This window comes from Condylostylus longicornis, unplaced genomic scaffold (genome assembly GCF_029603195.1).
Source record: "Condylostylus longicornis isolate FDR11 unplaced genomic scaffold, ASM2960319v2 ptg000055l, whole genome shotgun sequence".
Taxonomy (NCBI): Eukaryota; Metazoa; Arthropoda; class Insecta; order Diptera; family Dolichopodidae; genus Condylostylus; species Condylostylus longicornis.
The window spans coordinates 8921009-9209366 of record NW_026578024.1 but is presented as its reverse complement, the minus strand read 5'-3'; the positions used below and the strand labels follow the sequence as shown (position 1 = coordinate 9209366).

At 23.1% G+C, this 288358-nt stretch overlaps 4 protein-coding genes and 1 long non-coding RNA gene across 6 annotated transcripts; all 5 read right to left on the bottom strand.

The window, feature by feature from the left end:
- Positions 1-79304: 79304 nt before the first annotated feature.
- Positions 79305-82987, bottom strand: LOC129611653 (uncharacterized). Its single transcript, XR_008697181.1, has 2 exons — positions 82667-82987; positions 79305-79926 (listed from the first exon to the last, which is right to left on the bottom strand). It is a non-coding gene; the product is annotated as an uncharacterized LOC129611653 (long non-coding RNA).
- A 32953-nt stretch (positions 82988-115940) lies between these two features.
- Positions 115941-130604, bottom strand: LOC129611736 (ubiquitin carboxyl-terminal hydrolase puf). The gene is made up of 25 exons (XM_055525027.1): positions 130477-130604; positions 129674-129770; positions 129524-129618; positions 128816-129442; positions 128079-128744; positions 127951-128017; positions 127083-127869; positions 125851-127013; positions 124854-125785; positions 124029-124793; positions 122736-123974; positions 122335-122479; positions 121460-122281; positions 121278-121401; positions 121031-121218; positions 120708-120978; positions 120466-120648; positions 120011-120410; positions 119675-119946; positions 119404-119594; positions 118973-119325; positions 117998-118874; positions 117807-117939; positions 117524-117731; positions 115941-117430 (listed from the first exon to the last, which is right to left on the bottom strand). The coding sequence occupies exons 1-25, from the start codon at positions 130514-130516 to the stop codon at positions 116736-116738; spliced, it is 11340 nt and encodes a 3779-aa protein (XP_055381002.1). The 5' UTR covers positions 130517-130604; the 3' UTR covers positions 115941-116735.
- A 3033-nt stretch (positions 130605-133637) lies between these two features.
- LOC129611648 (ferrochelatase, mitochondrial) lies at positions 133638-135325 on the bottom strand. The gene is made up of 6 exons (XM_055524874.1): positions 135171-135325; positions 134713-135106; positions 134556-134657; positions 134182-134503; positions 134002-134118; positions 133638-133942 (listed from the first exon to the last, which is right to left on the bottom strand). The coding sequence occupies exons 1-6, from the start codon at positions 135193-135195 to the stop codon at positions 133739-133741; spliced, it is 1164 nt and encodes a 387-aa protein (XP_055380849.1). The 5' UTR covers positions 135196-135325; the 3' UTR covers positions 133638-133738.
- A 5001-nt stretch (positions 135326-140326) lies between these two features.
- On the bottom strand, positions 140327-155844 carry LOC129611649 (probable maleylacetoacetate isomerase 2). Of its 2 annotated transcripts, XM_055524876.1 has the most exons (4): positions 155671-155844; positions 141107-141284; positions 140680-141010; positions 140327-140544 (listed from the first exon to the last, which is right to left on the bottom strand). In XM_055524876.1, exons 1-4 carry the CDS (start codon positions 155692-155694, stop codon positions 140418-140420), a joined length of 660 nt encoding a protein of 219 aa, XP_055380851.1. In that variant the 5' UTR covers positions 155695-155844; the 3' UTR covers positions 140327-140417. The 2 variants fall into 2 exon arrangements, with proteins under 2 accessions (XP_055380851.1, XP_055380850.1); XM_055524875.1 differs by lacking the exon at positions 155671-155844 and having other exon boundaries at positions 141107-141474.
- A 14464-nt stretch (positions 155845-170308) lies between these two features.
- On the bottom strand, positions 170309-276839 carry LOC129611986 (probable serine/threonine-protein kinase DDB_G0282963). The gene is made up of 11 exons (XM_055525424.1): positions 276774-276839; positions 275246-275465; positions 266220-266977; positions 230972-231090; positions 228475-228686; positions 226516-226919; positions 178636-179067; positions 175173-178565; positions 174914-175105; positions 174215-174792; positions 170309-171180 (listed from the first exon to the last, which is right to left on the bottom strand). The coding sequence occupies exons 1-11, from the start codon at positions 276837-276839 to the stop codon at positions 170736-170738; spliced, it is 6819 nt and encodes a 2272-aa protein (XP_055381399.1). The 3' UTR covers positions 170309-170735.
- Positions 276840-288358: the final 11519 nt, after the last annotated feature.

Genomic DNA, 288358 nt, shown 5'->3' with positions numbered 1-288358 from the left:
TTAGATTTTGGAAATTTGCAATTCATTATAGAGCATTTTAAAATTAAATTATTATCTATGGTCGCATATGCAAGTAGATAAAAATATTTTGCAATATTTGTTGAATCAAACACTTTTATTATAATAATTTTTTATAATAGTTTACATTGATGACTGTATTCAATTACAAGATATAATGGAAAAAAAAAAAGTATTTTACAAAATATAAATTTAAATTGTCATCACTTAACTTAAAATACTACACATGTAAGTGTATATCTACACATTTTAGATGACATCAACATAATTTACGATATTGTGTATAAAACTGGAGATGGCGTGAACTATTAATATTTTTCTAATAGCTCACGTCATCTTTCCCAACATTTTCATTTTATAAAATAAATTTGTAAATTCAATCGAATAAAATCGTATTTGTAAAATAATTATAGGATGATCTTGGATTAGATAGCAAAAAATTGATAATAAAAAAAAAAATATTTTTATTAAATTTAATTTTACCTGTTAATTTTTATGTTAATTTGGAGAATTATTTAAAAAATTTCATATTGCCTTTTCAAAAGTAAGTATGTGATTTTAGTGTTAATAATTTCGCACATACATACATATTATGTACATATTGTGTACACAATATATAATAAAAAGAGAAAACCTGTTTTCATAACTTTAAAACAAAAACTTATTTTGCCTCATTCTTATTAAAAATAAATAAAAGAGATAGAGAAATCAAAAGTTTACGAAAAATCTTTATTCACTTTTAATTTTTTTTTGGTATTGCCTTTTGCATGCTTTTTGCCACTACTACTTTAGTCGAAAATGACTTCTTTTTTTCGTATTTTGTTGCTCCTTGCATAATTTTTAATAGTGAACATTAAATTGAGGAGTCACGATTTCTGCTGATTCACAAAAAAAAAAAATTGTTCAAACAACTAAAAAATTTTAAAAGCATGTTGTGTTTTTTTTGTAAAAAAAATTTGATTCAGAAAACGAACAAGAAAATGAATTTTATAAGTTTTGAAAGAAAAAAAAAAAATTTTTTTCATGGTTTCTTAAGCACTTAATGGAATGAATGGATGAGCCTTTTTTGAGAGATGACAAAATATTTTGATTTCATCAAAATCAGAATGGTTTAAGTAAGGTTTGTTATTAAAGAAGAATATCTACTTATGTATGTTACGAGCAAAGACGAATCGATTATACACATGTATAACAGTATAACACAGTTTAACCGACGGATATTATGATGTAACATATTGCTTGAGAGAGTAACAAATTAATTTTATTGGTCAGAGGTTAATTGCATGTGAATTTTGTTTTTTATATAAAAAGCACAAAAAAAAAAAAAACAAATACAAAAATGTAATTGAATATAAATTTGAAAACAAAAATTTTAAATTGAAAATAATTAAATAGTTTTTGGTTGTAAAACATTGTACAATCAAATTTTAAAAAATTGCCTAAAACCATTCAAATACAGCAAAAGCGCTTTAGTGTATACAATTTAAGTTTTAAATCAAATACAATCAATTTGATTGTAAATTTGAAAATGTTATTATTAATTAAGGATGATTTTTTTACGTGTTTTAATAAAAATTACAATTTTTAGAAAAATAAGTACTCTGTCAGAAAGAGCAACAATTAAATTTGTTATATATTTTATATAATTTTATTCTTCTCTTGAATTAATTCTCATTAACTTGCTATAACTCACGCTCCCTTTACCCATATTTAACGAAACTTTACATTCAAACTATTAAAACTATAATAAAACTACCTAAAAACTATTAATTTAAGAAATCTCGTCGTTTAGTTTTGAAATAAAATGCTGTTGAACTTTAAACGTGTTTTTCTCGATTCAAAAAAATCGTCGTATAATACAAAAGAGCACTCAGGAGTCGATATTTGCAATTGAAAGACAACTTAAAAAAAATACATGTATATAGTTGTTTCAGTTAACGCACAAACAATTAACTTTGGAGACTTTTAATGGACGTGTTTTAATATTATCAATCCTTTTATGTGACATTAGTCATTGATTACTTATTTACTATTGTTCATTTAATTCAAATTCAATTTAATTATTTAATAGCAAATTAAATAATAATTTTCATATTAATTAAAAAGTAACATGTGGCGCCATCCATTATTCAATAGATTAACTACATATCCATATTAGTGTTTTCTTATTGATCACTGATCGTTTTGTTTTCCCCCCCCGTACACTCTTATAAAGCAAAAAAAAAAAATATTTTACATTCCCCTTGATCAAAATTTTATCTTTTTCAATATACCTAAAAATAAACAACACGCATACCCACATTTATACAATCATATTACTAAATAAAAATAATAAACTAAATTATTAATATAAATATTCATACCTAGATTATCAATAGTTCAAAGATTAAAAAAATTATTAAAAAAAAAATAAAAATAAAAATGTAATTTATTGCAACTTGAAAAACTTGACTTATAATCGTTTGATCCAAAAAAGAAAAAAATTTACGATAAAAGCAGAAAACAATAGTTTAGCTATCTACCAGAAAGCTTATAAGTCTAATCGTTTCCAAATAGATATTTAAATTACTTTTACAATAATCTCTTATATTAAACTTGATTTTAATTATATTTTAATACCGGTTTTTTATTTTCTCATTTTTTTTTTGTTTCTAATTTCAATATTTTATGTCAATACTAAACTATATCCAATATCAAGGTTATTAAAAATAAAAATTAAAACAAAAATAAATGAGAAAAATCAGAAAAATACACAAAGTTGCATTTTTCTATCAAATGTCATCGAAAATATAATTTAATATGGCAGTGTGATTATGTTACAAATATATTGTGGAGATGTGGGTATATATGTATGGTATATACACCTATGTGTGTATTGAATATAAATGGTAAAGTATATTAAGTATAAAATTATAAATTTAAGTAGAAATATATTATATTTAATTATTCCATATTTCGTATAAATACAAACATAATGTATGTATAAATATTATTATTTAATATTTTTAAAAATAAAGTATATATTACCTTTATATATAATATATACCCACTTATATTATGTTATTTAAAATTATATTACATGATACTGAAAATTTGTACTTCAAAATTGCAGCGTAAAGATAAAATTTGCGAGGCTCTTTATATAATGGAAAATATGTTAATAAAATTTAATTATTTGTAATTATATTAAATAGTCATCATATTTGAAATTTGAAAATGCAATATAAATGAAATAGAAACCAAATTATTATACAGAAATGAATAGCAGGTACCTATAAAAAAAGTGCCCTTTAATCATCACCATCTGTCAAATAAATTTAAAAATATTTAATATTTTTATTACAAAGTATAATTTTTGAGAGTGATTTATTTTATTCTCAGTCTAAAATTAATTAAAATGAGAGAATATTAGTGTATGCGTCAAATGAACTTTTAAAATGTATCGAACTTCTTGAACTGCTTCCTGAAGCATTTGGAGCATCATTTGACGCATTATTAGTAAAATAAGTAAAAATATTGTTGCAAGGTGAAAATATCAATTAATTCAATATAAAAGAAAATTCTCAATTTTCATTAGTTCTACGAAAAATTTGTTAGTCGAATTTTATTAATAAAAGAAATTCTGTTTAAATTTCCTTAACTTTTAAAATATTACAGAAGAAAACAAAACCAGGAAAAATTCAAAGCAAAAGTCTTAAAAATTTTTATTTAATTAAGTATAATAGTATATTGGCAAAAATTGAGCCAATATACATACATAATGTACATAATATCAATTTTATTGCGATCCTAAATAAAATAAAAGAAAATTAATTTTAAAAAAATAACTAATTATATTAAAACCATTTAAATAAGAACGATTTACCCTACATCTTATACATACATATGTACATACTTATAAATATAAGAAAATTACATTTAAATGCTATAGGGAATACAATATTTAAAATTCAGGTCATCTTAAATTTAACTGTTCACATAAATATTTTACATAAATACTTTATTCAACAATTTTATATTATATGACATAAAGTATTTTAATTAATTTTCTTCTATAAATTATATATATTTACGTATATATATATATATATACATTTCTACATAATTTAATTAAAATAATAAATATATAAATATATATATATTTATATATAAAATTCAATTTAAGAAAAAATAAAAATACTCAGGAGGGTCTTTAAATCTATATAATATAAGCTGACATTCAAAGTATTCAATTATATTAGTATATAATAACGTATATATATATATATATATATATATATATATATATATATATATATAATTGGCATTCAAAGAATTATTTTATATATATTTATATGCCTATATTATATATTCTAAATCAATTAAAAATAAATTTCATTTATTGTGAAAAACTAACCATTATACAAACCCATATATGAATGGTTTTTCCATATATAAATATGTATATTTATATAAATGTATATGAAAAGTATATATATATTTAAAAATATCATAATATTGAAAATCGAATTGAAATAAAAGTAGAACATCTGAGCCGAATTATTATTATTATTGAACATATACATACATATTTAGAAGAACACTTAAAATATATATACATATTATTTTTATTTTTAAGAGATTTTCAAGGAAAATCAATGAAATATAACAAAAATATATTTGTATAATGCACCTATATCACTATATTATTATAATAAAATTTATATTTTCTAAATATAATTCTAGTTAGATCAAAATGTATGTAAAAGATCTAGTTAGATCAAAATGTATGTGTATATATATAGTTATTTATAGTAGTTACATAAAATATTAATCGAATTATACAAATAAATAGTAAATATGTCAAAAATTATGCAGACATGTGGATAACTAAATTAAAAATTCGCTTGTACAAAAACACAATTAATGTAACAAATGCAATCCTTTTTGATGGAAAAACAAAAATTATTTGGAGACTTTGGAGAGAACGAAAATTATTTCAAGAATATTTTGATATATATACATATATCGCAACAAAACGATAATTTTAATTTGACAAAAAAATAAATGACAATGATTTTTTAAATCAAGATGTCAAATAAAACGTCAAAAATTTGACATAGTATAATAATGGACATAATTGAGTACGCTTATTAGAAAAATTATCAGAATTACATAAAAGTGCATACTATGTACATAATTTGAATTAATTATGAGTGGGTATGCGTATAACTTATTCGGGACATTGAAATATTGGGGTGGAAAATAGGTTATGATGCTAAGATCGAATCACTTTGCTGCATTTATTTTGCGTATTAATTTAATAAAGTAATAAAAAAATATGTTCATAAGAAATGAAAAAATGTTATATTGCAATATGGATAAAATTTCTATGTATATTCATATACTCATGTGTTTTCATATAACAATATATATATATATATATTTACGCATGTATTATATAAAAATTTATATAAGTGTATATATAACACAATTTTGATACTAAAAAATAATAGAAAAGAAAACCTAAATATATTTTATTTACCTATTCATACATTAAATCTTAAATTTATACAGAGAATAAATACGTGTTTTGAATACATAAAGTATATTTTTAAAAGTCAGATTCAATATTAAGTATATAATGTTTATATAGAACATATTACATATACCAAAAATATAATATTTAGAAATACTATTATATTATTATTGTAGAAAGAAAATATTATTATACAAGGTTGTGAAAAGAAAAAAAAACAAGTTTAGATTTTTTCCTATTCTTCTTCTGTTGTAAAGATACATCCATACATATATATACATATATACATAAATATAAATTAGAAAATGAAAGACAAAAAATTTATGACTTTATCTATATACCGTAATTTCTATTTTATACATTCTGTTTAAATTCCTATTCGTATTCAACTGACCTAACACATATTACAGGAATTTTAAAAAATTTTATACCTTATGTTATACGTATACCCTGTTTCCAGAAAAGTAGATATTTACGTTCATACACATATATTTTTATTTGTAAAATATTCTAAATTATATATAAGACATTTAACTTTATACTTAATTCATCTTATAGAAATAAATTAAATATATATTTTTTTATTTGACCCATCGGACCTGTAATTGTACCCGTGCACCTAATAAATAACGTGATATAATTTCTAAAATACTTGAATATATAGGTATAAATATTTTAAAAGAAAATTAATTGTTTTTAATATTATTAATTTAAGAATATAAATTGTATTATTATAAGAGAAACTGAAATTTGAATATATTAAGCATATTCAAATTCAGTTGCTAAATAATAATTATTTTAGTAATTAATAATTATTTTAATTATAATTTAATATTATTATATAAATTTTTATATAAGAATAATTTAATATTCAAAACTAAATTGACATCTGAATTACGTGATTTGTTAAATTATCGAAAAGTTTTAGAAGGCTGTTACATTACAATTTTATCTGCATTTTAATTCTATTTGGACTTTGAGAGTTTAAAAGTATTAATGCTACCTTATTAAATATTTTACTCTTTGCAAACAAGTATAATGGGAGTGCAATACAATTATTAAGCATTAAGTTGTATATGTTCCTAATTCCGATAACTTCATTAAATTTTAATTAATTAACAAATATTATTTATTTTATAAACCCTAGAAATATTAAATTAATAATAATGAATCAATATGAAATTTTTTATAAAAATGTAAAAAATATGAGATTCTCTTTCTTGCGTTTACCAATAATTTAACAAAAATTAAAAAAAAAAAACAATTTAATATTAGTTTTCTATTTAAGTCTATTGTATTTTACCATAGGCTAGAGTTATCATTCGAAATCATTCATAAAAGCAGCTATATAGACCTAATTCAGATGTGAATACGTACATAAATATTAAATTTTCCAAAAATTTTTGACAACTTCATAAATATTTTAATTTATTTGTTTCTGTTTTTCCAGTTAATCGAAATTTGCATAAATTAATTAATGTACACATTCAAATAGCCTTCTTCATGTCATCTAAAGAGTTTAATTTTTTAAAAGAGACTGAGCTTAATTCTTTTGCTGCTAATAGATGTGTTAATAATTTTTGAAATATCAAAAATTTTTCAACAACATTTTTTGCTCCAATGTGTGGGGTTCTCCAAGGTGTAAGTATGATTAGATTTGGAATAAAATTATTATTTTAAGAAATGTTATTGTAAAATAAAGCAACATACTTAAATTCTTTTTCGATTTTTGGCATATCTGATATGGTTATTCTGTAAACTAAATATGAAATTTTATTAACAAATAACAATTATAACAAACTTTAAAAATTTTTATTAAATACATATAAAAATTATCAATTCAATTAAGTAATTGAAATTGATTAAGTATAAAATAATATAAATTGATTATTAAGTATAAGTAATTGTGCTATTAGATCTAACTAAGTACAACTTATAAATAATTTTCAATAGTCCTACGTTCATATACATATTGTATAATTATTTTATCTGCGTATAACAAATTATTCAAACATATTATGTCGACGTCCCAAATTCTAATAAATCATACTATGTAATGTGTATAGAAAAATGTATATTTGAATACATACTCTATAATGGTTATAGATAACATTTTAATTATCCAAAATGAATTTTGAGTTGTAAATTATACACAAAAAATACTTGCATACTAACTACAAAAATGAACGAAAAAAAATTTAAAGAACAAAAACCTATTAAAAAATACACAAAAAAAAACGAATGAATTCCAAAATTTAAGGTGCGGTTATTACTCGTATTATACCGTCTACACAGTGTTGAAAAATACACTGCGAGTATACAATAAAATTTTATATATACTGCAAATTAAAAGCGATTGTAAAAACTCTTCCGATTTTAAGCTATTTTATGTCTCAGAGACAGAAATTCATTAATTTTTTGATTATTTTCTTTTTTGCTATGGTAATAATCAAAATTTATGATTCGCTTGGATTTGACGTGAAAAACAAAAAAATGCTAATGTCAATTAAGATTTTTCATTCTTTTTAATGATTAAAACAATGAAACCGATTTAAATGCAATTTAATAATATTTGCGTTATAAATTTTTTCCTAAAATTTATTAAAATGCTAATAAGTTTTTAGGGAAAAATCAAAACATAGACCGGAAATAAAAATCTGAAAATAAATGTTATTCAAATCTATTTTTATTATGCGAGCGATTTTTCACTATTAATGAGATTTCAAATACAGTAGGCTCGTCACCTACTTAGTAAACTCAATGACGTAAGAAACTGGTTCATGGTTATCTACAATATCGTGCACCACACCAATTCTTATCCCAGGAACAAAGTAGGAATAAAACAAAAATTAGATTTCAATAGTTTTATAAGAAGCTCTCTTGGTTTAGATTATATGGTCAATCATACTAGAAAGCGGTGTCCATTAGCATGCTGGACAATAATTTTATAGAAATAGCAAGTACTTTTTACAAAAACCAAAAAACGAAAATGTAAAGTCCATCCCTGTCTGTACAAGAATAATTTAAATTCTTATTCAACACGTTTAGTAAAGAAGTTTAATAACAAAACCCAAATGCATATTAAGAAAATAATATTTAAAATTCAACATACACACATATACGCAACAAAATACGTATATGTACTCTTTTTCTCTTTTTTAAATTATTTAAAAGGTGAAAATTCAAATAATATGTAAATATCAACGTCATTTCATCTGTCATTTCTTTAACAAATTTATAACTTTACTGTTTGCGTATTTGAAAAAAAACATAAATAAAAAAAATGTTTACCATTATCCAAAGCCATCAATCATAAAAAAAGTATTGTGTTTTATCTGTATTGTATTGTGTGTGTTGTTGCATTTTTATACAAAAACATAATCCAAATTGTCACTTCAAAAAAAGTATGTAGAGAGATATACATAGTTAGTTTTAATCAACATACAGGTATACCTACTTCAATTTATATATTATGCACTGTTTATTATTGAATATTTATAAACTGAATGTAAATAATGCTTAAGCAATAAATTAATATTCAAAATGGTTCTACTTAATATACTAGTCTATTAACACGAGTATTTAGTATTATAATTTTAGAATAATAAAATTTATTATAAAAGTGATAGCATACTTTTTTTAATTAGTTTTTATTTTAAAATAAACTGTTGAATAGTTTTTTTTTATGCATAGTTTCCTTTTTACACGGTATTATATAGAGTTAATAAAATTTATATTTAAAATTTATCACAATTATGTGACAGAAATAGACTTAATTATTTTATTTAATTGAAGAAAAAAGCAAAAATAGCTTGTGTGGAACTTATAATTTAAATTTAATTACAATTCTTTTTATCAAATTCGAAGTTTTCTTTTCATCAAATTGTCTGTTTGTCATTGTAATGTTATTCATATTTTACTATTTATGTGTACTATAAAAGGTAAAATGTTATAGTCATTGAATGACATTTTATTTTTCATTTTTAAGATTTGTTTTTTTGTTTTACGTAAGAATAATGCAAAAAAAAAGTCGATAGACCTATGCGTGTTAATATTTCCATTGTATATGAAGTGTATTTATTAATCGTATTTTCTACACAATAAATCATAACATTTTAGAAGTCATTCTATTTTCTGTCAAAATTGCTATAAACTCAAATATTATTTGATTTTTTCAAAGATTTCTGTAAAAAATTTTATAAAAATGTGACTATTATGTATTTTCATCATTATTCGTCCGTCAGAAAAGTCTTTTTAAAATTATTAGATTTAGAGGGTAGTAAAAAAACAAAACTTCGTAAACTATAGGATTAATATTTATTACCTAACTTACCAATTATCTTAATTAACTCTATCTAATTTTAATTGTGTGGCAAATACAATTTTGTTAATTTTGTCAAGTGCAGTTATAAGTATGACAAGTACAACAAATTCTCTGTCTAATTTAATTACAATTTTTCTTCAATTTTAAATATGTATTCTTTTTGTTTTAATATCGCTCCTCAATGTATGCAATAAAATTTGTTTGCAAGGATGTACGTAGATAATTTTGATAAAACTCCTCTTTTGATACTCCCAGTATATGGTGACCGTGTCAGAATTGTTTTGTTGTTAAACAAATTTTGTTTTCTTTGATTATTTAAAATTAAATTTCACTATCAAAATATTTTTTTTACATTCTATAAAAATTCAGGGTAAATTTAAATAATTTTCATAAAATATATATTTGGAAAAATTTTTAATAATATCATTGGTTTTGTGGTCTTCATTTTGTAATCATTCCAAAATAAATTAAAAGAGAAAAACCAATATATGCAAATATAAAATGACTTTAAATTTTAATACCATAGATTTCATTCAATCATAATTATGCAAAATAGAATAGAATAATATTTAAAGGTTTTGGGGGATTTTAGAACATAACCAATAAATTAAGTTAGAAAGCAATTTGGTGTACATATCGCATTCATATACATTCGTACATACACACAAAACAACAAAAGAAGTAAATTCTAACCTTCAAAGTGCCTTATATACAATATTATGTATATAACTAAAAATATATAAAAAAATTTTTAAATCGTTGTAGCAATTTAAACTAATTTTATGGAAATTATTATAATAATCAATAACAAAAATCAAAAAAAAATAAAGTTGGGTCAAACCAATGGTTTGTATTGTAGCACTTTTCCCTTCAACAAGTGAAAATTCTGCTTTTAAATACAGTCTATGTGTACCTACCACACTATTAAAATTATTTTCATTCATACATAAAACTATTTCTAGGATTGCCTATATTTAGGATGACGCATATATGCAGTCTTTGAAATAAAGCAAAAATTAATATAAAATGGGGTTAACATTATGCTCGATTTTAAGGGGTAATTGTGTGAGTTAAGAAAAATAATTATATTTTTTAATTTCATGGAATTTACCGTTAGCTTTTTGCGTTTATTAAAATTTGAAAAAACTTTCGGTTTCGGAAATATAAGGTGTCAAAAATTCAAATTTTATGAATTTCAAGAGGCGATAACTTGAGAGGGGGTGGAGATGGAAAAAAATTTTCTTCTAACGAAATGAAGTATTTGTTAATGTCTAAAAGCCCCTGAAATTTCAAAGCTCTATATTATGGGGTCTAGAAGAAAAACGAGATCAAAAATTTAGAAAAAAAGAACTTTAGATAACGGTAAATTTGAACGGCCATTTTGTTTTTCTAAAGTCTAACTATAGTATACCGCGCTAGGGGAAGCAAGCCATTGCCTTTCTGCGTTTGCAAAATTTCAAAAATGCTTATGGTTTCATTGCCACAAATAGTTAAAAAAGGCCATTTTTAGGGTTTTGGAGGGGTATAACTTCTAGAGGGGGGGAGATAGGTAAAAATTTTGTTCTACGGAAATAAGTTTCTAATGAAGATCTATGTACGTATGAAATCTCAGCTTTCTATCTTCAAGGATGTAAAAGTTTTGTAAACAAAAAAAGTGTCCACGGACGGACGGACGGACGGACGGACGGACGGACGGACAGAGTGAAACTAATAAGCACTTTTTTCAAAAAATTTTTTGGAAAAGTGCTAAAAAGAACATTAAAAACGAAACAATTGTCCTAAATTGGTGTACTTAGCTGCTACTATACTGCTGCTCTTGTTGTTTTTGTTATTGTTGATTATCTGATATGCATTTAAAAACTATACAGCAGAAAAAAACAACAACATTACAAAAAAAAAAAAAAAAAATACACAAATTTTTATATATGGAGAAACCTTTAAAACAATAACAATATTAGCAAGAATAACAACAAAAGTAACAACAACAACGACGATTATTATTATAATCGAGTGTAGGTTATACGTGACAGGAATCCGGAAAGTGATTAGAAGTACAAAAACAAAATAACTACAAAAAAAAAAGCATTTACAGAGAAAAAAAAAGAGGAAAAATGAATGGTGTGGTCGGGTAGCAAGGCAAGTACAAAATTGTAGAAACCGGATGAAATAACCATCATAATGCTATTAAAATGTCGGGTTATACTTCTCTTATTTTTTCTTTATTTTTTAATATTATGGTCGTATATTGTAAGTAGGTATATATTTAAAGATATTTTTTTATAGAAATGAAATGCGAAAATCTAGAATGAAGGTCATTTGCCATTTTTATTTATTTTTTGTATTCTGCAATTTTATTGTGTTTATTATTTTCAAGTTATTGCTATTCTATGCTTTGCTTCTAATTCTTATAATCATTTCTCTCTATATGTATGTAATTATATAACAAGGAGGATACTTGAAATTTTGCAAAATTTACATTTTTTTTTTTTCGTATTTTATTTTCCTTTAATTCTAGTTTATAAACGCGCAAAAAAGTAGTAAAATTAAAATATTTCTTGTTATTTTTGACCTTTCAGCAACTCTATAGTCAATAATTTTAGTTTCATTAAGGAGAAACTTGAAATCTGACTAAATTCTGAAAAATATTATAATTTTTATTTAATATAACCGGTATTTTACTTTCAAATTTCTAATAATAATTTTCAAAATTTTTATAAATTTTTTTTTCTGAAATTTATAAGGTAAATAAAAAAAATTTTCAAAAAAAAAACCAAAACAGTAATCAAAATTTCATTTCCAACTTTAAAATATTTTTTATACACAACGCAAATATTAAAAAATTTAATTTAAATTTTATTTTTCAGCAAAAATTTATTCATTAGTCCAACAACTTTTATGTGTGGCAAAGTTTATTTATTTATTTTTTTTTTTTCAGTATTCTTTTGGGCCAATAAAACCTCCAAAATAAAGAACAAAAAATTAAGAAAAAAAAAGAGTGTAAGAAAAGTACGAAAAAAAAGTTATTTTTCTCTTTTTCTCTTTGCTTTTCTTGAATTAACCTGTGTTAGGGTTTGTGGGAGGTGATGCGGTGCTATGGGAAAATTAAAATAGAAAAATAAATATTTAACTTATACAACAAGATAAAAGTAGAAAAAAAAAGAAGAAGAGTGAAGAGCACAAAGTATATCTTGTACATGAGCAAACAAACAATCAAAGAACAACAACAAGAAAAGCAACAAAAGAAAGAGAAGAGCAAAATTCTAATATCTTATCTTAAAAAAACACATTTTCTTACTTTAAATTCCTGGTAAATTACAAGAAAAGTATGTAAAACAGGCAGGAACAACGACACAAACAACTTAGTAAGAAAAACTTGTTATTTGAATTTACCAATTTATTTTATTTTTTTTTAGCGCTTTTTCTTTTGAAAAGCTTTTGAAATGAAAAAAAAAAAACACAAAACAAATTAAGATTTAATGAAAATTAATAAAAAAAAATTTTAGCAGGAAAGACGACATATAGGGCGCGATGTTTTCAAAATACTTAAACTGTTTTAAACTTAACATTGAAACTGGATTTTTACAGAGAGAGCAAAAAAAAAAGTGAAACTATACAAACGATTTACTTACAAATTTACTTAAAAGTGAATGGTAAGTAAGTAAGTAAAGGTATACTTTTTAATATTTCTAATTCTATTTCAATCTTTATTATCATTTTAGTTTCACATGAAATGAGGTCAATTCAAAAATATCAAATAAAACACGTTCTCTTCTACATTACACCCAATTTTTTTCGTATCTAATCAATTTTAATGTGAAATTCATGATAATTTGCTATATATGAAATAATAATTTTAAGTAAGCATTGTGATTATTTTTAGATTTTAAAATAAAAATGATTAAAATTTTTTGTTAGAACATATTTTAAGAATAAAATAAATTTTAATATTTCTAGAATTAAAGGGATTTAACAGAATTGGAATTAAAGAGCAATGAAAATTGAATTGGTTACAGACTGTACTTGTAATACCAAAATGTTTAGATAAATTTAAAAGAAAGTTAAATCAAAATCATTTCTAATATAAAAATAAAAATTAAATGATTTTATGGTGAAAATTTTGTAAGATGAATTTTAATCAAAAGTTAGACAATGTGTCAGACATAAATTTTAAACGAAATCGTTATTTAAAAAGTTTTTAAGCGAATCACTTTCGTAGAACGAAAGTGTCACCAACTTAAAATTTCTCAAATCTTAAGACGACTGAAAGCTACAACAATATTGATCTATAATCCGTATATGTATAGTATATTAAAATATGTTAATATTCACCTATTTTATCAGAATATTATTTTTCTTTATATTATGCTGAATTATTAGAAAGAAAGCAAACATTTTCTCAATTTTACCGAAATAAATTCATTTTTCGAGTTGATACACTATTGTCTTAGAGATGTACTATGTAAGAATACACTTATTGTATATCTTTAAAATAGCCCCCATGTTAATTGTGACTCTCAAAATATTAATTAGTACCATTTGAATTTTGCAAATCTAAATTTTTTAAATTATAATATTGTTATTTGCCCTATATATTGTTAGGAATGCCCTAATTATGCTTCATTCTTAAATCTCTTATAGTTCATTGTAAATCTCTTATTTATTCTCCTATTTCTCTTCCCTTTTATTTAATTATCTTTTAAGTCAAATACCTACTGTATTTGCTTAGGAAAGTGTAGAAAATACAAGTCGCGTACTGTTAGATATTCCAAAATTCAATTCTTATGCAGCTATTATAATACACACTTGCCTGTTTGCATACATCAACATACGATTTATTATGTCAAACACTCCCACTTTCTAAACATAACCAAAATTTTAATTAATTCCGGGTATTTATATTAATTATCAACAATATTTTTTATTCTTTGCTCTTTAATTAAAAATTAAATTACTTAAATAAAGAAAAAAAAATGTTTTTTATCAAGGATAATTTACATACATAAACATATAGAATATAAAAGGATTTATTCATTATTTTAAGAATCAAACTCTCAGAACATATTTAAGAATAATTAATTAAAAAAAAAAATAAAAAAAAAATAAAGGAAAAACTCTTATTTTCTTCATTAATTTCTTTAAAATCCTGAATTTTCTTCTTTTCCTTCTTTTTATGTTTGAGGTCTACACTGACGTCAATTAAATTAATGGACTATAAAATATTTAATTTAATTATTTTTTATTAAAGAATAAATTATTCAAAAATTAATTTTAAATATATTTAATATATATGTACTTATATATAATCGTATAATAAAATAATAAAAGTAACAAAAATATTGAAAGGAATAACAAAAAGAAAAAACAAAGTTTTGATTAAATAAAAATTTTAATATTAAAAAATAATTTTTTTTTGTAATAATTAAAAATCTTTTCTTATAATAAATACTATTATCCTTATAAAAAAGAAATAATTAAAAAAAATTTTTGACTAGACATTTGACTAGAGCCATCAGACGCATTTAAGGAAAATCTTTATGAGATTACAATAACAATATGAATTTAAGGCTTTTAATTTTATTTTAATTTGAAAATGTCTAATGTCGGAATAAAAATAAATTCTAATTTAATTTTAAATTAATCTCCAATTTAGAAAGATTTCTATATACTAGCTATGTACATAATTTCTAAAGAGGATAATTGAAATGTAAAATAAACTCATATAAGAGAAATGAAATTTTTTCCTATAATTTGTGCATCTGCACCAAGATTTTATAAAATATTTGATTCGAGTTGCAAATCTGTTCGTGGACATTGAATAGTTGGTATGTAATCGCTTTTCAGTGTCTTGAATTAATCACTTTTATAGTTTGCAAATATACATAGCAAATGTAATTAAAAAATGCTTAAAAAATAATTCCAATTAATTTACTTTTAATTATATAGAAATTATAATATTTTCTTGATTTATATTATTAGAATCTTTATCAAGAATTTTATTATTACGGCTGAGAGTTTTATATTTTTTTTTAGTTTCAATAATTATATTATTTACACAAATCATCTTAATCTCAATAATTATTATTCAAGGTAATAATAGACAATAAATTTTGTTAATTTTTTAATATTTAATTTAATATTATGTTAATAAATCATGTGCATTATTTTTATATGTTGAGATTATACATAATATGCAAGGCTAATTTATTAATAAACACATTTAAAAAATTTAAGATTCCCTGCCTGATTTAAGTTCAAGAATTCGTGAATTGTAAAAAATAATTAAAAATTCTTTATTACTCTCACATTTATAGATCATCATATGAATTTTTTTTATTTTTTGATACGTACAAATAATCCGCCATATTGTGAGTCACGAAATTAATTGTAATCTTAAAATCATATTGATCATATTTTTATTATTTATTTAGTTGTTCTTGATGTGTCAAGATATAGGTAAACAAACAACAAGATTGATGTGTCATCATAATTGAAAAAATTAAAAAAAAAACTTATGAAAAATTTAGTAGCTCTAAGTTGATTTTCTCTTTTTTTCTTATACTAATAACTTTGAGTCGTAAGTGAAAATTGAGTTATAATTGAGTGTTTACTCATTATTCGAAGATATTGAGTTGGAATAATATTATTGAGAAAAATATGGTTGTTTTTAATTTATAGGAGCGTAAAGTAGATAACTAAAAGATTTTTGCATAGAGGATAAAGAGGAAAGATTATAAATGTTAGACAGAAGGTACACTCATACCAATACATAGACACTAGAATACTTGAATGAGAGTTGAGCAGAATTGCTAAATTAATTTCGTTTAACATTATATTGGAATTATTTAATCAAATTATATTGTAATTTTAATTAAAACTTTAAAAATATGGAAATATGATATTATAATAATAATTAATAACAATAATTATAACAATAATAATTACTGTAATTATATTAATTTCAATTTCATAATATTCAGGAAACGTTTTGCACTTAAACGTGACAATTCACAATTTGAATTTTTTTTTTATTAATATTTTCCCTTTGAAATGAACACGATAGAATAGGTAGACGTAATATTTATATTTTTTATTGAAATACAATTTTTTTTTCTATAAAATATAATTTTTTTTATTATTATATTTTTTTTTCATATAAATTTCAATACTGTGTTAAATATTATATTTCTGTATGTCGCGTTTTTAGTATAAAATGAAACCAAAGTATTTTTAGTAAAACTAACAAATTAAATTTTCACTTTCTCTTTCCTACGTACGTACACATATATACATATATAATGTATCTAATAATAACTTCCAATATTTTTAATATAATATGATTTATTAAATTATGTAAAGGTCGATCTCTTGCTTACGTACGTATATCGACTTGAAAATATAAATAAAAATTATAAGTACATTATTTTTACAAATTGTTTAAAGACATGTCGATATATATACATAGGTTGGTTTGAAATTGGAACTGCCATTAAAGTTGAAGAGGTTTTATAAATATGTATATGTGTGTACGATTATATTATTTACAATAAAATGTAGTCTGCATATATTATAGGTCATAAAATACGTATTTCTTAAGTATATATTTATTTTTCTCATGAATTTAAATGCATAATTTTATCGGTATGTATTTAAGTTTATTGTACAAAGTTATAATAATGATATATATACGTTTAGTATGAATAAATTGCAATATAATAGAACTATTAATAATTAATTGCTTGTAATTTGATATGTTTTATTTTTTTCTTTTCAATTATACCGAGTACATATTAGAATTATAATGGCAAATAAACAACAGAAACAGACAATTCCACAATATACACTTATTGACAAATTTCCATGTATAAAATTTAAACCAATAAATCATATTAATAAATATTTATATGTGTATGTGTACATGAAGAAAGTATGTAAAAGCATTTAGCTTGACGTAAACCATCGTATTGATGTGTGAGAGAGTATATTGCAAAAACCGAAAGTACTAGGCGGTTGATGTCATTAAAATTAAATTGAGTTTTAATTATCGTGCCCATTAAATTAAATATTTTTCAAAAATTTTATTCTTCTCTTATATTTACAAAACTTATTGGAGAAATTATCTACTATTGGAAATTTGTGTGTATGTACATACATACAATATATATTTTTGAGAAAAGAATGAGCGACATACCAATAGCATATTGTTAGAAAAAATAAGTACATTAATTTTTCAGTATATATGTAAATGATTTTTAGTTCCAGTCCAAACCGCATTTCAAAGTGTATAACAGGAGACAGCATTTTAATATTTTATAAATTAAAAATTATTGCCTTGATCAATCTTGTAAAATTAATAAATTTAACAAAATATTTGAAATTATAACATTAAAATTTAGTATAGTTCTTGTGACGGTTTACTATTGCAGGTGCGATATATGAAATATTTATGTATAAGTTTGATAACTGGTAAGTGCTATTATATAATCAGCATATGGACATAAATTTTTCAATTTTAAAAATAATTTTTCTTTGTAATTTTTCCGACATACACATGCATGTACACTCGTACATGTATAATCAATGTGTGCATATTCTTATAATAAATATTTTATTGTTCGGCAATATTAAAATGTTTTGATAAATTATTTTAGAATCTAAATTTTAGTTATGTATATATTACAATATTAAATAATTAAAATAAAAAATAGGTTAAGTTTGGAAATTGAAAATTGCACAAGAAATATGTAGTACACACATGTATACAGCAACAAGAACCATATTCAAAATTTGTTCAAGCAAAATCAATGTAATTATAATTTTATTCTAATATTTCTATTGAAGCTAAGCTAAAATAAATGAGTATGAGACAATATTTTTTAGACATATTGATGGCAAATGGTAATGACCAAAATGATAAATTCGATTCTTTCGATTCCTTAATTTGACTTTAAAAAATAAACACAATTCTACAGTGACATACGGAAATTATACAAGTGCTGCCGTTTTAAATAATTTTCGTATGTATGAACAACGGTTGATAGAAATACAGGCTTGGACCCTAAAAGAGAATATGATAATTCATATCTGACGAATATTCACGTATTCTTATGGAAGCTATATTGAGAGCCTTTTCTGATATTTTTTTGTTACGTCAAGGTATGAACTATAAAAATCACTGAATTCAATATTTATTCAAACAAAGTAATAATTTTAAATAATTACAAAAAAAAATTAAATCAACTATAATAAAAAAATGTCTTTCAACTCATTCTGAACAATAAAATATGTCAAATATGTGTCAAATATGTGTCAAATATGTGTCAAATGCATAAACAATAAATAAATTTGTATTCGAAATGGAAGGGTTATCAAATTGTAATTAATTATGTAAATATAAAATTAAAAAAACAATGGAATTATTATAACCTTTTACTATAATTAATGTAAAACATATGTTAATATACATTTGGCTTTGTTATACACATTATGTACAGTAATATTTGAGTACAAAGAACGATAACAAATGATAAATTTTGAATTAAAAATGAATGAATATTAAAGGACAAGAAAATTGAAATTTAATAGTAACATAATTATTGAAGAATTATTTATAGTTTTACATAATGTTTACATAATACGAGTATGTATACTTACATATATATAAAATAATATTATACGTAAATAAAATTTAGTTAATTTTCCAATGTTATAAGTATATGTATAGGTGCACTTTATTGGTTTCAAGGATAACAATTTTTACAATTTAATTACATTAGATAAATCAATAAGAAATTATTATTTACATAATATAATATACAATTTATATATAAACATAATAGTCTTATTGTAAAATATTTATTATATTTTTATTTTCTAAGAATTATTTTCTTATATTGTTTGTTATCCGTCAGTGTAAACGTTTTTAGCACGATTGCCTTAAAAAAAAATTTATAAATAAACATAAAGTATTTTTTTATTTTGTTTTGATTATTGAATATTTATTTTCAATTTATGTAGTGGAATTTACGAGTATTAATAGAATTTATTTTTTTTCTATATATATAAAAATTTGTCAATTTATTATTAAATGACTAAATTAAAGATCATCTGTATTGTTTTAAATGGTTCTAAAACCGTGTACATTCTAACAGTGTTAAGCCTTGAAATATCGAAAAATTTTTGTTAGACGAATAATGTTTATAAATCAAGAAAACAAAAAATTCTAAAAAATTCTTGATTTCCTCAAAATTTTAAGTAAATTTCCAATATCTTTCATGATTTACTTAAGAATATCAAATACTTTTGTATTGAAAATCTGTTTGCAAAATATTCTGTATACCCACATACATTTCCCACATACAAAGCGTCTTAACTTGTTTTAAATAAAAAATCGCGTTGAATAGCCTTCTATATAATAAGAAATATCAACTAAATGAATTCTGTTATTATCACCTTTCTCCATCTAATAATTTAAGAGTTATAACTAAATAGTAATATAAATTGTGTTAGGTGATTTTTTGTGAGAATTACGAAACACTAAATTTAATAATTCAATTTTGGCTAATAATAACCAATTCGAAATGAATTCGAAATAACATTATGAATTGCTAATAATTTAATTCAAAACACAAATAATAAATAATTAATTAATAAATTAACCACAAATAATTTCTAATAATCAATAAATGAAGCATAAAATTTCAGATTTTCAATACCCAATTAAAGTTCATTTTCGATTTGAACCAAAAAACAAAAGTTCAATTTTATTTCAAATTGTTAATTATTATACTTCTATATTTACATACATGCATACTAAACATATTTATGCGTAAGCGCATACAAAAATATTAAAAGAAGGTATTAAAAAAAAGTACAAAAGAGACAAAAGAAAAACAGAGCATTTTTTTTTTTCATTTTCACAATTTAAAATTTTCGAAATCATTGATTTTGAGTCTTTAAAAAAAATAACAAGAAACTTATAAGATTTCTTCATATTCTTTGTCACTTTATGAAGTGATAAAAAGGTTGAAATATGAAATTGAAGGAAAATTCAAAGTAAAAATTATATTGGGAGCAGACAATAAACCTACCTGATTACAAAATTTCAAAAGAAAAAAGAAATTAGAAAATTCTTCCTTCTACGGTTCAGATGTTCCGAAAACGGAGGTTAAAATTTTATTGTTAATTTTACATAATTTGTGCCAATTTTCAGAAAAAAAATTATGATGATACCAGAAAATTGAGTTTTAATAATTCACATACCCCGGTAATACTCGTAGTTATGTATATGGACTTAATAAACCGGACATTATAGCCTGATTTCTTATAGTGAAGTAGTACAAATAATAAATTTAAAATATAAATAAATAGTTGATCCTTTAATTAAAATTAATTTTAATTTAATTATACTACATATAGAAATTATTAAAAATAGAATTCAAAGAAATTCACAGTCCAAAAAGTATACATAAGCAAATGGAAAGAATTAAAATTAATTTTAATTAATTTGAAACAAGACAAATTAAATTAATTCAATTATGTCAATACGCATGTATGTGCATTTGTATTATACGAATTATGTCTTAATTTAAAAAAATAGAAACGCATATAATGACAAATCTATTGATGTATACAATACCACAATGTACGCCATAATCTACTCATTTGAGAGAGTACTGTGGATGATTGTACGGTGCTACCATCAATATATTAAAGTATGTACATATTTAACTATCCTTTAAAACGATAAACTATATTATTATAATGTCCAATGAATTGCTAGCTGTCAATATAAGAATAAAATATTAAAGAAAAAATAACAAAATTATGAAATCTGTTATACTAATTTTCTTTTGTTTTTCTTTAAATTATTTTCCCCATCATAAGATTTTTTTTTCGTTTTCTTGTCATTTTCATGCTTCATTTTACATGCAACACAATTATATTTCTGATTACATTTATTTGTTTATTTTAGTTCTTACATAATAATTTTACTTTAATTGCTCATTACTGCAATTTAGTATATCAATCAATTTGAAATACATTTTTCTATATACTTAAAGATCTTAAAACCTTAATAAGTTTTCATCAATTTGAAGTGATATGTGAGTTAAAAAAAACTATAGGTATGATTATCGTATAACAGTTATTGTGTAAATGAGTTTTGAATGTTTTATTCCAAAATTTATGACAATTCGTGTAACGCAGCAGTAGCTTCACACAGAATTAAATTGCAAATAGGAATAATTGTTACTTAATTCAAAATTAATGAGCAATTTAGCTTATAAATGTCATACAATATTTTCACTTAATTATATAACAGTCTTACTAGAAACAAAATTTTAATTATTAGTACTTCGTAATTGACTATGAATTCTTGAGTCTTTTGTTCAAGTGTTCTATGATTTTTTTTATTTATATCTATTTTTATTTTTAGGAAATTTGAGGTTAGAAAAGAATAATTTTTTTAAAATTATGCATAAAAAAATTTATTGAACGTGCTACTTCAATCCCTACATTACAATAATAATTAAAGAAAGTTTTGACTTTCGAATAACTTTCGAAGGTTTTGTTCCAAAAATTTTAGTGCTTTTTGATTTTATAACCTTCAAATAATCGATTACTTTTCAATCATAATTTGACATATTATTTAAGCAGTCATATCAAAAATTCTGCATTTTTTTTTAAATTTCATCTAATGAAATTTTATTCCGAAATGTAAAATTTAAAAAAAGATTTTAACAAAAAGAAAAATTTAAAACAAAAATCAACTAAAGTAAAATAAAAAATTAATTTTTATTTCACATTTTATTGACTTTAAATGAAATTGAAAATTTATCAAATTCACGCGATTTCACTTTAAATAAAATTCAAATCACGTTCTAAATCTATCAATTTTCATTTTATTATTTTTTCTTTAATTTTTCAATTTTTTATTTTTTTTGAAGGCACCAAGCTCTTATGCCAAAAAAAAGGTAAAAAGAAATCAAGAAAATTTAGCGCCTATCATGTACACACACATATAAATTTATTATAATGCACATACAACGAAATATATTTATATGTATGCAAAGTAAGTGTAAATTAATTCAAATAATTTTGAAGTATTTATATGTCAAAATAAATAAAATAAACAAAGAAATCCTATAAGTATGCTACGTTTCTTTTTTTTTGGAACAAGAATTTTTGAATTTTGAAATTTTATTTTTTTTACATAGCTGCTTTAAAAATTTATTAGTTAGACATATTTAAAAAAAAATGGAAGAGAAACTGAGGAATAACGACGACGGCAAAGCCTAAATAAAATAATAAAAAATCTGAAGAATTTAACAATTTCAATATATAAATATTTTTTTTATTCGTTTCCGGTAGATATCGCTAGTATCGTTTTCTGTTTTTTAAATCTCCTGATATTCATTAGACATCATAGTATACATGTAAGATGTTTAGAAGTAGGTGTACTGACAAATATGAACTCAATAAATTAAGGTTAGAATATTTCCTTTCAATTGAGTTTTTATAACAGTTTTTTTTTCTCAACTGGAAATCGAATTTTTCATTGAAATGTTTTTTTTTTTTTTATTTTTTGTTGAATTTTAGTTTGAATTTACATGGGAAAAACAAAGAAAGAAAGAAAATAATTCAAAAAATAATGTTGGAAACGAAAAAAATATTTTATTTTCTTTTATAACACTTTTCAATTTCATGATATTATAAGGTTATATCCGTTTTGTAAATCTTCTTTCTCTGCACAACATAGCAAATATTTTTTTACTTTTTCCTTTGAATATTATTGAAAATTTTTTTAAATTTTTTCACAAAAAAAAACTTTATAGCATATATATATACATACACATACATATATGAATGAATTTGCATTATAAATTGTATTGTGCATGAAAATATTTTTCAACAGTGCTAATTTGAATTTTATTTTCAATATTATAAAAAAAAAAAAAATAAAGAAAATTAAAATAAATAACAAAAAATATCCTTGTAGAAAAATGTTCAAAATATTCAAAAATTTTTTTTATATATATACATTATATAGCCATATATATATACATGTATGTTATGTATATATATGAACAATATATAATAATTTAAATACTTTAGGGAAAAAAGGATGCTATAAATGCAGGATGCAAAAAAATTTCAATTGCTATCCACTTAAGGTTTATATTTCATTGACTTATTTTTATATATTGCATATTATATAAAAAATATTTATATATATAAGTATATACATATATGTATATGTATGTATATGAATACACAATATATACATACTTGTATATTTATTGAAAGCTACCAAATACAAATCCTTACATATAAAAAAGTAAAAATTTATAAAGAACAAAAATATTGCACAAAGGATATAGCTACTTAAGGAAAGTAATATAGAAATAAACCGGTGTAGAATTTTATTTGCCTTACATACAAACATCTAGTATTTTTTTTTTCATATTGGAAAAGTAATACAGATTTTATTTTTAAAGACAATTTTTGAAAACTTTCTTATATAAATAATCGATTATTAAAGTGTTATATTATTAAAAATCTTACCATATGTTAAAAATTTTAAAAATTATTTGAAATAAACCCTCTATATAAAGAAGAACCTAATTCATCTCTAATGAAGTAGAAAAGAGTTTACATTTGAGTTTTGCTTGGAATATTTGAGTTCTTATTAGACTCTCGAACTCTAAAATCAATATTTAAAATAAATTTATATTTCATATTAATTATTTTAAATCCGACTAATACCAATATTTTTGACAGGTTATAGACAGTCTCGGTTAGGTTATTGCTAATATAGTATAATTTTTTATTAAAGAAGGAATGAAATAATAAATAAAATTTTTGTTAAATATTAAGATAATAAGCTCGGAAACTACCGAAAAGTAATCAATTATACTTTATGATATGGTTTAAATAATTAATAAACAAGTTTAGTTGTTTAAAAAACAACCAAGAACAATTAAATGAACAGAATTAAAGTCAATTCTGAAATAACTTCTAATTAGACCTTTTTTCTATTAAACATAATGATCTATATTATATATAACACATTTCTGAATTTAAAAGCAGAAAAATTCAATATTTTAAAAGAAATAAGTAATAGATTTTTCTATAAATTTAAAACTAAATATAAAATAAAGCATAATTGAAAATACTCAATGAAATTTAATTCGACATCTTGTAATATTTCTCAAACAATTTTCTCTATATACACCCCCCTAATCCTTTACAATCAAATACATAGGTATGATTTTGTTCTCAATATAGTTGATTTTGTTCTCAATTTTATAAATGAATTTATAAATGACATTAAACTTGACATAAAATGACATTTCAATTTAAATGACAGATTATAATTTAATAAGCAATAAAAATATAAAAATGAGAGGTAGAAAACATTTAGGTACTCATTTTTGTTTTTTGTAAATTAAAGAGAAAATAATTGTTTATTGATTTTATACGATTAACATGCGAAAAATTCGAAAAAATGAATGAGAGCATTTTTGTTTTTAATAACCTATCTAAATTATTATTTATATATATGTACTTTATTATATGACAGAAAATGAGTAGTTAATTTAAGAGACTGAGATTTTTTTTTATAATTTTCTCGAATTATTACTCCATGTTTTATGTGAATAATTTAGAATATTAGAATATTATTGGTCAATATGAGTATACGCAGTCTACAAAATATTATAACAAAATGAAAATATTTCCCAAAACCAAAAATATGAGAGTATATTATTGATAATATGAGAATATTGTTTTTTTCACCCATTCACGAATATTATTCTTTTTTTATATAAGTATTCAAGGTTCTTAATATATAATATAGATAATAAATGAGATATCACTCAGTTTTATTAAAATTAATTAATAATAAAATTTGTTTTAATTTTAACCTCAGAAAAAATTATTTAATTTTAATTATTTTTTAAATGTTATATTATAGCTTATTAAGCTAATATTTTGTATATAAATATGTATAAAATATTTCTCATTAAAAAATTATTATTGTTATTATTGAAAAAAAATAAAATTAAATTTAAAACCAACAATATAAAAAGAAAAAATATTTTCTTGAATAATGCATTTTTTTATGAAATATAATTATTAATTATTGTATATATAGAATTTTTCTCACCAATTTAATTTAAAAATAAAAATATAATAGTATAACAACATAACCAACACATAAAAATTAAATAAATTCAAAATAATAATATTTTAATGAAAATTATGTAAAATAATTTTTTTTTTGAATTAGTTTTGAATTTTGATTTTTTTTTTTTGATTTTTGAATTCTACTTACCAGGACTAAAATGTGATCTTTTTGTTGATTCATTTTCTGTATCATTGTCGACTGTATCTAATGGCCTCTTTCTAGAATCACCGATTTCAGGACTAGGACATGTATCCATATTGGCATCAGCAGCCATTTCTGAAAATTTTATAGCCTTTTTTACTTGACTGACTGGAATTTTGAATTTTAAAATTTTGTTTTGTGTTTTGTTTTTTTTTTTTATATATATATATATTTTTTTGATAACAAATATTAATATGGTTTGGTATATATATATTTGTTTGTTTTTTTCTGTATTTTAATTTTAATATTTGGTTAAAATTTTATATATAGCTTTGGAAATATTTCGATCCTTTGTTTAAGATTTTCTTTTAAAAAAATTTCACTTGTATTGTCAAAGTGAAATGAGACAATTTTTTTTTTTGTTTTTTGGAATTATATTCGCTGTTGTTCTATTCAAAATTTATGAATGCTTCAAAATATTTACTTTCTCTTCTGATATTGTAATAATAAATTGCAATGAGTTTGCAGCAATTCGAAAATATATAGAGTTTTCTTTAAGAATTCAATAAAATGGAAAATATTTTTTGAAAAAATTTCTCTGTTTTTTCAGGTTAGCCCAAAATTAAATTGTTCTTTAAAAGTTTTATTCAGCTTGAAATTTTTGCATTAGCTTTAAAAAAATTTCTTCTCTTCAATTTTTCTATAATTCTTGGCTTAAAACTTTACAATTTTTTTTTAAATTTCTCAAAAATTTTTCTTTAATTTTCTAAAATGTTGATTGATCCTGGTTTTCGATTTTTTTGTTTCAAATCAATGAATGTTTTTGGTTTTTTTGTTTAAATATATGTATATGTACATTTGATAATAATAAGCGATCGTGCATATTATGATGATTTAATGATTAATTTTTTTTTTTGCGATGCGATTATACGATTACAGTTGATTTTGATTGATTATTATGCAATATATTGAACAGCGTTTTTGTTTTTAATATATGAAGTAGAAATAGTAGTTGCAGTAATAGTAGTAGTAGTAGTAGTGGTGATGTTGATTGTGGTGGTTGGTGACGGTGACGATGATAATGTTTTTTTAATTTAATTTTATTTTTTTTTGATTTTGATGAAGAAATAAGGCGAAAAAAGAAACAATAATGGAAAAAAATGTGATATTAATAAATTTATATATAAAAAATTTTGTAAAAAAATTTTATTTTAATTTTATAATTTTAATATTTCAAAAAAAAAAAAAAATTAATTTTTTATGTTATAAGCATTTAAAGAAAAATTAAAGAAATATTTAAAAATAAAAAATAAAAAATACACACTCAATAGAAAAATATTTAATTTTGTACACATTTAGATATATAAAAACAAATACATATACATTTACACATAAAATATATGAAAAGGTCATTATGTAATTTTTAATATAATCATAATATAAATATGTATATATATATATAAATAAAAAATTATAAAACACTGTATAACAGTGAGATCACTATTTAACAAACATCTAAAATTTCAATTGTCCTTAATACAGAGATTTCTTCTTAGTATTAAACAAAACCTCTCTAAAACAAAACAGAATTCTTCTGCCAAACAAGCAGTTATTAATAGAGATTTCAATTATATACAGGATAGAGACAATATGTAGAGACAATACTCTATATATACCTATGTGTTTATTCAACCTAACAATAAAAAATTTTAATAGTTCTTTATTATTTATTTAAATTTCTTGAAATGATCATATTTTTTTAAAATTCAATTAATAATATGGAATACAAAATTTTACATTTTTAAATAATACTCGAAAAAAAAATTAGTGCGAATTTGGAACTACATTCTCTCTATACAGTCATTTGATTTTTACATTTCCCTCTTTAATTATATTTGATTAAGTGTTATTATAGAAATAACACTTAATTTATAGACAACGATTATAGAAATAGACAATTTCCTTAATCGAAATAAATATCATCTTCATTGCATATCACGAGCATGGCAAATAGTCTGGGTTAAGATTACCTTTGAAGTGTAGAAAATTGGTAATATTTTATAACAAAAGGCTTAATCCGAAAAAGAATAATTCAAATATGGTATACACTGATGGATACTAATATCAATTGTATTCAAATATATGACTTCATGTTCAACTACCAAGTGATATTTAAAATAATTCTCGGAATATTCTATACTCCTGCAAACATTATTCTATATTATCAGTTATTACATACAAAATTTTAATTAGTCGCAAAAATTAATCATTTTCTTTCTTTATTTGGTTGTACAAAAATATTTCTGATCCCAAATTTAATTGTCATGTTTCCTATGGAATGAAACCTGAAAATCCCAATTTTTTAACTTGGAATATTAATGATACTAAAAACATGTTATATTTTCTCCTTATTTTATTAATCTTCTCCATCAAAACTCATACGTATTTGTATTACGCCTTTTTATATGCAATTTATACTCTTATAAAAATATTCAATTATTGTCAGTGTTAAAAATTACAATTTCGGACAATAGAATATTTAAACCTCTTATTTACTTGTTGTTAAATATTCACTGATTTTGTTTTTATTTTTATTTTCATAAATTTTTTTATTATTATTAATTCAATATATTTTTTTTTAATCTTGTTAAATTGGGAATATCTGTCAATATTTTATTTACATTGCATACATATTGTTTAAATGAATAAAATCAATTGATTTTAATTAAAAGGAAAAATATATTTACGTAACAGAGAACTCATATATCCATCTAAATAAATAATAAACAAATGCATTTATATTTGTATAGATTAATTATTCACAGTATTTAAATAAAATGTTCAAATAGCATAAACGGAATAAAAAAGAAACAAACGAAAAAAAAAAACCAAAGAAATAAAGTACAGGAAACCTGATTTTTTTAATTAAAAATTCTGACATTTTACATTTGACATTCTTTCGCGCCAATTTTAATTTTTAAAGAACGACAAGCGCATCGTTTCACTTTTATTCATTTTTCAACCATTTTTGAAAAAATTTCGTATGTGTTTATACTCTTGCATATTGTTAAATAACACTTTGGTTCTTTATTATATTTTATATTAAAATTGTATAACAGGATACGTCCAGGTGTACAGCATACAAGGATTAATTAAATAAAAAATATAAAGTATGTAGATGTGATTTTCTTTTTGTTTTAGCGATTTTTCATAAATTTGATTTGATGCAGGTTATATACCTGCATGTTTATGCATGTTTGTGTATTTTTGGAAGTGAAAGATTTAGTAAATAAAAGCATGAGTAACCTATACCTATAACGGTATAACAAATTGTAAGAATATTATTGTATATCGTATGTGGTGTTACACTATGTTATAAATACTTTACTACGCTATGTTATAAATATTTTTGTGTGAAAAAAATAAGAGAAATATTTTTTTATTTCAGTGAAATTAATGAATACATACATATACACACACATATAAGAAATTTTATTAGAATATATGAAGAAATATATTAAGTATATGAGATTTAATTTATTGTGTATTTTTCTTTTGAGGTTAGATTATTTCATTAATGCAAAATCAGAATGCACAAGAGCGAACCTTGCTTACTTTGCAAAATGCGGTTATTAAAACATATTATCCTGTATATAAGAGATTTCTTAAGCATAAACCATTAAAAGAAAGAACGAAACGGGTAAAAGAAATGGAAAAACAGGTTTTTAAAGAGGTCCTGTAAATTAACAAAGTGCAGAATGAATGAAATCTCTCTGTTATTAGCATATAGAAACATAATAATATGACACACTTTGTTAATACAGTAAGAACCTACAACAAAAAGGACGCCTTCCCATTCATAAGTATTCGAAAGCATTAGAAAAACACTTATGCAGAGGTATCCACTTCAACAGCAACAATTCAACTTGATTTTTGAATTCCAGAATAAAGTAGGAGTATGTGAAAGAGTAAGGCGAATGAACTCGCCAGACATTGTATGACCACTGAAATCTGGCTCGAAAGCAGCCGTGAAGATGTGTTTTTGAATATTCTTAATAGGGAAAATGAACCTTAAATTATATAAACGGAACCACCCACACATGAAATCGATTGAATAAGAAATTGTGATACAGGCTTACGTCATACAGGCATATTATAGGATAAATCTCATATCTCTTCGGCGGAAATTGCTAATTTCATTAGGGTTGCAACCTGAGATTCTTTAGCATACAAAGTTGAGCTGATCACTAAAAAGCAATAGGGAACAAAATCTTTTCATCAATCGACAAAACATTGATCATTTCACCTGTATTTAATTAAAATAAAAAAAAATTTTAAAAATTCAAAAAAAAAAAAAAGAAAACAAAATCTATGAGATAAAAAAAATTCATTTTATTGAAAAGTTCGCACGTGAATGCAAAAAATAAAACGCGAAAATTATGAAATCAATTTTAATTAAATAACAAATAAATAAAGAAATAAAAAATTGCACAAAAAAAAAATTAAAATTTCAATGTCAAATTTTTCATTTTGTTTTTTCTCTCTTTATCGTTTTTATGTTTTTGTAGCGATCTTTTGTGTCATACACAATTAACATTTTTGATTACAATTCGCAAAACAGATGAATGCACGCAAACTTTTTCTTTTCATAATTGCATTTCTCACTGATTTTAATTTTTGTTTTCTTTTTTATCTATTTAAATCTGTGCACGATGTTACATTAGTAGATTCGGCTGGTATATGCATAAGAACAGCAAATATTCATAACACTTATTGTGCATAACAGCGGCAAACAAAAAAAAATTATTTTAACAATAGACCGACCGTACATTAAGCGTAGAAGTGTACATAATTTTATGTATGTCGCCATATGTGTTAAGTATCGCCAGGTTTCTTTTTAAAAATTATACAGAAGTTTTATTTTTAAAGATGTGAAAGAAAAAATTTTATAAAATTAAAAATATTAAATTTTCTGACGTTAATAAAATTAAACAAGAATTTTTTTCACAAGATTTTTTTTACCTTGAATTTTTTTTTTTGTTCAAAAGAAAATGAGAATAAATTTTTCAATTGAATAATATTTTAGTTAAAGAAATCAAAAAATAAAACAAAATAATTTTTATTTTAATTAATTTAAAGATTCTTAAGAGACAAGATAAGAATTTTTTTTAATTTATCATTATTTTAAAAAATTATAAGGGATGTAAAATGCATTCTAGCATCTTATAGGAATGAAAATGTGTTCCACACTTTCAAATAATATATTGTGGCCAAATAAAATATTGTGGCTGACTAAATCATAAATCTAGTGATCTCTAACTGTATGACTTTTTTGGAGAACAAAATCCAGAATGTGTACCAAATTCAAAATTACATACTTCTTACTGATTTCCCTTTTACGATTTGACATTCATATTTAATTAAATAATAGAAAAGATGGCACCTGCCTGCCCGTCATATTTTTGATTAAACAATTAAATATTTACAAATTATACATCTATTACGTATATATCAAAACGAACTAAAAAACACTTAAGGGAAGGTCAAAGAATTTCCGAATTAATATTATTTTTGAGTAATTAAAAATGAGAGTAGATTTTTATTTCGTACATAAAATAAATGTGATTCGCATAAGTTAGTATAAATATATTTTTTAATCATGTATACACATATGTATATAATGTATAACAACAGTAAATGAATATTTTATTAATTAACTGAAATATTCTGGCTATTGTTATAAGAGGAAAATATACTCTCTATTTATATATATATACATATTTAGTTAAAAGTCATTTGAGCATTGCTTAAAGAAATTCATTTATATGAACATATAATATAAATAATTAATTACGTTATACATGCATACATAAATATGTATATATATATATGTGGAATTAATTAAATACCCGAATGTTTAGAATACATTGATTAATTAATTTTCGTAATGATAAAGCAGAACACTTTTGATATACGTGGTAGGCAAGGTTTTTTCACAAATTCCATTAATTAATCAGAATTTAAAATAATTCGAAAATATTTGTTCTACAAAAAAATATCTACCCTTTAAAATTATTAACGATTAAAATTAGTCCTTTTGGAAGTTCCTTGAATTTTAAAAATTATTATTGAAAGAAAGTCTTAAAGTAAAATCCATTCGAATTTTTTCTGTAAAAAAATTTTCAATTCTATTTTCATCCTATACTAAGGTTTGCTATATTTTTTTCTTGTAAATTAGGACTCGGCTACCGTCGACCTAATTTCACATAGCGAAGTCAGGCCACAAAAATGTTACAGAATTTTCCATAAAAATATTATTTTTAATAAATTTATTAATATTAAACAGTAGCCAAAAAGAAAAAAACAAAAAATGAAGCGAAAAAAAAAATTTCATAAGTTTTTAATTCAAATTAAATTTTAAATTATTTTCATATCATTTAAGATCCTATTAGGAATTTTCTCGTTTCCGTTTCCTCGTTTGTTTAAAAAAAGATAGAGTAAATAAATAAAATAAAAAAAAAAAGAGAATGATAAAAAAAATTCATTAGAAAAAAACAAGAAAGGACACAAAGGGATAAACTCAAAAAAAATTTTTTGTTAAAATTATTTTTTTTTTCTTATCTATGGTAGATCTATCCGTATAGATTAGGAGGGTTTGATTATATCATCTATAAATATCATTATTATATTTTATTATACCAATATGAAGATAAATATGTGTATTTTATTAGGATAAATACGAAAATACAAACATGTAAATTTGTTTCAAAGCAAATGTGCGTATATATACACACATAAATGAAGAGTTCTCACATTTCAATATTGTTTCTTATCCAAAATTCAAAAAAATTCCTTGAAAAACGGATAATAAGATTTTTGATAAAAAAAATCATTTAGAAATTTAAAATATTGAAACTTGCCCGGGTCTCACTTGTCCAGCGCCCTAAGCGATTTTCAAAAACTGCCCCACCCACATAAGTAAATTGTTTGTATATACGCAAATGTTATCCAGTTAACTTTGCTGTAAATAGAAAGAAAATGTTTTGAAAGCACATAATGGAAAAAATTTTTGTTTCTTAAAAATTTAATTTTAATTATGCCCCTGTTTCCTGGCACCTTGGCGCTTTTTTTGCATATTCGATAGATCCAGCGCTTTGTACACATATGTTATATAGGTATATGAACACATGCGTGTTTATATATAGGGAAGAGTATTAGAGAAAAATATTTCCATTGATTATTGATTCATCGATTATAAAGATTGATTCCACTAGGAGTTCTATAAAATATTTTTATTAAAAAACAGAAAATTGTCAAAATGAATCGCAATTTAAGAACCGTAAAACACATGTACAATTACGTACTGTAAGGATGCACATTAATATTAAATAGGAAAATTAATTTTAAAAATAAGGAAAGTATAACATTAAAATAAGAACAAAAAACAATTTATTTAAAGTATGCAAAAATAAAAAAAAAAATAAAATTAGAAATAAATAAAAAATAAAAAATAATTGTCATTCCAACTGTCGTCGTCTTCTTTTGTTTTTTATCTACTTAGCTAGGCTAATTATTTTTTTTATTATTCTTTCTAGCTGTACGGATGTATGTATGTACATATGTATTTTATTCTTATACAAATTCCATATAGAAAGCTTAAGAGAAAGCTTTTTCTTCCCTAAATTCTCTTTAAAATTTGTTATGCATACATTTCCAATGGGGCATAATATTGTTGTAATTTTATTGTTTTGATCTATGAACCTACACAATATAGTGGCATAAAAAGTAGCATAGCAGCAAGCGTATAATAGATTGAATACGAAACGAATACAAAACATTTAAGATAAATGAGCGTAAAAGGTTTCGTTTGTATTTATTTCTTTTTTTTTTTTTAATTTTGAGCTTAAATATGAGGACGGAATTAAAATTAAAAATAAAGGAAATATTTTATTTGTTAATGTTTTGTTTAAATAATATATTATTGTTATAATATGGGGTTTTACCAATACCATCAAAAATATTAATCCGAAGCTTTTACAAAAAAAAAAAAAGACTAAAATAAAAGAAAAAGAAAGATTTTCCAAGAGAATTTTAAAAAATTTCTCTTTTTCACTCTACTCGTATAAAATTTTCCCTATTATTGTTATTTACTTTTTTAATGTTTTATACTGTCATACAAACACACCAACAATTTAAGTATTTCCTACTGTAAAGTATAACAAAGTGATATTAAAAATATAATTTCTTTTATAGGTTTCTTTTGAATTTGTATATATGTATGTGTGTGTCAATTTAAATATATATTTAGAGGGAGGGAGGGGGGGGTTCTAACCATATTGTTTTTATGTATTATTATATTTATTACATTTAAATACATATGTTATATTATATACATTAATGTTATTTATGTGCACAAATAAATGTGTACTTTTTGTATAACAAAAATATATTTTTAGCTCTTAAATACCTTTGTTACATTATTTCTCTCTTCTTTTTTTTTCTTCTTTTGCTTTCGCTGTTGTCTTTTTCATTTATTAATATAGCATACAAGCTTTAATCCATTGAAATTAAGTCAACAGGAAAAACTAAAATTGTGTTACCGTGCAGAAGGTCGAATATAATTTTCTAACATATTATTTATTTTTGTGTTTATTTTTTTTTGGCATACGTTAAGTATAAATTGTCATACATATTATGTATGTATATTAGAATGTATGTATGCACATATAAGATGTTATAAATAAATAATGTGGATAGATGTTAATGTAAGCAAGTACATGCATATTAAATGGAAAATTGTTTTTAAAATTTATTATGCTTACATTATATTTGAATTTTTTATGTGAAATTTTTAAAAAAAATTGCATATGAAATTATATAAATACCAGTATAATACATAATGTATGTACATGTTATTATATTTGTATTTATTGTGAAATTACTTTAATTATATGCTCATATGAATATGTTTTATTTAAACCTTAATGTTCATAAAATGCAAATAAATCAATATTATGTTAAAACATACCTAAGCACATGTAAGTACATATGTACAGATAAATTGTTTTCAATAAAATAAAAGAACTTTGAAATTATAATAAATTTCAGTCCCCCCATTGAGAGGGACGGGAACAACATAAAATTTATTATTATGAATTTCAATAATTTATTAATATTATTTAATATTGTGCAGCTCGGCTAATTTACATGTTTCATAAACATATGTATATTAAATAAACATAATGAAATATCACTTTTGTGAGAGAGCAAATGAAGAGAGAGAAAGAGAGACATTTAAATCATTTTTAAATTCGTGTATGAATGTCTGATCGAAAATGAAGTGTTTTTGCCTTAACAATATTATAAACTTACATTAAATATAATTGTTCTCTCCAAAGAGAAACCACTAAATTACTCAAAGTATACTCAAAAATATCAAAAATATGCACGTTTCTATACTTATTTAGTTTAATATTAAAAGTGTTCTAGAAATTTTTATGCACTTATAAGCTCTGAATGTGCATATATTTGTAAATGTATGCAAATTTATGCACATCAATGAAAGGTCATTTTAAACAACAAAAACAAAAAAATTAATTTTATAAATATCGAAAACTAGTGACAATTTCACTAATTCACGTGTTTAGGCTAAAAACAAATATACATTTAATCACACACATTATAAAGTTTCTTTTGTGTTAAATTTTAAAACTGTTTTTTAATTATAAATTAAATATATTTTAATTACCACGCATTTGGTAATTTAAGTAACACATAATAAGAGAAAATTTTGATTTTTGTTGAATTTCATTAAAATTTTGGGAATAAAAAATTTCTAATCACGAAATTTAAAACTTTTTTTAAATAAATTTTTGTTTTTTTTCTGGAACGCGCACCCACTCTGCTTATTGGTTTCCAAAAATTCGAAACTTTGAAATATTTTTCAATTTTATATTTAAATTTAAACATATAGAAGATTTAAACAATTTAAATAGATGAAAATTTTATTTTTAAACATGTCAGTGAAAATCAATTAAAATTCAAGATCTTTGTGACACTGAACTATGTGTATTACATACAATGTATGCGTATTGTAAGTTCTTTAAGTGATAGTGAAAAAAAAAAAACTCTTTAAAATTAAAAATTTAAATTCCTTGAAAAATAAATATAACAAAATATCCTTGGGAATATTTCAATTTTCGATTTCAATTTAAAATTTTTATGTACACTTACTTATATATAAATACAATATAAGTGACAAGCATTGTATAAATATAGATCATGAATTTATTTTTAGACTTTTTCCCACGCCTATATCATGTATTATTGGATTTTTTATCATCAGTAACAATGCAATACAATGTTAAAGATTAAAAGAGTAAAATAAATTCTTTCAAAATTACTTATGGTATTACAATATCGAGCCGATATGTATGAAAATGTTAAGTCTCAGAAATTACAAAAAAAAAAAAGAAAATAGAGAATAATTAATTATTTTATGATTAACAAGTCTGTTATCAATTTTATAGACTTATATTCCACATATCTATACCATATATAAAAAAAAAACTACATAGTTTTAGAATAAGTATAAGAAATTGGAAGTACACATGCATACACATACTGTAAAATAATAGCAATAACATAATATGTATGTATACAATTAAATTTGATGATACATAAAATTATTGTCATTAATTTTTCTATACTGTAAACCCACACATTATTATTAATGATCGCATGAAACCTTTAATTTAACATTAATCTTTATATATATTTTTCTAATATTCTAATATTGTCCGTTTCAGTTAAAAATATTTCATTATAATAAAATAATGTATATATATTATATAAATAATTCAAAATTATATTTAATATGCAAGTGTGTAAGTAAGTAAGTATATATACAAGTATGTAGTACGAGTATGTACATTAATTCAATTCATTTGTTAGTTAATTAAGAACATGAGCCGATATCGGAATTCAGAATATCGCACTAATCACATGTGTTTTATATCCATACTTACATTGTATATTATAGTAAATATATATGTGTATATGGATATATATGTAATTACACATAAATGCCAAGAAAATATAAATTTCATTTTTTTTCCTCTCTTCTCTTGTTCTCTATTTTATCAACAATTAATTTTAACAAAAAAATTTTTTTCAGTGTTTCATTTTTTATTCTCTGTTAATTTTTTTGTTATTTTCATTTGGAATATTATACTTAATCTGTTATTGTTTTGTTCGACTGTGTTTTACTTTTTGTTTTTCTTGTATTCTAAGAATTTAATACCTTGCATGTTAAAATGTTAAGCAATTTAGTATATATATAACCTTATAATAGTTATGGCGAATATCGGATATAATTATATGTTTTAAGTAAATAATTCTTGTCATTATAACAAAATCATGCACACATAGGCCCTATTCTTATTCATTAATTACATAAAATAATGTTCTCCTTTTACAGTCATTAAAAACATTATTATATATACACACATAATTTAATTTCTTATTCCTTCATTTTTGTGAATCCTTTTTGAGGAAATTTTTATTTTTATATAATTTAATTTTTATAAAGATATTTCACGAGGTGTATAATTATACACATTATTTTATTATTACCATGTATAAACGAACACACACGAATAAATACGAATAAATCCGATATGCATGAACACATTACATATATGTACGAACCTCGGATGGGTTCATGTTTCTTTAAAAATTAATGCTCATGCTTTCTATATTATTATGGTGTCACACTTTATCACTTTCATTCTAAGCTTTATACAAAAGAAAAATGTTTGTTAAACCATAATCAAAACCAAGAGAAGAGGAAAAACCAAGTAACCAAAATTAAAAAATCTATTCTGCTGATATTCTTAATCCCTCTTTCAGTTTTTCAGTATTACACTGAAAAAAAAAAAACAAATTAATTTATTCCTTTTTTTTACTTCTTCTTATATTCGCGCTTTTATAACATTATTTCGCTACTGTTTTCATTCCTTCTTTTCCCTGTAACGTTAAAAACCTACCATCTCAGTTACAGTTGTTTTATTGTTCTTGTATTTTTACTACCACTGAAATTTATACTTGCTTAATTTTTCTCTTTCTTGCTTTCATAAATTATATTATTTTGTTATTGTTACCATATCGTGCAATGTTGTTATAATTTTTCTTTCTCATCCAATTCTTACGCAATGTTATAATATTAAAAAAGCAAAAACGGAAAATATATGACCATGTAATGTTGAATGTGTTCAAAATTTATAAGATAAATCACGAGAAATTAACGTTAAAAAAAAAACAATAGCAAAGTCAGTGAGAAAAACAAAATAAAATGTGAAAATTTTTGGATGAGAAAAAATCCAAAAATAATAATAAAAACAAAAAATCAAAACTAAACAAAACTCAAGGTTGTTTCCGCATTTTCCTCTTTTTTTTTTTTAATTTTCCCTTCCTATTTTTGTTATTGTGATTTTTACCAAATTTTAATAAAATCTTTAGAATAAGATAAATGTTTTTTCACCATTTTTATACCATCTTCTATTTTAATAAAAACCACAATAAATTTAATTTAAATAAAAAATTTTCGATGTATCATTGATCAGAACGCTCATATTTAACAGTTTAATTAAAACGATAATTGTAAAAGAACGTTTATTTAAAAAAAATTAAAATAAAATATTTTAAATAAGCTTTATTAATTGACTGTTATATTGGTATAAGAAATAGTATACTTATGTAAGAGAGTCCTTGATTTTCGTATATATACGATTTTAAATACAATTCTTAAAATATCCAACTCAAAGCACTCATAATTTAAAAATTACATTGTCGTACTTTTACGATAAAATTCAAGGAAAACTCAAAACTAATATTATGCAAATATTCAAACACCTACACCTCGATTATTTACCTAAAATAATTTGAAATTCTAAAATAATTTTTGTGGCAATTTATTATCCTTATTATAAATATAAGTATAATAATGTTGTATGCAATTTATACAATATAATTTCTCCAAAAAAAAAAAGAAAAACAAAAATAAATTGACCCTTGCATCAAGAAAGTTATTTTATATGTAAGAAATACTTGAAATTCAAATACAATTTTTTCTACAGAAATTCCAAAAAAAAGAAAAGATTACCATCACCACTTGCTTATTATTTAATTCTAAATTGCGTGTGTATGTCACTCAAAGACCAAAATTATAAGACCCATGATAACATTTTTTTTTTCAACTATATAAACAACAAGTTCTTTTATGGCAATAACAAGGAGCTTCTATATATGAATATTGTGATAAGAAGAAGATTTTGATTTGAATATTTTATTCATGTGATTATAATTTTGGTTTGTTCTCCTTTTATATCTCTTATAACACTGTTAGACATTTTTGACAAGCACGTATATTACTAAATCAATCTCAAACCATAATTCTAAAAGAGAACCTTTACAAAAATTATAATATATATGCATGTGTTTAGTATAAGCACGCATTCATCTAAAAATATAAGTAATATTTTGTACCTGTATGTACAGTATGTCTCTCGCTTTGTAGATTTGACAAGTGAGGTGACAAATTTATTATTTTTTCATATTATACTTTTGAACTTTTTTTAGGTGTATATCAAGATATACATATACACAAAAGAAAGCAGAAATGAATCACAACATTGTGGTGAATCCGAGAAATAAAACAAAAAAAAATTTATTCCATAATATTTTCCACGATGAGCGAATTTGCCGCATTACCATTCTTGAATGAGAACCATTTTTTCTTTTTTTATTTTAGGCTTATACATGATTGTTATAGGGTAAAAATAAGTATATAGGAAAAGCTATGACACTCATATTATGTAACTATCTCTGGTGAGTGGTGGTATAAAATAAAGTTTTGAATTTTTCGTTTTCTTTTTATTTTCAATCTTTTAGGTCGGACACAATTTAGAAAAAAAAAAATTTATTTTATGGTGCATTAGGCTGTGTACATAAATACTTACATACAGTAAGCATTTTATATATGTACAATATAACAATAGAATAAAAAACAGAAGGAAATTCATTAAAGAATGGCAAGAAAAATAATAAAATTATAATAGGATCATTATATTTTTTGTATTTTTCTGTTATAAAAAAATAATAAGAAAGAAAGAAGAAAAAAATAAAAAAAAATTTTTCTTCCCTTGAGATTTAATTTAATAGTCGTACTAGATCAGCCTAAGAAAGCAATGACGAAAAAAAAACAGGTTAATGAGCATTAAATAAAAAAACAAAAAAATTTGTTTTTCTTGCTATAATGTTAACGCATATAAGAGTGTGCATATGAGTGTGTTAAACGTGTCTCTTTGTAAAAATTATTCATCCCTAAAATTTATTGAGCAATGCTATAGTATAAATTCAAATTTTTGTATGGGGCTTAAGTATATTTAGTCAAATTCTTAAATTGAAAAATTTTAATGTCCTTCCTTATAGGAACACTCCTTTTGAAGTATAACATAAAGTGACATTATGGCTTCCAGACTGTAAATAAAATCTGTTCTTAAATCGTCTTTAAATGACCTCTAAATTTTGTGAAAAATTTACAGATTTCTTATTACAGATATAGAAAATTTGGCAATTTAGTTACAATTCATGAAGAAAATAAGTGACAAAAGATTAACAAAAATATGTTGTTGGCTTAAAAATATGAAATACTTAAGCTAAATAGGCCAATAACTTGGAACACGATGTATTTTATAAAAAAAACATAGAAATTTTTTTGAGGCGTACTCTGTTTCTTTCTTCACATTTGCAATAGTTTTTCAGCAATACAGGATTGAAAAAAAATTTAATTATTCGTCAGAAACTCTGCAAAACAAATTAGACAGACGATACTTCGTAGAGTTAATTGAATTTTTCCAATGTAGAGGTTACCATAATTTTAAATAAATTTAACAAGTTCATTAATTAATACCATAATTATCAATTAAGTCAGAGCAAAATATTTTAATTCTAATTAATTCTATAACTTAAAACTATGGCCTCAGAGTATACTGGAAAATTATTGCATTATGAGAGCCTGTATGAAAATTTTGCACCAAAAAATTAAGTTAAAGAATTCTCACATATTTTCGTTTAATATTAATTAACAAACCCACCATTTGTGATCATAATAAAATGGTCATTTATTGCACATATTTTTATTCACAATTTTCTGTTCATTTAATATTAGCAGGATTAAAATAATGATTGTGCAGCTTTTATATCAAATAAACCCGGACGCAATTTTGTAAATCCCCTTTTAAATAAAAAAAATTTTCGAACACAAAAAAAAACTCATTACTTTAAATATAGCCAATTCTTTTTTTTTTGTAACGCAAAACTTTCGTAACGTTTTCTGAAATTTTCTACTTAAAAAGAACGGAAATATTTTGCAATTTTCACTCTTAACTTAATTTTTTTTTTGTTTTTAACTGAAATAAAATTCGTTTTTAACTATGGCAATAAAAAAAAAAAAATAAACCCTATTTTGTATAAAGTAAAGCGTGGAAAAAATATATAAAAAACAAAAGAGACCCAAAAAAAAACAGAAGTGAAAGAAAAAACTGCAATAACGTGTTGCTGTCCCTTTATGCACCATACAAACGGAATCCCTTTAAACACAATTAACGACTTATTCTTCTTTACTTTATTATCCTCTTTAAGGTTATTTTTGTCTACCTTTTTTTTGCATTATTCATACCATTATTTTCTTTCCCTTCTTTTTTAATAATATTATCATATATTCTTCACTTTCTCTTGCCCCATGCATCCTCCCGCCGCAACCCAACCATTTAATATTGCCTCCTTTTTCTTTCATTTATATATGGATTTTTTTTTTATCCTGTTATACACATTGAAATATTTCACAAAAATTCATTTCAAATCTTTATGATTTAAGAACTTTTTATCTTAGGGAATAACAGTTAATTTTTTTTTTTTTATCATAAATATTTACTGTGAACTTTCAAATGAAATTTCAAGAAAAAAAAAACTTCATTTATTTGGTGATAAGAAGAAAATATGACATGAAATAAACGGAAGAAGATTTAAAAAAAATATTTTTGATAAAATTATTTGAAATTTTTTTATATTTATAATTTGTTTAACAATATTATAAGAAAACAACTTTAAAATTTACGATACGAAAGTTTCAAAATCAAAAATTTTCAATAAAAACTGAATAAAAACTAGAAAATTTTAAACCCTACTTTAAAGAATTAAAATTCTTTCAAAAAATCGAACAAAATTTTCATTTACATATATACCACAATTTCAAAAAACCCCTGCGCGACGGGCGCCGAATCAAACTCAAATTAATGCCGTCTCTGGCATTCTTAACATACGTTCAAGCCTTTCAATTACATTCTTAACAAATACTTGCCTTTCCTTCTTCTTAAAATCTTTCCCTTTCCTTTCCATCTCTAAATTATGTCGATTTATATATACTAAAATAGTAAATGGTTGTGCTAAGCAATCGTCTAATATAAAATACTGAAATTGTTAGTGAATGAGCAAAATTTTTATTACAAATTATTAGATAATAGCAATTAAATTAAAAATTTTATGTAATCTTTATAAATTTTACAAATACTTTGACAATTTGTTAATCTTCAATTTCAAAATTTACAAAAAAAAAAAATACCTATAAATTTATTATAAATTCACGATAAAGGTTTCTTTCGCAAATATTTGAAATTTTTCGAAAACAAAAAAAAAATTTTTTATTGACTTGCACGAGCAGTGTTTTTTTCTCTGTGTTGTTTCTTCTTGCTTTTTTTTCCAATAATAAAATGAAATGACCGATTTTTGTCATTTATAAATTTATTGGTGGGAAAGGAAGAGAAAATAAAAAAATATTTTATTTTTATAGTTTTGTTATATTTTCTTTTATCTTTTTGTTTTTTTACAAAATATTTGCGATTAATGATTGAAATTTTGGATCATGATCGTGATTATTGTTAAGTTGACTGTAATTAAAATAGTTTGAAAAATTGGTTGTAAAATTCAAAAATAGTAGAGTCATAGAGACTGGCACTAGACTAAATAAAAAAAAAACGTGTCGACAATTAAATAAAATAAATTGAGTTTTGAAAAAAAAATTTTAATTTTTGGTTTTTCTTATTAAAATGTAAAAAATATCATTTTTGGAAATTTCATTTAAATCGAAAATTCTTTTGGTCTTTTTTCTAATAATTCAAATTTGTTATTAACAGAAATTGAAATGGTCTTGAAATTCACGAATTTAGTAAAAAATAGTGAATAATTTCAAGTACGAATTTAATATTAAAACGCAAAAGGTCGGATTATATGAAAACATCTCGGACTTGAAAGGTAAAAATCATTAAAGACTTGATTTGAAAACTTTATGGCATGTAAAGATATCCATGCATCATGATCATAACATTCAGCACATGGAATGTTAATAAATTATTGTGATTTTTTATGAAAAATTCAGTTAAAATTATTGAGAATATGGCATTTGTGTAAGAATAAGCAAGCATAAAACCAAATGAATGCAGTGGAACTTCTGTATTTCGAACATTGTTAATGTCACAAAAAATTCGGTCTAGAGAGATATTCGAGTTAGGAAGAAACTAAAATAAATATGAAAAAATATTTCAAAATATTAAGTAAACTGAAATATTGTAAGTATGTGGTTCTAGTTAAAGAGAAGCTCGCTACATAGAGAGCACTAAACAGAAAAATGTTAATGAACCCTATCATTCAAATTGCAATATTAGTAAAAAGTTCAATTTTCAGCTGTTATAACCTGAATATAAAATCAATTCAAGTTCAACTCAATGATTGTCGATTACAAAAGATAAAGGTGTTTCTGTTGTAATGAAATTAACTTCATGATTTTTAACAATTAACTTCAAGATATTGTAAATTTCTTATTACTTAAGTTCACTAGATTACATTGACTTTAATTCTTAATCAGTCTATTCGTAGTATAATTATGTATACATATGTACTTAGTAATTTCAACTTAAAAATCTTACGGTTTCTTTTTTATTTAAATGATAATAACAGAAATTTTGTCGAAACTAAGTGGCTTATCCATCATATTATGCAACATTCCATGAACATTTATAAGTGCATTTTTATTGTACTATTTAAATATATATTTAATATATACCTTACATGTTTGTGACCATGTGTATTCATGTACATATTAAAAATTGCAAATTAAAATCAATGCTATTTTTTTCAAAAACACCACACTATCTATAAGTATTTCTAATATTTTGCATTTTAAAAAAATGATCACATCAAATAACAGAAGAAATGCAAAACTATTCAAAATCATATAAAAATATTTTATATGTGTGTTTATAATGACTATCATATATGTATATTTAAAAATAAAGAAGAAAAAGTACATTAAAATGTAGATATACAGGGTGAACCTGTAACGTGGTATAATCTGTTGGGGTGTATAATTTCTCCAGTTGAAAATTTTTTCCAGGAACATTTTTTTTCATAAAGTCGTCCCACCTTTTTGTCGCGGAGAGATTATACCACGTTAGAGATTCACCTTGTATATTAAACAGGGTGTATGTAATTGTAAACTTAAAAAAATTGTTTTCACTCAAAGATTTTTCTTTTTGAGCTCACCAGTAAATTACTATTTAAAATTGTTAAAAAAGCCTATGAAATTCTGATTTAGATCCCACACAAACTAGACTTCGTGGGCAATTCTGACTCCTATTTGTGGTTTTATACTTTGAAATTGGCCATTGAGTTTTGAAATTAGAAATTGTACACCCTGTTATGAACAAATATTGCATATGCATGTATAATAAAAATATTTTACTAAATATTTATGAGTACTTAAATACACACAACAGCACAAAATGTTTGATTTATGAAATCTATTTTGTATTTTACTAGAATAATCAGTACTAAAAAAATCAGCGAAATTTTTTAAAATGTAGGAAAAAAAATATTAAATTCGCCCCATCATAGCAATTGGTATAAATTGAACCCAAGTACAATAAATTAATCTTAAGTGAAATTAAAAAAAATAAAATAAAAAAATCTCATAAAAATTTTTATCATTTTTTTTTTCTATTTTTTTCATTTGCTTTTTTTATGATTATTATAGAATCGCGTTGAATTGAAATGCGCGAAATAACTTTGATAACTTTATTTTTTTTTGTTTTGTTTTCATTTCAGTAAAATTGGTGATGATTTTTCACTTTTCTTTCTTTGTTGTATATATGTAAGTAGGTAAATATAGAATCGTGAATTCATTAATTTATTACAGAAATATTTTTGTATCTTTATAAGTCAGGGTATAAGTGTAGACTAATTTTAATGTAGTTTCTGTTTTGTTTTTTCAGAAATTCACGAAAAAAAATTGTTGTTTTCAAAATTATTTAAGTATTTTACGTAATAAGTAATATACACATATACGTATGTACATGCTTACTTGTAATTATCCATAACAAATTAATGAGATATTAAAAAAAAAAAAAGAGCAAAAAAATTTTTCTTCTCAACTCTTATTATTTTCTCATTAGTCATTTGAATTTGTATTTTAATTCACATCGATTTCAAATTGAGTATTTGCTCAGATGAAGAAGGTGTTAAATGTTATTTTTAAAATTTGAGATTTTATGAAATCTCTTTCATTTCTGATAATTTACTTGTTTGTTTATGTGAAGTACATTAAATATAGAATAACGGTATTATGTCCCAGATGGATATTTATTCAGTATAAAAAAATACCCTCACATCAAAAGTGTACTTTCAACGTTGCGAAAACATTGTAGTCCGAAATTTGACAGAAAAAAATTTTACATTGTATCAGAATCAGAATTCCTTTCGTAATATATTTGCGAGCCATTTTGGTCTGCTCTGGTTGTCAATTGTGTATCCAAAAAATTTCTTTACATCTTAAGTATTGTGGTATGTGTTTAATGCTGTCAATATGGAAAAAATGCTGATATAGCAACTATTTCAGAGACATTTTGGTGAACACAATCGAAATTTTCAAGAAAATACTTTCGATTATTTGCAGAAGCTCAATGTTCTCATAGTTTGTGTGAAAACATTGAGGTTCTATTTGTTTGGGTCAAGTTGAAAACTTTTTGAAATATTTTGGATAACACCGATTGCTTAATATTTTTGATAATAGAAAATCATGAATTTTCAGAAAAATGTCACTTAAAACTTTTTCTCTGAATACCAAATTATTTAAGCAACACGTTTTACTTCACATTAAATGACACAAAATGTACTTACAACTTAAAATCATATTGACTTAAAATCATAATGCTTACAAGCCCCAAAAGCACTTCTATCTAGTTAGATCTAAGTACTATTAACTGCAAACTTTTCTTTGCTAAAATAGCAGCTCAACTCATTTCTTTTTCTCCAGAAATAAGCACAAAATTAGGAGAAAATTTTCTTAAAATTTTTATTTTCTCTACAAATTTATTATCAAATATTTTTAGAACTAATTGGTCAAATAAACAAAAGATCTTAAACAACGAACATATAAATGTATGCAAGTATATATACATAAGTATATGAAACGTAAGATTTACCTCATATTTTTCGTTAACAAATAAATTTTAATTGGTTTACGATCTCATGTGCATACGTATATGCATATGTACATATATGAAAGTTAATATTTACCTGCTTGTATATTTGTTTAGTTTTATTTTGTTTGTTCTCTAATAAATAAAACATAGGTTTCTCTGTAATATAAAATAAACATGAAATGAACAAATGAAAGACAACCTAAAATGGATTGTGTTCAACGATAACAACAACAAAAACAAAGAATTATTTTAGATTACAACAGTACCTTAAAACTATTTTAATATTTTTGTTATTTAAATTTATTTTTTATTTTAATGTCCGTCTTCTACAAAAATCATTTGGAACAATTATTATACAATATTTTTTTTTGAAATATAAAAATTTATTATTGTAAATTTAGGAAATAAGCTTTCGTTTGGTAATAAGTAATGTCGGTTTCTGTATTTTCATAACCAATCATCAGATAACAAGTAAAATTTCACATTTTCCTGTCACATTACAGTCGCATTTCAATTACATATAATTTGCAATTTATTTGCAGGCTTAATATTTAGTTACCGGGGAATAAAAAGAATAAATTAGAATAAAAAAAAAATTTAAAAAAAAATATATGGAAAAGTTTGCACTTAACAATACGAAAATAATTTTTGTTTTCACTCACGAGAACAATAATTCGATTAGTTTGAATCTGTCAGTTTTGGGAGTGCCTCTTCTTTGAAATAGTTTTTTCACCTTTGTGAGAAATCTATTTCTTGCGAACAAATCTTTATCTTCCATCACACCCCTCAAAAAAACTTTAAATTTTCTCTCAGAATTCTATAATTGACATTTATTCAGTGTTATTTCGTTATCTCGTATTTTAAACATATATCGTAAAAAGTAAAAAAAAAGAAAACAACTTATTTTAATTAAACAATGTGTGGAAGGGGGGGGGGGCGACTTCCTTATAAGAAATAAAATATACAGTTGTCTTTGAAATATATTGAATTCAATTAAAATAAACGGTCTTAGAAAGAAATTATATTAAAAATATGGTTTTTTCCTAAGACCGTTTAATTATGGAAGTAAACATTTTTAAGAATTTCAAGTAGTTACTTATTTATGTTATAGAAATTAATAATAGAATACACATGAATTTTGCAAATATTGTGGTCGATTCAATATTAATAATAAAAATTACTAGTAATTATATTAATAATCAACATATCGTAAAATAATAATTAACTGATTATAGCTTTTAAATACATAATATTCTTTGTATTCAATTCAATATTGATATACTTATACTTAAGTATAATTTTACGAAATATTACGAGCTATTTTACCGGAAGAAACGTAAAATGAGAAACAACACAAAACAAAAAAGAAAATGGCATTAAATTGTCACCAATTTACTCATGTGAAAATATTTCACATGTATAAGCATACGCGACATAAAGTACATAATATAATATGTAAGTAAGTTCATCACAGTATAAATTTAATAGCACGTAATTTACCAAAAATAGATAAATTAATATTTATAAATAAAAAAAAAAAAAAATAACACTGACAACACTGAAAAACTTTATTTTTTTAAAAAATCATAATATGATACTTAAAATATGTACTCTTTACAATAAAAATAATTTACAAACATATTGAGTATTGTACATGTGCTTTTGCAAATATACGTACCCTTGGCATATAATTAGCAAGAAAAATAAAATCTTAATATGTGAGTACTTATATGAATATTATTTATTTACTCGCGTATATAATAATATGCATATATATGTGTGTATGTTCTACTAAAATAAAACTTTTAAATTTATTTTCTCAACTATAGTTAACGAAATTACAACCATACATTTATTAACACTACATAAATTTGTATGAATATTTAGAAATACAGCAAGTGAATATTGGTGAGAGATAAAGAAGGCATATAAAGAAATAATTAAACAAAATAACAACAACAATAATGAATAAATGAATTTTTTTTTGATTACGTAATATCATTTAAGTATGTGAAAATGTGTATAGAAGAAACTTATACTAATATTGTGTATATTGCACTGTGCGCGATAAGAAAACTTTAATATGGACGGTTTTATATACAAGTTTATAATTTTGCTGTTTTAAAAATTTTTCAAAACAGCCTTAACTATATAAGAAAAGAAAAAACAAGCTGAATAAATAAATTCATTAACTATATATATATATATATTTACTTGCATATATATTTGTATATAATATGCACACCTATATATGTAATATTATAGGAGTATACTTATAGGCTCTGTTTATGTAAAGTTCGAGGCGTGCAAACAATATAATGAAAAGCAAATGTTTTTCTAAACACTTGCGATTATCTTGTGATGTATTTTATTTTTATTATTTATATTAACTTTTCAATTTTAAAATTAGTTGTATGATTAGGAATATTTTTTGAAGAGTTTATTTTAGAGTTTTTATGTTTACATTTGTATTTTATATTTTTTTTTATTATGTGTAAAGATAAAATGAAATGGTTTTTTTTTTACTTAAAAAATCTATAAAAACTTTAATTTTTATTATTTTCTTTGTTAAAGTACTGTAAAACAAAAAAAACTGTAATATTTACGGTACTCTAACAAAAAATAAAAAAAATATAAAAGGAATTCAATCAACTTAAGAAAATTTTAAAGAGGAAATTTTTATACAGAGTGGTTCTAAAGCAGTGCTATAATTTTGTTAAAGTAGAGATGATAAAGGCGAAGTGAGCGAATTTGAAAAGCCCAAAAAAAAATTTTGAGAAATTTGAATTTTTTAAACCACTTTCATTAAAATATTGTTGATTTGTTAAACACGAATCAGTTACGTAAGTAACAAGGAATTCAAAATTAATTAGTCGATATAAACTGAGAGTTCCCGAAAATATTTCCATTTCTTAAAACTAATTTGATTTTACGTAATTTTAAATTATTTCTCCGATTAAAGCCCTACTATATTTTTTTCACTTCTAAATACATGATTTTTAATTTCGATACCCTCTTTACATATGTATATATATATGTATACATCTATACGTATACAATATTCAATTACGGAGTGATAAATAAATATACAAAGTAATGTTTATATTAGTAAATATTCCTATGTAGATTATACGTACATTGAAACAACAAATATGTATTATATATATATTATATATATATATATAACACATTAACTTATATATTATATATATAAGTTTGTATATTAATGTACATAATTATATTTATATATGTATGCTTCATATACACTTTATACATTAAATATTTGCGGTTTAAAGTTTAATTTTAAAATTAAATTTTGCAAAGATTGTGGTCGAGATTTGTTGAAAAATAAAAAAAAATGACAAAAAAAAAAAAGAAAATGATATATAAATGAAAATGAATTTATTTTTTTGCAATATTTGATTAAGATTGTAATAAATTAATATTTTTTAAAAAAGCACATTTCCTGTTTAAATAATAATAATATGATCTATTATGAAACATTGAGCATGAATATTAAAAATATTTCAGTCCTTATTCAAAAATTAAGTTGATAGTATTAAGTGAGACTCAAAAAAAAAACTTATTACTCACGAAAATTTTGGAAATTCATGATTATTGATTAAGCACAATAAAATTGAAATTTTGCATATTTTTTGGGGTTATAATTTACTTTTCTGCCTTATGACATGATATGTTAAAATTATGTTATGCTACTGCTATTACGAGCAACCTGTGCTATTAATAAAATTTATTAATATTGCCGTAATGTCACAACTTTCTCTATCAGAATAAAGAAAAATAAATTTAACATGGGAATAATGTTCTTTTAATTGATAAGAAATTTGCAAATATTTAAAATGAAATTAGACTTACTATCACAGAAAGGCACACAGAAAATAAATGCATTTGTCTTTCAAATTACCGTAGTTCAAATATAATGAAATACACAGGTGTTAAAATTATTAAATTATATATGAGGTAGATCCGGTATAGATAAATTTTCATTCATTGATGTGTTTGAACAGATGAAATGGCATTAAAATTGTCATATTTAAACATTGTCATTGGACGGAAGTCACACTATACTTTACTCTTTAATTTAAATAACTACATGTACTATTTATTTATAAATACTAGCTGCCAGTATTGCAAATAGTTGCATTTAACAAATTGGATTACATTTTGTTTTTAAATAGCAAAAGAACGTGAAACTGCATCAAATAAATCTAATAACACAAATTTTCTTTCAACTTGTCGAAAATGTGCTTAAAAAGAAAGAGAAACCAAATTTATTTTCTCGTATCAATTCGCAAATTAAAAAAAATCTTTTTTTTTTTTTTGCTATAATAATAGATTTTTTATTACTTATTATTTTTGCAATCGCGTCTAATTTTGTTATCATTTCTAATTTCAATAACAATTTTTTTTTTTCTTTCGGAATAATTATTTAATTTTAAGTGAATTTTAAAATCAGAAAATACTAAGAAAATAAAAATTATTTTAGTTAAAATTATATTCAATACATATAATATACATACACGTATCTATGTATGTAATATGAACATAATTTTGATTATAACACGAACTGGAAATATCAATGTCATATGTTACAAATGGAGTACAACGCAATAAGCATATATAGCAGATAGACATTATAATTAACGTTTCCGTAATGTAATCTTAAAGTGTAATTTACTCTTTTTTTAAAATGAAATAGAAAATATATAAGTATACACGTATGTATGTATACTATATATTATGCTATATTTGACATATATATATACGTTATGTGACTATCACTTTTCTTTTCTTCATTCAAATTAAAAATTTATGATTTCGGAAAAATTGCCATATCTTCGCAAATATTTCTATTAAAGACGATTAATAGTAAAAGATATCCTGTAGTTTTTTAAATATTATTAGTGATTATTACTCTTGACGCAAAGATTCATATTTAACCCAAGTCTCCTGGTGAAATTATCTTTTAATAATCACTTTTATGCTAACGATTTTCAAATCATTGTAATGCAATTATCATAAAACGTACATAAATTAGCCTTTTTTTAACAATTTATCTCTCCAAAATTAGGGTTTACGCAAAACGAAGAAAACATTTCATTCAGCGCAAATTGTTTTTGGAAAAAATTATATTTAAATATTTTATTTTGAAATATTAATGACTACCCAGTAGTCATTAACTGAAAAAATTACTCCAGTAGTAGTAAATTGCACGCAGTTCTAGTATACAACTGATACCCTCCGTCCTATTTGAACTTTTAACTTTCAATATATATATACTGGTAAAAGTAATAGAACTAAAATTATTTCAAATTTTAGATACATAGGTGATTTATTATATTTTATACTGAATTAAATATATTTTTTTATTTCTAATTAATTTTAAGTAACTTGTGTATGAACCAAAAATCATAAAAAAATTCAACAAAATCTTGTTGAATTTCGTACAATATAATGAAAAAATAATTAAAATAACAAAATAATTTCGCATACTAAATTCATATTTGGATTACTTAGTTGTATAAACACAAAAATAAGGTTTTATTCCAAAAGGAATTAAATTTTAAATATTTTAAGTCAAATTTGTTTTTTTTGTAATGGTTCATTCAAAAGCATATTGCAAAAAAAATTTTGTAATCTAATATGAAAATCAAGATTTACATACATTCTTCAATTCTTATAACATTATGTACATTAATACATATTTATTTTAAGGTATTTTTTCTAACCCTATAACTCTCATTTATTTTTTATTTAAAAAATTATTTTCATTTCAACTTATTTTGACCTACATTATTTTCTCTATATATATATATATATATATGTTTGCATATAATATGATGAAGTCCCTTGACTAACTTTCCTTGAACATTTTTTTTTTCATAAAAGTTCATTTCAACCTTTTTTTTCTTACATTTTTCAAAGATTATTTTTAGTTTTTTAATTAATTTAAATAATAAATTAAGATTTTTCATATCATATCAAGCATTTTCACCTGTTTAGAGATAGAAAATTTTTGAGTAGAAGAATGAGAGTAAAAGAGAGGAATAGAGGGTGAAGGGTAGAGGAAGATGAAATTTTAAAAATCCTATCTTTTTTTATTTCAATATTAAAAAATATGTGTTGTTGTTGTTGTTTTTTTTTTTTGTTATTTTACTCAGTTTGTTTAGATTAGTCTCACTCTTCATAGAAATTTTGACATGCATTATATGGCACGTGTTTTCTTAATATCTAATTAATTAAGGTAAGAAAATATTTCTTTGTTTATTGTTTTTCTTCTTCTAAATGTTGAAAAAAAAAAGTATTTTAAATAAGAATTTTTCCACTTATTATACCATCTTTTAATATGTTTAAGTACGTATAGAAGTAAGGCTATAAGCATGTATAGAAGGCTATTTTACATAATAATAAAAAAAAGGTTACTTGTTTTTTTTTTATGTTTATTACTTTAAAAAACAAGAATACTAACAAAATATTATATTATTCTTATGAGGATAACAACAGAAACAAATTCCATTTTTATTTTTTTAATCCTTTTTTTTCTTTACCACTGAGCCTCAATTATAAATGTTTCTGTTTTCAAGTAATAGAGTTACCAAATATACTTAAATTTCAAAAGAATTTTAAAGTATAATTAAAAACTGAAGTAATGAGGTTTCTAAATTTATTTAATAAAGCGTTTTACTATTCTGCAATATAAAACTTCTGGTTATTAACGTGAAAAATCATAAGAATTCTTTTAAAAAATTCTGGAATTTTTTTCGTCCAAAGATATTTTTATATTTCGAGATATCTCTGTAGATGGCTTCAATATTATTTTATCAAAAGCATAGCATACATTTAGGTACAAATTTAGAATACTTAGTATACAATAGTAGGGTACACATTAATAATTATAGCAAAAAATTAGATTTAATTTTTAACTCTTTTTTACGCCTTAAGAATTTCTATTTATATTGTATGGTAGTTAACATAACCTTGCTAATATTATCATTAGCTCAGATATTATTGAATATAATATAAAATAGCCTTCATTTCTATGACGTACAAGAAATATTTATGTTAATATTAAAATTAGGATATTTAATTCTTCTTCTTCATTTTATCCAAATTTTTGAATTTATATAACAAAACCAAAATTAACTAAGTTTGAGAGATTATTTAATTGGCTCATTGGAATTCAGTATACGATCGAATTATACTTATAGAAACAAATTGAATACGTTATAATTTCTTTCAATAAAATATTCAACTCAAATTATTACATATAATACTTATGTATACATTTTATGATAATGTAGAACTAACACAGAAACCTGATATAAGCTTACATAATCACATAACTAGTCGCAAAATAATTGAATCAATAAAGATTATCTAATTATTTATGTTTATATTTATTTATTTTATGCCGCCTCATTTTATGCAATTTTTTTATCATTTTATATGTTCTCATTTTTATACATGCATAATTTTTTATTCATTTGCTTTTATTTTCAATAATAATTGCAATGTCCTTAAAGTCTATTATATTTTTTAAAGCATTTGGTAACCTTATTCTAGAATATATTCATACAATATATTATATACATATACTTGTACCAATGTATTTACATTAATTTGTAAATTTTATAAAAAAAAAATTTTTTTTTTACAGAAGGTCGTAATAATGATGATTATGATAACGATGATTTACAGTAAAATATGCTTGATATACTTAGAATAATTTTTTGCTTTATTTTATTCTATTTTAAATTAGCGAAAAAAAAATAGGATATGAGAACAGAATTTTTTTTCATGCTTTTTTTTCCTTTGCTTTTCTTTCTCATTTTCTTTTTAAATAACAAATTAGATTAAAATAGAAAAAATCGCGATAAATTCACGTTTACTAAATGAAGAGTTTTTATTTCTGTACCTACTCCGCACCTATCTATATATTCTTTCATATGTATGTATATCTAATGTTAAATCATGTATAAATTGTACATATTCATATACATATACAATTCTAATATAAATTATTATAATATATGCATGTTATACATGTATGTATAAAAATCATATGGATCATCACATCATACATGTATAAAAATACACCTCAAGGTTAAAATGCAATTTAGAAAAGAAATCGTTAATTTTTGTGTTTCAACACTTTTTGTATATATTATATTTTATATTTTTATTTATATTTATATATAAAAAGAAAATATATAAAAAAATTTTTTATTTTAACCTAAATATAATTTTATTATATATATTTTCTTGTTTTTAATTTTATTTATAAAATATACTTATAATTTCTCTTTGCAGTAGTTTTTCTCTCTCTCTCTCTTTCCCTCTCTCCATATAAATGCTCTTATATTATTACATATTTAGTTAGAAAAAATTAGAGTGTTACATATATAGTTTGTGGTGAATTTTTTTTTGATTTGAAATTTTTATAACATGAAGATGAAAGAAAATTATTTTTTCTTTTAAAAAAGCACAAAATAATTGAAAAAGAAGAAAAATTATTTTCTAATTTTAATTAATAAGTAAAAAAAAATATAATAATAATTAAACACCTTGAAGATAAAAATTTCTTAAATAATGATTGTGAATCTCGTGTACACATGCATACATACATGAAAATAATGATAAATTAGGTGAAAAAAAAAATTGTTTAAATGCAACTCTCACACATTTTATATAAAATCAAATAGATTTTTGATGGTGTTATAGAACACAATTTTTAATTTTATTTTAATTTCATTAATAAAACAGAAAATTATTTAAATAAATACATGTACATATGTATGTAAATATGGATATATAAGTATGCATTTAGGATTCAAGTGTTCTATTATAAAAAACAAATTATATTTTAAGAAATGATGCGGCGTCTTAATATGATTAATTAAAAATATTCTAGCGTTAGTATAATAAATTGTTTTAGAATTTTAATAAATTTAGTATTAGATGTGTTTATTGCTATTAAAAATAGGGCTATGGTTGAATTATTATTAAAAAAAAAATTGATATTATTTGTTTCTATGTATGTGTTCCGCCCGCCCTGCTTTGATTTTAATATAAAAGTTGAGGCAACTTAAAAAATCACTTTAAAGTGACGTTTATGTAATAATCTTATGAGTGAAAAAAATATGTTTCAATTTTAATTCAAATTCTCTTTTTTGTGCTTATATACCAACTGTTGAAATTCACTTTGCATTTGTATTTACAAGTACAAAAAATATTTGCTTATTATTGTTTGAACAAACAAGATTAAAATTAAACAATTTTAGAAATAATTAATTATTATATAAATTAACATCACCACATTTTACAGAAATTGTTCAATTTCTTTCCACAATTTCATTCAAAATTCTACAAACTAAATCTTAAGACTAAATTAGGATCTTTATTGTAGGTTTAAGATTTAATTTTACTTGCACATTAATTTCGGTTTAAATTTTACTTAACTTAAAGGTGAAATTTATAGAAGAATTTACTTATAGCCCCAATAAATTCATAATACATTCCATTTCATATAATTTGAAATTATAGTTATATATTTTATATAAGTATGTGTATGTGTATCTTAATTCGAAAATATAAAATTGCTTATTAATTTATTAATTAAAAAAGGAACAAAATTACAAAAAAAAAAAATCAAAAATGAATAGAAAAATTTTATTAAATTTTCTCAAAACACCTTATTCCTTTTAAATAAATGAAAATTATTAAAAAAAAATAAAAGGATTTAAGTAATTTTAATAAATATTTATTACTTCATTTAACGAATAATTTCTATTAAACACGCTACACCTAAGTATCTATTAAAATTTTATCCTTCTAAGTATACTCGATTCAATCCTTTATATAATTTAATAATAATTTTCCATGGTCAACTATTTTCTGTATACAAATACGAGTTGTAAAGATATTTTTGTATATTTTATAATTATAAAAGTATATTTTAAAAATAATAGAAAAATTGTAAGAAACAGTGATTCTTACGAGTTTGTATTAAGTAGACTTCGCTTACATTTCGAAAATTTCTTGATACTAAATTAGTATAGCTATGATTTAATAAAAATAAATATACTATTTGGTATAGATTAAGATTTATGGTAAAAAAAAAAAGTTTTTAATTTATTGAACAAATTTCTTTCAAATTTTATTTCTTACAATATTTAGTAAAATATTGACATACATACATACTTAATATTAAGAACAATATTCGAAAATATTCTCCAAAAACTCATTGAATTTTTTACTAGCTTAACAAATATAATTCATTAAAAAAAATTATTGTTATATAAGAAAACTTTTATATTACATATAAAAATTTTGAAAAATATTACGAGTATAAATACTTACAGAATTTAAGTAATAAATAAAATAAAAAAATAATTTAAACTCCTTTTTTTACTCTTAAAATTATCTTCAAGGATCAATAATAAAATTACACACACGAACACATTCATATCTAACATTTATTGTAATAAAAATTTATTAATATAAAAAAATTAGATTTTCTACTTATATACATAAAGTGTATAATATAACAGTAAGTATGAAGTATAACATTTTTGAATAAAGTATCTATAACAATGATCTATAAGAAGTCTATATTTTTATCCTTTCAACAAATACTTACATACTTATATTAAGAATAACTAACTGTAAAGTAACCAAATAATTAGCCTAAATAATAAAATATATCTAAAACAAAAAAGAAGAAAAAAAAAAATAATGAAAAAATCTTTTAAAATAAAAACAAAATCATAATCAAAAACTAATGGATTTTTAATGATGACACACACACACACACACACTTGTACAATATATGAAAATTATTTTAAAAGGATATTTGAATAATTTTTTTTTTCTATCGTTTTTCTTTTCCTTTTATTACATTTATTTCGAAAATAATATTCTGTAATTTTTATTTTTTTTATATACAAAAGTCTTTTTGTATAACAATATAGGAACAAAATAACAATAATAAATAATAATTTTATTATTATACTAAAGTAAAAGGATAACTTTTAAGTGAATAATAATGATCTTTATAGAAATAAAAATTTGAATGTAAATTGTTTTTTAAATACACACACACACATAAGCTGTATTACATATAAGTAAGCATATTACTCATCGTACCGTTTTAATATAGGTCAGTAAATATACAAACATATAGTTAATGATAACTTACTGTTAAAGAGGCGTATTTGTATTATGGATTAACTAATTGTTATACATTATACTTGGATATTTCAAAAAGAACGTACTTAATTATCCATTTAAGTAAGTATATCAAAATATAAAAGATTTACTTATTAACTTATCAAAAAAAGGTAACTCATATAATTAAGGTAAATTAGTGTTCTGATCCGAACTACAAGTAAATAGATTTTGTTAATTAAATTTTAATTTTCATTATGTACTCAGGTACATAAATCAATAAAGCATGTTTGAATGCAAGGTATAAATGTTTGTAATATAAGGTCTTGCAATTTTTAAAACTAATTTTCGAACAAGTTACTAAATATACTATGTTAATTTTTAATTCATATTGCAAAATGAAAATTTTAAATACAAAATACTTAATAACAATATTTTTGAATGTACACTGTCGATGGTTCTTAATTGTATAATGCATAATAAATGCTTGGCATAAGAGCTTTCGAGCATATCAAATACAATATATAAGGCAATTTTTGTGTTTCAACAGTTTTAAACAATTTAATTGAATAACAAATAAATCAGATGACCTTTAAACTTTAATACTAATTTTGTTCATAAAAGCAAATTGAATATTAATGAACATCTATAGGATACTAAATAAGAATTTTCAAAATAAGTACATAAATTTTTTTTTTCAATTTATTAATAGAATTTCGTGGAACAGATAAGAAAATAATATAATTATGTTACCTATATAAAAATTTAACATTAACACACATAAGTATATTTTTCAATTAATTCGGGACAGAACCGCAAGAAAAAATAGGAATAACATGGAAAATATGAAATATTTTTAACATTTCCTTAATTATTTTTCCATATACTTAGAAATCAATCAAAAATTAACACAAATATTTTCTATTTCACATACTAAATATTTTGAATAACCGACATGAAAAATATTCGGAATTCAAATACAAGTTCTTATGTAGTTTTTGTTGACAATATTTTTAAAAAAAAAACCAAAAATTTATTTATTGAATTCTATAAATAGGCACATGTTCCATATTTGAATATTTGTATTTTATGAGTTCAATATTTGACCTAATTACATACTCATTTATTAGTCCATTAAATAATTTCTAATTTAAACTGATTACCTATATATTTTTGTTAATTTATAGGTAATATGGATTTGATTAAGAATTTTTCAAAAAAATAATTAAGTATTGGGTGTATTTCGTAATATTTTCCTATATTAATACAATTGCGTGTCGTAAGAAAACAATAGCGAATAAAAACTGGTATAAATTAAACTAGAAAAGAATTTAAAGATTTTAAAAAGGGCAATTCAAGCCTAACCGCATGCTTCCTCAATGGCCAGTGTGTCATATAGACTGCCGTCAGGTATGCAATATCCCCCCCGAGACATCGCCAGGACCTCAACAGATTTATTAAGGTCGAATTACACAATTAACAAATATTACAAAATAGTTTTTCATAAAATATAAAAAAATTTTTTGAGCATATTGGCATGTGGTGTAAAAATGTGATAAGTCCATAAATTACATTTTCTTTTAAATAAATATTAAATCAAAAACAATTTACGAAAAAAACAAAAATTCGAAAATGAACGATGAAAGAAAAGTTTTTTTTTTCACTGCGAGGCTTTTATAAAAATCATTTATCATTTTGTTTTGTTGCTTTGCACTTAAAAAAAAATTTTTTTTTTTATTTTATTGCAGAAAAATTTCTAAGAATTTTTCTTTTTAATTTTTATTTGAAAATTTTTATTTAATTTATTTGTTTATTATAATTTTTTCTACTTTTTCTGTATTTTTGTGATTTTTTTCACGAATTTTAAGACAAAAATTAATTCTAAAATTTAATTTTCTTTAATAAAAAAAAAAAATGTCATGGTCAAATGCAGTGGTACCATTTTGTTTTTTTTTTCTCTCTTCTCTAAATTTTCATAATCGCCGATAGCCAGCAGCACCTCTTTGTATTCTTATTTTCTTTTATTTTATTAATTCTTTTAATGTTTATTTCATGAAACCAAACATTTATAACAATATCAAAATTATAAATTCATTTATATGTATCATATTGCAAGAGTATTAGTATACTTTATTATTAAAGTGACCAAATCTCATAAAATATATTTTAATAGAATTATAAGAGATTATGAATTATTTGCGTAATACCTGCAGAAATTATTGTATATGTATATTTCTACATAATTACTTATATACATATTTTTTAAATATTTAATAATTAAATGAATCATTCAATAAATGATTCAGAAATTAAATGATTCATGTCAATTTTTTCCTGTTTTCTCGGCGGAACAAATTTATTATATTTTAGTATTTTATATAAAAAAAATTAATATTATTATGCATTTTTGGCACATTTCTTATTTAACAGTAAACATGAAATATTTATAAATAAATAAATTTTTATATTTTAATCATCCGGATGAAAAAAAAAATAGGTAAGTGTATATGTATATTTAATTAAATTTCAGCCACCTTTATATTTCCATCCAACAGAAATTTATTGTATTAATTTTTAAAAAATTTAATAAGTATAACACTTTTATTTCTAACATTTTATTGACTATAAATCAAAATAAATAGGACGTTTGGCCAGCCTGAGCACAATTTATATTCAATATAATATAGAGGTATATGTATATTTGTATATATGTATATCTTTCGAAAAACATGGGTACAAAATGAACATCTTTTGAAATATCATCAAGGAGGTGAGGTAATAAATGATTCAGAATCAAAACTGCGAAATTCCACCTTAAAAAAAAATATTTATATATTTTTTTTTTTTATTATTCTTGTCTTTAGAACAAAAATTTTGAATTTTTCATTATTTAATGCGAGAAAATGAACAAAAATCAAAAAACAAAAAAAAATATCTTTTTTCTTTTGTATAGGTAGAAGAGATTTATGCAGATTTTCTGTTTTTTTTTTTTTTGAATTTTATGCAAATTTTATATCCCAACTAATACAACAAGAATGGGGTCTATATATATAAATAACAGTATTAAAATATAAACGATTTAAAGAAGAAAAAATCAAATGTTTTATTTTTATTATGCCAAGCAGGATGAATTTTTGGCAATGAAATTGAAATGACACAAAAAATCACTTTTGAAATTTTTTTTATTTCTTTTTGTTTATGAAGTGTACTAAGTATACTTCAAGAATTCTTTTTTCCAAATTTTAATTTTTATGTAGTTATGAGTTTATTTAAGTTAATAACAAAAATAACTCTATGAATTTTTGGGATTCAAAATCTTTTATTTGTTTTCAAATGGCTCTTTATTTTATTTTGCTTCATTCCTATTAAGTAGTTTCAATTACTTCCACTTAGTAAATGTTATACCACTTAATATTATCATTGGTAAAATTTAAATACATAATTTAATGCCAAACAATACGGGCACTTCATTTATTAATTTCATTTACAGGCTCTAAATGTATGATTAATAAAAACTTCCCATCATTATAATCTTTATTTTCTTAAAACTAATCAACATTTTTCAAAATAACAATTTTAGTATAAGCATATGGTTAAATAATTTTCTTATTAAATATTTTTAATTAAAATATAAAATTGCAATAAGATCTATTCGTATGCAAAAAACGTGATCGTTCAAATGATATAACAGACTGTGTTGTCAATCAAAACATAACCTCAAATAATGATGTACAATTACATTCGGAGTTTATTGTCGGTTTTAATCGGATATTCGAAGTTTAATTTATTAGCTTTTATATATTCTCATTGTTTCTTAAGAATGGAAGACTTGTTTAAGAATAACATCATTTCTTATATGTATACATACTTCTAAAGTGAAATCAATACAGAATTATGCAAATAATCAAAAATATTTTATTACAATATTTTGTTTATGGTTAAATTAACACCAAACACGTGATCAATAAAATAGAATTTATGTTACTTAATATAGTCGATAGTATGCTTATTTAGTTAATGCTATATAACTCAATCGTATTTATATTGAAACCTCATATTACAATATAATAATATATTACAAAAATATCGATTGCAGATTTGAAGACTTATGTTATATTTAGATTTTCTTTATCGAACGCGGCAAGTATATACATTCAATTTTAAATTTGATTTTCCCATATTCTTAATAATTAGATATAATTTTAATAATTAGATATAAAGGAATCTGACTATACACCCGAATAACAGAATTAGACCAACAAAGAGGATTATGGGCAACCTTTTAACTAACAACAGATATTTTTCAAGCCAATATTTCCTCATCAAAAAAACAAGAGAGTCAATTTTTCTTTGGACAATCTCTCGCCTTATTGATAAAAAATAGTTTGTTATTCTCCGCAAACTTTATTTAACGCTTATCCGAATTTTTTTGTACAACATCTAGTAAGCAAGAATCGTATATTTGCAATATTTTATCAAAAATATTCATTGATTTTAATATTGAAAATCTGGTATCAGTTATTGAAATGTAGGGCAATTATGACTCATTTCTTATTTTCACTCTAATTTTTTCAACTTGGCAGTATTTAAGCTCTTACATTTTCAACATATATATGTCCACATACAATTAAAATTCACGGGGGCTAGAACGGAGATCTATCAAATTGACGTTGAACTAGTTTACGCATTTTACCATCTAAGCATAACCCTATGATTAACTATAAACTAAACATATTTTCTAAAAAAGTGTCAATAAGAATAAGTATGGGGCGACGCGACTGTAAGAAAAGTGAAAGAGTAGCACTTGTAAGGTATTGTGATATTAACATTGTTTTCACTATAATTTAATACATCTTTTCGTCAATTTTCTTTATGACAATTATTTAATTGTCAAAATAGTAGTTTGCCAATAATTTAAATGTCAAAGTAATCATTTGATAATTAAATATTTAAATATAGAACTCTCAAATTAGTAGTTTGACAATTCAATTTGACAAGTGCAGACTGTACATAGACCAGTACTGAATATAAACTTGGATTGCCAACTTACTTTCTATTTCGAAAAATAATTATGTGTAATACGAATCGCATTATAGCCAAAACAGGTCAACAAAAGTAATTTTTTTCATTAATACGCCAAATATAATAACTCTTAACATACTTATAGGTGCCTAATGTGCATTGCTATAAATAAATGTTAAATGTTAACAACAAAATTGTTAAGCAAATATTTATAAACTTTTATTGCTTATTTGTTAATGAAAATATTTTATTAAATATTATGTACATAAAAAAAAGAGACGGAAAATTAAATCAAATTAGACAAAAAGAAAACAAAAACAATATTTTTTTTTTCTATATCATTTAAAAAATATTAATATTTAAAATATTTTATTTTTTGTTAAATTATGACAGCTTTAAAAAGTATGTATGTATGCATGTAAGAAATATGAAAAAATTGAAAAGTAAAAATAAATGAAATTTATCAAAAATGTCAAATTTTTGACAGCTCAATCTTCTTTTCCTTCATTTTTTCATTATTTTTTGTTATTGTTTTTTCAGTATACTTTGTTGAGTAACATTCATATGTGAATGCACACACATTTTAATGATATACTTAATAATTTATTTCAGGAAATACAAATTCTCTCTCTACTCTTTTAGAAAATTATATGTGATGAACACAATTTTTTTATCCAATGAATAAAGGAAGACGTTCAACAACGAAAAAAAAAAAACAATTTTTTTTTAATAGTTGCAAATTACATGGGTAGAGTTTTTTTTATTAATATTATTAATGTTATAACAAAATACTTGCTTAAAATAATAACAACAATAAAAAAGTGTAATAATATTAATCTAACAGGTTATAAAAATTTAAGCATTGATTAAAGATACCCTCCAGCAGAATTTATCGTAAAAATTTCAGAAAAAAAATAATGAAGAAAAACAAATGATTGCGTTTTTTTTAAGAAAGCAAAAAATGGTATGATTCATAAAATATACAAAGGAAATTTAATAAATTTTTTAAATTACACTCGAAAACACACAAACACGTGGTTCATGATTTCGACGGATTCCAGAGTATAACAATTTTGAATTGAGAAAAAAATTATTTAAAATTAAAATTTAAGTATAAACAAAAATTGTTCACTTTTTATTGAAATGGTTTGCCTCACAAAATTGTTTAGAAGTAAAATTTGTTATAAAACTTACATAATTTATGAAATAATCTCGTTGATTACTGTAGCGAAAACTGTTATAAGTTCAATAATTTCAAAAAATTATAATTATTTAATTAACAATGATAAATGTTGGATGTATTTTCGTGCTCTTCGGTATTAAGCGGAGAAAAAAAATTAGAGAAATATTTTTGACATAAGCACATCAAAAACTCCATTGAATTCCAATTAGAAAAATATATCAAAAATTTTATAATACGTATTTCATTGGTAACTGACGAATCATGTGTCATTTAATATAGATACGTATATATATGTATGTACATAGATAAACAACACTTCGGTGTGGCCTCAAAATATCGTGCAAATCTTCAATTGAATTTAACTATAAAAATTCTCATTAACAATTATTTTATAAACTTACGATAAGAATCGCATAACTATACATATACAAATTCATTGATTATATTTGTTCGGCTTATCAATAAAATAACATAACCAAGTTATGTGTTCAAAAAAATTTTTGTTTGCATAAAAGCATATTTCCGGTTTTTGATTCAAACGATTATAAATAATAAGTTTAAGAGGGCGGAACGCCAGTTTCAAACGATTTTTGCAAAATTTAAGTATATGAAGTTCAAGGTTCAGAAATTTAATATATTATAGAAGATGATGTTTAATGAGTATCTCAAAAAAAAGTAGTTCGGAGATCTTTAGCATAGTAATTTGAGCTTAGTACTCGTTTAAGTTAAATTGACACTTGCTATTTATTTAAAATTGATTTCAGATCAAATTTCATTTATAAAAACAATATTATAATATTTGGCAATTTTTTTTAATTTTAAATATGAACAACAAGTCTGGAACAAAATTTTCGAATGAATTAAGTAATAGAAGAAAAAATAGAATAAATAATTAAAATAAATGTATTGCAAATGGCTGGAATGAAGTTATTTAATTTATGTTCAATTTTATAATTATAAATTAACAGACGTACGAACGTATATTTTTTACATTTTTTAGCTTTGCACAGAATTTTGTCTACGTTTTATGAAAATTATATTCAAAACAAATATCAATAAACTTAGATATTAGAGAATGTACCCGGTTTCAAAACATCGCATTTAAATGCTTTATGTTAAAGATGGCAAACACGAGTTTTAAGTAATATGAAAATTTAATTTTAATGTGAGTTTTCAGCAATATGAAATTTCAACTTTTGACGATTATTTCGCGGTAACGTTTTTAATTTAATGCGATCGGAAATGTAATTTTTTTTTTGTAGTACTTTGAAGTGGTTTTTCTAGTAGATTTGTTGATTTGCAGACGCCCCCATCCGAGTGCGGGGCATACCCTACAACACACACTCGAGACCCACCCTCCTGATGAACTCAAGCAACTTGTAGGGACTAGAAGACCGTAACTCCGCCACTGTTAGAGCAAAGGCTCCCAGCACCCCCCCCCCCCTCCTACGAGCAGGAGCATCACACTCCCCCAGGAGGTGCACCGAGGTCTCTCCATACTCCCCACAGAATCTGCAAGTATCCTCATTTTCCAGGCCCAGCCGACTGAGGTAACAACACAAATTATTTTTTCATAAAGAAATACGAGTAAGTACAAATAATTAAACTTTCTAGTAAAAATGGAAGAAAGTAGTATTGCTTTAGTAATTTACAAAAGTAGCTTTGCAGTAGTACGGTATATGAAGTGTCAAAATCTTTACTACATAGTGTATAACAGTACAAGTGTGATAAAAATAAATACATAGAAAAATAGACCTATAGTTTTAAATTAAACTTGAATAAATTCAAATTTAATTTAAAACTATAAATAAAAAGGGAAAATAATAAAATAAATGTAATTTTACTCTGCCGCTACAAAAACATCATTAGTAAAATATGAACTTAGAAAAAAAAGAGAAGCACTTATTCGATTCTAATTAACCCCCTCTCTGTTTTGCTGTTTGCCTTTTAATGCAGCTGATAATATAAACTTTCGAACATTTAGAACCAAAAAACTCATTTATAAACCATACTTATTATATGAGAATCACGTTTTTTGTGAAAAAGTTATCATTTGATTCCTTAATTTATTAACCTCTTCAATTACTAGGCTCCATTTTTTGTATATTATGAATTCAACTAAATTATTACACATTCGAATCGAAATACATACATGTATAAGTGTAATTACAAAACTGATTACCTACATAAGTTCAAATTTTTCACACAATTAAAATTTAAATTTATAATTTCTAACAAATATTAAAAACTACAATAAAAATTTATTTTTCATTTAAGTATATAAACTTTTTATATTAATTGGCAAAGTGAAAATTTCTTAATTAGCAAAAATTTATGAAATTTTTATAATACCTATGTAATTAATTATATTGTCAAAATGCACACTATAGTTTGTATATTACAAATGAATGTTTTACATAATTTAAAATGATTAAAGGAATTATTATATTTAATTATAAATTATGGTTGGTATACGGGTATAAGATTTTATTAATATGAATATTTTATTTGCCAAAAAAAATGAATGAAAAAAAAATATATGCATGCATATAAGTAATTATAAATTATCACCATTATAAATTATGTAGTCATTTTATGCAACAATTTAATTTAAAAGAGTGAGTACTCTTTTAGATATTTTAATAATGAAACGTTGGTATAAGGTATTTTTGCTATTGTATATCGTTGCTTATGTTGTAAACGCCATATTATGTCGGAAATCAAGCAAAATTTTCAAAAATTTGTTGTAATAATCCTCAAATTAATTAAGAATTTCCGATTTTTTTTTTCGAATTTAATAGTTAATTAAATTTTTGCCGGAGGTTTAAGATTGTTTATTTGAATAATCGCTTAATGAATCTTTCCCAGCACTGTTAATTACATTATGATTTGTATATAAGCTCGAATAATTTTTAAATAAGTACATTTTATGTACATGTGTGTATGTATTATAAAACTCACAATATCTATATAATTTTCAGTGAAAAACAAAACGTTCTTACAAAAGAAAATAAGTCATTTATCATTATTGATGTCTAATAATCTAAAATTCCAATTTCAAAATCCGTCTTAAAAATATACTACTTATATGCATATAAATGTATATCTTTAATCCCGTAACTATAATCCCATATATTTGGAACCCCCCCTTAGGCTATTTTAGTATTAATTTAAAGGTATAAGATGTGTATTATTAAAATTTTGAAAAAAGTTAAAAAATCCAAGCCCATGTCTGAATAAAAATCAACAATAGAAACAAGATCAGCCCGCCAGAAATTAATTAATTATTTAAATAAAATCCGAAGATTAATACTTAAGAAAAAAAAACAATCTATACAAAGGCATTAAATTGCGAAGAAACTGAATATAAAAAAAAAAGAAAAAAATTATTTTGATTTTAAATTATATAGTTATCCGCCATTCTATATAGAGGCAGTTATGTCTAAGTACATACATACATATTTACCTACACATTTTATACATTTTCAAACTAAACCTACATATTGAATATTTAGCTTATGTATTAGTATCTATGCAACAGAACTTAATTGCCTGATCGGCTCTAAATGTGATTCTGTTTTAGTAAAATGGTACAGGGTGGTAAAAAAATTATGATTCATTAGTCAAATTACTGGTGCAATGTCACAACTAACATAGTAATTAATAAATAAGCAGAGAAAGTTTGCAACAATAGTTTGCAATATACGATTATATTTTTTGAACTCAGTGTATATGAATTCCAAGGAATGGTTTTTAAAAATTTTAGAACAGAATATGAATAAGTAGCTGCTGTAAGAAAAGTTACGATTATTTCGAATTCTACAAACGGACACACATTGTTACTTTAATGAAAAATTTTCAAAGAAAACAAATTTTCCAGAAAAGTAAATGGAGTGTTAAAAGCGTTGGTGTATTTGCACATTTTTGAGGATTTTCTTTTGTTCAATGAACATTTATAATGCCGTAATTTTTGTGTAATTTCCCCATTATGGTGACTACATGCAAAAAGAACGTATTTCTAAGAATACGAAATTCAATATAAATTATCGGCAACCCACCTTTGTTGAGTACATAAAGCCTTACAACGGCGCTACAAAAACTCTACAATATTGTAAACGTAACGGTATTTACGAAAAATCTTTTCATTGTCATAACAATTTATAAAAAATTAACATTTATTTTCTAATCACCCTGTAAGTTTTATTGCTGTTCATTAATTTATTTATTACACACGTTTTTATTTTTTTGTTTTTTAAAGTTTTTTTTTTCTATTCTTAAAAAGCTCATCTGATGATCGTTTAGGTGAATTATTTGTGCAATGAAAATAATGAAAAACATTTTTTTTTTCATTTTACTGATTTTAAGTTTTGACCTTGACTAAGTATCTATAACTTGTACATAATGTATACTTATGTATTTATACATAAACAATTTTTTTTTTTTTAGAATTCCAATGTCTTGGGAATTTTTGTATTAAGATTTTTTAGATTCTAATTTTATTCAATAGGTAGAAAACGACGACGACGGTGACTACGACACAGGTGTATTTGTGTGTGAATATGCAATAGAACAATGATTGAAAATATTTTTTAGGTGTTTTTAAGTTTTTTTGTTTTTCTCTTTTCGTAGTTTAACTAATTGTATAGTTAATTGATTTCAACTTGACATCTGTCATTTTTTTTTTAATATTTTTATACAATTCTCTAGGATTGCTAAATTGCTTTTAATATACAAGTATAATTATTTAGTATTATTATGAAAATACACATGTTTTACATAATAGACTATACATAAGAACACAATGTTCATGGTATATTATATAATTTTAGTTAATTAATATTGCGAAGTTGCAACCAGCTCAATTATTATTTCTTACAAGACATAATAATTTTTATTAGGTAATTAATTATAAAATTACTAAAATTTTCTAAAAATTCCAATTTGCGACTCCAAAAGCAAAAATTTTATTTTATACTTAGTGCACAATTTTTCGTATAAGCATAGTCTGGCAGTATTGCCCCTATACAACACTCATATTTTCAGGTCAAAACAAAAATTGGAAATTAGAAGTCATTATTTTACAATACACACTACTAGGTATACATACATATATGACTTTTATATTACTTGCCATAAATTCTTAAAGATTAGATAAATATTAGATTATAATTTTTGCTTCTAAAAATATACCCAACATTATTAGTGAGTATAAAAGTACCTACTCATAAATTATACGAAATATTACAAAATTTTATAGTTAATTATCATTAGACGTTATAGAACTAACATACATAAGGTATGGTATATTATGGTATGGCTATATAACCTTGAATATTTACAATATTTATACCTATATTTTATGGTGTAATTAAACATAGAAATAAGTCTGACTACTTAATACTTCTTTTTTCGTTATGAATCCGCGAAAAGATAAGCGCAAGCGCAAGTGTATGAACACAATACCATATTAAGTAAATAACACCAATTGTTTTATTTTAATTACTTTTAAAAGGAAGTCTTTTAAAAATTTCATACAGTCTTCAACAATACAAAATAATAAACGATTAAAACATAAAATAGAATTGGTGATGAGAAATCTCAATTGAAAATTTAATAATTATTTTAGTTGAATAATGAAAATTCAACTCTTAATATATTAAATAAAAATTTAACCAGGAAATTATTTTTGAAAATATAAAAATGAGAAAATAAAAATTGCTTACAATTTTTTAAATTATATTAAATAGCAATTTAATGTCTAAGTTTGTCGCATTTTTTAATCAAATTATTTGAAACTTGTGTATTTACTTATTTTTTATAACTCTATTCTATTATTTCATGGGATATCATTTTACGTCACATGGATTTCAAAAAAAAAATTTTTTATTTTACACATCAAAGAATTTTGTTAACTAAAATTTAATATTAAATAATGTATCTGCTAGAAATTAGAATTTAGTTATATATACTTGTTATACAGTATAACATTAGCTTTTTAATTTAAAAATGTCATGCTACAATTGCATAAAGTAACGTCGCCAACCAAACCCTATAACCCTACTTATACTTGTTCTTTTAGAAATTTCCCTACGTTTATTTAAATATAATATATATATATATACATATATATCAATATATATATATACATATATATCTAAGCATGCCAGTTTTATTCCACAATTATTTGGCAAAAGATAAAAGAAAAAATTTTATATTTAAAAAAAAAAATTTTAAAAAAAAAATTCATTAATATCTTAAACAATTGATGTAAATATTAGAATATCGAGGGTTTGTGTCCAATATTTTAAAAATTTTAAAATTAATTAAAAAAAAATTCAAAAATTGGTATAGACTAATCCCCTTATCTATTTAAGCCTAATAGCCCAAAAACTAAAAGTATCATAATCTTTTTTAATACATTTAAATTTTTAAGATAGTTAAAATTTAAATAAATTTAACATACTCTAATTATACAAAAAATATATGTAGGTAATTAAGATTTCACTTATTCTCAATGTTATGGTCACTTATGGTCAATTATTCCGGTAAATGGCTTAAACATTTTTGATTTTTAAATTTATGTAATTATTCCGGAATAGCTTGTAGTGTTAAGTATATTTTTTTTTTCAAAAACACAACTTATATACACTCGGATATTTAACTGGTGATTAAAGGTGCCGGTCATCAATACAAATAAAATTTTATAGCATCATTTAAGTGTTATAATTAAAAACAATTATTTATGCATAAAATAATTTATGATTCTTATATAATTATGCAATTAAAAATTTTATTTAAAATATTATTACATATACAAATTAGATTTGCTCTATATAAAAAGCTAATTTAATTTTATTTATTAAAATACAAAACAATTAAAATAATACAAGGCATTTAAAATTGAATTTCGCTTAAAATAAAATTTAATTTAATTAAAGACCCGAATGAAATTTTTACTTAATTATTAATTTATGAATATAATTTTAGAATTATTTAAATTAAAAAATACTAATAATTTTGAGGAAAAACAAAAAAAAAAGTGAGAAGCAATTAGAGGTTAATTACTACAATTGTTTCATTTTTGTAATAACAATAATTCTGTAAGTGTATGTAGTTAATTGTGTTGGCGTTTTTACCAATCTGATATATAAGTAGTTACGAGTAGTATATATATCGAATGCATTAGTACATATGTATAATTATTTCTACTTGATAAATTGGGAAAAAAATAATTTTAAATTATCATAATTAATAGATAATATATTTGAAATTAGGATTAAAATATAATTGCACAAATTTTTTACAGTGGAGCTTTCGTAGTTCAAGTCACTTTAATTATACAAAAATTTCGAATAGGTATAAGAAATAATTCCTAAACTAGTGTACCACTTTCGAATTAATTTTACTTTTTTTTTTCATTAAATTTTAAAAAATGCTTATTTATTTAAGGTTCAAAGAAAATTGCAAAAAAAAAAAATAGATGCACGGCGGGTGGAACACATTTTGTTCAATTCACAAGCGCTATATGCATGTCGCAACACAGCTTGGGCATATTATTACTTATGTTATGAGACACAAGGTTTCGGCAGGCCTTTAGGCGTTATTCTGAAAACAGCACTGGTTGAATTTGTGTAAGTCTTCACAATAACTTTTGCATATAAAAATACTCGTAATAATACGAGTATGGTAAAATCTCGTATCCGATCGCTTCTCTAACACAAAATGACTTTTAATTGGAATTTTTTTTTTAAATTTAATAAAAACACAATAAATTGTTCCTTAACAATAAAATCTTGTACAAGTTTCCATTACAATTAAATATACTAAATTTCATTATTTTGTAAATATCTAACTAAAATTAAAAGTATTTATTTTTGAAAGCATGCGTTTAATATTCAATTTGACATTAAATAAAAGTATTACTGTAAGTACACATAAAATTAAAAATATTAATTTATATAATGCACTATTTAAATAAATACTACTTATAAGTTAAACATTATTTTGAAATTGAACATATTTTTGTGGTTTCAAGAAAACTGCATATTTGTAAGTTAGTCTGTAAAACACGTATTTTGGGTAGCTTTGTAAATTTAATTTTTATAAAACTTTTTTACTAAATTAAGTAAATTAATAAATTTTTTGTAAAGAAATGCATAAAGTTTCATTAAAACTAGTTAGAAAACAGCAACAAATTTGGATTGAATAGCTAATTGGATTTGAAATTAAAATTTCTGAAAAAAAATTGTAACTCTGCAAACTAAGATAAAAAATTCAAAATTTTAAAGAATATTAATTGAGAATTAATATTAAAATATTCTATTAAGAATTTAAATTTAAAAAATAAAAATACTTATGAGAATTGGAAAGAAGCAATTTTCTCGTAGCCACAGGCGAATTTAAATAATGTAAATTTATTTTGAGATGCAAATCACTAACTAAGAGTATTTGTTGTGAACCAAACTAAGTAATTTAGTAAGAGTCAATTTTAAAAATTTTATTACTTTATAGGCTAAAATCTTTTATGCATTTAAGTAATTGGTTTGTGTTTACAATAAAAATATGTAATTTTTTAACGCTAAACACCTATCATTTGTACTTAGTAATTCGATTCTCAGAATAAGTCCCCAATATTTAAATAAAATATAAAATTCTTTATACTTATAAGTAAATAAAATATAATTAATGAATTTTTTATTAAATACAATTTATAATTTTATATATGAAATATGTACATTTAAAAATATATCGCACATTGGGAAGAATAACGGCACAATTCAAAAATATAACTTTGACTTCCGGAATTCAAAGTATTTATAATCGAGCGTAAATAATTATCGAAGACTAAAAAACGTTGATATAGAACTGTCCTACAAGTACATGAATAAATATTCTGTATTATTATATATTAAAATAATAATAGTATAATAAAAGCAAGTTTGCGATTCTGCATTTTGACTTATGTCATTGTTCTCGCAAATGTCCGATATATTATAGAATGAAACAGCAACAACAAATAAGAATTAATAAGATTATTAATGTAAGTAAGTAAGTATAAGAATATATTTATATATTTATAATTAAAATATAGAAAATTAAAACAAAAAATGAAAATTAAATAAAATAATTACCAGCAATTTTGTTTTTTTTTTTTTTTTGATATTTGGTTATTTATGCGATGATTGTGATTGATGATGATTTAAACGAAATTTCGATGGAATTTCTGATGATCCTGTACTTTTTAAATGTTTCGTTTTTTTTTTTTTTGCTCTCTTTTTACTTTTATACAAGTAAATGTTATGTGAATAACTATGTAGAATTTAATTTTTATTTATTTTTTTTTTTAATTTTTAGTTTTTTTCTTTTCAAATTTATCAGTTTTAACTATTTATTGTTATATTTATTTATCTAAAAAGTTATTAATAATTTTAATATTTAAAATATTTTGTTTTTTTCTTTTTTGGTTTTTCTACTTTTTAATATTAATTTTAATTTTGTATTATTTTAAAAACATGAATCCAAAGATGATTGACATTAAATGTGTACATTAAAATGAATATATATATATGTATATATATGTGTATATATATTTATATATATATTATTTTCTGTTTAAAATGTTTATATACAATAAAAATATGTAGATGTATGAAAAGGGAAAATTTGTTCTTTGTTTTCTTTTTTTGTTAAATAGTTTGTATATGAGAATAATTTGTTATATAAATATAGTAATTAACTATATATAGTAATAATGATGATACAACGAATATACAACAACAATATATATATTTATAACTAATATATATAAATAGAAATCTGGATAATAATTTTATAATTTTAAAATGACTTTTTTTTTTATAGTTTTTTAAACTGTTTATTTTTTTTTTGTTTGCTAATTTAAAAATGGTTATTTAAGATTTAAACATTTAATAAATATCTAATTTAATGTAACTATATATTTATATATGTAAGTAATGTTAAAATTAAAAACAATATTTTATTTAATTATTTTAATTTTATTTTTTTTGGTTGTCTTTAATTTTTTTAAGTTTTTTCTATTTTTTTTTAACAAATTTTAAAATTGTTTTTTTTTTCTTTAATTTCCAACAAATATAAGTAAATATATACTTATGTATTATATACTTAGTATTAATTTAATTAATTGATTATAACACAATAAAATTTTTTTTATATAGACACATCAAAGCTCTATAATGAAATGAAAGTTATATAACATTATAAATAAATGGTATAGAAAAAAATTTAATTTTAAAAATTACAAAAAATAAAATATTGAAATATATGTAAGTATTGTTCTTTAAAAATAAAATTAAGATTAAGATGTAAAATGGAAAAAGAGATGGTAAATATTAAATACAAAAATATTTCAATTTCATACTTGTGTGTAACATAAACTAAGTAAATATATGGGGTATGCGAGAGTCAATGTTATTAATTTAATTTTACATTTCATATTTCGTAAATCCAGAATAATAAATTTGAGGAAAAATTTAAAAATTGGATATTTTTCTCTCATACTTTTATTATTATATCTCATTTGAGAAGAACCCGTTTTATTTTATTACTTTGAAATTATCATCGAGTCTCGAACATACTGTATACATATGAATTTTAATTGTAAATATATAAGGAGCGGCTCAAAGTTGGAGTTCTGAAAATCACCTGGGCGGGTGATGATTTTTTGTAATTTTTTAGGAAAAAAAATGTGTAAGGGAAAGAAAAAAAACTGGAACATCCAAGAGCGGTTTTGGAAGGTTAAAAAAAATCAGAATGAAAAAGTTCTGTCTAACAAATTTTCATAAATAAGAGTTCTGAAACTGTTAGAATTAGAGCAACGTGTTGTTCGCAACTTTTTTTTTCATTTGATAAACCTTCATAACGGTATTGCGCATGTTTTATGTCAAATTTAACATTTATGAGTAATCGCTAACTAAGCATGAAAAATATTCACAACTGTTCCGAATTGGTTGGACTTAGGACAGTGAAGTGTTTACAACTTTTTTTCTCAATTATTAAACCTACATAACGATATTGTACATGTTTAATGTCAAATTTACTGTTTTGAAGTAATAGATTATTAAATAAGTATGAAATTTTCAAAAATAAAAAATAAAAATTTTTAGAGCTAACAGCAGTTCCCGACCACCGTTATTTATTTATGGTTGTAATTTATACTTTTTTTTTTTTGTAAATATTCACTTAATATTAAATTATTTTATTATTAATAATTATTATTATGAAAATTCATTAATAATACTTAAGTAATATATTTTTATTTTTAATTAATTGAAATATATAATATGAATGATGGTTTTGTTTGAAACTCAAAAAGAAAATATACGATTTATGAGCTTTATATAATAATATTAATTTGATATAAATATATTTATAGTTCGTATGTTGATGTACGTATGTAAAATTATTATATGAATGTATTAAAAAAAAAACAAGAAACGTTAATTATTTTTATGATTATATAAGTTGATTTGATTTCGAGTTTGTTTTTTTATTATGATTATTTTTTTTTCTTCTTTTCTTTAAAAGGTGAGATTTTAATGGTAAAGTGCAAAAGCGTTTTATATTAATATACTTAAATATTAAATCAGTATATATATGTATACGATATCATGAGATTATAGGAATCAAATTAATTTAAAATAAAATAACAATAAAAATATGAGAAAAATAAAAAGAAAAAAAATTAAAATATTTAGTTATACAAAAACAATTCATGTATATATGTATGTATGCATGTATGTATGGGTATAAAATAGAAAATAAAATTGAATATAATATTTAAAATACACACATATATATGTATAGACTTGAATAACATTAAGGTACGAATATAAATAAAAAAAATAAACGTATAACATTTAAAAATATTTCTAAATTCAAAATTTTTGTTATCTTTTATATATTTTTGAGCTTTTAATGTCATCAGCTGATTCGATGTTAATTTACTGATTCAATGAAAATGTATATTTCATGTTTATGTGTGTATGTAGCTATAATGAATATAAAGAAAGATGGTAGTTGCTAGTTAAGTATGTTTTAAGCTGAGTTGATTTGATTTGAATTTAATTATGAATTTAATTATGAATTTACAAATATTTAAATACATTAATTGTGATTATAAACTGGAGCTTGAAAGGGGAGGAGAAAAATTACGAATGTAATGAATACTGTGAGTCGAAAAGGTAAATTTAATTAATTAACGCATGTAAACATTATACAATTAGAATTGAAATATTTCCACAATTAATTTAAATAGCTAAGTAAATATTTAAATAATAAATATATATTTAAATCAAATATATATGTAAAAAACATTTAGCAACCACATTATCTTATTTTAATTAGTCTTCCTATTAAAGATGAATAATTTTCGCCAAAACACAGAAATTTTATATTTTCGTGATTTTTAGTGTTTCTACCGAATTCTACTTTGCATAGCGCTGGAATTTATTTATATTTAAAACCATTGTCGATATATCAAATAGCAAATTTTCAAGACTATAAATACTTTTTCATACCCTACATTCTAAAGAAGAATATTTTATGTTCGGCATGGAGTTGCTCGTCCACCTTTTTGTCCGATCGGAAAAGAAATTACTTTAGAAATTTTAAGAAATTGTTTCTCCTATTGTAATTGAACAAATTCGAGCATCATTTCCGAAAAGCTACATTACAACTTAAAAAAATAATTTTAAATATTTTGAAACCTAATAAAAGTAATTCGTGCACACAATTAGTTTAGGCGTATATGCTGAAAATTTTAATGGAATTATATGGTGTTTACTGTTCCGACTACTATATAACATCAAGTTATATGGTAGTTGTACTGATCTGACTAACTATCCTACAACTCGGAAAACTAATTTTAAATAAGCATTTAAAAAAATTATAAAACAAGCTGTATTAAATTTAGCTGTCCAAATAAGTATTCAGCTCAACTTTATACTGAAAGTTTTAGTATTAAAAATCATTTGACAGATTCGGGTGGCTTTCTAACAACTCAAGAAGCTTATTTGCCAAAAAATCAAATGCGCTATCTCCATGAAATTTATTAAGAAACATCTCAAAAATATTCTCTAGCCATTATTATCTTATTACTAAATTATGGTAGTTCCCATGAAATTCTCAAAACAAATTTACGATATTACGAACACTTGCGTCAAATTAGTTTTTAATCATTGTGTTGGGTTTATGTCATTATTCAGTAACTTAAGGTAGAATCATTTTTTTTTCTTGGAAATTAATTTATTTCTAAATTACTTGATTAATTTGTCGAAATATCACACCAGCTGATATGCAAAAATATTTTTTGTTTGTAAATTGTATAAACTTAAGTATAATTTTAAGATAAAAATTTGTAAATTTTATTAAAATCAAATCATAAAATTACTTGGTATGTAGAATAAATAAAAATTTGATTTTGTTGTAAAAAATTAGGTATTTACTTACATAATATGTATATATATACATATGTGAGTAAGAAACGGCATGTATACTGTATAAGTAATTATGAATTTTTTTCAAAATTTTGATAATTAATTGTTCTCATTTAATATAATTAAATTATTTTGACTGTATAATAATGAAATTTGAATATATCAAAATTATTTCATAATCTATATAATTAACATTCAGCTGAAACAATTTCTGTCGCATAAATATTGCACCTACAATATTGTATACTTCAAGTATGGGGCTTCAATAATGAATTAAACTAATTTATATAAGTATAAAAACTACACATATTAAAAAGATTCAGGAATTACATAATTTTAATAAAAAAAATTCAAATTAAAAAATCAAGTAATTAAAAAATTGATTTCGAAATTAAATTTCAATTTAAAGTTTATATATTTTAAATATATGTAACTTTAATCATCCATTTATATTAAGTAAAATAAAAACAAAGAATTTTCAAAAATATGGTAAGTATATACTAAGTAGTATATATATATAGAGAAAAAAATTAAATATATATGTACTAAATATAAAATTCATTGTAATGAAAATATGAAATATTTTTAAAATTTCTTTAAGTCATGATGATTATTGTAGGTAATAATGATTGTAAGTAAATCAAATACTTAATCCAAATAATTTGTAAATTTTCTTTTAATTAATTTTATTTGAAAAATAATTTTATTATAAAACTCTTACATGTATATATTAAAATATAAGTAAGTACTTAGTTAAGTAAAGGTATTTCAAAAAAAAAACAGAAAAACATAGGTAAATTATTTAAAAAAAAAACAAACTGGAAAAAATATAACAAAAAAAAATTATCAAAAAACATTAACTGTAAACATAAAACTTAAGTAATTTTAATAAATACTTAGATATTTTGTAGTATTTTATTCACCTTATTTTGAGAAATTGTTCTTCAGAAAAATCAACGTTTCTAGTTTTCTTTTTTTTTTCTTGTTCTTATTTATTTTTTATTTAATTTTAATTAATAATTTTAATTTAAAAATGTATATATATAAATATTTTTTTTTCTTCTTAATTTATTATTTAATTTTTATCTATTTTTATATGCGTATAAATTAAATATATTTAAAAAGAATTTATGCATTTAAATTTAATTATTAAATGATTTAATTTTTTTTTTTAATTTTAGAAATATTTATATAATATTTATAAATGTATATAAGTATGTATAATTCATATTTAAATATATGTATTAAAAAATAATTAATAATTATTCTTATTTATATAATAAATATGAAATACCTATATTATTTTCATTATAATTATTATATTAGAATATTATATATATATATATATTAAGTATATATACTTTAGTTATTTTCCTATAATAAAATTTATAGATGTATGTATATATTAAATATAATCAAATTTTATTAAATAATATTATACTAAATACTTATTTATTTAAAGGCATAATATATAATTATAATAATTAAATTTTTAAATAAATATAAAATATATTAGTATATATTATATAAATAATTAAATATTTTATTAATAATTATCTCTTAACAATGCATTTAGGCAAAGAAAAAAAAAAATTAAATCTTAAGAAAATATTAATATTTTATTTAGAAAAACAATAAAACAAAATATATTTAATATACCCGTAGCAACAACTACTATAACATTTTATTGTAATTATTATTATTATTTTTGTGTTGTTGTTTAATTTCTTCTTTTTTTCTCGCTCTTATACTCGCTCTTTTCTATTTACTCATCAAAATTATTTAAAAAGCTTTTTTTTTTCACTTTTTCTTTTCTTTTACTCCCGTTCTCTTTCTTTATTTTCGTTCTATATAATATACTATTTATATAAAAGCGAAATTATTTTTTTTTTATATATAATATACTCTCTCATTTGGATATATATATGTATATATATATATACAGATATTATATATTTTATTATTATATAAACACATAAACGTATGCTTCTTTTTAAGAAATTTGAAAACTTATTGTAAAAACTTTGCTTTTTTCTTTGTATTTGAAAACTTTTTTCATTTTATTTTTATATATATATACATATAAGTAAATGATTTTATACTATTTTATATATTTTATATTATGTATAATTTTCTTTAATTTTATATACTATTTTTATGTATTTAAGAATTTATTTTTTTTTTCTTTTCTTCTGAAATTCCGAATTTGAATTTTTATTTGAATTCTTATTTTATTTTTCTTTTTCTTTACTTAAATTTTATTTATATCACATTATATCTGAAAATAAATTCAAAACCACCTTGTTTAAATTTCATATTATATATTTTTTATTTTATATTTTTCTATGTATAAATATATATGAACTAATATTGAAATATATTATATATTTACAAAAAAAAAAAAAAATAAATAAATATTTAAAAAAAAAAGTATTGCATATGTATGTATGTACATATGTATTGTATATATATAAAATATAATATAATTAATTTAATATGCAATTCTTATTATTATTATTATTTTAAAATTCTGTTTTAATTTTGTGATTTTTATATAGTAAAAGTATTTTATTTCATGAATTATAAATATTCATGAACATGTAAGTGAGTATATTTAAATTATATACTATTAGATAATAAAATGTTTAATAAAAACAAAAATATTTTAAATATTTTGTAAATTTTTTTTTAAAAATAATGCACTTTATATATGTACTATCGCATAATGTATAATTATATTTATTTATGTAGATAATTAAATAAGAAGTTGAACTTGAATTCACTTATTTATTTCACAAAAAAAAACAATCTTTATAAAATTTAATTTAATTTTAAATTTGTCTTTCATTAATTAAAAAGAAAAATATACACAAGTCTTGTTAAATGTATATAATTTATTATTACAAAATTTAAATAATTAAAGTAATTAATTTTGCAAATAAATATGCATATACATATAAATAAATTCCATCGTATAAATTATTTTTTTAAAACATTTATATATAATTATATTTATAAGCTATTTATTAAATATGCAAATTAATATCTAAAAAATTATGTAACTTATAATGGCCATTATTACTGGAAGTTGGAGTTATTAAATCATTATTAATAATAATAATTATTATGGGCACATAATTAATAATGGACCCCTATTTTTAAGTAGGTAGTTTATCTAATATATATATTTAATAAAATTAATTGAAAATAAAAATTTTAATTGAATAAAATTAAAATATTTAGAATAAATTCCTTGACACATGTATTAAATTAATACTCTTTTATAATTAAATGAAAGTAATAATTACTAATTCAAAAAAAAATAGGTTTCAAAGTTCTTGTATCTGCACATGTGAATACACATATGCAGAATTCAAAGGAATATTTGAAAAAAATAAAATTTCAATTTACAAATCGAATTGAAGAATAAGAAAACTTTTGTGTTTAGTTTGTATTATTTTGGGATTTTGTAAAGTAACTACAATTAGTAACTAAAGTACATAAAGTATAAGTATTTCTTAAAGTATATTTCTTGTGTACTTTCCTATATTTCAACGAAATCAATTTAAAATCAAAGAAAACAAATTAGCAAAATTAAAAAATTTTTTTTTTTTCAATTTGCAAATTGAAAAATTTCTAAATATTTATGATTACTTATATTATGATAAATTTTGTTATATACGTTCATATGTAGGTATATGTACTTGATTATAATTTTATATGAGCTAAGTACTAGTGCATACTTATGTATATATACGCACAAACCAAATTATTATTGAAATTGAATACAATTTTTAAAACAACTATACCGACACAACAATGGATAAATTAAATTATTTAAATCAATTGAAAATATGTAATAAAAAAAAATTAGAGAAAGAGAAAATGAGAGAGAATAACGAGCATAATATAAGTAAATAAATTCCATTTCCATTTCATTTGGAATAACAAATTTATTAAAATCATTTTTGTCCCAACAGTTCACATTAAAATATTGGAATTTTTTTTTTTTTCTGATTTCAATTAATTGCTGCTGCCTTTGGCACTTTATAAATTAAAAATTTGATAATTTCAATTGCACACGCATATTTTCGTATATGTAAGTAGGTATGTAGTAAGTATTAATTAACGGTTCACTGGGGTAATTGAAATGAAATTCGGCGAATAAATAATTAAAATGTAAATTATTACATCTTTTTTTATTTGTTTACTCAATGATTTGTAAATTATTGAAGTCGAATAAAGTTTTAACTAGACCACAACGTCGTCGTCTTAAAATTTTTTATTTAGTTAGGTCAAAATATAATATTTTGTATTACGCGTTTAGATATACAATATTGCGCGTGTAGATATACATATTTATGAATATAACAGATATATTTATATTTTTTATTAATAAAAAATATTTTTTACTATTTACATGTGTATTAATATTTAAATAGAAATTACTTATTCGTTTGTGTTTATTTCTTTTTTGCTTTTGATATCTCAAATAAAACTAATATATTGTCAGTATAATATTATAGTATGTAAATATACATACATATGTATAAATGTATAATAATGTAGAAATATTTATATTTTTTTTTTATTATTGTAAATTTATGTTATATATATGTATAAAATATTGCATAAAATATAGAAAATTATTTACGTTATTGTTTTTTGCTTTTATTATTATTATTCCTTTTATATATATATTTCTTAATTTTTTTTTTGTTTTATTAAACAATTTATTTATTATCAATTTGAATTTTTTAATAAAAATTTTTATTTATGTGTATGTATGTGCATATTTATTTAATTTCATAATCAACTAATTTTATATTAATTATGTATAACAGTTTTAGAATCACTTTTAATTTTAATCAATGTTTTTAATTTTTTGGTATAAATTTTATTTTAATTTTTTTATTTATGCTTGTGTAACAAAGGCGCAATAATTTTTAGTTAATTCAAATTAAATAATTTAATTTAACAAAACAAAAATAAATTTTTATATATGTATGTATACGTACTTATGTATTTTTTATATATACATATTTTATAATAAAAATTTATATTGGATTTGATTTTTTCTGATTTTTTTTACAAATTTTTATTTTGAATTTAAAAAAGAGTAGTCGAAACTACCTCGACACTTGCTCGAATGATGAAATTGTTAAAAATTTCAGGAAAAAAAATGTGAAAAAAAATTTTTTCTTTTTTTTTTTCTTTTGTTGTATATATTTTACCCTCTCTCTCACAGAGATAACATAATAATAATAATAACAATAAGAAATGCAAAAATTGAAAATGAAAAGAAAACAGAAGAGGAAAAAAAAAATTTTATATACACATAATCGCTCTTCTTATAAATTCAATATATACATACATATATACATACATATACACGTTATATATAATTATAATAATATGTATGTATGTTTTATAATATTTATTAAAAATGTATGTACATAAGTATGTAATATGTACTTTATGATAAATTTAAAATATTTTCTTTTTTTTTTGCTTTAATAATTTTTTTTTTATTTTTTTATTAGTTTCTCTTATTTATTTTTTAATATATATGTACGAATAATTATTTTTTGTAAATTTATTTACATATATTTTTTTTTAAATATTTTTTTTTTATACGTTAGACAATTTTTATATGGAACGAACGATAATAAAATAACGAATGAACAACACTACTGAAATCTGGTTGTATCATACCCGCAATATAAATTCTTATTGACATTTACTGAACTGGTTGGTATATCAATGTATTATAATTCTCATAACGAAAAAAAAAAACAAAGCAAAAGAAAAAAAAATTTTATAACGGTAGTATTAGTATATCAGAAAGCAAGAGCAAAAAAAAAAAATATGTATACTTTTATACTGGTATTTAGCGAGAGTACAGCTATTTAACTTTTTTAATATTGCTCTCAGTCTCATCGTACGTATTTTAAAATTTCTGAATTACACATTGGTTTGCCTGCGCCTCTATCTAATACATACCATGTTAAAAGGAGAGAAAAAAATATAAAAATCAAAACCAACATTCTTTATTTCATCGCTGTAATAATAAATGAATATATAAGTATGTGAGTCTATCGCAATTTATTGATTGAATAGTTGTGTTTTCTTTTATATCAATTTTAACGTAATATTTCCCCTACACAACCAGTATATTATTATAATGAAACGAAAAATACTCAATATTTTATACATACTCAAGAAATTTTCTGTTAAATATTCACGGATAATTGAGTAAATTTTCTTATAAATAATATAATGTATACGGTGGTATGTTCGGTATGTTACTCATTCAATATGGTTCTTTGTGTTTGTATTTAATATATTAAATATTCAATATATAAAATGCGAATACTATGCGATGTAAAAGAATCAATAATGAACGCAACGCAATCATACATTAAAGTATAACAAATACAAATCCATTTTGAATTTGTTTTTTAAGTCACAACTTCTGAACGATTTTTAATTAAATTTTACGTCGTAATAAATGCAAAAAAAAAAAAATTATATTAATAATTATACGCGTTAAAAATGTTACATTACGCTCAAAATATATTGGTAACATAATGATTGCCCCTACATAACACATGACATACATATACAAACGCAATCATATATTACACACATTGAAATAATTTCAGAAAAAAAAGCACATGAGCATTATGTAAAATAGTTTTATGTACGTAAGTTTAAGTATATATGCATGTTTGCTACGCTAATTAAAAAATTTTTGATACAAATTTAAAATATGCTAAGCTTTTAAAGTTTTATTAAAAATTTATCCTATCATAACTTTTATACACATACACATATTTATGAAGATATAGATATCAGATATCATTTTATATACCAATGTAAATATGGTATATGCTACAATGTATTATGTTTGTTAGTATAACACGTTATATACTATTATGTACATATGTATATTAAGTATATCTTATAAAGCGAAGTATGCACGTATAATATCGCTGTTTTCTATTATATTCTACTTTTCGTTTATTAATAAAGGACAAAATAATACGTATGTTAAGGCAAATACGTAACGTAGCTGAAAAAGCGAAGAGAGTAAGAGACAAATCTGAAAATATAATATAATTGCATATAATACATATATACATACATATGTACATACAATATCCACATTTATTGTTTCATATTTTTGTATTAGTTTTTGATAAGAAAAATTATCATATGAAATGATTATTAAATTATTCTCCTCAAATATTTTTATTACACTGAAATAAAATATTAGCATACCTATGATGATTTGAAAATTTTGTGTATGAAATATTATGTAGTGATTTTTTGTTCTAGTTGTAATTAAGAGATTTGGGGAGCGTATACGTATTATATTTGCATATTCCATACAGTTAACATTTTGTTAATAGCTCAACATTTGTGAGGGTATCATGCTATCACTGATAACATTTTAATTTGAAGTATATTCCATAAAAATCTTAAGACTTATGTATGAATGTATACGAAGACTATAAGTAATTCTGGGGGAGCGAAATAAAACATGTTGGTCATACACATTAATCGAGGTTACCTAAATTAATCACACATCAAACATGCTGTTTCAATGTCTTTTTTTTTTTTTGAAAAAATATAAAATTTTATTTATTGCATGTACATTTAAATATGTATGCAAAACTGTATTAAAATTAAATTAATTAAAAAAATTAATTACTCAACAATGTCATTCTATTAAACAACTTGTACTTAGAGCTATTAAAAATAATTTATTAAATTATAAATGTGCACTGTATGCTAGATATTCATTAATATATGTATGTATACTGTATGTTACATTCTTAGAGCAAATTTAATTTATTATATGACTAAAATCAAAATTTATTTAATTTTATAAAAAATACTACAAGTAATTAAAACTTTTTATTATAGTTTTTATTTAATAAAATTTAATAAAAAAAAAAAACTAAAATAACTTTTTTTTTTCTATTTCCCCATAGTGATTCACCGGCATCTCATAATAATGAGTCTTATTCATTATAAAATTATGTATGTACGTACATACTTACATATATATGTATGTACAGACTGAACAAATATTTACCAAAATGAATAATAATTGAATGTGTGAACTAAACGTAATTGAAATATTTTAAATATTATTTTTATTTCTGATATTAAACTGTTCTACAAAAAAAAAACATTTTCCATATTTATCATATTTTGTATATTGTAATATATGTACATACACGCATACGGCAACATATGAACATCCATATGCATATACGTACATAAGTACAATTTTAATATTAAATTAATTTACGTACATGTGTAAATACATGGATATCTATTTAAGCATATCTATACATAAATACGTCATGTGTACATGGAATTTATAAAAATTGCAATATTTTTTTTTAACTATTTTTCAATGTTCTCCTATTTATAGACTCAATTTATCAGATATTTATTATCATTATTATAAATTACAAAGCATTTTGATTACGTATGTATATAAAATTTATAATGTATGTACATTTATATGTATGCATGTATATACTTATTTTCTTTAACATTTTAACGTTTATTATTCAACCTTTATTTGTACTTCATAAAATTTTTGATGTTGCGGGCTACTATATACATATGTACATACATACATATATATGTACATATGTATGACTATTATATGAATAGATACAATATTGTAAATAAAATATACCAATAATAATATTATGAAACCACAAAATGCACATTTTATGTTGAAAAAAAAATTTTCATATTCCTATTGTACAGTTGTTGGTTTGGTTTCGCTCTTACACTCCAATTAAAGTGAATAGAAATAATAATTGAATATTTCCTCAATTTATTTAATTTTGATTCTACTTATACAGCAGGCAGTGTTAAATGGTTTCTAATGATTTAGAATACCTAAATTTTTTTTGTAATTTGTTATTTTTTAATGTACATATTATAAAAGTTTTTTATTTGTATATTCAGTTGATCAGTCTTTTATTTGACACGTTTTAGGTCAAAGTAAAATTGAGCACAAATTTTTGATTTTCTTTTTTATTATTAAATACATACATATACATATACTTCATTTATATTAGCTTAGCCTTAGCATATGTATGTGTATATATTTTATATATGTAAGTATACGAGGGGAACTTATAATTTTTAAATACACTGCATACATAAGTGTATAATTATGTGGATTCATTCGAATATATCAATATGCATATGTTTGTATAGAAATCGCGGAAAACCATTTTTGTTAAAAGCTTTAATTCCATAGTCAAATTTTAAAAAGTATGCGTATATAAAATTATAACTTTAGCTTTATATAATATTTTAATTTTAGAGACCTTGATTCTCTCGTTTTTATCAACACATTGTGAATTAGAAATTGGGGAATCATTTTGAAAATACAGATATAAAAAAATAAATATTTTTTTCTTTATTCAGACAGGAAATTTCTCTATATTTTCTTTTTCGCATTATTTTCTCTATACATTTTTGTTTACTTTACTTTTCTCATTTGCTCTTCTTTATACACATTTGTTCATACAATATAACAGTTAGCATGTGATGTACATTATAATGTAAGTAAATTATACCAATATGTTATACACATAATAAGAGTTTGAAAATTTTGTACACGTTTACCTTTCTTTATCAAACAAACATGAGCATGTGATATTAAGGAGAAAAATTATAATATAAAAATTCTCAATACCACAAAAAAACTGGTATATCAAGAAGAATTTTAGAAATCAAAATTAGTAATAATAATAAACTCATATTCCACCTACCTAACTACTCGTATATATGTATTTAAATATAGAGAATATTTAACAATACTATAGTAATATTTTCATAATAACATAAAAAAGAGAGTGAATATTATTTTGAGTGATTAACTGCACATATGATTTTTTTTTAGTATTATTATTATAAAATGTACTTTATGTTTTTTTCTCTTTCACCATTTTGCTTCGATCTCCTGTATTTCTTTTTTATATTTAAAAATCCCAGAGACCTAAATATTTTGTTGTTAAAAGTTACATTTTTATATTATTTACCGTTTAGTACCGATGTACCGACTACTGTACAGAAACGTAACTATGTATTTATGTATATAGGTTTATATTCTGTATAACATATAATATATATATATATTATTGAAACCTGGGTATGTATAGCAATTAAAAACCTTGCCATTCGGAAGTATATAAAAATATTTTGGGAAAAGCTTCAATAATAATATAACTGTGACTGCGTACTTATTATACAATTTGTTTTTATTTCTGTTTATTTTTTTTTTCTAGTTTCGTTATACGGATACGGATATAATGGAATTTTATGAAATTTTTTTTACTTCTTAACAATTACTTTAACCAGAAATTAATATATATAACAATATATGCAATACAAACATACATCAGCATACTGTATAACAATATATGAATTCATAAAAACAAATTTAATAAATTTAATTATTTAAAATAATTTTAAGAAATTAATTAATTAAAATGTTAGGTCTTTCAATGTTTAAAATTGTTTGGAATTATTTCCTTTGAAAACTTTTGAAAAAATAAAGCATTGTAATTATTTCAGACTACCGTATTTGTGCTCTTGTTTAAATTTTAAATAAAAGAAACTATGTAATTAAAATAACCCCACCATCCCATAAATTATCATTTTTTAGTAGGCTATTTTTTCACTCATCTTCTTAGTTTTTCGAATTCAATACTAAATTGTTCTTTATTTTTCGAAGTTTCTGACATCTTTTAGCAATTAACATTAAAAGAATTTCGGATATCAAAATGTGTATACGTTATAAGTAGGATTACTGTACATAGGGAAGTCTAATTTTTGCATACAATTGAAAAGGTTTGAAAAAAAACAAAAAGAAAAACCAGAAATGATTTTCATATTCAAAAGGGACAAAATATTAGCGGAAATCCAAAAATTTGGAAAAAAAAAAGTTCTCTCTTGGTTTTTTTTTTAAGTTTTGGCATGCTCTTTATATACTTATTTTTCAAATAGGAATGTGCGCAGTAACTTTTATTTATTTTATATTATGTTGGAATATATAGGCATAATTACATTTAAAGTCTTGAAAATTGTAAAGGATCCAATATGACAATTTCTATATATGTATGTACTTAAATATTATATATGTAAGTATTTTTATTTGTAGGACAAAAACGAATACCTACTTATTTTAGGTTTTCATGCTCTTTACTCAATCATTATGTGTAGCTGAAAGATTTTAATTACATATAAATATATTATGTATAACAGTATAAAAAAAATCAATTTCATAAAATCCACATGTGAGTGTATACATAATTAATAAAATATAAATCCTAAGCCTTATCCCAAGTATGGTGTTATATTCGAAAAGAGAATTGTTTAAGGAAGAGATTTTTAAATTAGACAAATATTCATTAACAAAGTGATATTTTTCCAAATGAAATCCAAAAACAATCAATTGAATTCTATAAAATGATTCAAGATTTGTAAATCTGAAGATTATCTATAAAAAAGTTATTTATATTTATGCGTACATCATGAATGTATACAAAATGTCTTTAATAGAAGCACTCTCTGTCCTAATCGAATGAAATCAATTTTAAATTGGCTAAAAAATGAGTTTTATAATTTTAATTGACGTGATTAATAAAATATAAATCGCATATAACACATGTTATTAAATTGACTCGCATATAACACATAATTGTTATTAAATTGACTAAAGAGAAAAAGGTTTGGCCATTGCTAACAAAACAAAGATCTTTACGAGTTGTAATAAATTAAATATGGTAGGCGGGTATGCACCTAATACATAATAATATATAAGCATTCAATATGGGAAATACATATCATTAACATGAATTTAAGCGACAAGTAAAGCAGCACACCGGTTCGGTACCGGTTTGATAAATACTTATCTACTGGATTTTCAAAATTGAGTGAATAAATTTCAATATAACGTAAATTTAACACAATATTTTCAATGTTTACACTTATATTTTCCTAAAAGTATGCAATCCCAAAAATATAATAGGTCAATTTGTATAAGCAAAACAATTCGAATAATCTTTACTTCTCAAATATTTTTTATATTCAGAATAGTTTGAATTAAAAGATTATGTATTTCCCTCTATTTTTATATTTATAAATGTACAAAATACATGCTTTGTAAAGCTGCATGCATATTAAGAAATGTGTAAAGAAATAATCAAAAACAATTTTGCATATACATACATATTCACTGTTACCAGGTATATGCATACAAACTTATATTAAAATAAATGGAAATAAATCAAAATATTGCTAATTAATTATAGAGGTACGTTTACGTCGAAAATCACCGATAATAAACGAATGTTAAAATTTTAATATAATAAATAAAATATTACGTAAACTTTTACAGTAACACTGCAATCATTATGATTTATTGCATTAAAATCGATTTATCAAAAATTCGAAATTTTTGTTCATTTTACAAAATACATACATACATATACATGTAAGCATATACATATGTACATATAATTACCAATGTAAGTATGTACTAAAACTTAATTTGTAATACTACATACATAGGTAATTTAATTTTGGTATAACACATTTTATATTTTTCAACATTTTGGGCCATCCAATAAAATTATGAAATTTTCTTAAGTCAATTAATTGTTTTTTTAATTTTCCGAAGTCAAAAAAATTTTATTGAAAATTAAAAAACCCCAATATTTTATCAAAATATTTCATTTTTATTATTTTATACGAGTACTCATGTATGCTCAAATTTATATTGGAATCTAAAAATCAGCTGACGTTTTTATTCTGACAGTCATACTCGTATGCTATTGTATATTCTTTAATAATTTATGTTTTCAAAAAAAAATATTGCAACTCGATTATTATTTTATGACATACGTACATACAGTTTTCTATATGGAATCAAACTTAAAGGCACATGCCATATACTAGTATAAAAAGTTCTTTAGTATATACAAACATACATTTTCTTATATTATTCACATACATATATGTATGAATAAATAATATACAAAACATATTATTATATATACATATGTATATGCATATGTATGTCAATAGGTTGACATTACACAAATTAAAAACCTAAAAATATGTTACAGTATTTTTTGATATTAAAACAAAAACAAGCAAAAAATTATTAAAACTTTTCTGTTACACATACATTCACGTATACAATTTTAATAACTACAATTATACATAATATATAACTATGTATATTTAGTATGTATATTCACCGAAAGTAAAATTTTTTCTTTTTATACACTCTAATTTAAAAATTTTTTTTCAGGTAAAATATTTTATTCTTTTATTGTTTTTATTATTATTTATTAATTGTATTTTTTTATGTTAATAAAAATTTTGTAATTATAATTTACCGATTAGTTATTTTTGTTTTTTATTTTTAATTTTATAATACTATTTTTATATTAATATTTTATTGAAGCGCGCACGTACACCATCAATTGGAGTACTCACAAATAGGAGTCCGCTCTAGATTTTCTCATTTGAAAAAAAAAAAACAAAACAAAAACGAGAAAGAAAAAGAAACAGAAAGAATAAATTACCTATATAAAATTTTGATGTGAGAATATGAATAACAATAATAATATAGTTAATCTTAGCGCAGCAACAACAGTACTATTGTTATGCTAGTCTAATGCATATTAAAAACAACAATATTAATATAGCAGCTGTTAAAAGCTTTTTATAATTGAGAATTTTTAATTTTATACACAATAAATACATAAAATGTAAATATAATGTGCTATACTGCTATCACATAAACAGAAATAATATCATTGATATGAGAAAAGATAAAATTATGCTCTTTCAAAAAAAAAAAAAAATTTACTCTTTTGCATATTTTATATATTTTTCTTACTCAAATAATAACGAGTAAAAAATTATATTGAGTAAATAATAATAAAAATCATCTCTCTCTCTCTATTTTACCCCTTAAAATCTAACTATATGGCAGGAGCTACTACCATAGAGAAAAAATAATATTATACCCAAGAGTATTTTATTTCTCTATGGTCCTACTTTATTAAAAGAGATTAATATACTATTTGATTCTCAAAATATCAGAAAGGAAAAAAAAAAATGCACTCTTGTGCTTTTGTGCACATGCCATTTGAGAATTTCCTATTTTTTATTTTTATTTTATATTTTCCTCAATTCAATTCTGTATAGTAAATTTTTTTTGCTTTTTTTTTTGTATTGTAAATACCTACTGCCGTCTTTCTTATCACCTGCCTTTAATCGTGTTAGTAGGTATATCACAGATTTGTTGTTATTATTATTGTTTTTCTTTTTAAAAGAAAAATTAAAATTTCTTTAATATCTGGGAAATGCTCAATACGTATAACAGGTAAAATAATGGTTGTATTCACCTATACTACTTTAAAGAAAATGCTCTAATACACATTCAAATTAAATGAGAAAATTTTTTTGTTTTATTTTATTTTTATTTTTGTTTTTTTGAATATTCACTTTCCGATAAATTTAACCTACTTTTAATACAAAAAAAATATAAAAAAAAAGGCACGTATAGGTCAACGTGTAAATTGATGAAATCTATCTATAGGTACATTTTATTGATATTTTTTCGCATTCTATTTAATTTTTAATTCTTCTCTCTCTTTCTGTTATTTTTGTATTTCTTTTCTGTATTTTTTTTTTGATTTTGAATAGAATTTTATTCGTTTTATTGAAAATATTTTTTTTAAGGATTGAAAAACACTGAAAATAGTAAAAATTTATTAAAGAGGAAAGAATGAAAGCATTGTTTGTTATTATAAAAAGTTTGTACGTATGTGCAATAAATTGAATAATGGGAGTGCTGTGCTGCTACTGCTACAAAAAAATTTTTTCCTATGAAATTCAGAGATTTTTTTTTTTTATTTTAAATGTTAGTTATGTTTTTCTAAATTTGATGGCATATTTTGATATGCATATATGTATAATAAATGTCGTATGTATGTAAGTATATGTACAATCTATGCTAGAATAGAATAATAACAACATAATCGTGAGACTATGCTAATATTATACGAATTAAAGCTTTTCCTCATTGCTTTTCATTTTATTTTTTTCTTTCTTTACTCTTGTTTTCCTTTTCTTTTCAAATCTTTTACACAAAAAAAAAAAAATGAAATAAAACTTTTTTTTTTCTGTAATATTTTTGTAGGGCATGTGCTATACTGTTATATTATGATGTAAAAGCATTCATATACATATATTTATATATATATATTATACTATTTAATTAATTATAATTGTAATGTATATGTATGTAGATGAATATACACCTATATGTGTATAAATGTGTTGTAACAATATGATATTATGATACAGACATATAACGGAAAAATACTAAGGTTGAACTGAAGGTTTTTGCAAAATAAATCTAATTATAAAAGTGGAAAAAGAAAATAGGGTGAATTTGTGGGCATATAAAATATTATATGTTATTATACATACGTATATATATACGTACGTAAGTATGTATATGATGTTGTAAATATGCAAAAAGAAATACATATATATTGAAATGTTAATTGGTATATATACAGTGAAAAAATTAAGAGCATTTATTTCAGAGGTTTTATCTTTAAGATTCTCTATTTTCGTATAACAATTCTCTAAATACTAGTTTTTGTTTAACAATATAATATTATTATTATATTGTTAAACAAAAACTTAGTCTATTTATTTTTCATCATTAAATAAATTTTTGATATCATAATTATTATGTTGAGATATTCAATGCACAAACATAAGTACAAATATGTAAGATCCAACCTTGGTAATATTTTCTTTTTTTAAATTTGATTATGCGTATATATTGATTGATTATTATTAGTGGAAAATGGCATTGAATGAAGAATAGATATATTTCACAGAATTTAAAGGATACTTAAAATATCCTAAAATATTTTTCATTTAAATATTAATCGAAAAAAATTTGTAAATGAAAAATAATATTTTGTGTATTTTAAGGATCAGAGAATTTTGTTCTAAAACTAGTATTTGATTTTGTAAAATTTTCTGTATGTAAACATATAATTAGCTGGTTTTTGTGGAGCAGTATAGTTTCAAATACAATAATTTAGGGTGATTTATTGGAACTAAGGTTTTAAAAATATTTCTTAATTATAAGCTACAATTTGCACATGACTTAAAATAATATATGCTATTTGAATTGTGTATAAATAATAGCTTATACTACACAAGGAATATGATTCATAAAAGCTATGTTGAAAATTGTTCAAGAAATTGTTATACATACATATATACAAATAAAAATTTATACCAATTTATACACTCAAATTATAAGTAACTTACCCGACAATTGGCTGAATAGTAAGTTGTTTAATAGTGAACAATTAATTTTAGCTGCAAACCATATTGCTTTTGTTTCTCTTTAAAATCAGCAGTGTTTAGCATAAATTCGTAAACATCACTGTTATTTGCACATGAATTTTTATAATTTCACTATATAGAGTTATTAACGTTTATTAAATTCTTATTGCTACTTATAGTAATTAATAATTATAAAATAAAAGAATTCAAGCATTTTCAATTTTGTCAAATCTATAGCACAAATCTAGCACAAAAACCTATGTTATCTGTTCAATATACTCGTAGTCCACCTTATAATTTTCTAGATTTGCGTATACAAAATAAAAAACACCATCATAATTCAATTTACATATATTCATATTTCACGTCAGCTTTATTAAGAAAAAATTTATTTTATGTAAAATAAAGATATTTTAGTACTTTGTATATATATGTATTTATACCTAAGTACCTCTATATTCGATAAACGTTTTGAATCACTTTAATTTTAACAAGTCTTGCTCATATACCATTTATTTTCTTCTTCATTTCAGTTACTAATTAAATCTAATTAATTTTATTTAAATTATGTCTTAAAAATTTTTTTCATATACAGTAAAACTTCTATTATTCAAACTGAATAAGTGTTCGGAATTTAGTTCTAGGTAAAAAGAATTTCAAATGGCAATTCAATAAAAATATGCAGTATTAAGAATTCTTTTAAAATAGTTTCCGAAATTGGTATATGTCACTTTATCTTGCCACCGTTAATCACATTATCATTCGTATACCTTATCAATCAAGTATTCATTTTTCCTTCAAGCCTAATTTTGTGTTTGAAATTTAAAATTGGAATTGACATTAAAAATTTTCTATTGCCCCTTTTTAATGCTCAAATATAAAACAAACATAAAGAAAAGTATTTTTACTACAATGCAGGCCCGACCTACAGAACCTATTTGTTTTCATGAGTCTCATATCATTTACAAAATGTTTCAAGTTCAAACAAACTAGAGAGAATTTTGATTAAGCGTAAATTAGAAAGATTTTCAAGTAAGAACAACCATTCAACATAAACAAAATTTTTCAAATTCAAGAAAAGTTTGAGCTATAGACGGTGTGAGTGATAGAAGTTCTATACATACTATAATTTATATCCATATATGTACATACAAAATACACACAAACATATGTACGGTGCATACATATTATTTTAAAATAATTATGTAAAACTAATATTAAATTACAAAATATGTAAGTATTATTTAACAGCTCCATGTAAAACAGAACAAAAAAAAATTTCTTAAGGTCAAATTTAATTATATGCAAAATTAATGTGGTAAAATAAAAATTCAAAACATAATTAGGTAGAAAGAAAGCAATACCATAGAAGAAATACTCATGAATATTGTGTATGATTAACAAAAACATTGTTTATAATATTTTTAAATTTTAATAAATTTTTAGTTCTAATAGTGAATATGGTATATACGAAACGCATAATATATACAAGGTATACACATATATATAGATCAAATGTATAACATGTAATCAAATTTAACATTGTACACACATTTTTTTGAAAAAAATTCACCCACTCACTGTGAATGAAGACATTTAAAATTAAAAGATCTAGAAATATTTATAATATAATTAAAAAAGAAAAACAAAGATTGCTTTGACCAAATTAAATATAGGTCAAAGCAATAAATTTATTGCTAAACAATAACTGTACACAAAACATAATCTAAACAAAAACAAGAAAAAAATATTCTAAATTCATTATAAAAATAATAAAATACTATACTGTTCTAAACTCTTAATACAATTATAATAATTAAGTAAATATACTGTATGTTTGTGTGTATGTATAAGATAAAATTATAATTAGGATAGGAATAAGAAGTGAATTTGAAACGTGATGAAAAGCCTCAATATTGCAAAATTTAAAAAGAAATTTTTTTTATTACACTACATTCCTTCATTTATATATAGTATATACGTATATAATATATACATATATATATATATATATATGTATGTTTGTACCATATAAACAGAAATAGAATTTCACATTTACAATATTCTTATTTTTAAGATGTAGCCTCATATTACTTTCTATACATCAACACCTCTATGTACTGTCATGTATACTTAGTTTTATAATATTACCATGCCATTGTTTATGTTATTTATATTTATGTATACATTTCAATCAGTTCCTATGCTGCATATAACATACGAGTATAAGTATCTCTTACAATTTTATATTCATATATGTATGTAGCTGTTATGCTCTACTCCTCTTGATTTTGTTTTTTTTCTTTTTATGGGCTATTATTAAATTATAAATATTAACACTTTCAATACATTCTTTATTCATTCATTTTATTCCACTTTCAATTTTTATTTCAACAAGTGAAACATATATACATACATACATAAAAATATATAAAGGAATGAGTATGTACATCATACATAAAAACATCATAATTGAAAGTGTATTTATATATGAGCATAATATATATGGTATGTACGAGTATTTATAAATAGCAACTTTAATAATTTTTAACACTTCTACTGGTATTATATTATGGGTACTTAATAGGTATGTAAAGTATTATGAATAAGCATAATATACTATGGAGTTACCATGCGTATATATGTGTTTGATGTTTATAATTAAATAAAAGAAAATCTAGAACAAAAATTGCGTTATTCAAATTTATTTAAATTGTAATTATTGTAAAAGTAAAAGTATACTCGTATAGAAAAAATTGTTTTTTTTTTTTAATTTTTCATATGTACATATGTGCATAATGAGAATAGAAAAGAAAATTATGTATTTTAATGCAATATTGTTAATAACTTTAATTGTAATACTGCAAAAGCATAATGTAATTGATATTTTTTGACATAAAATCAAAACAGTACCTAATATGATTAATTATGCTAATCGTACTAATTTTGCTACACATAATACCCAAATTCGACAATATTTGTAAATAAACTTGATTAGCAACATTTGTTTAAGAACATAAATATGTATAGCGCAGTTTTGATTATACGTAAATGTGGCGCGATATACTGCGTTGCGTTTATGAAACAAGCCTAATGTAAATATCATAATTTTCACAATTTTAATAATTCATAAAATTTTAATCGTTGATTTCTAATTAATGTACATATACATATTTTATTATTTATATGTCCCGACACACCCGATGCTAGGCGATAAAATTAACCAAGACGAACAATAAAATAATGAGAGATATCGTGCTTTGGAATTATCGTCAGGTTTCGAATACATAGCATCGCATCTTCTTATTGAATTTGAGTAACTTATGCAATTAACAAGAAGAACACAGTTTCTGAATTTACTATGGAAAACCTGTACGCACATGCTTATACATATATTGTAATTGCAATATTTAATCTTATATTATTTACTTTTTTAGCTATTTTACATACAGATTTTTATATTAATATTTATTAATCAATCACACGAGTAATTTTTGGAATAGAAATTGTAGTGAATAACTTGAATTAGCCTATAAGACAGACTATAATTTTATATTGCGTCATAAGATTAACTAATTATATTGCATATATTTTGGGGGAAAAAATATTTTTTCTTAACAACAAACACAAAATTAATTTTAGCTTTATTGTATCTAGATATACATATTTCAAATCTAGAGATGGTGCATTCCTACAACTATCATAAAAATTAAACAAGTTTATATGATACGAAATACGATTAGTACGACAGATCAGGTTCTTTTCCCCTCATATATTAATTTACTTGTACATCTACAAAACAATACGAAATACATAATCGTTTACCGTCCTTTTAACATTTTCAAAAACATTAAAAAAAAGTTAAATGTGATATTGTAAATCATAACTAAAAATGATTGATTTTATTTTTATGAAACAATAATTTATATAAGGTTCGACATTCATAGGTGCACAATAATTCATTTAAAAGTGAATTGTGTGAAACATTCATATCATATTCGAATTCGCGATTTATTACGATAATAATAAATAAAAAATGAATGTACATACATATGTATGTATATAGTTTATATACTCGAAGTATGTGTACATGAATGAGATGGGTATATAACTATACAAAACGTCAGTGAGTAAGATTTACAGAAATCATTGATTATGGTTTAAGAATAATTTTAATTCACTATAATACGAGATATAGCCTCATTTTTAGAGAAATAATGTCCGATGATTTACGAGTACACTCTTACTCTTAGAATCGTATACCCTGTATAGAACTGCTATAATGCTTCTTTCTAGGTAATAAATTGATTAATGAAGTCTTTTATGATTTCTAATAGGTTGGTCTCATTTCATATGACATAATTTTGGTTATTAACAAACCTGTTATATAGCATAAATCTCAACATTAAGCACAATTATTACCATTGTGTAATGCGATACAAAAACATAGTAGAAGACCGCCCCAATCAAAATTTCATTTCAACAAAATTTTAGATTTCTTTTAAATTTCTTGGTAATCAATAACAAATTATTTAATTACAGAATAGCTTCATTATAACTAAATTTACTATTTAACTCAGAAATTGTAATTAACCTTTCAAGCCACTGAAATAAATTAATATACATACATTAGTATGTATGTATATGAACTTACTTTAAATATGTAATCCATTAAAGTATGTACATACTTATGTATATGTAAGCTCCCTCAATTTCCAAAAAATTTCAAATAAATCTAATACACCTTCCTATTCCGTTTTGAGTAATGAATCCGTTATTATGATCGTGAGACATTCTATCTTTCTTTCCCTTTAATCGTACGAAAATATTTATGAATGGTTGTATGTGTATATATGTATGAAAATGTGCATGTTCCTACCATATAAAATAAGTGTATACTGTTATGCAAACATTGAAGGTTTTTATTTATATTTTATTCATGTAAGTATTGTAAGTGCTTACAATTGTTTGCTCTAATGGAAATTAAGTGCAGATAAAGTAACGAAATGTAGATGAAAATATTGTGGCACTATCGGAAGCCAGCAGATGAGTGAATTTTATTTATTATTTTTATTTTTTTACTCAAATTTATGTACATATGTAAGTGTGAATAAAGGTTTTTTTTTTTGCCTATTTGTACTCAATTAAAAATTATCGATCTGTAAAAATCACATTATAAATTTCATACAAAAAAAAAATATTGTAATTAAACGAAATAAAAAAATTAAAATAACAAAAAAAAAATTAATTCGTAGCATTTTCGCTAAGTACAGTTATTGTACTTCTGACCATTTTCTTGTTTGTTACTTTGTTTTACTTCCACTTTTCAATTCATACGCACATACCGTATGCACATACGTATGTATGTATCTTTTGCCTGTTTTATAAGACGTAATCGCTTGTTAATACCGTAATGTTATGTGTATATGTACATATGTATGTATGAACACTACGTATTTAACTGTTTATGCGTCTACAAAAATAAATATGACGCATAAATGAGTGATTTTTATTGTATACACTATACACACATATGTATGTATGTATGTATGTATTTTTTTTCGCTTCTTCTTGTTTCTTCATATAAAATAATGTTGGAACTTAAATAAAACTAAAATAAAATTGAGTCAAACCAATGAAGTTCGTAAAGAAGCACTTTTCCCTTATACACGTGTAAATACACATGAATGTTAAAAACAATCTACTACATTATTAAAATTTCAGCAAAAAATTTTGAAAGAAACTTTCACATAATGTTCGAATATAAGGGTTAATTGCATGAGTTAATATAAATTATTATAATTTTAGATGACGCGGCATATACCGTTATGAAAATTCAAATTTTACATATTTTGAGCAGCGATAACATATACGAAGGAGTGGAGGTGGAAAAAAATTTTCTTCCAACGAAACAAATTTATTAGTGTCTAAATGCTGCTAAAATTTCAAACTTCAACGGTAATTAACTAAAGTAACGTTTAATTTTAAAGGTTCTTTTGTCTTTTCAAAAATCTATGTTGTGTGACAGAGTAGAACAAGCGTGCCACTACCTTCCTACGTTTTCGGAATTCAAAGAATGTTTTTGGTTCATGTATAATAAATAATCCAAGGGGGATATACATACATAGGTACAAATTTTCTCAAAGGGTGTGGAAGGGTGTAAATAAGTGAACGGTGGGACAAATCAAATAATAAGCACTTTTTTAATTTTTTTTTTGGAAAAGTGATAAAAATGAAGTGTATTGCTCATGAATGTATTCTTGGCTTACGTTGAGTAAGAAAATTATTATTTTTGTTATTTTATTGCGCTTTTTCTGATTGCTGTATCAAAGTACGATATGAATAGGAGTAATAGAAGAAGCTTGACTTAATTTTTGTGTATCAATACATACATACATGAATAAAATTATACAGTAATATTAATAATATTATGTTGTATGTCTATAAGTACGTACGTGCATATTATGTGAATATTCCAATCTTAAATCAATAAATTAGCAGCTCTTTTAATAATTTGGGCGAAGGTTAAATTAATTATGAGCGATAAAATATTTATAAACCTTACTAATACATTTAAAAAAAAATTGAATGGTAATAATGAATGTTTTTGCTCGAGCTTATTTATAAATAAAAGTGTAGCATCATTTTTTTAGCAAATATCTGAAAGATATTGCTTCAAATCTTTAATCATTGCTTTAACAAATATCTGAAGTTGAATTTATACCTGCTTGGTTTAATAAAACAAGGATTAAAGAATATTATTTTACACTCCTTTATACCACATACGTATATATGAATGTATCCCTCCACCACATATACATATATGTACATATGTATGTTCTTTCCTGGTAGGAACATAGAGCTTCAACAAATTCTGTTAGTCGCACTCTGTTTCTTTCTGTTTTATTTCTGATCAATATTTTCCATTTGAACACACTTAAGTGTCGTTCGTCACCACAGTTACGGGATTCACCTTCCTTTTTCCCTGTGGGTTCCAATCTAATACCAGCCTGGCTATCGTATTATGCGGCTTCCATAACGTGTGCTCCAACCGTCACCACTTTTTTATAGCCACGTTTATAGGCAACTGTTCAGCATTTACTCATAGCTCACACTGCATGCTTAGTTTTGTTAATTTATATTTAATGGAACTAACGTCTTCAATTTGGAATATTATATTTTTCTTTTATTCGGATTCAAATTTCACGGGCGTAGCCCGAATTTTAAATTTGTTTTTTTTTGTTTTCAAAATTAATATGATTGCATTTTATGATAAACCCTTTTTTATTTTAAACTATAAATCGCACATAATTTGATTATCAATCTTGATCTTCGAATCGATCTTGCATTAATAGATCTACGGGATTATCGGGGTTGCACAGTACATTAAGTAAATGGAAATTTACTGTTACTCAGAGAGTCATGACCTTAGCTCTATATGTATAAATTTTAATTATTTATTTGTTTTACGAGTACTGCACTTCATGTGGATTTGATGCGGACATGTGTGTACTCATAAGTACATAAGTAAGTATATATTTAATATAACGATTAACCATTTTATTCATACATTGTTTTCAGATACATAATTATGTTTATATGTATACACGAAAATATTTATCACGTTAGCCTTTAAGGATTCTAAAGCGATTAACGTCTTACGAACAATAATAATTGTCGCAAATTTATGTTTCTTAACAAATAAGTTCAATTGTTAGACGATTTACAAAGGTAAGTAATTTTACTTACCTTCGTAATTTACTTGTTTCATCATGTCAAAGTTATTCATTGTTTCTTTGACTAGACATTAAAGGCATATACCACTCGAAAAGTACTACCATCAGGTAGTAATTGTGTGCATCCTAGTTACCTTTAACTACTTTTATTACCATGTTTATAATATAATAAAAATATGTAATAAATTTAATTATTTTTTAACCTTAAATTTTGAGTCAGAAGAGTATAAGAATTGAGTGTAATGGTAATTATTGTGATGGTAATTATTCAAAATTACTTTTGAAATTTCTTAAATGTTTTCTTGATGTGAAAATCCTTTGATAATAAAAATGCGTACATACAAACATAACAACGGTGGTAATGTATTCATTTCATACTGTATGAAATGACTTGTATATAATAAAAATATCTTAAAGGTAGAAAAATATGCTTAGGTAAAGTATAACAATTAACTCAATATTTAATCACATGGTGTAGTAGCATTGTTACTATGTTTATAAAAGCGTCTGACTTTTGTTAATCGCAATATAAATAATAGAGTTCATTACCTATAATCCTTGCACCATTTTTAAAATTAACTTGTTGTAAAGTGCAATAGTCAAAAGTATGCAGGTTTTTCGGCACAATCGAATAAAATATGGGACACGAAAAAAAAATATTGTGAATGAATTGAAAAATTTTCTTACTACCCAGGTTATTTTAGATTTAAAAGGTACAATTTGTATTGTATAACAGCATTTAGTCTCAACAATTAAAAAATATGTAGAGTGTATTTAAGGGCAAGTAAATAATTTTCACAAACCTTTATACTAATACAATATACATTAGCTTATAATTATATTTGCAAAGGTCCTCAACCTTTGTTAAGTATGTATGTATATGCTAGCATACACATATAAATATATAACTATTGACGTTATATCAATTCCTTGAATTACTGTTATGTTAGGTACTGTTTACTTCCCTATACGAAAGAACATAAGTTATTGTTTACACATACGACAAAACATAAAATTTTAATCTGAATCTGATGAAAGTCGTATGTTTAAACATTGGTTGTCTGTTACCAAAACTCGAAACTACTATTTTTTGTCAGTTTCTATATTAAAATTAATATGGCAACAATTGATTTCTTGTGACAGTTTTGAATATAGCTTAGCTGATTTATATTCTGGTTATAATTATAATTATTTTAATTTTGATGAAAAATTTGAGCTCCTTCAGGTAATTTGAGTGTGATATATAAACAGTCATTAGACTTTGTCATAGATTTTGTCGTATATGTAAGCGGCACCTCACTGTTTTCTATTTTAATTATTCTAACTTGTTCAGTCAAGTGCAATATATATAATATATATGTATATATACAGGGCCTATTAAAATGAATTTGAAAAGTTGACCAAATTCGAATTTTATGAATTATTGATATTATGTTATCAATAAACTAAAATATTCAAAATAAATTTTTTATCTTATTCAGAATTTTAATGGTTTTCTAACCCTAGGTTAAAACATATTATATATATGCATGTATATATATGTATGTACTTACAATATATATACATTATATATACACATTATGTGAGTACTAAAATAAAGTAAAGGACAAAAGAATATAGAGTTGATCGTGTCAACTCTGTGATACCCATATGCGAATTTATAAATTAATTTATATAATGAGGCGTTCTTAAAAATTAATTCTGTTTTTTCAAACGCTTCATTTGAAATTTAAGCATTATACAGTATGAATTTATTAACATGAATATTATAGTTTTTGGTTATAAAAAATTTATTTTTGAATTTATACAAAGTAGTTTGTTCATATAAGAGCTTTGAAGCAATGAGTTTGCCTGTCATACATTAAATTTTAAACTCATTGCTTGAAGCAATGGCTAAATTGACTCAGAGTTCAACTCTAATCAAACATTATTGTGTGCTTTGTACTACAAAACGAAGTTTTAAATTTATAACACTTTTCAAACTCGTATAAGTAAATGTACTCTTATTGCGTTCATAAATTTTTGAATAAAACAATTGAAACATGGGCTTACAGATGTACATATACATACACACATATGTATGATATGAAGGAAAACTATATAGTATATTCGTTCAATCAAACAGCAACAGAAAAAAAATAACAATAATAAGGAAAATAACATAACAGATTTTCCTCCCCATAAAAAAAAAAAAACATTTTTAAATTTTTGTTCGCCTGTGTCAGTTCTCGTAAAGATTATTTTAATTCTTATCAGTTTTATAGTTTTTAATACTCATGACTTCACTTTATCTTCTCTTATATGATGGCTTGTTACTTAAATGTTTTCGATTTTTTGTTTTTGTAAATTTGCGTGCATGTATACCTACATACATAGTACATGCTACATAGATTTTGAATTATAAATATTTTATCTTATTCACCGTCACATATATGTGTATGTATACATTTTACTATATGAACGAAACGAGTGCATACATAATACATACATCCCTATTGCTTACACTTATAATTTGATGAACTATTAGGTCTAGTTTTTTCTTTATTGCGATATACGATAAAACTAAATGTGATAAACTTAATTCTACAAGTAATACCAAGTATAAGTACAAATAAATAGGTGTATATACTTAATGTACATATTTACTTGTATTTGTATGTAGTACAAATGTACATATTTTTATCATAAAATAAACTTAGTGTTATAAAATATTTAAAAGGGTGTATATATTGTACGTTTTAGTATTAAAAGACCGATGTAAATATTGATAAAATTCTGAAAATAAAATTAACACATCATATTATACGTATGTAAGTATGACCGCAACAAACTGTAAATTAGACAAAATTTATTAAAAATTTCAGATAGTCTGGAATCAGTCCATAGAAAATTATTAAAGGGTTTAACAACTTAGTGTTCAAAATAGCGTTTATTAATTACAATTGTAAATTGTAAATTTTTAGCATTGGCCTAGAAATTAGGAAATTTTTAATAAAATTTTAAAATTAGGTGTAAAACTTGACTTGTACTGCTTTTACTTGTAAGCATAGATTTTTACGTAATGGTCTACCGTAGAACAGTAAATTTTGAAAATATTTTCAATATGTAGGTGCTGTCACATATTTATACGTTTTCGTATTCCCATTTGCATGTCGGTACATTTCGTACATTTGCGAAAAACAATGACATAAGTCAAAATGCAGAGTTGAAAACTAGCTTTTTATTACTATTTTATTTTTATATATAAAGCTTTTCTTTAACAAAATAATATAGAAAATCTATTGATATATGTACTTGTAGAATAGTTCTATACTAACGTGCTTTAGAATTCGATAGTTATTTACGCTCGACTATAAATATGTACTTTAAATTTTGGAATTCGACGCTATATTTTCGAGTTATATCATCATTTCCCTTCATCAGTGAAGGGAAAGGTTACTTTTTTTTTGTTAAAAAGTACTTGTTTTTTTAATGCACACACATCAATTAAATAAAACATTAAATACCATTAAATTCAATTAACTGATTTATAAATCTGTAACGAAAAATAACAAAATTTTTTTTGCTCTCCTAAAAAGTTGAATTTTTTTTTTCTATATACATATACATAGTTCAACACGTAGTGAATGTGCAAGTAGTGTAGAATTTTTTTTAGTTTAGGAAAATATTTTAATAAATGGTTTTATTTAGATATTTTAATAGATTATAATGTGGGCCATTATTTCTTGGCCCCAATTTGTATTGACTAATTATATATGTACGAGTACATAAATGGTTTATATTTTCAACGGCATTCCTTTAAATAAAACTATACCCAATTTTGATCGACTGTCATTTTTGATATATCAATAGCGAAACAAGATTGCCAATTATTCCGAACGGCAAATAATTTGTTAATAGCTTTTTCTTTTGTTTGACCGTTGTCACGTTTACAAATAAATTTAACAATGACATAAAGTAAGTGCATATAAAAAGTATAACCTTTTTGAGTAGTGCCAACATATTATGTAAATAAAATTTCAGTTGTGTGTATTATGAAAATTCTTCTTCAAAGGCGAATTTCAAAATCAGGTTCTAGAAACTATCACAGAAATTAATGACTGTCATTTAAAATCGGTGAACGAAAGAGCACAGAAATTTGCAATATAGTTTTTAAATTGAGTAATAAGACTGATAAAAGTAACCCAATCATTTTCAATAATAATGTGTAAAGTATAATAATTTTGTTTTTCGGACACTAGAATTTTCAATTTTATTTTCGTACGATTCTTTGAGCCTTCTCTATATTTGTACGTTTGTCGTCTATTATAAAATATGTGTTGTAGAAAGTTTCGAATAAAATTTGAACGTTATCCTTTACCTATTGTAAATAATGTACATATTCAAGTGTATACCATGAAATTAATTGTTGAAAAATAAATTTTTAAATTATAAATTTTTTTTATTCGAAAATTGCGTTCCATATAAACAAAACAATTATGCAGAAAATAAAAAATAAAGAAAAAAAGTATAAAAAAAAAAACACGACTAAAAATATTGTTGTAGGAATTTTTTGTTATACCTTTTATTTTTTAATAAAAAAATTTCAATATTTTTTTTATTATTGGAAAAAAGAATTATTAGAAAACTTCATTTAGAACCCAAAAAAAAAATAAATAATAAAAAAAAAGCAAAAAAAAACAGAGGTTAAAATTAAAATTTCATGCTCTGGTTTTCACATGCAAGTTACTTGTATGTAAGTGCTATTCAAATATATAGTAAACATAATTGTATAAGTATACGTACATACATAGTATTTGTAAATTGTTGTTACAGTTGACTCCTATCAGCACGAAATCAGAAGAAAGATAAGGAAAAACCTTAAATACCATGTAGAAAAATATTAAAAGTACCGTTACATTGCGAGGAATACATAAACTAACGTTAGTATATGTGGCATATACACACGCACACATTATGTTTTTTATGTATGAACTTGTATTTATGGCGGCACATGGGCGTAAATTATGATATTATTCATTTTTTTTTTATTTTGATTGCTTTCCTGACTCTTATTAAAATTTATTTTTTTCTATTAATATTGTTTTTGCCATGTGCACCTATTTTAAACGAATACAGTAAACCCTCCTATAACGTAATTAAGTGGGGTCGAAAATCTATTAAGTTAATTGAAATTTTAGCAAAACGAAGCCCCATAGAAAAGATGAATAATAAGAAACTATTTCAAACTTAATTTGGTGGAATAAAGTGTAAGGCAAAGAAAATGTAAGCACGGACCTACATACTTACGTTAAGTGAGGAAATTGTGAGATGCAATTAACGTGTGTGCATTTGAAGTGAATATTATAGAGGGGGGTCACTCAGTGTAAAAGAATAAACGGCAGTTAAAATATGTTTTAAAATATTTTAATTATACGAAAATTTTGACTCCGATAAAAGTAAAACAAAACAAAAAACCAGTTAAATTAAAATTGAGGGCGTAATAGAGATTAGAACACATAAAAAATAGTTCATATAAGAAAGAAAATATAGAAAAATAAGAAAAAATAAATACGATAAAAAAGAACTCTTTTCAATTTCATTTTATTGTTCTGAAAATAGGGGAAATCCAATATTTTCCTTCTCTTTTGTTTTACGTTTTTTTTTTTTAGTTAAAAAGTTTTTTTAAGTTTGTAAAGTAAAAGAATGCAAATCAAAAGAAAGGTTTTCATTTTTTTTTTAAATAGATTTTAATTGGCTTATTTGTTAATTTAGATAAAAATAAAATAAAAAAAATTAAAAATAAAATTTTGATGACTTACAAGTTCATTGGAAATTTTTCGCGAGATATTGGCATAGGTATAAATATAAATAAAACGAGAAAAAGAAACGTTAACCGTGTCAACTCTGTGATACTACTCGTTTGTGTGAAATTTTAATACCACAGCTTTTATAGTTTATGAGATACATATATACTTAAATAAATTATGGCACGTACCCGAACCAGTACCTCGATCATGTCCAATTTAAATAGGGTTCTAGCACTTACTAAAATAAATTATTTGTGAAAATTTAGTAAACTTAGCTCAATTAGTTTTTGAGTTATCGTTGGGACGGACAGACAAAGCTAAATCGACTTAGAATTCGACGCTGACCAAAAACATACACTTGAGTCTATATCTCAGATCATTATTTCTTAGCGTTACAAACGGTAAGATAAATTTAGTACACCCTTCGAACATACATTCGTACGGGCATAAAGATATGTAGGTATGTATGAATATATGCATATACTTATGTAGGTATACTAGGTAGGTGTGTAATTCACGATAGTACTGAAGCTGTCGCAATTTTAAACTGCTATGATTGATGATGAATCGAAATTATTAAATTACTCTCATTGCCAATATTATTTTGTCATTCTTTAATTTTGAATAAATTTTAAGGTAACTTGTAGGTAAGCTGCAAGGTATAATTAGAAATTAACACACACTAGAAATGTATAATTTTTTAAATTCTTAGAAATAAATTTTCTTAGGAGAATTGTATACTGTGTGATAAATTAAATATACATATTTTGATTTTATTTAGTGTGGCATACCCGGCTAAAAAATTTTATACGATATATCAGCACGACATACAAATAGATGAACTTATTTTACATAATTGGTAATTAAGGTAACTACGTGGCTATTAGAGGAAATATTTTGGACAAGTATATCCGTTTTGATAGCACTAGATCTCACACTCAATGTGAACCAGCCCGATAAGGGTGATAATTTGATAAACAAAGGGGTTTGAAAAATGAAATATGTATGTGTCAGTCTTATCAGTACATTGTTAATTATATTTTCACAAAAACCAGTTTTTTATATTTTCTTTTATCTAAGATAAGCTTTCACGATATTATTAATTTGTATATGATAAAAGACGTTTTTTTGAGACCGTAAATATTCGATTTTTTTTTGCAAAAATCCTACTCATTTTCTTCATTCTAATGAGTGAGAAAACTCTTCAATTATTTTTGATCTCATTAGTTTATTCAGTAGATTTTCCTCGTCTCATAATAGTAGTAAGTAATGCACACCCGAAGACTTTTAATAGAATACACATAGGATACATCCTGTATAAGATTAAATTAAAAATTTATTATCGTTTTAATTTGAATTTTTGATTAATTAACATTCTATTGTTTTGCAGCTTTTTTAAATATGGTGTCCAATATGATTGGAGATATGAAATACAGTATATGTGTGTGTATATGTGAGATAGCTGAAAGGTGACTAAATAATTCCTACATTTTTTAATTATTCATAAAATTGATAATTAATAATATTTGCATATCATATTTTGTTTTTTTTTATTTATATAATTTTAATAGCAGCTGAACAAACTAATTATAAATTTTATAAAAATTTTGTTTATAGTTTGCGAAAAAATGTACCGGCACATATGTACATATGTTCATTTTACATATATGTATAAAAAAATGATTATAAATTATTTCTTATCGGTAAAAATAATTAATTTAGCTATTATTCTAGATATGCACACGATTAGATGATTTAAGACTTGAGAAATATTTTAATATTTTAAAATTAATTAAGTAGAAAATGTTAACTATAATTTTGAGTATGAACATATAAGATTCGTTTTTAATATTTTTATTTCCATTGTAGTTGGTTCATCTTGGACAGTTATGATTTCTCTGCCTATTATAACCCCTATATTCAAACTTGAAACATCTAGCAAAATTCGAACTTGTTAACGTAGGTAAATAAATAGCAATGTGCTAATTATAAAATCTAAAATGAGACAATGCGTTCATATTTTATTTATTAATTTTTTAGTTTACGTTTAAATTAATAAAAATTTGAAAACAATTTCAATATTAGAATGAAACTGTTTGCAATATATTGATTCGATAATTTTTCGAGATTATATTGGAACTAATAATTTTATAACAAGTATAAAAAAGAGGAAAGTATTATGACAGATTAAAATACATAGTGGGCTCCTACATATTATAAGACATACATACTCAAATGTACTATATCCATATATATGTATACTTACATTATTTACTTTTTTTAACTAATAGAGAACATTAAAAATTTAAAAAATAAAATATTTTACAAAATTTAAGTTTGAATTGCTGAATTATAAAAATTCAGATATATTTACAAAAATTTAAAAAATATCAAAAAATTTATGATTTGAAATTTTTGATTTGATCATATTTTACGATGACGGTGTTACTGTTACCTACAAAAATTTTAATAACTCTCGAATCGACTCTATATTCTTTTCATAAAATTGGAACTATTCCTTTTAATTGAAGCGGTAAGTGGACAAAGGGGAATTAACTTAATTTTTTTCATTAACAAATAGTATAAATACTAATTTTTTTCTTACTTAACTCCTATGTGCACTGCCAATCTCATCTTCTATTAGTTTTTAGCTATAAGAATGATCACAGTTAAAAATATATGAAATTTAATTAAGTTTTATCCGAGCAGTTCGATTTTCATCAAAATGTTAGTTAAGCCCTTTGTCCACTTACCACTTCTTGATTTCCACATTTTAGGTAATATAGAAGTCAGTATTGATACCAACCACTAGATCTGTTTTATATACGGAGATTGAAACATAGATCTATATATATGTGCATATATTCCAAAAATTATATTTCGCCTTATATAACGTATACCAATAATTATATGAGGGAAATTTTCAATCAATCTCTTTTTATATCAATTGCGTATAGGTTCACTGAACGTTAAACACAAAATAATATAGAAAAAAAAATATATTTAATAGCTATACTAAATTTATTATTATTCTGTATGATAAAATTTTTTTTTTAAAATAGATAAAAATTTATTTATGAAATTAAAAAGTTTTAGAAAATCAAAATAATTATTTTCATTTGATACATCTTCCATTTACAATATATAGATTTAAGTGTATGTAGGTACTTAAAAATATGAGTTCTTATCTGCCCTATATATTACTTATATTCATCCATATTATAATCGCTACTCCATATAATGAAGAAGTATGTACAATATTATGTTTTTTTTTTTTATTTTAGAATTATGAGCACATGGTTTGATTTCATGGGCATATAAATACATATATGTATACATACTATTCTATAAATCTATAAAAATTTCGGTTTATTACATTCACATATATGCACACATATATGTGTAGATTGCGTGTACTACCCATAAGGAGAAAATAATATGCAGTGCAGATAAGAAGTTATTAAAAAAAAATTTTAAGTATTTTTATAGTTACTTTGTATTTAAAATCAAATAGAAAACACTAAAATTATGAACGAAATCATGGACTCTAATTATAAAGAAAAAATATTATTATGAGGTCATCGATTCGATAACCTTCTTCTTTTTTCAATCTTCGATTATTTTTCTTCAATTTTTTTTTTCTATTTTAGGTACCTATACTTGTTTTTATGAAATAGAATAAAATAAAATAAAAGTATTAGAAAATTTTTGAAATTATGTCGCTTGTTTGCTGCAACACCGCTGACATAACTCGAATTTTTGCACATTTGAGAAAAGCGAAATTTTAAAGTTCTGGAATTAGTCCAATCAATATTTTGTAATACGAGTATATTGTAAGCGATAATTTTCAAGCTAAAGAGAAATAGTGTTTTAGGACAAAAACGAAATGTTTTATGTACTAATTTTTGTAGAAACAACTCAAAAATTGAATTTTGGAGTTATATCACTATTGCAGTAAACGAATAATTTGTGCACTAAATATTCTTTTTTATTCATTTTTAGTTTGTATATTTTTATCATAATTTTAAAATAAATTATTACTTTTTTTAATTATTTAAAAATATGCGTAAAGTAATTTCGAAAACAAAATGAATTATTCAAATTATGTATAACGTAAGTACCTATTTTTATTATTATTTTAAACTACATAAGGTTCGTAATAGTTTATCAGTTTGCGTGACATTTGTTAAGGGCATAATAATATATATGAGTACATAAAAGGTGACTATAATAAAATATAAAAAAAATTCTAAAATATTTTTTACAAATAAATTTCTAATTATAGCGTGCAGATCGACTGGATATAAGTTTTTCTTAAATTATATCGATACATATATTATTTTCTAATATGTATGTATGTATTTACATTCAGAATAATATGTGCTTGTATTGTACCTATATTGCTCAAAGATATTATCTTTACAATTTAGACATTCTTATCAATTATAAACTTACATTAAACCAAAATACTTACACAAAAACTAATAATAAAATAAACCACATATAAGTTTTGGACAATGTTATTGATATTACAAATCAAAACTACAAAATCTTCAAATGTTGCATTTCGATAAATTTTTACATCAAAAGAAGCACCTTCGAAAATCGTTGCATGTTCAAGAAGTTGGAAGTAATTTTCAAAGATTTTGCAAAAATATTTTAAGTTCGAAAAAAAAAAACACATAAAAAAATGCAAGACACAAAAACTCGGAAAAAGTAAACTACTTACTAGTTCCTGCAGATCTGGAATAATGCAAAAAAAAAATATATTTTTAAGATTTAAGTTAAAAGTTCTTTAAGTGCATATCTGAAATATCGAAAATCTCCAATGTTTTTAATTAGATTATGAGTTCTATATATAAGAAACTAATGATTTGTGAAAAATTTTTAAGAGCTTTTAAGTCTATAATATAAAATAATATAAAGTATTAATTAAAATATATTATTATTAAATAAAAATTTAATTTAATTAAAATATTTTGATTATTAGTATACCTTAAGCTCTTTTCAATAACTTGTTAGAAAATTTTCATTTATCCTTTAAACAATAGCTGCAATACCATCATCATAATTATTATAATTACATTGACCCTAAAAGCATAAGGTCGAAGGATTTTTGGGAGAAAATTATGAATTAATCGAAATAGACAAGATAACTGAAAAAAAAATTATTTAATTTTAATTAATTTTATATTTTAAATATTGAAACATTCATGATTTTATTCATTATTTCTTCCAAATTTTTTACATAATTTGCATTTTATTTTTCTTCATTTTTTTTTACACAATAAAAACATTCATCTATAGTTAAATCGTGATTTTTTCTTTTATTAATCTGCTTTAATTTTTTATATATAATATCTAAATATTTTGAATTTTTTAAACTTATACCAGAAGTAATAAAAATGTTTTTTTTTTTGTTTTTTTTTTTTCTGTTTTTAATTCTAGCTTTATTTTAATTATGAATTTTTTTTTTTATATTTCATTTTTTTTATTTTTAAATTCGTTTTATATATAATTTTTTAATTCTTAATTTTTTTTTATTCTCTATATTTAATTATAATTTTTTATAAAAAATATTCATTTTTATCATTATTAGTTCTTCAAAATGTAAGGCCAAAACTTAATTTAAAAATTGAATTGAAAAAAAAAACAAGAAAAATAAAACACAAAAAAATTGTTAATAAATAAAATATTTAATATAATTAATTATGATTTAGGAAAATATTAAAAAAGAATTCTCACATAACAATATAAATTATGTTTATTATTTAAAAAATTTTATTTCATCGTTATTCAGTTTGCATAAAAAGTTTGATAATTTCTGATTTGTATGTATATATCTTAGACATTTTTAGACCAAAACCGGCTCGAGGCCTATTTCTAAATATTTTAATTTTTGATTTCATGAGAATATTGCATTTTACATAACATAATTTAATTTTATGAAAGAAATAAAAGTAAGATTAAAATAATTTTTAGAAATATTTTCTTAAATCAGATAATTATTGACCATCATTATTTGACTCGTTTTTCATAAATAATAATTATAATAAATTTGCGTGTTTTTTAATTAAAAACTTGCTAGAAAATTTAATAAATTTAAGAAATAGAATTTCTAATAGTAGCATAAATGATTCTAACGAGACTAATATTTTTGAAACTAGGATACAAATAATTTAATAAACATTCAGCAATTAAAATTCTCTCCTCCTTAAAATAAAAATTTTCTTTATATAATTTGTTAGTAATAAAATGAGATATATTTATCAGATAACTTCTACTTATGATAAATAAATTTAGACGTACGGAATTAGAAAAAAAAAAAATTTTTTTTTGTTATCACTTATAATTAATTATTTGTTTTGTAAATATTTATCTCTATAACTTTTATATTAAATTATGAATATTATATAGTATAATTCAAAGAACAAGAGTCTTTAACAAATCAAAGATATACGACTTTTATATTTATATGTGTTGTATTTAATATTTTATTTAGATTATAGAAAATTTTTTAAAAATTAAATATTAATTCCTACAAAAAAAAAAAAAAGAATATTTCTTAAGAAATAAAAAAGCCAAAGTTTATATTATAAGATAATTATATGTTTAATTTTGTTTTTAATATAAAGTTCTTGATTTTATTTTCATTATTACTATTCTTTACATTACTTTTTTTTATTCATTTTTTCATTTTTACTGTATAACATATTAAAAATATTAATAATACTATTATGAATACAATTATTCCTTAAATATTGTTTTAAAAAGATAAAACAGAATTAATAAAATTATAAAAAGTTCGTTGCAATAAATTCAGATTAGGTTTTTGATAAATTTGAGAAAAAAAAAGAAATTTTTTTTTTATATTTTACACATTTATATTCAAATATTGTAATTTAAAACATTTAATTGAAAAATTTTTTTACGGCGGATTTTTATACATATTTTTTTATAATAATCATTAAATTTAATTTATAAACTTATTTAGGTTAAAAGGATCTAATTTATTTTCAAGATTCGATTAAAAAGACTCGATTTTATTTAATTTTTGGGTTAATGTCGTTTTGTGTAAAGTAAGCACAATTTTTATTTAAATTTTGGCTCTGATCACTAAAAATTTAGAAAGAAATAAAAAAAAAAGGTAAATTCAAATAAAAAATTTATTATTACTTAAAAATTTTTTATCATAAAATACATATTATGTATTATTATGTACTTAATTCAGATATTTTCATGATTAAATATTATTACTATTATCGTGGACATATTTAATAATGGATTTAACCAATATTAAATGAAATCGAATTAAAGATATGCATTAAGTGCAACTAAAAAACTTATAGTAAAAATTATTTTAAGTAAACTATTTGATAACTTTATTATTTTTTTTTCATATAAAATGTATATCTTAATATAATTTAACCGTATAACTTAATATAATATATATATATAAAATTAATTTTTATTGTAAGAGAATTTCAGAATCTGTTGTATAAAGGTTAATATATAAGTAAGTTAAGTGAAATTTTTATAAATAATAAAAATTATATTCTACAAAGAGTAAGCTTAATATTTTCTTGAATAAAAGTGGAAAAAGTGATTAAAAGTGTTATTTAATAAAATAAATAATTTCTTAAGGTAATCGATTGTTACTTAACATTCAATTTCAATAAAAATGATGCCATGTCCTAAAAAAATCTTGAATAAATAAACAATATTTGAAAACAAATTATGTGAATTGTAAATTTTAGATGTTTGGTTTTTTACTGTTTGTTTACTTTTATGTAAATATTTCACAATGTGATTTTTAAAAATTTAGATATTTTTTAGAAAAATTTAAATATTTTTAAGTTTTTGAGACAAGCATTTTAAAATAAATACAATTTATACAACAGATTTTTTTTAACGTAAATCAACTTGCAATTTGTTATATTAGAAATATATTAAGTATATTCTTTTAAGGGAACTTATTTTATTGTTTAATTTGGTTGGCAGATTTTCTAAAATAAGAAGAGATAAATTAGAAAAATATATATATATATGTTTTCATGCATGCATATAACTCTACATACATGTATTTAATATAATATAAATAAATTTAAAATATATATTATATAATATATTCTTCATCATATTATATATATATATATTTTTAAAAAAATTGACAAATTTAATCAATTTTTCAAAGTACACAGCATTTTATTTGCTTGTAATATTTATTATTATTTTTAACCCTCTTTTTTTTTTAAGAATTTAAAAAATTATTTGCAATTATATATATAAAAACAGTAACAAAATTCTATTGGATGTACACATATGTTTTTTTTTATTTTATTATACTTTTTAATTTTATTTACTTTTTTTCATTAATAGGAATTATAAATAAAGGAGTGCTTCAGGATTAATAGGTTTAATATAATGTAATAATTAGATCAATTTTTTAATTATGTTTTACAAACTTGGATGAACCTTACTAATCTTAAAATTATGAAAAAAAAAATTAACTCAAAAAACAATAAATACATAAATTTTTAAGAAATTCTTTCTTTCTTTTTTTATGTAATTTTCTTAAAATTATATTCACTTTTATTATACACAGTCATATATTATTGAATATGTTATCAAAAAGAAAAAAAAAACCTGTTCTATTGAAATTAGGAAAATAAATGTTTTAACTTTTAATAAATTTATATATGAAGTAATATACAGAAGAAGCTGAAGCAATAATAGTTTAAAACAAATTTAATGCGCTTAGATCCACTGAGCCATTTTCGATTTTCTGAATTTTCAGTTTTCTACCAATTGTGTTAGGTGAAAAATTGTTTACTAAAAATAATTTTAAGTTGAGAAATTAAGAGTGTTTTCTTTTTATTATTTTTAAACATTTTTTTTGTGATCCAATAACACTCCTTTCTGTACAAAAATTCTCAATGTCTAAATTGGTTTTCGTGACCCTGTATAATTTTTTTTTTTAATTTTTATATTTTCATTTAAAATATAAAAAATAATTTTTAATTTTTACATTGTGAATTAATTTTTGATTAAGTTCGGTTTTAAATAACACCGCTATATATCAACGCACACATTGTTTTTTTCCTATAACTTCCAGCATTATTTTATTCTTCAACTGGTGTAGATGGCGCTGCTCCAGTAGCTGATGTCACAGATATAATAGGAGAATTGGATGCCCTTAACGATGGGCTAGCTTGTGCGCTAAATGAATTATGCGAACCTGAAGAAGATGAAGATGATGATGGTTGTGATGAATCTTCATCATCTTCATCTTGTAATAATTCTAATATAGCTTTTATAAAACTTTCAATTGTTTTCAAATAACATTTTTCTTTTTCTAATTCTTCAATATATTTATCATTTATTTTACTTTTATTAGTCACAGAATTCGGTGCTGGTGGCGTTGACGTTCTAGCGGCTGATGTATTTTCTTCTTCTTTATTACTTAGAGTTTGTTTTAATACATCCTCTGAAACAGACGGTGAAGAATGTTGATCTTCAATTGGTGATATAGGGCTATCAGCATTATTATTATGCTTTGATTCCGTACTATTTTCTAGATTAAGTTTACTACTTTTATCATTTGGTGATGATGTTATCATATTATCTTCATTAGCTTTATTATCAGCTTTATCATTTTTTTTGGCTGAAGAAAGTTGTCCTGAAGTTTTTCCTTCAGAGACTGTACTTTCAGGCTCACCATCTGCTTTTTGTTCAATTTTTGCACCGGCATTACTACTACTTGACGATTCAACTGGTGACATTTTAACTTTCTTTTTGGGTGGTATTAATTCTTCTGCTAAAATAAATAAGTATTAAGTTCCAAAAGCTTTTATTATTTTAAGTTTTTTAAAGTATAATTTAAAAAAATTTATGTAATGATATTCTTTACCTCTATCATAGATCTCAACTTGATTCTTAACCAATGCTACTTTTAACGCAGTTCTCAGTTGTTTTCTTACAGACAGAGGAATTCCAGTTGCCTGAGCAATTATTCGAATTGCGTATAAATCACCGCATAAATCATCTAAATCATCTTTCGTGTGTAATGTGTAGCTGATAGCATATAGCAAACGTGATATTGCTAGACGTGTTGTTACCTAAAATAAAATTTAATTAGAAAAATTTCTGTTATTTTTATTACCATATAATGTTATCATTGTTAAAATAAGTACCGATTCTACTTTTGGATAATAAATTTCTAAGAAATTTCTAATAATCGGATCATTTAACGAAACTCTCTCATCTCTTAACAATATATCAACATATTCGACTAAAACTGGAGTGTTAACTAAAAGTTCGACATATCTAAAAAAAAAATAAATTAATAGATCCTTCTTTGTTATTATTAGTTAAAAATAAATACTTGTTTGTGCTTTTGTTACTAAATATTCCTACCCAAAATTTGGGAAATAAATTAAAATGCAATGGGGCAGCCTCTATAGCAGCTAAACAGCTTAGTTTGACTAATAATTCATTTAACTGATTTGTGTTCACAGCCATTCGCATCATAACATCCAAAAAATCATGATACGGCCGATAAAAAGCCTCCAAATGACAATCATATTCCTTATCGATACCCTTTTGGATAATTTGATTCTGTGGTATACTCATTTGTACCATGGGCCTTGGGGGTCTCGGTGTATTTTTTGATACCGTTGGCCATGGTGTTTTAGCTCCACGCCGTGGAAAATACGGTCCTAAAGGGCCAATCGAATTTGGCGAATTTTGTGCTGAATAATGACAGTGTGTGAATATTGGAGCTAAAATGCTAGTGACATCTAAACTTGGATTGCGGACCATTTCTTTCAGAACATCTAATGTTAGATTACGAATTTCTGGTGGATTATACGTGTTCAGAAAAGTTGCCAAACGTTTTACAGCCTCAGGTAAGCCTTTGATATTAGGTGTCAAACTAGCACTTGCGGCCAAGGATACTGCACTATTCGCAGAAGCCGATTGCGTAGATGCTTGCTGTTGCGGCTGTTGAGAATTTTGCAATTGCGAGTTTTTCGGCTGTTGTGGTTGCTGCTGTGGCATTTTTGTTTTTGCATCTGACATACGGCAGCTTAAGCGTAGGGCACTAACTAATAATAATAATTCAGTTAATAATTCTTGTAAATCACCAGCCACGTGACATGCTGTAGCTTCATGATACATGGAATGTAAAGTGTGCAGAGCGTCAAAGCACATTTCAATTCCTCCATTGTATACAACAAAAAGTCGATCTTCATCGTTATCAACTATTTAACAGAAAATTAAAAATATTATAATTTTTTTTAAATAATGAAAAAAAAACGAAAAGAAAACAAAAAAAAATAAAAAATAAGCAAATGAGTACCTAAAATTCTTAGTGCACTTATTAACGTTCCCCAAGATACTCTACCGTCTAAACTGGATAAGTAAGCTGACAATGTTGTCCTACGGAAACTATTGATCTCATGTTGTTCTTGTTCAGATGAGTCTGGATGCCTTGCTGCAAATAATGTCATCAAGCGAAACAATTCATCAACAGCTGCTGAATACTGTGTTGGATGTGGTGTTATATTTTTAAATGCCCATTGTAAATTTTGATGCGCAGCTAATTGCCTTGTAAGAGCCCTACTCTGTTGGCAGCATAGTCTTAATAAACCATAGTATGCTGGTAACATTGCTCGGTTATATGCCACAATTTCAGAATCATCGTGGTCAGCTCTTAGGTAACATAAAAAATTTGTAATATGCATATTAATTCAGATTATCAAGCGGAATATTTTTTTTTTTAAATCTTACAATATATAATTAAATGCGATATTTCTGGTTATTTCAGGACAATTTGCCACAATTTGAGCGTTTTCTGGGCAGTCAGTTATTGCATGGTGCCAGAATGCTAACAAAGCATGCTTATTATGATGTGCTGGCACACTTGGTTCAGACAAACGTGGATGAAATAAATCCCATAATGCACGCATGTACGGTCCTAACTATTTGGACAATTAAATATAAAAATTAAATGAATATACAGTATGAACAAATATTTTGTGCATTTTAAATTTATTATTACCATTAATTTTTCAACTTTCGTAACCATACAATATGTTAATAAAGTGAAATAGGCCGTGAGCTTCGCTGTTCCATGAATTCCAATATCTGTATATACTCTCGCAGCTCTTAGTAATCTCAAAAGAAGATTAATTATATTATGTAAGATAATTTGTGCATCACTATTCAACTCCCGGTGTTGTGCATTGGAAACCAATTTATGTAAAGAATGAGAGCGATAATTAGTGCGAAAAGATTGTGATGGAACAAGTGATACAAGCAAAAATGAAGCCGCTAAAATATAATTAAAAAAATATAAAAACACATACATATTTTTACACTTAATAATAGATTTTACCATTACGAACTCGGGAGTTATTATGCGCCATTAAAAATTGCTCAACCCAACTTTCTGCACTTTGTAAAATCCATGCGTGTATTATTTTGTTGCGAGGTGCTTGTACAGCTAACCAATCCAAAGCTGATTGTGGACAATATTCTGCTGCATCCCAAACTCTTTGAAGAACTAATTGAGAAAAACACGGTAACCCTGACGGCCCCCCCTGGGTTTCCGTCAATAAAGTTAAAAGTTTAAAAAATGGTCCACATAGCTCAGTATGTTTAGTGACTGATGCAAAAAGCATAGTTATTATTTGATTTGCTAATCTTTCATCCCAACGGCATAAAGCATGAATCAAGTGTCTCGTTTGATGCGGATTAATATTGTCCCGAATTTGTTGGTAAAGAAATGGAAATCCCTTAATTGAGAAAAACCTTATTTTTCGCAAAATTAAGCTCAACTATTTTACTTACTTTTCCTCCAGCAATGGCATTATAGTCTTTGGGTGATAAGTGTAAACGAAAATCTGGCCCTCTGGATCTTTCAACAAGTGATGCTACTAAAGCAATCATTTTATCCAAAGATGCTGGACGTGCTTTATCAATTGAAAGAGCTTCGTCAGAGGAATTTTCATCATCTCCAGATCCAGAATCGAGCTGTAATTAAATTAATTTTTATTTAAAATGAATTTAATCGTATTTTTTTTTTCATTTACGCAATCTTGGTTTTTATTTCCTAAATAGAAATCAGCAACACTGCGAATAACGTTTATTCTTAACAAAAATAATGCTTCTTCGTCTCCCATTCTAGAAAATTCATAAAGTAGCCCAAAAAATTCTGAAAGATGGCGAAGATGGGGTTTCGCTCCATGCTCCATCAGATGTATTAAAGATTTAATGAATTTTGTTGTACATGAATGATTTCCAATACTATCTTTCCCATCGTCTCCAGAATCAGTTTTTAAATACAAAGTATAATGAGATGGCCTAAAAAAGTGGACTATTTATAAAGAAAATTTAAATTTAAAAGAGTTCATACCTTAATCGCTGAATCACATGAATAACTAAACGTTGAAACATTTGTCGTACCATTTGATTTGGGCACTGAATTAATACTTGAACTGGCCACCATGGTTCCGCTGACATATGTGTTAAAAACCATTCACAAGCTTCTTGACTAGCATTAAATTGCTTTGTCAAAAGCTCCACCCATAATACCATCGTTGGCTAAAAAAATAAAAATTTAAAATAATTATAAGTGAAATTTATAACTATTTTACTATTACTTTTTCTTTAGCGTGAATAAAAGTTTCTATAAAGAATGACACAGATAACTGAGCTGCCATACACGTAACATCAGTCTGCATCAATAGCGTTTGCGGAATGTGACCACATATTTGCCACATAAAACTAAAATTTAGAATTTTTTATTCGAATATTAAGATATAAATAATATTGAGTTTTGTACTTAAAATATGTATGTTCGAATATGTTCTTATCTTGCAAAAATTGTTTATTATCTTGCCATATCCAGTCTTCTAGCTCTTTACTTAATGTTATTCTGTTTGGGTCATTTACGGCATTTCTATCACTACTTTGTAACAAAGGTAATTTTTGTTGTTGCTGTTGCTGCTGCGATGTACTTGGGGATAAAGAACACGACGAGGATGTTGATGATGTTGATGTTGATGCTGTTACTGCTATCGATGATAATCCGCATATTTGGTTAGAATTTAATATAGAATTTGCATTACTATTGCCACATTGAGTTGTGTTTGCTTTATTTTCATTACTTTTATTGCTAACATCTATATCACAAACATTTTCACCTAAATTACTATTAACTTTTTGCATGTTGGTTAATTTATTATTTTCAGTCTCATGTTGTATGTCTATAATTGAATTGGATTGATTATCGGCAGCAGTACTTGTTGTTGCCTTACAGTTAACAAAGTCAGTGTTTTGATGGCTTTGTTTGCGATCCAATGATATTCGACGTTCATAAAAGAGCATATAAGCTGAATTTGTTTTTTCAAAACTAAAATCTAAATATTTTTCGGTAACGGAATCGTAAGTTTTGCTGGTCATTTCGCCACCGAAGCATTCAGATGCGATTTGTGATGGATCGAAAGGTTTGACTTCCGCATCATTAAATAAAAACCATTTCTCCTGATGATGTGGATTATTCTGTTGTTGAATAGTATTTGTTTCATTTCTTTCCTTGATAAAACTGTAATAGTGGCCACCATCAGCAGTTCCTGTATGAACTGTTATTCCTACCAAATCGTATCTAAAAATGAAAAAATGTTTCAAATAATTCTTTATGTTGAGTTTTTGTATTACTCATAATATCCACTTTGTTCATCGTCATCATCTTCACTTTCATCTGGTATTCCATTGCTTTTCATTTTTGAATCAGTATTTTCTTTTTCAACTTCTTTCAGTAATTTTTCACTCAGCTTTCGCTCACGTTTTCGCCTTTTATCCTCTAAATAATAAATTTAATATTTAGTAAACTATAAAAACAAAAAATTTTACAGCAATTGTGCTTAAAAATTTGCTCTAGACAGAAAATTGTAGGGTAAAAAAAAATTTTTTTTTTTCATAAATTTTAAAAAATTTTTGATTATACGAATTTCGTTGATTAATTTTTTCGTTGAATTGCATTAAACCTTCATTGCTTCTAATGGAAACAATTGTCTGGGGATTACTTTAATCCGAAATCAAAATAAAATTATATTTACCTTGATATTGTTGAGGCATCAGAGTTTTTTCAACATAATCCGACATATCTAACCGCATTGGAAAAGAGAAATGTGTGTTTACTTTCTCTTTTAGCATTGTCAACATATTGAAAGTGTATCGCATAGTATTAAAACACAAAATTTGAGGTAATTTTTTAAAGCATGCTCTTTTTTCTGCTCTCACTTTTTTTCCACACTGCGAGCATGTGTACATATTATCACCTTCTAAAGTGTCTTTGACAGTTACCTCGTCTAAAGATTCTTGTAAATTTCGCATATCTGCGACTTGGCAACGTACTGTATAAAATTCTTCGGCCGTACGACTAACATGGCCGCAATCTAACGAAACCACATTATTGCTTTGAGTACCAGAAAATAATTTTTTAACAAGTGTTTTTAGCTCTGGCGTCATTTCTTCCAATTTAGAAACTAAATCTATGAAAAATTCCGCCATATCTTTTTGTTCACCGGTGTTTAATGGTTGATGGTCCATTTGATATACACGACAAAAGGATCTTGGATTATACGATTTTCGTTCTGATTCTAATAAGTAAGCAAACATTCGTTGTAATTCATGTAATGTTGGAGCATGTTTTTTTGCCATTTGTGGTGGAACGCTTAAAATAGCTCTACGGGCTTGGGGCATCATATAAAGATGCTGAACACATGAAGCCATATAACAAGTTGCACCTAAATTTGTTAAACCTACATAGCCACATTCACTGCGTCCATCATCACGAGGCCAATAATCCCAAGGGTATGGCGGATGTGGTCCAGGACGATGTTGTTCCAATAGCTTTTTATGCAATATTTGATAATTATGTGGAGCGTTCTTACATAGTTCTACAAGTAAATCATAAGCAGCAGCTCGAGAGGCTTGTGACTTGCATTTTGGTTTTTGACGATCTGCGGGTGATGGTAAATCAAATAAAAATAAAAAAATCTTATCTATAAATGTTTGCGCCTGTTGGCTGTATTTATATGGGGGATCATATTTTATTAAATTTGTCATTAAATTTAGAAGTCCCACTAAACCATCATCTTGTAAACCATGTCGAGTTTCATAAAAATCCCTATCAAGAATACTTTTGGTTAAATTGCAACAAAGCCGTTCAATATCTAAAGAATTATGTGAAGAATCGTCGAAACATTCTTTTATCATATCGGGTGACAATGTGTCTACAAGCCTAGAAAGTAACCAAAAATAATCGCGGCAAGCTGGACCATACGGCTCTTTTCCTGTAAAAACAAAAATTTATTTAATATTTTTTTTTTCAACTCTTCTTAATTCACCTTCTTCGTGATGAGCAGAAACAATATGTTGGGCTGCAGATCCGGAATAACAATGTGAGGTCATTTTTTCCGCGATAGGCAAATACGAGACCAATTTTTGCAAAAGAGGTCCTAATAAATCTGGAAAAGTTTTTGAGTTACCCAAACAAATACGGTAAACCCCGGCACAAATTTCACGTCGAACTGCAGGTTCAGGATCATCTAAAATAAATTTTTGCAACCATCCCGAGTACTCTTGCTTGGACCATAATAGTTCTCTAGCTAATTTTGATGCATGAACAAAACTAACTAAAATATTCATTACAAATTGAACTACTTGGGCTCGACCCCAAAAACCAGTTCTTAATTGCAATTGATTCAAACTATGTTGATGAGCAGACTCATCATGCAAAATAGATGCGAGACGTTTTAGTGTTCCGTCTACCTCCATCATTTCTAGCATAAATGAATGGGGTTTTGGTATAACTAACAGCATATCATCCGGTTTAAGTTCTTCAAATCCCAAAATACAAATAATTCTAAGTAAACTAGCTAAACAATCGTGACGCCATTCGTTATATTTATCTTCAGAATGATAACTATTTTGCAAAAGCCCCGAAATAAATATATCGAATAAATGTTGCATTCCACCACATTTAATGAAAACTTCATTCCAACGAAGCCGACTATGAGTTTCTTCCTTGAATTCTATGGACGACGACTCTCCCAAATCGATATTCACATTTTCTTTATTTTCTTCCTGAGTAATTTTATTGATAGAAGAATCTAAAACAAATAGCATATCACTTGTCATATATGTTTCATGAAAATATTTATTAGCCTTACCTTTGATTGACTCATCTTCCGAATCTTTTAACGTAGAACAACCTTTGTTTTCCTTTTTTTCAATACTATCAATTTTATCATCACTTGAAGATTTTTTCTTTTGATCTTCACCTGATTTTTCAGCTTCATCTGACGATGACTTTTTAAGGGTCCTCTTCGTTTTAGCAGATCCAGAATTACTGCCACGTTGAACAATTTTAGGTTGTATTAATTTGAAACTTGAATGTTCATTATTTCCTGCCGAATTTCCACAACATCCTTGCTGTTGTTTTGTTTTCAAAGCTAAGGTTTCTACGATATATAGCGAGTACATAAATTTTTGTAAATTATTTGGATCTAATAGTTCCGCAATTTTTTGTTTTAAGCGATCACCGGGATTTTTATCATCAGATTCACAGCTTGAAGAATCTAGGTCGACATAATCCGTAGACATATTACCTTCGCCGCGAATTGTTTGCACAGCCTGTAAATCCTTATGTAAATTTTTAAAAGATTCTAATAAATTTGGGTCTGTTGGAAGAATTGCAAGTATATCCCAAATTCGACGGGATAAAATTTGTGCTTTTATGTGAGGTTGGAAATTTGTACATTTTCCTTGCATTTTCATGTCACCTAAAGTTTGCATCAAACGAAATAATTCTTCTAAGTATTTTGGTTGCAATAGTAAAACGGTTGGTAGACATTCCTTTGGTGGAGGTGGTTGTAATGTTGGATGATCGAGTGGTTCCTTTCGGCGAGCTCCTCTTCCACCAAGGGAAACGTATATGATCTGGTTGTCCTTAAAACCAACATCACCCAAACTCCTTTCATCATACTCTGAAGTTAACTCTTGACCTTGAGTTATAATTCTAAGCGGCCCTTCGCTAAGTAATAAACCTAAGACCGGAGCTGACACGCCAGCAGTTTTTGCTCCACCTTGCAATGTTTCCCACCTTAAAAGAGAATATTTTAATTGTAAAAGATTTTTTAAGAATGTTAATTTATTTATTAAATTTACCACTTAGAAATTTCTGCCTTAAGCTCGGCAATTAAATCACACGCGTGCATATGCAACACAGATTTTTCAGATAATCCAGCTGGTTGCAAAATTATCCTTATTGGTGGTCCGGATCCTTCATTTCTCAAGTTACTATGAGAACCAATCCCTTTACCTTCGAGAGCCCAACGCCTTAAATGAAAAGCATATCTTCTTCTAAATGTTTCCAAATGTGTATTTAACAGCATTAAAGCTCTTTGGACACACATAAGAGCATGGTCTTGATTATCTGAGGCTTTTAAGTCTTCAGCTGCTTGAATTAAATGATCCATACATTGTGCAACAAATTCTTTTTCTAGCTTTAATTGCTGTCCCATATAAAAAGAATTAATATACTGAATTGCCGCTAGTGATACTTCCGTGTTGTGAGCTCTTAAAGCTATTTTCCACAGGTGATTCATGCCAACAATATTAGCAGCCGAAGCAGTTGATTCATCCGCACCTACACCAGATTGTTTCTCATAATGCGCTATAGCTAGGCGTGCTAAACTACATAATTGCTGAAATAAACCTAAAGCTACCATAGAAATTCCTTCTGGTTTTAGTTCTGGCAATTTTTTTAAATATAAGTGTTGTAATGTTTCTATGCCGAGAGCATGTTGCTCAATGCCTTTTGCTTGAACTTGTAACCATGCAAATAAACAATCGGCGCATTCTATATCATTTGCTAACCAATCCCATAAAGCGTCAACTTGTTCTAAACTTAATCTAAATGATTTCGGCGATCCAAGACAACTAAATAGAGATGTTAAAAACTGCAGTCTAACTTGAACTTGTGTTATATGAGAATACATTGGCTGACCGTTTTCTTTTAGAACTTGTCCCTCATTATTGTTTTTCATTGAATTAGCATAAAATTTTATATTATTAAAAAAGTGAAACATCATCTTATGCTGCCTTTCAGCCCACATCGTCAACTGATGTGTGTCCGAAGAGCGAAATTGTTGAAATGATGCAAACAATTTTGGTAATAAACGTAAACTAACTATAACAGTACGATTTGCAGCTAAATTTTGTAAACAACCTTCAATAAACTTAGTACGTAATAACTTATTCATACTGAAACACAACAAAGCACCTAAAGCCTTTTCTGCTTCCATAGCTAATGACTCTCCAAGTTGACCCTAGAAATGAAGATTTTACATATTAAACCTTTACCTATTCATTATTAAAGAGAATTAACAATATCTTACAATTTTATCATCTTGAAGTAGGTCCCACAATAAGGTGTTTCCTGGTTTGCAAACATCCATAATTTTAAATATTGGAACATTTTCTTCTTTCGAAGTTACTGAACTAATTCCTGATGTATTTGCAGCATTTGCAGGGACTGCATTAATTTCTTCAATTTTGGCTCCTGATGTAGGGGTATTTTTTCTATTTCTATTTCGATTTTTATCACTATTTGATTCGTCATGAGTAGCACCACTTGAATTTCCAGTTATATTATTGCCAGTAGCACCACTTGTACTACTACCACTGCCATTTGGATTATCTCGAATTGCGATAGGCATTGTAAATGATGGTAAACAATTGTGATTCTTGCTAACTAGTTGAGCTAATTCCTCCTCACAAGGAGAATCATCATCATCAAAGTCTGCCATATTCTTTTCAGATTTGTTACTCATTGGCGATGAATAGCTTTCATCATTTTCTCCACCACTTAATAATTCGTTTAGATGAGTATCAGCAATAGCTCGTATAAAAGGACCGTCTGGAGCATTGTGAATACTTAAAACTCGTTGTATTTGGGATGGATCACTGCAATCTGAGTCTACTATGCCGACTTCTCCATCGCTATGAGATTCTGCATCCCATATTGCTTCAACGAATTCATGAGCTAAACGAGTGAGATGTGCATTGTTGTTTTTTCGACGTTTACGTATTTTTTTTCTTGCAACATCCTCAGCCTGAACACAATCTTCATCACTACTTGTGTTTTCTTCCAAATTAGAGAGACGTCTTCCTTTTAACTGAATTCTAAAATTTAAAGAAAAATTTGAACCCATAATTCTAAAAAACATATTCTTATAAAATTTTTCTATGTAATATATTACTCACGGAGATGAATTTTTTGCTTTCACATTAGCTATTTCTTCCGCAATATGTTGTTTTGCTTTATTTATTTCTGAAATAATAAATGAAAATACACTCAAGCACAAAAAATATAGTGAAGAATAATATTTTACCTTCAGCATTAGAGCAACCATGATGTTTCCGTCTTGCTTGTTTGCAAGGGGGTGCCCCAAAATCGGAGCAATCATTTCCTTCTAAATCCATGTGACTTTTATGACTAACTGAAGAGCTATCATCATCTTGTTGATCTTCTTCGGTATTACTGCCGTCAATACTAACACTATTTTCGGAACTAATTGCAACTACAGTATTCTGCGCTAGGTTATCAGTTGGCAAATCAAGTTGAGATCTGACACCGTCACGCGACCAAATTAACTTTGTTAACGCTGATATGATATAAATACTTTGCTCAGTATGTTCTTTCGGGTCAAGACGACACAACAGTGAATATAAATGCATTGCAGGTCGGGGCGCTAAATTTTTAACTAATGATGGAAGAATATCATATACCGGTTTTGAACAGTGTTTGAGTTGTGCTGCTTGCCATATTAAATTGATATGGTCCTCAGTTATTTGATTCTCAACAGCCAAAAAATTAAGAACTATATGGGATTGTTTAATAACTTCAACATGCAGATTTGGTCCAAATAAATGTTGTATTATTTGATTTTCAGTTAACCAGTCACCCAATTTTTGTCCAACTACTTCAACTTCACCAACTGTTTCCGTTGTGCAAATTTCATTAAACAAATTAATATGAGCATTTATTTGAGCCATTCCTATAATTGATAAAGTAATATTAGAATATGAAAAAAATGTGCTTATAGTGTATAAAAATTTAAAAACTTACCTGCTAATCTCATTGTCAAAGTACTTGAAGTAAAGTATTTATAAGCCAAGGCAAGACCTTCAACATCAAAATTAATTGAAGAATCTAGTGGATCTCTAATTGCAGACCATACAAAATCAGCCATTGAACGTGTAGCAGGTGATCTTAAATCTTGATCTGATAACTTACACATGTAATGCAAGACACTACTACGTAAAGGTAAAAATAACTGTAGAATGCAACGGTAATTTAACCACAGTTTTATATTTGAAACTGTTGCAGTAATAGCATGGGCTGTTGTTACTGGCAAATTTGATTGTTCAAAACACAACATCATAGCTTGAAACCCACCACTGTTGCAAAACAATGCAACATTTCTTAACAAAAATGCTGGAATCTCATTATCATGCAAATCACAAAATGTACTCAAATTTTGAGCTTCTTCAGTACTAATTTCATCGAGACGCGAATGCACACCATGTTTGTATGCAATATATAAGGGAAAGTTTAATAAAAATGTTTTGGACACTAATACTAAAAGTTTTTCGACTTCTGGTAAAATCCACTTTTCTTCATGTTTCATATAACAAAATTCCTCCTTTTTACGATTCTCTTCATCTGAAGAATTGGAATCCTTGGATTGTAGTTGTTGTTTTAGTTTCTGTTCAGAGGATTGTTTTTGATTTGGGTTTGTTAAACATATTAGTTCTTCTATTAGCTTTTTTATATTTTTAAGATTGTATACTGAAAAACATATCATGGACTGAATCACTAAATTAAACCTTTCAAAGTTCTTTTGATCGCGGTATATGCACATGCATTGCCTAAAAAAGCATAATTAAATTTTTGTTTTAATTTTTAATAATTTAAAATATTTACCTTTGTGGCCAAGATTGTGTATAGCCAAATATAATTTCTATTTCACTTTTAAGTAATGCTAAGTGTTTGGAATCATTACTTGTAAGTCTTGCTTCATCTAACAAAAACAAAAAACATTTTAAAATATTTTATTATTGTATTTCATTAAAAAATATAGATATTTTTTTTAAGAATTTTTTTTTTAATTAGGTACAAAGCATTTTTTTTAATTTTATTTTAACCGGTAAATCCCATTTTATTTCTGAAATCTTTCCAATTTTATTTAACAATACCTACTTTTCATTCTTTTAACTAAAATTTGCACAAGAAATTCTTAAAAGTGGGTATAGGTACATATATACATACAATGTATATTCATTTGAACAATACCATAATAAATTTTCTTTAGAATTTGTGTATGCAAAGTGGTAGATAACTAAATGCCGGTAATTCCGCAATTAAGAAAGAAAATACTAATAAAAAAAATATTGTTAAGCAACAAAATTTTTCAAAAGCAAATTACTAATAGAAAAATATAAAAATTTTTGAAGTTACTCTTTCTTCAATCAGTGATTGCAAGAAATGAGCACCATTGTACTAATTTCTAATTTTACTCTAATATTAAAATGCAATATCATTTGTAATTTGTTAAAATATTTAAATTTCACTCAAATTCTATAAATATTGTTACTTTCAAATAATTGTTAGAAAAAATTTGGCTAAATTTAAGTATATATTTTTTAAAATGTAATCTTTAACTTAATTTTTACCAATTTTTGGAAAAATACATTTTTTCATACACGAAATCTGAAAAAAAAACTTACAAGATGCAAGGAGATGTAAAAACTCGTTGCAATCACACATTTTTCTCACATCCCAAAGATAAAACTTTAAGAAATCCACTCAATAGGTTTTAAATAAATTATATTAAAAATAAATTTAATGCAAGTAAGATATTTTACAATTTTCTTTTTGTTCAATTCTTTTAAAAAAATTTTCTTTCTTCAAATCCTTCAATCAAGTCTCGCTGTCAGATAGCCATCTTTGATATTTGCATGCTGCCAGTTTCGAAACTAAATTTTGACAAGAAATATGTTGACAGTCGGTTCTTGGAAGTAACCTTACTGGAAAACATAATGTTAAAAGTGGTTTACGACATTATCATTACTACCATGAAAATCCGGATTGTTTTAAATTAGTTCCACTAATTTTGCAAACTACTTTCAATTTGTTTTTTAATTTATTCATTAAAATAAAGTTTATTGAATTACATTTACCTTAATATAGATATTTAAAAAATATAATTATTTTAATACAAATGTTTCACTTCGTTTTTAAATAGCTTCCATAAAATCTTTAAAATAATTCGAACTAATAACTCCAAATAACAAAATTCTAAAAATTACTTCTTGCACATACAATTTCCATTCGTCTAGCTTTGACATTTCTCTCGAAATATTTTCATTCGCTTCGCGAACCATAATATTATTTGAACGAATTTGAGAATAGTGACATTCGCTTTGCGAACATTTATTTCAATTTTCTTTTAAAATAAATGTCTTCTTTTTATGAATTTAATGAATTTAATTTTATGAATTTAATTAATTTATTTTTGAGAAGTACTTTATTTTAAATTTTTTTCTGGTGAAATGGAAGTTAAAGTGTTAAAATTAATTTAGAAGTTTATTTAAGGGCACAATAATTGTTTAAATTAACGAAAAAATTTAAAATATTTAAGCATACTGAATTTTTTCATAAATACGTACATAAATATTTCAAAATTATAAAATTTTAAATTATTGGAAAAATTATTTTTCAATAATGTAAAAAAATATTTGATTTAAAAAGAAATTTTCTTGAAATGATCATTTTTGAAAGCTCTTCTAGTTCGTGAAATTTAATGCCAAATCAAAATCGAAGTGCCATCAGATATGCAAAAAATTGAGGACCTAATCATCTATGTTGCTATCTCGCTATTTTACTCGGAAAGTGACAAGAAAGTTAGTAACTATCATACATGTACTTGTATATTGTAATTTTCGAGTGAGAAGAATTTTTTGATATTGCGTATCTCATTTTTTTTCAAAATATAGATACAAAATTTATTTACTTTGTTTTTGAAAGTGAGGCCTTCAGTCGATAATTTGAGAAAAAATGAAAAAATCCAATTGAAAAAATGAGTAATCTTATTGAAAAAGTGAAATATCCAAAAAAAGTGAGTAAAAAAGCTGTAAAGTGTAATATATGTACATTTGTTTTGTCTTTCTTTAATATTTGAAAATATTTTGTTTTCTTTTAGAAATCAAATCGATTTGATTTGTTTGAGCAATGCACTATTTTCTGATTAAATCGTCGCAAGATGTCAATATTGATCTAAACTTCCATATAATGATTGAAAAATTATTTTCTGATAAAAAAAACCAAAAAAACATATGTGTCGTGAATTTAACATGGCTCCGAACAACTACACTGTCGGTCACAATATAAATTTTTCCACATTTATGACCACTTATCAAATAATATATATAATACACTTATTATAATTTATATTATCGATATTGGCTCAGTCAACAATAGTCGACAAACAAGCGGAAAATTGTTTTTATTTCAAGTAAGATAAGAAATGGAGTAAAGTTCACTACATTTAAGTAAGAAAGTTAACTTCGTTGGTAGAATAAAGAACGTTACAAAAATTTCTGAATTTTACAAGATTCATATTGTTATATAAAATTTGGTGGAAGAGGTAAAATTCAGCTATTTACTTGATCAAAAAAACGAAAATAAGAGTTTGTATTTTAAAATTTTAGTAATTGCATAATATACGACGGATAATTATAAGGCATAACATCGGAGCTTTTGTTAAAGTGGTGGTTTAAATATAATTACTAATCAAAAGTTTTAAAGCTCCGAAATTAAGAAATTAAGCTTGCTATCTAAAACTGTATTTCAGGTATGTGCAATGTGATAAATATTTTTTAATATTATACTTTTAAAGTTAGAATAGCTAATTTGATAAAAATTTCTATTCGTTAGCAAATAAATGTTGATTACGAAACTATATGTGTACACAGATATGTATGTACATGTATGCGTATATGGGAACCCACTGAAATACTAACTGTAAACAAGTGAATACCTACCTACCTTGATTTCTTATGGGTTATCGGCATAAAGAGATTTTGGTTTTTTTTGGCGCCATCTACCTACTGTTATTGCTTTTGAAAAAGCTATTGAAACTTAAACCATAAAATTTAAACGTTAACAAATTTTTCTTTGCACCAAATTAATTAAAAATGTTGTTCCAAACCATAAGAATTCATGTTCTTTTAATAATTTTTTGTAAATTGCAAAGTCCAACATTTCAGATTAATAAGCTGGAAACTTACACAGGCTCCTAAGTGTGTACATTTAAAGCAAATTTTTAAAAATCTCGTTATTAAAATAACTGCAATTCTTAGCCCTAACGTTATGAAAATTGTTTAAAGGGAACTACCTACATATTTACTATGTATGTACATATATATGCATCCTAAATATAACGTTAATTTAATAACCTGTTAAATTAATAGCTTGACAATATGTTCTGTCGTATCATTTTACTGGGATTTTCTATTCTTCCTTAAAAAAATTTATATTTTGGGAGGTCATGGTCTTATGAAACCAGTTTTTCTTCATTAAAATTTGAATAAAAACAAACATTTCATTTGCATGAAATCATTAAAGTATTCCAGAAAAATATAAAAATACGAATCCAACTGTTCTGGTAATTGTAATTTTTTTTTACTTTTATGGTAAAGTATTTTCATTTTTTTCATACATTATTTTTATGAACGTATTTGTATGATGTTTTTATGAACGTATTTGTCGCTTGAGGCGATTATAACGATTATGACGACAATTATTCGAATTATGACTAATGCAGTATTACCGCAATTTAGAAGACCTTTTTGTCACAACAAAAAAAGGGCATTTAAAACTCGTAATATTTATAATTTTAAATGATTTGTAACAATTTTTATTTAACTTTTACCATACCCTTTTATAAATAAAAAAAATTGCCCACTGAATTCCTTTTTTGTAATGTCTTCAAATTGCACTTTGGCAAATATGTTTGTACCATCCTTTGCTTTCACTACATCTTGGATTAACACATAAGGGACAACGAATTAAAAATTTTGGATTGATTAATTTATTAGATTTGAGATGAGTTGCTACAACATCTGCTAATGCTTGAATGAAAATTGGATGATCATTTGGAGCTGCCGCACGTTTTATTTGTTCAACCCCAATCTTAAAATAATTTTGCATTCATAAAATTTTTTTTTATAAAAAGGAATGAATACACATACCTCTTTCGCAAGTTCATCACAGTACTCTATATCTAGTTCGTGTAAGGTTTCTATGTGTTCATTGACAAAAGCAATCGGCACTAGTATAAAATTCTTATGACCACGTTTGACATATCCCTAAGAATACAACAAAAAAATTTAGATTTCGTATTGTTTTGCCAATTTTTCAATGTGCTGAACCTTTAAAGCATCATCAGTTGCTGGTTCTAGCCAAGGAAGTGGCCCAACTTTGGATTGCCAAGCTAAACAATGTGGATTACTATAAACTAATTCTTTCATAACCATTTCTACTGAAGCTCCAACTTCAGATGGATACGCGTCACCCCTATTTACAGCTTTCAGCGGCAGTGAGTGGGCGGAAAACAGTAAAACAACATCTTTGCGTTTGTCTTCAGGAAACTTAATAAGTTCAGCTTTTATACGTTCAGCAAATACTTTTACTAAAAGAGGATGTGTTGCCCAACGATCAATTACACTAAATTTTATGTTTGATGGAAGTTTACTACAAAGATTACTTTATTATTTGTAACAAATTTAAAATAAGCATTACTTACTTCTTTTTATAGTGATCATAAATTGAATTAAAGCTAGATCCGGATGTAGCACAACTATACTGAGGATATTGCGAAAATATAACAACTCGTTCTGGTTTATCTCTAAATTATAAGAATTTCAGAATTGAGTTCAATATTAAAAATTTTATCAACTTACCGTTCAATTTCACTCAGTGTATCTTCTGTAAATGGGCGAACATATCTAAAGCCAACGTAGTGCTTATGTGGGCCAGTTTCTGGCGATATCTTATCCAATTCTTTACACATTAGTTCGCCTTGAGTATTTGTCCATTTTAATATTGGAGATCCTCCACCAATTTCTTTATATTTTTTTTGAACCTCGGGAGTGCGACGTTGTGCTATCCATGGCCCCAACTTTCCTTGCACGGGTAATTGAATCATATCTCGATCAGTCATTATTCTTAATAAATAATCATGAACTTCATCTGTTGTTTCTGGGCCACCCATATTCAACATTAAAACTGCTGTTTTTGGTTGATTATAAATAGACGTTGTTGAAAAGCCAACCTTACCCAGTCTTGAAACGTTCACTGTATTTAAAATTGTAGTAAAAATTATGAATTATAAAAATTCAATGCATTTATTTTAACTCACATCTATGAAAAATACTGTTTAACATTTTTATTTAGTTATTTCTTCCTCGCAATTACTAAAAGTAATACAAAAATTCTATTTGTTATGGACAAAAAATTAAATGTCACCGGTAAATGTGCAACTAATTGGAAAAATGAAAATGCACTTAATTTAACATAAACAAATAAATATCACCTTTGTTTTGAAGTAAATCATAATGCTGTCAGCTGTCAATTTAAAGTCCCGTTTACACATCAAACAATGTGTAAATTATTTCATATACAAAATTTTGTATGTAATGTTACACGCATAAGATAATGAAAAAAGACAATAAAAAACGCCAGCTAAAATAGGAATTCAAAATTCGCGGTGGTAATTTGGTTTGATTTTGGGTAGTCTCATTTAAATATGAATTCTGACATTTCGCCGCAGAAAATCGCTCTTGTTCTGTTTTCAGTTTCAAGAAGCCATAAAACGGTTATTCATTTTTTTCTTCCAAATATGGTTTAGCGGGAAAATAATCGGGTATTTTGACAGTTCTAGTAGTTTCTATTAGTCATATAAAGGTATTTCTTATGTCTAATATTGCCTATTTATGTACACAGATGTGCATGTATGTAGGTATAGCATGCCAAAATTTATGACGATTTGTTCACTTCGTTTGGAAGTTATGGGTTAAGCTATAAGAAACCACTTTTCCTAAATTAATTTGAACTTAATTCAGACTTTATTTTAGATTTTTTTTATAGAAAGTAGCTCTTTTCTATCTCAAAGAAATTGTCAATTTCCATTATCTTACACAGTAATTCATGGTGGTAAAAGCCACCACTCGCAGTAAGTTCGCTAAATTTGATTTATTAAAACAATAAATAATAGGTTTTTAAAATATTTTATTTGACTTACATATATAATATTTAGTATTCATCGTTTTATTTTTATTTTAAATTTTTAAATTTTAAATTATGTATGTATGTTCCAATCACAATTCATATCTTTATAAAGAAATTTGTTTTCACATAAATGGCTGTTCTTTTTTCAGTATAATAATTTTAAAATCAAAACATTCAATATAATCACAAATTGTGATTAATTATTAATGATATATTTAGTACGTAATTAAAATAAAATACTTATTAAAGTTTTAAATTATCCCAAAATTGAGATTTTATTAACTGTAGAAGAATAAATTAATAAAAATGTGTAGAAAAATAATTTATATTCTAATATTTTGCTTTATTAGATTGAAAACATTTCAACTAAAGTACATATTGCATATTATGTACAATATAAAGTAATTTTTTTGTTTGCAAAAATTCATCATATAATTAAAGCTTCCATTAAATACATACAATGGTAAATACTTTAAAAAAGTAATAAACTATGTGATGCTTATCTTAAAATTTATAACTTTCTTTTTTTTCAGAAATCTAATTTTGTTAAGCCTGATGTAATGGCCTGTTTTCAATCCATCGTTTGTTTTAGGAATAATAAGGTAAATTATCATCCTTTTCCGACAAAAATTAAATAATGAACATTTTGTTTTTAGGTCTCCACTTTCACTTCGATAAAGACGGCTATTTATTTTTGAATTATAATGTGCTAAAAAAGTACATATTATGTAGGTATGGTCAGTAGGTAAAATACCATTTTAGAGAAAAGTGACAAAATTATTTCGGTCTCAAAACTAGAAGAGAATTTAATATGGTTTAAAATTTTTTGATAAATGAATGGCGAGTTTTTAATAGGCTAGAAGACTTGGGAAATGGTAGAACGTTGTGGCAAGGATGCCAAATATTGAGGAATTTAAATTGATGTCAAATTTGTACAGGTGATAATTTATTAAAGTTTTCGTTTGTTTTAAGAAACATTGTCTCAATAACAAAACGATAAGTTTGAAGGTACGAATTAATATAAGTATGTATGTAATAGAAAAATTCTTTAAATATATTTGAATTTTCAATAATTTAAAATTTTATGCGCTGTTAAAATATTTGTACTCCTATTTTGTATAACATAAAATATATATTATATCCAATTTTAAATCAAATTATTTATTTTCACCAAAATTTTAGTAAATAAGTGATTATTTTTTTAATTATAAGAAATATTTTATACTTTAATAGTGTATATTATTTAAAATATATAAAATTTAAAATAGATTTTTTTATTTCTTTAACAGAGTTAATAGTAAAATTATTTAATCAAAAGTACATGTACACAGGCAGTAACCATATTGTAATTTTGAAAGCCCAAAAATTTAATTAAATAATTATTTCATAGTTTCTCCTCCTCTTTTTTTTCAATTCTATTTATTCTCTATTTGTTTTTCAAAGATATTTTATTTTTTTTTCTATTTTTATTAGAAATACAATTAAAAATATAAAGATTAATTTTCTATTTTTCATTTTTTCAATTCAGTTTGTTTGTTTGTGCTATTTTGTTATACAAGTATGTAGTTACTATGTCGTTAATTATTATTGTTATTTATGTAGAAAAAAGTTTTCATATATTGTTTCATTGTTTTATTTTTGTACTTTATAAGGAATTTTGTTTTTGTATTTTATTTATGATTATTTTATTTTTTTTTTCTATATAAAATTTTTAAAATTGCATATAAAATATACAAAAATGTCAATGAAGTTAATAATTAAAATTTGCAAAAAAAAAAAAAAAATGTTAAATTATGTTCAAAAATATTTATTCAATATGTTTGATGTTTATTTTTCCGAATCTTCAATTTTTGTAAATGTTTTAAAATTAAGACAATTTCCTACAACTCGAAAAAAATATTTTATTAGTGCTTCTACGATAATTTTTAATTTAATAAACACTTTATTATCTTCGAAAAAGTTTTGATTGGTTTTGAAGAACCATCGATATTTTCAATATAATTTATTTTCTGCGCTGAATTATGTAGTAAAACAGCATTATTGCAATGCTGAAGTCATGGATTTTATATTTATATGCGCATTCAATTATGTGTTTTTTTTTCGAATCTAAGTAAATTTTCTTTATTTTATAATATTTAAGAAAATTAATATATGTGTGTATGTATGGATGTATTATTGTTTTTAGTACTATTTTGTTTTTTGTAAAAAATCTGAAAAATAATTTATTTAGTAAAAATAAGGTAGAATATTATGCGCGTATATATAAAAAAGCGAAAAAAAAGCTTATTGTCGCATTAAATTTATGATTATAATACTTGTAGTCGAACTTGTAGATTAGATAAATTAAGACTAAGTTGAAATAAAAAATATGTACACACATACATATTTGTACATACGTACATGTGTATATTGAATAGATCTATTAAATAAGATCGACTGACAGAATTGCGTAAAATAAATTCATGTATGCTTCAAATTCATGTATGCTTTTGGAAATTTATTATTTTAGTTTAATATTAATTGGGAATTTCAAATAAAAAACTAGATTTGATAATTTTAAAACTTTTATATAAATGTTTTATAACGGTTTGAATTTTTGAATTACATATAAAATAAATTACAAAAATTTGTCAGATACCTATGGTAACTTTTTAATAAGTTCATGGACTTTAATAGTAATAATTAATTGCTTAATTTTGTTGAAAGGTTTTTAAAATATTTTTATATTAATACTTGGTTGTATTAATTGTTATTAATTCTAATTTAATTTTTCTTATCAATTATAATTTTTCATATAATTTTCATAAGATTAATATTTGTGTATCTGTCATTGAATATTAAATTTTTTGTTGGAAATGAATAAACGAAAAAGTCCATTGTTCGATTTTTAAAAGCAAAAATCTAATTGATTAACTAAAAGAAGATTTTCTCTTTATACAAATCCATGCATTGTATAAGCTATTGAACTGAATCAACTGTTCGGCGTTTGTCAACACAAAATTAGTGTAATTGACCTTTTTAATAATATTTTAAGAAAAAGTGTGCATACATGTATATTATGCTTTTATCTTGTTCCGATAATAAGCTTTTCACGATTATTTCAAATGAAATGAAAAAACTAGAATTAAAATATAAAAAATGTTAAAATGAAAAATTTCTAAATTTATATTGCTTTAATTTATAAACTATTGCAAAAAATCTACATAGGACGAAAACAAAAATAGTAAGACATTTTTACATCAATGCATATGGTCAATTTGATTTGGATGAAAAATTAGGTGTTATAATTTAATTTAAAGGAGGGGCATTTCATATGATTGTTTTGCATGATTCGGATACTCTTTATTGGATATAATTATGTATGTAGCTATTCGGATTTATTTTTTGTTTTTGGTTATTTTGAGTTTTTCTTAGATGCCATTTGAAAAATTTTTAATTTAATTTTATGAAAATAATTTTTAAGTTCTTATATAATGTTTTTTTTTTTTTACTTACAATCTAGTACAAAATTAAGAGTATTTATCATTTTTTGTATGTTCCATAAATTATTTTGGATTTTTTTTTTAATATAAATTTTGAAAATATAAATGAAATTTGTATTTATATTTCCATTTTTTTTTAATATCTCCTTATTATTATACAATTTAAATTTTGATCACATTCCAAAACGAACAAATTTTTTATTTTTTTCTTATTTTCATTAAATATTAAATTTTTGTTTAAATTTTTAAATTTAAAATTTGATTTTTTTAAAAAATACATACAACTATTAAGTCAAATTATATATTTTGTTTTTAATTCTTTTTAAGAACATTTTCACGTTACTCTCTGTTTTATCAATCTTAAATACTATAATTTTGAAAATAAAGAATGAATAGTAGAAAAAATAATTATTTTATATTGATTAGAAATAATAAAAAAGAAAATAGTTATTTATTAAAGTATATTAAAATAAAAAAAAATATTTATATGTATAAAGTTGCGTTAGACGCTGGCATTTTCCAAAAACAAAAACAAAAAAAATACAAAATAAATGCAAATAAACAAATATTTTATTTTGTATTACAGTTTTACTTCATTCCGTTTTGAATTTAATTATATTAAATTTAATAATTTTTAAAAATTTTTATCTCAGTTTTGAAAATTTTATTTTTTTTTGTAAATATAAAGGGTTTTTTTTTATAGGTTATAATGATATATACTGTTTTGTATATATATATATTTATATGTATGTATATATATATTTATATTTAATATAATAATATGAAATCTTAACACAATTGAGTTTGTCTTTTTATGTTTTGTTTTTTTTTTTTTATAAATTCAATTTCTGTTTTTTGCTTTTTCTCTGTGATGTTGAGGAATTATTTGCTTGGGTTCATTTGGCAGCTTCTGGTGGACAATCTGGTTGATTTGATGGATGAGCTGCACGAAATGCTGGATGCCCTTCTAATTCACGATCTATACGCAATATAATTGGATAAGGACGAAGATCAACATGGAATCTAAAATATAATAGTTATTTTTATTAAAAATAATCAATTGCAACTATGTATATTTAATTGTTATGAATTGATTGTTTTTATATTTTATTATTATATATTGATTTGTTTATTTATAAATAATATATATATATATACCTTCTAGCATTAAAAACTTGTGGTACCAAACAGCAATCAGCCATAGTTATTTCATCACCAACACAAAATTTACCAGCTGATGTTGATAAAACTTTTTCAATTGCTCGAAATCCTCTTGTTATCCAATGTTGTGCCCATTCTTTTTTCTTTTCTTCACCAACATGTATTAATACTATTAAATTTTGTAATGGTTGTATACCAGAACAAATTATTTCACATAATTCCCGTACTTTGGCACGTTTATGGACATCTTGAGGTAGTAATGGACGCTGTGGACGAGTCTCCTCCAAATAATGCATTATTGCTAGTGATTCAATCAATGTGTGACCATCTTAAAATTGTATTTAAATTATTTTTTTTTTGTTTGTATTTCAGTGTTAATGAAATTTTAGAATGTTATTAAGAAAATATTTAAATTTCAATATACCAATTTGTAACGCTGGAACTTGCTCCATTGGATTAACTTCACGGTATTCATTACAGTGTTGTTCTCCACCAGATTTAATTAAACTGATTGGTTTAATGTCATATGGTATTTCTTTCAAATTTAGTGCTATACGAACACGCCACGAGCAGGAGCTCCTCCAATATGAATAGAGCACCGGCTTATCATTTGTAATTGTTGATGAATTTGTTGTTGAAATGAAAGAAGTAGAAGAAGAATTCATGATTTTAAAATTTTTACTTTTATTTAAATTTTGTGTTGCTAACAGAGTAAAAGATTTAAATCGACTGATATTTTTTAAGAAATTTAAATTCATTCTGAAGATACAAGTTTTTTTTTTTTGCTATTTATATAAAATAATCTAGACCTGTCTGATTTTGTTTTTTTTTATCGGTATTTTTTATTTTTGCCTCCAAATGAAAATTTTAATGTTTTTATTATTGTATTTATTTTTTATTCAAATTAAGATAACATTCTCTTAAATTTTTGCTTTAGAACTTGTTTTTTAGAATTTATTATATAAATTTTGTTTATATGTACTTATGAATATAAATTTTGATATTAGCTTGTATACTCTAGTTTTACGCATATATGAAGAGTTTTACTATTCTATAGAATCTATATAATACTACTTAAAGGTATATAATTATATGATGATAAGCTTTATATTGATGAAGCTCTGAGAGTTCAGGTGTTTTTGATATGAAATTTTAAATTCAACTGAGAAAAGCATTATTTTCAATTTATACTTCTAAGTGCAACTTATTGAAAATTTTATGTACATGTATAAATTATATGCAATTTAGTATTTAAAAAAAAATTAAAAGCTCAACATATTTATTACAAATAGTGATTATTATTGTGCAAATAAAATATATAACTCTATATTCAATGCTGATAATTTAATAAAAGATTCGTAAAGAGATTGAGAGAGCTTTAAAATAGTAAATTCCAGCTTGTGTATAACATATAGAAAAGCGAAATATACCTTACAGTTTTATTGTTTTCTAATTAAGTTTATTATAATTTGTATTAAAATTGAAACATAGCTTTGTATATATTAAAAAAGCTTTGACTATATTTTATTTATCATTTTATAAACAACAAGAAAGTCACATTTAAGAATGCGCAAATAATTCCATACCCATAATTCCATACACGGTCCGAGATCATTTAAATGTTATAGAAATTTATAAATTAAGCAATTTACTGTATGATTTTAGTTATAATTTAACAAAATACTGGAGTGGAAAACATTGAAAAATTTAAAATCTTTAAACTTTTTCAGGGGCCAATTACGAACTAATCTAGGTGTAATCTACTTGTTGAACAAGTCAGATTTAGGTAGTTTCCTTGTTTCCTTTCATTATTTTCGATTTCATTATGTTTGCAAAATAATTAATAAATCATTATCATGAAAATGAGGAGTAATTTATATTTCTAGTCTAATAGTATAGAAAATAAAATTTTACTAAATGAACCACCCCTTGATATTCATTGTGATCTTTTTTTTTTTGTTGCTAATTTATTAAATAATTTAATATACAATAAGAGATTTCATTTTGGATCAATTTAATAACTATATTTTATTTGAAACTTCTTTGCACCTCTCTTTCTGGCGTCTTATTACCCCTCAAAGTAAAGCTTGAATATTACAGTAACGGTAACATTTTCCCATGTACATGCTTATAACTAGACAAAATTGATTTTCAGTCAGTTTCATTCGTTATGGTTTTTCTATTAGGTAATTTTTTATTAATAAATTATCATTATGAAAAATTTCTCCTAAATTTATGCAAAATTTTATGGTAATAAGAGAAATTGTTTTAATAGAATGTTTCTAATATTTATACCTGCAAAAATATGTAAAAAACACAAATTCTGTTAAATTTAAATTTTTACATTTACATCGAATTTATTCTTTTGTCCTAATTTTATTTAATATGAACAGTAAATTTTGTATTTTTATTTATTTTTAAGATTTTTTAGGTAGGGCATATGAGAAATGGTATAAAATTTATTAAATTGCAAAATCTTATAAAATAGTTTTCATAATTATACGAACCTGTTGAGTTTCATTATTTATATATTAAAAAAAAATATTTTTCCTCGTTTCATTACAAATTTTCAAACTCATCTCAAGATTTCTTCAAAATTTCTTTTTTACAATTTCAATATTATTATCTAAATTTTATTGGGGGATAAAATGAATTTACAATCAAAGAGGAAAAAATTCCTGTGAAATTCTCAATGTTCAAATATTGTAAAAAATAAAACAATGAGAACCGAGCAAGAAAAAACCAAGAAAATTGGGTACATTTCTTAAAAGAAAAATTTATAAATTATTATTTTATATGTATACATACATAATAATATGTTATGTTTACATATACATGTATGTATGAAAAAAAAACATGTTATAATATTCTTGTTATTAAAATTCGTATCACAGGTGGATTTAATATATATGTACGTATATGTTTGATACATTCATATATATGAGAAGAAAGTTCATTGTCCTAAATCACTAAATCATAATAATAAAAATAAAAATTTCAGGTAAAATTAAATTTTTTCTGAAAAAAAAATAATAAAAATGGAGATCGATGACCTCAAAATCAATATATGTATGTATACATGTACATACAATACAAATAAATATATATGTAATATTATTATATATATAGACAGCGCATAACATATGTATATAAATACATATAATTATTTACATAATTTGTTATTAAGCCTTTAAGCACAATATAAAAAAAAAGAAACAAATGAAAAAGAAAAAATATAAAAAATGAAAAAAGGATATTAGAAAATGAGGAAATATTATTATGTTAATAAATTCTTTTTAATTATTTTATTCGCATTATATAACACAATAATATTGTATGAATTGTGAGTCTCCACATGTATTTGTAAATTTATAATAATATTCATTTTTTAATTTTTCCTTTTTATATATTTTTTTATTAAAATTTGACATGACATCTCTCTACTTGACTATCTATATACATTTTGAATTAATTTAGTATGAGTAATTAATGTTGTAATTAAATAAATAAGAATTAAATACATAAATGTATATGTATAAAAGCGATACGTATATGTATGTACGTATATTAAAGTATTTATTTTATTTAATGTTTCTGTTTGTATTGTATTCTGTAAATAATCAACAAAACAAAAAAAATTTTTATTATTTTACTCTTTTTGACACATTTTAAAAAAAGTTTGCTCAATATTATTATTGAATAGTGCTTATTATTATTATTTCATTCTGTCTGTCTGTCTGTCTGTTTACAAAAATTCAACGTTAACGATACAAGATGAAACTTTGTGCGCCGATAGATCACTTATAATGAAGGTATTACTTATCAATAATTATATAAGAATTTTTATATAAATATTTTATATAATTATTGATAAGTAATATAAAGTTTTTTATATTCACTTTTCCAACTTTGGTCAATAAGAAAAAGTTTCAAGTTTCAAAGTCGTAAAAGAGCAAGCTTTTTATTTTTTTTGTAAACTATCATATCCAAAGCAAAAGTAATTTGTAAATTCTTACAAAAGGTCAGAAATTCTTAATTCTATAATAAAAAAAAAAACATCAGTGTATCCAAGTGATCCTTCAAACTGTAATAAAAAAACTGGTTTTTCTTCAATTTTCATTTTAATTTTCTTTCTACGAGTATGCAATAATTCAGAAGTAGTTCAAATTTTAACTCTTTTTTTATTTTATTTTTCTTGCTTACTCCTCAATTGTTTTTTTTTTAAATTTGCAGAATGTCAATAACTAAATTCGAGCTCTAACAACTAAATTCGAGTAAGAACTTTTCGAAAATAAAAGATAGCACCTAAATGTATGCAAAATCATATAGAAGCTAGAGTATTGCTATTATACAATAATTTTCATTATTTAGACTTAAATCAATAAAAAAATATCTAGAAGCTACTCCAGCAGGAAATGTGCTATCCTTACAAAGATTATTATTGAGAATATTATTTAAATATCTTAAATTTTCTATTATCTTTTCACGTCATATTTAAATATACATAGCTATATAAAATCTATATCTTTCTTATTAAAATATTACAAAATACCTACAAAATATTAATTTATTCTTTTCATTATTTTGAATATAGTACCTACTTAAAACAGTATACTATTTTGTTAATGTATTTGTTGATAATAAATAATGATATACATTTTTATGTGGAATACATAATAATATAGTTATGTATAAATCTTTAAATAGAGAAGTAAATAATAACAATAATAATAATATTAAAAGTGAAATGTAAGAAAAACAAAATAATCAAAAAGAGAAAACGAAGAATGACAGCGAAAAGTATAGGAAAACAGTTTTTAAATAAGTTATTCAGCTGTAAAAAGTTCATGTCCTTAAGGATCGTTAACCTTGCTCATACTATCATTCTTTTTTTTTATATTCTCATATTTATTTTTTTTTTTGATTATGTATTTGTTTTTTTTTTTGCTTTTTGTGTGTTGTGAGAAAAAATCCAGATAAATATTTAATAAAATAAATAAAATTTTTTATATAAAATCATTTTAAATTATATTTGTGTAGATGTATATATATATAGTATCATTATGTATGTATGTATATATGTACATAGTAATAAATTAGTTTATGTAGGTATTTAAATATAAGATATTTTATTATATTTTTAGAGTAAAATAAAAAAAAAGGAAAGAAAAAACAAAATATGCTTAGAAATTAAAATTCTAACGAATCAAAAAAGAGAAATAAAAATTCTAAAATTCTCTTATTCTATCAATAATTATATTTTTCACATTAATATACAAAATATATTATGTACATATAAATATATAATTACATATATATATATATATAACAAAAATGCCTGCCTATTTTTATTATATTATATAAACAAAGTTTGGTAATTATATATCAACATTATTTTTCTAAATATGTATAGGTAATTTAAGTATATATATACATATATATATATAGATATGTTTTATATAATACATATGATAATTTTTATAAATATAATGCAAACAAAAACAAAGTTATATTAAAAAAAAAACATCCTTAATATTATAAATATAAACTAAATTTCAAGGACCTTCATTTACTTTGTATATCAATATATGAAAAATGATTTCTATACATACAAAGATATGTATATATATATCAATATATATATGTATATATATCAGCATATATATATATATATATATATATATATATCAATAAGATATATGCACATATAAAATTTAATTTATTTATAAAAATTTATCCTTATATATTTATAATTATATAATATATAGTAAAAAAAATTAAAAAAAAAAAACACAAAAAAAAATATAAATAAAGTACCTAAAATATACAAAAATTCGAAAGAAATTTCCTTTTTTTTTATATAATAAATATATGTATTTATATAATATATATTTATATGTGTATATTTTATGTTTTATGTTTTCATATTTGTGATTTTGTTTTTTTTTTTCGGGTACCCAGATTTCGGTCATTGAACCCAACATGCGTACAAAATTAAGTATGAGGAAGTAAAATAAAGTTTATTTTATTTTATATTTTCAAAAGGACAACAACCTTATATTCTTGGAATTGTGTGAGATCGCGTAGGCATATAACATGCTTAATATTATTTCTGTTATCTTTTAAGTATATATACATAAACATATTTATGTACGGATATTATTAAAATTCTTATATAATATACATATATATATCAATATTTTGGACAAGTATAATGGTATGTAAGTATATTTTGCAAAAAAAAAATAAAATAAAAAAGGAAAAATACAAAAAAAAAATAATAAAAAAAGAAAATTACTTATACATGTAATTGAGAGGATTGTAAAGAAAACTAAAATAAGTTAACAAGAATAAATATGAATAAAAAAAAGGTATATAAAAGAAAAAGGCAAAAAAAAAAGGACGAATAAACGCAAAACAAAAGAAAAGAGGGAAAAGAATTCAAAGTAAGAGATGAATTTAATATAAAGAAATAATAATTTTTGGGTTGGGTAGGGTCCTACGGTTTTTACTTTTGTGTTTTTCTTTTCTATAAAATTGTTCTCTCTTATGTACACATATATATATATATATAGCATAATATATCCCAAAGTTGGTATAGGTACTTATATTAATTTTTTTTTGTTGCTGTAGTTGTTGTTTTATGTTGATTTCCTTTATTATTTTTTTTTGTATCCTTGAAATAATATTAACAAATACGAAGAGAAAAGAGAAATTTTTATATATTTTATATATATTTATATATAAATATGTGTAGCTCTATATATACATGTTTATATAATTTATTTTATTACTTATTTTGTAATTGAGTATAGAAATGAGAATTGGAATGAAAAGCTTAACAATTATATGAGAAAATATAAAGTTTTCCTTTATATTTTTAATTTATTTTTATACAATAAATACCCTTATATAATTTTGAAATTGTTATACTCTATACTACTAAAAAAATATAAATTATTTGATTTTTTTTAATTAAAAAACAATTTTGAAGATCTTTAATTTTTTTTGTTAAAATTATTCTTATACAATAATTATTAAAAATAATGTGTGTAACAAAACAAATTAAGCGAGTATTTTATAATAAATTCCTTATATCAACAAAAATTTCTTATTATGCTTATATGTATTATATAATATATATTATTTATTCGTATATATAACTTAGAAATAAATAAATGTATTAATGTATATGTGTGTGAATATTTCGAAAGTGAAAGGAATTAAAAAAAAACTAAAGAAAAAATTATTAAACTTTCAATTTCATTTTTAAACATCTGATAAATACACTTACTTATACATACTCAATACATATGCATATTGAAATATATATGTACATAATATAAAGATCTTTTTTATTTGCTTATATATTTTGGATGATTTAGTTTTCTATTATAAGGTTTGTTTAAAAATTGCATTTGGAAATTTTTAGGATTTTCTCTCAAGGCCGTTCGATTATATTAATTTTATATAATTTAATTTCTCAATATACAATGTATATGTAAATATACATATATTAATTGTATATGTGCTCATTATATATTTATAGTTTTGTAACAACATTATATATCTATAGTAGATGTACATTAAATTTAATATTCGTATGTTAAATTGGTGGAAAATTTCATACTCTAAAAATATATGTAAACATAATAAATATATACGTACATTTATATAATTCATTATGAGAGTAATGTCCGTCAGATTACCTACATGAATATTTTTTAAATTCAAAAAAAAAAAAAAGAAAAATGAAAAATATTTTATAAGTTGAAAATAGTTTTAATATTCTCTAGAAAAAAAATCATCCCTATATTTTCTCTCTCTTTAAATATAATATTAAATTTTGTAACATTAACAATGATATACATAATTTGATAATTTATATATATAAGAGAATAGATAGGGAATAATAGAGAAAATATGTAGTATTGAAGAGAGTTGCAACCTCTTAACTGATTAATTAATATTTGTAGGTTGCGTACATATTCCTTGAAGAATAAATAAAAAATTTGTTCAAGGATAATTTAAAGAATTTTCGTTTGAGTTCAATACACTTTGTAAGTGATTTTAATAAAATAAATTGTATAATAAAAATGATATATGTAGGTATACTGCAAGAAAAATTATGTATAATAATTATTATGTGCATATGAAAATGAGGTATGTGTATACATAAAAATTTACATTAATATCGTAATATTTTATTACGATATTAGAGCAGCAATATAAATTCAACTCAAACTCAAATTAATACGAAAATATTTGATAACGGGAAAAATTATATCCAAAACTAAGTGCATATTATGAAAAGTATCCAAATTAAAAATAAAATTTAATCTTAGACATATTAAAAATGTGAAGTAGTTAATGAAATAATATAATAAACGTTTATTAATATTTATAATTTTTAATTTGTATTGTAATTATAATAACGTAATAAAATCTTAAATTAATTTCAAAATCAAACAGTATCATAGGTTAAATCATTGGTCAATTAAAATTATGTAATACTGCAGAAGTTTTCTTAAAATCCGATAATTCTATTTTTGGCCAATTTTAATTAATAATGGAAATTAATTAATAACTATTAAATTTTTATAAGGCTGAACAACGACTTGAAAACTTTCTAAAACAACTAAATGAAAAAAGTACTCAAGATTCGTTTTGAAAACTTACAAATTGTCTTACTGAAAAATTTTAATTTTCGGGTTTTTATGTTTTGGAAAAATTTTACAAAACTGTATTCATTAATATTATTATGAATGAAAGTGATTGAATTAATTATAATGCAAGTGATATGGTAATAATACAGTGGTAAAATAAGGCAATCAGAAAATTTGTGGGTCTCCCTTCAAATGATTTTCCTATGTGTCAAGATGCTGAAAATTTTTTCAACTCTTTTGCCAAATTTGAAAAACTGCATTAGGTAATTCGAATAAAACTAGGTTACCAAAATATTTCATTCGATTTAAAATTCTAAAAAATTTTTAATCTCGTAAAGTAGAATTTTTTTTCGTAATTTATTACAAATGAAAAAAATTTTAAAGAGTGCTTATAGAAGTGTGGGAATTAATTTTTCTGAAACGTTAATTATATAATAAACTCAACCCATTGTATTTCTTTTTTAATTTATTATTTAAATCCTCAACTTATTTAATTAATAAAATTGAAAAATATTTAAAGAAGAATGAGAATAATTAAGAGTAATCGAGTACTTTCAGAAGTTGCTTTAGGTAAGCATAATTTTTAGAAATTTTTGTATTTTTCTTTGAATTTTATAAATGAGTAGCGAATTTGAACGTAATTTTTACAAATTACGAAAAATGGGGAAAGAAATAAAAATTTTTAATTTTAATTTTTTGAGATAAAAAATTTTATTTACACGAAATTAAACACATTTTTCGATGTTACACACGAAGTGTGCATATGTATGTACCTACATAAAAAAAAATCGAATAAAAGAAATTTTTTTTTCAACAAAAAAAGTTAAGAGTCAATAATATATTTTATTAGCTTAAAATTTATATTCAATATGCGAGATAACTCATAACTGTGCATACTTTTAGGCGTCTGCGTTTTAATACAATAATATAATCGCCTAGTTTTATAATATTGACACGATTAGTAAACAAGTAGTGAAAGACACCTTTCTCCTTATCCTAAGAAACGGATTGCGTAATTTTTCAACACACTTCACCAATTTCAAATATACAAAAACAATATGTAATACCTTCTACAATAATGCATGCATTATAGATAAATAAAAATTTATGTAAAAATTTTGAATTGGTATTGTTGTGCTTCATTAAATCACAAAACTATTAATTCTATTTAAGAATAATTAAGCTTAAGAATTATTGCTGAATTCAGTAGTTAAGAATGTTAATAATGTTCTAATCCGAAAGCTGTATATATTATAATAACGGCTAAAAACTATAATGACAAACATAGGATTTTGCTGTACCAATACATAGATTTTGTGTGTATGTATATACGTATATAAAATTAAAAATGTTTAAACATATACAATTTTCCATTATATTACTGCACATATTAACAATTTTATGTAACCCTTATTATGGTACATTTCAAATAAGACTTAAATTTCTCTAAATAAAGCTGGAATAATTTGAAAAAGCCTCTTATTTATAGTATATTTGTTGATTTTTGGTTTTTTTTTTTGATTGTGCTGCAACATCAAATAACGAATGTGTCTAACATTTTAAAGGCTTATAAGTGTTTTATATTTCACACAAAAATATTTAATTATGTTTACTGCCCGCACTGATGACTAAGGACTCACATCAGGAGGTTGCTGCTGTAGGGAAGGTGCTGTACGGAAATGGAGGAGATTGTGATGCACCTTCTTGGCGTGTGTGAGTCTTGGTCTCTTGATAGTTGCGTCCTCTTAGCAAGAAAGCTACGATTAGTCGATCCCCACAAGAAGCTCAAATTTGTTAGAAGAATAAGGTAGAAAGAAATTCACAATTGATCCATCTCTTGGGTGGCGGTGTATTGTTATCCCATATATAATCCCATCTAATCTAATTTAATCCATCCCTGCGAATTTCGTGTTTTAAACTCTAAAAATTTACAAAAGGTGCATTTTTGCACCGTTCTCTTACCCAAAAATATACCCTTAAGTTTTAAATTAATATAAACATTTTTCGAATATCATTACAATGTCATTTCTCCTAAATTTATGTAATATTATATGATGATAAGAAAATTGTGTAATTCATATAATTATGCAAATATAAATATTAGCCCGAACTGTTTTGTTTTAACCATGATCAAGTATATTTTATTTTAATATCAATAGGAAATAATATGTACGTATTTAATAAATTGTGTGCTTCCATTTTTATTTCATTCAAAGCATTATTTATTTGAAAAACTAAAGGAAATTTACTTTTAACAAAAGGTCCCCTCCTGATTACCATATTTCTATATAGAATTCGGATAAGCAATATATTTAAAAATTTTTTATATTTGAACGAACAGTCATTTGTTTTTAATCTATTAAAATAAATTTTCCTTTCATTTCTAAGGAATTCTATTTAAAATTTGCTTAATGTAAAAAATAATTGTAGAAATTTAAAAAAAAAAAACAAATAATTATTGTTCTCTTATACATATATACAGTATTTTTTAAGTACACTACTCAAATAAGAATTAAAATATTGAGTCATAAAGACTTAGAAAAGGATTTCTAATATGGAAAATTTTAACCCGTATTTAAAAACAAAAAAAAAAAAAATTTCATTTCAAAAACCTTGAAGTTAAGCTTATATTACATAATAAGTGTCTTGAACTGTGTGTTGTGGTAGGTATTCCAAACAACAAAAATTTTATATAGGTATACAAACAATTGTTGGCTGTTACCAACGCCAATTTATATACCTATACAAACATATTTATATAATATGCATTTATATATATATATATATATATAGTAAATTTGATATCATTTTAATTCTAGCGTTAATAGTCGTTAAGATCGTTACAAAAAAGAAAATGAAAAAAAATAAATGCGGTCAAATAAAATAATGTTGACTTTTTAAGGTTTATTTGAATTTCAACGTAAAGGGAAATGTATATATATTTAATTTTATATTTATTAGCGCACATATGCGTAGACAGTATACATATATATATATATGTAATATATTAATATTATAACAAAGGATAATATGGAACGGTTTCAGCTGGTAAATAAAAAATATGTACGCATAATGACAAAAATGAAACTGAATATGTGCGTATACAAAAAAAAATAAGTTGTTGTTTTCTTGCAGACTATTGTGCGTAAGCGTAACGTTATTCTTCTATATTATTATTGCAATAAAATTAAAAAAAAAAAAAAAAACAAACAAAAATAATTTTCATAATTTTTTAAAGTTCGCATTTTTTTTTGCAACCCTCTTTCTTTTTTTTCTTCTTTTTTTTTTTGTTACCATTTCAACATTACGCATATTATTTTTCTTATTTTTTTTAATTTTTTTTCAAAGGAGTAAATTACAATAGGATAAAACAAAAACCAAAAAACAAAGAAAATTAAAATATAAAAATAAAACTATAACATGGCTCACATATCGTACGTAATATTTCAATAATTTTAAAGAAATACAACAATAAAAAAAAAACAAAAAGCAAAAGAAATAAAAAAGTAGAAAAAAAAAAACGAGAGTAAGAACAGTAGAATTGCATAAGTATTAGTGGAGTGTAAATAAATACCATGTTAAACTAAAAAAAAATATCCTTTTTTTTTCTGTTTCTTGTTAGTTCTTTAATAGCATTAACAGTATGTAGTGGCAGGTCATGTCACAATATATAAAAAAATTTTTTTCTTTTCATATTTACTTTTGTTGTTTTCTTTGTATTTAAATTCCTTTTTTTTGTATGTTTTTCTGTTAGCTTTTATCTTTTCTTTAAAATCCTTATGTACCTATATATGGGGATATTACGTATATATATGTACATTTGTATATTACACACATATATATATATATATAAATGTACTATTATTTCTACGTATATTTTTCTTATTTGAATACGTACCTACTTATAAATATTATTAATATGTCATGTACATATTCGTATAATATACAAAATCTATATAAAATTTATTATGACACACTATACATATGTATAGTAGAAATGGCATATTTACATCTACATATTATATTCATATAATATACAAATTATTATATAAGCAAAAATAAATTGTATATAAATTATGTGTGTATAGTTTTCTATAAAAATGACTCTATAAAAAATCGTATACAGTCTGACACATTTGAGATTTTAAGCGTTTTTTCTATTTAATTTTTTTTTCTTTTCTATTTGTTTTCTTTGTTTTTCTTTTTTCGTTCTTTTCTGTTCCTCTTACACACATATTTAAATATTATATTGAGGTACGTCGTACGTATATATAGGAAAAAAAAAATGAGGATATTTTTAAAATGAAGTTTTTGATTTTTAAAACATTTGTTTTTTTTTTCGCTTTTTTATTTTATGAAGGAAATAAAATAATGGAAAAAAAATAACAAGGAATTGCAAAAATAAATATACATATATGAATATGTGCCATGTTTCCATGCAGAGTTATTAATTCAAGTTAATTCAACCAAAAAACAAAAAAAAAAATTGTGTGAAATTCTTTTTTTTAGCTCCTTTTTCTTTGCTATATATAAAGGTATATACAGGGTGATTCAGTAATAAGTTAGGAGCCATATAGAATCGGGTAGGCGGTGAAAAATGAGTTTGAAATTTGTTCGGAACATATAGTTTTACGTCGTAACCATTTCCGAGCTGCAAAGACTTTAAGAATCATCTCAATTTTCCTCAACCATTTACGTATTTCAATAAAAATCTTAAAATTCAGTTTGTTTTTAGAAAAATCCCTGACTATTGATTAGACCTGAGAAAAATGACAGTGATTATGGCACCGATCCTTTAACCGAAGGGTGTCGGGTTCAAACCCCGGTTAAGTCACTTTAAAAATTATATTTAATTTTTTTTAATTATTTATACTTAATATAAGTATTGTACAAGTAATTTTCATATATATTCATAATATTCGACATTAAAAATTAAGAAAAATAAACAGTAAATTAATAAACTTAAATTAAGAAAGTGCATAAATTCCTTTATATAGCATTTTGAGAGTTTCGAGAAATTTTATATACATTGTTATACATAAAATGAAGAAAATTAGGATTATGCTAAAGTTCGAATGCTTGTGTTTACGAAAAAAAATAAAAAAAGTAAAACCAAATAATGTGCTCTTCTTTATTTTAAGCCCTCTAACAGACCTTTCAAAAACTATTTATTTGAAACTTCTATCTTTTTTGGAACGAAAGTTATAAGTAAAAAAACTTTGATATGTTAAAATTTTCGCCAAATTTTCTTAAAATCACTGTACCTCAAAAAAGGTTTCAATTTGACACTATGTTTCGAACAAAAATTTAACTCATTTTCGATCGTCTACTCGATGGTACATGATTCTTAACTTGTTGCTAAATCACCCTGTATATATGTAGGTACAGAAATAAAGAAAATTTTTTAAACCCAATTTTTTTTTAATATTATAAAAGGAGCCGATGATAATGCATTTTTTATTTGTACTACTTATATATTTACAATAGATGTGTATAATGTAGGTATATGGGCCGATTTTAAAGTGTTATATGTACTAATGTTCTCAATATATAATGCGTTATACTATACAATAAATGCACTTTAAATAGTGTGTAAAAAAGTTATCAATTGTTGAATATTTTCCAATACTTGTGTATTTTTTATATTGCATCACATTGATTTTAAAATTTTATACAATTGAATAATGTCTGATATTATATAATTATTCTGATATTATGAAGTATACAATGAATTTGAGGATAATGCACTTTGTGTTATTGGAAATTAAAAATAAATAAAATAGAACACTTAAATCTCAAATATGTATTTTACACGGTATATACATACATATTATATGATTTAATATAGTAATTGTATGTTAAATTATTTAAGATAAAATAAATATTATTAAGATTTAATTTTATGTACATACATTTATTTCTGAATTATATAATTTAAAATGATTTAAGTGCACCTATATATACCTACATATATTTGTAATTTTGTTATATGAACAACCATTAATTTATTGGGTAAGGTTAGGCTCTTAGAATAATAATAATGCTGTTTTTTTTTTTATTTATAATGCAATAAGAATATAAAATAATATATACAATAATGTTATATAGCAGAGTTATTAGTAAAATTTTAAAAATATTATTGAATTTCTGGCATACTTGCGTATACATTATATTTATTAATAATAAAATAAAAAGGGGAATATTATATTAAATTCTTGAATTTATAATAATTATTTTCTAATATAATTTATGGAATCTTTATACTAAATATTACTCACTGTGAATATATAAAAATAATATTACAAGCTATAGAAATACTTACCTTCGCTATCGCCGATAGCGACATGGCATTATGATACTTGGAGTAATTAATCTTGTGGCCGTGAATTTTTAAACTTGTCAAAGGAAAAAAATTTACAAAACTTTTAAAAATTTGGAATTTCTTCCTTTTTTTTTTACAAAAAACAAAATTATATGATTACTATGTTGTTATTGTTTCTTATTTTATATTTTGGTAAGAATTTATTAATTATTTAAAAAAAAATCAGGAACTCTTTTATTATTTCTCTTATATTTTGATTATTTGTTCTTTTATTGTTTTTTTTATTTATTTTTTTTTCGTATAAACGAAAATTATAAAGTTTCTGAATATTTTTTCTTTCTTCCCTTTTTCCCTAATTTTTTTTTATTCTTTTTTATTTCACAATTTGCACATACAAAATATTAAACATAGAAAAATTTATTTTTAATTTTATATAGAAAAAATATATAAGAGAATATATAATAATTATATTACATATATGTATATAGTAAGTATACTATATATGTATATATATATGTATAATATATATGTTTGAATTTTGAGTATGGATTTCACTTTATATATTAAAAAGAAAAATTAAATTAAATAAAAAAAAAATATGAGATTTTTTTTTGTATTTCTTTTTCACTTCAATAATCACAGAAACTTTTTAAATTTAAATATTTTTATTTAATTATATTTTGTATGAGAATATTTTTTTAAAGGATTTAATTTTCTTTTTAATTTCTAAAATATTCTCCGTACTCAATTGATTACATTCGGGGGTTGAATTGAATTTGGTAGTGGTAAAAATGTAAGTTGGTAAATTCTATAGATGAAAAATGAAAGTCCTTTTGTGTTGATTGTATTTCGTTTTTATATAGAAAAAAAAGAGGATATTTTTTCTACTTATTTTCTTGTTTTTTTTTTTGCCTTTACTTTTTTTCTACTGTTTTTTTTTTGTATATACATAATTTCCCATTAATTTTTAGACATATGATTAAGAATTTTGGGAAATTTTTTTGACAGATGTTTGTAAAATGTATAAAAAACATAATTCTTGACAGATTGGGATTTTTTAAAAATTCACAGTCACTTTTACTACCAATTTCCTTTATTATCAATTTCCATTTGCAATAATTTATTTTATTATTGTTGTATAAATTTTTGGAATAATTTTATATTATAATTTCAAGTAATTCAATAATAATTGATAGAGTGTCTAAACTTAACATTCTGTCAGAGAATACCATCTGAACAAAATCTGAATGTCAACGAATTATTAATAAAATTTAAAAATTATTCTAAAATTTAGTTTAATTACATAGAAAAGAGATGAATTATTAATAGAGTTATGACAATCTACCATTAAAAATATTACATGGACCTTTTTAAATTACGGAAAGCTGTAAAAAAAAACTACCAATTCTAATTTGCTTTAATTTTATTTATTTAAAAATTATTTACTTTTAAAAATTTTTCAAAATGCTATTGTGAATATTATGAAAATCCCAAACATCTGTTATGATTTAATTTCCATTTTGTTTACATAGTTATACATGGTAAGCTTTTTCGTAGAAGTCATTTTAATTTTTATTTTAGATAAACCAAATTTTTTTTATGGTAACTTTACATTTTCTGAGCTTTTTTTCATATAAAACGTACCTCAATAAAACTCTTCTTATAGAAAGTTGATTTAAAAAGATTTAAAAGAGCTTTTTTTCTATATTTTTGTCGTTCTATATACCGGCGTTCTATATAAAATATTTCGGTTCTGTATCGTAAGGACTTTCGTTTATATAACAAGTTAAGTTGAAAATCTCTTTAATAAAGCGACAACTATCGGAGTTTTTTTTTTATAATAATCTGTTCTTGTTTATAAAATTTAAGATGTGGATCCGAGAACATTTCCAAATTCTTTTATGGAATTAAATAATATTGGTAAATCGTAAAATTCTCAACAGATGACTCTGATAGTATGAATGATGAGTAAGGCTATGTAATATTGTGAATGATACACAAACGTTGAAGTGCATTTATTTGAATATGATGACATAAACTTCCAGTTTGAATAATAGTTAAAATATTTTGTACGATTTCAGTTGAATGGGTTCTTTCTTTTATTAAAAATAAAATTCAAGGGTTTTTTTTTAACATAGAATAATTTATCATTTTTATTATAAATATTATATATATTTTATATGTACATGTATGAAAGTATATATGTATACATGATAATGCCACATATATATTTTTAGTATATTTATATATGTATATGCACATATATGTATATATGTGTATATATATATATATATACAGCAATATGTATATATGCATATATGTATTATGTTTTCTTCTTCTTGTTTTCTGTTTTCCAAAATAAACTTTTTTAATCAACAATATAATATATATATATATATATTTTCATTAAATTTTTTTTTTGTCTTTTATTTTCAGTTTTATTTTTTTTTTATTTTTCCTTCTTAGAGAATAAAGAACAAGAATTTTTTTTTAGGCAATTTCAAATTTTTAGATTTTTCACTTTTTTTTTTTTCATTTTTAAAATTTAATTTTCAATAATAATGATAAAAATTTAAATTTTAAAAGAAAAACATTACTGATTTTTCTTAAATATTATTATTATTTTTATTTAAATTAATTAATATAAAGAATGAGAATTTGAAAAGAAGAAAAAAACTTGTTTAAATTAATAAATTATATAGAAAAGAAACAATAGTAAAATTTTTAAATAATTCAATGTGTGGTGAATAAATATAATTAAAATAATTAATATTATCGTAAGTATTTGTGTGAACACTAATTCCGTAGGTATATATACAAAAATGTTTACACTAATGTTAATGGTATGGCATTAATTTAAGATCTTTCTTGGAAAAAAGGCTACTCTAGAAGACAAATATTAGAAGTAAGTAGAACTACTTTAATTTCTTTTTATTCCGAAATTATATACTTTTTGAATATTTAATGAATTAGTTCAATTTAAAAGATAAAGAAATAAGGAAAATTTGCATTAAAAAAATATTAATAAAGATATGATAGGAGATATAAGGGTTAAAAAATTCTGCTACAAACAGTTCTGTGACGGACGCCATTACCTATAGTTGGTTGTGATTATTTTGAAAAAAATCCATTTTTATTGATTTATTGTATATACACTTTTTCATATGCAATTTCTCTCTTTATTGAGAGAAGTATATATTGTACAATAAATTGTATACAATAAATATTGTATAAAATGGATATTACAAATTGTTGCATATATATAAGTATGGAAATAGGTAACAGAATATCGACGGTGAAGCGAAAAGATGTGCTAAGTAGAAAATTTAAAATTTCACAGTAGAGCGTTTTGAATTTTTGCAAATTTGCGAAAATAAGCTAGTTTATTCGAATAGCGCCATAATATTTAATTTTTACTCTTTGTTTTTTTCTAATTTAATTATTTTTTTTAATAAAATTTCAATTTTTGCTCAAAAGATCGTGAAAAGTTACTTAATTAATATACGGACGACGCTCAAGTCTATAACAGCGATTTTTAAATAGGGAACCCTGTTTCCCCTAACACAGGGATACGGAAAAATTAAAACTTAATATGTTTTGAGTTTGATTAATTTGATAGAAGGAAGAATATATAAGTTGGTTAAGAAGCATGAATAACATAAAAGCCGTTAAGACTTAAAATCTAAATATGAAATGTAAATGTATTATTAGTATGTTATGCATTGTATTATTCAAAATGAATTTGAATTAAACTATTATAATTTTATTTCGTAATTAATGTGTGTAGTACTTGCATAAGTTTTTCTTGGAGTCACGAAATCATTACCCATTAATTTTTGCAGTCGCGTTGTCATGGATTTTGCAAAGTGGTTATTTAAACCACACAAAGACATTTTAAAAAATTTGTTACTTATCATATTATTAGACATCACCATCGATATATGTATATAGTACATAATTGAGTTGAGTATAACAGAAGTGGCACATTTTAGTTGCTATTTTCAGAAAATATTTTGTTTTCTATGTATAATTATATAATATTTATTTCTATTTAAAAAGTAATATTTTATTTAATAATAATTTCCAGTTATAATTTATTGTATAACATTAAAAAACAACTTGTTATTTAATTTGAAATTAAAAAAAAAATAAGAAAAAAGTATTGCCATATTTTTATTTTTTTTCTCTTCTATTTTATATATATGACGTCTTTTATGCATGTATGGTATTTCTGGAAAATTTGATCAAATTTGAATTAAAGGAATAAGGGAAATTGAAATAAAAATAAATAATAATTAATTAATAAATTTTATTTATTTTACTAAAAGTATATAATAATTATATATTACAAAATAATTGAAAAAAAAGAACAAAATTAATAAAACAATTAAAAGTATAACAGTAATATAAAATTTTTTAAATTAAAAACTAAATAAATAATTTGAAAAAGAAAAAAAACACAATAAAAACAATTAAGAAAAAAATATTTTTGATATAAAAAAAAAAAATCATTATTTTTTTTTATCGCAATTAGTTTTTTTTTTTTTTTTTGGTATATTTTTTTGTTTTCTTTTTATAATTATACTATATACTATTAGAAAATTATCATTAATGTATTTTTTACTTGTTTTTTGTGTGTTTTTTTTTCTCTTTTTTTTTTTAATAATAATAATTTATTAATTATTTTTATATGTTTTTAAAAATTAATTTAATATTTAAAACTAAAAAATATTTTATAATCCTTATAATTATAAATTACAAATATATTTTTTTTTTGTTTTTATTTTTTAAATTGTATGTGTTTTTTGTTTATATGTGTGTGAGTGTGTGTATAGATAAAATATACAAATATTATTGGCTTCTGGTTGTTTTTTTTTTCTTAATGTTTTTTTCTTATTTCTTTTTATTTGTATTTAATTCTATAATTTTATTTTATTTTTTTAGTAAAGAGCGTTTTTAGTGTAAAAAAGTTTTGTTTTTTTTTTTTTAATATTTAATTTCTCTTATATTTTTTTTTTTGATTTTTTCATCTCCATTTCACGTGTACACAAAATGTGGGGGGTTATTTTTTTGTTTTTCATTTTTTTTTTTTCAAATTTTATCAATAATTTTCTTGTAATTTTTTTTGTTTTTTTTGGTTTTTATTGTATTAAAAGACATCAACACTTAACAACTAGGTACAACCATTATTAATTTTTTTTTTGAAGTTTTTTTTTTTTTAATTTTTTTTATTTCTTAAAATATTTTTTTGTTTGTTACTGTAAAGTTAAAAACTTGTTTATTCTTTTTGTTTTCTCTTTTTTTCTTTGTTTAATTATAAATTTAATATTACAAAATTTTTTTTGGTTTTTGTAATATTGTGTTGCTTCGAAAAAGAGAAAATAATTAATTTTTAATTTCATATTATGTAATTAAAATTTTTTTTTTAATTATGTATTTTGTGTTTTTCTTCTTCTTTTACAATTTATAAATAGAATTGACTTTTTGATTTTCTTTTTTTTTTTTTCATTTTTAAATTTATGTATTTCGTTATCATATCAAATTTTGATTATATTCCAATAAGAGTTTATTAAATTGAATTTAATTTGTATGGAACAATTGTATGGGAGGAGTTTAAAATAATAATATACAACATTTTGAGATTGAAATGCGACCCTGTATATATAAGACTGTAACAATGTAAAATAAATTAAAATAAATAAAGCCTGCCACCTAAGAGTCAAATATTATATTAATAATTAAGCAACAAATTATAAACATGAATTATAGGCTTTTATAAAAGTCATTCGCAAGTTGATAAACCTGTTTCTTATTTATAAGAATAAATTATGCTGCTATAAGAATATTAATAAGGCAACAAGGAAATTTGGTATTCGGAGTAAAGGAGTACATAATTAATATGTAAATGTTTCAAATATAATTTTGAAATTGTAAGAAATTTTATGAAATTATTTCCGAATTTTATCTAATCATTATCTGATTTGGTATTAAGAAATCGAATAATATTGATTACTAGTTTTCAATTTTATTTAAATGGAATTATTTAATTTTTACATTGAAAGTGCTTTCTAATTTGTGCTCAATAGTATAACAAAATTATAATATTTTAGTATAACAAAATTTAATATTAAAAATCTGTCGCTGCTTACTTTTTATTATTTATCCAATTCAATATTAAAAATTTTTAAATTAATGATGTTTTTTTTAAAGATTTTTTATTTAATTTATAATTAAAGTTGTTTTTAATATTATTTTGATGTCGAAATTGTACTCTTCTTAAAATTTTAATATTTTTAAAAATATATATTTAAAATTAAGAGTAATTTTTATTATTATTATAAAAGTTTTCAGTTTTATGTTTTTAATATATTTTTTTTTATGTTTTTAATAGTATTTTTTTTATTCAATTAAAATTTCTTTATTTTAGGTATTTTTTCTTTTATTATTTTCTTTATGTTTTTTTTTTTTTTGTAATTTTCTTTAATAGAAAATTAAAATTATTGTATTCCGATATGTTTGTTTTATTTTCACATTTTTGCATTAATGTATATTTCTAAAATATATAATTATATCTTGTAAAATATTTTAATTTTTCATATACATATATATTTTTACATATATAAAATTTAAAATAAATTGAAATAATTTTTATGTGAAGATTTCAAGATTATATAATAAAGTTATAATTATATTAATAGAATCGTATAATAATTTAATTTGAAAAAGAATTTTTCTAAGTTAAAGTTTATAATATAATTTATAAGGTTGTATATATATATATATATATAGGGGGTGGGGTGTGTAAGGACAAAAATTCAATATACAATAATTATAATATAAATTATACATTTGAATTAAATTATTTTTAATATTATTTTATAATATTTCACACCTTATATAACATTTTTATTCCAATATCACTAATATTGTGTAGCATTTTGAACAGTTGCTTTTACTTATTTACAAAGTAAAGAAAACATTTATTATGACATAATATTATTTAGTCAAAAAATTATTAAATTTAAATTAAAAAATTCATTTGTGAGCGATTTGAATTTTAATAAAAAATGAATTATTTATGTATATAAGATTCAATTTTGAATATACATATATGTATATTTCAATTCATTAATTTTAATTCTCTTCTCTTTCTCCAAGCATATTTATTATTCAAATGCACTCAAAATTAGTCAAATTTAAAGCCTATTTCAATTTTAAGGCCCATTTTAAATTTTCGTTTTTTCCTTAAATTTATCCCATTTATCTTTCAATTCAAATGTCTAAATACAAAATAATTATTTAATGACACAATATCATTAGAAATGAGAACAAAAAAAAACTGGAATTGAATTCTCATAAAATTTGTTCGGATAGCAGTAGTAAATAGTTGGAGTAGTAAATTAACAATATTATTTTTGACATACACAATTACATACATATGTAAATAAAATAATATTTAACCAAAATGCAATGTTATGTCTTTTACTGAAGAATTACGATAGATACTTTCAGAGGAAACAAAAATACATAAAATATTCATTTAAATGTATTAGTAAGTGTAATGAATGTACATGTATAATATTATATTTTCAATTATTTAAAATAAATTTATAAATTTAAATAGTAAAAAGGTTGATTTTTTTTTTTTCAAAGGCAAGTATTACACTTATCGTAAGATATAATAATTTAATCTTGTAAGATATAATATTCAAATATATATAATATTACGTAATATGCAATTATGTATATTTTGAAATTCTGTGGAAAATATAGAATTATTGGGTATTTAAATGCTATTGTGAATGCAAGACATACTGAAATATAATATATTATGAACAGTGTTCCCACTTGGTAAAAACAAAATGTATCCAATTTCGAGGAAAAAATGTATCCAAAATGTATCCAATCTCATAAAGCAGAATTTTTATACCAAGCCGTCCTATTGTTGGTTTTTTTATTTATAGTAAATTCTTTAAGAAATCACATACAACTTCTATTATATTTTAAATGTATATTTAATATAATAGAAATCTTTGTATCCAAGCTAAATTTAAAGCAAAAAATGTATCCAAATGGATACAATTGTATCCAAGTGGGAACACTGATTATGAAACGTATTTTATTCATTAATAGTGACGTCATACTGAATAAAATATGTATAACAACATACGAAATAGAAGAAGCACCGCCATTTAAATTATGAAAATATATAAGGACAATTATATAGTAAATATTGAGCTTTATTCTGACACTCACTTAAAATATAATAAAAACTTAATTGAATGTCATATAACTTCTGTCAATTTTTTCTTAAAGTTCGACTTCGCTGTTAAGTTATTAATTTTAATATTAATTTTCATGAAATAAGAATATTGTGCTATTCTTAAAGGGGTGATGAGTGATTTTAAGTCATAAAATATATATTTTTTTTTGTCTTAATGTAAAAGAGTAGTGACATTTTGGTATAAATTAGAGTTTTTATATACAAATAAATATTATTACGGTAATAAATATTTTATAAATTTACATAATCTGATGATGTATGTAAAAATAATTAATGTCACATACATAATGCAATATAATATATTTGAATATTAAAAATTTGACAATAATAAAATTACAATTATTAAATAAATGAATTTAATTATTAAAAATAATATTAAAATAATATTTATATGTATATTTTTATATCCATATACGTTTATATACTTAGTATATTAGTGACGTTATAACTGGTATATATACATATTATATACATATTATCAAAATATTTTCTCATTTTCGAAACGTTTTTTTTTGTATATATATGTATTTGTTTAACTTAATTATTTGGAAGGTTGTCTTTTAGTAGTTTGCAGCAATTATTTATTTTTTGTTTTTTTTTTTTTTGGTTTTTCTTTCTTTTGCTAAAAGTTATTTTCTTTGATTTTTTATTATTTGAATGTTTAATATTATTTTCTGTTTTTTTCAACAAAAAATGTTTCTCTTATAAAAGTTAATTTTTTGTTTTATATATATATATATAGACTAGAAGGATAACAATATAACTAAAGACTCTTATTTAACTAATATTTTCCAGTTTTTCTTCTTTCTATTTGTTGATTTTTATTTTTAATTTTCTTTTTTTTTTGGCTTTAAGTTTATTTTTAATTAATATAGAAAATATGTGTTTTAATGTGTGCACTCTTTATTTAATTCATTTGTATATTTTTTAATTATAATTTTTTTAACATATTTCTATTTTCTCTTTAGGTTTATTTTAAAGTAATGGTAGATTTTAAGTTTAATAATACAATTTTTTATATAATCTTCTTGTTTATTTGAAATATGATAAGAAATAAATTTATAATTGTAAATTATTTTTTTTTATATATTATGTGCGATTATATTTTATAAATAATTATTAAAAAGAATGAAAATTTTTATTAGAAATAATAATTTGAATAAAGGGATAAAAGTATAAAAAAGATTTTATAAACTGTAAAAAATGAGTTTCGAAAATTCAAATGAGTATGATAAATGGTTTATTATATTGTTGCTTCTCACTGTGCTTTACAATAATTATTTATCAATAGAATAGAGAATAATGAACATAGTCTATGTAGGTATATTTCGGATCGGGTACTATAGAGCACATACTCAAGAAAACGTACTGTCATACAAGCAAAACAATACTGTCTTTTCGAATACAAAATTGATGCTAAATTCGAATTGTCCAATTACGAAATTTTTCGCATATATATTTTTTTAACAATTTGAATCAATTTTGAAGTTTAACTTATTTTGAAGTTTAAATTTGAAAAATTATATTTGTGATTCAAATTTTGAAATAGCCTGTTTAAGACAAGAACAAGAAATACAATTAAATAATTCATATAATTGTTAAATTTATAAATAAAATTTAAACTCTATAAATTAGAAACAAGAAAATCGAAAATATTAAAATCAAATTTAATTTTATTGTAAGAAAAAAATAATATTATTTTAGTTTAGGATTTCTTTGATATTATATAGATAAGTTCGTTCATGTTCAAAATTTCAAATATTAAATTTGATTGTGAAAACAATATTAGACAATGAATTAATTCCTGTTTGCAATTCTGATTGCGAGATATTAGAACTGCTATTAGAACTGAACTGCACTGCAATAGAACTACTAAAAAAGTGCTGCCAGTGTTAACAAAAACTCTGATGTCTGAAAGTTTGATTTACATTTTAATGACATTATTAGGTAATATTATATTGTAATAATGAGTTCTGTACTTAGTGAGGTTATAAATTAATATAAAAGCAGAAAAAAATTTTCCTGTATTGATTTGACACAAGAAATTTTTACGAACAAAAACGGAATGGATTTTGCGGCAAACTACAAAAACGTGCTGCCATTGTAGGTCTTTATTAAAACACACAATAATGTTAATTCAATCAATTTGGAGGGAAAAACGAGGAAATGATTTCTCATTCAAGATTTTTTCTTTTTTTTCTTAAATTACATTTTAGGGTTTGGTATAAAAAAGTGAGTAAGTAAGTAGAATTTTTTTTTCCATTTTTCTTGGGTTTTTCCAATTTTTTATTAAAATTTAATAAATTACGTATATAGTGATTTAAAAATAATTTGATTTTATTTGAAAAGGAAAAATTTTATTTTTATTGTATAAACGAATTGGTGATTTCCTTATTTTCTATATAATATTTGTATGTATGTATTTGTAAATCTAAACTTTTTTTTACCTTGTTTAAGTTTTAATAATTAAAAACATGAATTAATAAAATAATAATAATGAATTGATAATTATTTTTTCGATTTATTTAAAATTTTAAATTTTGAAGAATTTTTTCATGTTTTCATTTAAATTTTTTTCCTGTTTCTGATTGATTTTGATTTTTTAATGTCGACTTTATTGTTTTAAATTTTGCTTTTTTTTTTGAAATTATTTTGTTAAGAAATAAAAATTTTCATTATTTTTTTGTTTTTTTTTATAAATAATTGTAATTTCTCACTCATTTGATTTTTTGAATAATTTTAAGAAAATGTTTTTTTGTTATTATTTTTGTTATTCATTGTCCGTTTTGTCTTGTTTGTTTTGATGTGTGTGTGTATATAGTATGTGATTTGTTGAATTATTTTCATAGTTCTATAGTGTTTTCTATAGTAATTTGAATTCTATATATATAAAATGTTGATATCTTTTTATAAAATGTAAAAGAAAAAAAAAAAAATTTATAAATTTTATAGAAGATACTGATAAAACGTAATCACTTTTTAGGCGCATAATATGAATATTTTGTGTTTTTTTTTTCTTTACTTTTGTTTTTGTTTAATAATAATTTTATGGGAACTTATAATAATAATTATAGTAATAACTAATAACTATGCTCATACATTATATTTTTTTTTCCTTGGGATACATTCCGTTTCATGGTAATTCTTAATATTTTTTTATTTTTACTAAAATCTAGTTTGTATGTGAATTTATTTATTTATAATATTTTTTTTTTTTCATTTGTTTTTAATAAATTTTTATTTCAATTTATTTTTGTGTGTGCAAACAAATTATTCTTATTTTCTCAATTTTTTTTTTAATGATTTTTTTTTTCTTCACATTATTTTGTATATATGTATGTATGTATGTCGTAGTATTTAAAAATTCTTACATAATATTATAATTATTTTTTGTTTTTACTTATTTTTAAATTATAATTTAATTATACATTTAAATTATTTTTATTATAGTTTATTAATTTTTTTCAATTTCTTTTCCAAAATAAGAAAGAATGTGTACGTGTATTTTGTATTTTGTTTATTTTGTATTCTTAAATTTATAATTTTTTTTTTATAAAGTAATTTTATTGTATTTTTTTTTTTCACTTTAAAATTTTCATAGAAAAGACAGAAAGTTTTTTTTTTTTTGACTAATATTATTTCTACGTTTTTTACTTCCATTTTTAGTTCCTAAAATTTTAAAAATAATTCTCATTTTAATGAGATTTTGTTTTTTTTTTTTCTCTATATATTTATTTAACTTTATAATTTCATTTTAAAATGGTTTTGTTTTTATGAAATGTACAAACATATACACATTTAAATTTTATAATATTTACAGTTATAATCTCCGTTTAATAATGCGGGTATGTATACGTCTTATATAAAAAAATTTCTTATACAAAACACACGGAGTATAATAATATAGGGATGGGACAAATATTTTATGTATTGTACAAAATGTTCTTTATTTTTTTTTCTGTTGTTTTTTTGTATTCTTATTTTACATAATATTTTTATTTTTCATTTTTAATTAATTTCACATTACGATAATAAAATATGCTGTATATAGGTATATGTGTATTATTTTGTATTTATATGTCGGTATTTAAAGATGTGAAATTTAAATAAATATTATTGGTATATTGGTAGGTACTTTATATATAAATTAAGTAAAATTTAATAACTATTATAATGTATGTAGTAAAAGTTATGTGTATTTTTTAATGTAAATATTTATATATATATAGGTTCAAAATCCTTTACGTAAATACAAAAAGAATATTATATCATAATAATTATCATAATCCCGATTGCAAATGTTCGAAGAACTGATTTGAGATTTTTATGGTATTTCGGAAAAAAAAAAGTATTTTAGAAAATTAATTGTAATTATCGTTATCGATTAGTAAAATAATAAGTAAAAGAGAGAACAAAAGAACAATAATTGGAAAACTCATTATTCAAGAATGAAAAACATATGGCGTAAGAATGAAAAACGTATGGCGTATGTTATGGTATACAGCGCAAGTTGTGATACGTTAGTTATTAATATATTTAATTAATATAAATAGGAATTGTTTTCTGTATTATTTAAGCGCTTTTCATTCATCTATTGTATATAGAATCAAATTGCAAATCATGTTTGAATATTTTTCAAAATTTAATTTAAATATTTTTTGATTTAACTTTTTGCCCGCAAATCAAAATTGAATTTTGAATCATACACATGTAGAAAAGTAAACAAATATAATTTTATAAACAGTACTCGTATAACAAATCGATAACGAAAATCATTTTATATCTATGTACGAATGTATGTATTATTGCGAAAATTATGTAAGCATTATAAAATGTTCTCAAATATAGCCTCATGTATCCGCTAATTAAACTTTAAATAGTATACAATTATAAGAATTTTTGAATTTTGTTATAAAAAATTATATTGAAATTTTTTTTGTTTTTGTGAAAATGATGTTGAAGCTGGAAATGTTCTATGGTAACAGGTAGTACTTTTTAAAAGTTGAAAACAAAAACAATATCAAAATATCGAAATATTTGGTAAATTAATTATTTTTTGCTTCTCTCTTATTATAGTTTCTTTTGTTTTTGATTTCTCTTGTGTGTATTTTGCGTTTTTTTTTTCTCTTCTTCATCAATTAATTTTATTAACGTTTTGTTTTTCTTTATGTACTTATATAGGAGTAAAATTTAAAAAGTAAGGCCTCATTAAATCTTCTTATAATTTTTTTTTTTATTCTTTTAATATACAGTGTTTTTGTTTGTTTTTTTTTTTTTGCTAGTAAAAATTTCATTAATTTTTTGTTTTTTTTTTTCAATTTTAGTTAATGAAAATTTCTAAAATATTATGTGTTTTTCTGATAGAAGTCAACAATTTGAAAACTTATGATTTCTTAATTTTACAAAATGCAGGTAATTTTTGTTTTTTTTTTTTTATGTATGATATTTTTTTTGTATTACTTTTTTGTTTTTATGATTTTTTTCGTAGAAAAAATGAAGAAAAGAAATTTGTTTTTGAAATTATTGAAATTTTCTATATGATTTTGTATTTTTTAAATTTTGCTAAAATTTTTCATTAATATTTCAAGTTAGATTTTAAGAAAATTATTTATTTTTTTTTAAATTTCTTTTATTTTTAGTTTTTGTTTCTTGTTTTTAAGCCCATCCTGATAGAATTAAAATTGATTTTTATTTTATTTATGATTTTTATTTTTATACATAATTTTAATAATAATTTGCTTTTAAAGCGAATACAATTTTAAGAATCTATTCTTTATGTCTATATATTTTTATTTATACTTAATATAATAAATTCAATTAATTAATTAAGAGAAAAAATTAAAATCTAGAATATAGAAAGAAAAAAAAAAATTAAAAATTTAATTACAATTTAAAGTTTGATTGTAATTTTAAAAATTTTTAAAGTGGTTTTCTTAAAAATTTCCTAAAAGAAAAAATTAAATGAAAAATATTAAATTTAAATTCTTAAAATTAACATTGAAAATCAGAAATTTGATTTTGACATTCAGTTTGTATAAGAAATTTAAATTAATTTATTTTTTAATATTTTTTTTTTTTAATTATTTATGCTTTAATTCCGTTTTGTTTTTTTTTTTTTGGGTAAAGATTCCGATTGTCATTTAAAATACAACATATTATTTTTGTGTTTTGTTTTTTTTTTTTCATATAGTTTCAAATTTTTGTAAAAATTTTATTTGCTTTTAAACTGACTACGAATACTCTTAATATAGAAAACGATTTTTTTCCTATTAAATAATTAAATTTTTTTTCTTGTAATCAATACTTTTATTATATTGGCATAATTAAATTGAAATTCTATATATATTAAATATAATTTTAATGTATTTGTCATTTTGAAATAATTTAATTTTAATTTTCTACATTTTTAAAATTTTATAACTTATTAAATTAAATATAAATTTGAATATTTAAAATTTCTAATTCAGTTTTAAAGAACATTTAAAATTAATCTATAAATTTTATTTTTTTGTCTCAATATTTTTACTTAATAAGAAATTACTATTTTATTTATTTTTTGTTTTTTGTTTTACATAAATTTAGGCGTTTTCTTTGTTTTTTTTTGTTTCTTCTGTTCTTCTTTTTTTTTTATATAATATTTAGCATTTTTGATTGTAAGCCACAAATAAACCACTTTCAATTAATAATATAATATTATATATTTTTTATTTTCATATATTTTAAAATATATATGAATAAAATATTAAAAATAAAATATTTTAAATAAAAAAAGACTTTTATTTTAAGTACTGCTTGTTACAACCATGTTGGTGCTACTATTATTATTATTATTATTACTATTATTATGAAAATGATGATTATGATGATATTGAGATTGATGATGATTGTGATTATTATTATGATGATGATGATGATGAAGCTTATTATCATTTATTTTTTTAATATAATTATTGCTGCTGATAGTATTATTTTGATGATTAATATTACTTAAATTTGCAATAGTGTTAGTGCTTAATTTTATACTAATATTATTATTGTTTATAATATTATTATTATTATTACTATTACTGTTATTATTATTATTATTATTATTGTTATTATTGTTGTTTATATAAGTATTATTATTATTGTTATTAATATTATTGTTATTGTTATGCAGTTGATCATTATCTTGTGGTCGATGTGATTTCATGTGAGCACTTCGACTTTTAACTTTATTAAATACTCTGAAACAAAAACGATATAAAAAATTAATTATTATAATATTTATACATATATTGTTATAATTTTTTCTTTTAATATGTATATTTTATTTTTTAAAGGAAAAAATAAAAGAAAACAATTGAATATTGAAAATATTTTGTTAAGTAATGAATGAAGAAATCGCTTGTTAAATTTTATTTTTTTTTTTTTATTTTAGAATTTTGAAAAAAGGGTGAAATTTAATGTTCCATTTATTTATTTCAATTTCATATTTTGTAATATGGAAGAATGATTTGAAGTTATGTTAAACATTAAAGTGGAAAGAGAAAAATTTTTTTTTTATATAAAACAGTGATGGTAAAAAGTTAAGTTTGTAATAGAAAAACATTTATAAAAAAATTTTTTTAAATGCAAATTAATTATACACTGAAAGTAAAATAAAATGATAATTGAAAAAAAAAAAAAATTTTTTTTGTAGATGATTTTCGAATTTCAAAGTCAATTCGTCATAAATTTTGAAAATATTTAATAAAAATTAACAAAAATATTTGCTTTAATACAATTACGACTTTGATATTCTTTTATACTCATATTGTGTATTCAAATTATTTACAAAGTATTTTTTTTTAAATGTTCTTAAATGTTTTTTGAATAATTTTCGTAATTAGTGCAATTTTTTATTTATATTAAGTATACGAATTGGCATAATATTGAATGTAGTTTAAAAATTACAATTTAATAATGTATGTGCTTGGTTGAGGGTTATCAAATTTAACTATGTCTTTTAGTTATTGAACCTTACTTTATTAAGGCTTATATTTGGCTATTTTTTTCCAATAATATCAAGTGCAAGAATTTTATAAATTAAATTTAACATTTTAATCTTAATTGACGTTAGAAAAATGGAAATTTATGCATATATTTATCTATAATTCTTCCCTGCAAATTAATATACTATTGCACAGAGTCATAAATATAATAAAATACAGACATATAATGTACATAATTCCAAATAATGATTTATATTCCTTTTTGATTTTAATATTAATGAAGAATGAGCATGTACGTAAACAATGGATTATTCTGCACAAAACATCAAAACTTGTAAAAAATATTTTAAATTAAAAGAAATATCGAATTTTACAATATTATTCGGATATGAGAAAATTTCGTAACTTATCAAAAAATTTAATAATTTCTCTACGAAAATGAATTGTTATATACGAATTTTTTGCTTTCACGAAAAAGCAATAAAATAACGTAAAATTTCATAAAATTGTTTTTTTTTGTTGGAACCACCCGGGGACGCTACATCAATTTTATTTTACGTGTAAATAAAAGATAATATTAATTTATGTCGCATTATATAGTTCGAAAGATATTTATGGTAACATGTATAGCAGTTTTGTGCATTTTTCCTTTTTGTTGTCTACTATTTCAAAAATATATAAATTTTTGGCCAATTGGAAGATTTTTTATAAAAAAAAAAACACAAAAAACGAAAAAAAATTAAAGGTAAAAATTTAAGCAAAATAATATTATGAAAAAAATGAAATTAATTCTTAGGAATTAATGAGAAATAAATAATGAAAATAAAATAAAAATATTAAAATAAAAATACATATAATATGTATAATATACACTATAATGTATTTAAGAGTGAAAGCAAAACGAAATTAATAATGAAAAATTATATACCAACACGCACACATAAACATTAACACATCATATAATATTTATATGTAGATTTTTTTATATTTTATTCAAAAAAATTTTTTTAGTATAAATGATGAAAAGAGAGAATATATATATATATATATTTAATGCAATATTTACCATTAAAAACTACATAGAGGATTACCCAAAATGGCGCAGGTACGATTTATTATTGTTTTTTTTTTTTTTTTTAAATTTAATATTATTCATTTATTTATTAATTATTATATTTATTTTTTGTGATGTATTTATATATTTTGAATTTATTTTTATTTTATACAACCCGCACGCAATCAAAATAAATACATTTATTTTATAAAAAAATAGAAGAAAAACAAAGAAAAAAATATAAATAATTATTTTCAACAATAATAATAATAATAATAATAATAATAATAATAATTATAATAATAATAATAATAACAATAATAATAATAACAATAATAATAATAACAGTAATAATAATAATGATACTCGTAATAATAACAATAGTAATAATAATAATGACAATGATAATAATAATAATAACAATAATAATAATAACAGTAATAATAATAATGATAATAATAACAATAGTAATAACAATAATGACAATGATAATAATAATGATAATAATAATGATAATAATAACAATAATAATAATAATAATAATAATAATAATAATAATAATAATAATAATAATAATAATAATAATAATAATAATAATAATAATAATAATAATAATAATAATAATAACAATAATAATAATAACAATAATAATAATAATAACAGTAATAATAATAATGATACTCGTAATAATAACAATAGTAATAATAATAATCACAATGATAATAATAATAATAATAATAATAATAATAATAATAACAATAATAATAGTGATAATAATTATAATAATAATAAGTATTATAATAATAATATTTATAAACATAATAACTATAATAATAATAATAAATCTTACAAAATTAACTACAAACAAATAAAAAACAAAATTTATAATAATCGTAATAGAATAATAATATAAATATTTTTTTTTTAAATTTTATGTACAAAAATATATAAAAAAATTTTTTTTCAAATAGCCGAATTGGGTGTTCTTATATCCTATTATTATAATAATAATTATAAAAATATTTACAAAATTTTAAAAAATTTGGAAAAAAACAAAATTTATTCATTTTAAATAAAACTTTATATATTTATATGTAAAAAATTTCAAATTCATTAAAAATTCAAATTTATAAGTAAAATTTTGATAAAACATAAAATTTTATAACTAAATTAAAACTAATAAAAAAAAAAAAAACAATAAAAATATGTTATAGGATTATGGGGTGATCTTACTTGCCGCACACCTTGCACGGAAAATCATCCTTAATTGAACTTGTTGCTATTGTAGTTGTTGAACTCTGATGTGAAGTCACATTATGATTATTATTTGTTTGTCCAAATTGAAATACATTGACATTGTTGTTGTTATCATTATTATTGAAGCTATTATTATTGTTATTATTATGATGATTTCCGTTACTTGAAATAATTATATTTTTTGTTCCTATTTGGTGGTGATTGTTACTTTGATTACTTATACTCTTATTGTTATTATTAATATTATTGTTATTATTACTATTATTATTGTTATTATTATTATTAATATTATTATCATTATTATTAATATCATTGTTATTACTATTATTATTATTACTATTATTATTACTATGTGTATTATTACTAATACTATTAATATTATTATTACTATTGTTATGAGTGTTAGTGCTATTAATAGAATTGCTATTGTTGAGAATATTGTTGGTACTACTATTATTATTATTATTATTATTGTTATTATTAATAAAATGATGATTTCGACCAATACAATGCAATCTTGTATGACTATGCAAGGCTGCTTTTGAAGTAAAACTCTGTAAATTATACGAAAAAATTTAAATTTATAAGTTATAGTATTGTAAAAGATTTATTGAACTGTAGAAGCCTATTATATATAGAGTAAGATATTTCTTGAAAAAAATATATCACACTTACAGCTGAGCAATCAGGCATTTCACAGACATAAGGACGGTGTTCGGTATTTGAGTGTGATGAATTTATTTGTGATGCCGTTTCATCTGACGTATCACAGGTTTCTTGTTTTAAATGAGTTATTTTATAATCTACACATAATTTTTTCCAAAAATAATATAACTGAATACATTCTTTTGTAGTTTTAGTTTTAAGCTAAAAATTTAAAAAGAATTTTTTTTTTTAATTTGTATTTCATTTTTAAATATTCAAATATTCTTACATCATTTGAAATTCTATAAAAATCTTTTCCGTATTTTTCAAGGCCTTTTAGGAATGCTTCAATTTCATTAGCTGACCATTTCTCAGGAACAGCATTTGATGGTGATTGTAATAATGTTAAAACAGCAATATGAGTAAAACCATTCGCATCTAATAATGCTTTCAGCGCTACTTCTTCTGTATGAAAACCTAATGGTGCACCTGACGACTTAGTTAATTCAATAAAACGATTTAAGGTTTTTTCATCACAATCACTATTCCTATTTTCATTAATATTCGGGTCCCACATTATTTCATCATAATCTTCAGCAGTTACTTTTGAAAGAGACGACAATAATGATGTTTTAACAATAGATGTTTCTGATGTTTTTGTTTGTTGATTGTAATTAATATTATTATTTTGTTGTTGTTGATGAAGGAAATTTGTTGCCTGAGATGTCAAAGTTATACCGCATTCATTGTTGTTATTTATTTCATTTTCATTTTTATTTGGCTCGTAAGGCGGAATTTGGGCTTGATAGGCTGTGCCGATATTTACTTTAGAATCATCCAAAAATGCAACCAAACTACTAGCAGTGTCTTCGAATTCATCACCCAGACTGATTGTATCCTGCATTATTGATTTTGGTAAATTTGAGTACAATCCAGTACCTTTACGGTCAGGATTTAATATTGGTGCTGGAGTATAATGGGTTGTTGATGGTTTTCTTAATTTGGATCTATATACTTCTTGCTTTTTGGGAATATTACTATTTCCGCCGCTGCTACTTCCTTGACGTAGACGTCTCTTTAGTATGGAACTAGTTATTTGAGAAGTTTGTGCTATAGTTTGTGTTGATATTTGTTGACTTTGTGGCTGCGTTTGATTCAATTTCTGATTGCTTTGTGATGTTGAAGGTAATATTGTGAGAGTTGTTGTCGACGTTGGTGTATTGAAGATTTTTTGCTGTTGTTGTTGATTTTGCGTTTGGAAATTATTAAAATTTTGACCAGTGGCCGATGTTATGTTGATAATAGTTGGCAATGTTGATTGGCTTGTATTTGCCGCCGATGATGGCGTATTCAAAAATGTTTCTAAACTACTCGTATTTGCTAATATTATACAATTGTTGTCTTTTTGTTGTTGTTGCTGAACAGTTGAAAGTGATTGACTATTTTGTAAATTGTTGATTGCAGTGAGTGCTGTATAATTCGAAATATGATGTTGTAATTGTTGTTGCTGCGAATGAAGTTGTTGACAATTATTATTGCCAATCATAGTTACCACATTTGTAGCTGTGGAATTCAAAGGAAATGCGCAAAGCGACTCGTTCAATTTTGTATTTTTTGCGTTTGCTGTTGTTGTTGCGCACGTAAATAGTTGAATCGGATCAAATTTTTGTAATTGCTGCTGTAGAGAATTTGTTGATTGCGATTGCTGTGTTTGAATCGGTTGTACTATTAGGTGTTGTTGTTGATTTGATTGTGGTGATATTATTTGCTGCTGCGGATTAATTTGTTGCAGAAATATTTTATGGTGGCCAAAATCTTTTGGGGAAGAGGATAATAGTGGATCATCTGAATTTGGCATCATTTGTGATTGCAATGTTAAACCAGGTAGATAATACAAATCAATATCATTTTCACACTGACTTTCTGAAACATTTGTCTCTTCTAAACTTTCATTGGGTAGAACGTCTTTCAAAACTTCTTTAACTTCTTCAGCGGAGCCAATGCCACTCGTAAAAAATGATTCAGATAACGGTGAACTGGGATTCCTTGAATCGTCTAAGAAACTCTCTGGTTCGTCTAAAAATGATAAATTTTGATCACTAAAATCTTTTAAATCACATTGCTCATCTCCAGTAGCTTCATTTAATAAGTCTTCAACTTTAACGTGGGAATCGAACACGTCAGTTTCGAAATCGCCAGCATCTGCAACCCTATTAGCACCAACATCGCCGTTTTCTACTTCAAGGACACTTTTACTTTCATTGAATAACTCATTTTTTATACTTAATATTTTTTCAGATTCAGTTAAATCTGCATCGGAGTTATCTTTAAAGAATTGACTGGTACTATCTGTTATAAAATTGACTGATGATTTATCATCAAAGAATGCACTTGCATCTGGAAAATGGTGGGAATCGTCTAGGAACGGCGATGATTGAGTGATGGCTTCATGACTAGCCGGTGGGGTCGGATATGCCAATGGTGACGGTAGTGGTGAAATGGAAGGTGGCTGCGATTGCTGATGTTGATGTTGGGATGACAATGGTGAAGATGAGGATGCATTTGGTGATCCAATGGTGGAACAATGCGTATTATTACTACTGTTGCTATTATTATTTTGTGTTATAGATGTTGAATTACTATTATTGGAACAATTGTAAAGAACAAAGTCCTTGGAATGAAATGTACTGAATTCAGCTATATTATCAGGTAATGGTGAATTTAAAACATCTTGAATTTCTTTTGAATTCGAGACTGTGTTATAATCGTCCACGCAACTAATACTACCGCCTCCGTTTGAAGTTAAAGTAATATTACTATTATCGTCAGTGGTAAGATGTTCTGATGTAGATTCTTTTTTAAGAAGTTGTTGTAAATCAGCTATAGATGTTATTTGATTAAGTTGATCTGTACTTGGAGAATCGTTAAGTAATTGGATGGAATCGACAGCTTGTAAAAGCATTGCTGTATCAGACACACTATAAACATCACTGTCGCTAAAAAATGTTGATGATGAATCTGTTGAATATGTCAATGTAAAAACGTCACCAGAGCCATTTGGAGCTTGTGAAATCGTTAGTGCTAATGGTGCTGTTTCACCATTTGGTAAAGAAATAGACAATGGTGATCTTGAAGTTGCGTTTTGAGTATTTGACGTTGATAATGCCAAATCGGTTGTATTTGTTGTAACATTCGCAGATAAATTTGAATTTATTTGATTGTTGTGATTTGAAGTTGTTGTTAAAGAAGATGCTGGCAATAAAATCGTTTGGGTTCCATTTGTAGTATTAAATATTTGGCCAGGATCAGAACAGGTACGTTTGACTGCTACTTTTGTTCCACGCTTCAATAACTCGATTAGTGTCGCATCTTTTGATTCTGTTGATGTTCCTTGACTTATTGTACTTATGCTTGTAATTTTTTGTAAGGTTTGCTTTTGTAATTGTAATGTTGTTGCATGTATTTGAACATTTTGATTTGCTGCAGCAGTTGTTGTTGTAACTTGATTCGCTGATGTTGGCGTTAATGATGTTGGAGTGTTTAGTGATATTGTAGCTGTTGTATTATTGTTACTAGGACTAATAGTTAACGAAGGATTTTTTGGGGTTAAAAATGAATTTTCAATTTCATTTGCACGTCTAATGGTAGTTGCTAAAGGTGGGGCAGGTACTACAAAGGCACCCTACAAAACATAAAAAAAAGGAATCAAATAATATTAGAAAGTTATTTGAACAGATCTATTTGATATTTACCTTTAAATCTTTACATCTTTTACTAATAATTTTTTCTTCAATCAGAGCTCTTACGCCTATACTAGCTGTTTGCAAAGGTGGTCCACTTGTCTCTTTTTTTTCACATTTTTTCGTTTCAGTTTCTTTTTTGAAGTAACCTCCATGCAATCTCATATGACCATTCAATGCTGGAATATTTTTAAATTTTCGATGGCATAAATTACATTCAACAGGTTTTTGTTCTATTTTAACAATATTTAATGTATGTCCAACTGGAGTTGTTGATGTTGATTGATTGTGTTGAGTTGTTTGATTTCCTTGTGATGCAGTTGTTGTTCCACTAGTTGTATTAATTGTAATTCCACCATTTGTAATTGTTGCTGTTGTTATACCATTTATATGGTTATCATTTGTTTGTGTTGACGATAATTTTGACTGTTGTTGTAATTGTGTCTGAAATTAAATATGAAATTTGATATTTATATTTTTTGCATTATTTACAAAAAGAATTAATAAATGAAAAATATTGAGGATTCTCATTAATTATATTTATTTTTAAATTTCAAAATTTTTTTCTCCCATTTCAAGACGTAGATCGAAGAAGAAGTCAACTTTATATGAAATTCAAACTCTTGTTCAATTACGAATTCGAATTTGGATTCTATTAAGGATTTTTATCTTTACTAAAATTTTTATTTGATTCCAATAAAATGTTTAAAGAAATTATTTATTAAATTGTATTTAATATTCTAAATATAAATCCTTATATTCTTTGTTTTTGTAAGATAAATAATATGACCGGAAAAACGATCACATAAACATCATAAATTTTAATTTGCTTTAAAGTTGAACGTTTTAAAATAAATCATTCACAATTAAAGCGGAATACCTTAGGAAATAAATTTTTTAAAGGAAATAAAAAAAAATTCTTTTACCTTTTTTAAAGACTTAAAATTTATGCATGTTTTATATGAAAATAAGCTTTTATCTGAATATACACATATATTTTTTGTATATATATATATATATATATATATATATACGCATATTCCCTTAAAACGTATTTATAACACTTGCAATTTTTATTTCCTTTTCTTTTCTCTTTTAAAATTCTTTCAATTTTCGTTCTTTTTTCTTATAATTTTTTTTTATATTATTTTTATAAAACGAGTGAACCAAATACAAATAATCTCTATTTAATTTTATCCTTAAAGTATCCTTGCCATAAAATTTTGGGTAAAATGAAAAATAATAATAAAAATACAAAACAAAAACAATGAGAAATTCAAAGAAAGAAAATCTTACAGATACAAGGAATACGAGTTTTATTTTCAGTTTCATTTAATTCGATTAAAAATGAAAGGAAGTTAACAAAAGAATAAAATAGAGGAAAGAAACGAGAAAGAATAAAATAAAATGAAAAAATAAAAGCAAAAAAAAATAATCTTAACAAGGTAGGTAAAAGGTGAGTAAAAAAAATTATCTCTTTTTTTTTATTATTTTTTTTTTTATTATTATTTTTTCATTTATTGTTTTCTATGGGGTAGCTTTCACATGTACTCTGATTTCAATTTACTAATACAAAAATGCGAATTTTTGTAAGATGCATTCAAATATATGTGTTTAATATTACGAAGAAAATTGGCGTGTTTAAAGGTTAATATACAGGAGAATCAAAGGAAATTACTAGATAATATTTTTGGCAATGGCAAATTCGGAAGCAACATTTTTCGAGTAAAACTCTCCTCTAGTGTGTTTACCATTGTCATTATTCTAGTGCCACTATTGTCACTGATATCTAGTAATATTACGACTATTAATAATTTTGGAAAGGGTATTGATTTAAATTGAAGTTTTTCCTGTGCGAGAATTTTTTTGAAATTGAAGAAGTTCAAGTGATGATAATTTTAATATTAAGTGAAGTAATGATAATTTTAGATTTGTGCAAAATTATTCATTTTTGGTAATTTGCAATTTCAATACCACTGTAAGCAAATGCTGTGAAAAAACTGGTTTTTGCTTTCATAATAAATTCGAAAAAATAAAAACTAATAGTTTTCTACTAATTCTATAATTTTATGAATTTATTGTTAGATTGATTATTGGTACGTTTAATGAGAAACTGTTCTTGAATTTTCATAAATTCCTAAATTGTATGGTAACTTAATATATGTACTTATATAGTTATAATGCCGATTGTGATTAAATATTAATCAGGGTAACCAAAGAAATTTTGAAACTAAAAGCATTTATTTTTGAAATTATAAAACAATTTGGCTTTTTTTTATATTAAGGAATTGTGATCTAATATTAAGGTTTCGGAACGTTATAATAAATCAAAATCTTTTTCATTGATTAAGTTCATAATTCTTAATAAATATAGGATTTTCTTTGGAAATGTTACAGTACAGAGATCTCTCCAAATACGACAACTATAATAAAAATTTTAAATTCAACGAAACACAATTTAATTTGCACTTTATGTGACTTTCCAAATCGAATTCAATTAGAGTATATTTCGCTAGTTAGAGTATACATATGTGCTCTTTATTACAAACCAATTATAATATTAAAGTTTAAGAATTGAAAATGTTAATGAACTATGTTTGAACAAAATTTCTCTTTTATCTTTTCTGAATTTTAGATTAAGTATTTGCCATTACAATTATAATGTTTTTAATTTGTCTTGATTACTTATATAGTCAGATTTTTTTCAATTATGAAAATAATCTTAATTTGACACACGTGTTGAATATTTTTGTTTCTAAAAATTTATTAAGGTACTTAAAATCAGTTAAAAATCGCATCATGTGAAAGCGATCGTATATATTGCATGATATTTATGTATTCATACTTAAGCTTAAATATGAAAAGTCCATAGAATAAACGTATATTCACTTAGTTAATGTTTATAGGAATACACCTTGAGTATGAATATATATATAGGGATGTGTATATACATATACAAATGTATAATGACACAACAATAAAGTTAATACTTATAAAATGAAATACTTTTTTTTTTCTTCTTCCCTTTATATTGTTTATTTTATCTCTTAAGGGAAAGAAATTTCGAAGAAAAGGAAGTCCTAATCGAACAAGATTATTCTTTGAACATTGCGTTGTTAAAGAAAAAGAATAATAATAAAGAAAATAAGAATAACGAGATAAAAAAAATGGTAAGGGTAAAAAATAAAAAAAAATTTAGAATTATTTTTTTTTTTCTTTAACGTGAATTTTGTCTTAAGCACTTCAACAAGCAGTTCAAATCAGAATAAGTTCATTGTACAGCAAACAAATAACGAAATTTGCTTAGCAACATTCGAGTAGATTAAAATGTTGACAAAATTTTATACGAAAAATAAAATATAATTTTATATTTTTTTTTTGGAAAATTTTGATTTTGCTTGTAGGTTAGGGTTTATCATAGGATTGTTGAAAAATAATAAACATACTGTACGTTATGTATGCCACATGTTCCTATGTATGTGAACGCAAAGTTGTTAAAATATGTAAAAGTCAGAAGAGAAAGGAAAGGCCGCTACAATCTGTTTTATACAAGAAAGTTATTAGCTTTGTGTGTAAAAAACAAAAACGATTTTCACAAGCTATTCAATAAGCTATCGATTACCTAAATAATTAAGGAAAAATTTTATTATCGTTCATTTCTTTTCGGGCCTTCTGAATCTCAACTAACGCCGGATACATCTATCATAATATTAAATCATCCTAACAGATATATTTACAGCTTTATATCAATTATTACATTTTTAAAATTATACAGAGATTTATGTTACAATTTTAAATATAATTAAAATTTCGGGATAAAAGTACTGAGCTTTAAAATTTATTTACAAGCATTAAATTAAAAAGTTAAAAGCCTGTTTGTTTACAGGAAATTCAAATAAGCTCTGAAAAAATTTTCAAAATTTTGGCCAAATATAACAAAGTTTGTATACTTTTCATTCCAGCAGAGAGAATAATTTAAAAATTTATTTTTGTCCATTATTATTACAAAATTAAATAGACAACACGTGTTAAGACCACGAGAGTGTAAATGTTAATTAATTTTTAAGGAAAATAATATGAAAATAGGTAAAAATCAAACGATTCTTTTGTATTTTGGAGTGATAACAGTATGTTAACTATTACTCAACATTCACTAATTTTAACTCAACATTTTCGTAGCAATTATAAATAAATTATAACTAAGATATTGATGTCTCATAGCTGTGAAGTTCCAAGTTTGTAGATATTTTTCCATAGCTAACAAAATTTTTATTTTATTTAAATTTATTTTGCATTGAAATTTAATTTTAAAACTTTAGTAAATTCCTAAATTTTCTAAATAATCTATTTCAAAAGAACTAAATTGCAAAATTTTTTAATCATTCTTATATTTTTTAAATGTATGTAAAGCCCCCATACATAAAGTTTTGGTCTGCTTTATTGAGAAATTTTACTATGCCTACATTTTTACAAAAAATTTTCTAATTATATTTTATTTGTTTAGTATTTTTGGTTAAAAAAATAAAATGCCGGCTAATTTTTAATACTCCTATCTAGTTCTAAATTTAATAGACATAATAGATGGCTGGTTGTATATGCGATAATTTGTTTCAAAATATAGACTTACATATAAAATCTAAAATACTTTTTAAAACTTTCTAATATATTAATAACATATAATATACAATATAACATATAGGTACCGTCAATAAAACAAAGTAAAGTTTATTTTATACGGGTATATTAATTTATAAGAGAAATTGTTAACAAACAAAAAAAAACGAATAAAATAAAAGACTTACGTATATAATTATATTGATGATGAACATAAGGAAGAAATAAAAAATAAAATAAATAAAAATCGCAGAAAGGTATAATGGTATCTTGCTTTCTGCAATTTATAAATAAGTACCAGGGCTGATATTGACAAAAAATTTTAAGTAAAGTGCTTAAAAAATTTCAGGAAATTGTACTTTAATATTGAATTGTTCCTGATTCTTGTAATTCTCCATCCTTTGTGATGATCCATCCACAAAATGATTAAAATGGCACAAGAAATAAAAGTAAGATAATTTTAAGTTGCAAAATTAATAGTTTTAAAATTCAAAATTGCACAATCTAGTTGTTTCGTTGTTTATATGTTTTCTATCATGTGCAAAAAAATTTGAGTTTAAAACTGAAAAAAATTCGAAAATTTAATAGAAATTGCAAATATATTTTTCAAAATTTTCATGTTCATTGCTCATGTTTATTGCATGATATAATTGGACACTTATTATTGAACATTTCAACTAGAAAGCACATAAATTATTAGTAAAAGTACAATTGTACACGAACATTTTATCTCTGACAAATCTTATATTCTTATAAATATTAACAAATCCAGATACAAATATACCTATATTATAATGCTCTGTAGCATACTTTATAAAATATGTATTTGTAGGGATGAAAACAAAAAATGTGAAAATAAATGCGAAATCAAGAAAATAATTCAGGAAAAATAATATATATATAAAGAGAAATAATCAATAATAATAACGAGCACATTGTATTAAATTTTCTTTAATATACGCTATAATTTTTTTTTTCTTCCTTCAATTTATATATGTACAAGCACATGCACATATACGTACGTATACGTATAAAAGTATATTGCATAAATAAAAGAGGTTTTTTCTACCAGCAGGATATCTATCATAACTTGATGTTTTAAATCAAGGACATGAAAATCAAAGATGGTTATTGCTCTCATTTTTTGTTCAATAAAGATTTTTTCTTATTTTTGTTTTTTCGAAATTGGGTGGTTTTGGAAGCATTGAAAAATACCTGTGCGCTATTATGTTACATTTTTCTTAAAAAGAAATATAGATATGTACATATGATATGATCATGTTGTTCATATGATATATGTATGTATATACTTGTATGAATTTAAATTACTGTACATAATTTATATATAATAATTTATTATGTATATAAAAAGAAATGTGCAAACTTAAAAATTTTCCGGTGAAATTCTTATGTCCTTTTTTTTATTTTGATTTGGAAATTATTTTTAGTTGAATTGAATTTTGTTTTGTACATTTGGGAAATTTTTATTGAGAAAAGTTTTTGTTTTGTGTTTTTTCCATATATCAGGAAAATAAAAGTAACTATGTACGTATGTATATATATATATATATAAAATACAAATAAAATAATTTACAAAGGCAAGCTTACCTTATTTAAGTTAAATAAAATTTTTATTCTTCTATTAAAAAAAAATATGAAGTTGAATTTTGCAGCTATGGGTGCATAGTAATGGTTTTATTGTAAATAAAACATGTAATAATATAAAAATTATGATTTGGCTGTTTGGAAATGTTTGTAATATATAAGCTTTTAAAATAATTTTAATTTCGATAATTAGAAAACATTGGGATTTGAAATTGTAAAAGAACTGCATAAATGTAATTTTCTAATTATACAATGTAAGTAATTAAAAAAGAATAAATTTTCTCTGAGATTTTCTCTAATTCAAAGCTCTTAGAACAGATTTTGTTTATGATTTAGTGAGAAATTTTAAAGTATGATCGAATTAAATTTAAAATTTTGTGTATTTTAGAAAATATTCACGAACCTTTACAAATAGCAAAGGAATATTATATCAGCGCTATTTGAATAGATGATTTTTCGATTTTAAATATAATGATGAAATTTAGATGAAATATACATAATATTTTTGAGTAAATTCGGACAATTCAAAGAATCTTCAATCTGGTGGGAAACATTATATTTGAATTTTTAAATCTGTAGGAGATTTTAGATTCTATTCCTAAATTTACATAAATTTACAATGAAATAACCGAGTACAGTTAAGATATTAAGAATAATTTCAAGTACCTACACATCAAGATCTTAAAGAGAAAAAAGTAGAGAAATTCTTCATAAAATCTACCATATAGGAAGCTATATTAGAGCTAAAAGTGAGTTCATTTTGACCAATAATACATTTAATTTAAAATTACTAAGCAGAAATTAATAAAGTTAATTTCAGTAATAATTAATTATTTTGTAAAATAACATTTAATTTAACACTTCTCTGTCCAAAAATAATAATTGTTTGTTAATATTAAAAGCACACACAAAAAATTGCAAAATAATAACTAGAAATAAAAAATTTAAATAATGATAAAAAAAATTGTCTCCTAAATAAATAAAAAAATTATTAATTAATTGTCGGCATATTATACAGAAAAACAAATTTTTTATTAGTTTTATTTAAAAATAATTTTAATTAAGTTGTCATCACCAATATTTCTGACATTTAATTTTGTTTTTCATAAAAAAACTACTTGTTCTTTTGTTTTCTGTTATTAGGAATTTAGTAATAATTTAATTTTTTTTAAATAAATTAATATACATATAATAATTAGAATATAAATTGTATTTAATAATTGAATTTAGAAAAAAAAATACACACTTCATAAACACCATTAAGGTACATAATTAGTTTGAAATTATTTTATGTACTCGTAGCTACTATAACAAAACAATATTTTCTCCTCATAAAAGGAAATTATGTTGTTATATCCCTATTGTATAACACATACGTACATAATTGTATAACACGTTCGTGTTAATTGAAATTTATTATTATAATTTAATTTGAATAAAAAACTTTATTTTCTAATTTTTTAATTAGTATAAAGAAATTTTGTAATTTGAAAAAATTTTTTGTTTTCATAAAAACTAAAATTAAAATATTTGGAAATATTTTTTAAATTATAGTAATAAAAATAAGCTTTAAACAGTATTTAATTTTTAATAAAGAATATCTTTTTTAATTGTCACATAATAGACTGAAGCGAACAAAAACAGGATAGAGTAAACCTAATCGTTAGTTTAAAACAGTTTAACTAGTTTTTTGCGCTTATAACCATTCACATGTGTTTTAGATTGGTTTAGAATCACTCACTATTGATAATCTGACGATAGTTTGGAGACCATACATTCATAATAGTTAATTCACATTAGTAAATTCATAATATATTAGTGTAATAGGCGAAATACCTATTTATGTTCTTGTGATTGGGTATTTCAAATAGTAGATTGCATGTAGCAACTCAATGTAAACAAATACTTAGTAATTATGTGGATTACAGTATAAAAGTAATGTGAAGAACATTTTCGTCGGCAATTTCTTCATACCTCTGTAGATCAGTTGGTAGAGGGTTCGCCTAAAAAGCGGTAGGTTACTGGTTCGAGAAGAAAATTTTTTTTAATTTTTCTGCCTTTAACTCGTTCTTTTGATTACGTCATCCATCTGTTTTGCATTATGTATAAAGAAATTTCCATTATGTTAATATTATTAGTGTAATAAGCACATTACTTATTAATTTAACAACTAGATATTGTATTAGTAAATTCATAATATACAAAGACCATACATTGTTTTATTTCTCAACAGACGATATTATTTGTTTATATAAATATTATTTTTTGCGATAATTTCAAACGTCATTGTTTTTATACATTATCTGAACCTTCCCCAACACAAAAATATTGGCATGCTAGACAATTTCAAATACTAGCAAGATTTGATAAGCAATTCACTAAATTGTGTTTTGTGTTTCATATACAGGGAACGAGCGTCCCTAATAGTTTAATTGCCCAATTAGTTGGAGAATAATTTACAAAATGTACTCATTTCTATTCAATGCCAATGTGTATTAGCAATGACCTGCAACAATTACTCTCTCCGATTATCTTCAAGTAAATTTTCCTTATGGTAAGTACTTAATTTATTTAATGATGACAATATTAATCAAAGTTTAATGTTGCTCTGATTGAAAGGGATTAATTTAAAATTTTTATTAATTTTTATAACTTTGCTTTCGTTCAAATGCTATAAAACTTTAATAGAATCTTTATTTTCATTATTATTAGCGAATGAAATCATTTCAAATTTAAAATTACTCAAAATAAATTTAAAAAATTTTTCAATCATTAAAAAAGAAATTATTTTATTTTTCTTTAAATAAATCTATTTTACATTTTTATTGCTAAAAATAAATTTTCATTTTCCGCTTTATCAAAACCAAAAAAAAAAAATTTCAACTCTTGTTTTCTAAAAATTTTTTACATTTCTAATGTGGATATTAAAAAAAAAGATTGTTGAATGAAATGAATGAGAAGATTTTATATCATTTTAATTAAATAAAAGGATTGGGTTTCATTTTATATACACTTTTTAATTAGTATTTCAGTCCAATTGACTTAAAAAAATTATTTTCCATGGTTTTCTTTCTTTTTTTTTAATATTTAACAAAAATTTCACTCGATTTCTACACGCTATTAAATATACATATGTACATATGTATATTTCTGATTGTTTGTATATCATATATAAAATCTTTCATTTCATATTATATAATTGAAAGTTAAACGACAAAAGTAATATTCATAGTCCTTGTTCATATAGTATAGAAAAAAATGCTTTTTTTCTAGAGAAGAATTTGTAATTTTTTTTTCGTTTTCATTTTTATTTCATTCATCTTTTCTTTTCAATTTAATAAGAGATTGAAGTACATATATGTATGTAGGGAATTATTTAATTTATATGTATAAGAGCATTTGTGTATGTATGTAAGTAAGTTAGTAATACTCCTTTGAAATCAAAAATTATAAGAAATAATGCAATAGGAATTAATTCTAAATTAGCTTTTGTTTTAGTTTTTTTTTTTAATATCTTCATTTCTTTTCTATTTTAATTAACATATAATTATGTTAAAATTATGTTATTATCATTTATATTGTAGATATTATGTACATATACATGTAAGATGTTAATGAATTAGGATATGCTTTTATGTTAAGTTGGCATGCTATAGTGTCTAAAATAATAACGACTTGTGTATTGGATTATTATTATTAAAAATTTATTATTAAAATATAAGTGAACAAACGTATAAGATGAGAATTCATAAATTTTCAAATAAAATTGTGTTTTATGTTGTATAGGATCTTAAATTCAAAAGAATCACTGAAACTAGCAAATTTTTATAGTTGTAAATTATTATTAAAAGATTTAGTCAAATTTTATGGCAATGTACATAGATTTCAATGATTTTAATGTTATACAATGTATTTCGCATAAGATGATAAACAATTTCAGGAATGATTTTTTGATCAAGTTTTAGCAAAAAATTGCTTGGGGGGGACAGGAGGGAGGGTGGGGGTGGTGTAGGTATTCTCGTTTTCGAGGTACATAACATTAAATGCTTATAACTTTGGAACCATGTGTGGCTTGTTTTACACACAATTTATTGTTTTTTATTTTTTATAATTATAATTTGATCTGTGCCATAGTTTTTCAAATAGAACTCCGATTGCCCGATAACTAAAAAACGAATAAAGCAAATAACGCACCAAACTTTCCCAAGTTGCTTCTTTTGTTTCCAAGAACGGACCCTATGATAACTGGATTAATGCGGACGACGGGTTAAGGTACCTACCACACATCTCAAAGAAATTTTTTTAAAAATATTTCAAAATCTAATAAAGATATAAGTAGAAAATCTTGTATACGTGTGTCCTAATTACATTTTACATATGCTCTAATTTTAATGAAATGGCTATACTGGTTCGGATACTTCCTATACAACTCCAAAAGATATTTTTATATAGTCGGAAAAATAATAAAGTTAGTATCGTAAGATTTGACAGTATTCGGTCTAATTACAGGTCAGACATATACTTGAAGTTTTTGTAATTGCCATTCAACCATGAAAGCTAATCCTAAATAATTCAAAAATAAGTTTGTATGCTATATAAGATCGTCAAGGTGCGAGGCGTAATTCACTCGGCTTAGACACGTTTTTCCCTATTAAAAGATAAGAATTTGATTCCAAATATGAGGATTTGCAGATTGTTTATGTAAAGAAATATGTTAGCATTGTACGTTGACTTTTATCACAAAAGTATCTAAATAAATTTTTGTACAAAAACGATAACGGCTCATCATTTTGTTATAAAAAAAAATCCTTTAAAAAGCAGATTAAAAGTTTTTGATAAAATTATTTTTTATTGAATTAGAATTTAAATTTTCAAATAAATTTTTAGGAAATTATGTAATATTCAGATTATCAAAAAAAAAAAACAAGAAAGCAAAAAAAAAAATCTATTTAAATATTAATTAACACAATGATCTAAAAGATTCACAAAGTATTTTGCGTGGGTTTTTATAAAAGATAATTAAATTGTTAAATTTTAAGAGAATTTTTTAATTTATTGCTTTAATTTATTATGCTAAATTTATTATTTTATAATAAGTTAAAGCAAAAAAATTTTTTTGGTTAAAAATTGCTAATTCAAAAATATTTGTAACAAAAAAATAATAAAAAAAAGAAGAAAAAAAATGAAAATAAAAAATTTTGCTTTCAAAAATTGCTTTTTAACAATTCAAATTGTTTTAAAAAGTTTTTACTCCAAAAAATGTATGTATGTATGTAAGTTAGTTTATGACATAAAAGATAAAAAAAATTTTATTTTGTTAAAAGTATTAAATTAAATTTTGTGCAATTTGCTCTTTTTTTTTACTAGCAGGAGTAACAACAACCAATTTACATTAATTAACATTAAAAATAATTTTTAATGTAGTCATAATTAGTGGGAAGCGTTTAGAAAATTGATTTAGATATTTATGACGACTAGATTTATATTGCAAAACATTTTTATTTTTGTGTTGGAAGGAAGGAAGACAAAATTTATTTTGAAATTTCCATAATTTTGTATAATTATGTTATTAATGGTTTTACGTCATTTTTAAAAAAATATTAAATTTAAACTCTTTCTTGTTCATATTAATTCCACTACTGTACTATCAAATGCTAGATCTTTAGCTGTGTTAAAATAGTAAGCAATACTATAGGCATATAGAATCAATTTTACTCTTATTTTGTGCTTTTTGCCAGCAAATACTCGTATAAATATAAGACAAAAATTTTACATAAAAAAAAAAACTCGTACATAATGTAAGCCTCCTAAGCGTAATGTACCATTTTTAATGTACAAGGAATAATTGAGCAATCGAAATAAACTTTAGCTAATACTTGCGAAGTCATTAAATACATACTCTTTTTATAAATGCAAGGAATTTTATTTTGAATGTGTATTTGTATATTTAATAAACAAGCAATGTTCTGTTATAACAAAGTCACAACTCTTTCTACGACACCGAAATTAACTCACAGGAGAAGTGGAATGCATATGAGTTCATTGTGCTTTGTGTTAGTGTTTAATCGAGTTGATCTAATTTACAGTTCAATTTTAAAATTCAAAATTATCATATTTTTGTTGCTGAAATTGGCTTTAAATATAAAATACAAGTCATGTCATGGCAGGAATAGTTATACGTACTAATTTCCTACTGATTGCGTGTAGCAGTTTTAACATAATAGCCATTCCAAATGAGTGACTTCTGAATGAATGATTATGTGAGCTATTGCAATTTGATTAATTTGTAAAGTGAAACATTTTTCTTCAGCAGGTATAAACATTTCTAAAAAAGAAAATTTTATTTAAGTTTATTGTGATTACAATATCAGATATCATAATTATTGCATACTTTTAGGATAGGAATAAAAGGGAATCGCATTTTAACAGAAACAGTAAATTAACACACAGATTACATATTATGATTGGAGTTTGCCGGCTAGTTAGGACATAAGATAAATAATTATTTTATTTTGATAATATGAGATTTTAATTTTGCAGAAATTTGAAAAATCTCACAGCTTCAGAAAAATATGATGGTTGAAATCGAAATTTTGATAAATTTTGTGGCTTGAAAGTTTCGAAGGGGAAAGATTAAAAAAAAAATCTTGTATAATGAAATGAATTTCTTATCAAAATTAAAAAACCCTTCAGCTTATGTATAACAAAAAACTATATTAAAAATTTATGCAAAATTTTGAGATTTAATATTTGATATTCAAATTTAAGAATCCAAAATTTAATTGCATCAAATATTTATTTGAAAATATTTTTTTAAAAGCTAGTAGAAACCCCTGATTTATTGATGCAATTAACACAATATTATAAAAGTTGGGTACAAATTTATAATTTTTTTTTTGCATTTGCCTTTAAATTTAAAAACAGAAGCCATTAAAAAATCACCCCATATTATCTTCATAATTTTTGTTTTTCGATTATTTAAATTTAACTAATTTATTTAATTTTTATAATTTTGCTAATGATATAAAATAAACTATATTTACCCTATATATCTGTACCATAACCAATGATATAATACTTAATTGTACATTATACCAATACTTAATAATAATTTAGTAAATGAGATCAATTTGCAGAATGTTTTAATTACGGATAATTAATGAGTTAAATCAGAATGCAAATATAATATTATTTTACATTTTATATATACATGTATGTTTATATACAAAAAATATAAAAATTTCCAAAATATATGTTGACATTATTTATGTGGATATTTCAAGTAAATAAAATTGGATATCAATGTTCATTAATGTTTTAACAAAATATTTGTACATTAATATTTAAAAAAAAAAAATATCCAGATAAATTAAATTTATATTTATTCTTTTTCAAATACAAAACAATACAAAAAAATTTATGCAAATTAAGCAAATATATAAATTTTAATTGCAACAAAAAGGAGGAAAAAACCATCATACATGCAATATCTTCCCTCTGTCTACATTTATTTGGAATTTGCAACAATATTTTTGTATATATGTAGATATATGTATATGTATGTATTATAAATGTATAAACAACTTTAAAATATCATACATGGGGAATGGAAAACGCAAGCAAACAGAAAGAACTTTTTTTTTGTGCAATTATCGTACTTTTTGTATTTCAAAATTTTCAACTCTTTTTTGTTTTATTGAAAAAGTAACTTTTGCACCAATTTTTACTTTGTGGTCAGACCAAAAACGTGTTCTCGTAAATCAAATATTCGATTTATTATTTTGCATGAAATCATACATCACCAGTTTTTTTTTTTGTTATAATATTGTACAACTGATACCAATAATAAAATAAGAAAAATTGGAGACCAATAAAATGAAAGTTAAATTCTAAGGAGAACAAAACAATATAATAACGGAATATAGCAAAACAAAAAAAAAAAGTCATCTGAGCTGAGGGAAAAAAGTCGAAATCCCAAAGCACGAAAAAAAAAAATTTTCAATTCGAGTTTTTTTTCACTGTTTCTTTTTTCTTTTTCATTAAATTGATTTAACATTTAGACTAGTTTTTTTTTTTCTTGTTGCCTCTCTGCCCCTTTCTACCCTTATTATTATTCAACATTTCTTTTTATTTTATATATGCATAATATATGTATATACAGAGATTTTCTATGATTCCTTTTCAATAAAATAAATAGAAGAAAATGAGAAAAAAAAATGAGAAGAAAAAGAGAAAAAAAAAAACGTTCGATAAAATTCATTCAAGCAAAAAAATCATGATGGGAAATATAATAAAAAATGAAAATGAAAATAAAAAGAGAAGAAATCAAGAAAAAATAAAAAAAAAACCAATTGGTTTTGGGGTAACATTGCAATAAATTTCAGATAATTTCGCTAGTTTCTCTCCGGAAAATGGAAAATGTTTTTCCTATTACTTGTTTTGTTTTACTTTGCTTTTCATTACTATAGATTTTTTTTTGTAATTTTTTTTTGTTTCTTAGGAATGAACGTGTTTGTAAATTGTTTTGTTTTTCTCTTTTTGTTTTTTATTCTTCTATTTCAATTCATTTCGAAATAAACCAGACTTTCTCAAATGCTATAAGCCTGTTACAGATGGTATAAAAACTATTATCAAAATTTGAATATTTCAAGCACTCACTCTAATCAATCAAAATTATTTTCAATTTTAGTTTTATTTTGGTTTTAATTAAGAGATATTTGGGGTTTTATTACAAAAGAATTTTGTTTATTGTTCAATATTGTTCGATAATTATAATTTCTCTGTTCATTTCTCTGTTATTGTCGTAAAAACTTGTCTCTTTCATTAGTCTCTTTCATCAACTTATCTTCTATAGGTTTTGAATTTAGAGAAAATTTTAAATTGAACATTTTAATTTAGAGATATGCAAGGGTTTAGAATATCGAAATTGGGTTCGGGTAAGAAAGGCTTCAAAATTGAAATTTAAAAGATTTGCGTTTTGAATTGTAAGGCTTAGAATGTTAAATTTGCGTTTGGGATTGAAAGGTTTCAAAGTGAATTCGATCTTGGATTAAATATATCGAATATATTGTGTACAGCAAGCTCAAACATGCACTTTAAATAGTAAATATTGTTCGCTATGCAAAAAAATTTTCCTCATTTTATTACAAAAAAAAAAAAAAAATTGAAATAGAAATCATACTTTTTATCAAATTATTCTCTTAGGGAAGATAGGGCTTCCACATATCAACTCCAATTTTGTCTGTCTTTTGTCAGTTGCTTGATTTCTGATTCATATAAATGTGTAGTAATTGTCTTCTACAATATATTTTTTTTCTAAAATCATAATTACATTTTAAATAAATTCATTTAAATATTAAATCTAGTAAGGACTTTTATTCTGATTAAATAATGTACAATTTCCATTTTTAAATTATTCAGTAATTTTGAAAATAATTAATAAAATTAACTTATGTATAGCTTAATTACTTACTGCACAACATACTGGTACAATTACAGTAATCAGGATTTTACCATATACGGTTAATTAATTGAGACACTTGTTATTACATACATACATATATAAACTATATTATATGTGCATTTACTTTTCCTTAATGTAAACTTTTATATTATGAAGTTAAAAAAATATATTTAAATTATAATAATTGAACTAGAATTTTAATTTGTCAAAATTAATATTTGTTTCAGGAAGTTTTTTTTTTTTGAATTTTTTATTCATTTTTTGAAAATGATATTATCCTTGCATATAGATTTTACTGCAGGATAATTATAATAAATTTTGATTTTCCGTTCTATTAAAAGCACATTATCTTAATTATATATGTGTATATGTATGTGTATCATATTATATACGGAAGTAAAAATTTAAATTTTTTTTTTTATTATTTGGTTTTTTTTTGTTTTTTAATATTTCTATATATAATATAATTTTTTAGAATGACTGGTAATTACTATTAAATTTAATATGTGAATATATTCATATACATATATATTATATATGTATAGATAAGTGTATGTGTGTGTATAATAAAAGAATTTCCATTTTTTTTTTGTTTTTGTTTTCATTTTTTGAGTGTAATGTTGTAAGTTGATTATTGTGCAAATGATAATGTTTTATACTTATATATATAGATGTACATATGTGCATTTTATATAATCTATAATCATATAAAATTGAAAAAAAAATAAAGCAAAAAAAAAAATTGGAAATTATTTTTTTTTGGTTTGCAAATGTATTGTTTAGTATAAAAATTAAATATATGTATATGTACATTATGTATATATATAGTATATGCAGTATTAAAATGTGTGTAAGGGGGATGAGAATGGAGAGTGTTGTAAATGTTTTTCTTTCCCTATTTCCCTTTTTAAAATACGAATGGTACCGGTGAATGTGAGATAGGGGGGAAAAAAAAAGAATGAGAAAATATTTTAAGGACATGTATAGGAAATTTTGTAAAAGATATCTACATATAAACATGTATATATATAAAGAGTTACAAAATTTAATACATGTACATAATAAGTATATATGTTTGTTCATAATTTAATACTGCATGAAATTTGTGGACCATTGATTTGGATGTTAAGTTTGAAAGCAATTTAAGAGATTCTGTTCCTTATTTTTTGTATTTTTTTTTCCTTTAAGTCTTAAATATTTTGTTGTTTTTTGACTTTTGATTTTTATTTTTATATATTTCAGCTTTCCTTTTTTCTCTATCCCTTTTTCATTTTGATGTTCATGGGCATAACACAGTATCCTTCGGTTAAGTATATGAACTTGAATACATCGAAATAATTTGAAGAGTTTTTTTTTTTTATTTTGTGATCCTTTTGCTTTTTTCTCTAATATATATATATCATATTGTATTTACATATATATGTATATTGCTGTAATATATTATATATACTTGCATTTGTAGAGTAAATTTGAATGATGAACAAATGGTATGCATATACAGTTATTGGTCTATTGCACATAAATTTTAAATTTGATTTACAAAAAAAAAATCTATTTATATTCGTAATACGCAATATAGACTTGAAGTTTTGAAGAGAAGAATAAAGTTTGTGTTCCATTTAAGGGTGTATGCTCATATGCTATGAAGGTATAACATTGCAAGCGTATAAAACATCTAATTGTATCAGCATATATAAAGGAATAGAGGAATGGTAACTAATCACATTATAAATAGTCTTTTATGTATACTGAAACTGAATTTGAAGTGTTTTGAACTAGAGTTTTTAGTTTGGTTCTCCATACAAAATTCTATTCCAGGTAGGCTATACAAAACAATATTCAATTTGCAATTTATTTTCAGGCAATAAGAATTAAATTAGGTTATTATATTCGCAACATCTGACCATTGGTGCAGTGGTTATGGCACCGGTCCTTTAACCGAAGGGTCTCGGGTTCAAACCCCGGTCAGGTCACTATAAAAATTATATTCAATATTATTATAACTTAATATACAATACTAATAAAAATATTATACAAGTAATTTTCAAATATTCCTAATATTCGATATTAAAAAAAAAAAAAAAAAACTAAGAAAAATAAATAGTAAATATTAATAACCTCAAATAATTAATATATAAATAAAAACTACGGGAGGCTAGTCACCTACCTAGTTAAACCCTATGACGCTATGAAACTAGTGAATGAGAAATCATGCACTAGCCCTATGCTCCTTTTAGGAGCACGCAAAGGAAAAAAAAAAAAGGCGGAGTTACGGACTTCTGGTCCTCACAAGTTGCTCGAGTTCATCAAGAGGATGGGTCTCGAGTGTGTGTTATAGGGCATGCCCCGAAATCGGATGGGGGCGCACAATAGATCCTTATATGCGGTCGCGGTGCATTGTTGCCCGATTTTAAGTTGAGCTGAATTCTTTTAGAATTTGATATTTTGCACTATTACCTTATAAAAACTGATAGGTTCCAATAATTTTGTCTATTACTATAAAATTTGTTTTATCTTTTAAAGTCAAAATGTGTATATTGCAAAATTTTCAAAAAAAGTTATATTTCGTATTGCATATTAGAATTTTTATTCACCCTGTATCTAGTGCATGTATAATGTATTGTTACCATTCTTATAATATAATTATACTCTGATATATGTAGTGTATATATGCTATATAAGGTTATATTCCAATAACCATATAATATAATAAAAGTTTATAAGCATGATCGTGCATATCTATATGTATATATATATATATATATATATATTATTCAATGTCTGTAGGACAGCAAATATTATAAGATAATGTAGTGTATAAGTACCAAATGACTCGTTTCCAGATGAGTGAACTGAAAAGTGTTCAAAATTGAAAGTATAGAATGTGATATATATTGTCTATATATATAAATATATAAATATATATAGATATTGCATATTTATTTGTGTTTGTGTATATATTATATTAAAGTTACAAATCACAATATGATACTTATGTGTTATGGTATATGACAGTGATTTTTGTTCATCATTTTAAATAGGATGTTGTTATCTGATTATACACAAATGTATATATATGTATAAGAGAAGACGAGATTGATATATATATATATATATTATAATATATAAATGAGGAAGACCATTTGCATAATTTAAAACAACTGGCGATACATTAATTTAAGTGTATATATAATATTATTGTATTAGTTATTTTCATTTACGGTATGCATACAAAATATATTATTTATACACATATATATACATTTATATATATTCATATATATATACTTAAAAATGTATTTTATATTCAAGTGAAATAGTTGATTTATTGAAATTTTCAAAAGAACTGATAAGATTCTATTCAAAGATTTCTAATTCTTTTATTATACATAATATTTGCTTTGATTATTCATTTGCAAGATTTTTTTTATTTAGAATTATTCTAATATTTAGGATCGTTAGAAGTGTTAAGAAAATCGAACGATCTTTGAATTAATAATTATATATTTTGTATTTAATGCAAATTAATTCTAACAATATTTAAATATTTTAATTTATTTTAAATTTATTGTGGATACTTTTTGTGGTTATTATAGACATACTTATGAATTCTAAAGAAGTTTAAGACAATTTATAAATAAGAAGGCAAAATGCAATTGTTAATTATAGCATATAATTAACAACTTCAGTATTAGAAGTAATTTTGCATATTTTTAGGCTTCAAAATTGCATATTTATTATTAAATTTATTTTGAAGCGAAATTCAACATAGTTTAAAGATTAGTTTGAATAAAAAATTTGTACTTTCACTTTAAAATTTGTACTTTTACTCAAAAGGCGAGTTACAGGATTCAAATTGGATTCTCGTGAAGTACGAGTATGTATGAACTTTTCAACAGTTCTTATAGAACTATTGCTATTGTTCTTAACAAAATTTTTTACTTTATAAGGAAATTTACCAAATATTTATAAAACGTATTTTAAAAGAAATTTTTAGACAAAATATTGTTGAAAAAATTCAAATTTATTAAAATTTTTAACTAAAATAATTGGTTTTAGCTTTTCAAATCATGCTACTAGTCTTTCCTATGTTTAAGGATTTTTAAAAATGTTGAGGGAAATTTCAAATTTCAAAATACATTCTGCTGCACCATATTTAATTTTCCAATTTTATTTTTTTTTTGCATTTATTTGTTCATTGAAAACAACACATGGAACACAAAAATAAAAGTTAAATAGCGCTATTAAGCAGTTTAGTAAAAAAAATCGTTTTTGCGTTTTTTTCTTAAGCACATTGAAAAACATGCTAGTTAAATTAATATCAAAAGAGGCGGGTGGAAGGGATAAAGAATGTTTACTTTTTTTTTTTTCGTATTTTTGTATCCTTTGTAGAATTTTTTTTTCATACATTTTTTTCGCAATTTGCATTCTTTACGTATATTCATTCAACACAATAATGCAATTGTAAAATCAGAGTATAAAAGATTTTTTTTTGAGAATTTTAAAAATCTAAAATTCTTGTCCCGAATCGTTTTTATTTAAAATAAATGGTTTTTCCGTCTTATTTAGGAAATATTTTATTCAACTTGGTTTTATTTCTGCATAAATGTAATTTTATAAAAAAAAAAATTTCAGTTTATAGAAGAGTGATTATATAAAATCCAATGTTTTGGACTATAGATTTGTTGAGATAAATTGGATTTAGATTTAAGAAGTCAATATGAAAATATTTTACAAGTCAATTTGGAAAGTGACACAATACCAACATTATATGGAATTTTAAGTTGATAATAATGTTTGGTGAAATAAAATAATATTAATGATAAAAATATTAGTTGAAAATTTCTTTGGCAATTTCTATTTAGAGAAAATTTTGAAAGTGTAGTTTTATGTTCCGGTTGCAATTATATTTGAAAGTTATCACTGTTAGCCTATAATCAGGCAATATTACAAATTTCATGAAGAAGATTTTTTCTACTGTTGTCTAAGATACCAAATAAATGTTAAAGTTTGCCTGACAATTTTTAGATAAAATTCATAATGAGCAATAGAAATCGTTGACACAGGAAAATCAGAGGAACTATCGATTTTTTCACACACATTTTGAAGTATAGCGCTAGTGTTCGTAGCCTAAATATTTAAATAAATCACGAAAATTATACCATCAAGAGCATAAATTTATGTTAACAATAGCTCTAAATTCTCAGAAAATATACGGGAGGAGCTCAGTGATATAATAAACTAAATTTTATTGTGGGCATTCAGTATTATTTTAAGCGCTATTACATACTATTATTATTCATAGCTAAAATAAATTTAAAATCACTGCTATTTTATTATTATATTTCTATATTGTATAACGAGTCTATTATAGTTTTCTATGAGTTTAAATTTCAAAAAAAAAAAACTTCACGACTATTTTAAACAGGATCATTATAAAAATAACATTTATTTTTTTTTTTAACAATAGAAATATTGTTATAATAATATCCTGTTTCTTTATTTCAATAAAAATTTTCGCAATATGTATTGATTTTTAATAATAAGTTAAAAAAACAGCCCCAATAAAACTAAAGCTCAATTAAATTAAATTATTTCAGAGCAAATTTAAAAAAATATCTAGCTCTTTTTTTTAGATTCAGAAAAATAAACTTCGGAAAATAGGATACAAAAACATTGTATTCAAACCCTATGCTCATTTAAAATATGAAAATATAAAATAGAATTTTTTTTATTTCATATAACAATTTAGTTAGTAAAATATTTTTAGTTCAATAAAAATAATTTGTATAAAAAAAAATAAGTATATTTTAATTGAAATAATATTTGATTTTTTTACCTCTGTGTGTGGGGTGGATTATATGAGTTTTCAATAAAATATTGTTGAATAAAAAATTAATTGAACAAAAATATTTAAAAAATTAATTCTGTGATTTTTTTTTCCTTTAGTTTGCAATAATAAGATACTTTTATAAAATATGGGCAACAAGTATTTTTTTTAAATATTTTAGGTATATTTGATTCTAATTCACATACATATTTAAAAAATAAATATTAAATTTAAGAAGCACATTTGTGAGGAAGTCCTTATATTAAGGTTTCAAAATCATATTAAATCCAAAAATACAGGTCTATGTTACACACATATGAAATTATGCTCAAAATTGTAAAAAATCCAGAAAAATGACTTAAAGCCGCAGCATTTCGAAATCTAGTGAGAACTGTGTAGATTTTAATGGAACTGTAAATATTGACTCTATATCAATGTTTCATTTATACGCATAAAAATCTGCGCGATGGTATGTAGTATAGCAGTCTGATCAGAAAATTTACACACCATGCATCATTTTCACTCTGTCTATGTGCCTGTTCTGTTTAGCAACAGAAATATTTACAGTTTTGAAAATTTTCAACTGAAAGCTCTGATAAAAAAAAACTTTCAACTGATTATCCTTAAGTGCAATTATAAAAATATTCTATTTAAATTTTAAATATTCCATAATTTTATATAACAGATTTTAAATATTGTCTAGAAAATTTTAAATTCTAAATTTATTTCCTTCTATTTATGTATTTCTAAATTTGATCACACTTATATGTTTAAAATAAAAATTTTATTAAAGTTTAAAATTAAAGTTTTTACCTTCATCATAATAATTTTATTATACCTGAATATGTCACCTTGAATCTTAAAATATAAATTTTTCTCGAAAATAGGGCATAGAAATACACGATATATGAATTTTATGAGCAAGGATAAAATATTCAAGGGCATTTCTTATTTATTTATTTTTATTTCTTTTATATACAATATAACATTTCATTATTTTGTTATACGTATATGAAAATAAAAAGACTACATTTTTATTTTTTTTAGGCACCACAAAACTATTAATTTAAAAAAAAGGAAGATAGGAAACTTTAATATTTCTTATCATTCTTAACATTTCTTTTATAAAATTTCGCATTGAAAAAGAAATGAACACCCTCTTCAATTTTATTATTTTTTATAATTTTTGGAAGCTTTAAAAAAAAAAATATTTAACTTTTTTAACTTTTTTTTTAGGTGACGGGAAACAAGGGCAGCCTTTTCTTTCATTAAATAAAAATTTTTATACCAAAAATATTCTTTTATTGCAGAGCTATAAGCAATAACAAATAGAAGAAAATAATAAATTAATGAAAAAAATAAATATAACAATAAAGATAACAATAACAGTGAAAAAAAATTATTTACCCGCCTTTTTTGTTTAACCTCTACTTGACATTTTTATTGTTTTAAGTTCAAAGTAAAAAATAAATTTAGTACCTGCAATATACCGGCGTAGATGTTAAGTTTCAGATTCCCGAATATTAAACAATACGATTACTTTTGACCTAATAAGAATACACCTGACAATAAGAATACAAATTTTTGGCAAATTCACTTATTTGAGCTACGCTGTTCTTGAGCTACGGCTCATTAAACTCAAAACTCATAAGATGCGTCTCCCCGCCTTTTAAAATTCGTGTGACATGACTATATTTGGTAATTTTTGAAAAAAAAGGAGCTTAGGAAACAACTTCAAATCCGGCAAATCCCAATTTATAGGTGACTTGCGATAGTACTCCATCAACCCATATAATTGTGTTTTGTTCAAGTTTCTTATGAGACACGTTCTATTCAAAAATAGTAGGTCCTTTTTTTTATATTCACCCTATATTTGGGTATATACAATATTAGTCTGAATATTGTATACATATATAACACCGATAATAACCGATATACGATAAGTAAAAATATTTATGTAGGCAGGCATGTAATTTTCAAAAGTACCAAAAACAAAAAAACAAAAAATTATTTTTACCGGAAAAAAAAAATTGCTAGCGAATTTTGTTTTTCCTATACTTTTTGACCCAATTTATGGGGAGAGAAAAAAAAATTATGCTATTAAATTTAAATATTATTGGAGCGCAAAAATTGTCTTCTTATGCATTAAAAAAAAAATTTTTTTGTATCTTGTTTTTTTTTTTTTGTCGCTTTTCGTTATCTTTTTAGCCCTATCACTAATACTATGGCTATACGTGTAAGATATATGCATGCGGGTGAGCTTATGAAGAGTGTTTCGTAGGGAAAATAATAATTAAATTCAATGATGAGATTAAAGCTAAGAAATTAATAATTTCGATTAATTGATACTATAAATTACTGGAACAGTGTTGACGATACGATTTATTTTGCAGTAGTACACCTATAGTTTATGTGTGGAAGTGTGAAAGAGAAGAAACTGCTCTACAACGTCAATGACAATACATACTTAAATCAATTTCTTTGTATTTGCTTGTTCTTTGATAAATTGTAACTATTATTTTCATTATTATGTCAGCGTCAAATTTAAAATGAAGAGTCATCAATGGAAATACCCGGTATAATGCTAAAGAAACTACTTTCAGCGCAATTTAGGACGCCCTGTCTGTCTGTATTTTGATGTAGCGATATAGTTTTTCATTAGTTACAAGAATAGGCATAAAAATGCCTCGGAATATTTTTTAATCTAGCTTCTTTCGCCACACTAAATCTACACTAATACATACAAGTCGATTCGTGAGTGTACGCAAATATAATTTGAGAAAATATTTATATCCAAAATACAAATGTACGTCATAATTTTGACGAATTTATAATACAAATATGTTATTTATATACCCTAAATGTGCCTCATACCTAAATAAATGTCCCTAAATGTTTAATAAAGTTATCGAACATATTATGCATTGCTAAATTTTTAGTGTTAGAATGGAGGAAAGTTTATTAGTACCTCTTAATATTTAATGCCATTACCTTGAATCACTCTGTGTTATAATAGAAATTAATTTTCAATATATATGCACATATAATGATACAATCTGAATAAAATGTTATAGGAACAAGGATATTAAATAATATTTCCCATCTTATATAATCATTTCAAATGGTTCCGTCTCGCATTCCTAGTTATTTTGATTTCATTTTTTGTTTTGTTAATTTTGTTTCATATACTGAGTGTATTTTTTTTTTAATCTAAAATATATCCTTATTTATTATTATGTATATATGTATATAATGTTATTATATTATTTTAGACAACATTTATGTATAATTATATATGTATTGTATTCATATATTATAGGTACTTCTTAGGACATGTTAAGCCCTTGATATGTGGAACTATGTATAAGAACATTTTATATCACACATCAATATTTTTTTAGAAGTAAAGTGCTTATCTTAAAAGTAGAATTTTTGGAAAATGTTTTCTAAAGAAAATTTAGTTTGTTTTTCTGCTATCGCTGTTTCTATGAATAAGTTTCTAAGTATATGTGTATGTATGTTTGAATGTTTCTTTTTAAGGCTAGCAAATGTGGTACTTAGATATTAATACTACATATTATATTTTATTCATCACAAACAAAAAAACATATTAAGAAAATATTATAATGTATGTAAATTGTGTATACATGTAGATTTTAATTCCCATACTGAGATTTTAGTATAGACAAATTTAATATACGAAATATTTATTTTAAATTTTATTAAATCGAAAGAAAAATATTTAAAATAGAAAGGTTTTTATAACATATTATCCTATCTCAGATTTATAAAACAAATATTACCTATTTTTTTTCTTTATACTATACAGAGAAAAATTGTTTTAGAAATAATAGTGAAAAATTATTACTACTAGAGCTATAATTGAAAATTTTGTTCAAATTTAGGGGTTATTTTTTCGTGAGAAAGGTCTTTAAATTACAATATAACAATAGCTATGAATTAACTAAATCTGGCAAATTAATTTTACTCTGCTTCACTAGTTCAGCTGCGAGGGCTGTTCGAATTATAAAAGTATTATTTGTCAATTCTCATTCTATAATTAGAATTAATTCTCAAAAATTAGACCTAATTTTCCCAAAATATATACATATAATTACTTTTAATTATATAACAATATTTTTTATGATTAATCTAGCTCAAAACAATATGCTTTTCGTGACTGTCCTTCAATGTTCTTTTGTAATATGCTACATAGCATTTCGCCAATTCGCTAAGACCTTTAAAACAAAAATAACATAATGTTTGTAGAAATTTTTTATAACACTTTATAAAAGTTTAAAATCGTATGCTATAATTTGTATGGTAAAACCTGGCCAAATAACTATTAACTTAACCTTAAGTTTTGTTTATTTTTTTAAATTTGAAACATTTTCTTGAGTGTTTTAATTTTATATAACATAAGCACCATATTATAATTATATTTTTTAAATTAAAACTTTATATACATATATATGTATTCACAAGTGTATAAATGTTTGCATCATAGAGCGGAAAATTATATTCATGAATTTTAGAAAAGAAACAAATTAATGTATAAGCAGAGTATAACAACAAAAATAATAAAAAAAAATCATGTATTATTTCAGGAAAATATCATTTATTTTCTAAAATTTTTAAATATTAAATACTTTTGAGCCCCAGTTAAAATAAAAAAAAATATATACGTATATATAAATATACGGATTTTCTTATTTTGAAAGTCTTAATACTTAAATTTTGAGAAAAAAAATTGCATTTCTTTGGGATTTTTATTCGAAAGAAGCGAGAAAATAATAAATTAAATAATAAAAGCACAACATGTTGGGTTGAATAAATTTTATTTGGTTCAAAGGACATTTTTAAAATTATTTGGTTTGTATGGTATTTATTAGATTTTTTTTTTATAATTTGTACTATTGAAATATTGAATTATGGTATTTAATTTTGAAAAAATATATAACATGTATGTGGGTGTATAAATGGGCTTAAATTATTATTTATTATGAGCTTAAATGTATATTAAATCTATATAGTCTATTTAAATATTATTTAAGACAAATTAATTTTCTGTTCTGGAAGGTGACAAGAAATAAATTTTTTAATAAGTTTTATTTTATCCGACTGGTTAAAGAATGCAAAAAAATTAGGAGGTCAAATCCCTTTTGAATTTGTTTTTTTTTTTGAATTTTTAATTATTTCTTGAACTAAATATTTTGATTGAAGAAAATTTTCGAACATAATTCATAATATGAACAGATGAAATGTAAAATTAATGAATAAAAATATTAAGAATATGTTTGAATATTGAAATTGTTTCGAAAATTTAATTTTCATAGGTTATTATAGGCGCGATAAAGCAAATAAATTGAAATTTCAATACGAATAAAATTTTATTTTAAGCTCATTTCATATATATAGAATAATTTATATAAAATTTTTTATATAATTAACAAACTTGTAATTTCACATAATTTTAAAGTTTTACATTCCTTCAAAAGAAACACTCTATAATATTTGAATATTGTTAAATGTTTTTGATTTTATGTATATATACGTATGTAAAAAATTACACTGCTTTAGCGATTAAGCGCAAAAATTATTTAAATCTCATATAAATTATTTATTTACAAAATTGAAATATTTACTTTAAAATTTTATTAAATTCTAGGAACAATTTCATTTTTTTTAAGATTTTCCTTAATACCAAAATATTCCCTTTTTTTCTCTTTTTTTTTTATTTTGTCGAAATTATTAAGGTTTCTGGATATTGTAAGAATCTATCTATGAATATTGAAAATTACTTGACTTCCGTTCCTAATAAAAAAAAAAACCAAAAACCGTAAAGATCAAAGAAAAAAGAAAATATCCTTGAATTCTACAGGATATAGAGAATTTTTTTTTATTATAAAAAATCAGGGAAAAAAATAAGAAAAAAAAAACTTCAAGAGAAATTGAATTAATAAAAAAAATTTAAATGAATTTATATAAAAAAAAAATCTGGATGATGAAAATTTTTATTTTTGTTATTTTTCTCTTTGAATAAAATGAAATTCGTTCCAAAATTTTCAATTTAATTAGGATTTTTCTTTTCAAAATTAAATTGAGTATTCGGGCGGATCATGTAGGAAATAAAAAAATTTTTAATTTCAAAATGGCTCTAGTTCTGGAGCATCCGAAGATTTTTTTTTTTAATAATAATTTTAATACAAATAGGCCTGTAATTTCGTTAAAACGATCTGTAACTTTATACATATATTGCGCTTCATTTCCTTATTAATAAGCTGCCTATTCCGATTTAAATTTCTTGTTCATACTTCAGAGTATGAACAAGAACAATATATAAAAGTTTAATTTCGTTTTATACGAGAATATTATTTTTGATAAAACAAAAAATTACAAAACTTAAAACTAGAAGTATCCCATACATGTATCGCCCAATTTCCCGAAAATCGCTCAGTTACTGACAAATCGCTTTATACTGGCTACTTATCAATTCTCATTTCATTAGAGACAGTTCTCATCTTAAAAACGTTTATACCTATGTAACCGATTGAATTTATAATTTTCGGAACAGTTTTGTTAACATTATAAAAAAATCTACTTCAAAAAATATTATGAATTAAAAAACAGTTCAAAAGTCCAATCATACACAAATCAGTGGTTTGCGACTTGAATAATAAAATAAATAAAACATTATCAAAACACCAAAACCAAGTAAGAGAAAGAGATTAAAAAAAAAATGATGAAAACAAAATTTCGTCGGAATTATAATTTATAATTATTACGTATATAGTTTGTAAACAAAATCTTCAATTTTTATCATTCCACTCTTTATCAAACTTTGTATGAATGAATTATTCATACATAATGTTCGTCAATAAAGTATGACGTATAGGCTGACGACATTCTTCAAAACTAAATTTTTTTTAATTTTTTTTTATATTTAAATCGAAATGTTTTTTTTTTTTTGTTTTCTCATTCAAATTTATTATTATTGTTTGTATTTTTTTATAAAAATACTTTCGGAATGTTAGGGTATGATTTTCATAAATTTGAATTCATTAAATAAAAAATATACATTTATATAAATACAAATCCTCGGAATATAGTTATACGAAATATAAAAATAGAGACAAAAAAGAAAAAAAAAGACGACTAAACATTTTGCCTAAAAGAAATTTTTTGGTTTTTTGTTGTACCAAGTATATTTTGTGTAGTGGATATTCAAAAAAGGAATTTACTATAAACTGTCTGGAATTGAGTGTCCTTATAAAATAAAAAGTTATTTATACAACTACTTTTTTAAATGGTATAAATTTTTTTTTTTGCATTTCTAACAAAAAGGTTGGACTAGTAAATCATATTTATATTTTGTGACGTCTATGATTGCTTGTGATGGGGCAAGAAAAATTGTTCCTTTATAATAAGAAAATATAAGAAAATCTTAAAAATCTTTAAAGTTCTTAGAAAATCTTTGAGACATATTTGTAAAATTATAGCATTTAAACCATGAGGGATACGTTATTGGAATTGAATCGATTTCCAAATCAGTTTAATGGAATAAAATTTGTTAATTATTCCAATTTATTAAAAAGAAAAGGAAATTCTTTTAAAGTAACTGCATTGTCCGGAAAAACTTTCACTATTTTACCAATTAATTGTCAACATTTTCAGAAAAGTATACTAAATCTGAAAAACGCATAGGACAATGAATGAAATAAAAATATATTTTTCGTTTACAGTTCCGTATTTAGTATTTGGACAACTTTGTCCAGTTCATGCTTCATTCTTCTTCGTTTCCTATTACTGACTATGACGTCACAAAGTATGAATTGATTTAGCTGTCCCAACATTATTTTCAATCTAATTTTTTCTGCTGATTTTTAAGATTGAATACAGCAAAAAAAAAAAATACAAAGAGAAATTTTTTTTTAATTTTACAATTTATGTAGCATAAAAGAAAAGAAAAAATAAAAAAAAAAATTATTTTGTCGTATAAATTTATGATTTTTATATTTTTTATGAGAAAGAATGAAATCTAAATTTTGTATATGTTTTGTATATCTTATGTAACATTATGTGTATATATGTGAATATAACAAATATATAAATTATATATATATATTGTATATTTTATGATTTATTTATGTGAAATTGATTTATTTTAATTAAAAAAATGTAAATCTATTTATTAAAATTTTTTTTTTTATTTATTATACTATACAATAATAATATTTACATATACATACATAATATTATTTATTATACAAATATGAATAGTATGATTGTTGTGAATAGTTTATTGTAAAATTTTACTGCTTAGAATTCATTTCAAGGATTATCGTGTATATACAAAAAAGAAATGGTAGATTTTTTTTTTTTATTTTAAACTTAAAAATATTACATAAATAAATGAAATTGCACAGATCAGATTTGTTATACATATACACGACATCGTTACTAAATCATTATTAAATTTTGTTTTTGTACATAATATATATTAGAAAAATAAGATAATTTGAATGAAGGATAATAAAACAGAAAATACATCTATATCGTAATGTTCATTAAGATATACATAAAAAATATAAAGAAAGAAAAAATTAAATTATATAAATGCGGAGAAATATAAATGATGAGAAATTAAATTATAAGAGATGTAAATTATTTTGTATTTAGGAATGAAACGATAGAAATTTATTTATAAGTTTTTTTGTTCCCCTGATGTTATATAATTAGGGCTCAATTATAAGGTCGATTTAACAAGAATTATTGCATCATCATTAAGAGAATGAAATTATTATGTTGTCCTTGTTATACAAAATTATGAGGGGTAGGTATATTCTGGTTTTTTTCTTGGAAATTGTGTTTAAATTTTAATATAAGTACACTTTAAAAATGGATTTACTTAATATTATATAATTTATCATGGAAAAAATTTAAAAATAGAGTGTAGATTATTAATTTTAAAATCTCTTATATTTTTGAAATTATAAAAAGAGATTTCAATTTCAAACTATACTTGTATCAATCATTGGCAAACTTGTCAATAAATAGACTATTTGCAAATCATATTTTGTATAGGACATTTTGAATTTTTTATGATATCATGTCAGTTTGTCAGTCGTTTTGTCTTAAGTAGCATGCACCTATAAATAAATTTTGTATTATTTTCCTGTTTGTGTGCATTTTTAACGATTATGGAGATTCGCTCTTTCCAATCTTAATATATTTTAGTTTAAATTTCTTATTCGTATTGTGAGTATACAAAATTTAAAATTAATATTTAACATAATTTCGTTCAATCTATATAATAAAAGTCATATTACTTTCTCGTATAATTTTTGGAATAATCAGCAATTTTGACGTTAATAATCACCTCGTAGTAATGAATATATCAAAATGAAACTCAAAAAGTGCTGAAAAAATTTAAAAAGTTCGGAAATATCTAAAAATCACAATTCCTTCTAAATAAAAAATTTTGTTTATTTTCTGTACTATAATAGAAACGGCTATGCGAATTGAATGTAAGCCGACTTTAAAATTTTGGACTTCTCTATATAATAATGTTTTGTGGAGAAGTCTTGAATTATGTTCACGTGACGAAGGGTTAAACGTAGGAGCTTTTTAAGTAATTTAAGTAATTCATATACATTTACTTTTGACATAATTTTGGAAAAGACGAAAATCATCTGAATGAATGTATGAGATTACATAAACTTTCTAAATGAAATTCGCTTAAAGCAAATTGTAATAATGAATTTTGAAAAGAAATTACATAATATTCATAAAAGAAATTTAAATTATTATACAAAATTTTTATACAAGTTTTATAGTTTTAAATATCTATTCAGATTACAAAGAATAACATGCTATTCTCGAATAACAAGTTCTGCATATTGTTAAACTATAAATTTTATACAGAAAAAATTTGTCAAAGTAAAACATGTTTTCCTATTGTGAATTGATAAATTTTGGGATTTTTTTTCAAAAATAAAAAGAAATTTTGAAAGAAACTTCGAAAATTTTTTAAAACATTTTAAATCTATAATAAATTTTTAGTAAATTAAATTCCAAAAATATTACAAAATACAAAAATAATTTTTTGAAATTTTTAAATAAACAAAATGTTAACCGACACAAGTTTATTGTCAAGTGAAAACAGTTTATATAATATGATAATCGAACAGTATAACATGTTATTCTCTCGTAGTCTGTATACGATATAACAAAATACATGCATGGGTATGGATATACCCATAAAAGTATTTGGTGTTTTAGAATAGCTACCAAAAATATCATTTAGAATTAATTAATGCCTTTTTTTTTTCTATTTTACATTTTATAAAATATAAGTATAAAATGTTGTGGAAAATTAATGTTAGAAATAAAATTTTTCTTTCTGTTATTAAGAGTTTATATTATATGGAAAATGTAATAAAATAATAAGAAAAATAAAAAAAAAATGAAAACAAAATGGGTTTTTGTACATTAATGTAATAAAAATTAAAAAAGTTTTTCTCCTCAAAAATAAAAGCCTTAAAAAGTCCTTTCTTTTTCAATGGTTTTTTTTTTTTATGTCTTTTCGGATTTAAATGTTTTTTTTTTTCTTTTCTTTTATTATGTTTTTGTTTTTCTTAACCTCCTGTACATTATCTGTTTTACAGAAAACATGAAAAAAATTTATTGTTGTTGCTGTTTTTTTTTTTTTTTTTGTATTTTAAATTATTAAATCGCTACAATTTTCTTTAAATAACCCAAAGTCATTAATATAAAACTGGAAAAAAACTAACATTAGCATTAACCTTTTTTGTTTTTTTTTTCGTTATTCGTTTTTACTTACCCCACCCGCAATATTTTTTTATAAGGAAATGTGTACAAGCATACATTTATATCTATTATACAGAAAATAATATACGAGTATGTATTAACGAAATTTTTACGAGTATAACAAAATTTTCTTACAAATTTTTTTTTCTGGTTCTGCTTTTTTTTTTTTGGTAGTTATAAACACCACCACCACCATCAATTTTAATGATCGTTTCGTATATTATAAACTCGCAAGATAATAAAGTCATTGAATGAGAGTTTAATGTAGGTACAAACATATATAATATATATATATACTGAGGTACAAGTATGGTATATATGAGAGAAGGCCCACTTAACAGGAAAAACAATCTAACCATAAAATAATAAAATGGAGGTTATACGGTAAAATTATAAGTGGTTTTTTTTTTTGTTAATAACATAATTTTGTGTTTTTTCTTTTAAAATAAACCAAAAAACTTAAATAAAAACTAAAAAATTTTATTTTTTTAAGGACTTTTTATTTTTATATTATTTTTTTTTTGTTTTTGTTTTTATATTTTACATTGGAAACTTATTAAGTTTACAATTTCCGTTTTAGCTTTATATTTTACGTATAAATGTAGGCGTTCAAAAAGAACTGTTTATGTACCGTTTTAGTTAAGAAAGTGTGTGTGTGTGTGCATTTACTTGTATAAAGAGATAATTTTCTGTAACTTGGAAATAATCACGAATAACAGAATTTATTTTGCAAAAGTAGACGGCAAAATAAATAAATACAAAAAAAAAAAAACAATAAATTTTTAAAAAATTGAAAATTTTCAAATATCTGTAGGCATTATACATTTAATAGTATTAAGTATTAATGTATTTAGGAATAAAGTTTTAAAATGTTTGATTTGAACTTGTTTAGTATTTGGTATTGGTAACTAAATAAAAATATTGATTAGAAAATTGTAACATTTTTAATGTTCCCGATTATAAATTACCGAAAACGATATTGGATTTTAAATATTAATAATTTTATCATGGTATTAGAATTAAATTCCTTGTAATATATCCAAAAATAAATAGAAAAAACTGCTTATTATAGTCGTAATTTGACTATTTGCACGCTGTCTTCTCGCCACCAAATTATAGGTAATTCGAAATGGCTTGTAATTCTATTTGTATTTAAAAAATATAATAGACTAACATCAGAATGATTAATTGACCACTTAAACTAATTGTTAATTTAAAGCAATTTTTGTTTAACATTTAAAGAAATTTCTCTGTTACGCGAAACTTTGATTGAGTCTCAAATTTTAGTAAATTTTGTCAGTCCAATTTTTAATCTCAATAAATTTTTCGAAATGCCAATTTTCGTTCAAATTTCTTTATTTATTTGTTTTCAATGCCTTGTTATTCAAAAATATAATCTTAAGCCTTAAGTAAATTGGTAAGTAAATCAATGTAATTTTTATGCTGTAGTAGAATTACTGTATTAAAATATTTTTACTTGCATAAAAATTTCTATTAGAAGTATGCAACATTATTTGGGAACAAGAGAAGATTTTCAGTTCAAAATCGCTTTTTGTTATTAACCTTTGTTAGTACATACGCAAGTGAAAGTTTTAAAAGGAAATGCACTATTTTAAAAACCATAGATTAAAAACTGGATTTGCTTTTTCTTAAATATCAATTTATTGCATTAAATTCGAAATAAAATTTTAAGCATGTACATCCTTAGCAAGTATACTTGTTCTATAAATTGAAATGAAATATTTTCGAACAGACTACAACTATAAATCATTGATTTCTTTTTAAATACACAATTTTATTGAGACACGTAGGCATACTTTATTGCCCTCTGGACTTTTTGGTTTTTAGCAAAATAATATTTCCTTATTTGTATATTGTATTGCCGAATGTTTACATTCTAAATTAGTATATTGAAAATTTCAATCACATCATTAAACAACATTTTTATTATTGTTTTAAATTTAATTTGAAGATCAAAGGTTATCTTTCAAAAAATTCAATTTTCAATGCAATGCAGAGATTATTTTAAATTGCCGATATAATGTATTGCATGGTGACAAATCAAAGGTACATACATATGTAATGTGTATACTTATAAAATTTGAATTTTAAAATTGTTATCCGCGAATAAGCTTAAGTTTTTTGTAAAATTGTTGAATAAAAAAGAAAAAGGTAAATGTTTTTTAAGCAATTTTTCTAAACTAGTCAAATAATTCAAATTTTGTTTGTGAATGTGTAAGAAGGTAAACTACATTATGTAAATACAAGCAAATACATATATTTAGAATATTTTTGTTTTCAGGGGAATTTCACGTAAATGCAACTCTATATACTCAAGTATGAGTATATGCACATTTATAGTAGATTTACTTTAATATCACGTTATTGTATTAAATTCTGATATATTTATAAATATTTTAAATAGAAATATTTTATGCCTGAGTTTATTTATTGCTGTTTAAAAAAGGACAACTTGTACATTATATACATAGCGAATAATATAACAAAAAAATTATACTTAAGTTGTTGGAAAATTTATTTTTAAGAAGCCTTAAAGTTTGTTATTCTGGTTCTTTACTTGTAAATAATTCAAAATTTTTTGTAATATACGAGAATATAAAATGTACAAATATACATAATGTACATACATATTAACCTGTATAATATATTTATATAGAATTTAACGAAAAGTTTTTTTTGTCGAAAAAGAAAAACTTTCACTTCTAGAAACGTTATAAAATAAGTTTCAAAATGAGCGTGTACGAGACTAAAATTTATATTATTTTTACAAGAAACAAAAAGTAAAAAAATATAAAAAATATTTTACCGTTAAACATGTTGTACTAACGGTGGTCCGGATTTCATAAAACAAAAAGTAGAAAAAATAGAAAAAAATTTGAATGTACGATGTTATAAGAATTTTTACTTTTTTTTTAATTCTATCATTTATAGACAAAGACATGAGTATCATTATGCTAGACCAACAAGTTTAGGACTGATATGCATTGTTGCAAGTAAACATAATTATTTTGATTTTAATAGAAATTTACTATCAAAAATCTTGGTAATGGTTGGTATCGGTTGAGTGGAAACGAATTGAAAATATTTTGGTTTGTTTTTTAGAAATTCTATAAATTCGATTAGTACGATTAATATTTTAAAGAAATGTTGTTCTAATTGAGGTCAAAACCTATTATTTTTTGAGATGAGTGGTAAAGCGAAATTGGGAATTGTTAAAGCATTTACAACACTACCGGAGAATTCTGTAAGCATATTTTTTAATGGCCAGTATATAGTAAACCAAGAATCTTAAAAATATTTGGAAAAAATGGAAAAAAATTGAAAGTAATCAAAACAATTAATTTAATTCAAAATTAAATAAAAAAAAATTTTAATTATTTAAAAATTGAACATAAGATAATGCAATGCGATATTTTAAAGACTCATCATCATCTTACTTCGAAACTACTTAAGCTTATTATTTAGTGGGTCGTCCGACATAATGTTTAAACTGTAAAATTACTTTAAGTAAAGTGTAAGTAGTTTGAAACAGAGAGGAGAGTAGAGATTAAAATAAAATATGAGTAATAATAGATTCGAATACGGGAAATCAAAAATCTGTTTCACTTCTATTTGGTGTTTAAATTTGCCTTGTTGCCACAGAAAATAAGCGTATCTTATACACAGAACCGGCTCTGACTTGTTTGACGCCTTATGCGATCTCCAAAACACGAGCCTCCCATCTCAATCTGCCATTCTAAGCAATGAAATGAATATTTTATGTTAGCACAATAAATCACTTTCTTGTTACTTTATCACACTAAATATAAAATTAATTATAAAATTAAAGCCTGGAATTAAACTTTCAGCTTTTTATCTCGCAATATTTCTATGTATATAGGCACATGTTATCAAGTTGATTTCGCTGTAAATAGAGAGAAAAAAATCGGAAAGCACGTAGTGGAAAAAACTTGAAAAAACTTCTACTTATTTAAAAATTTAGTTTTTCTTTTTAAGTTTTCAATGTCGCTCCAGCTTTCCGGCGCCTATTGCTAATGCTTACTTTGCATATATGGTAAAACCGCTGCTGCTCATACAATACATTTGAAGCAGAGATATAATAGTAAATATTATGCTTTATGATTTTGTAAATATCAATTTTGCGTTTCCTAGAATTAATAATTTAACAGTTTGGAAAAAAATTTTTTTTTTTCACTTTTTTCTTTTAGTTTTCCTCCATTTTTAACAATTTTAAAATTACAAATTTTTTTTTTTCAAATTTTTATTTCATTCACTTTTAGTTGTTATATAAAGGGAAAAAAGTGTATGTGTAACAAAGTTTTAAAATTTATAACTGTAAAAAGTAAAAAATGGAAATGAAAAAATGAACTCAGGAAAATGAAAATTGTTGAAAGTTGTTTTTTTTTGAAAAAAAAAGAAAAGTAAAATGTGATGATAAAGTTTAAAGTAAACATGTTGCAATTATTGAGATTGATCATTGCCTTTCTCTTATACTAAATACTTATACACACGCACATATGATTTGTAAACTTTAGATTTTTTTGTTTTAGTGTGTATGCATAAGTAAAATAAACGGTATATTTCAACAGTGTATACGTACAATATGTGTATAATAATAAAGAAAACTTTTCGTCATTATTAATTTTTACCTGCTATTATGATTGTACGGTGCTCGTAAATAGTATAACAGAGTTTTCTGCTTTGTATAAAACTTTCAATTTTACAATAATTTTAGTTCATTAACTGAATATTGTTTTAAGAAACGTCTATGATTAGTATAAGGTTCATCTTATATACTAGAAATTCTATTCCTAAAAAAACAGAATAATCTTGGATAATGGAAAATGTATAAAGATAATTTTATTATCATTACCATAATAATAAAATAATTATAAAATCATTTTAATAAATACTTTTAAATTCCTGTATAACAGTTAATGTTCATTAGTTTTTCCTTTTGATTTTTTAATTTTTTTCTAAATCCTTAATTAACAAACTTTTTTTTCATAAACTTATAATTTACAATTAATAACAAAAAGTGTTATGAATATAAGCTATAATAGTATTATAGCCATATGAAGTAAAGCCCATTACAATTATATTATACGGAATTTTATTTAAATAGTACCCCCCTAATTATAACTTTAGGCATTATTCAAAAGTTCCAGTAAATTTTCGTTATTCTTTAATTCAAATAACAGCATTTTTGTTTTGTTTTTTCTTATTTTGCTTTAAATAATAAAATTTTTATAACATAGCTGATGTAATAACCCTTTTATATTATTTTATTGAAAATTTTATATAAGCCGTTTTCAGAAAACTGGGTCTTTTATGAAAATATGTCAAGGATATCCGGATATGAAATATTATTGCATTTCATATGTGAAAGAGGAATTCGGGCAAATTACATTTCCAATTCAAAATACAAGTGAATTCGGAGAATGTTTTCTCATATTCTGACATATACGAGTAATACCCTGAGTAAATCGGTAACAGAAAAACAGGAAAAATATTCATTGTTTACGGAAAATTTTAAATATTTTAGTCAAAATATTTGAGAAATAACTAGTCTGATAGTTTTGGTATAATGTAAGTCTTACAACAATAGGGTACATTTTTTATAAATCTAAAATTTCATAATTTTAATGCTAAAGCACTTTGTGTTTTACACACACATACAAAATTACATACATATTTCACATGAAAATTGAATGCATTTATAAAAAAAAATTCACGATTTTAATTCATTCATCCCGCTTTTAAAATATAAAGATATTTATTTTATATGGATTTTAAGTAATATAAAAATTACTGAAATTATATAAGGTTTTATTAATAAGAAGAAAATCATTAATTTTATTTCAAAAGCATGTACATACATAAATGTTATGGTTATCCTTTAAAACATAAATAAATAAGAATTCTGTGAAATAATTTCTGATGAAAATTTGTTTTTATTATCGTCAAGGATTTCAAAAAAAAAAAAAAAAATAAGCAAAATTATGAAAATAATTAAGATTAATTTATATACCAATTAAAAATTGTAGCTGATAAAACATTTTTAGTTATATGTACGTGAAAACTTACATATATACTTACATATATGTACTCATAGGTAAAGGAAAAAGAGAGAGGGAAAAAGAGAGAAAACATAAAATACGGATAATTTATTTGACCAGAAACGATTACAGAAATGAAAACACATTCATAAAATTATGAAAATTATCAATGAAAAATAATGGGCAATACGTTTTTCAAGTTTTGTATGAAAAGTTGAAATTTATTTTAGTTGAATTTAGTAGATTTGATCTTCAATTTCAGTAAAATTTAGTGAAAATTCTAATTTATTAGAAGAATGTAATTGAATGACAATTTGGACAAAATCTTCCACAAACATTTGTTATTCCTCAGGAGCAATTTTAATATTTGCGATTGATAGGATAAATTTATTAGATATTAAGAAATTCTATACTAACGTATATTGGATATCAGCTCAGATATACGAACTTTTATAAATGATTACGTGTGTCTTACATGTACAGCAAATTTATCGGTTTTCCTTTCGAAATCTTTGCCATCTAGGAGTTAAACTTGTTTATATTAAATGTAATATAACATTTATATAATAAAATTATCGTATTCTTATGTGGATTTAATATTTGAAATATTAAATCCACATCACCGGGGCTAACGTAATAATATTCACAAATTTTTTTAATTCTAGTAAAATAATAAAGTAGCTCTTGTCCAATTTGAAAAAAACTATTTGAAATGAAATTCGTTCCAGTGTTTTAAATTAATTGGAATTATTGTAATTCTAATTACACATTTTTAATTGTTATAAAAATTAATTAATTGTCTGAATAGAGATTTTCTCAATAATATAGAATTTCTTAATAAATACACAATAATTACAAATAATTCAAAATAGGATTTATGTTTTATTTATAAAATATTATATTTTTCTGTTTAAAAAAGATTTTTTAAAGGTTATATAACAACTCTATCTTCATATACTATGTACATATGTGTATATATTTCCTTTTCATATCATTTATTAAATATATTATTTTATAAATGGTATCATATTTCTCTCATATAGCTATATTGTATAAAATACTATATAAAAATCAATTTTAAGTATGTATATATATATATACAACAACCGAAAATGATATAATTCTGTATAGCCTCTTATATATATCATCATAATTTTCCATATATTTATATGGAAAATGAGACATCACGGCGCGCAATTTTTATACTATTTATAATTTAATATATTTACTTTAATATTGTATATATATATATATGTATGTATATTTTGTATTTATTTATTTTACATATAATATGTATATTTTAATATAAAACATCTATATATTCGAACACATATATATATATAAAAATTTTGTTATTTTTATTTTTAAAACCATTATTCCGGATGTTTTCAAGGATATTAACTTTTATAAAAGTATAAGATATATTATCATATAAACAAAATGTATATATTATGTACATACGTAATATATATATATAAATATAAATGTAATTCCCATTTTTGATTCAAAGAAAATAAAATATTATATTCTCATATTTATAATACTTTATTCATATTATATTAATGTTGTATAATACGAGTATAAATATACGCAAATATATTTTATTTTTATATAAATATAAAATGTATAAATAAATAAAATACAGAAAAAAAACAACAACAAAAGTAAATATACATATTATACTTCTTATAATGGTGGTATATGCGGGCAAAAAATATATGTATGTATATATGTAATTATATTATATATAGAAACCATAAAGATATTGAAAATTGAGACATATTACAATATCGGGTTTATAGATAATCAGCTATATTTTCATTCCGGAGATGTTTTATTATAAATCTTGTAAATATTTATATAAAAAAAAATATGTATACATAATGTAAACTTGTAATATAATATTATAATATGAGAAATAAAATAAAATTTATCATTATAAATATATTATGTGCAAAAATCTAGATATTTTTTGTAAACAACTTCCTTGTAAATAATCACGGAAAAAAAAATTATAATATTATATTTTTGTACATTTTATATCTATTCGGGTATTTATTAATTGTTAATTTAGTTTATAATACTAGTAGGTATATGAAGAATAAACTTAGAGGTGGTATATAATATACTTATAAATATAATATTAAGTTTCGATTGTTATGGTTCTGTTGTATAATATAAAGTAAGGCTTGCTATACAATACAATTTAGCTAGATGTAATTTCAGTTTCACTTAGATTTTGCTAATTATATATTAACTGTTATCAAAAAGATAATATTAATATATAATTACTCTCTCTTTCCATTGAGAATGCCTTGAAATATTAATTAATTTTAGGCGTTAATAGATTTTTTTTTCAGCTGGAAATGTTATTTTTCAGAATTTGCCGCAATTTTCAATGAATGTATAGTCATAATAATTTTTTAAAATTTTAAAATTTTTTAATAAAATTTTTATGATTTAATAATATTATTAACAAAAATTTAAGATTTAGGTATGATTTCTTATTTGTGGCTGCAATAGTGTTATTTTAGTTATCTGGATTTTAGTTATTCTGCGGGCGAAAATCATTTTGTGCAATTAATAAATTAAAATATGTGATTCCTTTCGATTACATCATCATGAATAAAGAACTGTTTATATTACTATTATTTCACTTACTAATTTATTCAATATTTTTTATTAATTTTCATCTTATTTTATATTTTGCCGCAAAACTAAGCAACTATTGTGTAGATGAAATTGTAATTCAAATTTAAAAAATTATTTGTTTTAATTAATATTATTCATATATTTAATGTAAATTTAAAGTTTTGAATTCTGTTTGCAATATTCATTAAAAGAAATGATAAATCATTTGAATATTTATGTACCCTCGAAATTCATAACATTAATATACTTAGTTTTCCATATACAGTTTTTAATATCATATAATTTTCCAGAGTATCATAATTTAAATTAGCCTGTATTTTCATGTTTTATGGAAAATAACACTTTCATTACCCCCTTAACATTATATTTTAATGGCCTTTGTTTTTATTATTATAAAAATATATTCATATATTTATACAAACATACTCGATATATTTAACATTAATTTTCATTTCAAATCCAATATTTTTTCGAAAATTATTTTTAATAAAATTTCTCTTTATTATAAAACTGATTTAACATAATTTTCATATTTTTTTTTGTTTTATGACTTAAATAAAAGTTATGATGTTTTTAAGTCCGTTAAATCCCTTAATGTTTTTTAAAGTACACTTATATACATACTTATATAATATTATTATGCATTTATTATTTTATGTGTATCGAATTTTCCAAAAAGATAATACTCGTAAACGATAAAAGTGTAAGAGATTTAAAATATAAAAATGTTTAAAAAATGAAATGGGAATTGTTAAAAGATTTATTAAAAAAAAATTTTCGGAAAAAGAACCTATAATTAAGATGAATAACCCAAAAAAAAATTTTAAATTTTGTGTGTATGTTTTTATTTTTTTTTTCTTTTTCAATTTATAATATGAAATTTATGCGGTAACATTAACTTAGAAAAAAAGAACGAAAAGAGGAAAAATTTGCTTCAATTTCTAAAATTCATTCGAAATAAATAAAGGAAATAAAACTTTCTTTTTACCAGAAATTTATTAGAACAGTTGCATTTTGAAGCTCTTACGAAAATATTATTAATTTTTAATTTATAGTTTCAAATTCAATATTCAAGGATTTATGACGGTAGAAATTAATTTTTCTCTTCTTTAGTACTCATTGCAATGAATGTCAAATTTATTGCATAAATTTTGAGTTTGCTGTTATAGAAATATTCGGGCAAATTTATACTTCAAATTTCAATTATGTAATTTTTTATAAAATTAATTTTTCATAGAAAAGTTACAATAGTTTTACAATAGTTCTTCACTTAAGATGAAGAGAAATAATTACAGTATATTATTAATATCGTTGTAAAATTGTAATACAATGTAGTTTAGAAAATTCTGTTATTATTCCATTTATAAGCGCATAAATTGCTAAATTATGCTTTGGTTTCTACTATTACAATTTCTGAGTGAATGTCAAATGCTTTATCTACTTTCAATAAATTGCCATTTTCCATAATAAATTCAATAAATTTTCGTTGCTGTCTCGTAAATTACGAATTTCAATTTACAAATTACGAATTCGCCGTGGCTAATTACTTACAAATTACGAATTCGCCGTGACTAATGCAATTCTTTGTTCAGTGTTTAGTATTGTAACATAAGTAAGATCTGTACCAAATGATGCGAAATATTATTTAAATTATTAAATTTTATTGATTTATTTGTGGTTTTTCACAATAATTTTCAATTTAAGTGAGATAAAAGGTTATGAAATATTTGTCCCTATAGTAATTTGTATAGTAAAATTTGATTACTTGTACATAATAATTTTCAATTATTAAAATTTGAAAATATTTGTGGTAATTCATAAAAAATTTAAAAAAAAATATGAATAAAAATTTTTTTTAATTTAATAAACGTCACAGACTAATAAATTATAAAATAAAAATTTATTGATTTTGTTCAGAAAATATTGTAAAAATTTTATATTGAATAAAGTGAAACATAAAACTTTACAACTTTTCCTGGAACTTAAAAATTAGTGTAAAATAAATAAGGGTTTCAAATTTCTAATAGTGCAACTTTGTTTTTTTTTCCAAAGAGTGTACATTGTACTACACGAATTGTTAGAAAGTGAGTTTAAGTTTAATGTTGTTTCAATTAAATACAAATTCTAATAAGGCGAGAAGTCAACTGGTCTCGTCATCTTCTTAAAAAAATTATGTTTAATCACCTTAACTATGGATGAACTCCGTGTAATACAAATACTAGTTACAGAAATATAAATCTTTTTACCGTTATTCCTCCCATAAATATGCAACAACATAATGTAATTTTAATTAAACTATAATGTACAAAAATTTTCTTAAATTTTTAGATTTTTAGAGTTCTAATCAAATACTTAGAATTTTTGATTCAAACAATTTAAATGACTATTTTACAGAGTGTTCATATTATCGACTGTATTTCTGAAATCTCAATTATAAATTTTATACAATTTTTTAATATTATTACCTTATATAGAGAATTATATCGTACATATACATATTAGAAGGAAATTAAATTTTATTTTAAAAATGAGGTTAATTTTCATGCTTTTGGTATAGGATGTGAGGACTTGAGCGGTATCAGAAATATTTATAGAAGAAAAGTTAGATATCCAATTTTTTTATTATTATAATTTTTCTATATACTTTCTCCTTCAATATATATTATATCTACAATCTAGATTGTGCAATAGTATATTTTTGTATATTAAAAGTTTATCAAAATGTTCATTTCAAATTATTTATATTTATTAAGCGTATGCGAAAACTTGTATATTTTTCAATAGATTTTGTATAAGGCAACAAAAATTTTATATAATATTATAAACTCTTATCTCATCTTAAGAGTTATTTAAAGTAAGCATAATCTGGACGAGACTAGTTAATCAAAAAAAAAAAGCAGAAATGTAAAAGAGAACAAACTTTTTACGTGAGAAGGATCCCACTAAATATTATACGGTATAATATATTATATGTATTAATATTATATATACTGGACTATTAGAGGGCAAGTTAAAAAAAAAAATATAAAAGTATCAAAACTTTTCTTAAAGAAAATTTTTCCCTAGAAGGAAAAGAAAAAAATTATCAGCAATAAAATAAATTAGGAGTACATTTCTAAAATGCCTATAATGATTTTACGTGACCTGATAAATATTAAATATCAATAATATTGAAAAAAAAAAGAAAAAAAAATAAGACAAAAAAAAAATTGAGAAAACAACTTAAGGAAGAAAAACTGTTATACATTTTGTGTAGCGTTATTTGCAAAGTAGGAAATTTTTCATTTTCAAAGTAGAGTGGAAAAGTAAAAAATAATCAGAAAAAACTAAGGCATAAAAACCAACAAAATGGAAATTTATGGATAAACTTTTGATTGAGAATTTTCTTTTCCGTTTTTCCATTTTTTTTTATTTTTTTTTTTTTTCATTTTCTTAAAAAATAAACTTTTTTTTTTTACAGATTTCTGTTAACTTACAACTACTGGCAGGCAATACTTTACTTTTATTATTAAAAAATGTTTGCAAAAAAAAAACAAAAAGCAAAAAATAAAAACAGGAAAATTTATGATTTTAATATTTAGTTTCATTTTGATAAATTTATTTTTTCTAACTTTTAAATTTTTCACTTTTTCACTTTTCACACTACCAGCGTTTGTGCGTATATACTAGGATTAAAATTCTGGTTTATATAATGTAGGTTTGAAGCTTAATCATGTTAATAAAAATAAAAAACTTAATATTTTTCAATTTAATAATTGGATTAAATATACAAGGTTACATCTCTTGGGTGGGGAGATCTCTTTAATTTCTCATACGTTTTGAAATTACTCACTAGAACCCTTCTTGAATTACACACTACTATTCATGACTTGAACCACTCACTATCATACGTTTTGAAATTACTCAATAGAACCCTTTATTATTATTTAATGGTTCTTGACCATGATTAGTTTAAATTTTTTATTTTTAACTTTTATTTTATACTAAATAAACTGAATAATAAAAATTGTTAATAAGTTTTGTAAGCAATTTTTTTTATTTTAATATTTTCTTCATTAACCTAGTTGCCTATAAATTAAAGAATATTTTCTATTTTCATCGGTTTGTGTCTAAGGTAATGTGAATCTTAAAAAAAATTTACTTTAAATAAATTTAATTTACTCGTGTCAAAATTCATGAGTTATTGAACATTTGGTTATAATTTTCTTGTTTCTTTCAAAAAATTTAATATACAATTCACAGTAAGTCTCTCTAAAGTTTACTAAGAAGACCATATTACATTTATTTCAAATCCCTTGAATTTTATCACTAAAATACTTTTTACCTCAAAATCAAATCGGATTCATGAAATTTTCAAATTTCAATTCGTTCGACAAAATATCTATGTTTTTTTTTTGACAGTTTTGGGTATGAAGAGGTTAATATATTAAATTTAGATTAATTTTAATAAAAGTGTGTAGATATACCTTTTTATATATGTATATAATGGGTATTTAAAGAGAAATATTGAGAAGAATTTAGAAGGAAGAAAAAAGAAAGATTAAGTAATAAATATTATTATCATGAATAAATAAATTTCCCCCAAAATGAAATGCATTGAAAGGATATCCTAAGTAGTTACTTATAATGTTTTCTTATTATTATTATTTTTTTTTTGTTAGATATAGAGAGGATAATGATATCAATTAATTATAATTTGGTATTTGCTGGACTGTTGAAGCTTTAAGGAAAATAAATTGAAATATTTTATTGAAGGGTTCCATTTTTCTTATTTGTTTACCTATATATATATATGTATGTGTTTATATACAAGGGTGTGTATTTATAGGTAAGCTATATATATATATAGGTTATGGTTTGAAATAAGCGCAAACATAATTGAGGTTTTCAACCCTTTTATCGTTTAGCTTTATTTTTTTTTTGGGAAATTAAAATTACACTTTTTGTGAAATTTGAATGTGTAAGTAAAATATGTGTAAGGTTTTCAGAAATTTCCGCTATTCATGGGGTTTCTTAAATGATTGATTTAAGTGTTCTTTTTTGCTTAAACAAAAATTTTTTTATTACAAAGTACAATGAGGGGGAAAAAAGATAAATTAATGTACGTAATCGGCAAAAAATGAATTCATTTAGGCTTAAAATTTATGGATTAAAGATCATTTTGCTGGTTTCCTAACCGTTTAATTCATTTTAATTATACATTTTTAATTAATTTAAATTTTAAGTGAATAATGTATTAGATATAATATTTTTTTGCAATATATTTGAAAATGAATTATAATTTTTTTAATTGTATAATAAAATAATTTTAAATTAACGTTCCTCTATTGTTATAGAATTATAATATTTGTAGTCTTATGTATTCAATGATGCTTTAAAGCAACCAATTTAACAAAAATTAGGAAATTCATCAGCAAATCCAAATGTTAGCTTGTTTTTTTTTTTAATAATCAATATTGCTCCAGCAACAGCTGAGACTTGTGAAACCCTCAAAATTAAATATTAAATAAACCAGTCCCATAAGTCTATCAGGTTTATTGTGTTAACTGAGAATTTGTAATACGGTTGATGTTCAGGTTCATGGTCACAATTTTTTATGGAAAAATCTTATTTGATTATTATGGAAAATTCACTTCTTTTGATTTGGAAAAAGAAAATTTTCTCTCAGACCCGCAAGTAGAATGTTTTTCTTATAAAAATTCTGATAAAAGCAATGTTTGTGAAAGAAAAGCAGGCTTTAGAATACATACTTATCATGTGTTGTAATTTGTAATAAGCTTATATAGAGACAGTATCAATAATTTAATATTTTATTTCTAAGAAAACTTGAATAATGGGAAATCTCTATAAGTAAATATTTTAAAGTCAAAACATAATAGCATAAAATTGCAATTATTTCGAGTCAAAAACAAAACTTTTCCAGGCTTTGAGTCTGAGCTCATGTGCCTCAATGAAAAATACAGATTTTTCAAATTTCGGATTTGGTCTGAGTACAAAATCCATTTAACACTTTAATGTTTTGGAAAAACCACGTGAATTTAAAAAATTTGCTCGAATTTTTGCAGATTGTATGTGGGAAAAAAACTATAGGGTTCTGTTAAAATCAAATCTCAACTAAAGATACTTTTAAAATTTAAGTGTATAGAACTTCGAAATGAAATAAATTTGACGACTTTAAAATAAATTAAAAAGTCAGCAGAAATTTTAAATATAAAACTCTTAAACGATTAATATAACAATAAAAGTTTTTATAGAAAATTTCAAGATGCCATCATTTACAGCATAACTGTGTACTTTTTAAATAATATGTTTGTTTGAAAGTTTTAACCAACTTTTACCTATTTATAATATTCATAATTACAGTTATTATAAATTTTCATCACATTAAGAAATTAATTTTCTCCATGTACTTTTTTTTCTTCTTAAGCATATTTTTCGACACCTTAACTGCACAACATTAGATTGTATACATTCGCTTATTTATGATAGTCAACATCCTTCAAGCATACTTGCTGTTTCTTTTTTTTTCTCTTTACATATTATATAAACGGATTATAATTCAAAAAAATAATGTTTTCCCTTTAATTTTTTTTTACATTTTAATTTTTTCTTCTTTTTAATTAAAGACATTGTATAACAAGGCAAAATCATCTAGGCATACAAAAATGCATTTTATAATATAAACATATTCTGTGTATATACACTCAATATAGTGTATATATATATATATATATATATATATACAAAATATTGCTCGAATGCATTTTAAAAAATAACAAAAGACTAAAAAAAAAAGCAAAAAAAAAAAAATCACTCACCTGCATATTCCATGTTCTTGGTCTTTGTGATGTTTGTTGTTGTTGTGATTGTTGCTGCTGTTGTTGATGATTTTGTTGCTGTTGTTGTTGTTGCTGTTGATGTTGTTGTTGATGCTGTTGTTGCTGTTGTTGTTGTTGATGTTGATTTTTTATACCATTATGACTTGTTGAAACTGTTACTTGTGCACTAGCCTGTTTTGTTTGTTGCATAATTTGACTAATGAGATCCAATTGTTGTCTAGTAAGACCATCATTACCATTACCTGCAGATGCAGGTGAACTTGGTGATGATGGTTTTGAATTGTTTGCACCATTATTATTACTATTACCACCACTGCCACCATCGCTATTATTATTTGTAATATATTGTACACAGTTAGCACCATGCGGAGAACTAGCATCACCTATTATAATAACAATAATTTTAATGTTTGTATAACTCTTTATATACGAGTATAATAATATAGATAAGGATAAAAATGTTGAAGAATAAAAAATTTAATAAAAAATAAAAGACAAGAGGAAAAAAAAAAACAATAACTCCGTTAGAATATTTTGTTTAAAATTTCAGTTCAAAAATAAGTTTTAGATTTAAAACATTAGGTATACATTGAGTACGAAAGGCATACTATAAATGTATGTATAAAAATTTGTGTTTAATAACATTGGTTTTTTCTTAGTATAGATTTTAAGCATGTTGTTGAACCTTACAGCTATCGTATTAAAATTTGTTTTTAGTTATAACTTTTTTTTTAATGTAAAAACAATGCAGTGTGATTTTCTTCTAGGTTTTTGTCTTAAGGCGAATGTCAATTTGCATATATTACAAAATTTAACTGTGATTTGCAAAAATTTTTTTATATTTTTTGAAATTTCAAAATTTAAGACTTTAATTTTTAAATATATATATAAATACTTGATAATTGTAAATTTCTTAAATATAATCGAGTGATATTTTATGTGAAAATAAAACGTGGTTGTTGTCTTTGATGAAAGTTGCTTCAATATTTTAATGAATTCAAATTTATTTGTGAAATAAATTAAACAAATGCATATCATGTTTTTCAAATCATATAGTTCTTTTAAATCAGTCTAGATTAAAATATTCCATTGTGAATAAAATTTTGTTAATCAGTGAAGAACATAATAAAGGCCTCGTATAATGAATGACAACATACCAGACAGACGTAATTTGTCACATTATACCACATTTGTGCAACATTTATGGGATACTAGTATCTTGTTAACGTAATTAAACTTCTATATCCGCCCGAAGCTTCAATTTAATTTTTAATAATGTTTATTTTTTACATAAAGTTCTCAGTATATGATTGACAATACCAAAATTTTCTGTAACATTTCAAATCAAACTGAAAATGTATTTAAGTTCAATGATTTTTGAAATCCATTAAATTTTAGTCATTATAACTGTAAATTAGACTTGCTAAATATTTGTTACAATGTTTTATTGCAAAAAAAAAACCATTTCTCATAGTAACAATAATTGCAATTGAATTGTGATAACCAAAAAAGAAAAAAATCAAAAAATCAAACTTGAAAACAACAATAGAAAAATGAAAATTTTCTGTCGACCCTATAATATTCTTAATATAGAATAAAAGGACAATTACTAAAGCCTTTAGTAAAATGAAAATCTCATTTTTGTACAGTTATTTCCAATATTGTATACACTATACTTAACCTTAATTACAATTTTCATGCTAAATTACAATCATATAAAGCTCAGTATAACAAAAACAAGAAAAAAAAAATGCAATAACAGCAATACTGAAACAACAAAATCACAAAAAATCAAATTCAAAAAGATTTCAAAATCAAAACCAACAACAAAAAGAATAAAAGTGAAAAAAAGTTTTTTTTAGAAAAGCAGAAAATTTTCTAAATTTTTATTCTTTTGGTTTTCCTTCTGTTTTTGTTTTTTTCTTTGTTTTTACTTACCACTTGCGGTTGCTGGAGATAAACTAAGACCAGTTGGTGGTCCAGTCGATGGTGACAATGATTGATTTGGTGTCGTGGGTGTCATTGCTAAAGCACTATGATGATTCTCTGTATGTCTTCTTAATGATCTTGCATCACAATAGGATTTGCCACAACCTTCTGCTTTACATTCATACGGTTTTTTATTTCTATGAGTTAGCATATGACCGTTTCTATATTAAAGAGAATAAAAGAAGAAGAACGAAAAAATAAACAAACAAAAAAATTAACAATTTTTTTACCGTAAAATAAGAATTTGCAAAAAACAGCATGTAAAATAAAAATAATTGTATTTTCTGAAGTTGAGGACCCATTTTACATAAATAAGTGGGGGATGGTAGCAAATGGTTTGCTTGTGTGAAAAATTATTTGCTTCATTTGATTTTTCTGTTATTTTTTTTTTGAAGGGTATGAAAAGTTAAAAATGATTTTCTTATCTTGTTTTATACAGATTTATTGGTATAACAAAAAAAAAAAACAAAAATTAAATAAATTAATGGAGTAAATTAAAGGACAAAATATATTATTTTGCTTAATACCGAGAAAGGATTAAGCAAAATTATATATTTCCATGAATTGTGGTAAATCCAAATGAAGTTATGCATTTTAATTGATCGTATTTTTGTCTACTCTAGCAAATTTTCCAAATTTTCAAAAGTGGTACGAAATTTAATTAACTTGCACTTTATTTACTTAAAATTATTGAGTTTTTTACCATTAGCAAATAATTTGCTACTAAAATTGAAAGCAATCTTTAACTAATCTTCAATTTCTTATTTGTCAATCTTTCTAATCTTAAATAGGTCTTTTTTTTATTTTTATATATTAGAGGAGGTTTTTGCTAAGAAAAATTAATTTAGCTTCGAAATATTAATGTGGTTTCTTTAACAATCAAAATGACTAAATAATTTTAGAATAATTTCAGAAATTGCATATAATTAGGGGCAATAATTGTAAGTCTTCCGTTTATAAGTCTAAAGTAAACAATATTTAAACAATATTTAAAATAAGTAAAAGTAAACAATATTTAAACATTATTTAAATCAGAAAGATATGAAGAAAGAGCAATAATAATGTTTGCTAGAAAGTAAAATATTATAAATAATTGCAAATTTCGAGAAACTTTTGTAACAAAATGCTGATATAACGTATGACATCAATTTAACTTATTTAACTATCAGTGATATAAATTATATTACTAAATTTAAATTATATTGCTAAAGAATAGAATAATAGAATGAATAATTAGACGTTGAAAATTTATACAATCACGTTGTTTGCCAGTTACTTTAAAAATTGCCTATATTTAGGAGCAAGTTGTATAAAAAAGCAATTTAATAACTCTTGTATTAAATTAAGATATTTTTATTTTCATAAAATTAATGCAATTTTTTTAGTAATTGAATAATATAATTTAATTATTAAAATAAAGAGTAAAGAGTTAATGAAACTTTTTAAAATTAATATTTAATTTAGATTTTGTTATGTTTATTATAGAATTTCTCGCATTTCTCCCCTATTTTTGTTCAAATTACTCACATGAATTTTAAGATAAGTGACTGAAATAATAATATCATAGTTCTCTTTATAGTTCTATAGAAACCAAAACAAATCTGTAATCTTACTTTTTCAATAAAAATTTTTCTTTCTTAAATTTTTACTTTTTTATTAAAGTGAATTCAAGCCATGAATATATTTTGCAAACACTTTAATTTTTAAATAAAAAACTTTTCTATATTATTAACTTTAATTTAGATTTGCCCTACATTTTCAATTTTCCATATACATATACATATATACAATATAAATTTTTAAATTATTCCATACATTGTATTTGATAAGATTAGTAGTTAAGTGCAGAAGAAGATTAGATTTAGATTATAAACATACTTATATACAAATAAATATAACGTAGAATATGTAGAACACAAGTTGTTCATGATATTGATCGAAAATTCTATACATAATAAAAATACCCTAAACTTATCCATTCGTATATGTATGTGTAATGATAGCATCAGCTTGTACATTATTATGTTTGGTTCTTCCAAGTGTTACGTAAAGAGGGACAAATTTAATAATATGGATCTTTGAATTTAGTTCATTTATAAGTAAGACAACAAAAAAAGTAGAAATGAAATAAAATGAAAAATAAAAATAATACGAGAAAAAAAATTCGAAAAACACAAAATGTAAAAATCATAGAAGAAAATATCAAAGAGAGGAGATTGAAGGGAATGACATAAAAAATTACATTTTGTGTATAAGGAATTTTCTAGGATTTGTATTGTACATGACAGTGAAATCTATGACTTTTTTGATTGCAATAAAAAACTCAGTATGTTGTCGTCGTCGTTATCTGTTTTTTTTTTTTATTTTATTTATATCTTAGATTTCTTTTTATTATTATTATTATTTTTTTACTTATTTTTCTTTATTATTTAGTTTTGACACTTACAAATGATCCTGTCTTTTGAAAGCTTTTGAACACATTGCACAAACATATTTTCTTTCATCACTATGTGTCAATTTATGTTTTGCCAGAGCTGATGCATTTCCAAATATTTTACTACAAACCTATAAAGAAAAACAAAAATAGAAAAAAGAAAATTAGAAAAAAAATGTGAAATAAAATAAATAGAAAATGTTTTTTTTTTTTATCAAATTTTTTCTATAAAAATTGAAAATATTGTAAGGTTTTGCACATATGTATTGAATTTTCATAAAATACAAGAAAATAGAAAATACATACAAATGTACATATATACCTTTGTGTGAATTTTTGAATTTAAAATATTGTCATCTCTTCCAAATAAAAAAGAGAAAAATATTTTCTTGAGTTATTAACAGTTTCTAAAGAATGACATCAATTTTTATAAGGAAATTCTTCTTAAATTCTCTGTGTTTAGTTATGAATCAATGTGTTTGTATGTATAAATAAATAAAAAAAATATTTGAATTACAATATCCTTTTAAAGTTTTCAAATCCTTTCAATCCACACTTTTAATATCTATATTTGAAAACGTGAAATAATTTCAAATTTGTTTTCTATTTAGATTCAAAATTTAATTAGAGTTTTATTACAATTTTCATATGTATATATAAAAATTTTTTCAAAAATACAATATTGTAATAAAATTTAATTGTACTAGATTACTAACAAACTATTATATTGTTGAAGTTTTGTAAGATGGTTTGGATTTTATTAAATGATAGTATTTAGTAGAATATTCTGAGTTGTTTAAGCACTAATAACGTCTATAACAGTAACTTCTAACAAGTCTACCACTGCCCCTTAAATTTAATTAGAGTTTTGCGGGTGATCATCAAATTATGCGAAATTATTTTCTTCTTAAATAAATTTAAATTATAAATCTACCCCAATATGTATATTAAATTTTGAATAAAATTTAATAAATTATTTTCATTTCTATAATTTTTAATTTATTGCAGTACTTCCAGGATTTCTTAGTTGTGAACTCTGACTTTGGTGATTTATGTAAATAACTTTACAAAAATATATTCAAAATTTTTATTGGAATCGCTTTGTATTTAATTCCAATAAGTTCTACAATTTGAATCGACTGATGGTAAGTTTGTTTGGTGTACTTTATGAAGAAGATAACTGAAATATTTTCAGAAAATTTTGTGGCTATGTTTGATCGTTGAATTTATAGTAAACAAATCTTAGAACAAAAGAATTGTAAATTTACAATTCATTACATGTTATGGGAAATGCGGAACAATAATATGAAATATTGGTTGCGCCCCAATTAAATTCATGTAAAACTGATCTATGATCGTATACTTATATTGAAATTTGATTCGTAATTTTCTTTATTACCATTTAACAAACCTTTCTGCAGCAAACTTTCTATACTTAGCTTGTATTAACATTAATTAGAATATTGAATGAATAAATTATGGTTTAAATTTTATTTAATCAGAATAATCCCATTTTACAAATTTATTGAAGTTTAAAATTTCCTGACTCATTAATTGTTAATTTTTCTTGAAAAAGCTGAATTAAAATTGTTCCATAAATAACCTTTTCAGAAATTAGAATTTATTTTTAACTTAATTTATGTTTTAAAGAAAATAAATTGAGTATGCGTAAGATTATTTATATAAAAAAATAGTAATGTTAAAATTAAATAAAAAAATTCTTTATAAAAGTCTTTAAAATGTAATAAAAATTTTTTCTTTTTAAAATAAAATTTTATAATTTTCGTTGAAATTAAAGTTCATGTTAATTTCCCCATTTATATTTTTATTAATCAAATTATAAAATTATATTATTTCACTCTTGTGAACACAGGGGTGCAATAGAGATGGTGATATTAAAAAAAAATCTGATAGAAATTTTTTTTTTTATTAAATTGACGAAAAATTTGCTTGAAATAATGGAAACGACCTCGAAAAACATTTTTTCTTGCTAATTTTGTTCTTAGTTGAGTTTTCGAAGCCTGGCAATGTCCAGAAGTTAATTAATTCGCAATTTGAGCAAAACACCCAAATAAATATTTTTATAGTACACGAGTGTACAGACTCGCTGATAATAAGGCAGACTTCTCTCTAAAAATAGTGTGTGTACGGTTCCTTAACATGGAGAAATGCATTCATTACGAAAACTCAACATGCAAAATTTAGTACCATGTCATTAACTTACTAATTGTATTTAATCAGACGTCATTATAACTTTTGAATTCCTCAAGGTCGGTGCGATATAATGTTATATAAATTTTCTTGTAAATTTTAATCTGTAAAGAAGGGGCCGGCAAGCATATTTAATAAAATTTATACACTGCACGCATATTTATTCAAACCATGTAAAATTTAATAAAATTATTTCATAGACAATATCGATGCTCCATCGGGCCAAATTCAATCAATTAATAATTTTGATTTTGTAATTTACTAAATCCCTTACTTTAATATTAAAGTTGGTTACTAAAATAGCTGTTAATATTCGAAAGATTTAAACATTAGGCAATTTTCATCTCTATATACAGCTTCACTTTGTTTCCCCTGATTACGAATCTAAGGTGAATATGCATGAATTTCAATACAATTGTAAAGAAAAATTCATTATGCATCTAAAAAGGAAATCATTACTTTTACTACCTAATTTTCAACTAAAAACCCTATGGTTGGTAAGACTCTTAATAATTTTTATACTTAAATCTCATATTGTTACCATCGTTAAAAAGTTTTTTTGGTTTTTCTTTTATTTTCAATTTCAGGTAAATATCCTTATTATTATATTATTTGTATAAAAAGAATATTTATATATAAAAGTTAAGTTAAATTTAGGGTTCTTAATATTATATATAATATACTTATACAATAACAATATGTAAATGTATGTATAGATAATTTATAATAATATTACTAATAAAGAAATCTCCTTAAGAAATATTAAAATTTTTCTTTTCATTTTTATTGTATTTTTTCTCTTCTTAATTTCTGCTTCAAAAAAAAAAAACAACAAAAAAATTATTAATTGTCAAAGTTTTTATGTTTGTATATGTGCATATAATGAATAGATTTGTTTGTATGTATGTACATATATATATACGTAAATCGCATTTACATTATACATTTTCATACTCACAATATATTATTTTCATTTTTAATAGTATTTACGTAACACAACAACTGTGCTGTGAAGGATGTTTAATAAGTCTACTTAAAAAAGAATAAAAACAAAAGTGAAAAACAAAAACAATTTAATTGCTCTTAGGAAATTTTCTTTTATTTTTCACTTTTTGTTTTTTCTTCTTCTCATTTTATTTCCTTAAAAATTAACAACAAAAAACCAACATTAATAAGTTGAAGGAAGTTTGAAGAGGGAGGAGTGGAGTGGAAAATATTAAAATCTTCTTCATTGTTGTAACAAATTACCTTAATAAATCAAGACAAACAATCCTTTTGGCAAATATTTAATGTTTTGTTTATGCAAAATATTTTCATAAAAAAATTTCTTTTTCACTATATACATACATACATATATATTTTGAATTTTTTTATTCTTTTATAAAATCTTTTATAAAAGTATGGAAGAAGTGGAAATTGAATATAAAATAAAAATTCGCGTCCAAATCAAGCTACAAAATATACAGTTGTGGAATAAAATGAATAGGATATTAAAAATTTAATTTTTTTAGAAATCTCTTTATTAATTTAATAGATTTTTAAGGTGCTTTTGAGGCTTGCTTTTAAAAATTTTAATTCAAAATGCCCATACTTTTTACAATTTTCATGAAAAATTCTGAATGAAAAATCTAAATCTGACTAACAAATCAAAATTTCTAATTGATAAATAAGATATCCTGATTTCCGCTGCATGTATAAAATATAACAGTATGTTATTCCTGCCTTTTCATTAAGAATTAAGCTAAATTATAATTTAAATTCAAATAAATTTTTAATATGAAATTAATTTCAATTAAAATATTGTAATTTATAATAAGAAATTTCTATTTTACAAGGTTATATTTAGTGTACATAATTTATTTGAAAATAATATTGATGTTATTATGAAAATATTACAAAATAAATCAATTTTAATGTATTTTAAATACAAGAATATTATAAAAATATAAAATTAATCAAATGCATATTACATTTTATGATAATAATTTATAATTTATGTTTAAATACAAAAATTTATTAAGAATGTATAATGTAAATTTAACCGCATAAAATATAAAAAAAAAAACACATAAGAACAAAAAATTATAATTAAAATATTTATGAACATTAACTAAAAAATGTTAATTGAACTAAATATGTATAATAATTAATGACATTTATTCTGACATTTTGGTAATATTTAAAATGCATAAATTATAATTTGAATAAATGTAAAATAAAAACTACTAATGTATTTAATTTTAATTATTTTAAATGTTTGTACATTTTTAACATGAAAACACATTTATGACACTGTTATGAATGCCAAAATACACTTGCAGAACATTTAAGTCGGTTTTTATTCACATATGTCTTAAAGCATGTTCCTAATGCAACATGCATTTTTAATGTTCAAGTATAAATTAATTGCACCTAATATACGATCAGCCTCGTAAAGTATGTATCATTTGGTACAAGTCAACTCATAATTAATATTAATTTGCTCAAATCCGCAATTCGAGTTTTATTATGATGGTATTTATTTATTTCTGGTACGTTCTTGTTTAAATGTTCTAGATGTGAGCACAGAAAAAGGTGGTATACATTTAATACAGTATCTTCTTATAAATTTGCAAATTTGTTTAGTAAAGTCAACAAATAATATTTGAGAATTTTCCAATATTTTATTGTTTGAATTGTCAAAAAAGTGGCCGAATGAATATAATTGCATCCAAGTGGGAACGCTGACCTTAACAACAAAAATTGTAAAATTGTTTTGAATTTATTCTATTCAGCAATTCAGTTTATATTGCGGAATAAAATTAAATAACTATTTTATTACTATTTTATTGTTCATCTCTTATTCTACCTAATTGTTGCATATGTGTGTATAGAAATTTTGAATTGCTACAAATCAAATGTCAAGTCATTGGTTTAGGTGAATATTTTGAAATCCTAATCGCAATATTACAAATATCATATAATTTAACAATTAAGAAATGTGTAAGCTTAACTCTGTAGTAGTGTAGCGGCATGACAATTTAGAGGTCACATTTCAATTGGAATTAACAACCTATTTGTTGTAAATATAAAGTTCAGACATTCGTATAAATTTCAATCATTTTCCCAATTAATAGCTCTTATAATTAAATCTGTTATACTGTTTTCAGTCTTATTAAAATAACTATAAATATAATTATATTGGAATAGTTTTAATTTTATAACCAAAAAAATTTTTAATTAAAAATTAATTTCTAAATGTCTTAATTAAAATATGGAAAAATAAATTTCATTCAGATTCTATTCAAATTCCATGAATAATCAATCATATTTAATAATTTTTATATTTAACCAAAAATATTTATTAAAAAATGTTTTGACTTTGAATATTTTTGTTAAAATTTTCATTTAATTTTAATGAAAAATTTTTGATAAACACTACCGTACATATCTATATACTCAGAGAAAATTATTAATTTTTCCTGCATATTTGCTGTTTATATTTTCCTTTAAGTTTAATTTTAATAAAGTTGTTTAAAACAGTGTAAGACTGTCATAAAAATTTTTAAAAATTCAAGATTCTTCTTTTCTTTTTTTGCAAAGCAAAAAAATTTTTTTTTTATTAATGAAAAAAGAAGTAGAGAAAATATTTTTCTTATATTTTCATAAAAGAACAACAAAATTAGCGTTTTTCTTCGTATATTAAATTTATCTACGAACGTATAGGTAGGTATAGGTTTTATACATAGGTGTATAGCTGTTTCTCTATAAGAATTGTACACTAAATGAGAATAAAAAAGAATAAAACAAACAAAATATAATAATAAAATTTAATAATCTTCGCGACTTGTTTTCATTTCATTAACTTTGTTTTCTCAATTTTCTTCTCATTAAAAAACGATCCACAGCCACCCTCTAAAGAGTGAAATTAAAAGTTACAAAAAAAAAGAATAAATTTTTTTAAAAATATTTTATAAATATACGAATATAAAAAAGAGGAAACGTCATTACATTGGTATATTTTTTATTTTTATATGATTACGTAAACAAATATTAATTGTATTTTCGTAACACCCCAAAAATTTGTAAAAAACAACTCTAAAAATTCATTCACTTGTTTTTTTCATTTTTAACTATGTGTACGCTAAAAATATCTCAAATTAACTGACATGCGTTTTTTTTTTTTTCTGGTCATAGAATTATATATAGGAGTATATAAGTATACCTATGTATAAATGTTCTATAATTTCGAATGCTGAGAATGAATAAAAACTTGTCTTAAATTGTCCTTTGGTTATTATAGAAATATGAAAAAGTGGATTTATGAAATTAAGAAAACAGAATGTTAAGTTAAAACATAGAGTAAATTCTAATATCGTGTAAGAGAAAAAAATTTTATATAACAAAAAATATGCGACAGTTTTTTCTCATTTTTCTGCAGTTGAAATATTTCAATGTGCGAGAAGAATAAAGATTTTTTCCATCCCGGTTTCTGGGCGGGAACTTAGGAAATTTTTTTTTGTGCGAGAAGTTAGATAAAATTTTTAGTGTGCGAAGAGAATAAAGCATTAAAGCATTTCGATGGAAAAAATAATATAAAACGTAAACTCGGACTCTAGTTCGGTTCAATAGTTTGGTTGAGATTTCAAAAAACTTTATAATTTCACTGCGTTAACATTTTCTGCGATTATTTTCCTTTTGAAATTTCAGGAAAATATACTGATTATTTTCATAGATATTGTAAAAATTGTAAAATCGGCCCGTAATAAAGATTCATTTCCAGAGATCTGACATATCCCAAAAGTTGATCAAACCGTGTCATCCTCGATAAAAATGGGTTGGTAAAAAAAATTATTGGCTACTTATGTTATTTTAATTCATATAAGTAAATATATAAAATTATTGCATATATTTAGGGGATAATTTTAATTACCACTAAGAGTTAATTTGATGGTGAAATTCGATGGTCAAGCAAGTGATTTAAGATATTTAGTTATATTTTTGATGACATGGCATTTATTGCTAGGGTTTTACTTTTTACCCGTTAGTAAATGTAGATATGTGGTAAAGCTCGCAGTTACGGAAATGTAAACTCAAATTTATGGTCCTTGAGAAATAGAAAATTTCAGAAGAAGAAAATTGATATTAAAAATTAAAAAAAATAAGGGATTTATACAATTCCATGAGCAATAAGGGGTTTTGAATAAAATGTTGACCGAAATTTTGTTGCAGTTGTTATTGAGTATGCTGTGGATACTTAAATTTTATCACGGTCTAAATAAATGTTCATAACTCATTACATATATTTTTACTACATAGTTGTAATTAGATAAGAATGTGCCTAGGAAAGTATAGTTCTTAATTAGTTGTACAATTTTGAAAAATGTTATTTTCATTTCAATGTAACCATGGTAAGTGTCCAAGACAACTTTACTTACCAAAAGAGAAAAAAGTAAAATATTCTCCATTTAAAATATTATTCAACTCCTTTTTTTAAAAAATCTTTAAATTTTTCCTAGAATTACCCATAAAAAAAAAGGAAAAATTTATCATTACCGCCATCTTATTTTCCCTCAACATACAAAACAAGAAAAAAAAGTGCCCTTTAATGCGTACATTGTTAAATTGCTATTAAGAGTTTTATAAAACTTTTTGAATATTTTCTTTTTATTTATGTTTTGTGTTATGCTTTTACATTATGGATGTTATTTTGCTATATACCTACATTTTCATATATGTATGTATGTATATATATATTTTATAAGAGATAAATAAGAAGAAGTTCTTCTCATTTTTTTTCATTATTTTCTTAAAAAAATTAAGATTTTTCTGCAAAAAAAAAATAATTTTTCTGATTTTTTCTTGTTCTTTTTCTTTTATTATATAATTATAAAATAATTGAAGTGAATTGATTTTAAGTTTAATGTTGGAGAGAAATTCTTGTGACATTATTTTCAATAACAAAAACAAAAAAGATTGGTGGGCCCCAAAAATATTATTCAAGCTATAAGGTCACAAAAATCTAAAAAATTTGTAAAAGTAAAAAAATTTCCAAAAAAAAATTTTTTTCAGTTAAAAGAAAAGTTAACGAAAAAGTTATTGAATTTTATTTTTTTTGAAACAAAATTTTGAACACAAAATTTATTTTTATTTTTTAAATCACTTTAATCATATTTTTGTTAATTTAACAAAAACAAAACAACAAAACACAAAAAAAATACGAAGAGAAAGCAAAAAAAAAAAAAATGAGAATGAAAATGAAAATAAAAATCTCCCTCAAGGATATTCTGTATGGGTTATTTTTTGAGATTCTTGTTAAACAATTATGTACTCGTACACTATATAAATACAAGTACACACATATTTCGTAAATATATTTATATGTAATACAAAATGTATGTATATATTAATAAAACATAAGAATTTTATCAGAATAATTTAATTAGCGTAACCAAATGGAATTAAGGATGGTACAAAAACAGAACAATTTCGAACATACAATTATGGATATATATACATATGTATGTATGTATACTAATATAGAAATATTCATGTACATATATATTTTTGTATATATAAATGTAAATGAATTTCATGTTTTATATCTAGATACAAATAAAAAAATGTACAAATATTTTATGTATGTACAAGTGAATATGAAATAAAATCCTTGAATTAATACTTTGCTTCAAGTAAAACTTGTTAAGAGCACAAAAATGGATAGGCTAATTTAGGCATAATTTTAATTGAACGAAGAAAAAAATAAATAAGTTATGAAAATTGTTCATTTCTTTTTTTTGATTTTTTTTTGTAAATTTAGATTTTCCCTTGAAAATTTAATAAAAAAATGAAAAAAAAAATTTTCTTTTTTCTGTTTGGAAAATTGTTTTTGGTAATTTTTTGCTTATATTTTTTTTTATTGTTTTTAGGTATACATATAAATTTGAAGTATAAAGCAAGGGTTATAATGTAGAGATTTTTTTCTTTCGGATAAGGTACATGTTATTATGGTATACGGACATTCTGTAGATTAATATATACTTTTTTGGAGTAATAATTGAAAATTATTTTAGGAATTTAGAAAAAATTTTTTCTGATTTTTTAATTTAAATAACAGCTACAATCACTATAAAGGATCTTGTTATATCACTACCATATCAATTTTAACCATACCATATTTACATATATTTTTCACCTAATTCACCTCACTCAGTTTTGATGACCGTTCTCTTAAATTATATAAGAAGTAAGAAAAACGGAAAATTATGGAAGAAGTATTAGAAAATAGTGAAGAAATTTGTTAGTGATTAGAAAATAGTGAATAAAAAGGTGACCGAAAATAAGGCGCTCAACACATTAGTGGTTTATCCAACATTTTTTTAAAAATGAGTTACAGTGTTTAATAGAGCTGTAGTGATCTATAAAGAATTGATCTTTATTTTTAAAATAGCTGGTTTACTCTTCTTTTCACACTATTTTGACATAAGTTTGGTTTTGCCTAAATATTTAAAAATTTCAATTGTAATTTTCATTTTTGCAAATAGGCCAATAATATGCTGAGCGCCTCAAATGTGAGATACGAGTACAGAATGAAGTTATATAACGCTGTGGTGAATTTTCTAAATGGCTTATTAAATTTTCGAACTGAGTTTTCTATAGTGACAAAATTTTGGAAACACTATACAATTATAGATTTTGATTCGTATTATTCTTGATTTTTTATTTTGAATATTTTTACATAAGAGTTCAAATCGATTTTTAAAATTCTTCGTATCTCTAAACACATTTTTTTTTTAATTTAGGAAATCCAAATTGAAAATCTCTGGATCTAGTATTTTTATCCCCTTAAAATTCTACATAAATGAAGGTCACAATTTAATTTCTATATAATTAATAACTATATAAATATTAATTTAATTTGTATATAAAATGTTATTTTTAAAATTGAATTTTTAGATAAAAGAATACAATTATGAATAAAGCTAAATTTAGTTATTAAATTTTTAATATTTTGAAACAACTACAAAAAAAAAAAAATTTCAATAAAATTTTGTTAAAATTTAATTAGAAATATTTTTGTATAGCATACAAGTATTAAAGGTATACACAAAATGTATATGCAAATGTAACTATATTAAAGATTCAAACCAAAATTATAAAATGTGATTAGATTAAAAAAATTTTCCTATAAATATAACAAAACAACAAATTTTATATTCTAATCAAGATTTTTTTTTAATGTAAAATGTAAAAGTATACTCTACTAAATATTATATTTAATAATAAGTACCTATAATGATGTTGGTCCAAGTGAAAATTTTGTACGTATATACAAAAATATTTTTTTTTCTATAGAAATCTAATTGATGAATGTTTAATTTTTATTTGCATATAAATTAAATTAATTTAAATTAATTTAATTTAAAATGAAATTTAGAAAAAAATTTTAATTTGAAATATAATATTGATTTAAAAGTAATGAACCTCATTTCGAATAAATTACGGTATGCGTAAATTTAACAAATTTTGAGAAATATGCTATGAAGGTTCTTTGTTTATTAATTTATTGCCTACAAAATAAAAAAATCGAAGAAAAGCTGCTGCTTTAACAGGATTTTTCGAGTTTGTTTTTAAGATTTTAAAATTTTTGTCAATATTAAAAATATTAAAAGATTTTCTAATTATTGGTTGAAATGGTGAATATTTACTGTTCTTATTAAAATTTCTTAAGGTTCTTATTTAAATTTAAGGAAAAATACAATTTTCTATTAAAAGCAATAAAATCGAATTTCTTTACTTGGCAATAAGAAGTACAGATCAACAAATTTTTTTATAATTATGTAAAAATTGATTATGTTGAAAATTTTTGCTACCTGGGACAGTACATTTAAATGGACCGATCATATTCTTCGAAATATTTGTATAGGGTTTCTACACATGTTTTTGTTCTTTGTCATATTAGAAAATTTGTTTCAAAAAATTCTTTACATACTATATTCATACGTCATTCACACTATCCCACATAATCCATTTTAATTCTATATGGAATGGAGCGAACATTATTATCGGATATTTATTTCCTTTTAAAGAGGTTTCCTATACAATTAGATTATGCAGAAATATACGTTACATATATATTACGGTTTTCAAAGTAGTTAATAACAAAATTAAGTAGAATTTTATATTGAATACAAAGAGATTGATGTTTACGGTTATAATACCAGAAACAAATTTAATTTCTTTCCAATTTTGTTAGGGACAAATCAACAACAATATAATAAATTGCTTATTTAAATGCTTAAAGCTGTACTAATGACCTTTCAGTTGAACTCAAATAAATTATTTGAATTAGTCATTTTAAAACAAAAATCAAAGTTTAAATTACTGAGGGAATACTATAGATTCTAACAAAATTTGAAGAATTAGTAAGCAAATATTAGTGCTAGATTACGTTTTACTTTCTTATAATGATAAATTATGTAATAATGTTAATAATTAATTATTATTTATAATATAACATATAAGCAGTTTGTCAAATATTATAAAATCAGATGGCTTTCCAAGCTTTGCTCGATAAACCGAATTAATTTTAGATTTTTTAATATTTCTAATTGTAAATCTTTTGTCATGGCCATTTCAGTTTAATTCTAGGCTTGATTTTTATCGTTAGTGAAAACCCTTATTGTTGGGTTGGGATTTTTTAACAGCAACAATATAACTTCAAAATTTTAACAAAATTTAAGCTTGATCTTTAAACTGTTTAACAAAGACTGATTTAACACAGTCTTCGCACGCTATAATAAAGTATTATTTTACATACTTAACCACATTTAAAATTTTTTTCTTATTAATGCTACAAAAATCTATACAAAATTTTGAAGCTAGAGTTAAAGTAGCTGTGCATTCAGCAGTTTGAACAAAACTTGAAGGTTACCATTGAAAATTTTTATTATTTTTGATTTAAATTTACGAAAATACGACTGCCGGGCATACCTATAATATTTTCGTGCAACGAAAAATTCAGCTACTAGTTTTGTAAGAAATTTTACGATTATGCGGTTGTACAATTTTAAAATTTTATTCAAGAATTTCTTACTTTGTTTTAACAGAATAATAAAAATTAAAAATTTTCAAAAAAAAAAAATACTTTCCAATATTTCTGGTGTGTTTTCTTTTTTGCAAGTTTTTCTTCTTTCTTTATTTTTAAGTTGTTTATTTTAATTTTTGTTCTTTTGCTTTTTCCACTTAATAAGTCTTTTTTTTTCGCTTTTTCTTTTTATAACTTATTTAATTTTTTTTAGCATTTCATTTTGAATTTTAAGTTTATTTTCTTTTACTATCAACAACATAGAATTAATAAGGCAAGAATGTTAAGACACAAAAAGTAAACAATAATAAATAAGTAAAAAAAAAAGAAAAGAAAATTTACATCAATATTGTAGTAAAAATTATTAAAATTTATACACAAATATACACATATATAACCACTACACATAAGTAGCATATACATATATGTATGTATATATAAGTATGCAAGTACATAATATTCTTGGATTTGTGTAAATTTTATGAAAATTTACAAAACAAATTTGATTAAGTTAAGAACGTGCTTTTAATACAAAAACAAGAAAAAAATTTAGAGAAAAAGAAGCAAATAAAGTAAAAGAAAAAAATAAAAAAAATAATGAAAACACTAAAAATATAAACAAAAGAAAAAAAAGAAAAAAAAAAAAACAAAGTCGAATTGTGAATATTGATTTCGTTAATGTTACCGATAGAGGGAGTAGCATTAGGTGAGCGAAAATCAAGATATTTTTGATGTGTACAGCAGGAACAAAGTGGAACTAAAATTCTTAAATTAAATTTTTTGTTGTTGTACAAGTGTGTACACAATGAAAATGAATCAATTTCATAATCAACTTTTGAGAATCCATTAAATAAATTTTATTTTTTTTTTTTTGCTCTCATATTTTCTCTTTATTTTTTATTTTGTTTTTCCTATACTCTTCATTCTTCAAGTACTTGACTATATTTTTTCATTATTGATTCAATTCTACTTGCCAATTTCGTAATTGGTCCTGTTTTTTGATTTTTCTTTTTTCTTTTGTAATCATTTTGTTTTTACGTTGTGTACATAAGTTAGCAATCAGGATATTTAAAAAAAAAAACAAAAAAAAAATTCTATTTTTTTTTTAATTTAAAAGTCAATATTTATGCGAATTTTTGCTAAAAAAAAAAATTGAAAGAAACGCACATAGAATTTTTTTTTTTTGTTTACGAAACTTCTTTATTATTATGCAATGTATATAAAAATAAATACATATATATACATATTTACTTACAATATATGAAATTATTAATAAAAAGTATGAAGAAAATTGAATAATAAAATTTATATTTGTAGAATAAATTTTTGAATTGAAAATAAAAATACACAGAGAAAAAAAAATTAAGTAAAAACAGAACAGAATAAAAATAATAAAAATATGAAAATATTTATTTTTGTTTAAGTTTTTCATAAATATAGTTATTATGTTAATAAAAGATAAAATTGTTTTCAATATATACACACATATACATACATACATATGTATGTTTATTGCAAAAAAAAACAAGATAGATAAAAAACAAAAAAAAAATATTATTTTGTGAACAAGTTGATTAAAAATATAAGAAAAAATTAAATGAAATTTACAAGTATATTTAAGAATAATAAATAAAATCGTTCGTTACTAGGTATTTTTGGTTTTAGTTGGGAAAAAGTAATTGCATTTTCTTCTTATATTTCACTGAGAGAAAATTAAGGATATAAATTATGTACGATGAGATAATAAGAGTAATAATATTGAACTTTCAATTTTGTTGCTTAAAATTATGAAAAAGAATCTGTAATATCTAACTAGCCATTATATCAAAAATTGTTTAGACGTGCTTGGCAATTCTTAATTTTATTAAAAATTTCAGTTTTACAATGTATATTCTATCAGAATTCGGTATATGTATGCCTAAAATATTCTCAAAGTTGAGAATAAAATTGAATTGAAAATTATTAAATAAACTTACTTGAATAACAGTTTTCTTATAATTTTTTTAATAATTTAGTTTGTAAATTTAGCCATTTTGCTTGTAACGCTAAGAAATAATAGTCTGAGGCAAGTATGATTTTGGTCAGTATCGAATTTTGGGTCGATTTAGTTATATCTATCTGTTTGTCTGTTCATCGCAGCGATAACTCAAAAACCAAATGGCGTTATTTTCAAAAAAATTTTTCATAGTAAATGTTAGAATCCTATATCTGAAATTATAAACTGCTTTGGATTTCTGATTTCCGGATTCAATTTGAAAAGAGAACAAGAGATACATGTACATTTAAAAAGAATTGCTCAGAATGAATTACCGCGGCGAATTTAACCGCCGGCTATAAAATAACCTAAATTCCTATTTTTATAGCTGATCGTATTTTTTTAAACATCATTTGTTTAAATGTGTGTATGACATCATATGCAAAGTTGTTTACAGATCATTTTGCCATTCCGCTGTTGTTCTGGATTAAAAACGGAAATCTTTCGCCGTTGCCGTTCACTGCTTTGGTTTTCGTTTTTACAGTCATTCTCCGTTATTGCTCGGGCTTATATTGCATGTATATAGTTTATCATATTGTATATATGTATATCAATTAAAAGTTGTTTAGTATATGCATAATTATTGAGGTAAATCATTTGTATAAAATTATTCAATTTTAATTGACCAATTATTACAATGCATGTATATGAAAATATAAGGTCGACTGAAAATAAAATTCTTAGCAAATGAATTCAAATCGAATATTGCAATTTATTGCAATAAACATTCTATAACAAGCTAGAAATTATAATATATATACATATATGTATATACACAATTTGATTGAAGTTTTCCAAGAAATTAAAATTCAATTCCTTGTCGTATAATTAAATCTTTGTGGTAAATGACGATTTCAACTTTTTACACAAATTAATTTATTACCAATATCATTGCATGTATTTCGATTTTCGAAATTAAATGGTTTGGAAAGGAAAACTTTTTGAAAAGAAATGGGATCTCAAGCAGAAAACTTTAAATGGTTTTTGCATTTGCTATTAAAAAGAAACTTTAATTATTTGAATTAAATAGAGGGAATAGAATTTATACTGAAAGATATACAGAGAAACATTTTCGTTTCTATAGAAAAATCAGATTTGTTATAATAAGAATTTTAAAATTGTGCCACTTTAATTTATCCCTTCTAAGAGTAATGGTTATCACAATTCGGAAAAACATTGCGAAATCGAATAAAAAATGTCAAATTCAAAATCCTATATTACAATACGTAATAACTTTTAGTTAATCCTTGATTTTATTCTTTACTTAAAATAATGTATAGAGTTTTATCAAGAGATTTGTATGATGTTAAGCATAATATATGTGTGCGTGTATATATATGTAGATATTATTAGAGAAAAAAAAGGATTATTTTTCTTTTTCAAATGGTTATTATTTGTACATTTTAAGCTTATGTAGGATATTTTTTTTTTTGCCTCTTTACTACATAATTTGTGAATTTTGTATATTTATATTTTATATATGTCATTTGTTATTTTCTAACAATACCAGAACATAAAATACTTAAATTATTTAAAAAAACATTAATTATTAATTTAAGGTTTTCTTATAAGCATATTTCCTTAAAAAAATATAATAATTCGGATTTCAATACAATTAGAAAAACATTTTTTGAAAAAAGTTATTTATTTGGAAATCAGGTCCGTATTTGTTGCGAAAATTAAAATTTTTGGGTGGAATGATTATTTATAGAAAAAATTCAAATGTTTGCTAATAAAAATCAGTATGAGTGTTAATTATATTAGTAAATTTAAGGAAAAATACTTAAAAAATGTATGAAGAAAAGCACCCCATTCAGACTACACGAGAACAACATGTTCTACTCTTCAATTAACATGTTATGGAAATGGGATTCACACTACATAAACTGTTTTCATTTGGCAGTAAACTTGTTTTGGTTGACATTTTGTTTATTTAAAAATTTAAAAAAAAAAATTTTTCTATTTTGCAAATTCTTTTTTTTAATTTCCATTGACTTAAGAGAGAAGCCTTTAAAATAAACCATTCACAATGGAAAATGATGTTATCCTGGGAAAAAACATGGTACTTGTATTCGTTATAGGGTGAATAGGGTATAAGGCAAATATTTGCAAGACATAACATAATGATAAACAAATTATTATTTTACCTCATATTTCTGAAATAAATCAAATTATTACCTTTTGAAATCATTAGAGGCCTTAATTATTTTCGTTAGTTAGTTTCATTCAGCGCTCTGTTTTGCTCAGCTCTTTTCCTTTTAACAAATTACTTAAGTTTTGGATCTATTATACTCTAAATAATCTAGTATCTAAAAAAATGTTTCGTATTTCTCTCATTCTTTCAGTTTACAGATTCGACCACTCAATCTCATACCAAAATTCAATTCTTATACCTAAAATCTACTTAATAATTACAAAAAATATGTGAAAATAGCAGGCGATTTCTATTCCATTTGTCAACTTTCTTTCATTTATTTCATTGAATTGAAATGTGCTAACAAAAACAAAAATTATTACAATGTAGTATGGGCCACAATTGAAACAGCAAAAAAAAAAAGAAAAGTAGGATTAAAAAAGGCACAGAAAAAAAAAGAAGAGATAAAATCAAAAAATAAAAGAAAAATTACGATGTGTGGGAGATGAAAGAATAGAAGGGGAAGGATGTTTACTGAAAGAGATAAAAAAAAAATAGGATACTTGTTATTTATTTGTTTTAGATAAAGTCCTTTTACAGTTTCGTTTTATTACCAATTTTTTTTCTACTGTTTTTTATTTTTTTCCTTGTTTTTTTATATGTTGTTTTGTAGACGAATATGAAAATTTTATGGGAATATTTTTATTGCTATGTCAATGATATTTTTGTCCTTAAAGCAAAAATAAAAAAAGGAACAAAAACAATAATAAAAGCAACTGAATACACGGTATTAATATTAGATTCCAATTTGTATGTCCTGATCGATTTCATTTGCAAAACAAAAAAAAGGAAAATTGAAATGAAAAAAAAAACAAAAAAGGAAAACTAACAAACACAACCATATTTCTTGTTTTTATCTTTTTTTTGCTCCTTTTACTATGGTTTAATATTTTTTAAAATAAACACGAGCATAAAATTTTTATGTTTTGTATTCTTTTGACGTGTCTTTTGTACACATGACTATTTAGACGCATTTTATTTTTAAAAATTTTTCGGTGTGAGCAGTGAATGGGGCTATATTTGGAGGTATAGGTATTTTTATTTTATATTCTTGTTTATTAGGGGTCAAAAAATATTATGTAGGTTTGTATAATAGTTTCTATGAATGGTGATAAAATAATTTTTTTTTTTATATTTTTTGATTTTTTAATAAGTCTTCTTTTTGATATGATTTTTTGATTTTTCAAAATTTTTTTTCACATATTATAATGCAGAAAAATTGGATTTATGGTGACGGGATTGCCATATCTCAAGTGTGTGTTGAGAGAAAATTGTTATATCGTTATTCGTTTTTAACATACAGTTTGTTCATATTTTTAAAAACAAATTCTTCCAGTAATTTCTAATAAATATTTTGTATTTAAAAATTTTGTTAATTTTTCGTGAGAATTCTCGTTAAGGTTCCACGCATTAAAGATCAGGTAATCAATCAAGACTTTACAAGAGATGTGAGCGTCATTTAGACAGAATAATTCTCTTAGTTCTAAATAAAAGATAAAACAGACTAATAACTCGAATAATAAATACGTATACAATAATCGAAAACTAATCCCAGAATTTAGCATATACTTAAGAATTAAAACTGCAAAGCAATAAAACATGTTTTTCGAAAAACCATAAAAATTATTGTAATAAAATTCTAATTCAGTAAAAATCTTTGTGTAATAAGAATTTTACTAGCTAATAAAATTTTGTTATTTTTTGTAATATTATGATGAAATTGTGGCAGGCTGAATTTCCTTTAAAATCTGTTATAATAAATTAATGTCAAGTATTTGAAGACAATTATTTACAAAATTTCAAATTTATTATGAGCTTTTTTAAATTTATAATTTAAAATAAACTTTATTATCCTGATTGAATAATTGATAAATTCAATTTAGGAAATTGCAATGACAAAATAACTACTGCGCTTAACATTCAATAATCATGAGTTTAATTGAAAAGTTGGTAACCCTAACACTGAAGATACATTCTAATGTGGGGATATTCGTATTTGTTTGTATATGTTTATTATCTTTATTGGTTTTTATTAGTTGACAAATACCTGAATTATTGAGGTAAAATCGAAAAAGAAAATTGAATTTTTTTTTGGTTTTCAATATTTTCTAATAAATTATTTGTGAATATGAATTTGTTAAAATTTCACAGATTTGAAAAAAAAAAAATAATGAAAACCTAAAAATTAATGTACGTGTGTATATTTTTTAAGTATCAAGAGCATTAAACATAAAAACTTTTATTAAGAATATTTTGCCCGAATATAAATTTTGGGATATTTTTTCTTTTTCAATACTTAAAAAGAATAGAAATAATAAAATCATATTTTAACGTTAATGAAATCCTTTTCTTTGGAATCAATTTCATTTACTACCTTTGTTTTTTATCGGAAATGGTGTTCGGTTCACTATAACTATATTATGTATACGAATTGTATTGCAAATCCTATTAAATTTTGTATTTGTAGCTGTTATATAGATTGGGTGCGATGGTATTTAGGTGAGGTGAGAATGCATAGCGTTATTTAAAATTCAATTTTTGTGAAATTTTCAATATTATTTATGGTTTATTTAAAACACATAAATTTATTGATCGCAAATAAAAAATAGCTATTGAAAAATTGTAGAGACTGTCGATAATAAATGTTGAGATTCTGGACTGGGTGTGGGCATATATTATTTATACTTCATGTTGCAAAATGCAAGTTCATTAAATTACCCATTGCAGATTATTCCTTTTTAATTAAAGTATAATATAATAAACTTTATTATGAACCAATTCTTATTACAATAATAAATATTATGTAATTGAATAATGTAATTTTTTTATGCTTGATTTCGTATAGCAATTTCGTAAGCAATGCGAAATAAGGTTTAAAATTAAAATTAAGGTTTTTAAACCAAGAACAAAATTTCGTTAACTATTCAGTAAAGTTTTTTTTTTAAAATAGGGTTCGTGTCGATATTTGATTTGTGCAAAATTTCAAATATGTGCCTATCTACTCTTTAGAAATTTAAAAGAAATCCTTTACAACGCCATATCTTTTTCTAATAAATTGACGAAGAAATTCAATTATTTCAATATTGAATAAAAATGTTATGATTCTAAAATAAACAATCATTTTTTAAAGTTAAAAATTATTCAAATGAATAAAAACAAATTAAGCCTAATTAGAAATTATAAATTATTAAAACTGATTTTATCTGAAAAATATTAATAAATAACAATTGAATTTTATATTCTATTTAAATTATTGGAAACAATAAAACAAATTTGCTAATAAAAATTGAAATTTTTTGCACATAATTCAATAAAAATACGCTTTTGTTTTTTAACTATGTATTAAATTTAATATTATGTATACGCTATACATACATTCATGAAATAAAACAAAGCATAATAATTAAAAAATTTTCCAAAATCTCAATATTTAAAAATACAATATATACGAAAAAGAAAATCCAAAAAGAACAAAAAAAAAATTAAATTGTATTTTTAATTATTCGAAATTCCCCCAACACTATACGCTTATGATTTAAATTCTGATAGAATATTAATCACTTGAGCGTAATAACAATACCTTTAATACACTTGTACACAAACATGTGTATGATAATATGGAAATATGGAATTTTTTTCATCTATGTATATATATATATAAAGTTTGAATATCTATTATAATGTATGTATGTATTTTTGAAATTTAATTGATATTCAATGAAACCAACCAAAACGAGGGACTAAAATAGCGAATGCAGAAAAAAACAGAAAATAAAATGATTAAATTACCTGAAATGAGGAATTTTTGTACCAATTTTTAAAGGGTAAAGTTTCCACGGAAATGCAAAATAGGAGTGAAAATAAAAATGAAAAAAAAAATATAAAAATTTTTTCTTTTTTTTTTATTAATTTATTCAGCAACATTTATAAATTTAAATACATATAACAGACATATATGTTAGTTTATCTAGGTGTTTGTGTACAATGGAGATGCATAAATATATATTATATTGTTATTTTTTATTCACATACATACATATATATTTTGAATTAAAATGCATATGCATAAACTCTGTTTAATAATACATGGTGTCTTCAAAGAAAATTACCAGACTATTTAAAAAAATTCCAGAGTTGATTTGGGAATTGTGAATTACCTTTAATATATATAGAAAATTAAGGCACCATCCTGTGCTATAAAATTACGTTATAATACTACTAAACCAAGGGACACGAGCTGCCAACAGCGTGTAATAATACAATGGCATTAATGTCATTGACATTTTTTTACAATACATACGTATATGGACATACACATATTTTTTCTAATGAAAAGCGTATAGTAGAAACCAATTGACTCGTGTTATTTTAATGTCGCTTTAGCAGTGTTTTTTTTATCATTTTATTGATCAGAAAATTTTTTTTTTTTTCAATTTATCAAATTTTAGTAATAAAGCTCCAATACTTGTTATTAATTGATTTTCTTGCCTACACAATATACGTAATTTGACTAACGAAAGCTCGGGCCATTGAAATCATCTGATCTAGAAAGAATGATCCTACTGATTTAGAAAGAAAATAATTTGTACTATAACAGTACATAATGTTACATAAGAGTAGAACAATTCCGTGTGGAAACGAGATAAGTTAAAAATTTGATATTTTTGATAAAAAATAAAAATACAATAAAATCTTTTTCAAATTTTCAAGCAATGGTTTTAAATGGAATGAATGATTCGGCAATTAAGTGGATCGAATAATTTTTAAGAATTTTAATAGTTACTTTGTAAAACAAAAATAACTGAAAGATTCTACTATTTTAATAGCATAAATTTTTAACTACACTGTACATACGTATACACTATATATACGTAAACAACTCATCTTATACCCATGTTTGTAACTATGTATATATTAATTTTGTTATTATCATTTTGGCATATAGCTAGTATTCATATAAAATAATAATCCTTTTGAGAGGAATTTAACATTAATTCCATTAAAAAAATACGAGAATTAAAATAACCTTTACGTTAAAAAATAAAATTTACCCTTATTTATAATGCAATTGAAAATAAATTTAACAATTTCATTGGAAAAAAAAAAGTTTTTTTTTGTTTTAAATGAAATTTTTGTTAAATATTATTTAATAATAGTGAGAAATTTAAAAATTGTACATATTTTGTTTTTATTTTTTCCAAAACTTGTTATAATGATTACGATATTTATTATTTAATGTTAATTATAGTAATAATAATTAAGTATTTAATGTAAGGTTTACGATTGTCTATCTCTTCATAATACATTAGTAGTATAACAGATATATAGAAATTATTTTAAGATTTTAACAATGTAGTTGTAGACATTAAATTGAAGACATTAATACAAACTTAATTGCCTTACTGTTACGGATTTAAATTAATATTTGAAAGCACCAATTTGTATTAAAACACCAACTAATTATAAAAATATTATGGTAAATAAAGAATTATTAAGAGTTTAAATTTATTATGTCAGTTTGATAATTGACGGAAAATACAAATGTCTACCATGACGAATATTCAAGTTCAGCCAATTAAAAGACCTTTTATAAAGTTTCAGCAATAATTTAACAGCCGACAGCAGACCTAAAAATATTAATTTTGAAAACAAAACGACTCTGTCAAAAATAAAAAAAAATAAGAAATAGCAAACCATATAGATAAAATCGTTCATTTTTCGGTAAACCACCAAAGGGGGCAGTCGTTTCCATAAAGATCGATTGTGCGATGATATATATATTTACATTTATATAAAGTTTTTCTTATAAATTTTATAGTTCAATTTCTTTTAAACGATTGTTTATAAATTAATATAAAAGATTTCTGTAAAATAACAGTGCACGAACAGTGTGTTTCCATCAGTTTATAACACAATATCGTAGAACGAAAGGATTAATTTTCTAATCTTTCTACCATTTGCGATCAACTCCAGTGCGGAAACAGATGTAGTTTTGTTTGATTATATTTTATTACATATTTTTAATTCAGAGCGGATAAGAGACCAGCAAAGAAGAAAATTCACTTTTTTGAGATATAAATTTTTTCGTTTGCAATCTGTAATATTCGCTGCAGTTTCGTGAAGGGTACAAAGTTTGTAACCACTGAGTAAAGACATGCATATTATATATTCTTGCTCAGCATAAAATTCTGCGTTGATTTAGACATGCCCGTTCATCAGTCTGATCGAAAGTTGTTGATTCCTTTGTGTGAAGAACGGATCCTACTGTAATTAAATCTGTTCGGTCAATAGATTTGCTATACAACTTCAAGAGATTATTCAAATATTTCAAAACTAATAAAGGTATAAATATGAAATTTCGTATACGTTTGTCCAATTACATTTTGCATATTAAAAATTTTAATGGTGTGGCTGCTATACAACCGTTCGGGTAGTTGTCATACATTTTCAAAAGCTAATTAAAAAGTGTAAGCTCCAGACAACCACGAAATTCTAATTCTAAAAATTTTAAAAATAAGTTTTATAATTAGATTTTTAAGTTCGGTATTATTCCGTCTGTCGGTTTATACCGAGTGAAATGTTTTTACTTGTTTTTCAATTAAAATTAATTACAAGAAAGAAGGTTGAACATAATTTTTGTAAATATTTTAAAATTTTTGAATTTTGGTTGGAAGCTTTTTAAATTAATTATTTTTTATTGATTATTTTTTTTTCAATTAATTTTTAATTATTAAATTTTAAATATTATTAATTGATTATTAATTTAAAAAAATATTTAAAATTTAATCAACTGAAATGCATTACTTGTGATTTAATAGTTTTTTTTCGCGTTTTTCAAAATTTTAAAATAATTAAATATGAATTTTATTTACTATATGTACATTATTGGTTTTCATTTTTGAATAATTCAGTCTTTAAATAATTAATTATAAATATAGGGTAAATTTACAATACTCGTGTCAATAGTAAATTATTAATAATTATTGTATTTCCATTTAAAATATTTAAAATTTAAATGTCAAATATTAAATTTATAATAGTTATGGGAAAAGTACTTTCGGTCAGTTGCCAGCGATATAGTGCATCATACGACTATTTTTGTAAATTTCGTAATAGTATGCCAATATGTGATATTAAAGTTGAAATGAAAGTGAAACCACTAAATGTATTCAATAATTTAAATTTAATTTTTAGAATTTTTCTTATTCATGTCTTATTGCTCCGTTATTGTATTATTTTTATAAATTTTCCTATTCATTTAATTTAAATATTGTAGAAGACCCGATTTGTTCAAAATTTAAGCTTCCGAATGCATAAAACATGTTCGAATAAATTAATATGGAAAAAGTGTTAAGTAGAATCGTATTAAATGCAGTTTAAATTATTATTCATGTAAAATTTTCACATTTTTACCAATAAAATTTTATTTATAGCAAGGACATAATATATGGAAACCTTCAAAAAATTTCAATGAAAATTTCTCATGCATAAAGAGTTTTTAAATTACGAATATCAAATAAAAATAGAACAATTTTTCATGAAGTTTTATTAAAATTTAATTTTGAACTTTGCATTAAGAGAAATAACGCACTACCCATATAGTTGTGAGTACATTTATGAGTATATTTAATTATAAATAACTCATTTAAAAAAAAATAGAAAAATAATTAAACTCATTATTATGTAAAATTTAAAGATCCTTGTACATACACATAAACAGGTGATTAAAAAGTATTAAAATAATAAAATTTTACGTTTTTTATTTCGCCTACACATGATTTCTATATTAAAACAAAAAAAAAACAAAATTGAAATGAAAAAATTTCTCTATTTTTTTATTATCCTTGCAATTTTGAAAATTTTCAATTTAAACATTTTTTCTATTCCATTTGATTTACTTTCTGATATTGCCTTTATATTGTATGTCAGTTTTTTTCTTTTTTATTATCTATATGTTTATCCTTATTTCTCAATTTAATTCGTGAATGGAGTATATGTGTATGATGTGTATATACGGATACATGATGCAGGAAAAATGAACGGAACTTCATTTGGAATTCTTTTATGTGTATATATACGAGTATATAGCTCTAGCGATTCATGAAATGAAATCTAATAGTCTGTACAATATTATTAAAGGAAGGATAACAAAATGAGTATTGCGAAGCTTAATTTAGTTAAACGAAAATTTTTTTGGAAAATTTTTATTTGTTTGTGAAATTTGCGCTCATTTGTGTTTTTCTTTTTTCTATTTTTTGCAGAACTATAAAATATCAAAACTTTAAAGAGTTTATGTATGAAGAACTGAAGGGGTGAGTTTGAATGAAATGAAACCTGAATATGCCACACATATGAGATAAAAATTAAAATTAAAAAAAAAAAAAAAAAAATTTTTTTTTTTTTAATAAAAAAAGAAAAACTGTTTTTTTTTTTTGTTTTTTGTTTTGGGGGAAAAATAAAAAATTTTGAACAAGGACTAAATATATCGGTTTATGTTAACGTGAGTAAAAGCAAATGAGAAATGCAAATGCATGGAAAAAAAATAATGGCAAAAAAAAATTAAGAGGAAAAGAAAAATATCATGTGAGGAGGATGTGTTTTTTTGCTTTTTTTTGGGGGGAAAATGTGCATGGAGAAAAAATAAATTTTCAGAATTTAAAATTATATTGTATTTGCCATTCTAAAATGCAAATTTTGCGCTTTTTCCCTATATTTATTTTGGCTGTTCTTTATTTATTTATTTATTCATTGTATGTTTAAAAGAAGGAATGGAAAAACAAACTAACAAAAAAAAAACAATATGGTAATCTAAATGTTCTTTTCAACGGTTAGACATTTGCAGTAATTAAGCTCATAATGCATTTGAAAAGAAACTGCAGAAAATTCTTTAAATTTTATACTTATTCAACTATATTACGATTTATTAAATTGGTTACTTATACGAGGAAATTAAACTTTTGTTTAGTATGATGCTTTGGATTTAATTTCATTTCCTAGTTGTGGAACGCGTCTCATTCATTGTAGGTTCAAATAAATTGGAAGCTATAAAATTTTGTCACAATAATTAGTAAAAATTTTGCTAAAATTAAGCTACAAAAGCTTGACTAAATTTCTAAATTGTGTTTTAACATTAAAGTTGTCGGAACATGTCGGAATAATAATATTTGATAAACGTGTTCATTTTCTTATATGCAATTTTGTAACTATTTAGACTATTTAGATGATCTGAATAAGCTGTTCCATGAGTTATGACTCACATGACAAGCGCTTAATGAAATTATATGAATTTTATTTTAGAAAAGTGTGTATTTCATGGTTTAAAACGTACCTAGTCAATGATATTTTATAATTAGGTAATACTTTTGTTAAACTAACATCAAAAGCTATCGGATAGAAGCTAAAAGTCTTTATCAATAGATGCCTTAGAATCATATTCCGAGTATATTGGCCGAAAACTTTTAGCAAAGAGGAACTTACCGATAAGCAAATATGAAAGAAAAAGTAGAGGTCAATCTGACACATTTTGGGAAAACTTGTAAATAACATTACCCGAATTAGTTTAGAGTGAAATCCACAAGGATCAAGAAAGTTCGGAAAATCTGTAAGGGCGGAGTTAGAAAACCCAGTTTGACATGGGATTTTAAAGAAAAATTGCATCTAGCAGAAAAAAAATCACTTGAATACAAGTTAGAATGCAAAATCATTAACAAGTATACAATTCTTTTATGAAAACCTCTTGCATTAAGGACATTTTGTTTGACCAAAAGAAGAATTTTCATAAATTTTCCAAATATATATTTTGATTGCAACCGATAATAATCTTCACTTTTAATTTTAATCTAATTTTCCGAAAAAAAAAGATAAAATTTATTCTCGCTTAAAGTTTGCGACTATTCAGAAATTGAAATGTTGAAATTCCAACATGAAAAAAAAAACAAGAAATCATGAATGAATAATAAAATTATTTGTGCAGGCAACATGTAGAGTTTTTGTTTTTCTTTATAATAGTGAATTTTTAAATAGGAATTTTAAAAGAATTTTTTTTATGCGCATCTATAAATAAATAAAAAAAACGGCTCTGAATATATGAAAACATAATTTTAATGAACACCGTCTGAATTTAAAATAAAATAAAAAATTTTTTTTTCATTTAAATTTTTCAAAACTTTTCAAAAGTATAAGTTGACCGTGAAAGGAAATAATAAATTTATCGTATACACTCCAAATACATAATTGTAATCAGGACAAAAAAAAATTCTTTTCAATTCTTTAAACTTTAGATATAATTTTATTTTAAAATATGTTTTTATTTAAGGACTCATAAAATTTATTATAGGATCAAATTGTAGTTTCAAAAAAAAAAAAAATTTATTTAAATTTTAAATTAAAGTGTTTCGTACAAAGATGAAAATTTAAACGATTAAAATTATTACATTAAAAAATTGTTCTTTTATCCCAAAGAAAATTTATTTGAATTGCATGAATTTTAAATTATTTTTTGGATTAGATGCAGGATATAGGTTAATTTAAATAAAATTTGGTACGTGTAAGATTACTGGAAACCCCCTAATTTTATAGTGTTGCAATGAGATTATAATTAATGTGAAAATTGGAAATTTTAATCCAAAACGGAAATATTTTCGTATAATGCAATTATTACGAAAAGAAATTGCTCTTATGGCATGATCTTAAACTAAATCTTTCTCATGTTTTTTATTTAGTCAGATTTACATAATATGAAATAAAGTTGAAAAGCACATGGGATGTATTAACCACATTGCTTCACCCAGTCATCGTTCTTACATATGGTTATGGTATACATGTAAATTTTGAAAGTTATTAAAAACAATCAAAAAAAAAAAAAAATTACGCAAAATTTGAATTTAAATAAAACTCAAGTTATTTACCATATGGTTGGTGTTTACTTTATAAATGCATTCTCAAATATTACAATATTTTTTTTTCTTTTTCAGTATATTTTTCGACAGAAATATTGAAATTGACATTAAACTGAATTTTAAATAAAGAATAACACCAGCTACAAAATATTTTTATGAATTAATTTTTGTTATTTTTAACAAAAGTTGAAAAAAATTTTAAGAAATTATTGTTCTACAAAGTTTTTTACGTTTATAATAGATTCCAAATAATTATTTTTCCAAATTTTTCAGTAATTTTGAAACTTCAGAATTTTTTTTTTAAATTAAACAAAAAATTATTGATTTTTCTTCCTTATGTTCTTATATATACAATTGTATTCCAGTTAAACTTCCTTGCAACTTACTAGCTAAATTAAAATAATTTTGTGCTCTTATAAAAGCTCAGATCTTATAATTTTATTTAATGTTGTCTTAATTAAGACATTGTGCAACGTTAAATGGAAAATACGTGAAATTTTATGAAAACTGTTATATTAAAAATCTTAACTGTTATACTAAAAAACTTAACTGTTATATTAAAAATTTCAACTGTTACACTAAAAATTTTAGCTGTTATATTAAAAACTTTTTGTTATATTACATTTTTGCAAAATTTGTATGAACTACATGTAGTTAGTGAAGTTTTTAAATTTTAATATTTTTTATGTTACAATAAGCTATAATAGCCTAAATTAACTTATTTTAAGATTAAGTTTGAAAAAATATTTTATCCTAAAAGAACAAATTAAAATTTTTAAAATTAAAATCTGCAAACTCCATTTTTAGTCATTTCAAACTGCTTGAAAAATGATTTTGTATATTTAAAATTTCTTCACTCGAAATTTTGCTAATCCTAGATTTGCGTGGTTGCACCGAAATTTTACAAAATGCTTAAAAAACTATAAAAGCATACTAAAATTTTGCATGTCATACAAGATTGGAAGTATTAGAGTAAATTTCATGAAATCCTGATCAATATTTTATTTTTGTCTATATAAGCATTTGTTATTCTACTTTGAAGGTTTAAAATTAATTTTAAATTGTATTTAAGTAAAAAAATTATTATTTTTCGAACAAACATTTCATACACACGTTTCCTAATTTTTAACTTTGCATTTGGTTTTAAATATTAATTGACTTTTTTCTTCCTCTCCTTTTTATTTTTCATATATCTTAGAATTTGTTTTTGAGTTCTGGACACTTTCATATTTTTTTTTTTCTTCCGATTCGATTCATATTTTTTATTTTTATTTTGTTCATGTCATTCGCAGAATTCTTTCATTTATTCACTTTTCTTGTTTTGTGTCCATAATATTGTATGTGTATAAAATTCGTATATCTCTGTTAGTTGTTATATTTTTCTCCTTAGGTGGCGCACTGTATGCCGATTGATACTTTCAATAGAATTTCAATTTCCGGTAAAATTAGAGAGGAAAATAATCATAATAATAAAAGAGAAAAGCGAAATGAATATTTTGATAATAAGATAAAAGTATGAGTAGGTATATGTATGCATGTATATATACTTTAAGCGTATATGTTGAGAAAAAAAAAATTGAAGAAAAAAAAATAAAACAGAAATTGAAAAGTAAGAAAGAAAAAGTTTTCAAAAATGAAAAGGAAAGAAATAAATTTGCTGTCTTCCTTCTTGTTTTCTTACATTCAAGTTCAGTTCTGATTTGGTTTGGTTCATTTTATCTTTTCATATAATTTTTTTTTTATTATTATTCTGATTGCTTTTCAATTTCTTTAAGAAAAATGTGGTACAAAAAAATTTCTAAAAAAAAAAAAATTTTTTTCCAATGAAAGGAAATATGATGACGAAGAGGTTTCTGGTTTTTCTTTTCAAATTGGCGTTACAATTTATATATGTATGTATGTATATCAGAATATAACATTATTGTATACATGTAGATATAAGAAGTTCTTACAAATGTATATTATTTCTGTTGAGGTGGCCATATCATCAAATGGAAAATAAAGGACAATTTTAAGTTAGCAATTGAAATTGGAGCTATCAATAAAAACTTAAAATTTTGATGTAAATAATTTTTCCGTCATATTGCAATATCCATCATAGATATCTCTTAAAATGGTCATAGATTCAAATTTTATATAAGTTGGAATTCTATATGTGTAAGTATTTTTGAATATAAACGCGAAAGTATACCGCTTTTACACTGAATTAGAATCTTAAGAGCATGCTTTCATCAATTCACATTTAAAATTTTTGAGCTAACTTATATAAACACGTGATTTCGGTTGACACTTTTGATTCAATTAAGTGGGTAAATCACAATTATAAAAATCCCATTTAATGGACACATTGCTGCAATAAAAAAAATAATTTTTTGCGGGGCCGTTTACCAATTAAAACTTACACCCGGAAATGATTAATGGGTGCAAAAAACAGATTAAATTTGTGGCTACATGTATAAAACTATTAGTTAATAATTATGTTCTGTTATGTAACTATACAGTAAAATTTTTAATAGTGAGTGCACAAAAAAAAAAAGCAAAAATTTTAATTTTTGCACTAATTTTTTATTGAATGGCTAAAACCAAACTAGGGTTCCTTTAAGTTTGTTCTTCAATTAAGAGGAATGTAATTAAATCAGATGAAAGATACATAATAGATTATAAAATAGTGGTAGAAATTTTTTATAATTTTTTGGTTCAATAAACGTGGAAAATCTATTAAGCATATTACAATTAACTAAGCGAAACTATGTTAGATCGAATAATATGCTCTTTAATTGAGTTATGAATACTTGTATATGGTTACTCTAAAAATATTATATGAAAATTAAAAGTACAACATGTATTATGATCGAGATACATGTATATATGTAGATATCCTAACTAAATAGTATATTTTTAATTTTTAAATTACACACTGAACATATGCATACGGTATACATACTATACGCTTATACTATAAAGTGTATTAAATACACTTTATAGTATGTCTATAAAAACATGAAATTTATTTGAAAGTGAAGTTTTTGCGATATATGCAAAAAAAAAAAGAAAATTAAGTATGAAAATTGTCTGAAATTTAAACTTTTCTCATTTCTTATTTGCTTTTCTGTTCTTGTTATAACCACAATAATGAGAATTTTATATAATTTATAATAATTTTTTTTTATTTTTTTGCATGTATGTATGTATACTATATACAAATATTTAAAAATATATGCATAGTAAGTTAAATAGGAAATAATTACTTTAAATTTATGAAACATAAAAGTTTCTTAATAATAAAAAAAGATAAAAAAATTGGAAAAGAATAAGAGAAAAAAGCTGGAATTTGTTTTTTTAATATTTCAGTTTCAAAAATAAAATTTTTGAATATGAGCGTAAAATTGAAAAGTAAGGAAAAAATAATTGTTGAGGTGCGTACAAAATTTGTTTTTTAAAATTTTTTCAATTTTTAGGTGAAATTCCCGGAGTTTTTTAAATAATATTATAGGGAATATGATGAGAGAAATTGTTGAAACTAATTCGGGAATGTCTTTTTTTAAAAATTTTAAAGTTGAAGGGCTTTTTTTTATAAATTTTAATTACACTTTTATAACTTTCTTTTAAAATTAGTACTAGAAAAAGGTATTGAATATTAATTGGTTTCAAGCTACAATATTGATTGTTATATATTTTATTTATTATGTAAGCATTTTCAAATAATTTTAAGGTACTCTAAAATAATTTTAAGGTATTGAAACGTGAAACGTATTTTTTTATATTGCATAGAAATACTAGACTATTAAAAATCAATTGAAAATGCTTACATAATAAATAAAATACATAACAATCAATATTGTAGCTTGAAACCGAAAGGACCAAATTGTAAATATATTATTTCGAAAAATGATTGATTTTAAATTAAATATTTTAAAATTTCAGAAACACTATAATAATTATTATCATATATATCATATGCGAACGAATTTTAAAGACAAATTACTTAATTTGATAAGTACACAAAATATTTTTTTATATTTAAAAGAAAAACTAATATGAATTCAGTATTAAGATCAGTATCCTTGATTAAAATTAATAATATCGAAAAATAACACGATTGTACTGCAACATCTTCAAGCGAAACTCATTCATATATAATTATATACAGAAGATTTCGAAAATTCTAACGTAATCTTGTGCGATTTTATATTTCAATTTGGTATGATAAATTCCCTTTCAATGAAAATTCTGACCAAAATTCACAAATCAATGTTCGAGGGTATATAAAAATAAATAATGAAATTCTGAGACGAATCATAATCCAAAATGAATTTTTAATAAAAATTTTATTTATTAAAGTTAAAATTCCTTTAAAATAAAAATAAATTCAACATTTTAAAGTCATTTTCCCTTTATATAAAAGATTATAGGGATTGTAGATGGGTATGGTATTATTGAGAATGAATGGTGAAATGTCTCAGTTGGACCACATCATCGTACGTCAAGAATATAAAAGTAAAATTTGTTTTTAATAAATTTTTTTTTTTGTGTAAAGATAAAAAATAAAAATAAAAATTAAACCTGAATGAAAAAACTTCATGTTAACTTATTTTTTTCTCATATAATCAAACACTTCAGAATCCTTTGTAAGCATAAAAACCAAACAAATAAAAATGAAAGGCAGGATAAAAATGAAAAACAAAAAATACAAGATATTGAGTAAAAAGAAAAAAAAAATCTACAAAAAGAAACATCGAACTCTTCAATCAAAAAATACTGACAAAAAAATTAAAGGAAAAACAAGGACTAAAAACGATTTCATGGCGATATTAACAGAAGCTATACAAAATAAAGGAACAGAAAATAAAACAACGACAATACATTGACAAAATCGAAAAAACAAACAGTGGGAGGAATGGGATGTAAAAATTGTGAAAATTCACCACCATTCATAATATTCCAATGTCTCAGATATACAAAAGAAAAAAAGAAATAGAAACAAATAGTCAGATTACAGAACTCACTCACTCTCTCTCTTTTTCTCTCATTCTCTTAATATTGAATTCTCGCTTCGGTAATCAAAAGTAGGTTTGGGCACGGACTAAATGTAAAAATAAACAAGGTTAGAAAATTTTAAAGTTCGTGTTTTTCCGATGAAAATACTTTTTTCTTTTTTCATTTCAATCCTGTTTCATTTAAAAATATTAAGAAAGATTAAAAAGTTTAAAAATTTTTTACGAAAAGAAACAAAAAAAACTTCTGTTGTTGTTTTCCATTTTTATTTATTTTTTATTATGGTTTTGAACAAAGTATTCAAATTTATATTTACAAAAGTTTTTTTCTTAAAAATTGGCAGGAATAAAATTTAAGAGCTTTCTTTTTGAAATTTTTAAAAATAAAGTTTAAGATATTTTAATTGTTAAGTCCTATATAAATAAATATTCATTATAGAATAAGGATGTGTATACAGGATGCTTGTATATATGAGGAATTATAGGTGTATGTGTTAGGTTTCGATTTTATACCAAATTTAATTATAAATTATTAAATATAATTCAGAACTCGGATCTCAAACAAATCAGAACTCAGACCTCATAAGAATTTAATGCAGTTTAACCACAAAATAATTATTAAGATAAAATTGAACAATATTATAATAATTGAAAATGAAGAATTTCTAAATTCTACAACACTGTTTGCAAGCACATTAATGCCATTTTATGTACTGTTTGATTGCATTTATTCCTTTCAAACTTATTGTATTATGGTTGATAGTTTAGTGTAATAGTACAACAATAGGTTCAATATTATGGTTCTGTATGATAAATTATGAAATGCAATAAAATTATGAAAATTTCCTTTTGCTTTCGTAGTTCAATTTGTAAGGTGTGTGTCAAGTGAGGGAAAATCACAATTTTAACAAGCAACCTGATTCTCAGAAATAAATTTAAGAGTTCCATAATTTTTTTAGAGTTCCTTAAATTCTTCCTACATTTTGATTTTTATTGAAAGTTTGAGTTCCCTTATATTTTTGATATAACGTAGGTTCTTTGGGGGAATTAATTAAATAATTTAATGAATAAGTCAATATGTGAATTTAAAGTTATTTAGTATGGTTTTTATTCAACTTGTTCAAATCCTCCTTTTATTTTTACTATGTGCACTTCATTAAGGTTATTTCCCCTATATACCTATATAATAATAATTTTACTGAATGTCTTCAAAAAATCAATTTTTAAATGCTATAAAAATATTAAAAAATTTCTTTATTTTTCTTTTTGTTTAAAGGGTATAGAATAATTCGCATATGATGTTCTTTGTTGAAAGCAATAAATATAAAACAGAAGAATAATAAGAATAAGAAGAAGAAGGGATAAACTTTTATTATACACTTTGATCGAATGAACACCTATACAAAACAAATATATTTATTATAAAAATTCTATATACAAACACACATATAAATTTATAATATTTATTTAAGTTAAAAATTTCTGGATTGAGGACAGAATTTTTAAGTATCATTTAAATTGATTTTAAAAGAAAAAGGGATGAGAACAGAAAAATAATAAGAAAGAAGAAAAAAGGAAAATGTTTTTTTTCCTGTTGTTCTTGTTCTTGACGCCATGACACGGTACAGAACATACTTTTATGTACACATATGTATGTACATATTTTATAAATTGCTTTATGTAAAGTTAAAAATACAAGAAAATGAACCCAAGAAATTTGCAGGAAAAACAACAGGTGAAAAATATTTCTCTCCTTTTTTTTCCATATAATTTTTTTATTTATTTATTTGGGATTTTTTTTTTCTCTTTTGTCTTGTTTTGCTTTTATTTAAGAAATGTTTTGAGAAAATTTTTGTTTTTACTTTTTTTTTTTATAAAAATATCTTTTGTTCGGTTCTCTTGATTTGTTGTATTACAATAATGAACTGTTTTATCGTAAATAAATATCAAAGATTTAAGTTGTCTCATAATATATAATATTAAGAAGGATGAAAAGAAGAGAAAACAGAAAAAAAAACAAAAGAATATACGGGGTCATTATAATATCAGTTTACTTACTAAAAAGAAAAATCCTCAAAATAAGGATAATAGAGAAACTCATATGCTGTATATAGTATTGTATAATAGTATAGCAAAAAGGCAATTAATATTACGATATTAAATTACATTGAACGGTAAGCAAATATACTATACATCTACATATTGGTATATACATGTACATTGTGACAGTATAATAATATTGTGATAATCTTTAATGATAATCACTTTAGATTTTAATTTATCTCTTTTATATTATATTTTTGGGGAGATTATTGATGTTGTGTTGTGATGGGAATTTGAGATTTTAAGTGTTTCTATTCAAAATTCAATATTGTTGCAATAAATTCAATTAAGTATATTATGTTCCCTTATCTTTAAAAACTTGAAATTATTGGAAAATGAGATAAAATATTTTAACACTCTTGAAATATTAATTATTTGAATTTGCATTATTTAAGTTAGAGGGAGAATTTACTCATCAATTGAATATTTATAGAGAAAGCTTTATATGTGACAGTATGACTAGTACATTGTATTATACAAATTTATTTTGTTGCACAAAATAAATTTGATATGCTTGTAATACTAGATTATGATTTAAACTTTTATACAACAATCAATATTACGGTTCACGTGGAGATCTATAAGCTACTTATTTCATACTATAATTCAAATAATATTCAAAGGTATATCTAATAACTTTTAATTCCAGTCCCAAATCTTCCTTTCAACTTAATAATTGATTTTAAAATTTATGTAAAAAATTTTGATAACCAAAATATTTAATAATTACATTTTATATTTTTAATCATAAGTACTTACTTGACATTGTTGTGGACCATGCCGTGTTGGTGACGATGTTTTTGGTCTTTGTTTACGAACAACAATTGTTGTTGTAGTTGTACCAGTTGTAGTTGTTTGTGAATTTTGATTTGATGTTAATGTTGTGGCATTACCACTACTATTATTATTATTATTAGTTCCTGATGCTGTATTTATCATTGTTGCTGTTGTTTGTTGTGATTGTTGAACTGTTGCTACAACTGTACCAGGAATTGATGTATTTGAATTTTCACTATTTATTATACTACTGATATTACTACTACTATTACTATTATTACTTGATGTGCTACTATTACTATTACTGCTATTACAATTTACAATATGATTGCTGACATTGATATTATTATTATTATTATTACTATTACAATTTTGGTTGCTGTTTATATTATTACTATTATTAATTAAATTACTATTGGCACCATTATTATTACTATTTGTATTATTACTATTATTACTATTATAATTATTAGGAATTCCGTTTGAATTTGATGTAGTTATTGTATGATGTTGATGTTGTACAGATGTTGTTGTTCCTGTTTTTATACCATTTAATATAATAGCATTACCATTATTACAATTATTATTACCACTACTATTTCCAATGCTATTATTATGATTGTTATTACTATTTAAACCGTTAAGATTAGTTGTTGTAGTGGCTGTTGTACATGATGCTGTAATAGCGTTATTTGTGTTACCAATAACAGTAGTGTTACTACTGTTATTGTTATTTAATGCTGCAATAGAAATAAAAGAAAAAATTTATGTATAAATAAAAGTATTTATCAACATTGTTTTTATTTCTTTTTTTTTTGTTTTGTGATATATTTATGATTGTATATAGTAATATATATATATAAAATGTAAAAGAAAAATCAAGTATTATTGTTCACGCTCTGCAAGAATTCACAACATAAAAAAGAAATGAAAAATAATTTCTCTTTTGTTAATATTTTTCAATTCATATAATAAAAAAGTTAGATTTTTATTTTAGGGAGGACGGTAATAATTCGTTTTTACTGTTATTTTTTTTTCTTTTTTCTTTGTTTAATGTTAGAATTACTTTTAAATATTGAATAGAAGAGAAACCAGAAGGGAAAGAGAGTGGTTTTGTTGAAAAATTGCAGTTTAAAAAAAAAAAACCTTAAGGGGTTGGGTTATATCAGTTAAAAGTTTGTTACAAAACTTTAGACTCTCTACATTATATGTAAGTACATGTAAAGTTTATTTGTGAGTTTTTAAAGCGCAACTAATGTGCAATTTTACAGAGCATGAAATCAAAGGGAATTTCTTGAATTTGAATCATTTTAGAAATTTTTCTCTTTTATTTATTTGTTTTACAATTTTATTAGTTATAGATGAGGGGTCAAAGCAAGGCTTTTTCTATTATAATTTTTTTTTTGTTTTTTTCTTAAAATAAATTGGTTATTTTAAAGTAAAACAATTTCTACCGTATAATGTGTAAATATTGATATTTTTCTTTAATACCTAAAATGTTAGAAATTTAATTAATAATTTTTTTTTTTGTAAATTCATCTAGATTTATAAATTGTTCAATATAATTTCAATGTTTGTTTTAATATTGAAACTGGCATTAATTTAAGTTGTTCATTTTGAATTTTGTTGGTTTGCGTAGTATAGAAATTACATGAAAAATTCAAATGAAGTCTAATGCTCTAATAGCTAGAATCTATTTTTTTCTTGTGGAACAATATAGTTTTTATTTAAAAAATAATTTTATGAAATTGAAATTTAATTCTTTTAGAATTTTTCATTTAATTAACGAATTAATTAGGATTTACTTAAGAACTTTAAAAAAACAGCGATTAAAAATACAAGGATTTAAAAATTTTTCGAAAAAAGTAAATAATATGAAAGCGAGAATTATTTCAGTCAAAGTGGAATTTTTCAAAAAATTGCCAAAATATTTTAATTTAAGCCACTTATTAAAACAAGAAAATACTCATGTTATCCTTTTCTCATATTGTTCCTTTCACATTCACATTAATCGCGCAAAATGTCCCGAAACGCAGGAAATCACTTACACACGATAACTTTTAATAAATCAAAGAGAAATAGAAAAGTTTTTTCTTTAATTTTATGTTTTGTTTTTTTTTCCTTGTAAAATTTCGTTTATTTGTACATTCTTTGAATACAAAAAAAAACCATTCGTATGTCTATGGTAAATTGAAAAGTTGAAATTGTTTTATTTTTCTAAATAATTTTGATGGTATCAAAATTTTGAATTTGACAATTCCATTTGTGTTATTTGGTGGAATGTTGCAAGTGGAAAACTTCCTGCATTGCCTTAAAATTATTAAAAAGAACTCAATTTATTGTATAATTCGTAAAAGCTATCAAACTTTCTCGAACTTTTTGCTGTAATCTTCCACAACTTTTACTTTTTTCATAAATTTGGTCCTGAACATGTAATTTGTTCGACAAGCATCTTTTTTTAGCTAAGTGTTACATAATATAACGAAATATTGTTTTGGAAAAATACAAAATTTTGGAAAAAATACGAAATTTAATTACGATTTTTTTAAACTTGTTTTGTGTACTATGCTCTTTTCAAAGCACTCAGGGCTCAGGCAATTTTTAGTTTGAGTTAATTAAAAAATTGCTTGCGATCATACAGTTGCATGAGTGACAGCTTGAATATAAACCTATGGAGTAAAAATAAGCAATCAAACAGTTGAAAAACAAAAAATTTCAAGTCTCACCCTAAGCCCTTCAGAAAATTAAAGAAAATTCTGTATTGCAAAATGTAATCAATAATGAATTTATTCACAAAATATGCAAAATTTGAAAATATGAAAGTCGGCATAAAATCGAGTAAAAATTTGTAAGGCTCCTGCTTAATTTTCCTTTAGAAATTATAACTTTGTGAAATGTGTCATGTTTCGCAGTGATATCCTAATGTTCGTCCAGTTTTTTATAAATTTATTTCAAGTTTTTCATTTATTTTCGACATTTTATTTGTTTCTTTTTATGTTCTGGTTTCGGATTAGTGGTTGTCCAATTCACAAGGAATAATGTGAAATAGGGAAAAACGAAATTTACAATTTAAAAAAAAAAATTTTTTTATTTTGAATGTCAAAACTTTTAATGCTATTTATTTATTTTTTCGTTTACTATTTAAAAAAGTTTAATTTTTTTTCCTCTCTCTCTTTCTATCGCCATATACACATTATATATATATATGAATTTATATACATTTAGTGTCCTCAAAAGTTTTTAACCCCCACTGTAGTTTTAATGTGAATAACAAATAAAAAAAAAAAAACAAATTTTTTTTTTTATTTTGTTATATGGTTTGTGTCCTGAATTCACTAAGGACTATAAAGTTTTTATACTAACAAACAAGAACTTGCGCCTGTTTTAAATGAATGAAGCAAATCAAAATGAGAAATTAGAAAAGGAAGTATATATAGAAGAATGGTTTATGTTGGACCTGAAAGAAATCTCTTCATCTCCCGTCCCTTTATATAATGTTGATGAATTTTCATTTTTATTATAAAATTTTATACACGCGTGTAGAAACACAACATTTTTTTTTTTCGATTCTTCTTATATATGTACCTACGGACCGAATGAATTGAAGTAAAAAGTTTAGATGCTGGTTCGAAAATTTTAACAAAAAAAAAAAAGAAATGTGAAATAAAATGAATAAAATAAAAGTTTTATGTCTGGTTGTTTCTAAAATTGCTTTCAACCAGAAAGAGAAAAAAAAAATATTTCAATTTTTTTTTTTGTTATATTTTCATTTTTTACTTCATCAGTAGCTTTTGTATAAATGATAATAATAATGATTGTACTAGGTATACGGTATAAAGATGGAGGAGATACAAACAAAAAAAGAAGTTAATTGTTAGCCGTAAGAATTCATTAGAAAAATGTTGAACTTAAAGAACTTATACAAACTGTTATACGTACACATACCAATATCGTTATAGGTATATAGTTGTACAAATACACTAAGGTGTGGCTTTGATAAAATGCCCTCCTTTTAAAAAGAAATGCAAAATCTCTTTTTTCCTTTTTTTTCCGTTCATTCTTTTTTCTCTGCTTAATATCATCTAAGATTGGAATTTAAAATTGTGGCAAAGTTATTATTAAATTTTTTATTAAAATTTTATCTTTGATTTTTAACTTTTATTTTTTTATTTTTACATTAAAATGATAAAAAGTTCAATTATATATAGGTATCTTTTTTATTGTGAATAAAGGAGGATATTTTAAAGTTTTATTATAACAAAACTTATACGTTATTTTGTGAACTATAAATTTCAAATAAATAAATTAAAATTAAAAGATTGTGAATTTATGATGGTCAGTTGAATAAGAAATTTTGTTTCAAATTCAGTTGAAGCACTGTTTTTAAGAAGTATATTCAAATTTTTAGATAAGATTTGTATTAAAGTTTTTTTTTATTAAGAAACTCCATTCAATATAGTTTTTAAGGGGCATTTTGAATTTTATAATACGTGTGTATGGCTTTCTATACTACAAATGTAAGGTATGTACATATTTGTGGTTTATTTTAAATTTTAAGTTTTATAAAAAAAAATTCAGATGTATTTTAAAGATTTCTAATATTTTTGTTAAATTTGAAAGGATACAAGTATATTAAAGGAATGCTATATTTTAATATAGTAAAACTGCAAATGCAGTTGTAACTGTAAGGAATGATTTAATTATAATTACACAGACCTAGTGAAATTTGCATATAATATCATATTTAACGTGAAATATGAAAAATAGTAGTTAAAACTGCGGAATAAATAATTTAATTGGAGAGAAATATGAAGTAAATATTATGCCTATAATATAAGAGGTCTAAATTTTGAAAGAAATAATTGCTACTATGCATTTTTAAGTGATTTTGTAAAATTTATTCAAACATTGTTTATTGATTATTAAATATTTGAAAATGAATGATAAAACTAAATGAGTCTTAAAGGGTGATGTCCTCTCGAGACAAAGTTCGGTACATAGATTGCGCGTTATACTAGCAAAGAAAATCTGCTTTTTATTATATTGCAACAAAAATTCCATAATTCCAATTTATTTATTTGACATTTTTCTTTTATTTTTCAATATTTTAGAATTTTTAAAATTTATAAAAGATGAAGGCAATGAAAATGTTTTTAAATTTTTTGGAATTTTTTCAATACCAAATTTAAAAGTTTGAAATCCGTACCCTAATATCACTTGGAATACTCGTTTTATATCAATTATGTAATTTTAATTTTCAATATTTTTTGTGTACATTACTTTATAAGTAGATATATGCATGTACATAAAACTTTTTACAAATAATGCTCGAATTCATTAAAATTGAAAATTTTCCAATACTTCAAAATTTGTTGCATATTTTGAGGCGATAATTTGTATTGACAATTTTTTGGTTTTATTTTGTTTTTGGTCCTTAAAACTCAAGTACTATCGAAAATATTGTAATTTTGTTTTCAATATTTTTTTATTTTTTTTTGTTTTTTTTTTTTTTTTATTTTCCTTGTCCTTAAACAGTATATAACAGCACTATTATAAAATTGAATCCATAATTAAGTACCACTTGCCAGTTTTTATATTTTATGATATAATTTATGTACACTTTTATGACGTCAAAACTTTTAGATGAAAAATTTTTCCTATACCAAAAAAAAAAAAATAAAGTAAAACAAAAAAAAATGCAAAAAAAGAAAAATTCAAAATAAAATGAGAAGGAAAAAAACAATATAAAATTTATCCTCATGAAATTTCCATTAAATAAACTTCCCATCATTATAAATAAAAATAAAAGTAAAGCATACGCTAAAACAAAAACAAAAAAAAAAATAACATGGCAAATTCATTATTAAAAACCATTTTGAGGGCATTTTCATTATTATTACTTTCAAAATTGTTTCATATCATTATACATACATATATATATATATATATATATATATATTTAAATTATAAATGTGTATATGTGTAGATACAGTGTAAAAATGTTTATTACATTTATAATGTACATGTGTAAGTTGATATTTAAATAGTGTATATGGGTGTGAATAATGAGCGAGAGAGAGAGAGAGAGAGATAAAAAAAATTACAGTTGCGGTAACATATTTTAAGGATACATTTGAAAAACTTGGAAAACAAAAACAAGAAAACAAAAATGAGTAATTATTAATTGCAATGAGCGTAATGAGTTCATCATATATAGAAAATATTTTGCACAAAAAATGTTTTTTGAGTATTCAAACTTTTCTGTACTCTCGGATAGTATAGAGAGAATTTATGGTGAGCAGAGTGTAGTTAATTTTTGATGTTCTCGACCTCACTGATTGTTTTAGGAAAAATACAATTTGTAATTTGGTTTTGGATTCTCAACGTAAGACAGCATTTTTTATATTTTAATACAGAGGAGATTTTTTAACTTCTGATTTTGAAATTTTTCAGAAAACACAGAAAAATTGTGAATTTCTAAATAATTTTTTTTAAATTTAAATACTCAAATTTTGGTAAAACCATGTTCAAGTGATCGAATCGAAAAGCTTAGCTTTTGGTCAATTTTTCCGCACAGTTTTAGGTGTTAATAAGTGATTTCACTAACCTGCTAAAAAAAGTTTCTAAAGGCTTAAAATCATTTCTGTTATCCGTGGAAATTACGTGATAAGCTTAAAAAATGAAATTAGCAGCTCATCGAATACATTTTTTGTTGATATTTTTTAAATTTTCATAGTTTGTGAATGTTGTTCAGACGTCAGCTTCTCCATATAGAAATGGTGGAAAAAATAACATGAATTTAACTAACTCATTAAGGTTGTTAGAATTCCAACTTAATTTTCTTATTTTATCTATGTAATATTGTGCAACAATGCGTGTAGGTTACTGTCACACAAAAATTTTTTTATAAACAAATAAAAAGGGAATTGAAAAACGAGAAAATTACTCAATCTCGTCCTTACATATTTTTCCATATTTTTTTTTAATATTGAAATTAATGTTTGTTTACCATAGTGTTCAAAATTATCTGTTATTTTTATGGTAAATTTTATTTATTTACGTCAAAAAATGATTTATTTTCGTTCATTTCTAATATCGTAATTCTGTGAATTTAATAGTAATGATATTATAAATGGAATATTAATATTAAATTATGTTTAAAATCTATGTAATAATAATAATCTTTAAAATTTTTTTGTAAAAAAAAAAACAAAAAGGATATTTTCATAAAGTTATTGCAATAACCTTTAACTATGTTGTTATAAAAATAAATAGGTAAAAGCATCATTAATATTCTTTATTATACATTATATAGATGTTGGTATATACTTTAATAAGTGTATATAATATGTAAACAAATACGTGTAATAGTAGATATTATTATATAATACATTATAATCAATATAACTATCAAGATCATTATTATTAATGTAAAGAGACTATATGTATACGTGCTATATAATAACACTAACCATCATCGATTGCAATTTTCTTAATTGAAATTTCATAAAATAATTCATTATTAAATGAATATTACAACGACAATATTGACGTTATAACAATCTCCCTACCAGATTATTTTTTTTTGTATTGTATTTTGTTTCTGTTATTATTGTTTATATAAAATAAGAAAGGACAACAACAATAGCAATATTATGCTATCAAACATAAAATGAAAAGTATATATGTAGATATAGATATTGTATTTTATAAGTATGTACACAGTTTGTATAATAAATACGTAATCAGTTCAAATTTGATATAACATTAGAGATGAAATGTTTTACGGATTCTGCGTGCTTTAATATATTTGTGTTACTGTTGGCCGGATCCGCTTAGATTGCCTCCTTATGACAGTAGTCTTCAGCTTTTGTCGTAGGATAGCTTCCGATATAGTTTTCATTCATCAACTTGTTGTGAATAACGTGATTAACCGCGGATACTGGGGTTAAATTACCTTAGTAGTTTAAGGTCGATTGACCGTTTTAACATTCCGCGTCATAGTACGGACTTAGGGATGCGCGAACCAGTGACGGGTATGTTGTGCTAAACTAACTTGCACCCGTCTGTTTTTTGTGTGAGCATAAGTAAGACGAGGCTTAAGACTAAACTATACAGTAGTATTGATTTTGTTTAATTTTTTTTCTAGTTTATGTGACGTTTTCTAATAATTCGCCGTACAGTAGTCGTATACGTTTGGTTTTAGCTGTTTAAATTTATAATTTTCTTATATTAAATTATGACTACTAATTTTATTTTTTCCTCCTCACTTCCTTTCTCTTTTCTTTCCATCTATCAAATGATGACGCTTTTTAGTTATAGTTACTGATAGAGACGTTCGTGATAGCCAAATGATATTTGCTTTGCTATACTCAAATGATTGTACTAAGCAATCGTCTGACATAAACAATTTGTACTTGAAGTTAGTAAACTGAGGAAATGACTTGGAATGAGAACTCATTGGTGAGATCTTAAAGAATTCGATTTGTTACAAAATTTTTAAAAAATATTAAACAGTAGTTTGAAAAGTCCATTATAAATACACTATTTAAGAAATTAACGAAATAATTCATTTTATTATTGAATGCTACTAACTTAAATTACAAAAGCAGTCAGTAATTAAGTGAAAAGAAATCAGTAACCAATCGTTTTAAAAATATTTTTATGGTATGGCATGGAATCTAAATAATATGCAGCAATTTGCTCTACGAGTACATTTTCACTAGCGAATATTTTGCCGATGAGATCAATATGGGATCAACGACATTTTTATTATTTAGGTACATATTTGTGAATTTATGGATAACCTGCTTAATGTGTTTTCATAATAATGTACTAAAGTTCATACACAGGTATACTTTGGGTTTTGCTGTTTTTCTCTTGTATACTTTTGCAACTTTTCTTATTCTTTTCAATAATTCATTTTTTTGTTTGGTTTTGTTTTTTTTTTTTCTCATGTTTTATTTTATATATATATATATATTATGAAAATAAATTATTTTATTTACCTGCAGCTTGTAGTGACCCTAAAACATCAGCTAAAATTTCTGGATCCGGGTAACCAGATATTGTTAAAGCAGTATGATCCAATGAATTTGGTGTATCAGGTGCTTGAACAGCTTCACGTAATTGTAATGTTACTGATCCTTCAGCACCCATAGAGGCACTACACATTAATACACGCGGTGGTGCAATTCCTGTTAATGGCAAATGAAGGCCATTTTGTACCTATAATAAAAAATACAAGAAAAAAAAAAGAAAAGAAAAAGCAAAAAAAAAAAGAAAATGTTAAACAACAACAACAACACAAACAAAAAAATTTAATTTACTAAAATAAAATTTCAAATATACAAGGACAACAAAAGGTAGAAATTGGTTTTTCATTTTTTTTTTTTGTCCTTTGTTTTTTGATTGTTTTTTTCTTTTGATTTTGTTGTTTTTAGTTGAAGCAAAATTATGAGAAAATGTAAAACATCCGATAATCTTGTACAAAAGAGAGAAAAAAGAGACATAAAATAAAAAATTATGATTATAAAATCAGTAAAGTATTGAACAGAGGACATGAAAAAATTTTCCAAATTGAGGTTAAAATTGCAAAAAAGCAAAGTAAAAGAAGAAAGAGAAAGGAGAGCAAACAATGAAAACGATGGGAAACTCTGACAACAAAAAATATTTTTGACTTCAATTTAATTAAGAGATTTAAAATTACAATAACAAAAAAAAGGAACCTAAAATTTATGTTGATAATGGGTGGGGTTTCGAGATTTGTGGTAGAGCAAATAATCGATTTAATTTTGTTTTATTATTTAAACAAAATTTAGAAAACAATAAGCATTCTAATAATTTTCAATAGAATGTTATTATTTTGGTTTAATAAAGTTGAATTTTCTCATAATTAATATAAAGGAAATAAGGATATTTTATGTAACCTTTCAAGAGTGCATTTTGCAATTATGCAATAAATTGGAATGAAATCATTTTTGAATAAATAAAATTTATAAAATCAATATTAAGATTTTAATTTAGATATAATAGATTTCAAATGGTTGAAATTTTATAAATTTAAATTCATTTCTATTGGTTTTATTGCTATTGAAATGCAATAGATTTCTTGATTAGATTGGTTATTAAATGCTGCAGTAATGAAATTTTTCAAAGCAAATAATTAATTAATATTGAAATGCCATTATCAACATTTTATAATAATTTTATGTTATATGAATTAGTGGAGAATAAACTACACTTAAGAGAAGTAGCATTAGATTTTGCTCGCAATTCATTTACAGTATTATTTTCGAATATAAGTTTAAAGAAAGTAACTTTTCCAAATTCATTCGAAATAATCTTTAGAGATAGTTAAAACATCAAGTTCAGTTTCATTACCATTGAGTACAATAATTATAAATAGACGAAGTCCGTATAACAGAGAACGTTCTGCATGCTTTCAGATATGCATATTTTAATCAGAGGGTTTAGAACATTTGATGATTTTTTCTTAAAAATATTCTTACTCTTTTATATTCTATATTATGTTACCTTTGAAAAAGTTATGGGACTGTCCAAAGCCACTTGATCGGTTTGGTAAACGAAGCCGGGTGACATTCTGGTGGGTACCAGGATATATGGAATTAGAGCAGAATGAAATGGCAGACGTGTTGGTGAGAAGATGAGCTAGTTCATTCTTTATCGGGTCAGAGCTCTTCTGCGAAATCGAATAGCACAGTACAAGGAGAACTAAGGAAGATGATGGAACGGACCCGATCGGAACGACGAAAGACTTGTGCGAGACTTTAACAATATAAATCTCTTTTGGGTTATTGTAACTAGAAATGTTTTCAATAGATTATTTGAATAGATTCTAACCAAGAGAGAATGCTCACGGATATCTTGCCGGACCACTTCTGATTGCGCTTACAGGTTTAGTTGGGAGATAGACTAAGCTTCTTCTGGGAGGGCGTCAAGATAATTCTATAATTTGCTCGAATTCATCAGGGCGATGGAAGGTGTATTGTGGGTTATGATTAGCAGTTAGGCTTAACAGATGAATAGGGATCACGGTTCATTAGCAATCTAATTAAAGATAATATAGGCTCGTTAAATCTTCCATAATTTGTTCAAGAAATTTTCATTAAAAGAGTGTAATACAGACCTAAATGGTCTGAATTGAAGACATTCTGCTAAAGGGACTTGGGAAAATTTTGTACAGGATTTATTGTATTTATGTAATATTTTATGTTTGGTGGTCATAGTGTAAACCATGTAACATTTAAAATGTAATTATTTTTTAGTTTAATCAAGATTGTTTTAGTTTCTACTCATGTAAACAAAAATGTATTTACTTTTACATCTTCAATATTACAAATAGTTTTCACAATAACTTTTCAAGTATATAAAAGAAAAATAATTCGAGTGTTTTTTTTTTGTTCCAATTCTTCATGACGTTATCGTTTTCGAAGATACTTGATAAAAGTATAAAAAAATATACTCGTAAAAAAATTATTAATGCTAGAGTGTATATAGAAAAAGAAAATTTATAAAATCTTCTTTTAAGCGTCTACACAGCTACACCTTAGTGTAGACAAGTAATTATTGTCTTCTATGTACAGAAATGTAAACATTATATAATTAATAGTTTGCGAGCATATTTGTATGTGTACGAGTATATACATACATTATAAAAGAAAGTGTTGTTAAAATGCTCTTCTTATATAAGAAACTGTTTCTTTTGTTGTCAAAATCATACACATCCGATTATTGTTTTCTTGATCCTTTCACTTCCGATTTTTCTTTATTATTTCAATTTCTTGTTCTGTTGTTCTATAGCTCTCGTATCAATGAATGATTTCATCTACACATACATATGTAGGTATTTGTGTACAATATAAACACTATATAGTATTTTTACCAAAAGTCTTTTATAAATTGCTGATGATGACGATATTGATGGTGTTAAAAAATATGATGAAGATGATATTAGTGATGAATAATGATGGAATAGATAAAAGTTTCTTAATACTTCTATGTTTTTCCCTCTCTCTCTTCGTGTACAATATAAATAGATTGTTATTTTATATTTTAACATTTTTGTTTTTTTTTTTTTTGTTATTGAACAATTTATTTTAGTGTGCAAGTTTATATATATATAGAGAGATGAGAGATGGTTTAAATGAGCAATGTTTGATCATGTGAAATGAATTGTTCAAAGAGCGCGTCAACATCAGAAATATGGTATATTTGTTTTTTATCATAGAATATAAGTTGTTTTGTAAATTTGTATACTTAGTTTATTTACATATATGAATAACGTTAGTCGCAGGACAACGCGTTTAGGATTAAGTGGAAGTGTTTTATGTTTATAATAAATAATGTTGACTGTAATATAAGAAGTTGCCTATCAAATATTTTTATCTCTTCAAAATATTTTTAAAATTAAGAAACAAAATTAATTTTATTAATTTTAAGACTCTTAATTTTATTATTTTTATATTTAACACTGTAAATTAGTATGAGCAATGAACAATTTTAAATTAAAGACCTATATTAGAGGGGCTTTATTAATAGCGTTAAATATTACGCTTAAGTTAAAATAGTCATCTCATTGCATGAAATACTAAAAGATGGCGCCTGAAATTTATACAATTTTGTAAATCTTTACATTTTGAAAACAATCCAAAATCTTCCATTCTCTTATTGTTTTGAGTTTCTCACAATATTTCATATTTTTTTGGATTTACTATATTGGACACCTTGTACTAAAATACATAAGCAAAATGTTTTTGTTTTTATACTTTATATCCCGCGTTATATGTAGTAAATATTAGTTTAACTATATTGAAAAGTTAGCAAAAGCAGGAAAACAAAACAAACGAAAAAAGAAAATTTGATCTTTCAACAAAAATATGAAGTGGTTTTTCCTTTGTATGGGAAAAAAAATAAATTGAAGACAAGGCAACGAACGTACTGTTTTTTTTTGACTATTTTTTTTATTCACATTTTTTTTTTTTTATTGTTTTATTTTAAGCATTAAAAATCAACATATACGCTCACTTTTTATATTCATACAAGCGTACATTTATGGTATGTTCATCAAGAATTTGTGCTTCTGGAAATAGTTAAATGTTCAAAGGGAAAATCCTTTTTGATTTTTTTTTTGTGTGCGAATTGTACCAAAAATAAGCATTGTCGTCAATAATATTCTTTTGATGAAATCTTTAATGTGAAATGAAGTTTTCAATTTTTTTTATGTGTATTGAAAATTGTAATTTTCTTAAAAATTTTTTTTTTTTTGGAAATTTTGAAAAAATTTTTTTTTTAAATTCATCATTTTGCACATTTTGGAAATAGTACCTTCAAGTTCATATTAAGGTGATGCAGTTTTGGTGTATAATTCTGAAATCATTTAATTTAAGTTAAAAATGGTGTCACCTGATTATGAAATTGAAGATTATTTATGTAGAATTCTAGATGTGGTGTAATACACTAACAATATGTGCTCTAATCTGGAATAATTTCTGGAATTCTCAGAATCGAAAAATTTAGACAGAATTGGGTAGGATTAACAAAAATTAAGAGAAAATGTTTTCCTTTTTCCGTTTTTATGACCTTATTATTGTTGCTCTTCCTGGAATACCGTATGAGTGATTTTCAAGAAAACTGATGTCCTTTTGCTTTTTACCTTGTATTATGTTAACCCATTTTAAAATCAATTTAATTATTTTCTCGTTGCGGCTAATCGCGGAGATAAAAGATTTTATTATAATTCAAGAAACATTTAAATTGACAATTAAAATTTTTGGTTACTCGACAAATAAGATGTAAAAAAGAAATTACTTTGGAAATACCGGTGAGTCTCAGGAATTCCTTGTAAACTCCGAATAAATCATAACTGTCAATAATTTACAATTGAATTCATAAACATTTTTCAAATATTTTGAATTAAAAATTTTAATTACTCGATACGTTTTTTCTCTAAAACCTATGGTAGCAAATATTTCACCTTCACTTAAGTGTTATGCCTCAAATTTTAATTTAACAAAAAAAAATTTTTCTTATTAAAATTTTTCATTATAAATTATAGCTAGATTAACTGCTTTAAATGCAACTTCTATGAATTTGGAAAATGAAAATATTTCTTTAAATTTAAATTGTCTTTACTTTTATATATAGCCTACTATATTATGTACATACATACAAATATGTACTTAATATATTTTCTTTTGATTATTATGCAATCTTATAAATTTTCATTTCGCGTATAACACGTAAAACGCTCATATATTCTCGTTGAACATTTGCATTGTATATTGCTATATAGGATAAAGATTTTAAAGTGAATGCAATCCTCTTTTTATGTTTCAATTTCATACATATATACATATACATATATAATAATAATATGCATTTTGAGTACATAAATGTAAATTAAAATATTCGCATATATTAGCTTTAATATATTAAAATGTATACATCTACATATATGTATATATATATATATACAAACATATTATTTATATCCTTGAATAATAATTTATAGCACTATTTATTTACAGAGATTTATTTAAAATGCATACACGTATGCACAAAGATATACGAATATTTTACGTGCAATGTATGAATGCATATATACGATATAATATGAAGATGAAAATATAAATAATATTATAATTTTTCTTTTCTTTTCCGATTTTTCAACTTAAATAAGGATTAAGATTTATTAAACGTGTACGTATTGTAAAACATTGTGGAAATTTTTTTTTATTTTTTTTTGTTTTTGATAGTTTGCATTATAATAATGTAGTTGAATTTTATTGTTTCATCCTCTTTATATGGAAAATATAAAAGTAAGATATAATATCGTAGAAATAATAAAATACATATGTATGTGCACATAATACCGTAGTATATAGGGATGTTGAAATTGAGATATGAAAGCGGAAAAAATAAATAATAAAAAAAAATAAAAATTAAATAAGATTTTTGCATTCTGTGGCTCCTGTAGTCACCGTTCCTTCAATTTCACTTATTCTTCTTATAATAAAATGAACTGAAAGGCGGTTCGGATCTTAAATTCGTATTGTGGTTGACTGCTTTAAAAAGTTTTATAACATGCAAATATACTTTGAAAAATAATATATCAATTGTTTTTTTCTTTTTGTTATTTTTCATTTTTCTCATTATACAATTCAAAAAAAGTAAAAGTTGATTTATACTCGTATATAACAGTTATTCACATTCATTATTTGAATCAGTTTGTGATACAATGTTAAATTTCTTGAGGAGACTTAATAGATTTATTGTTTTTGAAAAAATAATGGAATAAGTGAATAAAAGAAACATCAATTCCTATCTTAGTTTTGATTAAAATTTTAAATTTTTTTAGTAAATTAAAGTTTTACAACAATTTGTTCTAGAATATTTAGTATCGGAATATCATATGAAAAAGAGTCGTGAATTCGGGCTAAATCACAAAAAAGTACCTTGATTTGATTAGCAATTTACACATACTTGATGAAAAAAATTTATTATAAAATGACAAAATTTCAACAACAATTGAAAATTTTACAATAAAGTACAAAGAAAGTCTACAGGTATTGTATTATTCTTCAGAGAATGTTTCCTAGATGTATAATTACATAAAAAAGTATTGCCGCCATTGAAACCTACTGTAGATACCTTGGTAGTTTACTATAGGCATCTTGATAACAACCACGTCAAGATCAAAATTTTTCATAATTGAAGTTATTGTTACAAAGAAATATCATAAGTAGATGCAAATTATGTGAATTGTCATGAAAATTCAAAAGTGAAGCTTAGATTTAAGAAGAGAAGTGAACTATTTTATAAAATAGAGCTTTGATTAACTTTACTTTTTATAATCAGAATGTCATTATAATTTTTGAGTTCTATTCTGATTATAATTTTAGTTAAAGTCAAAATAAAAATATTATTCAACTTTTATAAATGCATCTCTGCTTTATTTCGTAAATTCCCCTATAATTAATCAATTATTTTCTTAAACATTATCAATCTTCAACAATTTAGAGTTTATTAGAGTTGACATGAAAGCGAAAAATATTGAAAAATATAATCATTGAATAAGGTAGACAGGCGACATGGATTAGTTGTAGCAGTTATCTTGGTTAGCACTGGAGTGACGTTGAGTCACCCAGGTATAATATGAATCCCTGTAGAAAACAATTAATATTGCGGGAGTATTCGCTAACGGTGTTAGAAGTGTTGATTCCGATTATGGAGAATATTATAATAGACGAGGAGATTTTTAGAACATTTTGTCTAACGAAATTTGAATTGAGAAGGGTAGAGTCGGATTTCAGGAATTCATTCGAATATTTATTATAGTTCAATAATTATTGCATCAGTTTTCAGATATGACCATAGTGTACAATGGTATAAAATCTTATATTATTATTCAAGAATTTATATACATAATCCTTTTTTCTATCATATTACAATTACCATAAACTCAGAATAGTTCTAGTAGCCGAGGGTGTAACTAATGTATCCTTATACATAAGTTTTATTAGATGGGAAAAAATAAATTAATAAAATTTTGATTTTTCAATATTTTAATATTTATGCAATCATATTTGCCATAATTTCCAGTAATAATTTTTTTTTTTAATTTTAATAAAGCAATTTAAGTTGATAATTAAATTTTCTTATTTCGGTTTTTAATATTGCCTTAAAAAGTTTCAAGGCAATCTCAAGTCATTCATCAGTCAGTCGATCAAGTCTCATGTCATTTAATCGATTTTCTTTCTGTGTTTATCGTGTATTTTACGCATCCAATAATGTGATAATAATTTTTATAAAAAAAAAAGAAAATTTCAAAAAATTTAATATTAAATTTTATTTTGTGAATAAAATATGTGATCGAAAAAGAGAGACGAGGTGAACAAAAAAAAAATATGTTCATTTAATGAAAAATCAATAATAATTTTCATAATATATGTATGTATAATATATGTAGCTCTTCATGAATATTAATTGAAAAATTTTTTAAATCAAAAATATTTTATTGCATATTTATTGAAAATTGGAAATTTTGGTTTTTACACACGTACATAGCCACATGTACAGAGTTATAATTTTTTTTTTTTTTTAAATAAATTTTAAAATTAAATTAAATAAATTAAAAAATTTTTTTCAATTTTATTCTGATTTTTCGTGTTTGTTGAAACTACGAGAGATAAAATATTTTGCTGTAGCAATTTATCTCAATTGGTATGGCTCTTATCATCTTTATAAATTATTATTAAGTGTTGAAAAGTATATTGAAAATTAATCATGTTCTTCAATATTATTATTGGGTCTGTTAATAAAATTAATATAAAATTAATATTCCAAAGAATACGCCCACAAAGAAATGTACTTAAAATTTAGAGCAAGTGAATTAAATTAGAGTTTAGATTTATTAAATTAGAGATTTAATAAAATTAGGAGAAACAAGAGAGAAAACATTTTTTAATTTAATTTTTTAATATTTTTAGATTTCAGGTCGGTTTTTTATCTAAAATTGTGTGTGATATTTGTAGCCACTTTAATTGAAGACAGAAAAAAATTAGATAAAACAAGGCAAATTATCTTTAGCATAATTAGTTCTCGAACAATGAAAATAGAAGTCAGAACATATTGAAAAGATCAGAGCTTTAAGAATTTTGTTAACTAAATATTTGAACTCAAAATCATACACACAAAATATGATTCGTTTAATGAAATTTTGAAATAGATAATCCTGCGGAAAGAGCTATTATTAATTCTAAATATTTATTATGGTAAAAAGTTTCATTTCACTTAAGGAAATTCTCAATGAATTTTGAAAATATTTAAAAATTTTCCATTGAAATATTAACAATTTCATTTCTCAAACTCATATAATTTCAATTCTTTATAATGAAGACCAATTAAATTAAGAAAATTGTATATAAGACTCAAAGTATATAGACTGAATAAAAAATTATATGATTTTTCATTATTATTTTCTTGTAATATTCTTCAACAAAATTCGAATTAGATTTTCTATATTAAAAAAAAACAAATTTAGTTTATATCCAATTTTAAAAATTACAACAAAAAGAAAAAATAAAGAAGCCTTGGCAACATATTTTATTAAATAAAAATTTTATATTAAATTTTTATCTCAATTTTTTCCTCCTTAACTTTCTTAAAACTTAAGTAATAAAATTCTTTACGAGTTTTTTAATATAAAAACCTTAAATTTTTTTTTTCGAGGCGCACATTATTTTTCTATTTTTTTAATTTTTTTTTTGTAGCTCTATTGTATTGAACCAATTAATCAATAGAAGATTCTAGAATAATGATTGTATTGACAGCTAATATAATTATATTTGATGAAAAATTTCCTAACACACATAAATACATATAAGAAAATGACCCAATAACCTTAGAAAAACTCAAAATATGCAATATAATTTAATTTTATTTCTTTAAAAAAAAAAATCTTCATTTTCTTATTGCATTGTTAAAAATATCATAAATTCAAATGTCCTATTTTAAATAGACCGAAAGAAAACATGAAAATTTTTGTTTCTTATTCTTTTTGAATTTCCTCTTATATTTTTTTTTTTATTGCTGTGAAAAAAAACTTTCGACAATTTTCTATAATTTTATTATTAGAAAAATAGTAACGTAAATTTCACTATATTCTAAATTTGTCGTTCCTTTTGTAAGTGCGCCTGATCATCATCTACCTCGGTATTTTACTCATAAAGTGAGAAGAAAGTGAGTAACTGCCATATTTTTGTATAATTTTCGCGAGAGAAGAATTATTCGGTATAATGTATTTCGCTTTTTTTTGAATATATATATACAATTTAATGTCATAATATCAATAATCATATATACAATTTTAAACCAATTGAAAAAATTAGTAATCTTATTGGAAAAATTAAATATTCATTAAAAATATAGAGAATTCTAATTAAAAATTCAGATAAAAAAGCGAGACACACGATTAGGCTGTACATTTTAAATTTGTTTCGGAAATCCGAATTGAAAATCGTGAGATTTTAATAAAATTTTTTAATAGTTATGTCAAAAGTTTGAAGGCCGATTAATTGCAAAAAAAATAAAATTAATGTAAAACAGCTTTGCCAATCCAGCAAAAGAAGAATTGTTAATTATTGGGTAATTTTAGAATTGGTGAAATTTATGAAATATAATAAATTTTTGTAGTATTGAAATTCAAATGAGAACAATGTACATTCCATCAGAAGATTTCAAATAATCTCAAATCATTTGTCTCTAAAACGAACTACCGTACCTATTTGGTGTTTGGGCTCATTATTTATAATAATCTTGAGACGATTTATTTTTGCAAATAAATTAATATCTTAGTGTTGATCCTTCTAACTGCCAGTATAAATCTCATTGTTATTTTCTCGAAAAAAAAAAATTTTTTTTATTATAATTTTTACGTGCTTTGACCTGAATTGAGACAATCTTTGCCTTTTTTTTTTGATATTTGTTTATGCTTCTCTATATTATTGGACACAAGAGAATTGTCCTATTTATATATAGAGTATAGGAGCATCGAATATAAAAAGACTCTTGTCTTTTTCATTTTAAGTTGAATGTTTGTGTAAAATGGCCGCCAAAAACTTCTAATAATAAATCTGTCCCTCTAGGGGGTTATCAAAAAACATAATAAATATAGATACACATATAGGGTAAACATACAATCATTTAGTTATATAAAAATATTATAAAAAAATAAGAGAAAAATTTCGAAGAGAAAACAATAAGGAGTAAAAGAACACCAAAAGAATAAAAAGAAAAAAAAATAAAATATTTAAAAAATAAAAAAGGAACTTCATAAAATGAGAATTTGGAAAATAAAAAAAAAAAGGAAAACATTTTTTTTTTCTTTTTATAGTTTTAGCTAAAAATTATTATTGTTACACTTATATTTATTTTGTTTTTGCTATTGTCATCCCTGTCGCCATATATCTTCTGTCTTTGGCGGAAATTCAAAAACTTTCGGTGACTGGCTTTTTTTTTTATCGTTGTTCTTCTTCTCTTTTTTTGTGTCAAATTTTCTTTTCATAACAATTGTTCGTTAGGTCATTTTTAGAAAGAAAAAAATTGAATGAAATATAAAAAAGTCGGAATTTGTTTTATGAATTTATGTCCTGGTAGAAAAAAAGAAGAAAAAACAAAATAAATTAAAGTGTGTAAAAAGAAATATTGTTGGATAGATTCGCATTTCCATTTCCATTTAGATTATTGAACTAATTTGATGTTCATTCATAAAATATGAGAGATAAATACAATTTTTAGGTATAAGGAAATAAAAATCATTCAAAAATTTTTATATGCAACCGGAAAACATAAAATTATAATTATTTTAAAGGAAAATTTAGTTGTGCTGAAAAGTTTGCAATCTGATGGCTTTGTTTAACCATCATGCGGGTTAAGTTTTCAATTTACGAAATTTCAAAATTACGATGATTCTTTTTAACTGGTAAGGCACTTTGAATTGTGAATATTGAGTAGCCTCTGCTCCTTTTTGATAAAACATATAAAATGTATTTAATTCAAAAATATTAGAGTGAATATTGTTTATTTAATAGATTGAATAGTTATTTGGAGGCCTAAGATATAGACTTAGTTATTACAGAATTATTTATTTGGTGGCCGGGCGACCAGCGGATCTGTTGTCGTGCTTTAATAGGAGTTATAACTGGGCACTGTCTGATTGGCGAACACGCTAGAAGGGTGTGCGACTACTCACTAACGACCTCTACAGGGGCTGCTTTAACGAAGAGGTGGAGGAGACGGTGGCTGATTAATGGATGGCCGCGTTAACCTAACCTAACCTAACCTAAGATACAGACTCAAGAATAGTGTCGAATTTTTGGTCGATTTTGCCTATGTCTGTCTTTCGTACCACCCGTCTGTCTGTCCGTCCTTCCCAACGATAACACAAAAACTAATTGAGCTAAGTTTTTCAAATTTTCACAAAACAATTTATTATAGTAAAGGCCAGAAGGCTATTTAAATTGGATACGATACAGGTACGGGTTCGGGTAGCTGTCATACAACTTCTAAATTTATTTGAGCACCTGAAACTTTGAACAACAGCATTTTGTGATGGCTATCACTTCATCAACTCTGTTAAATTGTATGGGTTTATATGGCAACTGCAATATATCTATAAAACAATATTAGACATAAACATCAAGAGGTTGTATAAAAGTGTATGCCAATTATCTCCGACATTTAAAATCATTTTATTCGTACGGTTTTAATACATTGTAATTTATTGGCGAATTTTATAAAGTAAGCTACAGAAATGAAAGAGTTCAATGAAAATATCATTTTTTCGGGCAAAGAGATTTGCCATAAATTAAGGATCAATTATCCGAGTAATATTTAAGTAAAGTTAAAATTTTGGAAATGTGAATTTGAATTTTTTGAAGTAAGTAAGCAACAATAATTGAATTCCAAATACGGTTCTAATATTATAGATTATTGAATTGTATAAAATTTGAATAACTTTTTTTTTTTAAATTATCAAAAATAATAGCAATTTTCTGGCGAGAACAAGCGAAAACTCTAGAACAATTTATTAAAAACTGTTCTTATTGACTCATCGTAACTTTTCGTCTTTTGAACACGATTTTCGTCAATGACACGATCTTAAAATTTAATGAAAATTTTTTCTCTTGATTATTTTGTAATTTGTTACTTTTGTTAAGTAATAATCATTCCATTTTTAATGAATTAAATCTCCTGCCATATTCCAGTTTTTAGAGTTTTTATGTTATAAGAAAAAACCATTTTTTAAATTTATTTTTTCTAATTTTCTTTAAAAAACAAAAATAATGACTTTTAGTAATTTTTTAATATTATTTTTATGTAGAAATCCCTCACATTACAAGATTTTCAATGCCCTCATCACTTGGCATTTTTTTCTATATTTTTTTTTTCATTTTCAGTTCCTTTCCTATGGCATTGCAAAAATAAATTAATGTAAAATCGCTTTTATTTGTTGCTTTTTTTTCGTTATTGTTTTTTGTTTTTGTGGATTTATTATTGCTGTTGTTATAAAACAGATAATTTTTAGTATACATAGGTGT

Coding starts and splice junctions, on each gene's coding strand:
- LOC129611736 (XM_055525027.1), bottom strand. CDS start 130,516: ATGTGTGATTGCAACGAGTTTTTACATCTCCTTGCATCTT. Junction 122,480..122,735: donor GATGCCTCAACAATATCAAG/GTAAATATAATT, acceptor TTTATTATTTAG/AGGATAAAAGGCGAAAACGT. Junction 118,875..118,972: donor AAGTGCACTAAGAATTTTAG/GTACTCATTTGC, acceptor TCTGTTAAATAG/TTGATAACGATGAAGATCGA.
- LOC129611648 (XM_055524874.1), bottom strand. CDS start 135,195: ATGTTAAACAGTATTTTTCATAGAT. Junction 134,658..134,712: donor ACACTGAGTGAAATTGAACG/GTAAGTTGATAA, acceptor CTTATAATTTAG/AGATAAACCAGAACGAGTTG. Junction 133,943..134,001: donor GTGATGAACTTGCGAAAGAG/GTATGTGTATTC, acceptor AATTATTTTAAG/ATTGGGGTTGAACAAATAAA.
- LOC129611649 (XM_055524875.1), bottom strand. CDS start 141,440: ATGAATTTAAATTTCTTAAAAAATATCAGTCGATTTAAATCTTTTACT. Junction 141,011..141,106: donor AGTTCCAGCGTTACAAATTG/GTATATTGAAAT, acceptor TACAATTTTAAG/ATGGTCACACATTGATTGAA. Junction 140,545..140,679: donor CAAGTTTTTAATGCTAGAAG/GTATATATATAT, acceptor ATTATATTTTAG/ATTCCATGTTGATCTTCGTC.
- LOC129611986 (XM_055525424.1), bottom strand. CDS start 276,839: ATGTCACCCGGCTTCGTTTACCAAACCGATCAAGTGGCTTTGGACAGT. Junction 178,566..178,635: donor AAAGATGTAAAGATTTAAAG/GTAAATATCAAA, acceptor TATGTTTTGTAG/GGTGCCTTTGTAGTACCTGC. Junction 175,106..175,172: donor TTTATAGAATTTCAAATGAT/GTAAGAATATTT, acceptor TTAAATTTTTAG/CTTAAAACTAAAACTACAAA.